This window comes from Pseudonaja textilis, chromosome 6 (genome assembly GCF_049901715.1).
Source record: "Pseudonaja textilis isolate UNSWEBS1 chromosome 6, rPseTex1.2, whole genome shotgun sequence".
In the NCBI taxonomy this organism is placed as follows: Eukaryota; Metazoa; Chordata; class Lepidosauria; order Squamata; family Elapidae; genus Pseudonaja; species Pseudonaja textilis.
Genome location: NC_141995.1, coordinates 6,483,182 through 6,763,785, shown reverse-complemented (window position 1 = coordinate 6,763,785; position 280,604 = coordinate 6,483,182). Strand labels below are relative to the sequence as shown.

At 49.1% G+C, this 280,604-nt stretch overlaps 13 protein-coding genes across 13 annotated transcripts in view; 8 read left to right on the top strand and 5 right to left on the bottom strand.

Moving 5' to 3' along the window:
* Nucleotides 1-17,584, bottom strand: part of ADAMTS3 (ADAM metallopeptidase with thrombospondin type 1 motif 3) — a 137,316-nt gene extending 119,732 nt beyond the window's left edge. The window contains 3 exon segments of the mRNA XM_026717208.2: nt 4,006-4,415; nt 10,773-10,800; nt 17,239-17,584. Coding sequence (XP_026572993.2) covers nt 4,006-4,415; nt 10,773-10,800; nt 17,239-17,322 — 522 coding nt within the window. The 5' untranslated portion in view covers nt 17,323-17,584.
* A 36,289-nt stretch (nt 17,585-53,873) lies between these two features.
* SUCLG1 (succinate-CoA ligase GDP/ADP-forming subunit alpha) lies at nt 53,874-71,315 on the top strand. Its single transcript, XM_026717135.2, has 9 exons — nt 53,874-54,223; nt 57,108-57,211; nt 58,034-58,150; nt 60,452-60,664; nt 62,060-62,117; nt 63,774-63,857; nt 65,644-65,795; nt 68,469-68,657; nt 70,220-71,315. Exons 1-9 carry the CDS (start codon nt 54,172-54,174, stop codon nt 70,244-70,246), a joined length of 996 nt encoding a protein of 331 aa, XP_026572920.1. The 5' UTR covers nt 53,874-54,171; the 3' UTR covers nt 70,247-71,315.
* A 14,337-nt stretch (nt 71,316-85,652) lies between these two features.
* Nucleotides 85,653-119,388, top strand: LOC113447166 (maestro heat-like repeat family member 5). Its single transcript, XM_087936734.1, has 22 exons — nt 85,653-85,736; nt 87,901-88,029; nt 90,452-90,601; nt 90,684-90,791; nt 93,855-93,962; nt 95,041-95,157; nt 95,780-95,899; nt 96,498-96,623; nt 98,345-98,467; nt 101,776-101,855; nt 104,199-104,334; nt 104,982-105,077; nt 105,360-105,464; nt 106,538-106,673; nt 106,864-106,979; nt 107,483-107,632; nt 109,862-110,019; nt 110,112-110,247; nt 114,624-114,814; nt 116,542-116,679; nt 118,193-118,310; nt 119,092-119,388. Exons 1-22 carry the CDS (start codon nt 85,653-85,655, stop codon nt 119,386-119,388), a joined length of 2,922 nt encoding a protein of 973 aa, XP_087792860.1.
* Nucleotides 119,389-126,680: 7,292 nt separating this feature from the next.
* LOC148125384 (uncharacterized) lies at nt 126,681-137,347 on the top strand. Its single transcript, XM_087936733.1, has 9 exons — nt 126,681-126,686; nt 127,140-127,262; nt 128,188-128,290; nt 130,095-130,169; nt 133,571-133,664; nt 134,416-134,468; nt 135,233-135,379; nt 135,526-135,678; nt 136,682-137,347. The coding sequence occupies exons 1-8, from the start codon at nt 126,681-126,683 to the stop codon at nt 135,636-135,638; spliced, it is 714 nt and encodes a 237-aa protein (XP_087792859.1). The 3' UTR covers nt 135,639-135,678; nt 136,682-137,347.
* Nucleotides 137,348-140,578: 3,231 nt separating this feature from the next.
* On the bottom strand, nt 140,579-143,568 carry LOC148125383 (uncharacterized). Its single transcript, XM_087936833.1, has 7 exons — nt 143,377-143,568; nt 143,099-143,283; nt 142,868-142,970; nt 142,624-142,770; nt 142,408-142,488; nt 141,136-141,348; nt 140,579-141,000 (listed from the first exon to the last, which is right to left on the bottom strand). Exons 1-7 carry the CDS (start codon nt 143,497-143,499, stop codon nt 140,881-140,883), a joined length of 972 nt encoding a protein of 323 aa, XP_087792959.1. The 5' UTR covers nt 143,500-143,568; the 3' UTR covers nt 140,579-140,880.
* Nucleotides 143,569-151,359: 7,791 nt separating this feature from the next.
* Nucleotides 151,360-166,237, top strand: M1AP (meiosis 1 associated protein). Its single transcript, XM_087935755.1, has 9 exons — nt 151,360-151,611; nt 154,675-154,860; nt 156,431-156,605; nt 159,806-159,982; nt 161,853-162,000; nt 165,026-165,167; nt 165,409-165,618; nt 165,711-165,854; nt 166,103-166,237. The coding sequence occupies exons 1-9, from the start codon at nt 151,360-151,362 to the stop codon at nt 166,235-166,237; spliced, it is 1,569 nt and encodes a 522-aa protein (XP_087791881.1).
* Nucleotides 164,206-177,268, bottom strand: DOK1 (docking protein 1). Its single transcript, XM_087935754.1, has 5 exons — nt 177,088-177,268; nt 170,500-170,796; nt 168,815-168,911; nt 168,348-168,520; nt 164,206-168,164 (listed from the first exon to the last, which is right to left on the bottom strand). Exons 1-5 carry the CDS (start codon nt 177,154-177,156, stop codon nt 167,127-167,129), a joined length of 1,674 nt encoding a protein of 557 aa, XP_087791880.1. The 5' UTR covers nt 177,157-177,268; the 3' UTR covers nt 164,206-167,126.
* Nucleotides 177,269-180,786: 3,518 nt separating this feature from the next.
* LOXL3 (lysyl oxidase like 3) lies at nt 180,787-197,381 on the top strand. Its single transcript, XM_026717150.2, has 14 exons — nt 180,787-181,294; nt 188,687-189,007; nt 189,287-189,450; nt 190,250-190,461; nt 193,039-193,258; nt 193,360-193,540; nt 193,765-193,919; nt 194,671-194,844; nt 195,215-195,374; nt 195,616-195,859; nt 195,968-196,083; nt 196,228-196,364; nt 196,686-196,797; nt 196,905-197,381. The coding sequence occupies exons 1-14, from the start codon at nt 180,787-180,789 to the stop codon at nt 196,973-196,975; spliced, it is 2,775 nt and encodes a 924-aa protein (XP_026572935.2). The 3' UTR covers nt 196,976-197,381.
* Nucleotides 197,382-198,057: 676 nt separating this feature from the next.
* Nucleotides 198,058-201,307, bottom strand: HTRA2 (HtrA serine peptidase 2). The gene is made up of 8 exons (XM_026717204.2): nt 200,916-201,307; nt 200,568-200,772; nt 200,273-200,467; nt 199,952-199,984; nt 199,681-199,789; nt 199,371-199,440; nt 198,988-199,083; nt 198,058-198,896 (listed from the first exon to the last, which is right to left on the bottom strand). The coding sequence occupies exons 1-8, from the start codon at nt 201,266-201,268 to the stop codon at nt 198,731-198,733; spliced, it is 1,227 nt and encodes a 408-aa protein (XP_026572989.2). The 5' UTR covers nt 201,269-201,307; the 3' UTR covers nt 198,058-198,730.
* A 62-nt stretch (nt 201,308-201,369) lies between these two features.
* On the top strand, nt 201,370-204,691 carry AUP1 (AUP1 lipid droplet regulating VLDL assembly factor). Its single transcript, XM_087935753.1, is given in 12 exon segments — nt 201,370-201,459; nt 201,462-201,508; nt 201,612-201,755; nt 201,872-202,016; nt 202,103-202,290; nt 202,385-202,615; nt 202,762-202,828; nt 202,915-203,023; nt 203,243-203,383; nt 203,951-204,096; nt 204,191-204,279; nt 204,401-204,691. Coding segments are annotated over 12 exon segments (1,371 nt in total). The 5' UTR covers nt 201,370-201,444; the 3' UTR covers nt 204,450-204,691.
* A 5,902-nt stretch (nt 204,692-210,593) lies between these two features.
* DQX1 (DEAQ-box RNA dependent ATPase 1) lies at nt 210,594-220,175 on the top strand. Its single transcript, XM_026717151.2, is given in 12 exon segments — nt 210,594-211,031; nt 212,310-212,503; nt 214,567-214,942; nt 215,243-215,479; nt 216,364-216,463; nt 216,552-216,710; nt 216,914-217,105; nt 217,197-217,322; nt 218,020-218,210; nt 218,526-218,538; nt 218,541-218,715; nt 219,183-220,175. Coding segments are annotated over 12 exon segments (2,172 nt in total). The 5' UTR covers nt 210,594-210,800; the 3' UTR covers nt 219,361-220,175.
* On the top strand, nt 219,381-235,769 carry LOC113447163 (interleukin-12 subunit beta-like). Its single transcript, XM_026717203.2, has 9 exons — nt 219,381-219,494; nt 221,679-221,812; nt 221,917-222,231; nt 230,326-230,522; nt 231,831-232,064; nt 233,244-233,355; nt 233,477-233,673; nt 234,591-234,742; nt 235,662-235,769. Exons 1-9 carry the CDS (start codon nt 219,381-219,383, stop codon nt 235,767-235,769), a joined length of 1,563 nt encoding a protein of 520 aa, XP_026572988.2.
* Nucleotides 235,770-247,488: 11,719 nt separating this feature from the next.
* Nucleotides 247,489-261,420, bottom strand: TLX2 (T cell leukemia homeobox 2). Its single transcript, XM_087936732.1, has 6 exons — nt 261,244-261,420; nt 260,035-260,331; nt 259,176-259,207; nt 251,273-251,601; nt 248,534-248,771; nt 247,489-247,705 (listed from the first exon to the last, which is right to left on the bottom strand). The coding sequence occupies exons 1-6, from the start codon at nt 261,418-261,420 to the stop codon at nt 247,489-247,491; spliced, it is 1,290 nt and encodes a 429-aa protein (XP_087792858.1).
* Between the last annotated feature and the right edge of the window lie 19,184 nt (nt 261,421-280,604).

The window sequence follows — 280,604 nt, the reverse complement described above, 5'->3', positions numbered from 1 at the left end:
ACAAACCACCAAGCCCAGAAAGCATCAAGGATCCCACAGATCCAGAATTCGCATTTTGACAGCTTTACATAAAAGATGGCGGTTTAAGATTATGCGTGAATTTTAGGGGCGTGAACACGATATGCATAAAAAACATGTACCCCCTCCCCCTCATGAAGGACTTATTAAATCACCCGTCTAAAGGCAAGGTCTTCACCAAACTAGATCTGAGAGAAGCTTACTGACAAAGGAGGGAGACGAATGGAAAACTGCCTTCAACGGCCCTCTGGGTAGTTTCCAATTCCAAGTTACGCCTTTCAGACTCCAGGGCCTCCCTGCAGAATTTATGCAACGCATCAATGAAGTGTTACATCCACACCTATACAAAGTGGTCCTCGTCTACCTGAATGACATTCTTATATTCAGCGAAACCATCAAAGAACATGTCAAGGTCATTTAGTATGGCACAGGATGAAATAAGGATCTCCTACCACGGACAGGAGGTTGGACTTTCAAGTTCCTTTCCAGCCCTATTATTCTATGTTCCAAACCACTTTTTACCCATGGTGGTCACTCAAACATCACTAAGAGATGAAAATCTCACTGTGACTTGCTTTCAAATATCAAAAAGTTTGGGAATAGAGCCAGGGAGGGTTTCAAAATTTTTAGCAAAGGGTTTTCTGCCCGGTTGCTGGGTGGGTGTAGGCATGGTGCGCATGGCCTAGTCAGCCTTCTGCACCATGGTGGGGGGGGATTTTTGCCCTCCAGGGCTCCAGAAGCTTTCCTTGAGCTTCTGGGAGGGCAAAAACGGCCTCCCCAGGCTCCAGAGACTCTCTGGAAGCCAGAAACAAGCCCATTTCCGGACTTCCTGAACTTCCAGGAGGCCCTTTTTCACCCTCCCTGAGCCTCTGTGTGTGCTCTGTGCTTACCTGAATCCCAAATGGGCCTCATGGGGACTCTTGGGAGAGGAGGGGTGGGGTGGGGAGGGCCAGCCAGGAGTGGAATTTTGCGGTTCTCCAAACTGCACAGAATCTTAGCTAGGGGCTCCCCCTACCCCTGGGGGCGAACCCCCAGCAACCCTGGATAGATCTGAGAAAGTCTACTACATGCTCCACTTTCATACACCTGATTTCTGACTTCCCATACCCTAAAAGTAGAGCGGTACCCAGCCATTCAAGGAGATGCTTTCCGGACTGAATGACACAAGTCTCCAGACTCAATTCTAGCAACTTTCAGGTTCCACCTCCACTTGTAAGTTTGGCACATCAACTGTGCATTAAGGGAAGAACCGAGTTGGAAGGGACCTTGGAGGTCTTCTAGTCCAGGGGTCATCAACCTTTTGGACCTCAGGGACCCCAAAACTCATAATTTGGAGATCCCAAAAAAAGTCTGCAGGAAAATTCCCCACCCCATTTTCCTACCAATCAATCATTCTTTACTTGGGTTCACAGGATACCATCTCCAGCTCCGTTTTCGGGGAAGAGAGAGAGAGAGACTTTTGGCTTCATGCAAGGAAAACAGCAGAAGCAGCAGAAGTCTTTCTTTCTCTTCCCCCAAACTCCGCCAGAAATGAGTCTTTGTGAGACTTGTCATGCCAGCACAGCCTCTTAAGAGCAGGATGCCTTGTATGGTCCCAAAAACTCATTTCTGGCAGAATTTGGGGGAGAGAAAGAAAGACTTTTGCTGCTTTTCTTGTGTGCAGCCAAAAGCAGAAGAAGAAAGAAGCGGAAAGAAGCAGCCTGGTGGCCAGGAGAGGTGCATGCGGTGAGTGGAGCAAGTTCCCCCCTCCGGCCTTTCCCCCCTCCCCTCACTACCTCATCTTGTTTGCAATGCAAATGATGCCAGTCTTGTGTTCCCGCGGGCCATGTGGGCAGCGCAGGCTTGTGTTCCCATGCAGCCTGGATTAATTGCTTTGGGGGGGGGTGACATTTCTCTCCAGACCACCAAAATTTTCTCGTGAACCACCAGTGGTCCCCAGCCCCACTGGTTGGTGACCATTGTTCTAGTCTAGTACTGTGTTCTCGGAAGCCGCTCTGTGACTGAGATGGGCTGTCACCACATCTGATATATAAAATAAAATAAATCAGTTCTCAGATCTGACCTACCAGACTAAGAAAGCAGAATCAACCCAAAAAATATCTCAAGATTGTATCTGCCCAACCTCAGCACAAATAGCAGATGACTTCGGCACAAATTACTGACTTCCAAGCTGGGTTTCTACATCTGAGAGAATCCAAGCCTCTATGTCTGTGCTTGAAATGTCTTGGAATGTCCTTACCTGAAAGCCTAGAAACAAACAAACAACACCCCTCCCCCCCACCCCAGCAAAAAAAGACCCCGAGTTAAAAGACTCTCAAGACGTTGTTAAAAGTTCAACCTGAGACTAGAAAAATGATCATTATCGGACCCCATGATGCAATTGTTCGATTCAGATCACAAGAAGCAATGGCTTTACAAACAATTCCATTTGGGTTGAAAAACAATACAGTTACAGTTGTAGAAAGTCAGCACACGCACACACATACTCCAGACAAATGAAATATTTTGGGAAATATTAAAAAGGCAGAATATTATATTTCCCTAAAGGGAGAAATAGAGAAACATGTTCTTGGAGACAGAAAGCAGCCCCGACCTTTCTTAACAGCCCTCAGCAGATGTCAGCACTTAAGAGATAAAGAGCTTATTGAAAGAAGCCAAGTATCTAGGTCGCTCTATTCATAGGCAAAGCAAATACTGCACGCAGAAATCCATTCAAGACAGGATATTTTGAAACTCCCTGCAGCAAAGTCTGAACAAAGGTAGGATTAGCCCTCAGCCACAATAGGAATTGCCCAGCAAGCCCCTTCATTGCATCACCCTCAGAAACTACAACCAAACTTAGCTCAGACAAACACCTAGGATTTGTACTTTGCCTATAGAGCCAGCTGTGACCCCTACATAACCTCCACAACACCCAATAGAATACATGTTCTTACACAGGAACAGGAAGCTCAAGTTCAAAGCACAAGAGAAGGTATAAAAACCCCTCACTCTCAACTCAAATATTTTGTCAGCTGCCCAGAACCACAAACCCATGTGGGTCTGCTTCATCGTTAAACCATCTTTCCAATCAGCCTCCATGTTTCTAGTGTCTTTCTCCCTGCTTGGAGCTGAATCAGGTGGATATTTCTTCCCACACGGTGTTTGCCTGAAATGATTGTAAATCACCCAAGTAAGATCAGTACTTTGTCATCAATGCAGGTAATCCTCGACTTACGGATCACAATTGAGCCCAAAATTTCCATTGCTAAGAGAAACGCCTGTTAAGTAAGTTTTGCCTCATTTTATGACCTTTCTTGCCACAGCTGCTGAGTGAATCACCACAGTTGTTAAGCGAGTAACACAGTTGTAAAGTGAATCTGGCTTCCCCACTGACTTAGCTTGTCAGAAGGTCGCAAAAGGGGATCACGTAAACTGGAACTCTGCAACCGTCATAAATATGAGTCAATTGCCACACGTCTGAATTTGATCACATGACCACAGGGATGCTGCGATGGTTGTAAGTGTGAAAAATGGTCATAAGTTACTTTTTTCAGTGCCGTTGTAACTTTGGAATGGTCAATTGTTGTAGGTTGAGGATTATTCATTCAATTTAAATATACATAGCAAGCCCAGGGCTACCTGTATGCATAACCAATAATGACAAGCATATTGATCTAGATCCAGCATATGAATGAACACATAAGAAATCAGACCGTTCAGATGACCAATCAACAAGAGAACCAATCAGCTGCTCAGAATTTAAATCTAGTTCCAAACAAACAACCAATCACACGACCAACTGGCCTCAGTGGCACACAAGACATTTATAAGCTAAGGAGAATAGGACAAGAAAATCCTACTGATGATGTTACCTAGTGTGGTAATGAAACGTTCAGACACTTAAATTGAAAGAGAGCAAACTGCTGCCAAAATCTAAAACCCGAGCTACGAGTATTTTCCATTATTTCGAGAATGACAGCATCTGCTTCAAAATATGTATCTTACCAGACCATCACAGTTGCTCATGGCGACGGAAGCTCCTGTGATATCCACCAGATCTCCAACGTAAGCACAGTTGGTCCACAGGGATTCCTTTTTCCATAGTCTCTCTATGACCCCCTCGCCTTGATCCTGGTGAACCCTTTCCGTTCCGTTGTAGATCGATGGAGAATCTTCATACCACTCCACCACCGCGCCGGGAGCTACGAGACGAGTGTTAGGCCTCAGTCGGAGGTGAAATTCTCTCCCAAAGGCAGATACGTTGAAGTAGAGTTCCTTGGGTTGACTTGGAGAAACATCCCTTACTAATCTTCTCAAGTGTCTTATAGAAACAAAGTTGGAAATGTAGCTTCCATCTGCGCTGCTACGGACTGGGATGGTTAAGGCATATGGTTTTAGGCTGTGCTTTGTTGTTTCTGTTTTAAAAAGAGAGAGAATTTATTTACACGTTGATTACTTACTTACTTACACCTTACTTATTTCTTTTCAAAATTTGATTTTGTTTATCTCTAGTGAGATTGCTCTGTCTCTGTTCTCTTCTACAGGATCAAATTTTTTTCCTTCCTTCCTTCCTGATTTCTATTCAAAATTTGATTTGGTTTATCTCTAGTGAGATTGCTCTGTTCTCTTCTACAGGAGCAAATGTTTCCTTCCTTCCTTTCTTCCATCCAAGGCCAGTAACCACAAAATCTTCTTGGAACACAATTTTGTGCAACTGACAGTCTTGGTTTGGCCCTGTTAAGATGGCTGGGCCTTGTTTCCTTCACCCTGAGTAGCATCACCAAAACTGATATGATATGGAATCCTATCACCATACATGGTGCCTTCTTTAGAAACTGTATTCTTTGGATGCTTCATTTTAGCTAAAATCGGGTTTTTTCCAGGTCTAGGACACAGGGTTCTCTCACCAAACTAGCTCTCAAAGACATTTAACCCTCTCCAAAGTCTTACATTGCTTTCCGAAATGGTCTACAGAAGACCACAAATGGCTTGTCTTTAACATCTCTCTTAAACACCCAAAAAAACAAGCCAGAACTTAGTTTCCCATAGGAAGATTTTTTTTCCCCATAGGAAGATTTTTTTTCCCCATAGGAGAAAGGAAGAGTTAGTTGCTAAGCGGTCAAAAGAAAGCATAAATTTAAAAAAACCTGAGCACACCGCACCAGTATAATTCCCTTCTATGGTCACTTCGTAAAACATAGTGGATGAAAGGCAGGACAGGGCAATAATTCAAAAGAGGTTGAAGAATGTGAATGGAGTTCATTTCCAAGGCTTTCTTCCAGGTATCTCAGATTAATCCCGTCTCGTCCAGGTCACCAGCAAAAAATGTTCAAACCACGTGTGCAGTCACATAACCACAGCTTAAGGAAATACAGCGTGCACACTTAGGCTTGGCTTAACGTAGTCCTACACAAAGCTCATTGGCTATGTTTAAAGCATAAGAGTCCGGAGATGGAGTGCCCAGGGATAAAAGCCACGATGCAGTGCTACCACCCCTTTCAGAACAGAATAATAGACTAAGAGAGTTGGGAGGGACCTTATAGGTCTTCTAGTCCAACCCCCTGCTAAAGGAAGAGACCCTATACCAGTGGTGGCTAACCTTTTGGGGCTCCTGTGCCAAAAATTGTGCACGCGCTTGTATGCGCGCACTCGCATGCCAGCACCCAGAAGGCAATGCGTGCCCCCCACAACCCCCTACGCATGCGTGCGTAATCCCTACCCACCACCCCCGCTGCCCCCTTACCTGCATTGCACCTCACAGCTTACTTTCGGATGGTTTGAGGCCTTTTTCAACCTCCCAAAGGCTTGAGGAAGACTTCTGCAGGCTTCGCAGGCTTCGCAGGCTGAAAACTAGCCCCATTTCGTCACTTCCGGTATTTTCAGAAAAACAGAAAGTGATGAAACAGGACTAGTTTTTGACCTGCAAAGCCTGCAGAAGTCTTCCTCAAACCTTTGGGAGGCCACAAAAGGCCTCAAACCGGCCATAAATCAGCTGTGAGGCAGCGCACATGCCCAGTGAGGTAAGTTTGCCTGTAGCTCGCATGCTGGCACGAATGGCTCTGTGTGCCACCTGTGACACGTGTGCCATAAATTTGCCATCACGGCCCTATATCATTTCAAACAAATAGTTGTCCAATCTCTTCTTAAAAACCTCCACTGTACTCACAATTTCCAGAGGCAAGTTCTTCTACAATGCTTCTACAATGCTGTTACAAATCTGGGACTGGAACAACTAGTAACCAACAATACTAGATTTAACAACTGCCTCCATCTCATCTTCTGCAATAGTTTGAATTTAATTTACAAAATACAAACTAAAGAACCCTTTTCCGACAGTGACCACAATATGATTGACTTTTGTCTCAACATACGCCCACACAAAAATCATTACAATGACATAATCCCCAATTATAACTTCAAAAAAGGCAACTATGATCTTAAAAACAACGATCTCTCATCCCTTGATTGGCAATCTCTATTCACTGGAGGCAATACTGTTGAAGACCATTACAACATATTTTTACTTTAAGTCAAAAGAGTCATCAAACTATATGTACCAATAACAACTCCCCCCAAAAAAAACCAGATTACCCATAACAATAAGGAAACTTCAATCCAAAAAGAGATGACTGGTGGAAAAACAAATCTGGTCATGTTGCCAACTTCAAAAGCCAATATAAAAATTTATGCCACCAGATATAAAAATTTATGCCACCAATTATCACATTAAACAAGGGGAAAACTTTCTACGCACCAATTCCACCCATGCTTTCTACAATGTTGTAAACAACAAACTAAAAGACTCAAGGTCCATCCCACCCCACATAGGACCTAATGGTAAAGACTGCAACGATGACACCATTAAAACTAACATCTTTAACAAATTCTTTGGCTCAGTATTTGTAAACAGCAATGGATCATGCCTAGTATTTCCTAGTCGAACCACAGAAAACCACAATGATCTAATACATATCGATTTTACAGAAGACAATGTTGAAAAAGCACTACGCAATCTAAAACCATCCCTATCTATTGGACTGGACAGAATATGTGCCTTCTTCTTTAAAAAGCTATCCACTGCCATAGCCGAACCTCTAAGCATAATCTTTGAAAACTCTTTCAGGACCAGCTCCTTGCCTAACCTATGGTCACAATCCACGGTCATCCCCATCTTCAAAAAGGGAGACCCCAGCCTAGTTGAAAATTACAGACCAATCTCCTTATGCTGCGGCGTAATTACGGCGGCAAAATATGTTTTCCGAAGTTTCTCCAAATTAAAGGTGCTTCCTTAAAACCAAGCAGGCACAGATTGTAAAAATTAGCCAGGGGAGAAAGAGCTGTCTCTCTTCAACAAGAGAGGGTGGGGTGGTGTTCCTTGGCAAGAGATTCCCCAGGGGCCATTCAAAATTCTCTTGTAAACTCAGAATTAATGGCAAGCCCTTTCATTTCACCTCTTGAAATGCAGTGAGCCAACATTGTCCGGTGTGACGTTTGAATGTAGAAGCTTAGGCTGGAAACTTATCTTTATTTGTTTTATTCATTTATTTATTTTGTCAAGCAAGTATTAGATAACAGGTATAAGTATAAACATGGTTATGAATACATGAAATGGATGCGAATAAAAAGAAACAATAGGACAGGGACAGTAGGCACGTTGGTGCGCTTATGCACGCCACCTACAGACCTCTTAGGAAAGGGGTGAGGTCAATAGTAGACAGTTTGGGGTTTGGGGAAGAAACCACAGAGTCAGGTAGAGGATTCCAGACATTGACTGCTCTGTTGCTGAAGTCGTATTTCCTGCAATCAAGTTTGGTGCGGTTAACCTTGAGTTTGTATCTGTTGTGTGCTCTTGTATTGTTATGGTTGAAGCTGAAGTATTTATTGACAGGTAGGATATTGCAATGTATGATTTTATATACCATACTTAGATCGGACCCAAGGCAGCGTAGTTGTAGGTTTTCTAGGTCTAGAATTTCAAGTCTGGTGGCTGCAACGAGTAGAGGAGTGGAGAACTCTTCTCGTAAAATATTTCTGGACTTTCTCAACTATGCTCTCAATTTGATCTCCTTCCCTTCCGCTGGTGGTCGATCCTGCCATGGTCCTCGAAGAGATCTAGTATGGCAGATCTTTTCTGACCCCGAAGATACAGGTAGTCTTTCACTTGCAACCACAACCGAGCCCAAAATTACTTAACTGCGGAGCAAGACAGTTGGGAAATGAATGTTATCCCATTTTATGACCTGTCTTGTTAAGCAAATCACTGCAGACGTTAAGTTCATAACATGGTTGTTAAGTGAATCTGGCTTCCCCATGGACTTTGCTTGTCAGAAGGTCTCAAAAGGGGATCACAAATCCCCCCGGGGATGCTGTAACCGTCATAAATATGAGCCAGCCGTCAAGTGTCCAAATTTTGATCATGTGACCCTGGGAATGTTAGTGGCAAGTGTGGAAAACAGTTGTAAATCAACTTCTTTTCATGCCATTGTAACGTCAAATGGTAACTAAATGAACTGTTGCAAGTCAAGGACTATCTGTATCCATGTTTTTTTTTTCTTTGCCTCTAGCTGCAACAGCTATTCTTTCCTCGTTATCAGTAAGGTGCCATCTGCTGATGAATGAGAATGATTCAGGGTTTAATTTATGCATTGGCAGACAGTGCTCAACCCTAGATAATTTTTGCCACCTGTTTGCTTTCCAAGGTTCTGGGGTTGTATCTCTCAGAGGCAGATTTCTTTCAAAATAGGGGATCAACCTGTTCTCCAAAGCACCTGAAGGCAGGACAAGAAGCAACAGATGGAAACTAATCCAGGAGAGAAGCAACCTAGAATTTAAGGAGAAATTTCCTGACAGAACAATTCATCAGTGGAACAACTTTCCTCCAGAAGTTGTGAATCCACCAACACTGGAGGTTTTTAAGAAGAGCCTGGACAGCCCCTTGTCCTGAATGGTATAGGGCCATGATGGTGAGCCTATGACACGCGTAACACAGGTGGCACACGGAGCCATTTGTGTGGGCACGCGAGTCACAGCCAAATTTACCCACACTGCACATGCGCGCACCTCCCAGCTGATTTTCAGCCCACTTGAGGCCATTTTCGCCCACCTGGAAGCTTGAGGGAAGCCTCTGCAGCCTCGGGAGGCCGAAAAACAGGCCTTCCAGAAATATCAGAAATGACAAAACGGGCCCATTTTCGGCCTTCCAAGGCTTCCGAGCCTCCCCTCGAACCTCTGGGAGGGCGAAAACAACCTCAAACGGGCCGAAAATCAGCTGGGAGGCACATGCATGCACAGTGCGGGTAAGGGGGCAGGGCAGGGGTGTTGCACACATTTGCAGGGGGCAGGGCGCATTATATGGTGGGTGCCGGCACACACACGTGCCTGCTATTGCACGCACACCTGCTTTTGGCACACCACAACAAAAAGGTTCACCCTCACTGGTATACGGTCTCCTGCTTGAGCAAGGGTTGGCCAAGAAGACCTCTAAAGTCCCTTCCAATTTCGTTACTCTGTTATCCCTACAAAAATTGGAACAGGGAAAGCCATGCTATTCCCAGGGACACTGTTCTGAAGAAAAAGTTGGACTTAGAAGAAGTATTGGCACCTGTGAACTTTGGTGTTAGAGAAGACGCTTGAGAACACTGTAGACAACCCCGCAAAAACCCCAATAAGCAGATGGATCTTGGACAAATACATACCCAGAGTTCTCACTCAAGCCACGAATGACTCAAATTATTCTACTTTGGACTTATGAGAAGACCCGGCTCTCTGGAGGAAGTTCTAATGTTGGGAAAGGTGAAAGGAAGGAGGAGAAGAGGATGATTTGTACTAAGATGGATACACTCAGTTACCACGGCGATGGGGGCACCGTTGGAAGAGGTGGAGGACCAGATCGGGGCAGATCATTATGTGTGGGGTTGCTAAGAGTTAACAACAACTTGATGGCATAACACCAATCAATCTCTCAGGTTCTACATTCTATTGGTTGACGATACTTTCCTTGGAATGGATTCTATCCCTTAGGTCTACAAAGAAAGTCACCCTGATTAAACGGGACATTATGATCCCTTTTCTGACTTTGGATTTATTCCCCTCCTTTCATGCCCCTCCATCCAGTCAGAGCTGAAGAAGCTTCTTGCATGAGAAGTGAAACGTCTTCAAAGAAAAACCAGAAAGTCCAGTTGCCTCTTGAAAAAAGCACCTTTGGGACATCCACTATCCAAACTTTTTTTTTTTTTGTCTTTCTTATCAACAACTATCAAATCATTATCAACAATTATCCATTCAGTCTGGAGGCTCATGCAACAGGGGATGGTCGGTCTGAATTCTAAAATCCCAGAGCGCTTATTATTCTTTGTAAAACAAAAAACAAAATAGCCACTCAGAGCCTGGGTGAAGGAGGTCAAACAAATATTGCATGCAAATAAAAGCATCGAAGAGCAAAAAGGGCAGCTCAGACAAATATTGTATGCAAATAAATAAACAACAGAGCAAATAACCAAATTGGAGTGGTGTGGTGTGGTGGCCTAGAGGTGGAGAGCTCTCACCTCACAATCAGGAGGCTGTGAGTTCAATCCTGGGTAGAGGCAGATATTTCTCTCTCTGGGCATGATGAAAATATATCTGCTGAACAAAACTCCACACTGGTGACAGGAAGGGCATCTGCTAGCTCCATTTAGTTGCCCAGACTCCACCCCACAGAGGGATTATGGGGTTGTTAAAAGATAATGACGATGATGAGAGCAAATAACCAAACTGACCAAAAAACCACTTACCTGTTTGAACAGTTTCTTGATGAGCAACCTAGAAGAAAAGAGAGAAATATTAATTGATGTCTGATCTGACCCAGAAGGAAGGATGCTCTAAAAATCCATTTTTGCTGTTTATGACAGGTATCCTAGTCAAAGCACCCTTAAATCCCAGGATAAATTTCTCTGGTCTGTTTCTGGCAATGTTCTGACCAAGGCTTCCTAAACCATAATTACGCACACACTTACTTTAAAAACAAAACTTATTTTATTGCAATGCTGTGAATTGTTTTCATTCCCAGCCGGAATTACTCTCAAACAGTCCCCTGAGATAAGCACCCACCTTTCTTTTCTGTGGAGTGCTGCCAATAACAGAGGCATCAAATGAACTAGGAGAAAAACCAACCGAAGTGCAAACAAACAACAACAACCGAGGTACAAAGAGCTTCAAGAATGACTCTGAACCGAATGAACTACTTTGCTTCCTGCAAAGGTTTCGTCATCTTGGCCTGACCTTTATCCATTATGGGAGGGGCAATCTCCTCCCAGCCTTACTCCCAAGTCGCCCCTTTTGTTTCAGCTGCTCTCTCCTTCTAGCAGCTCTGTGCACACATGCACTGGGAACAGGCTCCCCTTGTTCCTCGGCCTCGCTGCTGCCAGACTCTAGAGGCTCCAGAGTCAGCACCTCACTCCCAGATGGTCTTGGCCCCATCCCTGCATCGGATGCAGGACCCTCGTCTGAGTCCTCTCCAGACTTCCTGACTGGTCCCCGTTCTTCCCCACTGTCCGATTCCACTGCCGTCTGCACTGGCTGCCGGTGAACCACAACAGGCAAGGGTGAAGACAGAGACAAGAGGCAGGGGCATCAAAGAAAGATTTAAACAACTGCTTCTCAGTGCCTTCTGTGTAGAGGAGGTACAAAGAGTTGCTGAACCAATGGTTGTAAGTCAAGGACTAACCGGTATGCACAGTTTTGATCAAGCCAGCAATTACTAGTAGATTAGAAACAAATGGGAATAAAAGACCCCAGCAGATTTCAAAAGTGCTTTTGAGGAAGTATTCTGGCTAGGATTTTTTTTTTATAATTATTAAATTATAAACAATCTACTAAATAAGCTATAATTAATATACCATGTGTGTATTAGTTCCTTGAGTAACGAAGTTGTTGAGTTAGTCACACAATTGTTAAGTGAATCTGGCTTCCCCCAATGGACTTTGCTTGGTACAAGGTCGCAAAAGGGGATCTCATGACTCCAGGACACGGCAACCGTCATAAATATAAGTCAGTTGCCAAGTATCTGAATTGTAGTTACGTGACCATGAGGAAGCTGCAATGGTCGTAAGTGTGGAAAATGGTCATAAGTCACTTTTTTCAGTGCTGTTGTATCTTTGAATGGTCACTAAATGAACTGTTGTAAGTTGAGCACTAATTCTAATCTATTCTGTTGTATATTATTCTATATTTTCTATTCTACTCTATATTTTCTCTATTCTATTTTTCTATTCTATTCCTATATTTTCTATTCCATTCTATTCTGTTCTATTCTATTCTATTCTATATTTTCTATTCTATACCTATATTTTCTAATCTATTCCTATATTTTCTATTCTATTCTATATTTTCTATTCTATATATTTTCTCTATTCTATTTTTCTATTCTATTCCTATATTTTCTATTCTATATTTTCTATTCTATTCTACTCTGTTCTATTCTATATTCTCTATTCTATTCTGTTCTATTCTGTTCTGTTCTGTTCTATTCTATATTTTCTATTCTATTCCTATATTTTCTATTCTATTCCTATATTTTCTATTCTATTCTGTTCTATATTTTCTATTCTATTCTACTGTACTCTACTCTCTTTTCTATTCCATTCCTTTCCATCTTTATATTCCATATTTCTTAGTTGCCCAGAACTCTCTTACCATCCAGAACCCCTTTCTAAGGGGGATGAGCAGCAAAGAAATATAATAAATAAAAAAACAAACAAACAGAAGGATCCAGTCTGAAATTCTTGGGGGGAGAAATAGCTACCATCCCACCCCTATTCAAAAAAGGTGACCGCGTGGAAATGCAAAAGTTAGATCCCTCCTCTGTAAGGAAACCAGCAGCTGTGATTTCAAATACAAGCAGCTCTCTAACCATAAGGTTAGGATTTATGTGCCTCTTAATTTATGTGGGGACTAGCCGGGGAGGGAGACTTTAAAAGAGCCTCAGACAACTTGGCAGCCTCTGTTTATTCAGGAGGGCTAAACAGTTCACCCATTTTCCCTGCTTTTATGGTCATATAAAAAGAGAGGACGCGCCATAAAGATAAATTTCTATCCATCATCAATATAAAACTGCCTTTAAAAAAAAACGGCTCTTCTTTGCATGCAGCTTTATGGGGGTCTCTTTAAATTTGCACACTGAACCGACTTCAGTGGGGTTTATCATCCAATGCAGGCAGTCCTTGACTTATAACCGTGGGCTTAATGACGGATCGAAGTTGCACTGACACTGGAAAACGTAACTTATTACCATTTTTCAAACATACGACCATTCCCAGTTGCCAAGTGTGCGAATTTTGATCATGTGACCATGGGAATGCTACTGTGGTGGTTCACCGGCAGCCAGTGCAGACGGCAGTGGAATCAGACAGTGGGGAAGAAAAGGGACCAGTCAGAGAGTCTGGAGAGGACTTGGACGAGGGTCCTGCCTCTGATGCAGAGATAGGGCCAGGACCATCTGGGAGTGAGGGGCTGCCTTCAGAGTCTGGCAGCAGCGAGGCCGAGGAACAAGGGGAGCCCTGTTCCCAGTGCGCATGTGCGCAGAGCTGCTAGAAGGAGAGAGCAGCTGAAACAAAAGGGGCGACTTGGGAGTAAGGCTGGGAGGTGATTGCCCCTCCCATAAGGGATAAAGAACAGGGCCAAGATGATGAAACCTTTGCAGGAAGCAAGGTAGTTTGATCGGTTCTGAGTCATCCTGAAAGCTCTGTGTACTTCAGTTGGTTTTTCTTGTACTTTGGTTGGTTTCTTTTCTAGTTAATCTGATACTCCTGTTTTTGGTAGCACTTCACAGAACTGAAAGGTGTGTGCTTATCTTGGGGGACTGCTTGAGTTTAATTCTGGCTGGGAATGAAAACAATTCCCAGCGTTGCAATAAAATAGGTTTTGTTTTTAAAACAAGAGTGTGTGTAATTATGGTTTAGGAAACCTGGGTCAGGACAGCTGCAACGGTCATAAGTACAGGTGGTCCTCTACTTACAACAGTTTGTTTAGTGACCGTTCGAAGTTACAACGGCACCAAAAAAAGTGATATGACCATTTTTCACACTTGCAACCATTGCAACATCTCCATGATCGCGTGATCAAAATTCAGACCCTTGACAACTGAAACTGTATTTGACAATTGAAGTGTCCCCAGGGTCATGTTAGATCCCCTTTTGCAACCTTCAGACAAGCCAAGTCAATGGAGAATCCAGATTCACTTAACAACCATGTTACTAATTTAACAACAGCAGTCATTCACTTAACAACCAGATAACAGATAATCAGAGTTGGAAGGGACCTTGTAGGTCATCCAGTCCAACGCACACACCCTGCCCAAGCGGGAGACCCTACATCATTTCTGACAAATGGCAGTCCAGTCTCTTCTTGAAAGTCTCAAGTGATGAAGCTCCCACAACTTCTGAAGGCGACTTCTGTTCCATTGGTTGATTGTTCTCACTGTCAGAAAGTTTCTCCTTATTTCCAGGTTAAATCTCTCCTTGATCAGTTTCCACCCATTATTCCATGACAGGAAAGGTCATAAAATGAGGCAAAACTCACTGAACAATCCTCTCAGTTAGCAACAGAAATTTTGGGCTCTGAAGGGAGTTATGACCATTTTTCACGCTTACGACCATGGTAGCATCCCCGCAGTCACATGATCAAAATTCAGGCACTTGGCAACTGGCAGGAACTCGAAATGTCTAGTTTAATGAAAAGAAAAAGACTAGGGGTGACATGATAGCAGTGTTCCAGTATCTCAGGGGCTGCCCCAAAGAAGAGGGAGTCAAGCTATTCTCCAAAGCACCTGAGGGCAGGACAAGAAGCAACGGGTGGAAACTAACCAAGGAGAGAAGCAACCTAGAACTAAGGAGGAATTCACTAAATGAATAGTTTTAAGTCAAGGACTACCTGTAAGTTGTTGTTGTTGTTGTTGTTGTTGTTGTTGTTGTTATTATTATTATTATTATTATTATTATTATTATTATTATTATTTGGAATCTGTAGAATGCTACCCTGAGAATTGGTGTTCCTATCATTGATTCTACTCTTGCTTTTGTTTCAAGCCCTGTATCACCTAATATATGATCTGTCTGTCCAAGGTCACAAATGACAAAGTCTGAAAGTTTTTAGATCTTTGAGCTGCCTTTGCACAGTGTTGAAATAGAGGAGGAGAAAACAATCCTTTAATCCTAGGATTCCTAAGTATGACTTAACTTAAGTCTGTCTCATTTATGGTCTGGGGAAAAGACTAAAAGCAAATTTATACTGTTGAGCAAATCTCAGGGAAGAGAAAACTTCCCTGCTTGTGGTAGTGAATTAAACTAATATTTACATGAATAGATGAATAGACCAACATTGAGATTAATGGACCCAGTTTGGTGGTCCCGGTCAAGAATCTACAAGCACCAACCCTTAGTCAGAAGACAGAATGAAAACTCATTCATCTCATAGCTCATGGAAAGACTCAGCCATAATTGCAACTGGGAAAGTGTGAGCACTCTAAACGGAGCCAAATCCAAAAAATACTAGGGAATTCCTGGAAGCCTTGGCGCTCAGACCTCAGTAGACACACAGAGATAAACCTTATTTACCCAGCGTTCAAAAGAGATTTGTAAAAAGTTAAGAAGGAAACCAAAAGATCAGAACACATCCTCTCCAGCAACCCTACACTCAGATAAGCAGGGATTAGCACCAGACAAAAAAGCAAGCAGAAAAAAAAATATCCTAATCAGGGGAGTACCCCAGAGAAAACTACACCCCCACCAACACTGGCAGGGCAGGCTACTCTATGTAAACAGGCAGCAAACCCCACCCTCAGTCAGCCTGATAATTATTACCTAGCCAGGTAATAAAACCTCTGCATGCAAACAACTAAACACCCCACAAAGAAAACCTTCCAGAAAGTCAAGAAAAGAAGTCTAGTTACCATGACTCAACTTCCAGACAATTCTACCTGGATAACTGAAAAATCTTCATCCACATTAACCTTTGAGAAAATTCTGGATATTGGTAGTATTAGACATGACTACCTTTATTGACCAGGATCATCTTCTACCAGGAAAGTATACTTCAAGCTAAAAAGAATCTCATCCGGTTTTCTTTTCTCTAACTCCCTGCTAATATTCACCTCCCTTGATTTGGTATCCCTCCCAAGCAAGTCCTCCCAACCTCGGGCTGCTCCCGACCTGCTAAGTTTTAAGAAACATGCCCTACAAGTTACCTCTCACTCAAGCCAATCCATCCATCACACACACACACACACACACGCACACACACACACACACACACACGTGCAAGTGCAGGATTGAAAGAGAGAAAGAGAAAGAAAGAGAGAGGGGAGGAGAGGGAGGAAGGAAGGGTGTGAGAAAGAGAGAAGTTAAATGGAAAAGAGAGTCTAAGAAAGAGACAGAAAGTGTGTGAAAGAGAAAGAGTGACAGAGTGAGGAAGACAGAAAGAAAAAAAGAGACTGAGAGACTGAGAAAAAGAGAAAGAGAAAAGGAGAGTGTGAGAAGGAGAAAGACAGAAAGAAAAAAGAGAGTGAAAGAGAAAGAGAGAAAAGATAGAAAGAGAGAGAGAGGGAAAGAGAGAAAGACAGAGAAAAAGAGTGAGAAAGACCAAGAAAGAAAGAGAGAAGAAAGAGCAAGAGTGAAAAAGAGTAAGAGAGAGAGAGAGAGAGTGAAAGCGAGAAAAACAGCAAGAGTGAAAAAGAAAAAGGAGAGAGGGAGAGGGAAAAGGGAGAGAGAGAAAGTGAGAGAAAGAGAGAAAGAGCAAGAGTGAAAAAGAAAAAGAGGGAGAGGGAAAGTGGGAGAGAGAGAAAGTGAGAGAAAAAGAGAGAAAGAGTGAAAAAGAAAAAGAGGGAGAGAGGGGGAGAAAGGGAGAGAGAGAGAGAGAGAAAATGAGAAATTGAGAAAGCGAGAGAAAGAGCAACAATGAAAGAAGAAGAAGAAAGGAAAGGGGAAGAGAGAGAGAGAGAGAGAGAGGCTGGAAACAAAAGTTTTTCAACCGCTCTACAAATTAAAACCTTACGGCAGTCTTGAGCCGCTTTGCCAAAGCGGTTAATTTCCCGCAGGAGCGCAACCTCGCTCCCTCATTCAAAAGTGGCTGGGTTTGTGCAAAGGGGGGTATTTATTCTTCGCTATTAAACAGTGTTCCCGGCAGTGGGGAGAGGAGGGGGGGCTTTGCACCCCGAGATTCTGAAGATACACACACACACACACACACACACACACACACACTTACCCGTCCATCAGCCGGGCTCTCCGATCGCACCAGCGCGGCGGCCAGGAGGAGGAGGCACAAGCACGGCGGCGGCGGCGGCAGCATCCCGAAGCGTCCTTGTGCCCAGAGAGAAGCGCTCGAGGCGGTGAGTTTGCCGGAGGTTGGGGGGAGAAAGAGAGAGAGAGAGAGAGAGAGAGAATCTCCTGCACGTCGGAAAGGAACCCAAAACAAACAAACCCGCAAGGGTCGGACGGAGGAGGACCAAGAAGTGGCGAGAATTGGCTCAGTCCAGAATTGGCACCGGCGCTTTTGCACACTCGGCTGCCCGGCGCTCTCGTTGCCTTTCCCTGCCGGCTGGCTGGCTGGCTGGCTGGGCTGGTTGGCGAAGAGGAAAGAGGGGCTGAGCCGAGCGGAGGGGCGGAGAAAGGCAGATCGCGGGAGGCAGGGAGGGGAGGAAGGAGACGGGGAGGGGACGGGGGTGGGGGGGCTCTCCTCTTGCACCCGCAGGCCGGAGCTGCTGGGCGCGAAGGCGGCTCTCTCTTAGCCGGCTCCTCCGCCTCGCCCGCGGTCGCTCTCGGGGCTTAACCTGCCTGCCTGCCTGCCCGCCCCCTAAAAAACCTCCGAGGGAGCCCGCCCTCCCCCCACGCTCCACCTTCTCCAGACTGCGACAAGAGCCCCTTTCAAAGTCGGCTGGGGGGGCGATTAACTGGGAGCACGTGCTCCGTCGTCCCCTCCCCAAGCAGAGGATCGCATGGGATCGCGCGCCCGGGATCTTGGCTCTTTCCAGGATGCTTCCTGGTGAGGATCGGGTCCTCCCTGTTGGTTTGCACCTAGGAATCCCGGGGCTTCCTTGGACGCTTGGAGAAATCTGGCTTGGCTAGCCAGATGGGCTGGGGATCCATAGAATCCGACCGTTCCGATTTGATTGGATGGGATCTTGCCCGGGGGTTCCCTACTTCTTGGAGGATGCGTCCTTGAGGATCGAGTCCTTTTGCGGTTTGCACCTATGGGGAGGAGGGGGGCCCTTCCTTGGCTGCTTGAAGAAAGACATGGCTTTGCTTCCTTTGGATAGCCAGGTGCGCTGGTGATCGATAGGATCCAATCAATTGTTCCGTTTGATTAATCGATTGCAGGTAGTCCTTGACTTATGACGACAGTTCAGCACAAAATTTCTGGTGCTATGTGAGTCGGTTGTTAAGTGAATTTTGCCCCATTTTATACAACCTTTCTAGTTGGGCAATGAAACATCTTCGAAAAAATAACCAGGGTCAGAGAGCACCAAGGACCCCACAGTCCTCCTCCTCCTCCTCTTCCTCCTTCTCTTCCACACACTCTCCCTTCTGGCATTGATGATGTTACCTCGTTGGGTAATGAAACGTCTGCAAAAAAATTAGCAAGTTCAGAGATCACCCACAGTTGTCATTCTTCTTCTCCTCTTCCTCCTTCTCTTCCTCTTTCTCCTTCCTCTTCTTCCTCCTCCTCCACACACATCCCTCGCCCTTCTAGCACTGATAATATTACCTCATTGGTTAATGAAACGTCTGCAAGAAAACAGCCAAGTTCAGAGAGCACCGAGGACCGCACAGAAAGACATTCTGCATGGAAGAAATTAAACCTTCATTTTTCCAAATGTTTCTTCTTTTCAGAATCTCCACTGAGATTAGTAATTGTAATCGCTTTCCTAAGGTGCAAGTTTTAAATAATATATTTGCTTCTCACGCTCAAAAAAACTGTTCCAATAGATTAAAAAGCAAAATCTCCTACCAAAAATGTTCCAGTGCATTAGAAATCATTAGAAATTACTTTATTCCAACCAACCTTAACATTGTTTGAAAGTTTCCAAGAAATCCAAGGGGGTGTGAAGTTCAGCAGTTCAGTAACTGTATTATTTCCAAAAGCCAAAGCATAGAATTTAAGACTGAGATTTAATAGCAAAGTAAGAAAAACTGGAATTTTCAAAATTTGGTTATAGTCAGTACAATGTAAACTAATCAAAGAGCAGGTGATCGAAAAACAAGATGTCATTAGGAAATCGATTTCTCATGCAAAAAAATGGACATGATACGAGGAGAAGCCAGAGAGTTTTCTTTACAGATTTTTTGCCTTTTGTTGCTGACCTTACTCAAGATACCTTTTTAATTCCTTTCCTACAACCCTGAATTTATGCATTTTAAGATTAAAGTTGCAGGTCCTTGGTGCTCTCTGAATTTGGTTGTTTTCTTGCAGGCATTTCATTACCCAACCAGGTTACATCATCAGTGCCAGAAGGAAACGGAGGTTGCATTGATGACATTATCTAGTTGGGTAATAAAACGTCTACAAGAAAATAATCGTGTTCTGAACGCACGAAGGACCCCAACAGTTCAACTCTGAGCTACAAATGTTCCCCTTCTGCAGGATTAAAGTACAAATGTTTCCTTCCTTCCTTCTCAAAATTTGATTTTGTTTATTTCTGGTGATGTAGGTCTGTCTCCAAAAATGCAAGAACCTCTCATCAATGATTCAACATTAGAGAGCCACATGATAATATTGTTGAAATTATTTCACTTTATACTTTTGATCTACCCACTGCCAGAAAAGCAGTACATGTTACAAATGCCCCCCACCCCAGAAGCTGGGATTAAGGGAAAGACCCTAAGTATTTCCCTGGAAGACAACAGTTACAACATAACTACCTAGCCACCACCCTAAAATAAGAAATAAGTTCAAAATACTGAGATGTTGAGGACAGAGATGGGCAGAGAACTTATCAGACTATACAAAGAGTTGTACTCTCAGACCTGCAAGATTCTACGAAGTTAGCCTTACGATAAAGTAGAATTAGCTCATCTGCTCCTGTTTCCTGGCTGATCTACCTACATTAATCTCATAAGACTGTTAATATAAACCTCTCTTTTGAAGCCTGAAATGTTATGGTGCTTCCTTTCTAAAAAAAATTTTCTCTGATCCTTATAGCAACAGCACTTAGACTTATGTACTGCTTCACAATGCTTTAGAGCAGGCTTGTCCAACCTTTCACCTTCCCTGGGCCACATTAGAAGATGAAAATTTGGTTTGGGCCGCACATAAAATAAAATAACAGTAACAATACCTGATCATCCAAAAAAACCATAGAAAACATTTTTTCATAAGAGATCATAAAAAATAGTCAACCAGGGAGAAAGGAAGCGGGGGAGAAAGCTCGCCCGCCTCGCGCCTACCTCTCCTCCTGCAAATGGCCCAGCTGGATGCGGCAGGACTGGAAGGCGAGGACCGGGAGGCTCGGTGCAGCAGCGGCGGCGGTGGGGGCAGAAGCCACTACAACAGCTCTGGCGGCAGCAGCAGCGGCGGCAACAGCAGGAGGTGGCGGAGTGGGACTCTTGGGCTGCGGCTGCCTCGGCACGGAGCGCTCTGACGGCGCCCGCCTTTTCTGTTGCTGCTTGGCGGGGCCCTCACCCGCCTCGCGCCTGCCTCTCCTCCTTCTCCTCGCTGGCTCGTCCTCTTGCACGAAGGTTGGGGTGGGCACTGGGCGCATTACGAGGCCGACCTGGGCCGCATGCAGCCCACGGGCCGTGGGTTGGACAAGCCTGCTTTAGAGGCTTAAATGGTTTACAGACTCAGCATATCGCCCCCAACAGTCTGGGTCCTCATTTGACTGACCTCGGAAGGATGAAAGACTGAGTCAACTTTCAACTGGTCAGAATCGAACTGCTGGCAGTGCGCAGACTTAGCTTGCAGTATTGCATTCTCACCATTGTGTCACCACAGCCTAGGCAGCGATGTAGCAGAAAAGCAGGCAGAACTGGGCGGTGGAGTTAAGCGTTTCATCAGCTTAGAATCCTTACCTTGCCGCAAGTGGTTCAAATCCAATCCTTCCTGAATTCCATTGAGCCTTATCTAGCACCAATTTCGTATTGAACTTTAGCTGGCTGGATTCTTGTGTACAGGCTCGAATAAATCTTATGTGCCACAATCTAAATGGTCCTGATTCTTTGTGCCTGATTGCTGTGGGCTTTGCCCTTTCTTATCTGATCGTTCCCTTGGGAGCATTTCTTCCCCACCATCCATCTTTCTCCCAAGATCATTCACACATCATGTGCTGTCCAGACAGTTTAGAGTTAATGGGATTTGGGATAGTTAGTTAGGAATTGTGAGCTGTCCCCTTAAGGGAAGGCCTCATGGTAAATGTAGTTAAGGCATCCTGGGAAATGTAGTCCATGTCATGTGGCCACATCTGTAACCCTGATTGGTCACTGAATTGACCCTTGGTGGGTTGGGGGAGGCTCCCTCACTCTTGCCTGAACACACAGCCTCATGGTAGCAGCTATCTACCCCGTCTCTACAATATGGGATGAAAGAGATAACCATCTTTCTACACCACAATTCAGTTATGCAAAGGAGTGGACCTTAAGAAGAACCTCGTCATAAAGGTGAGTGGATAGGATGCCTGATGAACCAATAAAAAAAAGACTTTGTATGGATGCTTTGTGGAGTTGATCTGTCTGCTTTATGCCATCCAAACATTAATAAGCAGAACAGTAGAAAGGTAATAAAGTCTCAACCCCATGATGATTGAAGCAACTACAGAGTATGGTGGATTCAATCATCATGGGGTTGAGACTTTATTATCTTTCTAAATGCCTATGGAGCTTCTCAGCCCTCCAGGTCAAAGGTGCTTTTGTTTCTTTTTTCAGGAAGCAACTGGACTTTCTGTTTTTTCTTTGAAGACGTTTCGCTTCTCATCCCAGAAGCTTCTTCAACTCTGACTGGATGGTGGGGAATGGAAGGGTTTATACTCCTTGCAGACAGCTGGTCATTTGCATCCTTTTAGAGAGCCCTTGAGACTGCTTGGAGGTTTATCTGTGTGTTCAGAGTGTCACCGGAGTGTTGCAAATGGGTGTGGAGCCTTCTTGGAACTGCGGAAAGGACCGTGTTGTACACTGGAGATAGATGACGTCATCTCCCTCCCCTGCTGTAGACAATTTTGACATAGATGGCCTCTTGGGCCCCTCTTTCAAACCAGCGGTCCTTTCTGTCCAAAAAATGTGGACTTTGCTTTCTTAGGTCATTTACTTCTGGTTCGCAGCCCTTTGCCAGAACAACACGCAAATCCAAATTCAGCAAAACTTCTCATGGTTTTTGGCAAATAACCCAACCAAATCTTTCTCTTTATTTATTTTTTTATTTTATTTGGTTTGTCAATTGCTTGCAAGATAATAGGTATCAGTAAAAACATAGTTATGAATAATACATGGATACATATAAGAAAAAGAAACAATAGGACAGGGATGGTAGGCACCTTGGTCTGCTTATGTACGCCCCCTACAGACCTCTTAGGAAAGGGGTGAGGTCAATAGTGGACAGTCTAAGGTTAAAGTTTTTGGGGTTTGGGGAAGAAACCATAGTCAGGTAGAGTATTCCAGACATTTCTGAACAAAATGGGGGGGGGGGACTGTTTTTGAAATTCAGAATAATTTGTAATTGGGAAGTGGTTTTTTTAAAGTTTTGTTTTATTTTATTTTAAATAGAAACAATTCATCTTCCATTTAATGGTGTGTGTCACCTGGGCACGAATATCTTGTGCAACAACAATTAAAATTTACAACCATATTCATTACTTTGGCATTAATTCTCTATTCTTATCTTATTAATATACATAATGTCTCTATCACTTTAACACTTCTCTTCTTAACATGTTTAATTCTATTAACATATTTCCTATATTTAACTAATCTATTAGCTATTTCTAGCTTTCTTATTTTTTTCTCTAGCCATTGATAAAATAGTTCCCATATCTTATAGCAGTGGTGGCTAACCTTTTTCGGCTCCCGTGCTGATAATTGTGTGTGCTCTAGCTTGCGCGCACTCATGTGTCAGCACCCAGGAGGCAATGCGTGCTGGGCACCCCCTATGCCCCTGTGCCGTGAGGGGGTGCATGTGCATGCGCAGGGGCATAGGGGTGCCCAGCACGCACCCCCTATGCCCCTGCGCATGCACATGCAATTCCCCCTCACGTGCTGCATCACTGCATATGCACGCACAATTCCCTCGTGCCCCGTGCATCTCTGTGCATGCACACGTGATTCCTCATGCGTTGCGCATCTCTGTGCATGCATGCATGATTCCCCCCTCACACACCACATCTCTGCACAGGCGCGTGTGTCTCCCATGGACCCAGGGGTGGGATTCTACCAGTCCGCACCTATTCTCTAGAACCAGATGTTAACATTCTAAGCAGTCAGACAACCAGTTGTTAGAATAAATTACTGGACTAATCCTGTAAGGAAGGCAGGAAGGAAACATTCTGGTGTTGCTTACAGAAACTGCCTCTCCGTTAACCCTTATTACATTCTTGGCAGGATTAGACTTCCTGTCTCTGGAACGTCTCTGGAGTTATTTTTCCCCTCCTTTGCTGGTACTTTGCTCATGTGGAGTGACCATTCAAAGTTACAGTGGCACTGAAAAAAGTGACTTATGACCATTTTTCACACTTACGACTGTTGCAGCATCCCCACAGTCATGAGAGGCCAGGCGAGGAGATGTGTGCCTCGATGTGAGTGATATTGAGTTGGCCACACCCAGCCAATAACATGACCACCAAGCCATGTCCACCCAGTCACATGACCACCAAGCCACGCCCACCACCTAAGCCACACCCACAGAACTGGTTGTTAAAAATTTGAATCCCAGCCCTGCATGCTCCCTGCCCTGCCCCCTGCGCATGCGTGCCCAATACCCGACAAGCAGCTGTCCACCAGCGGCGCGCCCATGCATGCACAGTGGGGCTCTTGCGTGCCAGGGGAAATGGCTATGAGTGCCACTTCTGTCACGCGTGCCATAGGTTCTCCCTCACCATCTTATAATATTCAGTGTGGGGAGAAGTGATTTAGAAAAGCTCCTTGATGCCAAGGCTTCTGAATTCTGAATTTCTCTGCTGAAAAAGTTTGCAGGTCATCTCGACTTATGACCACAACGGAGCCCCAAATTTCCGTGGCTAAGCGGGACAGTTGTTCTGTGACTTTTGCCCCACTTCCACAACTTTACTTGCCGCCGTTGTTAAATGCAGCAGAAGTTCGCAACCCAGTTGTTAAGTGAATCTGGCTTTCCCGTTGCGTTTGCTTGTCCGGCGGTTGCAAAAAGGGATCATGTGACCCCCGGGGACATTGCAACCGCCATAAATGTGAACTGATGGCCAAGCGCCTGAATTTTGCTCACGTGACCACAGGGGGAAGAGGAATGCTGCAACGGTCGTAAATGTGAAAAATGGTCATCGCAATTCACTTTTTTCACTGCCGTTGTAACATGGAACAGTGACTGAACAAGTGGTTGTAAGTCAAGGAGTACATTGACTGGCTTGGCAAACATATGTTGTCTTGCTCAGCTGTGCCTCTCTCTTTCCTCGGTATGAAAACGTAGGTTAAAAATAACCAAAGCTCAAAAGCGATTACTTTGTAAGCATATCTGAATGAGCCACAGTGGAAATCTATGGAGATAATACTGCTCCCATCAGCTACTAATGGATCAAAGGGCATTTCAAGCCAAGGCAGCCAAAAGGCACAAGCAGTTTAAAAATAATTGCATTATCAGCTGACAAATCTCGCTTTTATCAGGAGAGAGGAAGATCTCTGGGGAAGAAGGCTATTTTGATCTGAATACATTAATATTGCGGCCACACATCCAGGAAACATTTAGGCAATATTCTTCATGGTTAGAGGAGAAGGGCTATAAAGCTATATTATAGGAAGCCATTGCAGCCGGAAGAGAGGGGAAAAAAAAGAGATAGCAAAGAGAGAAAAACAGAGAGAGTGAAATAAGGATAAAGGAGTGTCCTGTGCAGTGGTGGGTTTCAAAAAATTTTCCTACCTGGTCTATGTGTGGTTCTAATGAGGTTGAGACCGACAATCAGCTGTTTCTTTCCTCAGCTGAGGGGTGCCAAACGCACAATTCGCGCACGCACAAATGAGTGTAAGACCGACTTACAGCTGTTTCTTACCTCAGCTGAGGTGCGCCAAACGCACAATTCGTGCAGGCACAAATGAGTCTAAGACCGACCTACAGCTGTTTCTTACCTCAGCTGAAGCAGGAGACCCAACACCATTTCTGACAAATGGCAGTCCAATCTCTTCCTGAAAGTCTCAAGTGATGAAGCTCCCACAACTTCTGAAGGCAACTTCTGTTCCATGGGTTGATTGTTCTCCCTGTCAGAAAGTTTCTCCTTATTTCCAGGTTAAATCTCTCTTTGTTCAGTTTCCATCCACTATTCCTTGTCTGGCCTTCAGGTGCTTTGGAAAATAGCTTGACCCCCTTCCTCCTCCCTGTGGCAGCCCCTCAAATACTGGAAGACCGCTATCATGTCTCCCCTGGTCCTTCTCTCCACTAGACTAGCCAGGCCCAGTTCCTGTTCATGATATGTTTTAGTCTCCAATCCCCTAATCATCCTGGTTGCTCTTCTCTGCACTTTTTCTAGAGTCTCAACATCTTTTTTATAGTGTGGTGACCAAAACTGGATGCAGTACTCTAGGTGTGGTCTTGCTAAGGCTTTATAGAGTGGTATTAGTACCACCCTTGATCTTGGTTGTATCCCTCTGTTAATGCAACTTAGGATTGCATTGGCTTTTTTGGCTGCTGCTGCACATTGTTGGCTCATATTTAGCTGGTTGTCCACTAAGACGCCATGATCCCTCCTCTCACAGTTACTATGATTAAGCCTGCTTTCACCCAGTGCATATGTGTGCTTTTGGTTGTTCTTGCCTGGCTGACTTAGGTCTGGCTGACCATTTAAACTGAGAAGATACAAGTAGGGTCAGCTTATTATTTAGATAAGAAATCAGCAGGAAATCACAGGGTTTTCCAGAATACAAGTCAGACTGAATTTGGATATCTGTTGCACAAAATACAGTTTCTCAACTTTATACAAAGGAGAAGATGTCCATAGTTCATGATTGCTACATAGAAGTAGGTCTCAACTTTACAGCCGCAATGGAGCCCAAAAGTTAGGTTGCCAAATGAGACGTTTGTTCAGTGAGTTTTGCCCCCTTTTGTGACCTTTCTTGCCATAGTTGTTAAGCGAATCTCTGCAATTGTTAAGTTAGTAATGCGGTTGTTAAGTGAACCTGGCTTCCCTCATTGGCTTTGCTTGTCGGAAAAGGGGATCACATGACCTGCAGGTCATGGCAACCGTCAGAAATATGAATCAATTGCCAAGCATCTGAATTTTGATCACGTGACCATGGGGATGCTGCAATGGTCACAAGTGTGAAAAATGATCGTAAGTTACTTTTTTCAGTGATGTAACTTTGAACGGTTACTAAATGAACTGCTATTTCACAATCTATAATATTTTAGATTTACATTTGCACAGCTAATTAATGCCTCATTATAGCAGCGTGTCTCACATTTCTATACATTATTTAATCTTTGTTATGCTACTATTTTGTCTCATTTGATTTTACTGTGCTTTTGCAGTTTTTTAAAAAATGTTGCTGGTAATTGACTGAATAAACCGTGTGTGTGTGTGTACGTAAAAGAAGAAACAGACATCCTGCGATCTCCGGAACTTAAAATTACATTTAACGTACTTACTTATATATCATTAATCAATTTAGCCCTTGCACGCATAATAGGCCCTCTCAACGCGTGCAAGGGCTAAATTGATTAATGATATATAAAGGCAAAGATCTCTGTAATGGTAGATTAATACTCTGACGATGTCAGCAGAGGCTAACGAAAGCTTAGTCAGTACATTAAATGTAATTTTAAGTTCTGGAGATCACAGGGTGCCTGTTTCTTCTTTTAAAAGGATACCTGGAACTTGTGTTTATAATATACTGTACAAGATCACAGCACAAGACCAAGGATACCACGGCAATAAATCTCACAAGGTCATCACACAACCCATTACCCAAGCCGTTACAACACAGGAGGCTAATGGAAAAGAGATCAAAGCACAAACGACCCAGGAGATTACACAACGCGGGACCCAGGATACCACAACAAAAGAACTTGCAAGCCCATCACACGATGCGTGGCAATATAAATTAAATAAATAAATAAATAAAATTTATGGCCGGTTCAATGAACTGGCAAATCCCACATCCGGCTGGTCCCGCCCATGCCGCTCCTCCCAGGAGTCACCACATGGCCTGCTTTGGACCCCAGGTAAGTACAGGGCCCACGTGGAGCCCGGGGAGGCCATTTTAACCCTCCCGGAGGCTTGAGGAAAGCCTCGGGAGCCTGGGGAGGATGAAAATGTGGTGCCGGCCACGCCCACCCAGAGTGGTGCAGGCCACGCCCACCCAGAGTGGTGCAGGCCACGCCCACCTAGCAACCAGGCAGAGAACCGGTTGCTAAAAATTTTGAAGGAAGTATAAAAGGTTCTCAGAAACCTTGCTTAACAAACTCACTAATAAATAAATACTTTCCTTTTTGGCTTATTCAGTTTCCCAGATTCTGTTTATGGAACCTTTTGATGATAAATCTCAAGAATGAGACTCATGATGAATCATTCCGTCTCAGTTGGGAACTGCAACTGTTGTTAAGGATGCAGCTGACAAACATTTATCAGGAGCAAATCCTGGCCTGGAACAGACCTTAGTCTGAATCAGTAAGGCCCCACTTTACGTCTTTAAGTTCTGTTTCTTTCCATCTCACGATTTTGATCCTTGTTTCTTCTCTGCTTGAACCTCCCAACCAAAGGTGCTTTTTTCCAAAAGGCAACTGGACTTCCTTGGCTATTTTTTTTTCCTTTGAAAACGTTTCACTTCTCATCCAAGAAGCTTCGTCAGTTCTAACTCAAAGGGAAATACCAAGAAAATCCAGCTGCCTTTTGGAAAAGTGCCTTGGAGAACCGTGGCCTGGGTGATTGAGAATCTCCATGGACATTCTCTGCCTGGAGTTTAAGTGGAGATGTTTCTTCTTGTTTCTAGAATATTGCTGCTGAAAACTTGATGGATCTTTCGTTGGAATCTCTGGTGATCTCCTAGAAGATTAAAGATCACAACCAGCTTTGATCGCCACAATGTAAAAATGGTGTTGAGATTCTAGAAAGAGTGCAGAGAAGAGCAAGGAAGATGCTGGAAGTTAAAATATAAATGAAGAATGGTTGCAGGAATTGGGTATGTCAGGTTTAACAAAAAGAAGGACTAGGGGAGATATAATAACAATGTTCCAGTTTAGAAGGGCTGCCACAAAGAAGAGAGGGACAATCTATTCTCCAAAGCACCTGAAGGCAGGACAAGAAGCAATGGGTGGAAACTAATGAAGGAGAGAAGCAACCTAGAACTAAGGCAGTTGTCACCAACCAGTGGGCCGGGGACCACTAGTAGTCTGCAAAAAAAAATTGGTGGTCTGCAGAGAAATGTCTCCCGCAAAGCAATTAATCCAGGCTGCGCAGGAACACAAGGCTGCACCGCCCACATGGCCCCCAGGAACACAAAGCTTGTGTTGCTTGCATTGGGAACAACACGAGGTAGTGAGGGGAGGGGAGAAAGGGTGGAGGGGGAAACTTGCCCCACTTGCCCCATGCATCTGGCTTGGTCACCGGGCTGCTTCTTTCCGCTTCTATCTTCTTCTGCTTTTGGCTGCATGCAAGGAAAGCAGCCAAAGTCTTTCTTTCTCTCCCCAAAACTCTGCCAGAAATGAGTCTTTGGGACCCTGCAAGGCCTCCTGCTCCAAGAGGCTGCGCCATTCTGGTGAAGTTTGGGAAAGAGAAAGAAAGACTTCTGCTGCTTCTGCTGCTTTCCTTGCATGAAGCCAAAAGTCTCTTTCTCTCTCTCTCTCTCTCTCTCCCTCCCTCTCCCTCTCCCTGAGAATGGAGCTGGAAATGGTATCCTGCACCCCAAATAAAGAACGATCGATCGGTAGGAAAACGGAGGGAGGGATTTTTCTGCATACTTTTTTGAAGATTTTCCCAGGGTCTCTGGTCCAAGGGATTTAAAATTATGAGTTTGGTGGTCTCTGAGGTCCAAAAGGTTGGCGACCTCTGAACTACGGAGAAATTTCCTGACAGCTAGAACAATTCATCAGTGGAACAATTTTCCTCCAGAAGTTGTGGGTGCTCAATCACCGGAGGTTTTTAAGAAGAGATTGAACAACCAATTGTCTGAAATGGTAGATAGTCTCCTGCATGAGCAGGGGGTTGGACTAGAAGACCTCCGAGATCCCTTCCAACTCTGTTATACTGTTATCTAAGCCCAATGATGGAAACTTCTTCCAAGTTGCCTCCTCCACAGATTTGTCTCTGCTCAGGGGGTCACCTTGGCTTCACACCATCCCAAACCTTCTCATCCTCTGGTTGACCCTTCACCAGGCGAACATCAAAGGAATGCTCCAACAGCAAGCAAGTCACTCATTCCAACATCATGTGTGAATATCACCCTTGGCAAGAAGGAAAGCGGGACAATGAGTTCTTTCATTCTTCGATTAGGATTGGAAACAGGACGACCGAGAGAGTCTGATTCACAACCATTTTTGTCTACCGTTTGTTACCCAGGGAAAGACTGCTCAGAATTTGTCAAGTTTGATCCCTGGTCTGAATGCCCTTCGTTGCAGAAGACATGGCTGTTTAAAAATAATTCTCCCCTGGGAAAGTTATTCTTACTCAGTCTGTCTGCATCAGCACGGGGTTCGCTTGCCAAAGAGTTTGCAAAGGACGCTGTTATCCTCACAGATTCTCCTTGGGAGATCTCCCAAAATCAAGGACAGCTTGCGCTTTAGTAGAGATCAGTGTTCGTTTACATGTTCCCCTTAAGCTACCTTATCCTCATAACTGCGATGCCCTTTCTCTGGCTTATAAGAGCAACAGCGATAGCACTTAGACTTGTATAGCGCTTCACAGTGCTTTACAAGCCTCTCTGAGCTGTTCACAGAGTCAGCCTATTGCCCCCAACACAATCTAGGTCCTCAATTTGCCAACCCCAGAAGGACGGAAGGCTGAGTCGACCTTGAGCCCATCAGGATCGAACTCCTGGCAGTTGGCAGAATTAACTTGCAATACTGCATTCTAACCACTGCACAAAGAATAGAATAGAATAGAATAGAATAGAATAGAATAGAATAGAATAGAATTAAGAATAGAATAGAATAGAATAGAATAGAATGGAATGGAATGGAATGGAATGGAACGGAACGGAACGGAATGGAACAGAACAGAACAGAACAGAATAGAATAGGCATACAGAAGAATAGAATAGAATGGAATGGAACGGAACGGAACAGAACACAACAGTTAGAGTTAGAGTTAGAATTAGAATTAGAATTAGAATTAGAATTAGAATTAGAATTAGAATTAGAATTAGAATTAGAATTAGAATTAGAATTAGAATTAATATAGTATAATGTAGTACAGTACAGTATTAGTAAAGTGATATAGTAATGTGATATAACATAATATAATATGATGTAATAATGTAATATAATAATGTGATATGTAATATAATATAATATATTTCTGTGATGGCGAACCTACGGCACGCATACCAGAAGTGGCATTCAGAGCCATTTCTGCCAGCACGCGAACCATCACCCCAGATCAGGTCTATTGCGCATGTGCACGCACCTCCCGCCAGCCAGCTGATTGTCGGGTATCTGCTACACATGCTCAGGTGGTCATGGGGAGCGTGGGGAGAGGTCACGCACGCATGCGCAGGGGAATGGAGGGGTCACGCACGCATTGAATTATGGGTGTAGGCATGTGTGTACGCGCACTTTCGGCACGCAAGGATGAAAAGATTAGCCATCAGTGATATATATTATGTATTATAATAATAATATAATATAATATAGTAAAGTAAAGTAATATAGTAATGTAATATAATATAATATGATATGATATGATAATATGGTATGATAGGATAGGATAGGATAGGATAGGATATATGATATAACATACACTGGTACTTTGCCACTCAACTGCTTTGAAACTCATTGAATTTGGTACTTATGTTCTGACCCAAACCTTGTTCCAGGGAAACAAACGCGAAGCAGAGGGAACAGCGAAACCTTTTAATGATTCTTTACGAATTCTGTTCCTTCATGGTTAAAAGGCTGTTTCAAACTAATCGTCTCTGATAAGAACAAGCCTTGCCAAGGTTGTGCAAGGCTGCCAAGAACACTAGATAAAGTTGCCAAGAAATATTTCAAACACAAAGAGTCTCCAAATACCAACCAAGAAACCCCGAACGTCCACCAGGCTTGAGTGCAAAAACTTCTTTGCTTCCTGCAAAGAACTCCGGTTTCTCAGCTGGCATGACCACTCAGCCACGCCCACACAGTCACACCCACACACCCAGTCATTAGGGCAGAGAACCCCTTGCTAAAAAATATGAAGCTCACACCTGCCTGTAAGTGAATATTGGGGTTCCTGCTGTCCTTCAGACCTGACCTTCAAAAAGTCCATTGGACCATCTCAGATATGTTCAAACATCGAGAAGAAGAGACTTTCTAGAGAGTAACAATTTTTCTTTTTGGAAGCAAAACCACTAGCGCCTTCAGGGAGATTCCAAAATAATTGGATTAGCCTTTCATTTTGCAGAAACAAACAAACCAAGAATTTTTAAAAAGGACACAAATGAAAATTTTCTGCATGCAAAATATGTGCTGGATTACTATGGTACATATTTGTCACAGAAATGCCATTTTGTTTGTATTTTCATCCATGGACTTTTGCAAATGTTTAAACTAATGGTCTTTTTTCTTTTTCTTTTTTGCAAACATTTCTTTCCAATGGCTGGCACCAATGTTCTTTATCTTCATGAATACATGTTTCCATACAAATTGCATCGTAATGCATATTTTTACACTGTTCTGTGGCAAAAACTGCATTTGCAAAAGGCAATGAATTTGGAATTTGGCTGGCTGAGAGGAAGTAAGATAGCTTTCGACTTATAACGGTTCGTTTAATGTTTGTTCGAAGTTACAACATCCCTGAAAAAAGTGCATTTTTCACACTTTGCAGCACCGCAGGATCCTCGTAGTCATGTGACCAAGGTTCGGATCCTTGGGCAAACTGGTTCATACGTATGGCGATGGCAGTGTCTTGAGATCATATGATCATGTGAAGTTCACGTGAAGTGTTAATACCACTTTATAAAGCCTTAGTAAGACCACACCTAGAGTACTGCACCTAGTTTTGGTCACCATACTATAAATAAGATAAATTGTGGAGAAGAAGAACCACGAGGATTAGGGGAATGGAGGCTAAACTGGGCCTGGCTAGTCTAGTGAAGAGAAGGACCAGGGGAGACATGATAGCGCTCTTCCAATATTTGAGGGGCTGCCACAGAGAGGAGGAAGGGGGTCAAGCTATTTTCCAAGGCACCCAAAGGCCAGACAAGGAATAATGAAGAAGGAGACCTTTAACCTGGAAATAAGGAGAAACTTTCTGTCAGTGAGAACAATCAGCCCATGGAACAGAAGTTGCCTTCGGAAGTTGTGGGAGCTTCATCACTGGAGGCTTTCAAGAAGAGATTGGACTCCCATCTGTCAAAACTGATGTAGGGTCTCCTGCTTGGGCAAGGGTTGGACTAGATGACCTATAAGGTCCCTTCCAACTCTGTTATCCTAAATAATAATACAGGAGGAGGAGGAGGAGGAGGAGGAGGAGGAGGAGGAGGAGGAGGAGGAGTGGAAGGAGAAGGAAAAGTAAAAAAAGCAAAAGGAGAGTGATCGGGAGAAGAAAGGGAAAGAGAAAAGCAGAATGAAAAAAGGAGAAGGAGAAAGGGAGGGGAAGGAGAAAGGGAAGGAGAAAGCAAAAAGAGAAGGAGAAAACCAGAGGGAGAAGGACGGAGAAGGGGGTGGGGAAGAGGAAGGAGAAAATAAGGAGAAAAGGAGAAGGAGAAGAAGGAACAGAAGGGGGAGAAGGAGAAAGGGAAGAAGAAAAGATGGAGAGAAGGAAAGGGAGAAGGATAAAGAGAAGGAGAGGGAGGAGTTAACATTAGTGGCCAGAGTTTAAAAGGGCAGACAAGGCCAACTTCGTGTGGGTTCAGAAGGAAAGAGATTGAAATCTACAGTATTTCATTAAGTGAATACAGCTCGGATAATAATGCCCAGGCATTTAATGACATATTTCATGGTTTTTTTTTCCCCTTCTTCCGCATTAAACCTTATAATTTGTTGGAATCTGTTGGAGAGGCGCATTCTAGATTTTGGCAGATCAGGAGGGATCCTTGGATACCCTCAACCAACCCCCTCCCAACCAGGCTGAATCATTCTTAGAAGTCCAGGCATCAAGGACTCTTACAGAAACTGGTTAATCCTTCTGAGCAATGACAGGTAGTTCTCAACTTACAACCACAACCGAGCCCCAAATTTATGTTGCTAAGGGAAACATCCTCCCCCCATTTTATGACCTTTCTTGCCTCCGTTGTTAAGTAAGTAACACAGTTGTTAAGTGAATCTGGATTCCCCATGGACTTTGTCTGCCAGAAGATCGCAAAAGGGGATCACATGACCTCGGGACACTACAAAACCGTCATAAATATGAGTCAGGGGCCAAGCGCCTGAATTTTGACCCTGTGACCTTGGGGTTGCTGCAATGGTCATAAGTGTTAAAAGTGATCATAAGTCACTTTTTTCAGTGCTGCTGTAACTTCAAATGGTCACTAAATGAAGTGTTATAAGTCAAGGATTACCTGTATTATTATTCCATTGAATCCTAATTGGTCATAAGTCACTTTTTCCAGCACCATTTTAGCTTCAAACTATCACTAAACGAACAATACAGGTAGTCACTTTTTTCAGTGCCTTTTTCGTTTCAAACCATCACTAAACGAATAATACAGGTAGTCCTCGATTTACAACTTCCAACCATCACTAAACGAAGAATTGTAAGTCGAGGACTACCTGTAGTATTGTTCCGTTCAACCCCGACTGGATTTTTCTATTAGTTTTGCTTATTTGCAGAATGTTAATATGCACAAATGCTCTTCAAGTCACTCGGATATGTTCCCTGCCCATTATATATAAAGTTAAAAGAAAATTATCCCGAATGGGACGTTTGTGTCGTCAGGAAAAACAAAATCTGTTTTTCTATCTTCGAAAACCCATCGTCAAACTTCTCTACAAGAGAAACATTTTTTGTGTGTGTGTTTTTCATTAAAAGCAGCTCTAGGCCTCCAGTCCAAACGTTTAATGAGGCTGACCACAAAAGTACACCTCAGACATTTGCAGCCAGCGAAATCATCCTGAGGTAAAACAGGGAATCAATAAGAAATAATTCTGTTTGTTTGTTCTCTTCTTTATTTATTTTTTTTTGTTTATCAACAGAAGGTTGGTGGATTATTATTTGTTTCCCCTTGCAACATTAGCTCCAGGGATTTCATAGAAGGCATCGCGGAATTCTTTGCTGATTTTTCACGTTGTTTGAATTAGGAATACTGGCAAGAGGCTGGTATGAATTGCAAATGAAAATAAAATGATGACAGATGGCTGTTCTCCAGCTTGTGTGTCGAGACGCTTTGTATCCTCTGTGTATGTAATACACACCTAAACAAAAATAACCCCCCACAAAAGCAGGTGGAGCTTCCATTACAGAGTTGTGCAGTGATGGGAATCAGCCAGTTCGCACCGGTTCAAGAGAACCGGTTGCTAACTTTCTGTCATGCCCTTGTTAGAAATCTGATTCCGAGGGAGAGGTGGAACAGCTGACAGGGTGTGGGAGTGTGGCTCTGGTGGCTGTGGAAGAAACTGGAGAAGGGCACAGTCTGGCTGGGTATTCAGAGCAAGACCCAGGCTCATCCCCTCTTCATCCTAGGGCACGCAGGGAGGAACGGATAAGGGAGCAACGTGGGTTACAGGGGAGAAAAAGGCCCTGATTCCCTTAATTAGCTGCAGCTGGGAAAACAGGGTAAAGAGGGTGTTTGCACACAGCTACTTGTTGGAAACAAAGCATGAATTATTTTTGTTTGTCAAGTCTTATCTGAGTTCTGGCATCCTCCCAACTGTGTGTGTTTCATTATATTTTGAAGTCTGCAATTCCTTATCCTGCCCTGTCTCGTTAATTGCTGCAGCTGTGGTTTGTGTTGGTTTTTATTTGTAGTTTATATGTACTTTGGGTTTGGTATTAAAGGGTTTTTACCTATTTTTGTGACTTTGTTGCTTTTGTGCCATGCCCCGGGTCATCACACTTTCTGAGCAGTTTGGTGAACTGGTTGTTGGAAGAAATCATTAGGGCAGAGAACCAGTTGTTAAATTATTTGAATCCCACCACTGGTGTTGTGGCTGCCATCTTGACTTTTAGGCACTGCGCTGAGCCCTCTGTTTGGCATTGCACAAAGGGAGTCCTCAAGTAACAAACACAACTGAACTCCAAATTTCTCTTTAGGACAACTGTTAGGCAGGAGTTTTTGCCCCATTTTACGTCCTTTGCATGCCACCGATGCTAAGTGAATTGCCACAGCTATTTAATTAGTCACAGTTGTTAAGTGAATCTGGCTTCCCCACTGACTTTGCTCGTTGGAAGTTCGCTGAAAGGAATCACATGACCTCAGGACACTGCAACCGTCATAAATACGAGTCAGTTGCCAAGCATCCGAATTTTGATGACGTGACCAGGGGAATGTTTGTAAGTGTGAAAAACAACACTTTGCAATAGCACTTAGACTTATATACTGCTCCACAGTGCTTTTATAGCCCTCTCTAAGCGGTTTATAGAGTCAGTCTCTTTCCCCTAACAATCTGGGTCCTCGTTTTATCCACTTTGGAAGGATGGAAGGCTGAGTCAACCTTGAACCTTGAACTCCTGGCAGTTGGCAGAATTAGCCTGCAATGCTGCGTTCTAACCACTCCATCACTAGGAAGGAGAATGAGAAAGGGAATTACGAGAGGGAGGGAGGGAGGGAGGGAGGGAGGGAGGGAGGAAAGAAGGAAGGAAAGAAGGGAGGGAGGGAGGGAGGGAGGGAGGAAGGAAGGAAGGAAGGAAGGAAGGAAGGAAGGAAGGAAGGAAGGAAGGGTAATAGCACTTACACTTATATACTACTTCACAGTGTTATACAGCCCTCTCTAAGCAGTTTACAGAGTCAGCCTCTTGCCTCCAACAATCTGGGTCCTCATTTTACCCACCTCAGAAGGATGGAAGGCTGAGTCAACCTTGAGCCTGGTGGGATTTGAACTGCCAAATTGCAGGCAGCTGGCAGACAGCAGAAGCAGCCTGCAGTACTGCACTCTAACCACTGTGCCACCGTGTCTCATAAAATGTTCATAAGTCACTTTTTTCAGTGCCACTGTAACTTCGAACGATCACTAAATGTACTATTGTAAGTCAAGAACTATCTGTACATTTGAACAGCAGTCAATCTCTTAGACCATGGATTCATTCAATTTTTTTTTTAATCTACATGGCTGGCTGCTTAATGACAATTCAAAGTTACAGCACATCCCTGGTTATAACCTGGTTATAAGTAAAGAAACTTTACTGCTATCTTTGCTAATTTACTTGTACAAATAATTATAGATTCAATGAAAGCCAAACAACGCTGCATATTAAATACAACGCTGCATATTAAATGCATATTAAAGACCTCAAAGGTGGAAACCAGTGTAAATATATATTTTATAATCGCTATCAGTGCTGGTATTATTGTGGCAGGATGAATGCTTAATGATGTATATTCGTTTTCAGGATTTAGAACCGGCTGCTCAGCAGGGAACCGGCTTAGAAAACCCAGTATTTGGGTAGCTGTAGTGAAACCAGCAATTTCCATCCTCCTGACCTGTGGAAAAAGGAGCGGAAAAGAGAATTGCCAGTCACATAATCCCATTATACAAATATCTATTGTGACCACACTTGGAATACTATATATATATATTTCTGGTTGCCATGCCTTTGAAAGACAGGACTGTAATGCTGTAAAAAGGAGGAAAAAATAGGCAGAATATATAGGACTCTCCTTTGATCCCTTATCATTGCTACACAACATACACACACACACATACATACATACATAAATACATACACATGCATATTCCTGCAGTCACAGGAGGAAGGAGAAGGAGGAAGGAGGACGAGGAGGAGGAGGAGGAAGAGGAGAAAGATAAGAAGGAGGAGGAGGAGGAGGAGGAAGAGGAGGAAGAAAAGGAAGAGGAATAATCTAGAGCAGTGGCCCCCAACCTTTTTTGTACCACGGACCGGTACCGGCATCACAAAATGATCCACAGACCGGTACCAGCATCAGCACGCACGACCAAGGCAAGGCGAGCCGAGTGACCGGCCAGCCAGCCGTCCCCCGCTTCTCCCTGCCACCTTCAACTCCTCCTTTGTACCTTCTCGTGGTCGATGGGCTTTTCAGGCTCTTTCTTAATCTCCTCCTGAGTAATGCGAGACTCCACCACCATCGGGATGGCTCTTCGTTTCCAACCGACGACCGACAAGCTCACCCGGAAGCACTTTCTCAAGCGCCATCAAAACAAGATGGCGGCACCCAAGCAAAATAGGCGGCCCGGTACAAAATGATCCACGGACGGGTACCAGTCCGGGGCCCAGTGGTTGGGGACCACTGATCTAGAGTGTTCCTGATTGAACCAAATGGCTAGAAACAAGAAACAAGATGGGAGCGAAACATGGATGTACAATTTTCAATTTTGACTTCAATATCTGCCTTTCCTGCTAGATCTGACCTCTTTCACAAACTAGCATAACAATGACTTGGAGCAAAGTCATGGAGGGCAAGATACATCATTATGGATTGGTCCTGGAGTCTGCCATTGCCGGAGACTTAACGGATGCTCAGGAAAAGCTCAATTAACATCCCTAAGAGATGTTCCCCTCCCAGTTAATGGGAGCAGAAAGCCTAATCAAAAGAAGGCCGGTCGATTTTTAAGACAGCACAATAGGTAAATCATTATTACTCTAGCAAATTGCAGGAGGTCTTCCATGCACTCAGTACACTTCCATGGGTACGAGGGCACTGAATATATTGTGTCAGAGTGCATACAGTGTGATTAAGTGAGTCAACCCAAGAGCAAATAGAGAAAACAGAGGTTTGTATTTTAAATAGTGGTTTTATCTAGAAAGAATATACAGGCAAAACTCGAAAAATTAGAATATCGTGCAAAAGTTCATTTATGTCAGTAATGCAACTTAAAAGGTGAAACTAATATATGAGATAGACTCATTACATGCAAAGCAAGATAGTTCAAGCCGTGATGTGTCATAATTGAGATGATTATGGCTTACAGCTGATGAAAACCCCAAGTCCACAATCTCGGAAAAATTAGAATATTACATGCAATCAATAAAACAAGGATTGTACATAGAACAATATCTGACCTCTGAAAAATATAAGCATGCATATGTACTCAGTACTTGGTTTGGGCCCCTTTTGCAGCAATTACTGCCTCAATGCGGCGTGGCATGGAAGCTATCAGCCTGTGGCATTGCTGAGGTGTCATGGAAGACCAGGATGCTTCAATGCAGCCTTCAGCTCTTCTGCATTGTTCGGTCTCATGTCTCTCATCTTTCTCTTGGCAATGCCCCATAGATTCTCTATGGGATTCAGGTCAGGCAAGTTTCCTGGCCAATCAAGCACAGTAATCCCACGGTCATTGAACCAGGTTTTGGTGCTGTTGGCAGTGTGGGAGGTGCCAAGGCCTGTTGGAAAATGAAGTCAGCATCCCCATAAAGCTTGTCTGCAGAAGGAATCATGAAGTGCTCCAAAATCTCCTGGTAGACGGCTGTGTTGGCCCTGGACTTAATGAAGCACAGTGGACCAGCACCAGCAGATGACATGGTTCCCCAAATCAACACAGACTGTGGAAACTTCACACTGGATTTCAAGCATCTTGCAGTGTGTGCCTCTCCATTCTTCCTCCAGACTCTGGGTCCTTGGTTTCCAAATGAGATGCAAAAGTTGCTCTCATCAGAAAAGATAACTTTGGATCACTCAGCAACAGACCAGTTCTGGTTTTCTTTAGCCCAGGTAAGACGCTTCTGAGGTTGTTTGTTGTTCAGGAGCGGCTTGACAAGAGGAATATGACATTTAAAGCCCATGTCCAGGATCCATCTGTGTGTGGTGGCTCTTGATGCACTGACTCCAGCCTTGGTCCACTCCTTGTGAAAGTCCCCAACACCTTTGAATGGTCTTTTCCTGACAATCCTCTCCAGGCTGCGGTCATCCCAGCTGCTTGTGCACCTTTTTCTTCCACACTTTTCCCTTCCACATAACTTTCGATTAATGTGCTTTGATGCAGCACTTTGGGAACATCCAACTTCTTTTGCAATTACCTTTTGAGGCTTTCCCTCCTTATGGAGAGTGTCAATGATGGTTTTCTGCACAACTTTCAGGTCAGCTGTCTTTCCCATGATTGTGATTCCTACTGAACCAGACTGAGTCCATTTAAAGGCTCAGGAACCCTTTGCAGATGTTATGGCTTAATTAGCTGATTAGAGTGGGACACTTTGAGCCTAGAATATTGAACCTTTTCATAATATTCTAATTTTCTGAGATTGTGGATTTGGGGTTTTCATGAGCTGTAAGCCATAATCATCTCAATTATGACACATCACGGCTTGAACTATCTTGCTTTGCATGTAATGAGTCTATCTCCTATATTAGTTTCACCTTTTAAGTTGCATTACTGAAATAAATGAACTTTTGCACGATATTCTAATTTTTCGAGTTTCACCTGTATACACACACATTCTTTAGTCAGACTTCAGACAAACAGCAATCAGCAATTAGAGCACAGAAGCACGCACAGAGAGGGAGAGATACATCCCAACAGGGCCTCTTCTTATTACAGGCTCTTAAAGTGATATCAGCCCAAAAACCTTGCTGATACATTCCCACTATTACATCATCATAGCAGCTGGTCAGGTCTTAAATCATAACCCTGACATCCTGGATTTTGAAAAGATGGGATGGGAAGAGAATGGATGCTTTTGAATGTTGGGATAGGAGAGAAAACTCTTGAAGAAAACCATGGGTAGCAGTGGTGGTATGTTACCGGTTCATACCGGTTCAGCCCAACCAGTAATTAAAAAAAATCCTCCAAGGAGGAAAAAAAAAACCAACAATCAGCGGAGAGGATAAAGAAAAGAAAATCGCATATTGTCCCACCCAGCCTCCCTTGTAATTTTCCTTCTGTATCCTCTCAGCTGATTGGCGCCGCAAGCCTCAGCTGGTGTGGGGAAAGCTGCGCACGCGTTAGGTGCATGCATGTTAGTTAGGTGTGCGCATGCACACGTGATCACCGAACCAATAGTGGAACAGGTAGGATCCCACTGCTGGGATCCCACCAAACGAATGGATAGAAAAAACCATGGATTGGAAAACCAACCATCAACCAATCAACCCGGAGTTCTCACTCAAGGTATCGATGACCAGGCTTAAACCATGCTAGATATGTAAAGACCAAGTTCCCACCCGTCACTCAAAGTTGACACTGATTTGATGGCACGTTACAGATAGTCCCTGTCTTACAACGATTCATTTAGTGACTGTTCAAAGTTACAACGGCACTGAAAAACAAAGTGACTGATGACCGTTTTTCACACTTTAACAACCGTTGCAGCATCCCCATGGTTGCGTGGTCAACCTTTGGATACTGATTCATATTTATGACGGTTGCAATGCCCTGGGGTCGTGTGACCTCCTTTTGTGACCTTCCGACAAGCAAAGTCGATGGGGGAAAGCCAGATTCACTTAACAACCGGGTTGCTCACTTAACAGATGCAGCGTTCCACTTCACAACTGCGTCAAGAAAGGTCCTACAGTGGGACACGACTCACTTCGCAACTGTCTCGCTTAGCGATGAAAACGTCGGGCTCAACTGCGGTCGTAAGTCGAGGATTACCTGTGTCACTGCCCCTCCTTTAGAAACATAATCTAAAGAAGGGAAGGGGAAATTCTTAGAAAAGAAGAAATGAAACTTTAAATACAGTGAGTGGGGCAGACATTCTACAGGACTGGGAAGAGTGACGTCTCGGGGCATCGGCTCATCAACCACAAGTGCCATCTCCCCGTCTTCTCTTCAGCCCACCCCCACCCCCCCCACCCCATCCCTGTCTGTCTCTAATGTTTTGTTTGGCCATAACATCACAGCATAAAAACCTGTGTAGGATTTTCAGCTTCCCCTTCAAGCATTCCGAGTGGAACATTTTCCAGAGTTGGAAACTTCAACCAGACGGCTGGAGCTGTTCAAGGACCACGTGCTGTTAATCAACTGACTTCTCGCCTTGCGTTCCTTCACACAACTCTGGCGTAAAATTCGCATCGTTCCCCTAACGTGTTTTCCCATCCGGTGGCTGGCATCGGGGACGCCCACTCCATCCTTTTCATCGGCGAAAAATGGTGGTTTCCGGCCGCACTCCGTAGATGAATTGGGCCCGTTTCTGTCTCCTGCTTCGGTATATGAGGACCTTGGCTGATTTCAGAAGCTAAGCCTGATCTCAGCTGCTCGTGGGAAGTTCTCCAGGTTGTCGGCTCGACTGGAAAACGTCCCAGAAGATGGGAATTCTGCAATCTTTGCATCCTGCTCATCGAGTCTAGGGGCCAATGGTGGAAGAAGGAGTTTGTAGAATCAGAATAGCATGGGAGGGTTTCCATACTGGGAGTAGTTGGTTCCATCTCACGCTTGCCGCTCTTTTAGAACGTTATGAAATTGTGGGAATCTAGAAAGGCAACAAAATCCGGAAGGGATTATTGCTTGATCAAGGGAGGGTTTACTGATATAGGCTCCTTCTTTTGGGAAAGGGAGGGAGGGTCCAGAGTTTAAGAGGGAAGGAAGGAGGAAGGGAAGGAAGGAGGAAGTAAAAACAGAGAAGGAAGGGAGGAAAGAAGGAAGGGAAGAAGGAAGAAAGGGAGGGAGGAAAAAGGAAGGGAAAAAGGGAGGGAGGGAGGGAGGAAAGAAGGAAGGGGAAAAGGGAGAAAGGGAGGGAGGAAAGAAGGGAAAAGAGGGTCGGGTGGGCTTGGCCAACTGACCACCAGAACTACCCGTTTGCCTGAATTGGTCCGTACCAGTTGAATCCCAACCCGGAAGGAAGGGTCTAGTTTCAGAGGAAGAAAGGAAGTGAGGGAGGGTAGGAGGGAGAAGGGGAAGCAGAGAAGGAAAAAAGAAGAAAGGGAGGGAAGGAGGGAGATAAAAAGGAGGAGGAGGGAGGGAGAAAAGAAGGAATGAAAAGAGGGAGGAAGAAAAGAAAGGGAGGGAAAGAGGGAAAAAGGAAGAGGGGGAAGAAAGAATAAAAGAAAAAAGGAGGGAGGGAGGAAAGAAGAAAGAAAGAAAGAAAGAAAGAAAGAAAGAAAGAAAGAAAGAAAGAAAGAAAGAAAGAAAGAAAGAAAGATTAACAGGAAAAGAAGGAAAACGTAATTTCTTTTTTCCATGAAAACTGAATGAACAGACAAAAGAATTGCAAGAAAAAAAAATTCTGGCAGAAGACTATGCCATATTGATCTATCAGATGTTAAGAAGGAAGAAACACGCTTCACCCATCTTTTCAGCAGATGGATAACCTCCCCTATTAAACATGTGAGTCACAGTTTGTGCTGTAGAAAAACAAAATTCATGGAATAACTACTCAATCATTTATAGATTACAATAGTGAAAACAAATACCATCTAAACTCCGAAAGGAAAAGAGATATAGAAAGAATGAACGGTGCAGGGAAAGAAAAAGGGCAAAGTAAGAAAAAGAAGAGAAAGATTTAAAGAAGTGACTTCTGAACTCTGTTACTAAAAGAAGAAGAAAAACTTGGTAGCCCTTCGCCCCTTATAAGATAATAAATCTCTCTCTTCCCCATGCCTCCATCCCTTATCCATAGGTAAACCCAGAAATCATCAAGGCTTTAGTCCTGGTGTCAACAAGACAAGCAATGGAGGAAGCAAAATTCTCTTAATGACCGTGTGATTCACTTAACGACTGCTACAATTCGCTTAATAACCCTGGCAAAAAAAAAAAGGTTGTAAAATTGGGCACAATTCATTTAACAACCGCCTTGTCAGAGTGTTTATAGCGCGACTACTATTGTGAGATGACCCAGGAGCAAAACACAGGACATGGAGGCTTTGCCTTTTTACAGTGGTTATATACATACATGCATACACGTGTTAGGCAAATACCAGGCAAGCAATCAATCTTCAACTCTACACGGAGGACTACAATGGAGGTAGAACACGAGGAGAGAGAGACACCTTCACATGGCCTCCCTTATATAGACAGCTTCTTAAAGCGGCAGTACCCGGCTGACTCATCCTCAGTTCATCATCTTGATTTATAGCCTTACAGCAGCTGGTCAGCTATTAAATCTTTATTACCTTAACACACCCCTAGGGGTTGATCAGGTGGGGTCAAACGTGTCATCAGTCTCAAGTCCTTTTGTGCCCACAAGAGATCAAAAAGTCCAACCTACCTTGAATTCCCTTGACTCTTATGTACCATCAATTTGCTTTGACCATTAGTAGTTCAGATTCTTGCAAAGAGCGTTAGCATGCAATAAACCTGTATTCACTGGAACTAGATCCAAAGACTCTCCGAACAAATGGGGCTATATCATAGCTTCTGCTCTTTGCGATTGTGGTGACATGCAGACAACACATATATGTATCTGCCTTTGTGTACACTTAAGAACCTCATGGCAGTGCAACAGAATGCAATTAATGTTGCTAGTTTCTGGGCAAGATCCATTTAATTTGTCCATATTTGAATCCTGTACTTTCTATTTTAATGTTGTGTCATATAGAATGTGTTATTTTACTTGTAATGATGGTCCTTGGTGCCTCTGAGCTTGCTTGTTTTCTCGCAGGTGTTTCTGTCATGCCCCTGTCGGAATCTGACTTGGCAGGGGAAGCCGAACAGCTGACAGGGAATGGGAGTGTGGCTCCGTTAGCTGTGGAAGAAACTGGGGAAGGGCAAAGTCCGGCTGGGCAGAGCAGGGGAGAGGTAGAGCAAGGGAGAGGGAATTCAGAGGAAGATCCAGGCCCACCCCCTCCTCATCCTAGGGCACACAGGGAGGAACGGAGAAGGGACTAACGTGAGTTGTGTGGCTTATGGGGGAGGAAAGGGCCCTGATTCCCTTCATTAGCTGCAGCTGGGAACACAGTATATAAAAGAGGAAGCTGCATGCAGCAAGTTGTTGGGAGCAAACGTGAATTTATCTTGTATCGGCTGTGGCTTATCTATGTTCCTGCCGTCTTCCCAACTGGGTGAGTGTTGCTGTGCTTTCAAGTCTGAAATTCCTTCTCCTCCCTGTCAAGCTAATTACTTCAGCTTGGTTAGTTTGAATTTTAAGTTACAGTTTGTGGGTACCTTGTTTTGGACTGAATTTTCTACAGTTAAAGGCTGTTCCTGGGAGAGTTTTCCTCCAGCCGAAGGTATCCTGGACATTGGGGGCAAAGTTGGAGATAATAAAGGGACTCTTATTGCTTATGTGCCACACCCCGAGTCATCACACGTTTCATTACCCACATTAGGTATCAACATCAGTGTTAATAAGCAGATAAATACATCAATATTTTCCTTTATTGGCCATTGTCATGCTTCTGACATGAATAAACAAGCAAACCAGTACAGGAACGAATTCAAAGGAATGAAAAAGAGACTTTGGCATGTCAGGCAGATACAGAAACAATCTGGTCTTTAATCGCAGCAGAATCAAACTGATCATAAATATTAAGTGTTACAAAATATACAATTTGTTTTGATTCTGTGATTAATCAGCAAGTGAATAATAAGCCAGATCATATACCATTCGTGTTTTGAAACTGAAAAAAAATATATATCTATCCAGAATGTAGTGGGCCATCTTGAAACCATTCACTTCAAAGGAAATACGGTTTTGGCAACGATAACCACAAAATAATCTGGAGGAAATCCTGCCCCATCGTTTCCTTTTTATATGGTAGAGCTAGTCTGGACATCCAGCAGCTCTCTCAGAAACGTATCTGGAAATAGGCAGGCTCCATCATAGAACTGTAGGACTGGAAGGGACCTTGGAGGTCTTCTAGACCAACCCCTTGCTCGAGACAAGGGTCCTTATATCAGCCTGGACAAGTGGTTGTCCAATCTTTGCTTGAAAACCTCCAGTGATGGCACATCCGCAACTCTGAAAGAAAAGAAATTAATACTGTAATTCTCGTTGTCAAGAAAATCCTCTCCCTCTTGACAAGCTTTTGCAGATTACAGATTAGCAGAGTTGGAAGGGATCTTGTAGGTCATCTAGTCCAACCTCCCACCCAAGCAGACCCTACACCATTTCTGACAGATGGCAGCCCAGTCTCTTCTTGAAAGCTTCCAGGGATGAAGCTCCCACAACTTCTGAAGGCAACTTCCATCAGTTCCATCAGTTGATTGTTCTCACTGTCAGAAAATTTCTCCTTATTTGTAGGTTGAATCTCTCCTTGATCAGTTTACATCCATTATTACTTGTCTGGCCTTTGGGTGCTTTGGAAAATAGCTTGCCCCCCTCCTCTCTGTGGCAGCCCCTCAAATATTGGAAGACTGCTATCCTGTCTCCCCTGGTCCTTCTTTTTACTAGACTAGCCAGGCCCATTGTATGTTTTAGTCTCCAGTCCCCTAATCATCCTGGTTGCTCTTCTCTGCACGTTTTCTAGAGTCTCAACATCTTTTTTAAATGTGTGGTGATCAAAACTGGATACAGAACTCTAGGTGTGCTCTTGGTTTTTGTCTGGCCCTCAGGTGCTATGGAGAATAAATTGACCCCCTCTTCCCTATGACAGATCTTTAACTAATGGAATATGCTATCAAGTCTCCTTTTTATTAGGTTAGACACACCTAGTTCCCTTAACATTTCATCAATCAAAATAGAGCTGGAAGGGGCCTTGGAGGTCTTCTAGTCCAGCCCCTGCACAAGCAGGAAACCCTATACCATTTCAGACAAGTGTCTGTCCAGTCTCTTCTCTTGGGACTCTCTACCTTACCTGGAAGGTCTTGAGAAGAAATGTTTACTGGCAGGGTCATCATCAGAGCACTCAACTGCTCATTTATGAATTATGGATTCAATTTGGATCTCCAATCTCTTTTGGAAAGCCTGAATCCGTTCGGAATATGGATCTGAATCAATTTGATGTTTCAGTGAAGCATTAGACGGGGTTACATTGATTCTCTGAAATCTTTTGGGAGGGGAAAGGTTTAAAAGTTCCTCCTGACTGTCGAATTGATTTTGAGGTACCCAATTTAGCAATCTGATGTACTTCTCCATTGGATTTAGGTTCATCCATTCTTCCAGCTATGTATGATGGCAACCGTGTACATTTCTATCGGTCTCCCCTCCCTCTAGATGTAAAATTAGCCTGCATTTTACTGAAGATAAAAACCCTAAAAGTACATTCTAAGTATCTTACCAAAAATCTAAATTCTTACAACAGTTGACTTACAACAGTTCATTTAGTGATAGTTCAAAATTACAATGGCACTGAAAAAAATGACTTACAACCGTTTTTCACACTTACAACTGTTGCAGCATCTCCATGATCACAAGATCAAAATTTGGATGCTTGGCAACTGACTCATATTTATGACGGTTGCAGCATCCTGGCCTCCTGTGATCCCCTTTTGCAACCTTCTGGCAAGCAAGGTCAATAGGGAAGCCAGTTTCACTTAACAACCGTGTTACTGTCCGAGGTGATGCACTTAACAACAGTGGCAAGAAAGGTTGCAAAATGGGACATTCACTGTCTCGCTTAGCAGCACAAATATTGGGGCTCCATTCACTATTCCTTCACTATTCAATATTGAATATCCTTCAATATTCCTAGAACCACATCCAGAAATCAATAGACTTTCAATTCTGTTTAATTTTACTGCAGAAAAGGACAAGTTTACTTTACTTGAAGGCTTCAACTGTATGAAGTTGCAGAAAGAATCAAACAGCTAACGAAGTCAGATTCCACCAGCATATGGAGACAATTTGAGAAACAGAAATTATACATTTGACTTCCTGGAAGTAAAACATTTAACTGTTGCTTAAAACTTTTTTTTTCTTTTGTGTGCATATTTGGTCTGTCTGATTATGGGCCAAAAATTTGAGTTGGACAAGAGATGTAATTGAAACAAATCAAAATATGATATATTCCATGAGTCATGCAGTGGCCTAGATGTGGAGCCTCAAAATCAGTAGGCTCTGAGTTCAATCCTACATAGAAGCAGATATTTCTCTCTCTGGGCACACTGAGAAATATATCTGCTTACATCTTATATCTGCTGGAAAAAAAACTCAGCATTGGTGACAGGAAGGGCATCCGGCCAGTAACCACTCGGCTCCATTCAGTGGCCCAGACTGTGAATTGTGACAGTCATAAAGCAGGTCACTCGCATGACTGACCTCATTTCACAGGCAGTCCTCAAATTATGACTGCAATTGCAGCCAGAATTAGTGTCGCAAAGTAAGACAGCTGTCAAGTGAGCCACACACCCAATTTGACAACCTTTTTCCGTTGGCTGTTAAGCGAAACCATGCAACTGATCAGTGAATCGAGCCCTGTTAAAACCGAATTCAGCTACCCCACCACTATTGATTTTGCTTGTCGGAAACTGAGACTTTTGATCCCATGACCACGAAGAGGTTCACAAGCGCGAGGACCTCTTTTTTCATTCAAGTAGACACATGTGTAACTTGGAAAAGTTACTACATACAGAAAAACAGAGTTGGAAGGGACCTTGGAGGTCATCTACCCCAACCCCCTGCTCAGGCAGGAAACCTGTGATGGTGAACCTATGGCACGCATGCCGAAAGTGGCATGCAGAGCCATTTCTGCAGGCAGGTGAGCCATTGCCCGGAACAGATCTGCACATGCATGCGCGCGCCCCCATCAGCCAGCTAATTGCCGGATATCTGGTGAGCATGCATGGGGGAGGCGTATGCGTGGGAGATGTGGCGTGCATGCACAGGGGGCAGGGCACACATGGGGGGCTGCCCACGCAGAGGTGTGCAGCACGGTGATGGGTCGCTCGCACATGCGCAGAGGTGCATGGTGCGCACAGGGGGTCATGCACACATGCACAGGGAGGTTGCGCATGCATTGCATTATGGGTGCAGGCACACGTGCGCACACACACACACGCAGGGGTGGAATTCTACCGGTTCGCACCTATTTGCTAGAACTGGTTGTTAACATTCTAAGCAGTTCGGAGAACCGGTTGTTAGAATAAATTACTGGCCTAATCCTGTAAGGAAGGCAGGAAGGAAACATTCTGGTGTTGCTTACAGAAACTGCCTCTCCGTTAACCCTTATTACATTCTTGGCAGGACTGGACTTCCTGTCTCAGGAACTTCTCTGGAGTTCTTTTCCCCTCCTTTGCTGGTACTTTGCTTGTGTGGAGTGACCATTCAAAGTTACAGTGGCACTGAAAAAAGTGACTTATGACCATTTTTCACACATACGATTGTTGCAACATCCCCACAGTCATGAGAGGCCAGGCGAGGAGGTGCGTACCTCGATGTGAGTGATGTTGAGTTGGCCACACCCAGCCAATAACATGACCACCTAAGCCACGCCCACAGAACAGGTTGTTAAAAAAATTGAATCCCACCCTTGTACGCATGCACTTTCGGCACGTGATGACGAAAAGGTTAGCCATCACTGCCTTATTCCAGTTCAGACAAATGGTTGTCCAACCTCTTCCTAAATATTTCCAGTTTTGGAGCATTTACTGTTTCTGGAGGCAAGTTGTTCCACTGTTGAATTGTTTTAACTGTGAGGAAATTCCTCCTTAGTTCTAGGCTGTTTCTCTCCTTGATTAGTTTCTATCCGTTGTTTCTTGTCTTGCATTCAGGTGCTTTGGAGAATAGGTTGACCCCGCCTCTTCATTGTGGCAGCCCCTTAAATATTGGAACACTGCTATCATGTCACCCCAGCCCTTCTTTTCATTAAACTATGACTACTAGACCTACCCAATTCCTTCTGGAATTAGCCATTTGAATGAGATTTCTTTTTTATTTAAGTAATTAGCTAAAAATTTATATTCTTGCCTTATGGCCCTCACTTTTCTTGGAATCTGCTTAAGAACTATGATCTCTTTGCCCTTATATAATATTCTCTCGTCTCTGGCCATTCTAAGTATTAGGTCTCTCACGCATCTTCTTGAAAAGCAGATACGGATCTCCTTTGGGCAATTGTGACACCTTGCGTAACTGGTATTCACCCTATAGACTTCGTCGAATTCTTTGAGTAAGTCATCTTTCTCTTTTTCAACTAGTTCAGCCAACAAACCTGCCATTAATTGCTCTAGTTCTTCATTTTTGGATTCCTCCACGTTTTGGAACCTTAGGTATGCCGCTGCTCTGTCAATCTCAAGTTGGACAAGGAATCTTCCATTTTTCTTGCAGATATTTCATTACTCAAACTAGGTAACATCATCAGTGCTAGATAGGAGGTGGGGGTTGTGGAGGAGGAGGCAGAGGGCTGTGGGGGTCCTTGGCGCTTTCTGAACTTGATTGTTTTCTTGCAGAAGTTTCACTATTCAAACTAGATAACATCATCCGGGCTAGACTGAGGGCACTGATGATGTTACCTAGTTTGGTTAATGACACCAAACGTCAATCCTGAGCTTACAAATATTCACCTTTATTAGTTTCTAGAAGTCCCTGGAAGGTTCTACGGCAGTGAACCATTTTGTTGTGGGGTGCCGAAAGCGCGTGTGCGTCGGCACCCACAATGCAATGCACCTCGGGCCCCCTGCGCATGCGTATGCAACAACCCCGCCCTGCCCCCTTACCTGCACTGCACATGCACGCTCCTCCCAGCTGATTTTTGGCCCATTTGAGGCTGTTTTTACCCTCCCGGGGGCTCAAGGGAAACCTCTGCAACCTTAGGAGGCTGAAAAACGGGCCTTCCGGAAATATCAGAAGTGTCTGTTTTCAGCCTCCGGAGGGACTCTGGAGCCCGGGGGAGGCTGTTTTTGCCCCCCCCCCCCAAGGCTCCAGAGAAGCCTCTGGAGCCTTGAGAGGCTGAAAATGGGCCTATTTCGGCACTTCTGGTATTTCCGGAAGGCCCATTTTTGAGCCACCTGAGGCTGCAGAGGCTTTTCTCAAGCCTTCAGGAGGGCGAAAACGGCCTCACACAGGCCGAAAATTAACTGGGAGGCGCACACATGCGCAGTGCAGGTATGTTTGGCTGGGGCTCGCAATGCCCACACAAATGGCTCTGCATGTCACCCATGACACGCGTGCCATAGGTTCGCCATTACGGTTCTAAGGCATCTGGGAGCAGGTACATCTCTTTTGGGGTGAAAATATAAAAAGGGCATCTCTGTGAGGCAATGGAGGAGGTTGTTGAAGGTTTCCAGATGCTCCTGGTGTTATATTTGGGCTGTGTGGGCTGGAGGTACAGTGTGACTCAAAATAAGAGGAGGAATCTACAACCAAGGACATAGCAGAATCAGGCTTTCAAGATTGTCCTTTCTGAAGAAATAATGAAGAAGATACTAGAGTGTGCAGAAATGGACAGACTGGCGTTAAAAATGAAACTGAAAGAAGATAACAGAATATTGTCAAACATGGAATCTCATTTATCACAGGTTGGAAAAAAGGGGTGGAGATCAAGAATGTAATATGCATTGTTAAGGAAATTAAATACCCAGGCAACACAATGTTTATTAAGTACTAAGAAATGTGATTAATAAAAAAATAAAAAATAAAGACTATCCTTTCCAAAGGACACAGCACAGATGTCCCAAAAGTCCAAAAAGGGCTATTTTTAGCATCAAACCCCTCCTCCTCTCTAAATTAAAAGGAAGTCTGAGAAATTGAAGTTGTCTAAACTTATCGGAGTTTGATAAAGAGCACCTGTGTGGACTGGGGAGAGAGATAGTTGAGCTCTGCTTAATAAAATATGCTTAATTTCAATGAATGGTTGCAGCATTTGTTGTGTCTAACCTAATGAAGAGAAGGGATATGATGGCAGTCTTCCAATATTTGAGGGGCTGCCCCAAAGAAGAGGCAGTCAAGCTATTCTCCAAAGCACCAGAGGGCAGGACAAGAAGTAACAGATGGAAACTAATCAAGGAGAGAAGCAACCTAGAACTAAGGAGAAATTTTGTAACAGTGAGAACAATTAACCAGTGGAACAGCCTGCCTCCAGAAGTTGTGGGTGCCCCATCACTGGAGATTTTAAAGAAGAGATTGGACAGCTTTTTGTCTAAAATGGTATAGGGTTACCTGCTTGAGCAGTGGGGTCAGACTAGAAGACCTTCTTCAAGGTCTTTTCAACTCTGTTGTTCTGTTTCTCTTAAGTTAATGCATTAGAAATACTGTAGCACAAAGAAATTACTTGAAAAACAATAATTATCCATGTAATTTAGTCATAAACTTTCTCTGTCCCATCCTCCCTCTTTGGGTGTGTGTGTGTGTGTGTGTGTGTGTGTGTGTGTGTGTACACAAAGGTGTATAAATGACTATTGTTCGATCCTGGGAGTTACTGTGAATCTAGAAGTTCTTATCTCTAGATTGTTGTGCTTTTGTAAACCTGGTATAGAACTTTAATCATGATCCCAGCCAAAATGTCAAGTCCGATTGTGTGATGACCGTTGCTTGCGTAACTCTTTGTGGAGGATTTTTCTTTCTTTTGGTGTCCCTGATACCGCCAAGGGCAAATGGAACAGTTATTTTATCCAGTCTTCTCATAACAGCTCCAGACAAATCTTTTAAGCCATGCAGTAAGAGTGGCATCTGGTGGACTTTCCATGAAAGTATGGAAACAAGGTGGGGAGAAACATCTTCCAAAGGTCTTCTAACTTAAATTTGAGACTTTGAGTTGGCAAGAGTCCGTTGGAAATCAAAAGTTCAAAATATAGTTGGTTAACTTCAACATGGTTCACGTCGGGTATGTCTAGTCTAGCGAATAGAATAGAATTAAGAAAAAGAATAGAATAAAGAATAGAACAAAATAAAGAATAGAATAAAGAATAGAATAGAATTAACTAAAGAATAGAATAGAATAGAATTAAGAATAGAATAGAACAGAACAGAATATAGTAACTTTGTCAGTTTGAATGCACGCTGATCAGCATACTTTCAAATGAAGTTTCATTGCACTATAGATAGTCCTTGAATTATGACCATAGTGGACCCTGCGAATTACAAGTCCTAAGGCATGAAGGTCATAAAGTGAGTAGGCTATGTGACTGACCTGATTTGGGCGGAGGGGAGAGTGATTAAGTGAATGCAACAGTCATGAAGCAAAGCCATGGTTTGCTACGGGCTGGTTTTGCCGTAACGCACAGTCGGGTGAATGCTGCAAAGATCTATCAATGAAGCCCGATTGCTGAGTTCCTGAAGTATGGTGACTATGGGGCACAGGGGTGGGTGGGGGGGTCACACAATTGTCATAACTTTGAATCTGTGGTGGTCTGTTGTAACTTTGAACAACTGCTAAGTGGCCAGTTGCAAGTCGAGAGCAGAGGTGGGATTCAGTCAGTTTGGACCAATTCTGTAGAACCGGTAGCAGAAATTTGGAGTAGTTTGGAGAACCGACCAATGCCACCTCTGACTGGCCTTGCCAACCCCATCTATTCTCTGCCTCCCATTGAGTCCCAGCTGATCAGCTGGCTCTTCTTTGGTTGCCTTGCACGGGAGAATGGAGCTGGAAAGCAGGTTAGTAGGGTGGGGAGGGAAGGGGGATTTTGCAGTAACCTTCCCCCAGGAGTGAGGAGGGAATCAGAAGTGAGATTCAAAATTTCTTACTAATGGTTTTGTGAGCATGGCTTGGTGGGCGTGACTTGGTGGGCGTGGCAGGGGAGGATACTGCAAAATCCTCATTCCCTCCCCACCCCACTAACCTGCTTTCCAGCTCCGTTCTCCTGTGCAGGGCAACCAAAGGAGACCCAGCCGATCAGCTGGGACTCAATGGGAGGCAGAGGAGAAATGGGGTTGGCGGGGCCAGTCAGAGGTGGGATTGTCCAGTTCTCCAAACTACTACCAATTTCTGCTACCGGTTCTCCAGAACTGGTCAGAACCTGCTGAAATGCCACCTCTGGAGGGAATGGGATTTTGCAGTATCCTTCCCCTGCCACGCCCACCAAGTCACGCCCACAGAACTGGTAGTAAAAAAATTTGAATCCCACCACTGGTCGAGAGCTACCAGTCTTAGTTTGCTTAAACAGGATTTTCTGGATAAGGCACAGTTGTCTTCAGCCGATACCTTTCTTCTGCTCTGTTCTTAGGTTTTTTTCATAAGCGTACAGTTAGTTCTCCGTTTACAACCTTTTGTTTATTCAAAGTTACAACAGCACCGAAAAAAGGGGACTTATGACAGGGTTTTTCCCACACTTACGACCGTTGCAGCATTCCCCACAGCCACATGATTTACATTTGGATGCTTGGGAACTGACTCATATTTATGACAGTTGCAATGTCCTGGGATCACAGGATCCCCTTCTGACACCTTCTGACAAGCAAACTCAAAGGGGAAGCCAGATTCACTTAACAATGGTGTGACTCATTTAACAACTGCAGGGATTCACTTAACAAGTGTGGCAAGGAAAGTTGTAAAATGGGGCAAAACTCGCTTAATTTTTCCCTTAGCAACATAAATGTGGGGCTCAGTTGTGGTCGTAAGTTGGGGACGTCAACAATTGTGGTCGTAAGTATGAGGTGCGAATGGCACCCTCCACTGGCGTCTTAGCTCTATTGCAACGCGGCTTAGGTATTTCCGTGCCTGAACTACCTCCCCCACAATCCCTCGCGGCAAAGGCGGGGGGGGTCCTCTTTCCTAGGATTAGACACCTAAAAGCCTGATTGATTTGCCTCCCCAAGTTCCCACGCCCGGACAAGAAAAACTGCCTTCCTCGAGAACGCACAAGTATCCCTGTTGTTCTAAATGGCTCGGGGGCAACCGAGAGGCCGCTCCCCTCAGGCGCAAAGGGGACACTCCGCGCTCAGTGACGCATGCGCGCCGCTGTCAACAGGAGATTTTTTTAAAAAAAACACAAATCCTGAGGACCTTTACCGGAAGAGGCGGGGCTTAGTGCCACCCCGCCCCGCGCCCCTTGTCATTGGCGGCTCCCGCTGGAGGCACCGCAGGGACGGCGGCGATGTCTTGCTGCAGAAGCGGCGCCGGAGGTCTCGGCCGCCTCCTCCTGCTCCGTAAGTGTGTGTGACCGTGACCGGCCGAAGGGTGGGGGGCGAGGTCACGTGACCGCGGGAGGGGGCCGCCCGCCGACATGGCGCCCTCGGGGTGGGTGGGGTCGGTGGGTAGCTCTTGTTGTGAGGGGACCGCAAAGTCCATCATCCCCATCCACCCACGCGGCAGTTTCAGCCTGAGGCCGGCTGGGGATGAAGGGGGAGGTAGTCCAAAGGCGAGGGGGAAGGCTGGGCCACGCTGGCAAAAACGGGCCAGGAAAGGGACTACCTTCCCCCACCCCCATCATCCCCAGCCGGCCTCATCCTGGCCATGGGCCCAGCTAAGGTTGGGCTTCAGGTCCGGCCTGACCTGGCCTGGCCTTTTTCCTCCTGCCAACCTGAAACATCTTCCCCCTTCCCTTCCCCCTAGCTGGCCCGGCCTTTTTTTTTTTTTTTTTTGTGCCTGAACTACAACTCCCATCATCCCCAGCTGTCAGGGTTTCTCTTCTCCTTTTTTTAAAAAAAAAACCATCGTTCCCAGCGCCTGGGGGAGGGTCGTTTTTGGGGGATCAAGGTGTCCCATTCAGGAGCCTTCGCCTGGAGTGACCTAAAACCCCAGAAATAAAGAAAAAAATAGAATAAATAAAGTTGAAGTCAATGAAAACCTCTTGCAGGGAAACTCCCTGAGCCCCTGTTTCTGCTAGAATTAGTAGGCCTGTGAGTTACAAGACAGTTGTGGCCTTCTGGCCTTGTGGTTGTTGTTGTTACTACATGGTGGTTCTCCTGGGAAGGAACCGACTCCATCCATTCAGATTAGGTGGAATCTATCCAGAGCGCTAAAATTTGGTCCCAGTGGTTAAGGCACCTGGTTAAAAAGCAGGTGATGGGGACTTCTAGTCCTGCCTTGGCTGTGAAAGCTGACTGGGTGTCTTTGGGCCAATCACCAGGGCATCCTTAAAATAACTCTAGAGTAGGGCAGGGTTAAATAACATTGTTTATTGTGATCGATTTGGTGATGGTGGGCATCTTTAATTATTAAAAAAGTCTTTTCCTGGTTGCAAAAAGAGAGTGGTCTTAACCATGTTGCTGGAAACAGAATAAGAGAAGAACAGAATTTGGAAGGGACCTTGGAGGTCCTCTACTCCAACCCCCCTGCTCAAGCAGGAGATCTTTTTTATTTATTTATTTTATTTTGTCAAGAGATTATAAAATAAGTATAAGTATAAACATAGTTATGAATACATGAAATGGATACATATGAGAAAAAAAGAAACAATAAGACAGTGATGGTAGGCACGTTGGTGTGCTTATGCACACCCTTACAGACCTCTTAGGAAAGGGGTGAGGTCAACAGTAGACAGTCTAAGGTTAAAGTTTTTGGGGTTTGGGGAAGAAACCACAGAGTCAGGTAGAGGATTCCAGACATTGACCACTCTGTTGCTGAAGTCGTATTTCCTGCAATCAAGTTTGGTGCGATTAACCTTGAGTTTGTATCTATTGTGTGCCCTTGTGTTGTTATGATTGAAACTGAAGTATTCATTGACTGGTAGGACATTGCAATGTATGATTTTATATACTACACTTAGATCGGACTGAAGGTGTCGTAGTTCTAGGGTTGTTGTTTTTTTGCCATTCCAGACAAAAGGTTGTCCAATCTCTTCCTAAAAACCTCCAGTGTTGGAGCATTCACAACTTCTGGAGGCAAGTTGTCCCACTGATTATTGTCATCCTTGTAATTAATTGCTTCTGATACTAGGAATGGATTCTTACCCATTTTCATAGAGGGTGTCTTTGATGTTTTTAACTAAACCACATCACGTGTTCTGAAGTGATCTTTTGGCTTTCACATCATGGTTCCTTAGAAACTCTGCAAAATGGTTTCTTTTGGAAAGAAAGTGGGATTTTCGTTGGAATATTTCCAGGCCTGTTGTATCCCGTATATCTGCAGAGAACAAGAGTTGGATACTTTCATTGCTAGAATTGTGATGAGTTGATATCTGTCCTGCGGGCAGCTGGTGTGTGCACTATCATCGCAAAAGTGTGTTTTGTTTGCAGATGGGGCTGGTCGATTGATAAAAGTATCAACAGGTAGTAAGGCAATTCTGCGTTCATATAGCCAAACTCATCCTTCGGCCCTGGCTCCTTCAAAACATTTAATTACTATTTGTTTGTACTTATAAAATGCAAATAGAACTGTCAATCTGTGCAGGAGAATCTCAGAGTTACATTTGCCCATTTCACTCTTAGTCCTGCTGACCTGCATTCCTTCTCTTTCTTAAACAGCAAAATAAAAATGTAATAAGTTCAGTTCCTGGCTAAGTACTAAGTAGGGCAAAGGTATGAGTCTTAATTGCTCTGTAATTCATTAGACAAGAGGTAACTACTGCAACAAGTAATAAATTTTGGGTGACACCCAGTATAGCAGAGTTAGCATTGGCAGCTTTTTAACACCTGTGGACTTCAACTCCCAGAATTCCCCAGCCAGCATGGGGAGGTCCTCCAAAGCATTTCAAAATCATAGAGTTGGACCTCTTGCCCAGACTGGTGAAATTGTGGGCTGTCATTTAATGCCTTAAAGTCTCAGAGAATCAGTTTTTGATTTTGTACCTCTGCTTTTTCTTTTTTAAAAAAATGCATGATTTATCATGTGGGTAGAGCTTGGAGATTCTCTTCACTGCATTTTTTAATATGGGGTTTACAGTATTACTCTGATCAAGTTAGCGGTTCAGTCCGTTTCCAGCTTTTTCCTATGCGTTTGTTCCAATGTCTTGTTTGTTTGTTTTTTGAAATAGCAAGGTGTCTCTCCCATAATTTTGAAGGAAGCAGTACGATGCACCATAAGCTGCTGAAAATTTGCAGATGCTCTAAATGTTAATAATTTGTCGTTTTTCCTCTTTTTTACTTTTAGTGCAGAAGAATGGGGTACGGCACTGTTCCTATTCAGCCACCCGGAAAAACCTGTACATCACTAAAGATACAAAGGTTATTTGTCAAGGTTTCACTGGCAAACAGGTGCGTGCCTGAATGGCCAATCTCTTGTACCTTTGCTCATGTTGTTTATTATCCAGTAGGTTTTGCTCTCCAAGTACAAGTAGGCCTCTACTTGCAATCTTAGCAACTGTTTGAAGTTTACAATGGACTCCCCAAAAAAGGATCCCGAATCTGAAGTACTGATGGTCTCTTGGACTCTCTCTCTGTCACACACACACACACACACACACACACACACACACACACTCAAGGTCACACAACTGCACTTCAGGGGCTTAGCAACACAGTTGCATGTAAGATGAGACAAGACAAGATGAGACAAGCAAGATAACCTTTATTGTCATTTTTTTTTTAACTGGGAGCACACTGACCCACATTAAAAATGAAATTCTGTTGCCCGCTCCCAAAAGAAATAATGTAATTTCTTATAATATAAGCTTGCTTCCTATCATTCAAAGATATTGTTTATAAGCACTATGTGCTTAGAACTCAAAGCATTGTTAGCGACCCCACACGCACACTCCACAGTCTGTTTCCGTTGCTCCTCTGTTCCCTAGGCCCTCCGTCTGGTAAATTTACAAGATTCGTTCTTCTTGCCATGTACATGTCTACATCTGAACTAGACTGTTATTTCTCTGTGTCATATAATACACGTGGGTGTATGCATATTTATTTATTTAGTCCTGTTAATGCAGTTTATATTGGAGACTGTAACCCTTTGAGAGCTGCATGCAACAAAATTTCATTTTAATGTATGCCAATTAGCGTACATTCGAAGTGATAATGAAGTTATTCTAAGTCCATTGAACCAATTGTGCTTTTTGATTGTACCTCCCCACACAGGGCACTTTCCACAGTCAACAGGCCTTGGAGTACGGCACCAATTTAGTAGGAGGGATTTCCCCAGGCAAAGGGGGCAAAACCCACCTGGGACTTCCAGTTTTTAATTCCGTCGAGGAGGTAAGACCACTAAACCATATGCCAAGCGATGTTGGGTCATTTCATTTCCATTTCGTCACCGTGAAGTTTTCTACGTAGCTGCTTTTAAATAATAATTGTAAACTTTGTCAGGACAGAATTATCAGGTGCAAACTCTGTTCAGCTAAGATTGGTTGTGGTAGAATATTTGTAGCTCAGGGTTGAACTATGGAGCTCTTGGTGCTGTCTGAGCTTGGTGGTTTTCTTTCAGGTGTCTCATTACCAACCTAAATAACATCATCAGTGCTAGAAGGGATGATTATCTTGTTTGTCTGCTTGATCAGCCATCAGCAGGCATGTAGAGATAAACAATATCTACATACCATTCAAAAAAACCAGTAAGAAAAACTAAAAGACCTCCTCGGGAGCAGTCAACAGCCAGATAATACTAGACCAAAATCAAATAGTAGACCAGACCCCAGTCAAGGAACTACCAGCTCAGGTAAGCAAGCTAACAGTAAACATTCTGATCAAGGAACCACAAAGAAGTCTTCCACCAACACTGACAGAGCAAGCCACTAGTGGATAAAAAGACCCTACTATCACTGAGAATGTTACCTAGATTGGTAGTGAAACATCTGCAAGAAAACAAGATTAGTGGCCTGTACATTTGATGGCTGAAGTTAAAATGCTGTTTTTGCCTTTACAAGTCCTGATTTTTTTGAAACCAGATTCTTGGAAATAATAGCCTTTACCTTTTACCTAACTTTTAAATTTCTTGAGGTTTTTCTCTCTCTGGTCCCACACAAACCCTCAGTTTGGTGGGAAGGAAGGACAGTAACATCTTTTTGACATGACTTCTAACCTTTAGATTTTCCTGTCATTAGTAACCTTCAAGCGGATTTTATAAAAAAAAAAAAAATCCATTCTTCTTTGTCTTCGTTTCATTTACTGCGTGTTTCCATTACAGCTGATTCATTTGTTAATTTGTTCATAGATCCTTGTTTAAGATAATTGCATGTTTGATACGCTCTGTTAACAATAACCTGAATTTTACTTTTTTTTTTTTTTAAACTAGCAGGGGGGATTAAGCTGAAATGTAAGGTTGTAAAGGCATGTACCAAGAACATTTTCTAACAGAGTGAGGAGTTGTGTTGTTCAGTCAAAAGTTGTCAGCTCCCCGGGTGAAAATTGTGGAACCAGTCTCAAGAATAAAAAGTGGGCAGAGCATCTAATTGTATAATTACGCCCTCCTAACTTGGAAATTAGATATTTAGATTTTAGCAGGGCCGTGTGAAACATTCAGAAGAGCGCTTTGCAAAATGTATTAACGTGAATTAAGACCCTCTCGTCAAATTGTTCAAACATCCACATCGTTCGCAAAGCTTTTGTGCTGATGTGAACACTCCCCACCCCTGCAGACACAAGCGCAGCGGTTCAGGAGGTTAGGATGCTGGGCTGGCACTTAGCGGGTTTGTGTTTGAGACCCGGTTGCTGTCATGAGGCGGGGTGAGCCCCAGTCACATGCTCTACCTCCTGCTGACCTAGCAATTTGAAAGCAGCGACTGCAAGTAGATAGATGGTTACCACTTTGGTGGCCAGTTTAACGGGGACATGAAAAGAGCCCCCAAGTGGGCATCCCCTTGGCAATGGGTGATATCACTGTTCCATCCTTTCAATCTGGAAGCACTTTGGTGCTCTCCACATGACTGGACTAGCGGTAGTGTGCAAACACAGCCATTGCCTGCAAAGGTGTGTGCTGAGAGCCAGAGATGCCTTTTAAAGCAGCTATGTGAACCTTTCAAAAGGTGCAGCCACTTTAATGATACAGAAAAGAGGTACTTCGTTTGCACTCAAAGATGTTACAAATCATTTAATTCAATCGCCAGGAGACGAGTTCTAGTCCCACCTTAGGCATTGGCTGTGGGTGACTTTGGGCCAATCCCCAGGAGACTGAAATAGTTGTGACAATTCAGCACTTCCATTTTCTTTTTCACTTTAGAAGCTTTTCAGTGTCTTTCCTCTCCTCCACTTCAGGGTGTTAAGCCAGTTTTCTGAAGGCCTCATTGTCCCTCAGAGCATTTAATCTGTGCTGGAGAATTGCTTTCAACTTTTAAACAGTCCAATGAAATGTGGGCCATGTCCTTTATTGATCAGTTATTTGCTAATAGTTCCTTAAAGAGGTCAATAAAGGTTGAGCATTATTTCAGCTGCGCCTCAGGAAAGCCAGAGGTGCAGGAATGTGAACGCCTAACGCTAGATGTGTTCTTATACAGCATGCTGGATGCCTCTGTGGAAGAGGGGTTCTTTTTTTTTTTTTAAAGAAGTCTATTTGGATCTTAGGCTAAAGTAAAAACGGGTGCTACCGCCTCAGCCATATACGTGCCGCCGCCCTTCGCCGCCGCTGCCATCAATGAAGCCATTGACGCAGAAATCTCCATTGTTGTGTGCATTACAGAAGGTATTCCCCAGCAGGACATGGTGCGCGTCAAGCACAGGTTGCTTCGTCAGAACAAGACTCGACTGGTCGGCCCAAATTGCCCGGGAGTCATCAACGTAAGAGGCGGGGGGCTTGGGACAGTGAAGCCGGTGGGTGGTGGTTGTTCTTCTTCTTCTTCTTCTTCTTCTTCTTCTTCTTCTTCTTCTTCTTCTTCTCTCCTCCTCTCTCCTCCTCTCTCCTCCTCTCCTCTCCCTCCTCCTCCTCTTCTTCTTCTTCTTCTTCTTCTTCTTCTTCTCCTCCTCCTCCTCCTCCTCCTCCTCCTCCTCCTCCTTCTCCTCCTCCTCCTCCTCCTCCTCCTCCTCCTCCTCCTCCTCCTCCTCCTCCTCCTCCTCCTCCCAATGGGTTCTGTGCCATGAGATTGGTAGCCTAAGGCCAGCTTAAGGGGAGGTAGTAAAAGCGTTGGAATAGTAGGCCACTCTGAGCAGTGGGATCTTGAAGGTTGACTTCATATCTCCCTCTCTTCTCTCCTCCACCCCTTTCCTGCAGTCTTCTCCCCTCTGCTTCTCCCTCCCCACCTCTCCTCCTCCCTGCCCTCCCTCCACCCTCCTCTCCCTTCTCCCTTTCCTCTCCTTCCCTCTCCCCTCCCCCCTCTCCTCACCCTGTCCTCCCCTGCTCTTCTCTCCCCTTCCCACTTTCCTTCCCCTCTCCTTCTCCTTTCGTTCCTCCTCTCTCTCTCTCTCTCCCTATCTGTCTCCTTTCCCCTCCCTGCCTCCCTTTCCCCCTTCTCTCTCCTGTCTAATCCCCTCACCACCCCCCCACGCTCTCCCTATCTTCCTGCAATCATCAAATGCCTCCCCATGGCTCAGATAATTCAACCCCCACCATACCTTATCTTGTAAGGTTTGAGGCTACGAGGCTAGCAGGGTATCCCCGGGGAGCTGCCTTGAACCCTTGGAGAAAAGAAGGTATAATAGGAATCTTTGGGTAATCCCTATTCTAACGCAGTCTTTGCCGTTATCCTTGGCGACTGTGATTTGATTCTACTTCTGCTTACCCGCAGATAGCTTAGCATTAGGGTTAGGCGCGGATAAATTCAAAAGCCACCTTAGCTCAAGAGATCCTCATTCGTTTGTCCAGCCTAGATTACAGCACTGTTGAGGCAAAGAAGATAGAGGATGTTTATAAGCCCATCGTTTTCCCAAGCTGGGATTTAAGGAACTTCCTCATTGCATAGTGAGGACATTAATGAAAATAAACTTTTTTTAAAAAGGTCAGCTTGATTAGTGCCACTTACGGCAGGGCTGATGGTCTGTGACAAATGAGTTTGAAAGTCAGAGGTTCTGCAGCAAATGTGTAGGAAATTCTGTGTATTCTGAATCCTTACAAAGAGAGGCTTTGTATTTCTAGAAAGCACATGCCTAGGTGCTTTTCTAATAACTTTCGCAACAGGTTTAAAAAGACGCCTAAAGACTCCAGTCTGATCATGTTTTGGGGTTCTATTTTGTTTTTAGCCTGGAGAATGTAAAATTGGCATCATGCCTGGCCATATTCACAAGAAAGGAAGAATTGGTAAGTTCTAAAAAAAAAAATAATAACAAGGTACATTTTTTAAAAGTCTCCTTTGCTCTGTTACCCAAATTTGAATTAACGTCCATATCTTTAAAAGTGCATGCGGATAAGGTGAATGAATCCGTACACCACTCTATAAAACCTTAGTAAGCACCCCTAGAATATTGGATTCAGTTTTGGTCACCACACTATAAAAAGATGTTGAGACTCTAGAAAGAGTGCAGAAAAGAGCAACGAAGATAATTAGGGGACTGGAAGCTAAAACATAACGAACAGTTGCAGGAACTGGGCCTGGCTAGTCTAGGGAAGAGAAGGAAGGGGAGACAGGATAGCAGTCTTCCAATATTTGAGGGGCTACCACAGAGAGGAAGGGGTCAGGCTATTTTCCAAGGCACTTGAAGGTCAGACAAGGAATAGTGGATGGAAACTAATCAAGGAGAGATTCAACCTGGAAATAAGGAGGAATTTTCTGACAGAACGATCAACCAATGGAACAGAACCTGCCTTCAGAAGCTGTGGGAGCTGCCATCTGTTAGAAATGATGTAGGGTCTCCTGCTTGGGCGGGGGTTGGACCAGATGACCTACAAGGTCCCTTCCAACTCTGTTATTCTATTCCCCTTGCATTTCATTGCAATTCTTAAATCCATGATACAGCAGTTTTATGCCATGCGCACAGATAATGCTCAACTTAGGACTAGTCACTTAACTCTGAAATACTCAGGAAAAAAATCACAACCCATCCTCAAAGTGACGACTGCCACGCTATCCCCACGGTTGCAGGATCACAGTGTCGTGGTTTGCCGGCAGACGGCAGCGGAATCGGACAGTGAGGAAGAAAGGGGACCAGTCAGGGAGTCTGGAGAGGACTCGGATGATGGTCCTGCGTCCAATGCAGCGAGGGGGCCAGGACCATCTGGAAGTGGGGTGCTCCCTTCAGGGCCTTTGGAATCTGGCAGCAGCGAGGCAGAGGACCCAGGGGAGCCTGTTCCCAGTGCGCGTGTGCACAGAGCTGCTAGAAGGCGAGAGCAGCTGAAACAAAAAGAGCAACTTGGGAGTAAGGCTAGGAGGTGATTGCCCTTCCCATAAGGGATAAAAGTCAGACCTCAATGACGAAACCCTTGCAGGAAGCAAAGTCGTTCAATAGATTCCGAGTCCTCCTTGAAGCTCTGTGTACCCTGATCAGTTTTTCCTGGTACTTCGGTTGGTTTCTGTTATAATTAATTTGGAGACTTCTGTTTTGGGCAGCATTCCCCAGCACTGACAAGTGTGGGCTTATCTTGGGGTACTGTTTTAAGATTAGTTCTGGCTGGGAATGAAAGTAATTCCCGGCGTTGCATTAAAATAGGTTTTGCTTTTAAAACACGTTTGTTGTTTCATTACATTTGACGAAGCCTATGTCAGAACACACAGTACAGGCACTTGGCAATCTGTTCACACTTAACAACCCTTTGCCAAGTCTTCTGCCATCCTGGGATATCCGTTTGTAATCTTCTCTGCTGATATCCCCAGAAAGTCAACACACACGCGATGAAAACGCCCAAGAATGATCCTGAAATTGTTTGGCTCCTCCTTTGCATCGGAGAAACACTGAAAGCAATTATCAGCTCGATACTTCATTCTCCCCTTTTCATTTTATTTTATTTTTCCTTTTCCAGGTATTGTATCCCGATCTGGCACTTTGACTTACGAAGCCGTCCATCAAACAACTCAAGTCGGATTGGGACAGTCCTTCTGTGTTGGTGGGTTTGAAAGAGGCTCAGTTCATGTGTAAGACCACGCACATACGATTGTAGAAATTACATAGACACCCTTCCCCTCTTGCCTCCTCTCTTAAATGTGTATTTTGCAAAGAGAATTAAGGGGGAAAAAATTGAGCCATGTCGGGGGAAGAATTCTGGTGATTGGGGAGTGAACTGTGCATTGCCCCATAGATGTCGATGGAGGTTCTTGGGTTTTTCTTCCTCCTTGAAGACGCTTCACTTCTCATCCAAGAACCGAAGAAGCGACGTGTTTTCAAGGGGGAGGGAAAAAAATCAAGAAAAGTCCAGTTGCCTTTTGAAAAAAAAAAACAACGCATCTTTGGGGATCCCCGTAGATGCATTCACAAAATATTCTGAGTGTATTTCTTTAACCAGAAGGGTTAAAATGGAAGAATGGGTATCCTCCCGAGTTTGACTTCGTGACAAAATAATATCTGAAGCCAGTTCTGAAGGAGGGCAATGATAGAATATTCGATTTAGCATAAAAAAAAAAATTTTTTTTTTCTTCTTGATATTATCTTTATAAAACATTATCAAGGTAGATTTGGTATGATCTTATGATTTATTGCAAAATAAATTAAGCAAATTAAAGTTATCTCGTTAAAATATGAATTAACAAAATTACAAATGATTTTTTTTAGTGATATTAGGTTATACAATTATTGATTGATAATATGAGCTATTATGTAATATAATTATACTAGTGACTAGGAAATGGATGCACAAAAAAAAGTGGTAAACCAATTGATGCACTGTATGTAAATTTATGAAGGATATTTTTATGTTTTTTGTGTTATGTTTATGTTTATTTTGTTATGTATGCTTATGCTTGTTATTAAAAAAAATTTATTTACAAAAAAAAAAAGGACAACGTTAAAATTGCAGAGTTTCATTTAGTTTGCTCCTGATGCCTCTCCTCCTGAATAAAAGTTTCTGATTAGAAACTCTAAATATCTGAAGGTTTATAGAATTTAACAGAATTTGGAAGGGGCAATCCAACTCCCTGCTAAGGCAGGAAACCCTACACCACTCCAGACAAATTAGTTATCCAACATCTTTTTAAAAACTTCCAGTGTTAGAGCATTCACAACATCCAGGGCCAAGTTTTTCCACTGATGAATTTTTCTATTGTCAGGAAATTTCTCCTTAGTTCTAGGTTGCTTCTCTTCTCGATTAGTTTCTACCCATTGCTTCTTGTCCTGCTTTTTGGTCGCTGACGTGAAGTTCTGGACTTTGTTAGTTCTCCTGCGTGTAACCTGCTACCCTACAAAATTGCCCATGGGGGAATCGGATGACATAACTGCCTTCTATTTATAGGACAGCAAAGGCAGACCTTTGCCGTATGAGGCACACTCACACACTCGCTGCATTCCTCAGGGTGGTGGTAAGACAGAGAGTAGGCTCTCAAAGGTTCACACAAAGTGGACTTGAGTCAGTGAAATGAAAAAGTTTAACAAAGCATCCATTTATATTGTAATGAGTTTTAACGAATTCATTCAGAGGTTTCCGGCACCCCTTCGGTAACTTCAAACGGTCACTAAACGAACTGTGGTAAGTCGAGGACTATCCATGTTTATATTTTGCCCAAACCAGAATGATCAGGATTTTCTTGCAAAATAAGCAGTTGAAAAATCACAACAGTTATTCAACGCTAAATCCTTTTACAGTAGTTAGTTTTTAAAAGAAAGCAAACTCCTCAGTGGCTTCCGAATGGCTATTATCGCTCCTTCGTGGCTCTTTAATCCAATTTTATTTTTTTTAACAGGGATTGGAGGAGATCCCTTTAACGGGACAAATTTTATTGACTGCCTGGATGTCTTCCTGAAGGATCCCCACACTAGTGGGATCATATTGATAGGGGAGATCGGTGGGAATGCCGAAGAAGACGCCGCAGACTTCCTTAAACAAAATAACTCTGTAAGTGGGAATGTTCCCGGAATGTCTTTCCACTCGGGGAGATTTTTATATCCCTGTATAGAAGGGTGACTGGGAAAGGTGAAATTCAGCCTGAAAATGTGCTTTCTTACACACAATTTTCCAGAGAATAAGAAGACAATCTTTTCTTATTTTGTTCTTTGGTGAGGTTGACTCTCCCTTCCTTCCTTCCTTCCTTCCTTCCTTCCTTCCTTCCTTCCTTCCTTCCTTCCTTCCTTCCTTCCTTCCTTCTTTCCTTCCTTCCTTCCTTCCTTCCTTCTTCCCTCCCTCCCTCTTTCTTTTTTCTTTCCTTCCTTTCTCTTTCCCTCCCTCCCATTCTCTTTTTCTCATCTGAATTTATTTTCCCTGCCATCTCTGCTCTTTTGTTGTTTTAAATGTTTTTAACAGCTTGTTAAAATCCATTCATGCTGCAAATCAGGTTAGCATATCAGTCTAGTCATTATTAGCACACAGTGAGCCAGAAAAAGGCCCTTTTATTTCTGTCATTAACATTTGACAACTTGTTCGTTTGTTTGTTTATGTAAAAAAATTATATGGCCGTCCAACTCAGCCAATTCCAGGCGGCATACAAAGGTAAAACCCCAGTTAAAAACAAAAATTAAAACCAACAAACCCCAACTTCTCTGGTGACAAAAATCAGACAAGCTATTTGATGGGTTCTATATCCCTCTGGAGTTCCCAGGCTCATGGGCAGAACCATGACCTCAGAGCCTTGTTGTGATCCGTCAGCAGCCTATGGAGCTGCGGAACATAGGCCAGTCCGGGAGTCTGTGAAGGACTCGGACAAGGGTCTTGCGTCTGGTACAGAGATGGGGCCTGGGCCATCTGGGAGTGATGTGCTGACTCCGGAGCCTCCAGAATCTGACAGCAGCAAGGCAGAGGAATAGCGGGAGCCTGTTCCCAGTGTGCGCATGCACAGAGCTGCCAGAAGGCAAGAACAGTTAAGACAAAAGGGGCACCTTGGGAGTAAGGCTTGGAGGCGGTTGGCCCCTCCCATAAGACATAAAAGGAGGAGCAAAGGGACAGGAATCTTTGCAGGAAGCAATTTTGTTCGTACTGGTTGGTTGAAACCTGGAGCTCGGTGTTGAATTTGTGTTCCATTTTGGCCTCGTTTAACTAGTTGGACATTTAGTCGTTGGCAGCATTTCAAGGAAGATAAAGGTATGTGCTTATCTCAGACTTATCCTGAAGGACTTTGGCAGACTTTCATGGGACGATTTATCAACTCTTTGAGACCCATAATGGGCTGTGAATGACTAAAATTCACAGCCTTTGAAATAATGAAAAAAGGGTTTGGGGACTAACGTGTGTCTGTTAGTATCTCCATAAGCCTTGGTCAGAACAGGTCTTGTGAAACAGTGTCAGAGTTGGGGTCCATGTTATCTCACCAAGGATGGTGTTCCATAAGGGAGCCACCAGAGAGAAGGCCCTGCTTCTTGGTCCCACCAGGTGGACCTTCTGAAGAGAGGGCTCCCATACCATGGCTCCCTGCTTTGGTGGGTCAGGTAGATAAAACTTCAAATAACATGGCTCCAAGCCGTGTAGAGCTGAGACCAGCCTATTTAAGCGTCCCTTCAGCTCTTCTCTCCTGCAGCTTTGCATGGCTCAGCTGCTCCGTGTTTGCTATCCTCTGTTTAAAAAAGAATGATGAAATAATTAGCTAAAATAGCTTGAATTCTGCATGTGCCTGTGTATATTGCGGGAGCCGCCATTCTATCAAATGGCACCAACGGGCTCAGTTGGAACTCCGTGTTCTGACCCAAGTTTCAACAAACGTAATTAATCACAAACTTGTTTTTAAAAGCAAAATCTATTTCGTTGCGACACTGGGAATTGTTCCCAGCCAGAACTAAATCTTAAACATCCCCCAAGATAAGCACACTTCTTTCAGTTTTGTGGAATGCTGCCCAAAACAGAAGTATCCAATGAACTATAAGAGAAACCAACCAAAGTACAAGAAAAAACCCTCCGAAGTACACAGAGCTACAAGCAGGACTCGGAACTGATCAAAGTACTTTGCTTCCTGCAAAGGTTTCGTCATTGAGGTCTGACTTTTATCCCTTATGGGAGGGACAATCATCTCCCAGCCTTACTCCCGAGTTGCCCCTTTTGTTTCAGTTGCTCTCGCCTTCTAGCAGCTCTGCGCACATGCACACTGGGAACAGGCTCCCCTGGGTCCTCTGCCTCGCTGCTGTCAAGACTCCAAAGGCTCCAGAGTCAGCACCCCACTCCCAGATGGTCCTGGCCCCATCTCTGCATTGTACCCTCGCCCGAGTCCTCTCCAGACTCCCAGACTGGTCCCCGTTCTTCCCCCACTGTCCGACTCTGCTGCCGGCAAACTACAACACTCAGCACCGTTTAGGGGGCCACGCAATGCCCGTTTTGCCCTCAAATATCTCCAACAAAAGCTGTTCTCTGTCTTTGCAACTCAGCTTTTATGGAGTTTTCATGACCGGCTTATACTTAGCACCACACTTCTGCTCCAGTTTCCTGGGCTCCTAGAGCCGCTGCTCTGGCATCCTTTTCTGAGATCTTAAATGCATCCTTTATTCTCTGACCGTGCTTGTGAATTACTCTCCCCCGGGCCGATTGTAATTCTGCTTGGCTTTCTGAAATGTGGCTCTTTCTTTTTCTCTCTCTCTCTCTCTCTCCCAGGGTCCGAACTCCAAACCTGTGGTCTCGTTTATAGCCGGAGTCACCGCACCTCCGGGCAGGAGAATGGGCCATGCGGGAGCCATCATCGCTGGTGGAAAAGGTGGAGCCAAAGAGAAGATTGCGGCCCTGCAGAATGCTGGGGTGGTTGTCAGTATGTCTCCTGCCCAGCTTGGATCCACAATGTACAAGGTTAGTCGTGAAAACCTGAATAGACGAGGCTGCTTTGGGGCAGAATCCAAATCTTGGCCATTATGAAGTCTGCCCTACTTCTTTCTTAGGTGGGGGGAAAATGGACAGAATAGAAAAGAAATAGGGATAGGATAGAAATATAGAATAAGAAGAGAAGAGAAGAGAAGAGAAGAGAAGAGAAGAGAAGAGAATAATAAAAGAAATGAAATGAAATAGAAATAGAATACAATTAGAATAGAACAGAATAGAACAGAATTCTTTATTGGCCAAGTGTGGTTGGACACACAAGGAATTTGTCTTGGTGCAGATGCTCTCAGTGTACATAAAAGAAAAGAGACATTAGTCAAGAATCATCTGGTACAACACTTAATGATAGTCATAGGGTACAAATAAGCAATCAAATCATACTAGGAAATGGTCAATAAAAATCATAAGGATAGAAACGACAGAGTTATAGTCATACCGTCACAAGTGGGAGGAGATGGGTGAAAGGAAGGATGGGAGGATTAGTAATACTAATAGTAATGCAGACTTACTAAATAGTTGGACAGTGTTGAGTGAATTACGTGTGTCCCAGCCCTTATTCTATCCTGCAAGGGGCCTTTCCTGGTTTAGCTCACATGTTTCTTGCGAGGTTAAAATGAGGCGATGCCAGGCTGAGATGGATGGAGGCATGGAGAGATGGATGTATGATAAGTAGATAGATGATTGGTAGGTAGGTAGGTGTGGGGGTGGAGAGAGAGAAAATAAATAGGTAGATGATGGTTAGATAGGTAGGTACAGATGATAGATAGATAGATAGATAGATAGATATAGATAGATAGATAGATAGATAGATAGATAGATAGATAGATGATAGAGAGGTAGAGAGATAGAGATAGAGGTAGAAGGATGATGAGAGATAGATAGATAGATAGATAGATAGATAGATAGATAGATTAGATTAGATTAGATTAGATTAGATTAGATTAGATTAGATTAGATTAGATTAGAACAGAACAGAACAGAACAGACAGACATGTTACCCTTTTATGTCATTTTATTGTTAGCTGCCCTTAGCACAGAAAATAAAGGGGCATTTTACAGAATTACATTAACCAGGCTGTGCAGCTTATCGAGAGTTGCTGTAGCTCTCCGGATCAACTAAGGATTCACATTTGCCAGCCTCCGTCCCCTGCAGTTACACTCACCCGCCTTCTTGTGAGATCGGAGCATTTTAACAAGGTGCTGTTTGCATGCCAGGCCAGGCAGAGACAGTCTGGGACGAAGAAGAGAAATGGGAAAGGAAGACGATTGGGAAGAATTCGTTGCAGCTTTGGTGGTTGTTCTGAGGCACTTCCGGGTTGAAAGGATTAGCCAATAACATCACCGTTGCCCGGGGATGCCCACTTGAGGGCTCCTTTCATGCCCCCCCGCAGGAGCTGGAGCAAAGGACGGGAGCTCACCCCATCCAAGGACAACACTCGGAGTCTCGAACGCGAGCTTGCTGAGCTGAACTCAGCATCCTAACCACTGTGCAGCTTTGGTTAAAAACCTTTTTCTCTTTTTTTTAATCCTCCCAGGAGTTTGAGAAGAGGAAAATGCTATGAGAAGAGAATCTTAAAAACGGTCGGGATGTCTCTGCAAAGAATCACAAACACTCTTCACTTCCCTCCATGCCCTGTATTCTCCGCATTCTCCTGTTTATTTGTCGGAATACAGCAGCGGCTCCGTCTTACCAAGTCAAATTTTAACACCACCAGGGTTGATTTTGGTGGGTTCTTAATTTCACATATGATTGTACATCGATAGTCAATAAATCAATCTACTAACTACTGAATTTGATTCTTCGAAACATGGATGCTTGGTACCATTTTCCTTGCATTGCCAGCATTACATAAATGGGGGATTTTTTTAAAAATCCAGTACCTTAAACTGTTTAGAAGTTTTACCAACTGCTAAAATTTATATTTTAATGTTGCTTTTCTGTTTGCATTTGGGTTTTTTTATGCTTTGTGTTTGGCTGGCGGTGGTGCCCAATGCAGAAAACTATGCTTCCTTGTTCTTTGATTCACCTGTTAGTCCTCAAAACATTTTTTTTAATATACATTTTTTTCTCAACTATTTTTTTTTTCAAGTTGGCATTAAAAATCTCTGACTGAGTAAAGATTGCGGACTCAATTGTGCCAGAAGTGAAACTGCAGGTGCCTGAGGGTGCAATTCATATTTTGTACCGCTGCGTTATATTCAAAATCCAAATTTTTGCAAAACCACCTTTTTATTTAATCCAGATACAGCTATGCTTAGTCTTACAAAGTAAACTTTTAACACCACCACAGTTGATTTGGGTGGGTTCTTAGGCAGGTAGGTAAAATTCTTCCTTGTGAAATTTTCCTAAATGAATGAGTGGGAGAAGAAATATAAAAGGCTATTTTTATATATATAGATATATTCGTGGTTTAGGTATCTTGAAAAGTTTAAATAAAGGAAATCTGATCCTTTAGTTCCTTGCTCTGTTGAGCCAGGCGATACTTCTCTGGGATGTTACATGTCCTTAAATATTATGTAACAGTTTATTAATTCTGCATGTAAAATCCCAGTGTTGATTTCAGGATGCGGACAAATCTCCACGTATGTGTGTACTTATAACATCCTCCATAATAAACATTTTCCCATCAACTTCTCTGAACTCTTAACTTCCTGCTTGGTTTCTACGTTAGAATCTCTGCCAATAGCAGGGCCAAAAATGAAGCAACTTTACATCACATTCAGTGTTAAAATGGCTGACCTGGAATACCGCTACTTTTGCCAAATGCTCCAAAGTCCTCAAGTTACGAACGTCATGGAGCCTTCCCATTGCGATCATTAAGTCTTGACAGTCGTAAAGCCTCAAAAAGTTCTATAGTCTTTTTTCTGGTTAAATTTTAAGCAGGTACCACAGTCTTAAAGCAAACCCCTGATTTGTCATGGGTCAGTTTTTCCTGACAACTGGAAGTAAATGCCTTTTCTTTTTTTTGCAAAACCATCATAAAATATGACCCTGGGACCCTGCAGACAGTGGAAAATATGTGTAGTCATGTGACTGTCTGAATTTTGAATGTGGATCATAGCATTGGTGCTACAATGGTTAGAATGCAGTGTTGCAGTCTAATTCTGCTGACAGCCAGCAGTTCAATCCTTGACAGGGTTCAAGGTTGACTCAGCCTTCCATCTGTCCGAGGTCGGTAAATGAGGACCAATTCATTATGTACCCTTTGAAATTCAGCCTCCCAGCAGGGGGAAAGAGTTAGCTGCAAACACAGACTTTATTAGAAACCCAGAGATCGAGGTATCAACGGAAAAGAATATTTGTGGCTCAGGATCGAACCGTGAAGTCCTTGGTGCTAGTTGAGCTTGGTGGTTTTTCTGGGCAGACATTTTGTTGCCCAACTAGGTAACATCATCAGTGCTAGAAATGAGGGGAGTTTTCAGAAAGAAGGAGGAGGAGGACTGTGGGATCCTTGGTGCTCTTTGGACCTGGTTGTTTTCTGGCAGACATTTCATTACCCAACTAGGTAACATCATCAGTACTGATAAAGGAGAATATTTGTAGCTCAGGGTTGACATGAGGGGTCCTGGGTGCTCTCTGAGCTTGCTTGTTTTTTTTTGCAGACGTTTCAATAACCAAACTAGGTAATTTCATCAGACCAGCACCCCTCACTCAAAAATCCAAACCAGGACAAAGCCATTTAGCCATAATAGGAATTGCCCAGCACCCTTTCAGAACACAAGCCTCTTTCACTCAGCAGTCCAAACTTCAACCAAATCAGACAGCTCAAGACAACTGACAGAGCCAGCTATGACCCCTACATAACCCCTACAGCAGCCGATAGAAAACATGTTCTTGCACAGGAACAGGAAGCTCAAGTGCAAAGCTCAGAGAAGGTATAAAAAAACCCACCCTCAACTGCATGTGGTCAGCTTTCCAGAGTCACATGTCGTTCTGTTTCATCCTTGAACCATCTTTCCAATCAGCCTCCATGTTTCCAGTGTCTTTCTCCCAGCTTGAGACTGAGCCAGATGGATGTTTCTTCCCACATGACAATTTGCAAATGAGGTTGCTTGGAGCAAGAGGTCCCAGCTGGCACTTCATGGGGATGTAAGTACCAGGTTCCAATTCAGACCAGAAGAGCATCTTCCTTATTTCAGGAAATGTGGAAGACGCTCGTATGGTGAGCAGGATACCAACAGGGAAGGCATATCTATAAAGTTAACCTTGATACAGAACTACAGGTAGTTCTTGACTTATGACCACAATTGAGGCCTGAATTTCCATTGCTAAGCAAGACTGTTTGTTAAGTGAGCCACACTCACTTTTATGACCTTTTTGGCATGGGTCGTTAACTGAACCATTGCAGTTGTTATAAGTGAATTATTAGATTGTTAGACGAATCTGGCTTCCCCCAGTGACTTTGCAAATTGGAAGCTGGCTGGGAAAATCTGAATGGCAACCACATGATCCAACCCTCGTATCTCATAAAGGCATCATAAAGGCAAAACATGTAAAGAATGGTTGCAGGAATTGGCTATGTCTAGTTGAATGAAAAGAAGGACTAGGGGCTGACATGATAGCAGTCTTCCAATATCTAAGGGGTCGCCACAAAGAAGTGAGGGGTCAAGATATTCTCCAAAGCTCCAAAGGCAGGACAAGAAGCAATGGACGGAAATTAATCAAGGAGAGAAGCAACTTAGAACTAAGGAGAAATTCCCTTACAGTGAGAACAATTAATCAGTGGAACAACTTGCCTCCAGAAATTGTTGGTGCTACATCACTGGAAGTTTTTAAGACGACATTGGACAAGAGATTGTCTGAAATGCTATACAGGTTCCTATGTAAGCAAGGGGTTGGACCAGAAGACCTCCAAGGTACCTTCCAGCCCTAACCCTAAACTTAACCCTAATCCTAACCATACCTATAACACAAACCCTAATCCCTAACACTAACTTTACCCTAACCCTAAACTTAACCCTAATCCCTAACCCTAACTTTACTCTAACCCTAAACTTAACCCTAATCCTAACCATACCTATAACACAAACCCTAATCCCTAACACTAACTTTACCCTAACCCTAACCTTAACCCTAATCCCTAACACTAACTTTACCCTAACCCTAACCTTAACCCTAATCCCTAACACTAACTTTACCCTAACCCTAAACTTAACCCTAATCCCTAACCCTAACTTTACTCTAACCCTAAACTTAACCCTAATCCTAACCATACCTATAACACAAACCCTAATCCCTAACACTAACTTTACCCTAACCCTAACCTTAACCCTAATCCCTAACACTAACTTTACCCTAACCCTAAACTTAACCCTAATCCTAACCATACCTATAACACAAACCCTAATCCCTAACACTAACTTTACCCTAACCCTAACCTTAACCCTAATCCCTAACACTAACTTTACCCTAACCCTAAACTTAACCCTAATCCTAACCATACCTATAACACAAACCCTAATCCCTAACACTAACTTTACCCTAACCCTAAACTTAACCCTAATTCTATTTGAGGATGCTATACCTGCTTTGGCCACAGCATGTCACTGTTTTCTGCCTCTTACGGATACCACTAAAACCATCCTAGCCGCCTTACCTCAGTTTCAGGCTTTTGAAGCAGGATTTCTGTTTCTGATCCTCTTTTGCAGCGTTCGGTCTCATGTTGTCATATTAATATTAATAAGGTGTTAACCTACAGCATAATAACCTCTGAAAACCCATTCAGAAGGTTTAATTCTTTTTGTGGCTGCTATTCCTTCTTGGACCATGGGATGGCGCAATTTTCTGTCCCTCAGCCAGAATGTTGCAGCTACAGCCTCAATATTAATTGTATGATACAAAAAAACCTGTGCCATCCGGTGGTCAAAGCAGGTATTGCGGCTGCAAAAAGAAATAAACCTTTTTAATGGGATTTTTAAGGATATTATCCCGTATCTTTATTACGAACACCTTTTTAATAGTAATAGGGCAACAGGAGGCCCGTTTGCTGCAACACAGGAACAGAAAAAGAAATCCTCCTTCAAAAGACTTAAACCGAGTTAAAAAGGCGTATGATAGCTTCATATGATGACAGCAGTTCATTTAGTGACGGTTCCAAGTAACAACGGCACTGAAAAGTTTTTCACACTTAACGATTGTTGCAACATCCCCATGGTCATGTGATCCAGATTAGGATACTTGGCAAATGAATCGCATTTATGACCACTGCACTGTTCCAGAGTCACGTGTTCCTCTTTTGTGATCTTCTGACAAGCAAAGTCGATAAGGGAAGCCAAACTCACTTAACAACTGGGTCGCCCACCTTAACGAATGCAATGACTCACTTAACAGCTGTGGCAAGAAAAGTCATAAAAGATGGCGAGCTCGTTGAACAAAGGTTTCACTTGGCAACATAAATTGGGTTGTGGTCGTAACTTGAGGATTATCTGTAGATGATTTGGGAGATTAAAAAACATCCAGGCCACTTCTGTCAAAACCACGTCCCTGGTCCCTGGCAGATGCCTCCTTCCCTTTAACGGGAGCATCGATTTCAAAAAAGCAAGAAAAAAAAACTGTTTTCCGGGTCTTTGGGGAGTATGGGATGTATTGTGTGGTTGGTCTGTCTCCAGTTGTGTGATAGCATCTTCCTCTTCACCATATTGAAGGGTTGGGTAATGACGGGTGGGGTACAACCAGTGTAACAACCGGTTTGGTGAGTGTGCATTTCCTGCAAAACATGGAAATAAAGGACAATCTAGGACAGTGATTGCCAACCAGTGTGCCGGGGACCACTGGTGGTCCGTGAGAAAATGTTGGTGGTCTGCAGAGAAATGTCACCCCCAAAGCAATTAATCCAAGCTGCGCAGGAACACAAGGCTGCGCAGCCCACATGGCCCGTGGGAACACAAGGCCTGCGTCGCTTGCATTGCAGACAACATGAGGTAGTGAGAGGAGGGGGGGAAAGGGCGGTGGGGGGAACTTGCCCCAGTTGTCCCACGTACCTCGCCTGGCCACTGGGCTGCTTCTTTCCGCTTCTTTCTTCTTCTGCTTTTGGCTGCATGCAAGGAAAGCAGCAGAAGTCTTTCTTTCTCTCCCCCAAACTCTGCCAGAAATGAGCCCTTGGGACCCTGCAAGGCCTCCTGCTCCAAGAGGCTGCTCTGGCGTGACAAGTCTCACAAAGACTCATTTCTGGCAGAGTTTGGGGGAGAGAAAGAAAGACTTCAGCGGCTTCTGCTGCTTTCCTTGCATGAAGCCCAAAGTTTTTCTCTCTCTCCCCTGAGAACAGAGCTGGAGACGGTATCTTGTGATCCCAAATAAAGAATGATTGATCAGTAGGAAAACAGGGTGGGGGATTTTCCTGCAGACTTTGGGGGCGATTTTCCCAGGGTCTCTAGTCAATGGGATTTAAAATTATGAGTTTGGTGGTCCCTGCGGTCCAAAAGGTTGGCGACCCCTGCTCTAGGGCAGGAACATAAAACGCAGTGGCTCAGCAGCTAAGATGCCGAGTTTGTCTATCAGAAAGGTTGGCAGTTCGATGGTTTAAAACCCTAGCGCCGCAGAACAGAGTGAGCTCCCGTTCCTTGTCCCAGCTTCTGCCAATCTAGCAGTTTGAAAGCACATAAAAAATGCAAGTAGAAAAATAGGGACCAGGTGCCTTCGGCATTCAGTCCTGCTGGCCACATGACCACAGAGACGTCTTCAGACAGTGCTGGCTCTTCGGCTTTGTAACGGAGATGAGCACTGCCCCCACCCACAGCCAGAAACGACTTGCAGGTACGTGCGAGGGGAACCTTTACCTTTATTTTTAGAGCAGGGGCAGGTGGGCAGGGCCAAATGATCACCGGGATCTACTGGTTCACCCGAACCAATCCGAACCGGTAGAATCCCTCCCCCCTGGGTAATGAGCTGTTCTTCATGTAGGATCGATGCTTGATTCGGTCTTCTCTCTGACCACAGTTCCCTCGTACTTAGAGCAGGAAGAATGAGACTGTGGGAAATGAGCGGAAAGTAACAAGTGTCTGAGAGCTTTAAACGTACACAGGTGCTTACAGAAAGTGGCAGTCAGTAAGAAAGTAAAAAAGTAAGAAAGAATGAGGAAGTGAAACTGTGGGATGAATATGTCAGTAAAAAAGAAGGTATAAGATACGCAGCTTGAGATGAGATGGGGTCTTTTGTTTAATAGCAACCCTTGAAGGAACTGCTATATCTCTGGACCCTTTGCAATGGCTTATTAATGTAAGTACACTAGAATTAGAATTAGAATTCATTTTTGTTGGCCAAGTTTGATTGGACACACAAGGAATTTGTCTTGATGCAAATGCTCTCAGTGTACATAAAAGAAAATATGCATTCGTCAAGAGTCAAGAATCATCAGGTACAGCATTTAATAATAGTCATAGGGTACAATAAGCCATCAAATCATACTAGGAAAAAGTCAATATAACTCATTAGGATACAAGCGACAAGGTTAATCTCCATTCATTCCCCATCCCGCTAACCTCCTTTCCAGCTCTGTTCTCCTGTGCAGGACAACCAAAGAAGATCCATCCAATCAGCTGGGACTTGGGACACAGAGAATAGATGGGGGTGGGGCCAGTCAGAGGTGGGATTTGCCGGTTCTCCGAACTACTCAAAATTTCTGCTACTGGTTCTCCAGAACCGGTCAGAACTTGCTGAATACCACCTCTGATTTGAAACCAATCTGCAAAAGTCTGTCTGTCTGTCTCTCTCTCTCTCTCTCTCTCTCTCTGTGTGTGTGTGTGTGTGTGTGTGTGTGTGTTAGTGTGAAGAAGCTTCTTAGACGAGAAGCAAAAAGTCCTCAAGGAAACAACAAAGTCCAGCTGCCTTTTTGAAGAAGCACTTTTTCATGACCTGCAATGACAGAGAATCTCCGTAGGGCTCTATTTATTTATTTATTTATTTATTGCTTTTTTTTTTCAGAAACCGCTTCAGCTAAATGTTCTACCCACGAAGGAAAAAGTTCCTCATTTATGTAAGGAGTAAAGACCTGAATTTTCTTTGCCTTCCGCTTTTGCTTCTTTCACTTCTTTGACCGCTAACCGTGGTCAAGATTTTTTTTTTTCCTGGGGTGTGGAATGAATGAAAAGAATTACTCCTGAAAGCGTCAAGGAAAGAAATGTCCTTGGGTTTCTGAAGGGACAGAAAACGCCTCTGGCCAGCTTTGTGGGCAGGCTTGGTCAGCCACAGCTGCTGCCTTCTGGGCCACTTCCAGGCTTCCATCGCTGGCCCTGCCTGGAGTGAATGCAGCCTGCAATTGTGATGTCACCTATGACCTAGAGGACACTGGAGGGAGTTGGAGAACTGAGCGGCCCTCAGAGATCTGGGAGATGTCAGCTGGGTTAAGGCAGATGACAATATTTGCCGGAGAACATGACTCTCTGTAGAAGGTAGGAGAGGAGGCAGGAGTGGGTGGGGAGGGCCTTGGCACAGCTTCCTTCTGCTCGTGTGAAAAGGAGGGAGATACTGCGTGAGAAAGGTCTTTTAACGCAATCTGACCTCAAAGCCAGAACTGAGAGTGCTTTGAAGCAGTGGTGGGATTCAGAAAATTTTACTACCAGTTCTGTGGGCGTGGCTTGGTGGGCATGGCAGGGGGAGGATACTGCAACATCCCCCCTCCCTGCTCCACCCCACTAACCTGCTTTCCAGCTCCGTTCTCCTGGGCAGGGCAACCAAAGGAGACCCAGCTGATCAGCTGGGACTCAATGGGAGGCAGAGAAGAGATGGGGTTGGCGGGGACAATCAGAGGTGGGATTGGCCGGTTCTCCGAACTACTCAAAATTTCCGCTACTGGTTCTCCAGAACTGGTCAGAACCAGCTGAATACCACTCCTGCTTTGAAGCTGTTTTATTGTTCTTCTGGGATGACTCTTTTAAGGAAGACAAAATGTACCTGCACTTTTACCAAGTTGGTTATATGTTTTGTTTTATTTATTTTGTATTTATTTGTTTTGTCAATCGCTTACAAGTTAATAGGTATAAGCATGAGGAAATAGGTACGAATAAATGGGGACAATAGGACAGGGAGGGTAGGCACGATGGTGCACTTATGCACACCCCTTACAGACCTCTTAGGAATGGGGTGAGGTCAATAGTGGATAGTTTAAGATTAAAGGAATGGGGGTTAGAGGATGTAACAACAGGGTCAGGTAGTGCATTCCAGGCATTGACCACTCTGTGGCTGAAGGTGTATACATTCTGCAATCAAGTTTGGAGCGGTTTACATTGAGTTTGTATCTGTTGTGTGCTCTTGTATTGTTGCGGTTGAAGCTGGAGTAGCCATTGATGGGTAGGTCATTGTAGCAGATAATTTTGTGTACTACGCTCAAGTCCAACCATAGGCGGCGCAATTCAAGGTTGTCCAAGCCCAAAATCTCAAGCCTGGTGATATAGGGCATTCTGTGGCGAGCACAGGAGCGTAGTACTCTTCTCGCGTATCATCTTGTTCAACTTACTAGCAAGTAACTATAATTATTAAACAGTGTTTAATTGATTTGGGAAAAGAAAATCCTCACCCTTGGTTATAGTCAGGTTCTGTGAAACGAAGGCAGCACCGCTTCAATTTCTCACCAGTTATTCCCTTCCCTGCTGCTACCTCACCTGGTTCCCAGGAGATTCTAGCATACTTCCTCCTTTCTTCTCTTGCCTTCTGGTTTATGTAATGAGGAACTTCAGTTCGCTGACTGAGGACTTGCAATACACAGCCAGGAGAAGGAAGAAGGAAAATGGACCATGGGGAAAGAGTTAAACCACAGCCAGGAGTGGGATTTGGGCAGGGGTGGGATTCAAATTTTTAACAATCAGATATGTGGGCGTGGCTTGGGTGGTGGGCGTGGCTTAGGTGGTGGGCATGGCTTGGGTGGGATGTGAGGGGTCTGTACGTATTTTCACAGCCCTCTTTTTGACTCGTGCAGTATACAGGTCCTCGATGGGAGGCAGGTTGGTAGCAGTTGTTTTTTCTGCAGTCCTAATTATCCTCTGAAGTCTGTGTCTGTCCTGTTGGGTTGCAGAACCAAACAAGCAGTTACAGAGGTACAGATGACAGACTCAGTAATTCCTCTGTAGAACTGGATCACCAGCTTGAGCAAGATTAGACTAGAAAACCTTATTCCTTCCAACTTGATGATCCTGTGATACATTTCTACTTCATAATTACTGCCAGAGTATATTCATGAGCATGGTAACAAGGTCAGCCAATGAATAGGCATAGCAACTAAGTCAGCCAATGAGGACTATTTGGAAACTGAAACTAAAAGTAGCCTAGGCGTGGCTCTATATTTAGCTCAGCAGCTCCAAAGCTATGTTAAGTTCTGAGTATTGAAAGTGAAACTGCTTCTTTCCTCTGCTGTGTGTCTTGCTTGCCTGCTTAAGTTGAGTTGCTGCTCTGCTCTGACCTTGTAACATGTCTGCTTCTGTTTGAGTTTGCTCCGTGTTGGAGAAATCTACAACTAGTATTGTAAAATTTACTTTATGTGTTTATAAAGAAGTTAAATGAAGCCTCAGCCATCTGTGTTTACTTTTCTGGTGCTGAATTTACCCTGCAATACTCTGAACAATTACTTTAATTATTGCTTATAACCTAATATATCCAGACAGAATACGCAGGAAGACATAAATGAATAATTCATAGAAATAATCTAGACCCTTCAGTTTCCCCTAGGCACAAGCAATCAGACCTACACCTGAGGGTTCAAGCCGAATACTTCACTGCATTCTTTACTGTATAACACAGACTGTCTTCTCTTGGGAACAAACTAAGGTTCTGGGGAAATTGGGCAGGGGGCAGTCCTAAGGCTCTTGCAACTGCACAAGGACTCAAGGCTAATTGCCCACTTGATCCCTCATACTCGCTTGGGTGGCAATTTCCAAACCATGTTTAGGCTTTTCAGCAGATATTTGAGATGACCGTAATAACCATAATAATAACAACAACAACAACAACAACAATTATCATCATCACAAAACAACTGGAGCCCTGCTTGAACACAGAATGGGATAATTTGCCACAGCCAATTTGCTATGGGACAACTCATTGCGGGACAATTTAATAATTTGAGTTAATTAATTTTTAAAATATTCTAGTTTTTGTCATTCACACTTCATTTTGTCCCTCTTTAATGATTCTATCTATTCCACCATTTCTTCAATATTAGTGCCACTCTTGCCCCACGATGAGTTGTCTCGTGGTGAGTTGGCCGTGGCAAGTCGCCTGTGGCGGGTTGTCCACCTGAACACCACCGGCATTAGCAAATTCACCACCAGTCAATTGCAAAAACCCTAACCCTGGGCAGGACTCATTAGGCAGGTGCTCTTGCCAAATCCACTCTGAATATCCAGGTGTGCAATGAAGAGCAGCAGCAACAACAATAATAATAATAATAATATCCTGTTTCCCTGAAAATACAACCTACCCTGAAAGTAAGTCCTATCTTGATTTTTGCATGTGCATCCAAGATAAGTCCTACCCCCCAAAATAAGCCCTAATTAAGATCCTGCCCACTCAAGTGCACAGGTAAAAATTAAGGTAGGGTGGGGATGGGGGATGGGGCTGCCCTACTACTTTCCTTTGGACAGTTGTAGCCAGGCCTCGCACACCCTGACACCTGCCTGGCTGGCCCATTCCTTCTACAGACAGCAAGGCTGGCAAGGCTTTCCAGAAGGCCTCTGGAGCTGATAACAAAGCTCTGGATCGATCCAGAACTTTGTTATTGGCTGCAGAGGCCTTCAGGAAAGCCTTGCCAGCCACAGAGGTTCTTTTTTTTTTTTGAAAACAATTTTATTAGTTTTTAAAGACAAACAAAACAAACAAAACATAAAAACATCCAGCTTTCTTTCATAGATATACAAACAGTGTGTCGGTTGGTTTACCAGTTTTTGTGCATTCATTTCGTAGCCTCAATTACAGTTACATTACATAATAACTCATATTATCAATCAGAAATTATATACCCTAGTATCACTATTAAACAATCATTTGACTATGATTTTATTCGTTCATACTTTGAGAGATAACTATAATTTACTTAATTTATTTTATTATAAATCATATAATCATACCAAATCTATCCCGAAAACATTTTATAGATGTAATATCAAATAAAAAAGAAAAAAAATCTCTTTATATATTCATTATTATCTAAAATTCTAAATATTCTATTATTGTATTTTATCATCCAACCATCGATAGAAAAGGTCCCAAATTTTATAAAATTGTTTATCCACTTGTTCTCTAATTTCAAATGTCAATCGACTCATTTCAGCACATTCCAATATTTTCTTGCCAGCCACAGAGGTTCTTGAAGGCCTCTGACAGCAAAAGAAAGCCAGGGGCGATGCACGCAAGCGAGGTTAGTCAGTGGATGACTTCCCCCGAAAATAAGACCTGGTGGCTCTTTTGTTGGCAAAAGAAAAATAAGACAGGGTCTTATTTTCGGGGGGGAAACACAGTAATAATAATAATACTATATGCTGCAGGATTACCAGACAATCTATAATGGAAATATAAGGAAATTATGCCGAGTCACCTGGTATAAAATGTCCTTACTTGAAGGGGAAGACATTTTATTTCTACACTTTGTCCTAGGATCTGCTCAGTTTTCAAGCGAGTGGGCCATCAGAAGAACAGAGTCCGCACTCACCCTTTGAGGGAGGAGGTCTGCAATTCAAGCAAAGACTCCCCCTGGCAGAAAGAAAAGCCAGACATCCCGGAGGAAGAGCTGAATGAAAATGGTGATGAACTTTGCCTTAGACCTAAGACATTAAATCCACACTAAGAGCAGCTTGTAGACTCATGGACGGTTGCTGCAGATATGGTAGATAGTCAGATTCTTGCTGGAATCCCAACAATCACATCTTATCTCCTGGTATTTACAGTATCTAGCCTGGAGAACAGATCCACAAGTGCTATTCTTAGGTCTCAGGCAGGTTTGTTGGGAATGGTAAGTCTTTACTTCTCATGCTGAAAAATCGTGTCGGAAAGATTGGATAATGCTGAAGAAAAACCCAAGCAGGATTTAGTGAGAAGCTGCAACAAACTTCCCAAGAGAGGGGACAGCAAGAGTCATCCTCAGCTTCTGGCATTCCCCAACCAATAGGATAAGGGTCTTCAAACTTGACAGCTTTAAGACTTGTGGACTTCAACTCCCAGAATTCCTGAGCTAACATGACTGGAGGGGGAATTCTGGGAGATGAATCCCACAAGTCCTAAAGCTGTCAAGTTTGAAGACCCCTGGTCTATTATCTATATCTCTCTGTCTGTCTATCATCTCCCCATCCATCCATCCATCCATCCATCTCTATCTATCCAACCATCCACCCATCCATTATCTATCACAAGGGTCTTCAAACTTGGCAAGTTTAAGACTTGTGGACTTCAACTCCCAGAATTCCTCAGCTAACATGACTGGAGGGGGGATTCTGGGAGATGAAGCCCACAAGTCCTAAACCTGTCAAGTTTGAAGACCCCTGGTCTGTTATCTATATATCTCTGTCTGTCAATCATCTCCCCATCCATTCATCCATTTATCTCTATCTATCCAACCATCCATCCATCCATCCATTATCTATCACAAGGGCCTTCAAACTTGGCAAGTTTAAGACTTGTGGACTTCAACTCCCAGAATTCCTCAGCTAACATGACTGGAGGGGGAATTCTGGGAGATGAATCCCACAAGTCCTAAAGTTGTCAAGTTTGAAGACCCTGGTCTATTATCTATATATATCTGTCTGTCTATCATCTCCCCATCCATTCATCCATTTATCTCTATCTATCCAACCATCCATCCATCCATTATCTATCACAAGGGTCTTCAAACTTGGCAAGTTTAAGACTTGTGGACTTCAACTCCCAGAATTCCTCAGCTAACATGACTGGAGGGGAATTCTGGGAGATGAATCCCACAAGTCCTAAAGCTGTCAAGTTTGAAGACCCTATCTGTTATCTATATCTCTCTGTCTGTCTATCATCTCCTCATCCATCCATCCATCCATCCACCTCTATCTATCCAACCATCCATCCATTATCTATCACAAGGGTCTTCAAACTTGGCAAGTTTAAGACTTGTGGACTTCAACTCCCAGAATTCCTGAGCTAACATGACTGAAGGAGGAATTCTGGGAGTTGAAGTCCACAAGTCTTAAAGCCAGTGGTTGTATGCTACTGGTTCAGACTAGTTCGTCTGAACCGGTAGTAAACATAAAGCCTCCCACGATCAGCTGAGAGGAGGGCAAAAAAAGCTTCCTATCAGCTGAGAGGAGAAAGAAGAGAAAAGTGCGGGACTGGCCCTCCTCTCAGCTGATTGGTGCCGCAGGCCTCAGCTGGTGTGGGGGAAACTGTGCACCATGCATTAGGTGCCAAACCGGTAGTGGAACAGGTAGGATCCCACTGCTGCTTAAAGCTGTCAAGTTTGAAGACCCCTGCAATATAGCAATAACTGAGAATGTTCAGGGTTGAAGCCCACAGACCTAAAGAAGAGATTCACCAGGCTGGAGGAAGAACAGCATTAGAAAGTGAATTAGAGAAGAATACAACATTATTTAGTTTAGTTTACTTTATTGTCATTGCACCTCGTACAACGAAATCAAACACTATCTTCGGTGCACATGATGACCATGAGCATGAAAATAAACACAAACACACATCCTTCACCCTCCACACATTGAACCGGGAACCGCCGACACCACACCGACACTGCACTATACTGTACACGATATTATACACTATACACTATATTATGCCTGGCGTGGAGAAATATTTTCATTTGTTGGGAATTCATTGAACTTAAGATGTAAGAGCTGCTCTCCTTTCCAAAAGATATTAGATGAGCCACGCAGATTCAGACTATCAAAAACTGTTGCTGACCCCCGCCCCTTTTTTTATTTTTTCCTGTTTACCAGAATCGCAGGTCTGCTTTTGCAACTTGAGGAATCTCCGAGAAGAAAATGGCGCTTCCCAAGTGCAAGAATCCACCAACAATTTATGCACCTTGGCAGAGACTAAACTGGCTGGAGTCCTGCGGGCCATTTGCAAATATCGCCATAGCATCCATAAGGTAGACACTCTTCCGAGTGCTCAGAATACCTCAAATTAGGTATAAACTCTGCTGAACCTGCGACCTCCTTTTGGCCTACCTCCAAAGGCAGCCCTAGTAGGGTGTGTTATAGTCGGTGGTGCGATTCAACCGGTGTAACAACTGGTTCGGTGATCGTGAGCTTTGCATGCGTGCACACCCTTTTAAAAAGCCCATTTTCAGCCCTAATACTTGCCTTCTACTGCAGCCCCGGTGAGTAAAACAGCTGAGGCACGGCAAAACCGGTTCACCTGAACTGGTGCGAACTGGTAGAATCCCACCCCTGGTTATAGTGTTCTGAATATGAGCAAGGAAAACTGAAAGTCCGTGTTGTCAGGGCATCTCAGTTCAAAAAGGGAGGCACCAGCCAGAGCTGGCCACAAATTCCCAAGCCACGATCTCTGGTGAAATCTGGAGTCCAGTATCAGTAGAGGAGACCCTAACCCAGTGATGGTGAACCTTTTTGTTGTGGCGTGCTGAAACTGTGCATGCGCACGTGTGTGCTGGCACTCACAATGCAATGTGCCCCACCCCCCTGCATATGCGCACGCAACACCCTCCCGCCCCCTTGCCTACACTGCGCCTGCGCACGCATCCCAGCTGACTTTCGACCCGTTTGAAGCCTTTTTCTCCCTCACAGAGGCTCAAGGGTAGCATCTGCAGCCTTTGGAGGCCAAAAAACGGGGCCTGCTTCAGCACTTCTGGTTTTTCTTGGAAATATCGGAAGTGCCAAAATGGGCAAAAAAGGCCTCAAACGGGCCAAAAATCAGCTGGGAGGCACACTACGCATGCTCAGGGTAGGTAAGTTTGTCTGGGGCTCGCGTGCCTGCACAAATGGGTCTGCATGCCACCTGTGGCATGCGTTCCATAGGTTCGCCATCACGGCCCTACTGCATGGGCGTTCATGAGCGACCTGAGCGACAATACCATTATCAAGCCCCATCATTCTAGCGGACAACAAAAGGTGTTTCTGATAAACTTTTTAATGGTAAGAGAAGCTGAAAAGCATTTTTCATCCATGCCAGAAGCATCACAATTAAAATGAGGTATATTATATGACGTAACATTTAAAATAAAAAATAGACGATTATTTGGCATATTGGTCTGGAAAGAAATCATGTCTCTCAACCCAAAAGTGATTTTTTTTTTCCAAAAGGCATCTAGACTGGGTTGTTGTTGTTTTTTACTTTGAAAACATTTCCTCCAAGAAGCTTCTTCAGAACTGTTTACAAACATGTTGTTTTTTTACAAATGTTATTAAGTACATTATTTGAAAACATTGAACGCGGTGAAATCCTTTTTGACGTATTTTTTTGTCTTACATCTTATATAGAATATATACGTGATATACATTTATACATATTGAATCTTTAGACTTTTAATTTTCTTTAATTACATCATCCACCATCCTCAGTTTTAGTTTAATCACATGATCTCGGATATCCCCTCTACAAATCCTATTTCTCTTTTTTGCTTTGAGTCCTCCCTTTCTGTTCCCATCAATAATAAAATTTATTCCAAACTATATAATATTCTGACTCATCCTTATGTTTCATTTCTAGACTCATTCTGTCCATTTCAGTGCATGTGTTTACAAACGTTTTCAAAGGGGAAAAAAAACGCCAAGTTGTTGTCAGGATTCCAGCAATCGCTCTAATTAAATTATGATTCTCGAGCCAAACTTCAAAAAACTTCAAAGGATTCATTAGAGGCGACATACTGGCCCTGCCCTATATACAGCCAACTCTCGCATACCTCATTTATAGTCCCCTGTGACCCTGTTTTCCCCCTTCTCCCTGAGTGTCTCATAAACCAGATTCTCCAATTGAGCACGTTCACAGGCTGGGTGTCACCATTCACGCTCTCCAATTAAATATATTAACGAGCAAACGCTCTGGTATTTTAGTTACAATCTTTTAAAGATAAGAGTTGGAATGTACTTTCGCTTTCAACTGCTCTTCCAGATCTCCTTCCTCCCCTTTTTTAAAAAATAATGTTTTTTATTGTTTTTCACCAGTACAAATCATAATTATATTTTCAACACTTTGCATTGACATATAATATTGTCTTATATTTCTATCATCTATTCATATATATCACCAATAATTGTAATCTTTACTTATATTTGTTAATAAAATAATAATAATAGCTTTATCTATTTTATGTATCTACGTTTCTATGTATCACTGTCTTAGGTATTCTCCTATGTAATCTTCCTTTTTCAATCCTTATCTCTATTTTCTAACCATCCGTACCATCTATGCCAAATGGCGTAATAATCAGAGTTTCCTTTTTCCTTCATTTCTAGTGTGAGCATATCCATTTCTGCTCAATCTGCTATTTTTTGAAAGACTAATTCTTCTGTTGAACCTTGGGCCCTTTCCACATTTGCACGTAGGCTATTCTGGCCACTGTTAAAATATGTAATACTATGTATTTTATCTTTTTTGGATATTGATTTTTGATGATCCCCAATAGATAGAGTTCTGGCTTGAGTTCAATTTGATGTCTGGTAATTTCTTGTATCCAATCTTTGATTTTGGTCCAATAAGTCCTGGCCTTGGGGCGTAGCCACCACGTGTGGTAAAAGGTACCATCAACTTGTTGACACTTCCAACATTTTGAGCTGGTATTTGGGTATATCTTAGCTAATCTTGCCGGGGCTAAGTGCCACCGGTAAAACATTTTGCATAAATTTTCTTCATATGTTGAGGTTGTTGTTAATTTGGAATTTATATTCCATAGTTTTTCCCATTCTTCTAAATTTATATTGTAGCCAAAATTCCATGCCCATGATATTACAGTATTCTTAACTGTGTCCTCGTCCATTTTTAAGTCTAACAGATACCTATATGTTTTGGATATGAATTTTTGTTCTGGTCGAAGTAGAATTTTGTCCAGTTGATTTTGCCCTATATCAAATTCAAATTCTTCTAAGTCTGTTTTGTATCCCTCTCCTCTTTTTTATGGCAACTACTAAAACAGGCATAGGAATGTTTTATGAGTTGACAGTTGTCTTTTGGAAAAAAAATCACCTTTGGGACAACCATGACCTGGATGATGGAGACTCTCCTAAGAAGTTGTGTTCCTCATGTTTTCATAATTTCAGACTTCAAACTACTATTATTGGTTTTTCTTTTGTATTTCTGCAGATCTCTCCAAAACACCGGTTGCGTATCAACCAAATCCTGCAGGCTGTGATCAGATCTGCCACTCACATAGACCACAAATTAGCCAAAGTGATCATCAAGCTGTCTGCTGAAGATATGCTAAGAACCACAGTAAGGACCAATGCAACCAAAGAAAACCCTTTCCCTCCCCAATTTATGTTTATGTTACCCTAAAAGAGGACCTGACCTGGGGTGCTCACATTGCAGCCCTGGTCAAAAGGGCCCAGCAGAGATTATGCTACCTGAGACTTCTCAGGAAACAACAACTGAATGGAAAACTGCTGGTGACCCTCTACCGCTGCACCATAGAGAGTATCTTAACTTACTGCACCTGTGGATGGTTTGCCAATTGCACAGGGGTAGATAGGACAACACTCCAGAGGGTTTAATGTCATTGCCCTGAGGATCATGGGTTGCCCTCTCCCCTCTTTGGAAGAGCTTTATAGCTCCTGATGCGTTAAGAAAGTTCAAAACATTCTCAAAGATCCATCTCATCCTGGGCACCCTTTTTAGAATAGAATAGAATACTTTATTGGCCAAGTGTGATTGGACACACAAGGAATTTGTCTTGGTGTAAATACTCTCAGTATACATAAAGAAAAGGTACATTCGTTAAGAATCAAGAATCATAATGTACAACACTTAATGATAGTCATAGGGTACAATCAACAATCAAATCATACTAGGAAACAGTCAAGTGGGAGGGGGTGGGTGATAAGGAGTGGTGAGAAGATTAACAGTAATAGTAGTGTACTCTTTGTAAATAGTTGAACAGTGTTGAGGGAATTATTTGTTTAGCAGAGTGATGGCTTTGGGGGGAAAAACTATTCTTGTGTCTAGTTGTTCTGGTGTGCAGTGCTCTATAGCGTCGTTTTGAGGGAAGGAGTTGAAACAGTTTATGTCCGGGATGTGAGGGGTCTGTAAATAGGTTCAGAGCCCTCTTTTTGACTCGTGCAGTAATTGTTTTTCCTACAGTCCTAATTATCCTCTGAAGTCTGTGTCTGTCCTGTTGGGTTGCAGAACCAAACCAGACAGTTCTAGAGGTGCAGATGATAGACTCAATCATTCCTCTGTAGAACTGGATCAGCAGCTCCTTGGGTAGTTTGAGCTTTCTGAGTTGGCATCTGGCAGACGATACAGAATAATAAAACAAGGGCAAATAGGCTGAAAAACAGCTTCTATCCCAGGGCAGTAGCTCTATTGAATTCTATTGTATAGTGCAGTGTTGGTGCAGTGTCAGGGTTTTCAATTCAATGTGTGGAGTGTGAAGGATGTGTGTTTGTGTTTATTTTTATGGTCATGATGTGCACTGAAGATGGTGTTTGATTTCATTGTATGAGGTGCAATGGCAATAAAGTAAAGTAAAGTAAAGTAAACAATTCCCTTTGGGTAAAATGTCCGGCCTTTGGGCTGCTCACAGTCATAGGAACATCTAACCCAGTGGTGGGATTCAAATTTTTTTACTACTGGTTCTGTGGACCTGGCTAGGTGGGCATGGCCAGTCGGTCATGTGACTGGGTAGGTGTGGCCATGTGGGTTTTGTCCTGCAGAACCCCCCCCCCCCGCCCCATTTTTTTTTCCTACTGGGCCTGAGGGAAGCCTCCCTGAGTACTGAAAAAAGAAGCATTTTGAAAGTGAGTACAACAGCGAGGGGGGAATCTGCTGTGCCGTGTGATTTAGGTTAGCTAGAAAGCAAGAAATCTGATGATTTCCTGCTTTCTAGCTAATCTAAATTGGGCGGCACAGCTGATTATCAGAAATACGAGTTCAGCTCGAAGGAAAGAGCAGCTGCAGTAGCATGGGCAACTCAGGAGTAAAACTGCAAGGTAATGGCCCCTCCCTTAAGAGATAAAAGCCAGCTGAGAAACCAGAGTTCTTTGCGGGAAGCAAATAAGTTTTTGCACTCAAGCTTTGTGGACATTCAGATTATCTTGGTTGATGTTTGGAGACTCTTTGTGTTTGGAACATTTCTTGGCAACTTAATCTAGTATTCTTGGCAGCCTTCCACAATCTTGGCAAGGCTTGTTCTTTGTCAGAAACAGTTAGTCTTAATAGACTTTTAACCATGAATTAACAGAATTTGCAGAGAAGCATTAAAAGGTTTTGCTTTTATCTCTATTCGGTGTTTGTTTACTTGGAACAAGGTTTGGTCAGAACACACAGAGAGAGAAAGAGAGAGAAAGAGAGAAACAGAGACAGAGAGAGAAAAAAACAGACAGAGAGAGAGAGGCACAGAGACAGAGATAGAGAGACAGAGATGGAGAGAGAGAAACAGAGAGAGAGAGAAAAAAACAGAGAGAGAGAGAGAGGCACAGAGAAAGAGAGAGAGAGAGAGGGAGAGAGGGAGAAACAGAGACACACATAGAGAGAGAGAGAAACAGAGAGAGAGAGAAACAGAGAGAGAAACTGAGAGAGAGACAGAGAGAGAGACTGAGAGAGAGGCACAGAGACAGAGAGAGAGAGAGACAGAGAGAGACAGAGAGAAACGGGGGGGGAAGAAGGCCCTCATTTCTGGCCCCCTTTTCTGCTGCAGGATCTTCAGGACTTGTATCAGGACGCAGCGGGTGACATCCTGGTGGCTCTCTGGAACCATTTCCCAGCTGAGGTCCTCACCAAGCTCCTGGAGGGTTTCCAAGGAAGGCTGGTTCCGTATCGCAGCATCCTGTGCGTGTTGGGGAAACTGGCAAACAAAGGTATCATGTCTCTTTGCTCCCGGAGGCTTTTCAACTTTGTTTCTGAATCATTTGAAACCATGCTTGCTCCAGAGGCGTCCCGGTCTCAGGTCCTCCTCAGTGATTCCTTCTCTCTTGCGCGCAGCTTTCACAGAGAGCGACGCCTTGAAGATTGACGTATGGGAACGAAAGCTGGTGGAGGTAAGGTGAGAGCTCTTCTACCTTGATGCCTGGTCTGTTTAGAAGGTCTAGGCCCTTTCAGCTGCAGGGCTGAACCTTTAAAAGCCAGTCTTCAGGTACATCTGCACAGACAGGAGGAGAGGAAGCAGGAAAAAGAATACCTAGAAACAGGAGGCAGTAAACATTCGGCTGAAGAGTTTTTCCAGCAACGTAACAGAAGCGACATTGGAAAGTTATAGCTGGTGATATATAGCAGATATAACAGTGATAGCAGAATAACAGAGTTGGAAGGGACCTCAGGGGTCTTCTAGTCTAAACCGAGCTTCAAGCAGAGGATCAGTATTGTGCTTTTCCCTAAATCCTCAGGCTGACTACAAATATAGTAAGAAAAAAGAGGGAAAACCCAGCAAATGGATCCTTAGAGTAGTGGCCTGGTTCCCACAGGGTCAGCTGTCGCTCGGTGCTTTCCTCCCTTCCTCTGGAGTAAAAAGTCCTGGTCTGTCCTTGTTCCAATGGGCAGTGCAGAAAGTATCTCCCTTGCAGCTGTTTCTGAGTTTGCCCACTCAGGTCGTATCTGTAGAGTAGCCTTTTCCTTTTTTTCTGCGCTCACACAGGGGCTGCCATGGGACTGCTATGCCCTGAGCTTGTCCCTTGCCCAATGCCCAGGAAGGCCACTCAGGGTTTGCCATCTTTGGCTGATTCTGAACTCCAGGATGCTACCTTGCCAAAATGGGCCCAGAGCAGGGGTGGGATTCAAAATCCCAGCAACGGGTTCACTGCCCAGTTGCTGGATGGGCATGGCCATGGTCGGCGTGGCCTACCGGAACTTCCGGGCGGGCCGTTTTTTTGCCTTCCCCAGGGTCTGGAGGCTTCCCTTGGGCTTCTGGGAGGGCGAAAACTGCCTCCCCCGACTTCCAGATGCCTAAAACAGGCCTGTTTCCACACTTCCGGAACTTCCGGTTTGGCCGTTTTTCACCTTCCTCAGAGTCAGGAGGCTTCCCTCAGGCCTCTGGGAGGGCAAACCAACTTTCCCTGGGCTCCAGTGGCCCTCCAGAAGCCAGAAACAGGCCCACTTCCGGATTTCTGGAACTTACAGTTTGGCCCGTTTTTGGTCCTCCCAGGGCCTTTGTGCGGACCCTGCACTTACCTGCATCCAAAAACAGACCACATGGAGACTCCTGGGAGGAGCGCAGTGGGCAGGGCCAGCTGGTCAGTTCAATTACCGGTTTGGTGAACCAAATATAAATTTAACATCCGGTTCGCCTGAACCACTCCGAACCGGTAGAATCCCACCCCTGGCCCAGAGAATATCTCTACCTGGAATGACTCCACCAGGATGTATCCCAAGACCCTCTATCTGTTTTATCTGTCACCAGGAGAACCTCTGTCACGTTAGGGTCCAAAGTATTTTAAGGGTATTTCTTAATCAATCCCTCCAGTAATACCTTTCCTGCTCTTGAAGGAAGTTGTGCCCGTAAGAATTAAAAATTATACCACGTTTCTTTCCCTAAGGCTTGCTATCTATTAACTAATCAAATTTATAAACAGCTGCCCATCTCACCAAAAGCATATCTGGGAGGCTTACAGCAAGATGATATGATAACAGTCCATACAAACATTCAGATTAAAAATAAAGATGATAAAAATAGGTATATAAACCCAAGGCAAAGGAAGCACAAAGATGGCCACCTCTAAGCCAGTTTCCTGTTGCCTGGGTGGGCTGAGAACCGAGCCAGGTCTCCAGGGGCTTCTGTAGCATCAAAAGGGATGGGGCCGATCTAATTTCAGGGGGAAGGATATTCCCTAAGTGGGGGTGGGTGGGGTGTGCCGTGGCTGAGAAACCATGTGCCACATCGTGGTACTCTCTTTTCGTTGGGTCTTTGCCCACGAAAAGCTGCCTCCTTTCTCCTTCTGTTAAAGCTCCTCCGCTTGCGCAAGTATCCATCCCATGACTGGTTGTGGTCAGATGGTTGCTTCCTGCTTTAGCTTCTTGTGGTCAACTAACATCCTATTAGGTACTTACAAAACCTATAAAAGGCACGAGGAAGGAAGGAATGAAAATAGCTCTTGGGGGGGGAACTATACTTTCAGGGATCATTTCTATAGCATCCAACTAGAGAAATGCACTCAAACCATGGAAGCTTTCAAGAAGAGATTGGACTGCCACCTGTCAGGAATGGTGTAGAGCCGTGATGGCGAAGCCATGGCACGCATGCCACAGGTGGCACGCAGAGCCATTTGTGCCGGCACGCAAGCTGCAGGCAAACTTACTTCACTGCGCATGTGCGTGCCTCACAGCTGATTTTCGGACGGTTTGAGGCCCCAAGGCTTCAGGAAAGCTTCTGCAGGCTTCTGCAAGCTTTGTAAAGCCGAATTCTAGCCCTGTTTTGTCACTTCAGGTATTTTCGGAAAAACAGGAAGTGATTAAACGGGGCTAGATTTCTGCCTACAAAGCTTGTAGAAGCCTGCAGAAGCCTTCCTCAAGCCTTTGGAAGGTCGAAAAAGGCCTCAAACTGGCTGAAAATCAGCTATGAGGCACAGTGCAGGTGAGGGGGCAGCGGGGGTGGAGATTGTGCGCACATGTGTAGGGAACCTAGGGGAAGCGCATTGCCTTCTGGGCGCTGGTGCATGAGTGCGAGCATGCACACAGTTTTTGGCACAGGAGCCCAAAAAGGTTAGCCACCACTGGTGTAGAGTCTCCTGCTTGGGTGGTGGTGGTGGGGGGTTGGACTAGATGACCTACAAAATCCCTTCCAACTCTGTTAATCTAAAAAGGGACAGAGGAGATTAGATTGTAACACAGTGGGCTTTGGCGATTGTGCATCAAAAGCAAAGCAAAACCCATGATTTCATTGCATCATTCTGTCCCACGCTGTAATCTTAGCAAGTAAAGCGAGTGTAGGGCCTCTGAGGAGGAAAAGTGCAGTGACAAGGAGTGACGGCTGTGTCCTCCGGTGTCCCTGGCACGTTGCTATCTCTCTGGAAATGCTGGTCTCTCTCTCTCTCTCTCTCTCTCTCTCCCTCTCTCTCCGGCTGCTGAGCTGAGCGTCCCTCTCTCTGCTCCTTCCATGTGCCGCTTGACAGTTTGCGGAGCGACTTCTAATTGACGTCACCGACAAAGCTTGCTTTGATGAGCTCAATCAAGAGCTGAGGAAAGTGGACCAGAAATGCAGCACCCAAAACCCAGAAAGGGTGAGCAGGGAGGCGTCTTTGCTTTCCATCCCCCAAAACCATAGAACGGAGGTCCGGGGGCGCCTCCCCTGTGCAAGAGGAAGGCCACACGGGCTTCCAGCTACCGAGCCAGCCTCTCGCAGCCCCCCCCCCCAAAGGTGGACCGCGCAACTTCTTGGTGCAGGGAAGAAGGTTTGCCCACCTCTGAGGCTGGTGATTCTGTGGTGGACTGCTCCTGTTCAGAAGTTCTTTCTCATGACCCACCAAAATCGGCTACTTTGTCATTTAAGCCCGTGGTTCCTTGCCTAGATTGCTCCCCTCGGTACTTGAATTCAAGCTGCAGGACAGGGTTGGGTCTCAAAAAATCTAGCAATGGGTCCTCGGCCCGGTTGCTGGGTTGGTGTAGCCATGGTGAGGCATGGCCTAGTCGGCCTCCTGCACCACAGCAGGGGGAGTTTTTTTGCCCTCCTTGGACTCCGGAGGCTTTCCTCGAGCCTCTGGGAGGGCGAAAATGGCCTCACCAGGATCTGGAGGCCTTCTCACAAACGGGCCCATTTCCAGCCTTCCCGAACTTCCGAGAGGCCCGTTTTTGGCCCTCCCTGTCCCCCCGCGCACGCCCTGCCCTTACCTGCATCCAAAATGGGCCACGTGGGGACTCCTGGGAGGGGAGGGGTGAGATGGGCAGGGCCAGCCAGGAGTGGGGTTTCTGGGTCCTCCAAACTGCGCAGAATCTTAGCTAGGGGCTCTCCCGAACCCCCAGCAGCCCAGCCCTGCGGCAGGACCCTGGTGGCTCAGGTTCCCCTTATGATCCACCAAGGCAACCAAGGCATCCTTTTCTGGTGCTCTTTACGGTTTCTTGTCATCCCGTAGGCCTGATGGCCATGACCTGAAGTTGAGCACAGAGGACCTGAGCAGAGTTAAACACTGGACTGGCCTCTGTCTCCCATCAAAACATCCCATGCCATCCTATGCCCTTCACGCCGCTGGCGCATATGCCCGAACACCTACACGCATGCACACATACACGTGCAGAGTGAGGGTTGTCCCAGTTTTCCCTGTTGTTTTGGAAAGCTACAGCCAATTCGTCTTCTTGGCGCAGATCTTCTTGTATCAGTACTGCGGAGCCATCCTGCGTGCCTCAGATGACCCTCAGCTAATCCAGGTCCAGCTCTTTACCCTCTTGGCCATGTGCCAGCGAGGAGCCCTGGAGGCAAAGGTAAGAGGGCAACTACTAGGTGCGCAGGTGAACAGCCACCCTCAGTCTCCTTCTCCCTCCAAGCTGGAGAGAAGGACATCAGTTCAGGGGGTTATCATTGCAGAAGACCCTCTGAAGGAGGAAGCCGGGGCTAGGGGGGGCAGGGGGGGCTGCAGGAGGGCTTTCTCAGAGGCTAGAAACTCCCCAGCAAAATAAAAAGATAAGGAGTGGCGGTGGGAGTAATGCATACCTTAGATAATTGCTAGGCAGCTGAAGCTTCTGGCACGCAAGATTATTACTGGAGAGCATGATTGATGACTCTTGGCTATGGATGTGTCCCATTGGAGAGTATACATCTGGGAGGTTGGGGTGAAGATCAGGCTCAGGGGTGAGATGAATGGTGTGTCTCAGTGTCGGCTGCACCCAAGCAACACGGACATGTTCATTTCTAATAAATGTTTTTTTTTTTAATTCTGAGAGATGTGGCTAGGGACTCGTGATTCAAATGGGGGTGGATTATCGGAGCCCTGACACCCTGCTTGGGAGAGCAAAACCCCTCGTAGAGAAGCAGAGCTCCTGCTTAGCTCTTCCTAACTGCCGCTTCCCCCGCCCCAACCCTACTCCTCCTCCTCTTCCTCCATAGGGCATTGCTGCTGCTTGCGGCCTGGCTGCCTCTCGCCACATGGATGAAGTTTTTAAGGCACTGGACAGTTTTGGCAAAACTCTTTCCACCGCAGAGGTCCCCGTGTCTAAAACCACCCAGGTACTGTTAGAGAGCAACAAGTCAATGCTCAGAACATCATTAATCCTCTTTTTATTTTGACAGCGCCCCTTGGGGGATATAAAGGTGGGTCTGGAAGCATCTGTCTTCGTAAGGTGAGCTTGTTCCTTGGGCTCGGCGGCTTCTGCCCTCGCCACATTGGCTGCGGCCTGTCTTCAGCTCCCTTGCGCCAGACCGGTTCTTGTGCCCTCCTCATTCTGGGCACACAGCCACCAGACTGCTGCCCTTGACAAGAAGGGTGGGAACCAGTGGTGGTATGCTACCGGTTTGGACCGGTTCACTCGAACCGGTAGTAAAAAAAAACGCCTCTGAGGATCAGCTGAGAGGAAGAAACAAAAAATTGCTGAGAGAAGAAAGAAAAGCACAGGATTGGCCCTCCCACTCCCTCCTGCACTTTTCCTTCTTTATCCTCTCAGCTGATTGGCGCTGCAGGCCCCCGCTGGTGTGGGGAATGCTGCATGCGCACGCATTAGGTGTGCGCGATCCTCAAACCGGTAGCGGGACAGGTAGGATCCCACTGCTGGTGGGAAACGCCTTGCTTGGGGGAGCTGATGCGACGGCTGGGCCTTCTTCTCCACAGCTCTGCCAACGGAACACGCTCCTGCTCTGCTACGGCCGAGTGGCTCTGGGGATCAAGGAGGAAGTCCTGCCACGAGTGGAGCTCATCGTCGCCAAGATGATCGAATACTTCCTTCTCGACCCCTCGGTACATTTCAAGCTTTGAACCATGGAACTGCATCGGTCAGCAACCTTTTCTCCTTGCCCGAAAGGCAGTGGGGAAAAGGGAGCTCGCCAGGGAAAGAAGGAGCCCAGATTGGCTGGGGGAAGCGAGAGGTTCTGGAGCTGAGTGTGGCTGTGATGGTGCAGCTCACGGCCTTTTGGTGGCCAGGACAGTAGTTTCTGGTTCTGTCTTCTTATTCTGGGCAAAGTTTCCTGTTTATAATGTCTGGCATTTCAATCTGCTTCGTCAGGAGCTTCCAGCTCTGGCATACCCATGGGAGGAAACATCCACTTAGTATCCCCATTTCCTGGGGGCCAGAACAGTGAAATAAAGTGGGGGAAACAGGCCTAAAAGAGCAGCGCAGGCACCTACCACCTCCTTCTTTTACGAGGGCTATCCACAAAATAGATTACATTTTTCGATAGAAAAAAAACAAAGTGTAGGGGAAAAAAATTATTATATACACTTGAAAGTGACACTTAAATACTACTTTTCAACATATTCACCGAACCAATTGAGGCACTTATCATAGCGGTGAACAAACTTTGTAATTCCCTTGTCATAAAATTCAGCCTCCTGGTGCAAGATCGGGGCTGTAGGGCGGATGAGGAAAAATCTCCCACTTGAAAGCATTCGGGACTTCTCGAGTGGGATTTGCTATGTGGGGTCGGGCATTGACATGCAAAAACAAAATTTTTGGTAGCTTAACTTTCCTCTACGCTTGTTCTGAATTGCTTTTCTTACGAGGATGGAAATTTCAATCGGTTTATGGTTTTTTGCCAACAAAAACTTTATCACGGATCGCACCTCACAACTCGTGGGATTTTCAATTGCAGCACACGTTTCAAACGTTTGCTGTGAAATAACGGGCAATGATACGAACCTCCCACTAGCACGACTAGATGCAGACTGAGCGGCGCGCGCACAGACCAAAGATGGCCACGCTAGCTCTGCCCCTTCTTGCTACAGACGAAAACGTAATCTATTTTGTGGATAGCCCTCATATTAATCCTTCTCCTCCTCTTCCTCCTCCTCCTCCACCTTCCTCTTGCCAACCTGATGGCACAGCCATACAGAGCTGTGGGGGAGGCAACTCCTCCAACACAGTCTCCTCCTCAGGGCTCCTGTACAATAAAAGGAAAGGACCAGCACTTTTTGTGCTAGGTGGCTTAGCCTTCCAGGATTCCCCAGCCAGCAGGATCATTTCTGAGAAGACGCATTTTTGAAGGGTGCCCAGTTGGAAGACACGGTGGCTCAGTGCCTTAAGACGCTGAGCTTGTCGATCAGAAAGGTCGGCAGTTCGGCGGTTCGAATCTCTAGCCCCGCGTAACGGAGTGAGCTCCCATTCCTTGTCCCAGCTTCTGCCAACCTAGCAGTTCGAAAGCATGTAAAAAAAAGGCAAGTAGAAAAATAGGGGGCCCCGTTGGTAGGAAGGAAACAGCATTCCATGAGCCTCCGGCGTTTAGTCGTGCTGGCCACATGACCATGGAGACGTCTTCGGACAGCACTGGCTCTTCTTCAGCTTTGAAACAGAGATGAATGCCCTAGAGCCAGAAATGACTAGCATGTAGGTGTGAGGGGAACCTTCACCTTTACCTAAGTTGGAAGATCCTGGACTTGGCTGAGTTTCTGTATGTGCCTGCTGTAGCTCCCTGATCAGGATTTTTCACAATGACGTCTGAGCCATTTTCTACTCTTGGTTTTAGGACTTGACTCTGAAGAAGAACTTTCTGATAGCTGTGCTCATGCTCCTTGAAGCCATCACAGCCACGGGCAAAGCCGGAGCAATACGGCTGCACCCAAAAGCACAGCTGGTGGAGTGCCTAATAGTAAGTAGGCTGTCTTGACTTCCTGCTGACAAATCCAAGGGCTGGCCCTGCAAGGCTGCTTTATGTGGTGGTGCAGTGGTTAGGATGCAAGTATTGCAGGCTGACTCTGCCCACAGCCTGGAGTTTGATCCCGAGGGGACTCAGGGTTGACTTAGCTTGGAGTGGGTTGGCATTAGCCACACTTCTGGAGGCACACAGTAGAGACTAGACAATTGACAACCCACTGGGTCATCATTTCACAGCTATTTCTGAACCAAATTCTCGATGCTTTCAAAAATGACAGAGCTTCTAATGGGCTGGGAAAAAATTCTTAAAAATTCAGGGAGGTATTCAGAGATGCATCTATCTGCAAAGTCAATCAGAATAAAGCTGGAAGGGGTCTTGGAAGTCTTCTAGTCCAAGCAGGAGACCCTACACCATTTCAAACAAGTGGCTGTCCAGTCTCTTCTTCAAAACCTCCAGTGTTGGAGCATCCACAGCATCTAAAGGCAAGCCGTTCCACTGGTTAATTGACCTCACTGTTAAGGAAGTTTCTCCTTCATTAAGAAAAATAAAAAGAAACAATAGGACAGGGAGGGTAGGCATGTTGGTGCGCTTATGCACGCCCCCTACAGACCTCTTAAGAAAGGGGTGAGGTCAATAGTAGACAGTCTAAGGTTAAAGTTTTTGGGGTTTGGGGAAGAAACCACAGAGTCAGGTAGGGTATTCCAGGCATGGACCACTCTGTTGCTGAAGTCGTATTTCCTGCAATCAAGTTTGGTGCAATTAACCTTGAGCTTCTATCTATTATTTCCTCTTGTATTGTTATGGTTGAAGCTGAAGTATTCATTGACAGGTATGACATTGCAATGTATGATTTTATATACTACACTTAGATCAGACTGAAGGCGGCGTAGTTCTAGGTTTTCTAGGTCTGGAATTTCAAGTCTGGTGGCATAAGGTATTCTGCAACAAGTAGAGGAGTGGAGAACTCTTCTTGTGAAATATTTCTGGACTTTCTCAACTGTATTAATATCAGATACATAATGCGGGTTCCACACCAATGAGCTGTATTCAAGTATTGGTCTAGCAAAGGTTTTGTATGCTCTAGTTAGTAGTGTGATATTGCCAGAGAAATTATCTGGTAATATCACAGTATCATTCCAGGTTGCTTCTCTCCTTTGATTCATTTCCATCCATTGTTTCTTGTCCTGCCCTCTGGTGTTTTGGAAAATAATGCCTCCATCCTCTTTGTGGCAGCCTCTCAAATGCTGGAATTTTGACAGCTAACACCCTAGAAGATAGGCTCAAGATCCAGATGGATCTTGACAGACTTGAACACTGAGCCCTGTCGAACAAAATGAAATTCAGTGTAGAGAAAAGTAAAGTCCTACACTTAGGCAAGAAAAACCAAAAAGACACATAGAGACAGGGTGAAACCGGGCTCAATTGGTAACTGTGAGAGGGATCTTGGACTCTTAGTGGACAACCAATTAAATATGAGCCAGCAGTGTGCAGTGGCAGCCAAAAAAGCCAATGTAAAGCTAAATTGCATTAACAGAAGGATACAATCAAGATCCAGTGAGATACTAATACCATTCTATAAAGCCTTAGTAAGTCCACATCTAGAGTACTGCATCCAGTTTGGGTCACCACACTATAAAAAAGATGTTGAGACTCTAGAAAAAGTGCAGAGAAGAGCAACCAGGATGATTAGGGGACTGGAGACTAAAACATATCATGAACAGTTACAGGAACTGGGCCTGGCTAGTCTAGTGAAGAGAAGGACCAGGGCAGACAGGATGGCAGTCTTCTAATATTTGAGGGGCTGCCACAGAGAGGAGGAAGGGATCAAGCTATTTTCCAAAGCCCCTGAAGGCCAGACAAGGAACCATGGATGAAAATTGAACAAGGAGAGATTCAACCTGGAAATAAGGAGAAACTTTCTGATAGGGAGAACAATCAACCAATGGAACAGCTTGCCCTTGGAAGTTGTGGGAGCTTCATCATTTGAGACTTTCAAGAAGAGATTGGAGTTCCATTTGTCAGAAACGGTGTAGGGTCTCCTGCTTGGTCTGGGGGTTGGCTTGGATGACTTACAAGGTCCCTTCCAACTCTGTTAATCTAATCTAATCTTTCAATTTCTTTTGTCATTACCCTGCATTATTATATGATTTCTTGTTCGGGTTTGATCCAATTCTTTATTTTTATATTTTATGGATACCTCATTTAGACAGTAACTTTTAAGATTTAATAATATTGTTCTATGGGGTTCCACAATACAACACGGTTGCAAAGATGAAGCTCTGGAGGACACCTTTCTTTCTGGCACGAAGTAACTGCATGAGCAACCTCTGCCAGCAAGAAGGTCTTTCTGCTTAAAAGTTGTGTGTGTCCCTTATGAGCTTCTGGCCATCAGGAGACGGGGTGGGTGGGGGCTCAAGCAGCCAATGATCAGGGACCAGAGGAGTCTCAGCATCACAGGTGGGGAAAGCCTTGACTTTTTCAGCCCAAGGTTTTTAGCCTAGGGGCGTGGGGAAATGGGGGCGTGCAATTGGAGGCAACCTAGAACCACAGATTCCAGACCGGGACCCTCCTGTCGGGCTTCCCCTTGGCAAGGATCAATGCATACTGATGACAGGTATGTGCAGTGATGCGATTCAACCCGTGTAACAACTGGTTCGGTGATCGTGAGCTTTGCCTGCGTGCCCACCCTTTTAAAAAGCCTATTTTCAGCCCTAATACTTGCCTTCTGCTGCAGCCCCGGTGAGTAACCACTCTGCCGCGTGAATCAGCTGTGCTCCAAAACAAGGAACTAAAGCGCAGGAAAGAACAGGGGGCGGGTGGGCAGTGCCAAATGATCACCGAAGTGACCGGTTCACCTGAACCGGTGTGAACCGGTAGAATCCCATCCCTGGGTATGTGGCCGGATGGGAGACGGCAGAGAAGGGCCCCTGAGGAAAGCCTTGGCCCCAAGTGCCGACCAGTGGTGGTATTCAATTTTTTTTTACTACCGGTTCTGTGGGCATGGCTTGGTGGGCGTGGCAGGGGAAGGATACTGTAAAATCTCCAGTCAGAGGTGGGATTGGCCGGTTCTCCGAACCACTCAAAATTTCTGCTACCGGTTCTGCAGAACTGGTCAGAACCTGCTGAATACCACCTCTGGTGTCGACCATCCAGAAAAGAAAATGGTTGTTCTTCAGAGCAGCTCACTTTCCAATGAGGCCACATCCCCTGCTTGTCTCCAGGCCCTTGGAGGTCACCCAGGTGAGTGGGCCTCTCCGGCTGACCCTCACTTCTCGTTCTCTCTCTCCCACACTGGCTGGCAGGTGCTGATAGAAAGGGAACCCGTCCATGTTCTGGGCAGCACAGTGCGTCAAGATGCCATGTATATCGCTAAAGAACTCAGGTAGTGGGGCAGGATACTCACTTCCTGTGGGGTCGGGTGGTGGGGAGTGATTCTGGCCATTCTGTACATTCAAGAGCACCCTGCGTCATAACACGATGGCTTCTTTTGAGGAGACTAAATATGGTTTAGCACCTCACTTTGGAGGTCAAAACTGGGGGGTGGGGGGTGGCAGGAACAACAATTTTTATGTCCTTTATCCTGAATTGCCTCCAGCAAGACGGTAGAAAAAAAGGAAAAATTAATTTGCAGTTCATGGCAACAAGGGACAAGCTGTCTCAAAGGTGCTTTTTCAAGACCACCCTAACTGGGATGTCTGAGTATCTCCATAGGCAGCGGACAAGCTGACAATAAGCCAGAGAAAAACAGTGAAGTGATAAATGGATCCCTTTATTTCACATTCACGAATTAAATGGAGCAAATGCAATGCAAGTGGCAACTCTAGAAAAACCTCCCATAAACAGTAAATCATCCAAAAACTGAGGAAGAGGAGGAGCAGGAGCAGGAGGCTCTTCTGTTCACTGGGCCTGCTAAATGAACCTCGGTGTAGTTTGAAGTGTGTGGACCCCATTTTCTGTTGAGATCTAATTTTGGGGGGTGGGAAGGTGGGGAAGGGTCCAAAATACTTCCGATTATTTCCCAATAATAGAGCTGGGAAAATGGGGGCAGCAAGAAGACGGAAGTGACTGAAATGAGGCAGAGGAAAATTCGTGTGGAGTCCAGGCGAGGGGCAGCTTCATCTTTCTCATCGTCCTGCCTTAGACTTTCGGGAGGGGGGAGCAGAATGGGGTTCATCCGGTTCAAACCGGTTTGGGTGAACCAGATGTTAAATTTACATCCGGTTGGCCAAACTGGTAGTTGATCCGACAGGCTGGCCCCGTCCACCCAGGAGTTTTCACGGGGCCCGTTTTGGATGCAGATAAGTGCAGGGTCTGCGCAGAGGCTCTGGGAATGCAAAAAATGGGCTGTCAGGCCCCATATTCAACTACCCCCCACCAGTAATAAAAGAATAAAAGATGTTAATCGTGGGTCCCTCCCACCAGCAGCGAAGTGGATGCAGAACGGGGATTCCCTATGACGTGCCTCGCACTGCTACCTGGGAGTGGGAGGCTGAATGGGAATTCCCACATGATGTGGCTGGGGCACGCCACTGTATAATGTTTTAGTGCGGGGAGGGGGGATTAGTGCAGGGAGGGGGGATTTATACACTGGGTGTTACAGGGTGTTCAGGGAAGTAGTGGGGATCAGTGATAGGGAGGATGCAGAGCGTTTGAGGTTATGGCATGGGAGTAACTAATTAGCCATATTAGGAAATGTTGAATACATGAGTAATTAGAATAGGGCCATCTACAGGAGGTAGATGCGATTAGATGGGTGGGGTTATGCTATAAGGCAGTGGTCCCCAACCTTTTTTGTACCAGGGACCAGTATCACGCAGAAACACTTTTTCAAGGACCGGGTAGGGGCGTGAAGGTTCCAATAACAGTAAATAAATAAGCGATGAGCCCGTAACTTACCCTTTCCAAAAAACCTCTCCAGTGAACTCTGTTTCTGGCTCATTTTGCGAGGGCTAGCTTGCATTGCTGATGTAGGATAAATACGTGCCAAAGAGTCAAGCGCGGAAGTTAGGTGAGGGCGGAAGTAGTTGTCTTTCAAAATAAGACACCCGGAAGCAAAAACATATTTTTATATATATTTTAATCATGATTATTCATTCTTTGTGGCCCGGTACAAAATGATCCACAGACCGGGACCGGTCCGGGGCCTGGTGGTTGGGGACCCCTGCTATAAGGTGCACTGGAAGGCAAACGCGCCCAGCGCTAACCTAGATTGGAATTCAAGCCATTATTGCTGGATGGGATGTGCGTTACTTGTACAAATAAAAGACTGCATACCTCAGAGTTTGTCGGTTTGTATCTTGGGAACATGACCATCTGAAAGACCGGCTAACATGGGCCTTCTGGAAGTCTGGAAATAGGGCTGTGTCAGGATCCTGGAGGGCCAAAAATGCCCGTCCTGGAAGTTCCAGTAGGCCACGCCCATCATGGCCCTGCCCACCCAGCAACTGGGCAGCAAACCAATTGCTGGAATTTGGGAGTAACCCTTGCTGGGAGGCTCAATGCATTCTCAGAACATGCTGAAGGTAAAAGGGTGGAATCCCCTCTGTGAAGAATTCCATGTTTCCAGAGCCAAGAATGTGGCTCTTATACACCCTCGGGATTCAAACATGTTGTCTTTCTGTTCATTTTGAAGTTGAAAGCGAGGCTGTAATCCATTGGGCAAAGTCAGGTGTGTTTCATCATTTCTTGTGGCAGCTAAATCTCAGGTGTGTTTCTTTTCCACCAGCCACCTGAAGCCTCTCCTTGAGCCACAGAAGAAATCCAGCCTCCTTCATGCTTCTTTCAAAAGTGTCTTTTGCCTGGCCCCAATGGAGGTCCTGGAAGGACAGTCTTGCAAGAACGAGAGGACGACGGACATAAAGGTGAATCCTTGGAGTATCTTATCCAAGCCCTACTAATTTCCCAGGCTGAGTTTTTTTTAATTTCTGAATGATAGTTCCTGCAGGGGTTATGACTCTGCTTTGGTAATCTGGCCTAACAAGATGCAAATCTATGTATAAATTTATTTTACATAGAACTATTTCAAAAAAAAAAATTCCTACACAAAGGAGCAGGAAAAAAGGGTGGGGAAACCATGGTTAGGTTATGGAGATGCCCTTTGGCTAAGTACTGTACGGGAGGGCAATGACTTCTGGGTTATGGGAGGTGAGTGTCCTTTCCCCATGGACTTGCTAGGTGCTGTTTGGCCCTAGTCTGAACATCTCAGTGCCCGGGTTATTCCCTGCTATTATGGGAAGCAGCCTCACTCACGAAAAAGAGAGAAAGTCCTGGTCTCTGCCGAATAAATATATGAACCTGACAGGGAGAGGAGGGTGAAAGCAAAGGGTTTGTTCGCGTGTAGGGAAAAGGGGGTTGCAGCGGCCAGCGATTCTGTCCCGAGGAGCTCTCCAGGGTGGAGGAAGCTTCCTTGGGTTGTACACACACACACCCCGCACATGGTTCGTCTTGTTTGCCCGCCCGGGACAGCTCCCGTGGTGGCCTTAGTCTCACTGGCCTGCTTGTGCCTCAGGCCAGCTACCAGCAGACGGTCGACTGCTTCGAGGAGATGCTGCAGGCTCTGCTCTTGGAGAACCCACAGCCCAGCGAACTCAAGCACATGATGGAGGTAGGCAGAGAGGAAAGGTGGCGCCTGAAGGGTGACTCTCTGGAGGGGGTCAAAGCCCCTTCCTGACATAGGCAGGGGTGGGTGGGCTGCTGGGGGTTCGGGAGATCATCAAGCTAAGATTCTGCACAGTGCACAAAACCCCCCAAATTCCACTCCTGGATGGCCGCGTGGAGACTCCTGGGAGAGGAGTGGTGCCTCTGCGCCAGGGCCTGTTCTTCCTTGAGCTGGCCCTGCCTGCTTCACGCGACGACCACGTTTTCCTACCTGCCTTTCCTTCGATAGCTCATAGAACCATGGATGGTATCCAAGTTAGATCATGTGCGCGAACGAGCCGTGGAGACAGCAATGAAGCTCTTGAAGTTTGTCGCTGACCGCTTCCACCTCGATGTGAGTATCCGTAAATTGAGCTGCTCACCTTCCTAATTGGAGCTTCGTCTCCTTAAGAGGTTCAGGGTTTTCCTCAGTACGGTACGGGACACAGACACATGGACAAAAGTCTACTAACTACTAAATACGACTTCAGCAACAGAGTGGTCAAGGTCTGGAATACTCTACCTGACTCTGTGGTTTCTTCCCCAAACCCCAAAAACTTTAACCTTAGACTGTCTACTATTGACTTCACCCCTTTCCTCTTGGGTATGCATAAGCGCACCAGTGTGCCTACAATCCCTGTCCTATTGCTTCTTTTTATTTTTCTTATATGTATCCATTTCATGTATTAATAACTATGTTTATACCTGTTATCTTATAATCGCTTGACAAAATAAAATAAATTTAATTTTTTTAAAAAAATGCAGTGGCTATTTGGGTATTGGTTCTGATAAGCAGGAGACACTAATTGAAAGGCCAGAGGATCGCCATCTTCGGAGAGAAGGCAGATCAGCTCCCATTCCAGTCTGGACCCCTTCCCTTCCCTCTCTCCCTCCCTCCCATCATCCACTCTGCAGACTGATCACCAGATGCATCCTGTCTGGGCTCAGAAACTAAGCTGGATCAGGCCTGGTCAATATTTGGATGGGCAACCTTACTGTATTCAGAACCAGGATTTCATTTAGTTTTCCTAGAAACTAAATGAAAAAGAAATAATAAACCCATTTCAGCTTGATGAGGTTCCTGTTTCAAGCAAACCGCCTCAATTTGATTCATTTGTGGTTAAGATTCTTATCTGACACATTGCAAAACGGGTTTAAAAGCAAGGTTATAAATCAAAACAAAAAGGCACATATTGTGGGGAGTTTGGGTGGCTGAAGCCATTAGACGACATTAAGCATGGCCAACCCAACAGCCCAGAAGTCTTGACTTTCAGTACGGCCCACGGTGGGTGTGCGGGATGCACTTTCGGAAGGTTCTGGGTCTCTCTGATGTAGAGCAAGAATCAGCTTTGCGCAGGCGTCGGCTAAGAAGCACCCAGAACCCGCTTCAGTTTCAATTATTCCCTCTTCTCCCTGTTGCTTCCTTAGCTCTCTCGGGAATTTAACAAGTTGGCCCACCTGACAGCCCTCTTGATTGGTCTGTGCAATGACCGGGTGGAGGGCATTAGTTCTTTCGCTGTGCAAGGAGTCAGCTGCCTCTATGAGATCTTACTGCACCGTAAAGGTAAGGCCTATAATATTAGCTATCTCTTTCTCTGCTGCCGCTGGGAGGGAATCTGCATGGGGCAGATTCCATAATGGGTTTTTTGGGGCCCTGGGAGGAAAGAGCTGAGCTCAAGGAGCACCAAGAACCCAACCGGCCAGTCCTGAACGCCATACGCGATCGTAACGACACCTGCTCCCTTCTGCTCTAGGTCTGAGGACAAGCAAGCAGAAGAAGCGGAAGTGGCCGATGAAGAGGAGCGTGAAATTCCAGGAAGAAGACAGCCTTGCTGGTCAAGCACCAGGCGGCAGTTGGCAAATAGCAACGGTACGGTGGCTGCCTTCAAGGGGTGCGAAGTGCTAACTAGTTCCTCCACTTATGACCGCAGTTGGGACCAGAACTTCCATCCCTTGCAGTCATAACTTAAGTCAGGCCTGGTTTTATGACACTTTGTGCAGCGGTCATTAAGTGAGTCACCATGTTCATTGAGCAAAAGCAGCTTCCCTGGTGGGCATTCAACGGGCGAAACAACGGGCGTTCCTTTGACTGAAATAAGCAGAAATGGCCCTAAATTGCAATCATGTGACTGCCGGACACTACAACCAGTTGGAAACACCACTCCATCTCGTCAGGGCTGGATTGACCTATCCCAAGTCTCGTTTAGCCTGCAGGCTCTTTTCCCAGGTCTTCTCCAGCCTGGCCTTCTGAACCCCTCGCAGAAGAAACTCTTGGGGAAGGGCTCAGGGCTGCATGGGAGGCTCTCTGGCCCTGTCCGTTTGGGGGAAAGGAAGTGATGGACGCCTGCCCAAATCTCGTGTTTCTCTTCGTAGCATTGCGGTGACCAGCTCTTCTCCGTTCAGTTGACCAACCTCCTGCTCTCTGTTCTGGACTATTTGAGAGGGTCCAGTCCAGAAGTCCTGATGGCAGCAGAAGAGGTCCTCAGTGCAGTTCTGCAGAACCATGCCATGAAGGTGGAAAGGGTGAGAAGGTTTTCAGCCGCAGCGTCCATCCCCTCCCTCAGATTCTTCCTGCTTTTTAAAGGCAGCATTTGTTTCTGGGTTGCTTGCTCTGAGCTTAGAGTCCCCTCCGACTGTGACTGACTCCAAGCAGGACTAATCTCACACTGTTACCCACCACAGTGAACGGGTGAACAAAAAGAAATCCTTGTCTTTCTGGTCTCTTCTACTCTGAGCAGCCCTGGGTTCCACTCAGTTGTAACGGATTCAGGTCACAGGAAATGCATTCCCGGGTCCTAAGCTACGGCAGGATCTTGCCGTTTATTTACTTGCTAACTGATGCCCCGCCTTTCCTCCCCTCCTCACCTGGAGATGGCCCGTTTTTGCCTGCCCTGTAAAGAGGGAGCGTCGAGGGCAGAAAGACACTAGACCAGGGGTGGGCAAACTACGGCCCAGGGGCCACATCCGGCCCATTGGTCTTTTTAATCCGGCCCGCCAAAGATTGGTACAGAATTAAGGTTTGATGTGAATGATTGAATGATTGCATTCATTTGAGTTTGACTTGTAATGACAGGCATTTTGACACAGGTGGCGGCCAGTCTGTCAAATTTTAAAAGTCAATGAGGCCCCCGAGCCAAAAAGTTTGCCCACCCCTGCACTAGACCGACCCAAATCACTCTGTGAGTTGCCATGGCTGAGGCCTCCTTATGCCGCTCCCTCACATCTACCCTGCCCTAGCTCTCCAGGGCCACTGACTGGTGGCACGTTCCAAGGAGGTGGGCAGGCAGAGCAGCCATGGCAGCAAACATCCTTTGGGTAAGGAGCAGTGGTGGTATGCTACCGGATTGGACCGGTTTCTCCAAACCGGTAGTAAAAAAAAAACCTCCAATGATTATCTGAGAGGAGAAGGAAGAGAAAAGTGCAGGACAAGGCCTCCCACCCACCTCTTCTTTATCCTCTTAGCTGATTGGCACTGCAGGCCTCAGCTGGTGTAGGGAAAGCTGCAGGCGCACATTAAGTGCATGTGCGTTAGGTGCACAGACATGTGCATGTGATCACCAAACCAGTAGTGCAACAGGTAGGATCCTACTGCTGGTAGGTAGGCACCCTGTTAACACACAGCGTAATCCCCTTGGTCATGGTCACCAACGGGTGGGCCAGAGACCACTGGTGGTCTGCGAGAATATTTTGGTGGTCCACAGGGAAATGTCCCCCCTCAAAAGCACTTCCCCCAAAGCAATTAATCCAGGCTGCGCTGCCCCATGACCCGCCCACCCGCTGGCACCCACCCCTCGGCTGAGCACAAACCTTACCTTACGCTTGCTTGCACTTGTTTTCATCTTCTTTGCAAATGTGGTAAAGCGCCTGGTGCCCTCTGAAGTAGCGCAGGACACCAAAGGCTGCAGGACTGACTAATAGTGAACGTAGAGTCCTGTTCTGACCTAGGCTTCACAAAATCACAAAGCAGACTCCTTGTCCCAACAAAACCCCTTTTTATTAGGCTAATGTGAATTCCTAACATTCACATCCAGCAAAGTCCCCGCACACAGTCTTTCAAGGGTGAATTTACAACCACAGACCTTATCAGGCTTAGAGAGCTGCCAGGCCCTGGGATATCACTTCCAAGCGCAACAAGGAAATACTTGGCAAAAGAGTCTCTGAGAGTCACAAATTGATCTGCACACTAATTAAATGAACGAATTGTCTCCTGCGCTCCCCTTTCGCTCCTCTTTATTCCTTATAGGAGGGGCCAGTCACCATCCACCTGTGCCTTTACTCCCGAGTCGACCCTTGTTCCTTAGCTATTCCCTTCTCCTGGCAGCTCTGCGCATGTGCACATTGGGAACAGGCTCCAGCTGTTCTTCTGCCCCACTGATATCTGACTCTGAAGGCAGCTGATAACTGTCGGAAGGCCCTGGCCCCATCTCTGCCTCTGATGCAGAGTATTCATCAGAGCCTTCCCAGACTCCATGACTGGCCCATGTTCCTCCCAACCTTCTCACTGTCCGATTCTGCCGCCAGCTGTGCTGGCCACTGGCGGGCCACAACAAGTTCCAGCAAGCCCATGTCCTGTGCATCATAGAGAATGTCCATGCTTAACTAATCCAGCCATGAAAAGAAGGCAGAAATGGGGTTAGGCAGCCTCCCCCAAGCCCAGGGAGGCCGAATGTCGTGATCCTTGCAGCCAACACGGGGATCTACAAGCTCTTTCTCGGAGGACAGCTTAACTCAATGTTTCTTCTATGGCTGCAGGTCAACGATGTGGTTGCAGGCATCTACATGTGCTTGCAACCTGCCCATGTTTCCTGCTGGACCCAGAAGGTAGTGCTGAAGGCTCTAACTATGATGATCCCATGTCGCCTGGAGGAAGTCATCCAGAGCTGCTTATCCTATTCCATACCCCTCAACAGGTAGGGCCTCCTACACTTCCTTGCAGGCTCCTTCTCCCCTTTGAGACCCTTCCCCATTTGCATCTTTCACTCTCATGTTGCTGATTTCCCAGGCAGGCCAATCAGCTCTGGACAGCCATGGCTTCCAGCCCCAAGGTGGCTGTGCAAATCCTGCACCTCTTACTAAAGAATCTGCAGATGAAGGACCTTTCTGGGGACAGAGAAGAAAGCACAACCATGTCGCTGGCGGTAGGTGACATCCCACCCAGAGCCACGGGTGCTAGTCCTTCTTCTGAGCTTCTCTCTCTTTCCTTCCTTCTCTCTCCTCTCCATCTCTCTCCCCCTCCCTCTCTTTCCCTCTCTCTCCTCTCTCTCCTTCTTTCTCTCCCCCTCTCGCCCTCTCTCCTGTCTCTCTCCCTCCTTCTCTCTCCCCCTCTCTCCTCTCTCCTCTCTCCCTCCTTCTCTCTCCCTCTCTCCCCGTCCCTCTCTTTCTCTCCTCCCTCTCCTCCTTCTTTCTCTCTCCCTCTCTCCCCCTCCCTTCTCTCTCTCCCCTCTCTCCCTCCTTCTCTCTCTCTCTCCCTCCTTCTCCCTCCCTGTCTCCCCCTCCCTGTCTCCCTCCCCCCCCCTCCTCCTCCCTTCCCCTCCCTCTCTCCCCCTCTCCTCCTTCTCTCTCTCTCTCCCTCCCTCCCCTCCCCTCTCTCTCCTCTCTCTCTCCTTCTCTCTCTTTCTCTCTCTCCCCCTCTCTCCCTCCCTCCCCTCCTCTCCCCTCCTCCTCCCTTCCCCTCCCTCTCTCCCTTCTCTCTCATTGCTTTTCTCATGGGGGAAAGGCAACCATTATTTGACCGTTACCCTTTGTTCTGAACCCTGCCTAGACTACACCTTAGTTGGGCTGGTAACTAAATTTCATTCTTAAAACGCAATCAATGCCCTCCTTGGCCAGTGAATCAGCCCATTTTACATTGCAGATGGTGCCCCTTGCATCTCACTTAGATGGGCATGTGCGGAGGAGGCTCCAGGATTTGGGCCAATCTGCATTAAAGGAAATAACTAATAATATATTATTGTTGCATACTGTCATAGCATTTATGCCAAAGGAGAATTTATTATATCAATTTTTGGTTATACCTAAGATTGCTTTTTCAAAGCTAAATAAATTATGCCTCTCAGGAGTGCTATTATTTTCCACTTTTCTCAAAATGATTTTTTTAGAAGCGTTTTGGAATTGATGCAAATGTAAGTCCTCAAAAATAGTCAAACCCAAACGTTTTGGAACATAATTTGGCATTAACATTAAAGGATTTCCCCATAAAGCTTTTATGTATGTTAAAATACAATAGTTTGATAACACTTTTTTTTAAAATTATTTATTGTAGCCCGGGTAGCAAAGAAAGCAAACAATATAGTAAAAACAACCACTGATAACAGTAAACGATGCGTAATTGTAAGCAGGAGGACTCCCGGCCTAGGAGAGGAACTAGTGCCAAGGCTTCCTGGCCAGGTCTACCACCTGCTCTGCCAAGAGGCCAGAAAAAGTCCCAGATGACTCACCAGCTCTGATGGATATCCCAGTTGGAGTTACAGATGGCAGAACACAGAAAGCCCACTGCCAATGCTTCCCTATCCAAGGTCAAAATCTTCCTGGCACTGGAAACCACTCGCAGTGCAAATAAATCAGCACATTCCTGCTGAAAACACCTTTGAATCCTAATTTTGTGTAAGGTGACTTCAATGTTGTAGGGCAGAGGTCTCCAAACTTGGCCACTTTAAGACTTGTGAGGGAGAGAGAGGGAGAGAGAGAGGGAGAGGGAGAGAAGGAGGGAGAGAGGAGAGAGAGAGGGAGAGAGGGGGGGAGGGAGGGAGAGAGAGGGGAGGGAGGGAGAGAGAGGGGAGGGAGGGAGAGAGAGAGAGAGAGAAGCTGGACCACAAGTCTTAAAGCGGCCAAGTTTGGAGACCACTGTCCTAAGGGCTCCGGGCTGGCCTTGAGGCCAAAAACCCAACTGGTGCTTGGTGGGCTTGTGGAAGCAAAGGCCACAGTGACTCTCCCTTTGCTGGAGGATTCTGGGAATTGAAGCCCACAAGTCTTAAAGTTGCCAAGTTTGGGGGGCCCTGGTGTAGGGTCTCCTGCTTGGGTTGGATTAGATGACCTACAAGGTCCCTTCCAACTCTTAATCTGTAAGTAAGTAAGATCATGGTTAACTAGACCAGAGAAAGAAAGCAACATCAGTAGATCAGGGCTCTTTCCAGTGGTGCGATTCAACCAGTGTAACAACTGGTTCAGTGAGCCTGTGCTTTGCGCATGCGCACAGAGCATTTAGGAAAGACCATTTTTAGCTATAATGCTTACCTTCTGTTGTAGCCCCGATGAATAAAACAGCTGATCAGCGGCAAACTGCTCTGCCATGCAAATTAGCTGTGCTCAAAAACAAGGAAGCACAGGAAAAGGGCAGGGGTGGGTGAACAGGGCCAAATGATCACTCGAACTACCGGTTCACCCAAACCGGTCCAAACCGGTAGAATACCACCCCTGGCTATTTCTGCTGGGACAGCTACAGGTTCCTGTCACTTCAACTGTGCTTGCCCCCATCCCCAGCTCTCACTTTATCATTGAATGAATCCCCTGTCAGAGACATTTCCTCAAGTTTCCTCAAGATGCAAGACCAGTGGTGGTATTCTACCAGTTTGGGCCGGTTCTGCCGAGTGGGTAGCACCGATGAGCAGCGGAGACCGAATCGGTTCTCTCGACCCAGGGTTCCAATACTCACCTTTATTCCCTACTTTTGAAGCGCAGCTGTGCTGTCCAGACAGTATATAGTTAATTGAGAATTGAGATAGTTAAGTAGGAATTGGGAGCTGTCCCCTTAAGGGAATGCCTCATGGTAAATGTAGTTAATGCATCCTGGGAAATGTAGTTCATGTCAGGTGGTCACATCTGTAATCCTGATTGGTCACTGAATTGACTCTTGGTTGGGTTGGGGGAGTTTCCTTTCTCCTGATTGGACCCCAGCAGCGTGCTGGTATCTTACCTTTGCTCCATCGTTATGGCATGAAGATCGCTATAATTTTACACTATGAAGTCAGCTATGCAAAGATTTGGAAATTAGATGAACTGTCTCGACATAACTGTGAGTTACATCTTGAGGATGCCCCATGATCCAATAAAGAAACTTTGTATGGAAGCCTTTGTAGAGTTTGCCTGCCTGTCTTTATATTCAGCCAGCAATCTAAAGACAGAACAAGCAGCTGCTTTGTGCGGCACAGCAGAGTGCCGCGCAGCAGCTGCTGAAGTGACCGGGAGTGGTGAGTTGGAATGCCTCTGCACCTGCGCAAAGTGCGTGTTTGGTGCATGCCCAAGCCACGCCCACCAAACCGGTGGTAAAAAAAAAAAATGAATCCCACCACTGTGCAAGATCCTCTGTATCCTCTTGGTACAGGTAGACCTTGACTTAAAATCATTCATTTAGTGACAGTTCAAAGTTACAATGGCCCTGTTTTTAAACCAACCAGGGTCACTGAGAGCGAATGGGCGGCCAGGTAAACCTTGTAAGTTGGAGAAGCAGAAATAAATTAGACAAGGGAAATTTCTTCTTTCTATAGAATTAAAAAAAAATAGATAGAAAGACTAAAGGTTTATAGAGGTTAGGCATTTTTTTAAAAAATGCATGTTTAAATAAGAGGATTATTTAAATTTGGTAAATGTGATAAAAATACTAATATGTGGTACATTGGATTAATATGAATGATACTCAGAACTAACACTGTTCACATCTAATATGGATGGAGAGAGAGGGAGAGAAAGAGAGAGATTAGATGGATGGATAGATAGATAGATAGATAGATAGATAGATAGATAGATAGATATAGATGCATAGATAGATAGATAGATAGATAGATAGATAGATAGATAGATAGATAGATAGATAGACAGACAAATAGATAGATAGATAGATAGATAGATAGATAGATAGATAGATAGATAGATAGATAGATAGATAGATAGATAGATAGATAGATAGATAGAGATAGAGATAGAGATAGAGATAGAGATATATAATAAATCTTTTAAATAAATAATTAACAACTGTGGTGAGGAAGAACATAAAATGGGGGGAGGGCAAAATTTACTTAACAATTGTCTTGCTTAGCAACAGAAACTTTGGCATCAATTCTGGTCATAAGTCAAGTACCAGCTCAAATGGCCTTCCCCCTGTCCCTCAAACAAACTGAATATTATATAATGTGGGAAATATCTTATCAATGGCTGGAGAACAAAAACGGAAATTAGAAACCAAAGGCGACTAGCAAAAAAAAAATAGTAAACATGTGAATAAGAATTAAATACGCTAAGAAGGGGATTGTTATAATAAGTAGAGATATTATGCATAGCAGCATAAAGTAAGAACAGAGTACTGATATTATAGTAATGAATATGTATTAATTGTAACTGTTATGGCACAAGATATCTGTACCCAGAAAACACGCTGTTTAAACAGAAGTTGGATTGTTTGCATAGAATAAAATTTAAAAAATTATTAAGAAAGAAAGGTGGGGCAAGGATAAAAAAGGAGTCGCTGCCCAGGTGGGGCTTCCTTCTCTGAGGGCGGCATCTCCCCGTTTCTCCCTGCCAGGCCATGAACGTCATCTATGAGACCTTCCACATCCCGGGCTATAGGGCAGCCCTGGGCGAGATGCACCTTCAACTCTTCATCCCTCTGCTGAAGCAGGTCCTGTATGTGATGCAGCTGGAGTTGCCGGAGGCCTTGAAAACCAGGCAGGACCTCATTCTGAGGGAAAACCCCACAGCGCTCACCTTCCAGAGGTACCAAAGGGAGGAGGCTCGCACCTCTCCGCACCAGGTGGCCCCTAATTCATCCCCCGCCCCCCCACCTCCTGGACAGAGGAAGACCCACAAGGGCAGGTGGGGTTTTGACCTTCAGGACAGCATGCCAGCTTCTCCCTGCCCCACGCACCCACTCCGAAACTTCCCTGGCTGGGCCTAGTCCAGGATTCCCAAAGGGGCCTGTATTGAGAAAACGGAACATTTTCAAGAGGGGGAAAAAGAACCCAGAAAGCCCAGTTGCTTTTGAAAAACACCTTTCTTTAGTTTAGTTTAGTTTAGTTTAGTTTATTGTCAATTGCACCTCGTACAACGAAATTAAACACCATCTTCAGCGTACATTATGACTATGAAAACAAACCCAAACACATTCTATACCCGTGATGGCGATCCTATGGCATGCCTGCTACAGGTGGCACACAGAGCCATTTGTGCTGGCACGCGAGCCGCAGGCAAACTGCGCATGCGTGTGCCTCACAGCTGATTTTCAGCCTCCCAGAGGCTTGAGGAAAGCCTTTGCAGGCTGAAAAATAGGTCGGTTTCGTCACTTCCTGTAAATACCGGAAGTGGTGAAATGGGCCCATTTTTCATCCTGCAAAGCCTGCAGAAGCTTTCCTCAAGCCTTTGGGAGGCCGAAAAAGGCCTCAAACAGGCCAAAAATCAGCTGGGTCCATCGCAACTGTTATGTATTGAATGTATATAGTTGTGTAAGCCTGCTAAAGTGAAACTAACCTTTAGATGACCCTAACTGTTAAATCTGCTAAAAGTGAAACTAACCTTTAGATCAGGGGTTGCCAACCTTTTGGACCTCAGGGACCGCCAAACTCATAATCTTAAATCCTGCGGACCAGAGACCCTGAGGAAAAATTTTAAAAAGTGTGCAGGAAAATTCCCCACCCTGTTTTTCTACCGATCAATCATTCTTTATTTGGGATTGCAGGATACTGTCTCCATTCTCAGGGGGAGGGAGAGAGAGAGAGAGACTTTTGGCTTCATGCAAGGAAAGCAGCAGAAGCAGCAGAAGTCTTTCTTTCTCTCCCCCAAACTCTGCCAGAAATGAGTCTTTGTGAGGGACTGTGGAAAGTCTGGGCCCTTATATGCAAGGAAAGCCCCCTCCCCAGTCTTTCTGGGCCATCCTGAGATCAACCCCAACTGTGGGCTTTCTGTGGTGGGTCTGCCTGCACTGTCAAACAGGGGAGTGGGACAAAGGGCTGAGACTAGAGCCATGATGGCAAACCTAAAGCACGCGTGCCGGAAGTAGCACACAGAGCCCTCTCTCTGGGCACACCAGCTGTTGTCTGTTGCTCTTCTGGGTTCTCTTTGTGCACAGGGGAGCACCAGAAACCAGACCAGGTTTCTGGCACTGTTGCACATGAACACCAGGGAGCTGCTCTTCCAATTTCCGGTGCATGCGTGCTCCCTTTTTGGCACTCAGTGCTGAAAAGGTTTGCCAACACTGGGCTAGAGCAAAGGAATGGGGTGCTCTGCTTTTGGCCTGCTCCTGGTGAGGCTGTCCCCATAGGCCAGCTTCCCAGCAGCCCCCACCTGAATGGCCACGCAGGAACCCTCTCCCGGGCCGAGTTGTAGGCCATGGCTGGAACAGCAACTCCCTCTGAAAGAAGGAGCCCTTCGGCCTGGAAAAGGACCAGGCCCTGCACATGTGAGAGAGAGGGGAGAGAAGCGCAGTGACGCCTGTTTTCCGTCTGCAGCACTTCAGTGGAGATTGTGAAGAGCCTCTTCTCTGTGGCCGGGGACTGGGCAGTCTATGCCTGCATCGAGTTCCAGCAAGGCTGGGTGGTGCTCAGCAACCCTCAGCACTTTTTGCAGGGCACACGTCTGCTGGCACGGTAAGAGGCAGAGGTGGGATTCTACCGGTTTGCACCTATTCACTAGAACCGGTTGTTAACATTCTAAGCAGTTCAGAGAACCGGTTGTTCGAAGAAATTCCTGGCCTAATCCTGTAAGGAAGGCAGGAAGGAAACATTCTGGTGTTGCTTACAGAAACTGCCTCTCCGTTAACCCTTATTACATTCTTGGCAGGACTAGACTTCCTGTCTCAGGAACTTCTCTGGAATTTTTTCCCCCCTCCTTTGCTGGTACTTCGCTTGTGTGGAGTGACCATTCAAAGTTACAGTGGCACTGAAAAAAGTGACTTATGGCCCTTTTTCACACTTACGACTGTTGCAGCATTCCCCACAGTCATGAGAGCCCAGGCGAGGAGATGCGTGCCTCGATGTGAGTGATATTGAGTTGGCCACGCCCAGCCAATAACATGACCACCAAGCCACGCCCACCACCTAAGTCACTCCCACAAAACCGGTCGTTAAAAATTTGAATCCCATCCCCGGTAAGAGGCCTGGCCATTAAGTGCCCTCCCACCCCCCCAGGGCGGCTGAGTCCTGCACTGCCCCCCACCTCCTGCTACTTCCTTTCCTCCATCCAGGGGTCCTACCTGTCTCCCAGACACACTGCCTCTGGGCTCAGATCAGGGGCGGGCTTCAACATTTTAGCAACTGGTTCTCTGCCTGGTTGCTGGGTGGGTGTAGCCATGGTGGGTGTGGCCTAGTCGGCCTCATGAACCATAATGGCATTTTTGCCCTCCCCAGGCTCTGGAGGCTTTCCTTGAGCCTCCAGGAAGGCGAAAATGGACTCCCCGGACTCCTGAGGCTTTCTGGAAGCCAGAAATGGGCCCATTTCTGGCCTTCCTGAACTTCTGGGAAGCCCGTTTTTCACCCTCCCACAGCCTCTACGCACACCCTGCACTTCCCTGCATCCAAAACAGGCCATATAGGGGACTCCTGGGAGGGGTGGGCGGCCAGCCAAGCGTGGGATTTGGGAGTTCTCCAAACTTCTCCAATCTTAGCTAGAAGCTCTCCCGAACCCCTGCGAACTCCCAGCAGCCCAGCCCTGGCTCAGAACCCTCCTCCAGGAACTGGGGGGGTGGGGCGCATTCCTTTCTCTATGCAGCAGCCCCCCCCCCCTGGGCTGGAGTGGGGCAAAGGATCCGTTTTAATCAGCCCAACATGAAAGAGCGAGTCAAGTTGGATGGCACCCTTTTCCCGTCCTTCCAAGCAACGGGGAAGCTGGTGGTGGTGGGGCTATATGGGGCTGCTCTTGGGCCCCTCCTGGTTCTCCTGACACCACAGGACAATCGTCACCACTCTCTCCCTCTGCCCCTAAGGGAGCATCATCAGGCAAAGCACTCGGGTGCCAGGTGAGGCTCTCAAGGGCGCTCTGCTCCCCGAAAGGGGCATGGGAAACTGAAGGGGGGAGGGGGAGCCCTGCAGTTCTCTTGGCTGCCCCCAAGTGGCCTCTGCCTCTCACAACACTGTCTTCCTCCTCTGTCCCAACATCGCGCAGGGCCATGACTGAATGCAACAGTGCCCAGATCCCGGGAATCTTTGCAGAGGCTGCTCTCATTCTCAGCAGTGAGGAGGATGAGCTGAAGAAGGTGACGGCCTTGGCGCTCGTGATCGAGGTGAGGACTCGCCTCAAGAGGGAGGAGGGGGGGGGTCTCTTGCCCCCAAGCCACCAAGCAAGGCGGAGCTTTGTGGATGACGCTGCCTCCAGCTGAGCTTGTTCACACACAGAGACATATGCGGGGACACACACACACACACACACAGATGCATGCTGACCAGTATCTGGAGCCTGTTCATGTCCTTTAGCCTTTCTAAATGTCTTCTAGTAGAATCACCTAGATATATAAAGGCGAAATACCACTCACACATCATCACAAAATCTCCAGAACCGTAAAGTCCACAAACTTGACATTTAGCATATATGTTCCTCTTGGCTTCTAGGTGCTCGCTAAGAAAGGATTTTTGGAAATGGCCACCAGAGCGTTAGTATTTCCTATATTATTATTAATGCGCTCTGATGCTAAGGAGTTCTACTCCCCCTCCCCCACCTGAAAAGAAATCTCTTCCAAATGCAAAACACAAGCAGAGGACAGGAGTTTCCGTTTCAGTTTTAGTTTCACAGGAGCAACTAGCTTTAGTACAGAACAGTTGAGCTAAGCCATGCCCAGGCTCCTTGCTGTCTCCTTGCTCACACAGCAAATACTGCTTCAGTTTCCAAACAGCCCTGAATTCTCTCACATACTGACAGGACGCTAGACAGATGAATACCAATGGATGCTGGTAGGCAGAGGCAGAATTAATTTCCCGTTATTTTCCTCCCCGACCACATAGTTTCATAGTGAAGCACGGGTATCGAGCTAGTCCGCTAATAAAGAAAAAGTTCTTCTTCCTCGCCAGTTTCTCAAGAGTCCCTCCGCCATCAAGATGATGAACCGATTCAGCCTCCGGGAGCATCTGGAGGAGGGTCTGGCAGCACCCAATCCCGCCGTGCAAGACCTCTGCCTGAAAGGGCTGAACAGCTTCGTTTTCCAGCAAGGGAAGGTAAGAGCTCTCCGGAGAAATTGCCCCTCTGGGATTCCTGCCCTGCCCAGGTCAAACACCACAGGTCAGAGTTCAAGATGGATTGACACCGAAGGCGAGAGCATTGAAGGTGATCCAGGCCAGGTGCGACACCCTTTTAGAGTCAGGTATTAACTTTGCACACATTTAGCTCCAAAATGGTCACGTTTTACTTTTCCTGCTAGGCAGAATCTGCTCCCTAGAGCAGTGATGGCGAACCTTTTTGTTGTGGTGTGCCAAAAGCATGGGCCAGCACCCACAATGCAATGCACCCTGCACCCCTATGCATGACACCCCGCTTCTTTACCTGCACTGCGCATGCGTGAATCTCCCAGCTGAATTTCACCCCGTTTGAGGCCGTTTTGACCCTCCTGGAGGCTTGAGGGAAGTCTCTGTAGCCTCAGGAGGCCAAAAACTGGGCCTTCCGGAAATACCAGAAGTGCCTATTTTCAGCCTCCGGAGTGCTTCTGGAGCCCAAGGGAGGCCATTTTCACCCTCCCAGGGGCTCAAGGGAAGCCTCTGCAGCCTCGAGAGGCTGAAAATGGGCCTGTTTCCAGAAGGCCCATTTTTCAGCCTCCTGAGGCTGCAGAGGCTTCCCTCAAGCCTCTAAGAGGCTAAAAATAGCCTCAAACAGGCCGAAAATCAGCTGGGAGACGCACGCATGCGCAGTGCAGGTAAGTTTAGCTGGGGCTTGCATGCCTGCACAAATAGCTCTGCGTGCTGCCTGTGGCACGCGTGTCGTAGGTTCGCCATCACGGTCTTACAGCATTGTGGTTTCTTCTCATTCCTTTCTTACTGTCCAGGTGACCCTCTCACTTGTGTATAAGGGGGCAAAACATAAAATGGCATCAGAAGCTTCCTGATCATTACTTCCCAAGAAACTCCTTTTAAAGGCACATCTTTCATTGACATTTATGGCTTAATTTCCTGAATTCCCATGTGCTTAAGCAGGGCAGCTCCACAGTGCAAGGTTAGCCGACTTATAAACTTGGAACATACAATAAACCACTTAGAGGTGGAAAGTGACAAAATCCAAAAAAGTACAAACATATAGGCTACCCCGCAAGCCAATGCTACCCTTTGACCAAAGTTCATGAAGTCATTTCTAAAGGGCCAAACAAGCAGGCTGAATTCTGGTCATCTGTACTGGAGGTTTGCCTGGACTACAGTCAAGACCGGTGGCAAAAACCGACTTCAGGTAGGTGTGACGGGCCACGTGGACCTTCAGCCATCTTCCTGAAGGCACAGGTGGTTCCTGGAACTTGGGAGGGCCCACCTCAGCTGGACTGCAATGATGTAGTCTTCCAGAAAGAACAGTTCTAACTCAGCTTTCCTGGTCAATAGGGAACGCAGTTCACGATCCAAAGAAAATACGTGGATTCAAAAAGTAATTTCCTGTTACGAGGGCCAAGCAATGAGCATCTAAACCAGGGATCTGCAACCTTAAACACTCAAAAGAGCCATTTGGACCCGTTTCTCACAGAAAAGAAAACACCAAGAGCCAATAATTTAACAACCGGTGTAACTGGGTGGGTGTGGCTAACTCGACATCACTCACTCCCACCCAGTCACCTCCTGCTCTGGAATATGGAGTGAGTCTCCATCCCCCACCATCCCCCTTACCTTCTCAGGCCAGGTGAGAAGTGACGGGGAGGGGAGGGGACATCCAGTGGTGGGATCAGCAGGGAGCCACAGCAGAGGGCCGAAAGAGCCGTTTGCGGCTCCAGAGCCACAGGTTGCAGACTCTTGATCTAAACCTTGAGTTGTACAAGGAGGATGACCAAACGTTTCATGGGAAGTCAGACCAAAATCTATTTTGGGGGGGGTCTATTTCTCAATTGAAATCATACAAGAGGCAACATCTGTAGCTCTTGACCAATTTTGCCCCATAAAATTTTAGTTTTCCAGTTGGTTCCCCATTCCCCCACAAGACCAGGAATCGCCCAGACAAACTTGTTGTAGCCAAAGCAATAAAATCACTTTGTAAATATGAGAAAAGAAGGTGGATGCACCCCTTTCTTAGTCCTTGACCAAGAAGAAGCACTAGAAGCACTAGAAGCTTGGCACATAAGGCATTCCAGAAGCTTCTACCTAGATTCCAAGAGCGAATCAGTCTCTCTGAATGGCATCTACAATAGCTTGGGTGCCACGATGTCCAATGTGACGAGAAGAGCACGTGGAGCTGTTGCTCATCCGTCAGAAACCATCTGGAAGGAACCTCTCCGAGAGGCACTGTTGAGCCATGGGCTGATAGTGGGTGCAACCAGTGGTGGGATTCAAATAATTTAACCACCGGTTCTCCGCCCTAATGATTTCTTCCAACAACCGGTTCACCAAACTGCTCAGAAAGTTAACAACCGGTTCCCCCGAAGTGGTGTGAACTGGCTGAGTCCCACCACTGGGCGCAACATCGGAGAGAAATTTGAACAGGAAACACAGATGTAAACATTGAAAAAGAGAAAAGTCGGCCCACTTAGCAACCCAATCAGCACAGTAGTTACCTTTGGTGAAAGTAGGGTTCACCGCGTTGATAAGAGGAACAATGAATGACAGCTGATGGGAGAAGTCGCACTTCTAAAAGTGAAAGGACCAGGACTGCGTGGGTGCCTGAGAAGGCCAAAAACCCTCTGTAGCCACAAGGGAACAATAGCATGGCAAACACCAAAAGCATACTTAGAGCCAGTGAAAAGACTAACAGTTTTATCTCCAGCGATATAACAAGATTGAGTTAAGGCAATAAGTTTATTTGTTTGTTTATAAATAAATAATGCCACCTGAGCGCAGCAAGAGCTACATCTGCAGAAAGGCTCAACAACTCTTTCAGGAACCGGCTGCTCATCACTTTCAACAAGTTACAAACATTTTGTGGGCCCTGCGTTGGTGCCAGAAGGTTCTGTTCTGACCTAGGCTTCCCCCAAAAGCACTAAGCATATTTTTGTCCTAGCAAAACCCCTTTTATTAAATGAAGGTGAATTTCTTGCATGCACATTCCGCCAAAGGCCTGGCAAACAGTCTTTCAAGGGTGTAATTAGGAGCACAGACCTTATCTAGCCTGCAGAGCTGCCAAGTACATTTTTCCAAATGCAGTGCTGACAAGGAAGGACTCGGCACATAGTCTCTGCGATGCACAGACAGATCTTCACACTGCTGCAACGAACAAATTGTTTCCTGCAAAAGCCCCCTCTCCTTTTGTTCCTCTTTTAATCCTTATGGGCCATTCACTGTCCACATGTGGCCTTACTCCCACATCGACCCTTAGTTCGTAATTGTTTTTTTCTTTTGGCAGCTCTGCGCATGCATCATTTAACAGTGGTGTCACTAACAGCTGCAGTGATTCACTTAACAACTGCAGAACAAAAGGTCATAAAATGGGGCCAAATTCACTTAGCAAATGTTTCACTTAGCAACAAAAATTTGGGGCTCAAGTGTGGTTGTAAGCTGAGGATTTCTTGTATAGCTATAGAGATAGAGAGAGATATACACATATATACATATACAGTATATACATACGTATATAGGACAACTGCAGCAAAATTATTGTATGCACCAAAGACTTGACATTACATACAATGGAAGAATATTTGGTGAAGATGGATGGAACTCACTAAGATGGCCAAGTTGATTTGGTTCTGTAATTTAATTAGAGAAAAGACAATTTCTATGTTTATTGCTAATTGGAAATCCTCTTTGGCTTTTCCGTGATACAGAAAAAAATGAACATGACTTCTTGTTTTTAGGATTAGAAAAAAAACAGATAATACAAAAAAGGGTGTTTATTTCTGTAACCGTAAAGTAAGAGGGAATGTTGTATTTATAATTACACTTGCTCAAAAGGAAGTTGAACGCAACTTTTCTTTTAGCGCTTTGACTTTTTTCTTCCTTCTCCTTTTCTTTTTTGTATTAGTTTGTTAATTCCCCCCCCCAACCCATTTTTAATTCTTAATTAAAAACTATATTAAAAAAAACCTGAGGGGTAAAAAAAAGCTGAGACCATTTATTCTTTATTCAGAAAGAAGGATATTTTTGTCCAATCCACCCCACCCTGGAGTCTCAGCAGTCCAGAGAGGGACTTCAATACAAGGCCCAGCCAAGGAGGTTCGGGGTTTGCTCTCCTATTAGCGGCTCTAAGAAGCCTCCCTCCTCCCTTCTGGGCTTCATTTCCCAACTGTTGCTCTACTTCCTGGTACGCTTCCACCACGTTCACCTCTGACAGCAGTAGAAAGTGGTGTGGGGGCAGGAGGGGGAAGCAACGGTCCCTAATGAGAAGGAGTGGGGGGGATTGATTCACATCCCAGCTTTTCTATACGAGGGGCCTACAGAGCAGTTCCTCTGTGGTAGTTTGGGCGGAGGGGATCTCCAGCTGAGGGTCTCCTGGAAACCCAAGGGTGGGCTAGGGTCTGTATCTCCCCTCTTTTGTCTAACTGCTGCCACTCCCCCTGCCAAGGCTGTTCTCTCCCCATGAGTTCGTTCCAGGGGTGAGCTTCAAAAATGTTAGCATAGAGCTCTCTGCCTGGTTGCTGGGTGGGCGTGGCCATGGTGGGCATGGCCTAGCTGGCCTCCTGCACCATTGTAGTAGGATGGGGCATTTTTGCCCTCCCCGGACTCCGGAGGCTTTCCGTGAGCCTACGGGAGGGTGAAAACAGCCTCCCGGGGCTCCAAAGGCTCTCTGGAAGCCAGAAACAGGCCCATTTCCGGCCTTTCTGAACTTCCGGGAGGCTCATTTTTTTGCCCTCCCCAAGCCTCTGCGTGGGCCCTGCAGTTACCTGTATCCAAAACAGGCCACGTGGGGACTCCTGGGAGGGGAGGGGTGGGTGGAGCCATCCAGGAGTGCGATTTGGGGGGGTCTCCAAATTGTGTGGAATCTTAGCTAGGGGCTCTCCCAAACCCCTGCGAACCCCCAGCAGCCCACCCCTGGTTCGCTCCCTGGAAAGTTCACTCCCACCTCTTCCTCTCAACGTCTTTACAGTCCTGCTCACCCCCTGGTCACCCACAAAAACGGCAGTCACAAACTCTGAAGACAGACCCCCTCACGCCTGATAAGGAGGCAACAAGAGTCTTGGGCCGCTTTTTTAGGCAGGCTTTTGCACTGTCATCTAAACACAAACGGACAGATTTGAAAACCAGAGGATTTGCGGAGCTTCATCTACGCTCTTTCTTTCCGAAGAAGAACGCAAGACGAAGCAGGGAAGGTCCCATCCTGGTCCCCATAGGCAGGGATTACAGTTCCCCATTTGAGACCCGGTGCAAACTTCCCTCTCCAACCTGTGTTTACCTCCCTTTTGTCTGCTCAGGTTAAGTCCCTACGAGACCAGCTTCCAACCATGATCAACTCTATTTTCAGTGGATGTGAAGACGTTCTGGAGGGGCTGAACGACATAATGACCACGCTCTATGAAATGGATGGCCAGGGGATTGGGCTCATCTCTGTTGACCTTGCTCTGAATGTCCGCTCATTTTTTGAGGACGTAAGTTTTGGAGAAATGGGGTTGGGGCTTCCATAAAAACATAGGAACACCTGCTGAATCACCTCAGGGGTATCAAGCCCTGGAAGGCTTGTAAATTCAGAGAGGGGATAAAAAAACCACTTGATTTCTGATATGGTCACCTTCACAGTCGGGAGGATATTTGAAACCAGTAAAGGCGATTTTCTAAATCTCTATTTTGAATGAAAGAACGTTTCCCAGGGTGCGGGGTGTTCGAAAGAACTTGAACAATCCCCAGTTCATCCATTGAAATCTCTCTACTCTTTTGCTGTCCGGTGAAATTCTCTGGGGTTCCCCAAAGCATCCAAGCTGGACTGCCATCACAGAAAAGCCGCCCCTTCATACAAGCTTCTTGCTTTGTGTGTCTTCATCAGGAAAGAGCGGAAGTCCGGGCAACTGCCATCTCCTTGTTCGGGCAGCTGGTGATGAGGTCCAAGGAAACCGAGAAGGCCCTCCTCAAGAAAGAAGTGGTCTACAGCCTCCTCCCTCTGTTGCTTCATTTGAAAGACCGGGAGACCACGGTGGCTATGGCAAGTTCAGATGCCTGCAGAGGGGGGCTCTCCTTTCACACCGCTGGAAAGGGGGGGAAAAGTTCAGGGGTAGAAAATCTGTTGCTCTAGTGCAGGGTCAGCAACCTGCAGTTCTGGAGCCACATGTGGTTCTGTCATCCCTCTGCTGTGGCTCCATCACTCAAAATATGCCTCACAACCACCGGTGTGTGATGCCCACTGGCATGTGATTTATTGAGCTTTTCAACCCTCGGTAACCATGGATAAATCCAAGAAATTAAAAGCTTCAGACGAGAACAACCACACATGCTAGTTTTATGGCCGCTCCGGAAATAATCAGGCACGGGAAAGGTTTTGTGGCTCCCGGTGTTTTCTTTTCTGTGGGACACAGTCCGAATGGCTCTTTGAGCGTTAAAGGTTGCTGACTCTTGCTCTAGCAGAAGGCACAGAGCTCCCCAGCTTGGCCTGGGAAGGGTCCCCTCTAAAACACTATCATCTACGCGAACAGAAAGGACACTAACAGACCAGTCTTGCCTATATGCAGGGGTGGGATTCTACCGGTTCACACCTATTCGCTAGAACCGGTTGTTAACATTCTAAGCAGTTTGGAGAACCGGTTGTTAGAAGAAATTACTGGCCTAATCCTGTAAGGAAGGCAGGAAGAAAACATTCTGGTGTTGCTTACAGAAACTGCCTCTCTGTTAACCCTTATTACATTCTTGGCAGGACTAGACTTCCTGTCTCAGGAACTTCTCTGGAGTTTTTTTTTTCTCTCCTTTGCTGGTACTTGGCTTGTGTGGAGTGACCATTCAGAGTTACAATGGCTCTGAAAAAAGTGACCATTTTTCACACTTACAACTGTTGTAGCATCCCGACAGTCATGGGAGGCTAGGTGAGGAGATCCGTGCCTCGATGTGAGTGATATTGAGTTGGCCACACCCAGCCAATAACATGACCACCAAGACATGTCCACCCTGTCACATGACCATGAAGCCACACCCACCACTTAAGCCATACCCACAGAACTGGTTGTTAAAAATTTCGAATCCCACCCTTTCCTATACGGCCTTGAATCTAGGAACAAGTCAAACCTCCAGTGGGGGCGACCTTCTGAGGGGGTGAAGATTGAACTCGGTTCAATAGCACCAACATGAATGTAGAACTCGAGGATTCGAAGGGAGCACAGCAAAACTCAACAAACATGGTTTGCAAGGGGTGTTTAAAGTCACAAGCCAATAATCCCGACAGAACCCCTGGCTTCAGTTACACAATACCTGAGGACAGAAGCAACCTTGGAAGAGCAGACCGTGGGCAAACAGGAGTTGTCCCCGTCCTTCGGCCTAATGAACATGTCCCACCGCTAGGAAGAGTGAGGACTCCAACAGGCATTCGAGGTTTAGATAAGGGTGGGCACTTTTGTCGTTTGAGGGGTGTGATGTCGGTGAGCTTGGCGGTTAGATCGGTGCTGCACAGTGGTGCGATTCAACCGGTGCTAACAACCGGTTCGGTGAGTGCGCGCCAAAGGTGTGGTTCATGCGCGGGCTCTACATTTTTAAAAGCCCATTTTCAACTCAATTACTTACCTTCTTCCGCAGCCCCTGGGACTAAAACAGCTGAGGTGTGGCAAATAGTTCTGTCATGCGAATCAGCTGTGCTAAAAAAAACCCCAGGAAATAAAGCACCGGGAAAAACAGGGACAGGTGGGCAGGGCAAATGCTTACTGGAACTACCAGTTTGCTTGAGCCAGTCCAAACCAGTCCGAACCGATAGAATCCTACCCCTGGTGCTGCAGCATGTTCCCTCTTAGGCTGAGATGGCTCTGGGGGTCTGGAGAGATGTCCCCTTCTGCAGAGGGCAACTCACCCACCTGCCACCCCTTTCTTCCTGGTTGCAGAGCTGCAAGTTGACTCTCTTGCACTGTGGAGTCTTCCTTGGCTGGGCCCATCTGAAGCTGATGTTCCGCAGTCTAGCTTGGGATGATCTCCGGAGCTGCTTGGTGAATGCGTGGAAATACTTGGTCAGTGAAGGGTTACTTGGCAGCTGTTTGGGTGGTTTGTTGTTGTTTTTTCCTTAAATGGAGGCCATTTACAAAGTTAGTATAGGCCAGGGGTCTTCAAACTTGGCAAGTTTAAGACTTGTGGACTTCAACTCCCAGAATTCCTGAGCTAACATGACTGGAGGAGGAATTCTGGGAGTCGCGGCTCACAAGTCTTAAAGCTGCCAAATTTGAGACCCCTGATCTATCATCTATACCTGTCTGTCTGTCTATTTATCATCTCCACATCCATCCATCCATCACCTATCACAAGGGTCTTCAAACTTGGCAAGTTTAAGACTTGTGGACTTCAACTCCCAGAATTCCTGAGCTAACATGACTGGAGGAGGAATTCTGGGAGTTGAGGTCCACAAATCTTAAAGCTGCCAAGTTTGAAGACCCCTGGTATAGGCAGTCCTTGTGTAATAACCAGCTGCTTAATGACCATTTGAAGTTGGAACCATCAACTGGCGTAAAATGTCACACAGGTCCCCTTGGTCAGGAGACCATGTTTGCAGTGCTCGGCCACTGGCTTGCATTTACAAACGGCTCAAACATCCCCTAGCCCCACAATCACAATATGTGACTTTTTTTTTGCTCTTTTTCCATTGTCCTCACTAAACGCACCATTGTAAGATGAGAACTACTTTGAATTAATATCTTTACCATTTGAGCCACATCACCCAGAGGAATTCACCAGAGAAAGCAATTAGGCTTGGAAGATTTAGTGGTAAAAGGAAACTAGGCCGTTAAAGAACGGCTGGACACCATCAAAGCTGACCCCAGCCAGAGCCTTCAGAGCAACTCAAGAAAGGGTAGAGAGACCTGCCCCAGAGTAGGACCAGGACTGAACTGGCTACATCATCCTCTCTACCCTGAATTCCTATGCTTTTTATTTCCTCTGCAGATGAGGAACAACCATGACAATATCCACATTTTCATATCTCAGTCCTTGGGATTCCTCCATCACCCCCAGACCGAAATCAGGAACGGTGCCGCACGGTTCATGGGTAAATCTCAGGAAACACTTTTTCCACCCTTGAATCACAGCCCCTTCCCCAATTCTTTCCCCCTTGAGCTTCTGCGGGGGGTGGGGTGGGCAGAAGATGAACTGAGGGGCTGCCAGACAGGCAGCACTCTTGAGGTCCCGAGGCCAGGATGAGATGGGGAGAGGTCGGGCCCAGGGAGAACTGAATCAGGACCACTTTCCCAAGGGGGGCAAAGCAGCTTTGAAACAGCTGCTGGAGGGAAAGCCAAGAGGTGGCTGGGGAGGGCAGGGGCCACAGAGGCACACCTTAGTGCAGTGGTCGCCAACTGGTGGTCCACGAGAAAATGTTGGTGGTGCACAAAGAAATGTCTTCCCCAAAGCAATTAATCCAGGCTGCGCGGGAACACGAGGCTGTGCCGGCCACATGGCCCACCCACTCGCTGGCCTTCACCCTTCAGCTGAGTGCAAACCTTACCTTGAGTAGAGCCGCATGAGCTGGAGCTGGAAGGCAAGACCAATGGCGGGGGGAGGAAGAATCCGCCCCGGGGTGGCTTGCTGATGTTAGTGGGAAAGTCGGTTCTATATTCCAGAGTGGCAGGAGTCACAGGACTGGCCCTTTGGTCATCCTGGAGCAGCTCCTCCAGTCCATGGCAGGCCGGTGCACACGGGTGGTGGAGGAGCAGCTGCTCTGGGATGACCAAAGGGCCAGTCCTGTGTCTACTGAAGCTCTGGAATATGGAACTGGCCTTCCCACCAATGTCAGCAAGCCACCATCTGTCAAAATTCATATTAGTGGTCCGCGGGATTTAAAATGATGAGTTTGGCGGTCCCTGAGGTCCAGAAGGTTGGCGACCCCTGCCTTAGTGGACACGTGGCAACAAACAAAGCCCATGTTGGAAGCGGGTCCATGGGCAGCCATGTTGGAATCAGCCTTTCCATAGAGTGTCCTGCTCTGACACAGGAAGCCTGTGGGAAGGCTCAGCGCAACCTTCCACAGCCCACCCACACGCTCCCAGAATGACCGGGCTGAAAAAAGAGATTTCAGCCGCTCTGATCTGCAGCTCAGTGCAGAAAGTCCCCAAACTCCTTTCAGAAGGGTCAGGATTTGTTCCCAACTTGTTCAATAAGCAAAATGAAGCGAAGCAGGGAGTCACAAGGCTTTGTAGATTCACAAGGTTTGGGGCAGTACCAGGCACCCCTTGCCATTGTGCTTTCCTTCTCTTTTAGCAACCCAGCAAGCCAGCAAAGCAGTTCTGTCCGTTTCAGTCTGTATTGCTTGGCCTGAATTATTATTCCCAAGGGGCCTGGTTAGCTTTCGAAACGCCCTCTCCTCTCCGCTGAATGGCCCAGTCACTGGTCAGTGACATCCAGCGGGAGAAACAGGGCAGCTGGGAGAATCCTTGGCCAATCTGTCCCTCTCGAAAGCTTTCCCCTCTTGCTCCTGAGGAGCCAGAGAGCGCCGCCTTGGAACCAAGCAAAGGGGAAATATCTCTGCCTGGCACACGCCGATGTCAAGACAGCTCTGCTGGGACAGCCCTGGGGCACAAGGAGGGCGGGAAAGGAGAGAGGAAATTGGGGTTGGCAGGACACAAGTTTGCTGCATTAAAGCGCAAGTGAGGAGCAAGCTTCGGCTTTTACCTTCTCTTCCCGTAACCCTGCCAAGGTGCACGTAGAATGCATGTTTACAGCCCAACCTTCACCCCTTGCCTGAGTCAGCACCCTATTTTTTTTAATAAAACCCTGGTGCCTGGCATATTTTTGCAAGCCTCGGGGAAGAGGTTATTGAGCCATTCACAAAACAAAGTTCTGAAATTCTTTTTGTTTAGGCTACACGCTCAACTATTACAGCTCAGAACTATCTAAAAACCTGGAACAGGAAGACCTCTCCCACTTGAGCAAAGGTAGGAGAGGAACGGAGGGGCGGTCGCCTGCCTGAGCTAACCTGGAGGCTCCCCCCTTTGCCCAGAGGACCAAGTTTCATGCCCCTCCCACCCACCCACCCCGCACCCTCCCTCTGCAGAAGACCCCTGGGAGGTGGACGCCTGGGGCTGCCTTCTAAATCAGTGGTGGAATTCAAAATATGTTACTACCGGTTCTGTGGGCGTGGGCATTATGTGCGCGCGCAGTGTTCTTAAACGGTGCAATTTTAAGCACGAAAACTTACCTTACTGTCAGCGCTGGCGAGTAAAACAGCTGGCAATCTGCTCTGCCGTGCCTATCAGATGAGCTACGAACAAAGGAAATATAGGATAGGAAAAAGCGGGGATGGGTGAGCAGGGCCAACTGCCGACCGGCGTTACCAGATCGCTAGAACCGGTGCGAACCGGCAGCATATCACCACTGCTCTAAATGCTATCGTCAGGGCTCCGGTAGTTACCCCCATTTAAATCATGAATCATAAATTTAAATCATAAATCATAGCTGAATTTTCAAAACTTAAAAGATTTATTAGGAGTAAATATGCCGGCGCTGCCTGGGTGTAGTCGACTCTGAGACACATCATTCATTGTCACCCTTGGCCCTGGTCTCCCCCCACCCCCTGGGTGTATCATAATTCATATTCTCCAATGGGACACATCCATAACCAAGAGCCATCAATCATACTCTCCAGTTAGAATTTTGCATTGCAGAAACTTCAGTCACCTAGAAACTATCTTTGAAAACATTTATGGAATGCGAGCTGCCCACTGCTCCCCCTTCCCTTTCAGTTGGCAACTCTAAAAAGACCATAGAAATATTTTATGAGTTGAGAGCCACCAGTCTCCCCCATGGTTACGGTCTCCTGCTTCTATGCACTTCAGTCCCTGGCTTACAGCAATAATAGGCTCAGGGATAATGATATAATAATTGACAAAAATATTGAAAATAATTAAGTATATAAAAGATTATAGAAGCCTAGGGTTAGAAGGGATCTTCAGGCAGGACTCTTCAGATCATCCCAGACGAAGGGTGCCCAACCTTTGCTGGGAAACCTCCAATAATGAAGGTGCCCCCAGCCCCCACCAACAGTAGCTCACTCACAGTCAGAAAATTTCTCTACATTTCAAGTTTGGATCTACCTTTCTAAAAAGCCCCGCCTGTGTTGGTTCTTTTGTTAACCGGATTCATCTTCCCTGGAATATTTTTTGGGGTAGTAAGCTATCATAAATATAACATGGTGCAAAAAATATGTTCTTAACTTCCTGAATATTAAGAGGTCCATAAAGCCCCACCCTTGGTGGTATTAGATCTCTGTTTAGATCACCCACATGACACGGTTTGCCAGAGAGGGACGTTCAACTCTGAGCCTTAGAGTTCCTGACATCTTTGCAGATTTGAGCTATATGCCGATATTTTGCTTTGGTTATGTGTCCCTTCTTTTTGTCTCTTCTGTTTACCAGTTCTTAGGCAACTATACTGGTTTCATCCGGCATCTCTTGTTTTTCTTTCTCAATAGTATTATGCTAGACCGGGCTTTTATAAACCCATTATTCAGCTTCCCAAGCTTCTCGAGTTGGTTTCCCCGTTAAGGTTTCCATTCAGGGAAGCTCTAGGTTTGTTGAAATCAGTTCTCTTAAAGTCAAAAAGGCTCATTTGAATTTTGTAGAGTTACTTTGTGGTAAGATGGGGATCCAATAAATTTGATAAATAATAAACGAGTAGTTTAATTCCAATAGAACTTGGTCAGTCTTCCCACAAAGTTCCCACAATTTCAACCTCCTCTATCTTTTCATCCAAATTAGTGTAGCATAGCTGACCTTCCAGTTCTCTATCTTTTTGGGTGGCGCAGGAACCTGCTTGATCTCTGATTTGAGGCAGAGTTTGTCTCCCAGTTGATGTCAAGGTAGTTAAAAGTCCCCCGTTACTATTGCAGTGTGTTTCCTGCACACCTCAGCAAAGACTTCATCCAGGGGTGGGATACGACAGGGTTAACTACCGGTTCAGGATTTAAAAGCTTCCCTGCACGCTGTGAGCCGCGCGCCTGTAAATCGTCATCAGCATGCTGTGTGCAGAGTCGCAGCCTTTGAAACAGCCCTCTTTTCCTGCTTTTTTAAACTGCAGCTGTGCCTCGTTCGGCAGCTGAAGTTGAAAAATCAGGAAATAAAGATCCGATAAGAGTCCGGATGGGCCAGTGGGCAAAAACATCAATAGACATAGAACCGGTTCTATGTCTGCTGCTCTTCAGAACTACCAGTTCTACAGAGATGGACAGAACCGGTAGAAACCCATCCCTGACTTCTTCCATTTCCTCTGCTTGGTTGGATGGTCCGTAGGATACACCTACGGCAATGTTGTTCCTTTTTCCTTTTCTATTCACCCAAATCCACTCAAGGGTTTTCTTTTTTTTCCTTTTGCGTTTCTGTATAGGTGTAGTTGTTTCTTTATACTGTATAATGCAAACCCACCTCCTCTTTTATTAGATTTTGTACAATATAAATCCTTCCAGCAGAACATTCCAGTCATGGGTTTCATTCCAAGGGTGGGCTTCAAAAATTTTAGCAATGGGTTCGCTGTCAGGTTGCTGGGTGGGCATGGCCATGGTGGGCGTGGCCTAGTTGGCCTTCTGCACCATGGCGGGGAGGTGCATTTTTTCCTCCCCGGACTCTGGAGTCTCTCCTCCAGCCTCCAGGGCAGCGAAAACGGCCTCCACAGGCTCTGGAGGCGCTCTGAAATCCAGAAACGGGCCCATTTCCGGCCTTACTGAACTTCCAGGCGGCCTGTTTTTGGCCCTCCTTGAGCCTCCATGCATGCCCTGCACTTACCTGCATCCATGTGGAGACTCCTGGGAGGGGCTGGGCGGGACCAGCCAGGAGTGGGATTTGGAGGGTTCTCCGAATTGTGCAGAATCTTAGCTAGAGGATCACCCAAACCCCTGCGAAGCCCCATCAGCCCACCTCTGGTTTCATCCCACCAAGTTTTGGTGATGGCAATAATCTTGTATCTGCCCTCCTCTACTTGGGATTTCTAGTTTGTCCTGTTTGTTCCTCGTGCGTGTAGGCATCTGAGTCCTTTTTTGACTGGCCCTGCGTTTGCTTCCTACGTCTTCTGTTTTGTACCTGAGTTCCCCTGCTTTCATACCACTTGGTCGATGGCCTTCAGGTTTACATTGGAGACCAGGTCCCAAAATTTGGGTTTCTTCTCTTGCAGTTTTAGTTTAAAGCCCTTCAGATAGGCCGAGCCCGTTGTTCTCCAAAAACATTCTTCCCAGTTCTGGTGAGGTTAGGCAAACGCCAGAAAACACTTGGTGCTGTGATTTTGAAAATAACCTTCTGGGTTCACTGAAATTCCTCTTTGTAATCTGCACGCTCACTTTTGTTTCTAGTTTTTCAGAAGATGGAATCAAGTTCAGATACCAGCATGGTCCATTTTGCAAAAAACTACCGGGTAGTTTTACAGAAATTGTCTGTGAAAAGGAGGTGAGGAACAAGAAGGTGTCAACTTCAAATCTTAAGTCAAAGCAAGGAAACAGAAGCCACATTCTCCTGGCAAACTTGGTCTCAAAACCAGGATGGTGGTGGTGCATCTGCAGGAGTGGTCTTCAAAAATTTTTAGCAAAGAGTTCTCTGCCTGGTTGCTGGGTGGGTGTGGCCATGGTGGGCGTGGCCTAGTCAGCCTCCTGCACCACGGCGGGGAGGGGGGCGTTTTCACCCTCCCCAGGCTCCGGAGGCTTTTCTTGAGCCTCCAGAGAGCAAAAATGGCCTTCCTGGGCTCCGTAGGCTCTCTGGAAGTCAGAAACAGGCCCATTTCTGGCCTTCCTGAACTCCTGGGCAGCCAGTTTTTCACCGTCCCTGAGCCTCTGTGCGTGCCCTGCACTTACCTGCACCCAAAACGGGCTGGAGGGGGACTCCTAGGAGGGGTGGGGTGGGCAAGGCCAGCCAGGGATGGGGTGGGGTGGTCAAGGCCAGGGATTTGGAGGTTCTCCAAACTGCACAGAATCCTATCTAGGGGCTCTCCTGAACCCCTGCAAACCCCCAGCAGTCCAACCCTGGGAATCTGTCTCTGCAGCACAGCCGGGGGAGCGGGGGCATGTAGCTCCCTCAAGGCCCCTAACCAATGTCAGCTCCAGTGGATCAGGAAGGGTAAGGAGCCAGCTATGGGGAGAGGGTGGTAGCCCTGAAGCGAAGCCAGAAGGAATAGTAAAGAATTAAGAACCTTCTGTCCCGACAGGCTGGCCGGAGCTGGAGAGAAGGACCCGCACACAAGTGACAGCAACAGTCCAGGTGAGGCACCAGTGGGTCAGGGTGTGGGTTCCTCCCTTGGATGATCACTGGCATGCTCACACAAGACACACACACAACACACTCACAGAGACTACTTTTCCAGGAAGTAGCACTCTGAATACTCCTTGAGAGTTTGTTTAACTAGTCCTGTCAGCCTCAAGATCTCTTCGGGTACCCTAACTGCTATCTATCTCATTTATCTCTCCCATATCCTACCTACTTTATCTTCTCTTCTGCTAGGCTTAATTCTTTCGGCTGTCATTAGCAACGGGGGGGGGAGGGGTAATTGTGGGGGGAATAGTCCCCATTAAAAACAAGCTGACTGATAAAATAGCATTTGGGGTATTATTATTATTATTTGCGTGCAATAAAATGAAGAGCAGATCCACCAAAGTCCATAAGACCAGAATTTGTTATTACAGGCTTACTCACTCTTGGTCCTTACTCACTCTTTATTGAGTGACTGTTAGAAGCTAGGATAGCGCTCAAGAGGAGCCTTGCATCAAAGATGCAGCTGTTGCGGAAAGGGGCAGCCGTAATTTAATAGCACAGGGGCACAAAGGACAGAGCACTGCTACTCCAGCTGGGTCCCAGTCTGCACCAGAACAGGGACAGGGCTGCCTTCGTTCTCTCCAGCTGCTTTCCAAAAGACAAGCGACTCGCAAGACCGGCTGAAGGGGAGTGTTTGATCCATGCAGCAAAGCAGTAAAAGCGGTCGGGGGGCGCACAAAGCTAACCCTGCCTGTCTCCCCCTCCCATCACAGAGAGATCCCTCCTGGAGTGTGACAGCAGAGCTCCCAGCCCACTGCTACCGCCCCACGACTCCTCCTACCCAGGCCGATCCACGCCGGAGAGAGGGATTCTGAGCCTGACCCCACCCAAGCAAGCCAGACGGACCCTTGCCCAGCGAGGTCAGTCTGCCGATCCCCAGCCCCGGCTCCTTCGAACCTGGGCAGCGGCCACTTATGGTCTTGGTGCGCTCGAGACCCAGGCAGGTGCTCAAAAGATCCGTCCATCACTAAGGACAAACATCTCCACTCCCTTTGCCCCACCGCAGGCAAGCAGCACAATGAAGCCAGCGAGAGAGAGAGGACGCGCTCCAACGAGGCCCCCGGGGTCTTCACTTCCACGTCTGCCGGTACTGGTGGGAGGCAGAGCCCGCGGCATTGAGGCGTCTTCCTCCGAGCCAGCTGGACGAGCATCCGTAAAGGTACCAGTACTTACCAGGAGAGCGCCGTAGGCCTTGACACAAGGGGCTTACAGCCAGAGTCTCCCAGGGCAACCACAACCCTTCTGCTCCCCTCCTCGCCGGAGCCGAACCCATTTTTCTAAGCTTCTGAGCAGAGGTGGGTATTCAGCAGGTTCTGACCAGTTCTGGAGAACCGGTAGTAGAAATTTTGAGTAGTTCGGAGAACCGGCCAATCCCACCTCTGACTAGCCCCGCCAACCCCATCTCTTCTCCGACTCCCATTGAGTCCCAGCTGATCGGCTGGGTCTCCTTTGGTTGCCCTGCACAGGAGAACAGAGCTGGGAAGCAGGTTAGTACGGTGGGGAGGGGATGGAGATTTTTCAGTATCCTTCCGCTGCCATGCCCACCAAGCCACACTCACAGAACTGGTAGTAATAATAATTTGAATCCCACCACGGCTTCTGAGACAAGCTTAAAAATGAAGGCCTTAAAACGGGACCGCTCATCACAGGCGTGATTGTTATCGACACGGAGGTCTGAAGATGCTAAGCTCCAACTTAGGGAAGGAAGGAACCAGTGGTGGTATTCAACTGGTTTGGCCCAGTTCTGGCGAGCCGGTAGCAGCAGTGAGCAGCGGAGACCGAACAGTTCTCTCCGCCGCTTTGCTGTTGGGTCCACCCGCCTACCTGGGCTCCCATACTCAACTTTTATCTGCTGAACTTGAAGCGCAGCTGCTTTGTGTGGCACAGAATAGCGCCACGCAGCGGCAGCTTCTGAAGCAACCGCGATCGTGCAAGCTTGCGGGAGGCGAGTTGGAACGCCTCTGCAGCTGCCCGCAAAGTGCCCGTTTGGTGCGTACGTGCACGCAACGTGTATACACGTGTGCAAAGTGTGCCCACCTAGCCACGCCCACCGAACCAGGGGCAAAAATATTTGAATCCCAGCACCGGGAGGAACAGGTAAGGGGGTTGGACTCCGGATTGCAGTAGTCATAATATTCTGAAACCCCTTTCCTTGTGCTCAGCTGACAGGTGAGGCCATAGGACCCTCAGCTCCAAAGTGGAAGTGGGGGGAGCCTGGCCAGAGAGGAGCGCTGCCTTGGGAAGCCTCTGCCTGCCTCCACGCTCCACCATCGGTGGCTGATCTCAGCAAACGGCTGCAGCGCCAGCCCTGCGGGTGGCCGAGAAGGCTGAGGCTGCCCTCCGAGGACATTGCTGGCCTGGTGCTTGAAGGAGTCTGTTGCCCAAGTGAACCCTCCGACGCATTCCGGCCATGGGGTGAGAAGCCTGAAGACACGCCCCCTCCCTCCAAAGAAGCCCCCGCTAGAAACGGCAGGGCTGCTCAATTCTTTTCCGGGACAGTTTCCAAGTCAGTGAAGCTGCTGAAGACGTTCGAAATCCAAGTGTTCCTGGTCTAAAATAAACCTCTCTCCAGACTCCCCGCTGCAGTGGGATATTATCAAAAGTTTTTTTAAAGAGAGGGACGCCTGGACTTGGGCAGCGGAACATCTGCAGCAGCAGCGAGAGGCAATGGGCCAGAGGTGGGTATTCAGTTGGTTCTAACAGCTTCGGGAGAACCAGTAGCGGAAATGTTGAGTAGCGGGGAAAACCGGCCAATCCCACCTCGGACTGGCCCCGCCAACCCCATCTCTTCTCTGCCTCCCGTTGAGTCCCAGCTGATTGGCTGGGTCTTCTTTTGGTTGCCCTGCACGGGAGAACGGTGCTGGAAAGCAGGTTAGTGGGGTGAGGAGGGAAGGGGGATTTTGCAGTATCCTCCCCCTGCCACACGCACCAAGCCACACCCACCAAGCCACGCCCACAGAACCGGTAGTAAAAAAATTTGAATAGCACCACTGCAATGAGCTCATTTCAACCAGGTCAGAAAGCAACAGAATTGGACGGGGGGGGGTTACCTCCCAAATTAGGTCAATGTCACTTAAGGAGCTCCCCTGCTTTTCATCTGCATTTAGGAATCTGAGCTATATGGCTCAGGATCCTTCCCGTGGATTTAGAGGAACGCACATGGGTAACGTCCCACCAGAGCCGCCGTGTGACAGCCAGACCCGCTCCTGGGGTTGACACTAGTGTTCTCATTCGCTCCAGCTCCTTGACAGGGACATGAAAGAGGGAGACACACACACACACCCCATGGGCATCTCCCGGGCAGCGGCGATGCCATCGGCTAATCCTTTCAACCGAGAAGCGCCTTAAATGGTGCCTCATATACAAACGGGGTGGGGCTGGTGTTCTCAGGGGCTAATTGTCCCCCCGTGTCAAAACAGAACCGGACAACTTACCACAGCCAACTCGCCATGGGACAACACGCTGCAGGACAATTTAGCAATTCCATTTAATTATTTATTTATTTATTTTGTCATTCACATTTCATTCTGTCCCTCCTTTTGGGTCCTTTCTCCGATGATTCTATTCTACTAGTTCTTTGATATTAGTGTAACACTTATCCTGCAGCAAGTTGTCCTGCAGTGAGTTGGCCAAGGTGTGCTGGCCATGGTGTGTTGGCCATGGTGAGCTGGCTATGGTGTGTTGGCCATGGTGAGCTGGCTATGGTGTGTTGGCCATGGTGAGCTGGCTATGGTGAGCTGGCCAGGGTGAGCTGGCCATGGTGAGCTGGCCATGGTGAGCTGGCTATGGAGTGTTGGCCATGGTGAGCTGGCCATGGTGAGCTGGCCAGGGTGAGCTGGCCATGGTGAGCTGGCTATGGTGTGTTGGCCATGGTGAGTTGGCTATGGTGTGTTGGCCATGGTGAGTTGGCTATGGTGTGTTGGCCATGGTGAGCTGGCTATGGTGAGCTGGCCAGGGTGAGCTGGCCATGGTGAGCTGGCCATGGTGAGCTGGCTATGGAGTGTTGGCCATGGTGAGCTGGCCATGGTGAGCTGGCTATGGTGTGTTGGCCATGGTGAGCTGGCTATGGTGTGTTGGCCATGGTGAGTTGGCTATGGTGTGTTGGCCATGGTGAGCTGGCTATGGTGAGCTGGCCAGGGGTGAGCTGGCCATGGTGAGCTGGCCATGGTGAGCTGGCTATGGTGTTGGCCATGGTGAGCTGGCCATGGTGAGCTGGCCAGGGTGAGCTGGCCATGGTGAGCTGGCTATGGTGTGTTGGCCATGGTGAGTTGGCTATGGTGTGTTGGCCATGGTGAGCTGGCTATGGTGTGTTGGCCATGGTGAGTTGGCCATGGTGAGCTGGCCATGGTGAGCTGGCTATGGTGTGTTGGCCATGGTGAGTTGGCTATGGTGTGTTGGCCATGGTGAGCTGGCTATGGTGTGTTGGCCATGGTGAGTTGGCCATGGTGAGCTGGCCATGGTGAGCTAGCCATGGTGAGTTGGCCATGGTGAGCTGGCTATGGTGTGTTGGCCATGGTGAGCTGGCTATGGTGTGTTGGCCATGGTGAGCTGGCTATGGTGTGTTGGCCATGGTGAGCTGGCTATGGTGTGTTGGCCATGGTGTGTTGGCCATGGTGAGCTGGCTATGGTGAGTTGGCCATGGTGAGCTGGCCATGGTGAGCTGGCCATGGTGAGCTGGCCATGGTGAGTTGGCCATGGTGAGTTGTCATAGACCCATGCCAGGATCCCAGCCTGCCTGGATGCATCCACATGGATTTCCACACTGGGCAGAGGGGCTCTTGAGGGTCCAACTAAAGAGGGAGCCTTTCTCCTTTTTCGCCCAACCCCGAACAGGCCGAAAAGACCCTGGTGTCAGGAAGCTCATTCGGTTCTAGAAAATACTCGACGTCAGATAGGAAACATGAGCTGTTCATTGAGTGCGGAGCAGCATCTGCACTCAGAACCTGAAGGTAGCCAGGCACTCTTGTTCACCTCCATCTTCTTTTGCAAAGAGAGACACACACACCCAACCCACCCACCCCTGAGTTCGGTTACAGGTCAGAAAAGCAGGGAAAGGGCTGTGAAAGATTAGCTGAGCCCAGGCGAGTTTGGGATCGGATCCTGGTCCTGCTGGGGAGCCATTTCTCCACTTGATGTTCCAAGCTGCACCGATACTTGTTCATCTCCCTCATTCAGATCCCACGGAGGCTCTCTGGCTCTACACGGCTGGATGGGACCTTCACACAGTAACAAAGTTGAAGCACCCAGCCCTCCTCCTCTTCCTTCTCCTCCTTTTCTTCCTTCTCCTCCTCCATCGTCCTCCTCTTCCTCCTCCTCCTCCTCCTCCTCCTTCTTCCTCTTCCTCCTCATTCTCCTCCTCCTCCCTTCTCTTCCTCCTTCTCCTCCTTGTTCCCCCTCTTCCTCCTTCCTCCTCTTCCTCCTTCTCCTCCTTCTCTCTTCCTCCCCTCCTCCTTCCTCCTTCTCCTCCTCCTCTTCCTCCTCCACTTCCTCCTCCTCGCTCCCCCTCTTCCTCCTCTTCCTTCTCCTGCTCCTCTTCCTCCTCCTCCTTTTCTTCCTTCTCTCCTCCTCCTTCCTCCTCCTCTTCCTCCTCCTCCTTCCTCCTTCTCTTCCTCTTCCTTCCTCCCTCCTCCTCCTTCTTCCTCTTCCTCCTCCTCCTCCTTCTTCCTCCTCCTTCTTCCTCTTCCTCCTCATTCTCCTCCTCCTCCTTCTCTTCCTCCTTCCTCCTCTTCCTCCTTCTCCTCCTTCCTCCTTTTCCTCCTCTTCTTCCTTCTCCTCTTCCTCCTCCACTTCCTCCTCCTCCTTCCCCCTCTTCCTCCTCCTCCTTCTCTTCTTCCTCCTCCTCTTCCTTATCTTCCTCCTCTTCCTCCTCCTCCTCCTCCCCCCTCTTCCTCCTTCCCCTTCTTCCTCCTTCCTCCTCTTCCTCCTCCTCCTCCTTCCTCTTCTCCCTCCTCATTCTCCTCTTCCTCCTCCACTTCCTCCCCCTCCGCCTCCTCGCCCTTTCCTACTGGCATCCCAGTCAGGGGCAACACAGCACCGGTTTCTCAGACACAGGCCCTGCCGGCCCTTAGGACGCTTTATTGCACACATCCTTGGCAAGCAGCATCCCCCGTGCACCACCCATCTCAGGCCCAAATGAGAGTCCCATCCCTGGGGGAGATACAGGAGCACCCCTGACACCGCAAAGGGCAGGTCAGAACAATATGCAGGAGGGGGGGGAGGGGGAGAAGAAGGGATTGCCAAATGGGCATATAAGGTGGGAGCAGGGCGAGAGTCCGGAACAGCCCCCAAAGCCGCCAGTCGTGCAACTGATGCCAGCGCTCTCAAGAACTGTCTCCTGCTGGCTTGGCTCCCAGTCAGGGGCTCAGTGCAGCTCTGCCAGGTAGAGGTTTCCCCCTGCGCCAGCGACGGCCACGGGCTGCCCTTTGGAAGCCGAAGCCACGGCATGCACCGGCTTGTTGGACAGCAGGACTTCCCCGATCACCTGTGAGAAGCAAAGGGAACACCACGAAAGCCTGCGGCGGGAAATTCTGGCTGCGATCGGCAGCCACCCCTGAGCCGGCTGCTGCTCCCGAGACTCTACCTCTCCCCCCCCCACACACACAAAAAGAGCCCTTACCTGGCCTGTTCCAGTATGGATAATCCCAGCCCCGCTGGTACCGCTGCCCCCGGCCACCACTACGTCCTCTGTGCAGAACTGGCCAGAGTAGAGGAATTCTCCCTGGGTGGGGTTGCCAGGAAAAGGCACGTTTTGCCACAGGCGGGACATGCGCAGGTCCCAAAGTTGTAGAGCGTTGTGAGGCACCCAGGAGGCAGTCAGGATGTGTGCTCCCTATTTGGGGAGGGGAGGAGGCAGGTGGGTGACTTCACTGTCCTCTCCCTCATTGACACGAGATTTTCAACTGCTTGGAGTTTCCAGGTCACCGCTGGAGGGTTAAACCCAAATAGCCTACAAGTTGAAGCTTTGAAGTCATTTGCAGCTGATGCAGTCATTTGCAAATGACTTCAAAGCTGGAAGCCCAAGAAACACAGTGGGTGGGGAGGCTCCAGAGGTGGTATTCAGCAGGTTCTGATCCAGTGGTAGGATTCAAATTTTTTTTTTACTACCAGTTCTGTGGACTTGGCTTGGTGGACGTGGCAGGGGAAGGATAGTAAAATCTCCAGCCAGAGGTGGGATTTGCTGGTTCTCCGAACTACTTAAAATTTCCACTACCAGTTCTCCAGAACTGGTCAGAACCTACTGACTACCACCTCTGTTCTGACCAATTCTGGAAAACCGGTAGCGGAACTTTTGAGTAGTTCAGAGAACTGGCCAATCCCACCTCTGACTGGCCCTGCCCCCATCTCTTCTCTGCCTCCCATTGAGTCCCAGCTGATCGGCTGGGTCTCCTCTGGTTGCCCTGCACAGGAGAACGGAGCTGGAAAGCAGGTTAGTGGGGAGGGGAGGGAAGGGGGATTTTGCAGTATCCTTCTCTTGCCACGCCCACCAAGTCACACCCACCAAGCCATGCCACGCGCACCAAGCCACGCCCACCAAGCCATGCCCACAAAACTGGTAGTAAAAAGTTTTGAATCCCACCACTGGTTGGGGCTCCCATCTGCTACCCTGTCGGGTCTCTCCATCACCTGCGGAGATGAGTTTGCACTTGGTGCCCGTCTCCCTTTGGGAAGTTCAGAGGATGCGCTGCTGTCTCTCTGCCTATATCTGCTCAGCTCAGCGGATCTGGCTTCGGAGGCTGCCCGCTCTGCAACCAGGCCAGCTCCAGGCTTTCCTTGAGGGAAGCATACCCGAGAGGGGCTCCCGGCCACTCCCTTTGGCCTGCAGCAATGGCATCCTTTCCTGTGGCGGAGGTGGGAATCCACGCCCCCTCCTCCCTCAGACGGGACTCACCTTGATGTCGATCCCCGGACCGCAGATGTGGGGCCCGTTGATCACGCTCTGCGCCCCTTTGGGCACGCGCTTGTCCCAAACCTAGCAGAGAAGGACAGGCGGCAGCCAATCCGCTGACCCGGGCGTCGGGGGTGGGGGGAGGGGAAAGCAGGGGGCGGGGGGCAGGTAGGGGAAGCCGCCCTTGGGGGGGGAGGTGGGCGGGGGAGCAGCCCTTGCCTTGACTGAGTTGTCCCAGCCGCCGGTCAGGAAGAGGTGCAACTCGCTGGGGTGGAAGCGCAGCGCGAAGATCCGCCGGGAGTGGCCGCTGAAGGGCGTAAACTCGTCCCCGGCCATGAAGTCGGGCGCGCGCACCACGTGGACGAGCTGGCGGAGGAGGAGAGGAGGAGGAAGAGCCGCGGGAGGCTAAGGCAGGTGCCAGGGGAGGGGGGGGCGTGGAGGGGCGGGGCCGCGGAGGGCTCACCTGGTGGGTGTGGCTGTCGTAGAGGCGGATGTGCCGGTCTTTGCCGGCCGTGGCGAAGGCGCTGCCGTCGCGGCAGAAGTCCAGCGCGTGGATCTCATTCTCCCTCTGCGAAGGCCGGGAGTAGGGAAGGGTGGGAGTGGGGGTGGAGAGAGAGTCAGTAGCTCCGCCGGAAGGTCCCGCGAGGCTGTCCAGCCGGGCCCCTCCCCGTGCGCCCGCCCGCCCGCTCCGGACCCACCGGTCAGAGAGGCCGCGGCGCTCCCCGCGCGGAGGTCGTACAGGACGACGACCCCGTCGGCTCCGGCGGCCAGCAGCAGCCCGGGCTTGGCGCGGTGGAACCCGAGCGCGGTGACGGCGTGCCGCGGACGCCGGACCTGCCGCAGGCAGGGTCCCGGCGCTCCCGTCCCGGCGTCCACGAGCTGCGGGGAAGGGAGCGGAAGGGAGCGGCGTGAGCTCGGGAGGAGGCGGCGGTGGCCCTCGTTTCAGAGCGCCCGCCGCCCGGCCCCGCTAACCTGCACGGCCCCGTCGCCGAAGCCGGCGGCCAGCTGCGCGCCGCTCGCGCCGAAGCAGAGGCTGTAGACGCCGTGCGCCTCCCTGCCCAGCGGCACCCTGCGCGCCACCGCTGCCGCCGCCATGCTCTCGGCCCGGGCGTCCAGCGTCGCCCCGGCAACGGCCGCTCCGTTGGCGCCGCGGGACCAGCCGCACGCGGACCGTTGCCTGCAGCCCGCAAGAGAGCTCCGGCCTTCTTCCCGGAGAGACCGGCCCTGCCGCCCACCTGGGCCGGGATGCTCCGGGGGCCTCCATCGTACGAGACCTGCTGGGAGAAGGTGCCGGGTGGGAGCGGGCTCGCCCAGCAGAGGCCGCTTGGGGCGGGGGGAGCCTCCGCCTGCCTGGCTTCAAGGGGTCCCTGCGGAGTCTGGCTGGTTAGAAGGCGAGTTGTAAACCAGAGGTCTCCAAACTTGGCAACTTCAACTCCCGGAATTCTCCAGCCTTAAAGTTGCCAAGTTTGGGGACCCCTGTTGTAAACGCAGTTTTACTAGGCTTATAGTAAATCCCCCAAATTTTAGGACCAGGCAGTTATGTAAGGAAACGTGATAAATATACGTATGTGTGTGAGAGAGAGAAAGAGAGAGATCCTCCATTCCCATCAAAGACTTCCCACCGCCTCCTCTTATGTAGGAGGCAGCCGCTTACTTGCAGCAGCACCCAAAGCAAAGCCTTGCCGGCCAGGGTGCCAGAGCATCCCTAATAAAAATATTTCACTTTTCAAATCTAGATGTTACTTTTATCATTTTTAACAACCATGTGTGTATTTTTGTCCACCATGTATAGTAACAAGCCTATGCATGTCCACCACACATGGTAATATGATCCGAGTGTCTGTTGGCACTTCCAGTGAGTTTAATGCCAAAATCTGTGGAATGCAAAGCAGTACAATAACTCCAGAGCCTATTGTGGTAGATAAAGGTGCCTCTAGATGTATGTGTGTGTGTGTGTGTGTGTGTGTGTGTGTGTGTGTGTGTGTATAAGCTGCATTCGGCTTCCCAATATACATGTAAGTTACTTTTGGTATTTGCAGGATGGATGGTGAACTGCTCAAAGTCTAAGAAAATATTCAAAGTCTAAGAAGTCATTCCCTTGGCACCAGGAAGAAAATTCAGTCAGGGATATCTGGCCCAGTAAACCAACTTGTTTTTATTCACTGATCCTATCTCAGAAAAAGTACGGCTGGCATGCTGACCTAATAAAAAGCGCTAAACAATGTCCCACAGATGCTTTCATCCAAAATATTCTGACATCAAGCTGTACTTTTCACGGTATCTGCTTTTTCCTTTGGCTTGCTATTGATGTAGGGGGAGCTGAAAGCTCACAAACCCTGTTCTGCTGTTGCTTGTGGCCATGAAAGCTTTGCTGTGGTAACTGATGCCTGGCAAATAAAACCATGTGTCTTCAACGTGCTTTGATTGCTTTAGGTGAGAAAAGTTTTGGAAATAACAAGCAAGCATGCATGTGAGGCTCTGCAAAGCACCCACTGCCTGGACCGCTATAGAGGGAGTTGGCAAGAGAGGACAGGCAATAGCGAGGAAAAAAACGGAGAGGAAAAAAAGGTTGTGGTTGTAAAACTCAGTGCAGATGTGCTGGAAGGAACATGCCAAATGCAGCACTCGTCCAGCTAGCATTTTGCAAAATGCAGCAGTTTTAGGGGAAGCTGATTTAAGGCAACAAAACCCTCTTTTTCCTTTTCTTTCCTTGCTTTGATTAACAACAGTGGCTGTCTTCAAACCACAAAGAGAAAAAAAATAGGTTAATACACAGAGCAGAGCGAACAAACAACATCAAAAGTCTTCATGATCCAGAAGAAGGCGTAGACAAGCGTAGAGGAGAGATTAAACATGATCTACCAGAAAAGGACATGAATTTAATTTTCAGCCAAGAAAATCAGGTGGATATTAACAACCAGGAAACTATCAATATAATCCCTCCCAAATCAGAAGGCCCCCAAGAAGCCCCCGGAGAAAAACTGAGCTCCAGTGGAGGCAGCAGCAGCTTCGGGGCTTCCGAGGTAGCTGGGTTGAGGTGAGAAAGGTGCCCAGAAGCCAAACAAGGCATATCTTCTCAATTCAAATCGTGTGATTGGTAATCATCTGTCTTTAAGTCCTGAATTGCCAAATCTAATCCTTTCGAAAGCCACACCATATCTATTCTGGACCATGATTTATGCTAATTTGAGTAGGGTGTATATTGGTTTTCGTCCCAGTATGGTAATCAATCTCCCAACTGCTGGAAGTGTGTTAGGAATCTGTCCACCAATTAGTTGGGCTGGCAATATATAAACCAACGATGTATGTTTGTAGCTTTAAGACAAAGTCACTGTATTGATTTGTACTATGTTCCGGTTGGTTGATTGTATTGTGAATACAATAAGAGGGAACTAGAGATCATGGCTTGTTTTGTCTGACATTCTGTATCTCTGACATTCTGTTGCTCTCAGTTTGACTCTGAGACTCTGTTGTATTATGCTGTGCTTATACTTTGATATTTTTGTTTACTGCAAATGACAAAGGCAACCGGTAAGAAGACTTTGTAGTTGGATATTCTTTGGACTGTTAAACGTATATGACCTGGACCGTTTATTGGACTGTGCTATTTCTTAAAGTAAACTTTAACTCAATTTAGTGTATCTGTGTGTGGCTGAATAATTATTCATAACTATTCTCATAAATGTTTCCATGTGCATATCCTTGTTACTCAAGGGTTATTCTGTACATATCATAACAAAGTGCATGAAAGAACGGGGTACTTACTATCACACATGGTGGACCTGTAAGAAAGCACAGGTCTTTTATCGTAGAATTTGGTCATGGTTAGAGGAAATGATGAGGAAATGAATCCAGAGATGTTTTTATTAGGAATAATGAAGAAAAATGTAAACAAAGTTGACACCTATTTAATTATGCGTGTAATTACTGCAGCAAGAATAACATTTGTCCAAAACTGGAAAGCAAGAGAGATTCCAAGTGAGGATGCTTTGATTGGGAAAATATTACACTGCGCTGAAATGGTTGGGTTAAGAATTGAAAGAGGGAGATGAACTAGAATACTACAAACTATGGAGCAAATTTTATAAATTGAAGGACTTGAAAGGGTGTTCACAGAACTTAAATAAGTAGAGAATGTGATAAAAAGGTACAAAAGATAAATGGAAAATATGCATAAAAATGTATATATGTACATAAATGTATAAACTTTTTATTTTTTTATAATGCTTTAGTTTTCCATTTATACATAATACCAATAGTTATTAAACAGCGCTGTGAAATTATATATACATTTATGTGTCCTATCAAAACTTACAATACACAATACTTCCATACCCTCTTATCTATTATACACATTATTTACATTCTATTCTTATATCTATTATCAATCCAAATAAACCATGTTTCCCATATTGCATTGTATTCTGTCTGCTTTCCCTTTTAATTCCATAGTCAATAATCCATTTCCACACACTCTAAAAAAAAAAATTATTATTAAGCCTTCAGATGGTATGGAGTTTTTCTTCCAGTATTGAGCATATGAAATTCTTGCTGCTGTTAGTATATGTAATATAAAATATGTTGTCTTTCTGTTATAGTTTTTTTTTATTATTCCTAAAAGGAATAATTCCGGGACAAAATCAATTTTGTTTTTAGTTAACTCTTCTAACCATGTTTGAATCACTTTCCAGTATTTTTTCGCTTCGGAGCATGTCCACCAAGAATGAAAGGAGTACCTTGTTGTTGTCCAAACTTCCAACAATTTGGTTTTAAATTTGGGTAGATCTTAGCCAGTCTTGAGGGTTCCACGTGCCAAAGATAAAACATTTTATGTTGGTTTTTCTTGTATGCCGCCGATTTTGTATTTTATAATTCATATTCCAGATCTTTTCCCATTCTTCCAGATCAATAGTATATCCAATGTTCCATGCAGTCATCGTTCCTTTCACAATTTCTTCCGCCCTTTCAAATTCTAATAAATGTTTATATAACTTAGATAATAATTTCTCATCTGGGCCAATCAAGATTTTATCTAGTTTTGGTTATTCATTTTTTATTTCTAATTGTAAAGAGATTGGACAGAAATGTATGTCAAAGAAGAGACACCACGTTCACTGTTTTTAATGTTTATATTTAATAAAATTATTATTTTTTAAATCATCTGGCTTTAAGTGAGTTTGTCGTTAAGCAAATCTGGCTTCCCCTATTGACTTTGTTTGTTGGGACCCAGCCAGGAAGGTGTTCTGACCCAACCGGGTTCCAAGAGAGCAAACAGAGACAAAGGCAGCAGCCCCAACCTTTTAAGGTTAATCACGAATTTTATTCCTTTACAGATAAAAGGCTGCTTTCCACTAATTAGAAAAGGCCTTGCCAAGTTGTTTGTCAAAGGCTGCCAAAAACCCAGAGATAAGAACTAATTTACAAGATTCTCCAAACACGAACTAAGATATCCACAAATTGAGCTTCAGAGCTTCTTTGCCTTCTGCAAAAGATGCTTTTCCAAACCTGGCTTTTATCCTCTTGAGAGAGAGGCCATTTCCTTGCAGCCTTACTCCAGAGTTGCCTGTGCTGCTATAATTGTTCTTTCTTCCGAGTAATCCTTCGTGCTCGTGCACTTGGCACAAGCTCCTTGGGAGCCTCCTCTTCACACTTTTCCAGTTTCTTCTGGGTCCAGAGTCACCTGTGCATGGGGAGTGCTCTTCTCCAGAGCTGGCCCCACAGCCTGCCCCCCCCCCCAAATCTCTGAACACCCACAGGGCAACTTTGCAACTCTCCTCCTCTCCCCCAGGCCTTCCTAGGAAGTGGGAAGTTGGTCAGTGTGGATGAGCCCCACTTCAGCAGAAGAGCCTCAGGAAGGGGAGGGGAAGTTTAGTCTGCAACACCCATCACCCCCACCCCATACAGTTATCACCCAAAATGAGACGTCTCAGAAAACAACAACTACATGAAAAACTGCTGGTGACCTTCTACCGCTGCACCATAGAGAGTATCTTAACTTACTGCACCTCTGTATGGTTTGCCAATTGCAGAGGCAGATAGGAAAGCGCTCCAGAGGGTTTAATGTCATTGCCCAGAGGATCATGGGTTGCCCTCTCCCCTCTTTGGAAGAGCTTTACAGCTCCTGATGCCTTAAGAAAGTTCAAAATATTCTCAAAGATCCATCTCATCCTGGGAACCTTTTTTTTTTTTTTGAACTATTACCATCTGGCAGACGGTACAGGATAATAAAAACAAGGACAAATAGGCTGAAAAACAGCTTCTATCCCAGGGCAGGAGCTCTATTGAATTCTACTGTATAGTGCAACATTAATGCAACATCAGGGGTTTTCAATTCAATGTACAGAATGTGAAGGATGTGTGTTTGTTTTCATAGTCATAATGTACACTGAAGATGTTTAATTTCGTTGTGGGGCCCGAAACCCCCCCCCCCAGGAGTTCTTGGTACATTTTCCCTTCCGGGACTGAATGGGAACTTCTCCTGACATGCTTTGGTCGCGTACATTGTGGCCCTTGTTGCAGGCCAGAACTGGCCAGGCTTTTGCCACTGTCATCACTAGGGTAACTTTCTGACAGTGAGAAGAATCAACCAAAGGAACAGAAGTCGCCCTCGGAAGTTGTGGGAGTTTCATCGCTGGAGGCTTTTCAAGAAGAGATTGGACCGCTGCCATCTGTCAGAAACGGTGTAGGGACTCCTGCTTGGGCAGGGGGTTGGACTAGATGACCTACAAGGTCCCTTCCAACTCTGATTATCTGGTAGCTGGTAGCTGGTGATGCAGGAAGGCACCACCACCTTCCTGGGTGAACTGCTGCCCAGCATCCACGCGGGGCTTTGCGTTTGCCCCCCACCCACTTGAAAATCGGGGCTCCCTGGGATGTAGGGCTCACCCTCCCCTCCTTCAATCCAACCTTCTGCTGTTTATTATCTTCCTTACGGGGATCTCTGCCCTTTCCCTCCCTCCGCAGGAACCCCTCTTGTAAGCTAAAGGGAAACCTTCGGGGGTCCCGTCCGAGCCTGTCATCTCCGGGCGCGGGGGACCCGCTTTCTGGCAGCCGCTCGCAGCTGTATCATTGCCCCCCCCCCACGGGAGAAGGCTCGGCGGGGGGGGGGCGCAAAGGAGCTACTGGGGGGGGGGGAAGTGGGGGGGCGCCGGAGGGGCTTCCTCGCCCGCTAACATTGCGGCCGTCCTTGAGGCGGGCCTGGCCTTCCTCGCGCCGCCCGGGGGAAGTTCGTCCCTCCTCCGACCAGCCCCGGAGCAGGAGAAGGAGAGGGGTGGGTCGCCGCCCTCCCGCCCGGCTCCGCTTGGCCAGCCGCTCTCCTCGGGGGGTGGAAAGAAGGCCTGCCCGCCCCCACCCACGAGTCCCGGCTCGGCTCCCACAAAGGGCGGCGGAGCGGAGGGCCCGGCCTCCTCTCGCTGGGCCTTTCTCGCCAGGGGTCCCCAACCTTGGCAACTTTTAAGACTTGTGGACTTCAACTCCCAGAATCCCTCAGCCAGCCAGCCTCTTCTGTGGCCACGCTATGCTGGCTGAGGAATTCTGGGAGTTGAAGTCCACAAGTCTTAAAAGGTGCCAAGTTTGGGGATCCCTGATTTAGGCCGAGAAAGCGGGGCCCGTGGCAACAGCTCTGACAACTCCCAAAGATGCCCGTTTCTCGACCGCCCTTCATCCCAGCGAAAGAAGGCTGAGGCCCGGGCCTTCCTCCCAGGCTTTTCCCTTTGGATTGACTGAGCTGAGGGGACAAGGGGGCGCCTGGGCCCTGGCGGGAAAGACTTGGCCTGAAAGAGCGTCTCTTCCTCCCCTGCCACACAGACCACCTCCTCTATGTAAGGGCTTCTCATTTGGAAGGCAAATCCATGAGCGGCCTCCAAATGCCCCCCTAGCTCTGACTGAGGGGATGAGAAGGGCCTGATGTGGTGGGGGTGGGGGTGTCCTTGGTGCTCCCTGCCTTTGGTGGCTTTTTTGGCAGACATTTCGCTGCCAAACTAGATCACATCATCAGGGCTACAAGGGAGCGGGGGTTTGTTCCTATTTTTATACGTTAGAGCGGGAGTCTCCAAACTTGGCAACTTTAAGACTTCTGGACTTCAACTCCCAGAATTGCCCAGCCAGCATGACTAGCTGAGGAATCCTGGGAGTTCAACTCCACAAATCTTAAAGTTGCTAAGTTTGGAGGCCCCTGTGTTAGAGTCATATGTGCTAAGCTCTGGAAAGTATCAAGGCTCCCACAGCTCAGCCCTGAGCTACAGATACTCTTCAGTAGGCTCTGATGTGGCACAAGATCTTCTCTCAAAGGCTCCCTAGACAATCCTCCTCGTTGGGCTGTCCTGGTCTTGAAAAAAAATACAATCAGGTTGTCCTCTTGGTGGTTTGGAATTAATTACCCAGGTGTTTTCAGTTCACAATCACTCTTAGATTTGGGGTTGGTTTAATATAATTCAAAATGTTATACATCATTGGCTTAATATACTGTATATAATGGCTTAATATAATTCAAGGGTAATTCAAATTGTTATCAAACCATGGCTTAATGTTATGTTTAAACCTAGTTGGTGCATATATAAGAATTGTTTTAGAATTGTAGGTTTGTATGGAAAGACCCCTAGATAAGTGGAGACGGTAGCAGCCAAAATTCCCAACAAGAATTCCCCTTAACTATTCAAGCCAAGAATCCTGGAAGTGGATAGGCTGAACAGAACAAACCTGAAAGTAGGAATTGCTGTACATAATGCCTACCTTCAGACCTCACGGTTTCCTCACGACAGGCGGGGTGCTGCTCTGCATCAGATATGGAGCTGCTGGTCTTTGACACCCTCATGCTTTTCTTCCACCCACTCCAACATTTCTCTCTCTGACATCCTCTATATATCTATCTTCACGAGTGACAATGTACTGTGAGAAGAGTCAGCTCTTGACTTCTACTTTCCAGACAGCCGCAATCTCAAATGCGTTCAGAAAACCATGAGTCCCGGAAGGCAAAGACCCAGTATGGTTGAGAAAGGTCCTGCCGCCACCGCTGCTCGTTCCAGGCAATCTCCGCGGATCCTGGTGGTAGACATCCATCCTCCCCATTGGGACAACACCTGCCGCAAACTCTGTGAAGCCTTGGAAAATGTCTTCTGCTTAGCCTGCAGCTTGACAGGCTCATCCCGCATCCCTTCATTCAGCCTCTATGTGGTCCAAAACCAGCAGGAATGCCTGCTGCCCTTCGTGGTGAGTGCTCCCTTACACACATAAGCCCATCTACAGCAGAGTAAAATAACCGATGGTCCCTCTTCTATTTTTCCCTTTGTGCTAGCTATTCTGCTCTTATATAACCTTTGGGAATCTGGCTTCTCTTGCTTGGGAGCTTTTACAGGTGACATTTATAGAGTTTAGTGTTTCTATACCCATGGTGGTTGGCAGCCAAAAGGCTTAAGATACTCAGGTCTTGCAATTGGTGGCTACCTATTGTTGTGGTAAAGCTCATACATACCCTAAGCCCATCTTGCCCTGTTTGGGTGTGATGCCATTCTTTGCCCGCTCCAATCTTCATTTGTGGTTAAGATTGGGCTTCCAGTTCTGGTTTATTAAATATGCCCACTAAGTTATATTCTGTCCAGCTAAAGATCAGGAATCGTTTAATGTGAGGAGACAGAGAAGGGAGAAGACAGTCTGGTAACAGAGATGCAAGTCTCCATCACACTTTAACAAAGCCACACAATATATTTGATGAAGGAAGCTGCAAGTCACAAAAACTGACACCTTTTAACAAAATGTGTTAGGCAGAAATGCTGCTACCAGATTCTATCTAACTTTTGATCACCGTAGACTGTCACGGTTCTCCTCCGGCTAAAGGTTATTTTTAATTACGTCCTTTTTCATTCTTTGTTAATACATTCTGTAACTTTCACTTTTGAACTCCTTGGTGTTTTCTGACCTTGTTTCTTAACAAGACATTTCATTATCCAAGTAACCCTAAACAGAGTGTGCAATTTGCTGTAAATGTACAGTATCTTGCACTGCCAGGGTTGATGGCCGTGTGGTTTCCTCCTTGGTAGCTCCCTGATGAGGGTGTTTCTTTTCTCCTTGATTGTTTGTGTAGTGTTTGTTAAGTTCGGGAGATCGGTCCCTGGTAGATCGGGTCGCATAGAGAGGCGAGACTCAAAGTGCACATTCAGCTCTTTATTGAATATACAGTTTGGTCCAGGACCTGCGAGCCGCTTGGCTTTATTCAGCCGGCCGGCGGCTCGGCGGCCTATGGCAGCGCTTTGAATTTCCCGCAATCGGCTCGGCCAATCGCAGTGGATTCTTAGCGCACCAATCACAATAGTTTAGTTAGCCAATCAGATTGTGGTCCGCATGGACCAATCAGAACTCAGGATTTTGAGAATGTTAATATAGAACAGTGTTAATCCCTTTTTATTTGAGAGTTGGCTGTTGGCGAGGAAATTTATCTTGCCTTTTTGTTTCTTTCTTACCTTTTGTATTGTCTCTTTTGACATAAGCTGTTCCAAGTAAAACTGACTTTTGCAATTGACTGGTCGTGATTTAGTCTGTCCCAATGGTATTCAAATGCTGCTCCAGGATGTATTGGAGTTATTATTATTATTATTATTATTATTTAAACTTAGGTATTCCCGGATTCCCAACAGCTCTGGATGACTCACAACAGTAAGACAGATAAGTTACAATAAAGCCAAGGAAAGGTGATAAGAGGGCAAATCAGCCAGACTGGATAGAACAAAGCAAATGGTCTCTCACTCCCCCTTATTCACCAAAGGTGCGGAGAAGAGCCAAGTCACCAGGGCTGCTCTAAACAATGGCAGAGTAAGAGTCATCTAGATATCAGCAGGAACTTCGTACCCGGCGCTGGGATTCAGCTTTGCTAAAATCAGGGTTATGGTATCCGTAGCATTCCCCCTGTTTACTCGCGTCCTCCTTTGGACAAAGAAGGAAACGAGTTCATTGTTCATTAGATGTGTAAATCCTTAAGTGCCGCCTTTGTTATTTTGTCTTTAATGAGATGAAAAGTCCAATGTTCCACTAGTGGAATGTTGCAGTGGTTTTATCACCCTATTGTGTTGCATTTTCTCTGGTGCATTATGACATCTAGCTTGTCAGGGTTCCTGCGATTGCCCTAATTAAATCATGAGCCTCGAGCCAACCTTCAAAAGATTCAAAAAGATTTATTAGGAGCCAGATGTCGGCATTATCTCAGTTGAAGCCAACTCTGACCCAACTGTGACCCAGTTTCCCCCCTCCCCCCTGGGTATGTCATACATCAGACTCTCCAATGAAGCACGGGATTGGGTATCATCAATCACACTGTCCAATAAAGGATTTTCAGGGGCAGAAGATCTGGTAGCCTAGCTACAATCTTTGTAAGATAAGCATGGAATGTACTTCTGGTTCCCCCACCGCCCTTTTATGGCAACTTGGAAACAGGCATGCTTTACAAGTTGACATAGCCCCTTGTCGTAAAAATAACTCAATAAAAGAGGAACACAGATAAACTACAGGCAATAAATCCTACTTTGAGATCAGAGGTTTATTTCATGAGCAATTTGGAACCTGAACAGCCATCATAACATAACAGCATTTCAGTAAGATAATGCTTACAAACAACCCATTGCAGTGAGGTCCACTGACATGGCTGAAGCCAGCAAGGAGTAGCCAGGGCAGTGGCCCCGAACACATCCCGAGACATTCTTTTTATACTTTTCTGCATGCATTTCACAACTTACTTCTCTGTTCTTTCTTACTGACGGACAGTCTCCACATGTACCCATGTACATCTCAAACCTCTATGCATCGGCTACTTTCCGTTCCCTATTTCTCATGGTTTTCAAAACTACGTACTTTGCAAAATCACATTCCACAAAACAGCTCAGCAGGATTACAAATAGCTCTGGTCCTTTTTGAAATCATCCTGTTTAAAACTTTGGTTCGCGTCTCTTTTATTCTGGGGTCTGCTATCATCCAAAGGCCTTATTGAATCTGATAGATCAATAGCCTATTTTTTCTTCCCACACTCTTTTAACTTTTTCTGATTATAAAATATAGTTTTCAGACAAGCATATTTAGCCCCGAATACATGGGTAACTTCTTGCTGCTACATTTTATGCTCATCACTCGGTAGTTTCACGTAAACTGTATCAGGAGGTCACATTTGAACAACATTTCTCAGATCCAGCCAAGGGGGTGTCCGTGCGAGTAGTGGTGGAGAATGCCCTCTTTGCCGGGATACCTGGAAACAGGAAAGTAAACTGTATTTCTTTCCCATTTCCCCCACAGGCTCTTAAAGGAGGCTTCCCTCGGCTCCAGAGCTGCTTTGCAGAGCTTGGTGCCTTGCCGAAAGAAGGGGTGGTCCAGCCCAAAGAAGAGGCTGTGGTTCAAGCGGTGCTGGATGGACTGCAGCAGTTCAAACAGTACACCGGTCAAGGCATGGCCGGAGCCTGTCTGAACAGCTCTTCTGTGGAGGTAAGAAAGTGGGCACGACCGAAAGGGCAAGAGGTCCAGCACATCTGAAGCAGGAACAAGGCAGAATAGCCCAAGTGTCCTCAACAGAATTCTGCCACCGCCAGGATCCCCCTATGGGGGTGTCATGAGCAAACCCCGTTATTGTTCTTTGATAACAGGGACCTGTTGGGTAAATCAGGTATTTGGGCCATAGCAACCAATATATCTTTTGGATAAAAGTTTGCTGGGAGTTTTTGGAGTTGGTTGCGCAGTTCTACCCAATGGATGCTCAGAAATGTTTCTGCATATTTCTACCAATGAATTTTTCTAGGAGAAAATAAACGATGGGTCATGGCCACCTCCACCTTTTGGAGGAGATTTATCGTTACATTTACAAGGCTTTAAAGCTGCTCTAATCAGAACCAACCCGAGCAGCATACAATACCTTATCTTTAAGTTACAATAATAATGTGCAGAAAGATATAGTATGTTATACCCTTCTTTACTATTATCAGCCTCTCAAGGAAAAAAACACGGTCATGCAAACTCCTAACAGCCGGCTCTTGCCCAATAAGCGGTTTCACGGGAAGCGGGCAGTGATAGAGAAGACATGTAGCGCTGCTTGAGCGAGGGGACATGGAGGGCCCGCCCCTCTTGATCCGATGGGGCAGACGGACGTGAGTGGAAGAAGCCTTCCGGCAGATGTCCATGGTGGGCGTGACAGGGGAAGGATATACTGCAAAATCCCCCTTCCCTCCCCACCCCACTAACCTGCTTTCCAGCTCCATTCTCCTGTGCAGGGAAACAAAAGAAGATCCAGCCAATCAGCTGGGACTCGGGAGGCGGAGAATAGAGGGGGGCGGGGCCAGTCAAAGGTGGCATTGGCCGGTTCTCCGAACTACTTAAGATTTCCGCTACCGGTTCTCCAGAACTGGTCAGAACCTGCTGAATACCACCTCTGGGTGGTGGGCCCAGCAAGAAGCGGCTATCACTACTTAGGTGGCTGTATTTGGATGAAAAGAGTTTCTGGGTGCTCTTCAAGATCAGCCCCACCCACACAAAGTGCATTGCGACCATTCACTGCACCAAAGGCTGAGTGATTAAGCGAGGCCTCCTGTTCCAGGAGTGCTTAGAACTGAAAATTTCCTCCACGGTGATCAACAGCCTGATCAATAACCTGAATCATGGTTATTTCAAGGCCACCCAAACCCAAACAACCCTGGATCAAGGAGATTTTGTGAGATTTCTAACTCAACAGGGGTTTTAGCTAATCTCCCTTGGGCGACCTGTCTCTTTCTCTAATGCAGGGGTCCCCAAACTTGGCCACTTTAAGACTCGTGGACTTCAACTCCCAGAATTCCTCAGCCAGCTTTGCTTGAAGTCCACGAGTCTTAAAAGTGGCCAAGTTTGGAGACCTCTGCCCTAATGCATCTGATGGGCATTGTAGCTGCCCACCTGGGCATGACAAAGACTGGTGAGCAGCCATCACGCCTGGCTCTGCTTTGAGCAGTTAGCACGAGGAGCCTGAGTGTGCTGTGGATTAGTACAGAGAACCCTCTTCTAAGCTGCTACACTTTGACTTTTCTTCCAGATTACAATCCTGACTAGCCAGCCCAGCAGGAAAATAGCCAACCAACTGGATGCTGGATTGCAGGGCATTGACCTGGTTAGCCTCCACCAACTACAGGTGGTTGAGGTTTCTCAGCGGGCAGATCAGGAACTCCCTGGGGCACAGTGGGACGGAGAAGTATCCAGCGGCAGTGGGGGTGAGTACAGCAGCCTGACGTTTATGCCGAGAAATCGGAAAACCTGACACCAGCTACACCTAACTCTGATGAGTGCAGTCAGTCTAACAAAACTCCTCCAGGAATGGAAGGTGAGCCCTGGAGCCCATGACAATGTCAGCTGTTCTTCATCCGTGCTTGAAATCTCAAAACAAAAAGCAGGCTGGCATTAAATTGTCTCTTCCCGTTGCCAGAGCAAGTGAGAAAAGCTCCTTACAGTTCCAAGCCGGCTCTTTGTTCATTTGTCCACCGTTTCTTTCGTTTTTGTAACAACCTGTTGATGCAGAACCTGAAGCGTGCCTGCCACAACCGTTAGTGAATTTTAGCCGATCTAATAGAGGTACCTGCTCAAACTGTTAATTCTGGAATTGATTCAGAAGGTTTTCTTTTTCATTTTTCAAAAGAGCGAATGTAAAAATGGACCGAAATGCAGATTGTTGCCATCAACTGGATAGCAGTGGATTGTTGCCACCTACTGAAATCTTTTGTTTCAGCTTCGTGCTGTGTCAATGCCATTTCTCCAAGATCTCATTCGTCCCTGCTGGCTCGGATCCCATGAATCTGCATGAATAATCAGAATCTTTGGCACCAGTGGGTGTGCTGTGGCTCTCTTCAAGCGCTCTTGTGGTGGTGGAGAGACTTCAGCACACTCAAAATCATCCCTCGAAATTAGACTTTCGATGAAAAGCTGCTGTGTGGAAAGGGAGCAAATGTAGGTTGCCCATATCTCAGCAATCAATCCGTGGAACAACTTGCCTCCAGAAACTGTGAATTCTCCAACACTGGAAGTTTTCAAGAAGAGATTGGACAGCCACTTGTCTGAAATGTGTAGGGCTGTGATGGCGAACCTGTGGCACCCGTGCTGGCACACGAACTGCAGGCAGACTTACCTCACTGAGCATGTGCGTGCCTCACAGTTGATTTTTGGCCGGTTTGAGGCCTTTTTGGGCCTCCCAAAGACTTGAGGAAGGCTTCTGCAGGCTTCTGCAGGCTGGAAACTAGCCCCGTTTAGTCACTTCCTGTTTTTTCCAAAAATACCAGAAGTGACGAAACGGGGCTAGTTTTCGGCCTACAAAGCCTGCAGAAGCCTTCCTCAAGCCTTTGGGAGGCCCAAAAAGGCCTCAAACCGGCCCAAAATCAGCTGTGAGACGCAGTGCAGGTAAGGGGGGTGGTGGGTGGGGGTGGATTACGCGTGCATGCGTAGGGGGTGTGGGGGGGCCCGCATTGCCTTCTGGGTGTTGGCATGCGAGTGCAAGCGTGCAAGCGCACGCACAATTTTTGGCGCAGGAGCCCCAAAAGGTTAGCCGCCACTGGTATAGGGCTTCCCGCCTGAGCTGCGGGTTGGACTAGAAGACCTCCAAGAACCTTTCCAACGCTGTTATTTTGTTTTACCTGTGAATCCAAAGGACCCTTTGCATCTCATTAGATTTGAATCTATCTTCATGGCTCACCAACTCTAATATCCTCGATAAAGGGGCCGCCTTTCCCTGAGCTGCTGCCCATCACGCAGCCACCCTGGCTGATATTTGCCCTCTTTTTTTTCTCCTGCAGCTGCTGAGAAGGGCTGTAAATGCAAGCAGGCCGCCAGGTATCCACGTTTTGATCACGTGGCCACAAGGGCACTGCGACGGCTGTAGGATCAGCTGTAATTACCATTTGTTCAGTGCTGCCCTAATTGTTCTAAGACTTGATCCAGATCCTTGGTTCTGTTAATGGACCCCAAAATAGTGTTTGCCTATCTCAGGCATTTCTGTGGTGCATATTCTCTGTATCCAAATGTTCTCTGCTTTTGGAAAGCGTAAGGGAATGATAGGATAGGATAGGGAATTGGGAAGAATAGCTTAATGCTTTGCACAGGAACTTCAGATTCTGCCTAATGTAAGGAACTGCCTCACCCCTTAGGAAAGCATGGCTCTTGAAACCATTAGTTATTCAAAGGAACTTTTACTGGGAGAGAGTGACTGTGGAGAAGTCAGGTAGAATCTGAAGTCCCCACGCAAAGTGTTAAGCTATTCTTTCCAATTCAAACCCCACCCCTGTTCACTAGTCCACCGGTAGCCAATACAATTCTGCATAGGTGTTTTGAGAACTCTGAGGCATTAGCTTGATAGCAGTTCATCCCCAGGACATGACAACCTTGGTATCAGGCTGGAACCTGATGGGATAAAATCCATCTGTCTTCAAGATGGCCTCCCTTCCTAAATCCCACGTGGTTACAGCAAAAGTGTGCAGAGAATGCAACCACAATAGCCTCCTCCCCATTCCTCCATAGGAATGGCAGCGTCCCAGCAGGGGACCTGACAATAGGATAGGATAGGATACAAGAGGATATGATACAAGACACAATATGACAGAGTACAATACATTACAATAGCATACAATAGAGTAAAATAACAGAAGAGTATAGAGAATATAAACTAATTGAAAATAGAAGAAAATAGAAAATAAATAGAAATAGAAAAATAGAATAATTTATTGGCTAAGTGTGATTGAACACACAAGGAATTTCTCTGGTATCTAAGCTCTCAGCATACATACAAACAATAAATAAATAATAAAATCAGTATACATACAAACATACAAGCAACATGTACTATAAGCAAGTGTACGTACAAAAAACAAGGTAATATAATCATAAGATACCAATAGGAGAAGGTAATACAGAAGGTGAGAAGGACAATAGCAGTACAGCCCTACTATATGGGTAAACACCCTTAGGCATAAGACAGTGCTGCTGTGGGAATTAAGAGTTCAGCAGAGTGATGGCACAAGAGAAAAAAATTGCCTTTTTGTCTAGTTGTTTTGGCAGGCAATGCCCTACAGCACCACCCTGAGGGGAGGAGTTGAAACAGTTTAGGTCCAGGATGTGAGAGGTCTATAGATACTTTCTCAGTCCTCTTTCAGACCCGCGCAATATACATGCCCTCAATGGAAGCGGGATGGTTGCAATTGGTTTTTTTCCTGCAGTCCTAACTATCCGTTGAAATCTCTTGTCTGTCCTGTTTGGCTGCTGTGCCAAACCAGACAGTCACTGAGGTACAAATGACAGACTCAATAATTCCACTGCAGAACTATATCAGCAACTCCTTGGGCAACCTGAGCTTTTTGAGTTGGCGCAGGAAGAGCACTCCTCGTTGTGCCCTTTTTAATGATGTCCCGCTTAATCTCCTCTTCTCTTGCAGAGAGCACAACAATCTTGAACACAGAGGTTGATTTACACACTGTGGAGAACAACGTGGTAGCCTTAGAGGACTTTTTCAAAGCCTGGTTGCATGACCACGCTCCAGATCAAGAGCATCTTCATCTCCTCCTGCCTGCCGGGACCACCGGCCGCTCTGGGGCACCCAGCAACAATGCAGGTAATCTTGCTCTCAGGTGCCAGGCAGGCATCCGTGACCCCTTGGTGCCATTTTCTTGAGAAGCGAATTACAATAAACAAAAGCAGTAAACCATAAAAGAGACCAGCAAGAAATTGTGTGTACTGTCCAGGATTATACACATACTGTGTTTTCTTGCTGGCCAGAGATTTGAGTGTTACGTGTCCGTGTTCCTGGCTCTCTGGATATTCTTATACACTTCTGAGTCAGTGCAATGTATGCCACAGAGAAGCTAGGAAAAGGATATGGAAGGGCATCAGAGGGTTCTATGCTCCCGAGAGGCTGTCCCCGGAAGGAGAGGGTCAGGGATAAATAGGGCCATGTCCCAGAGAATGCTTTACATGTGGATATTCAACTGTGGGACCCTACCTGTCCAACTGCTGGTTTGGTGATTGCGTGCGCACACACCTAATGCTTAGTTTAGTTGTCACTGCACATCGTACGACGAAATTAAATACCATCTTCAGTAGAATTCAATAAAGTTAAATACCATCCACAGTAGAATTCAACAGAGCTCCTGCCCTGGGATAGAAACTGTTTTTCAGCCTATCTGTCCTTGTTTTTATTGTCCTGTACCGTCTGCCAGATGGTAATAGTTCAAAAAAAAGGGGTGCCCAGGATGAGATGGATCTTTGAGGGTGTTTTGAATCTTCTTAAGGCAGCAGGAGCTATAAAGCTCTTCCAAAGAGGGGAGAGGGCAACCCGTGATCCTCTGGGCAATGACGTTAAACCCTCTGGAGTGCTGTCCTGTCTGCCCCTGTGCAATTGGCAAACCATACACAGGTGCAGTATGTTAAGATACTCTCTATGGTGCAGTGGTAGAAGGTCACCAGCAGTTTTTCATTCAGTTGTTGTTTCCTGAGAAGTCTCAGGTAGTATAATCTCTGCTGGGCCGTTTTGACCTAACACGCACCTGCGCAGCTTTCCACATATCAGCTGAGGCCTGCAGCATCAATCAACTGAGAGGATAAAGAAAAGTGCAGGGACCGGTGGGAGGGCCAATCCTGTGTGTCTTTCTCCTATCAGCTGATCGTCGGAGGCTTTTTTGGGTAGCAATTTTGCTACCAGTTCAGTCGAACTGGGCTGAACCAGTAGCATACCACCACTGTGGATATTCCTTTACTTTCCCTTACATGAACAGAGGATTCAAGCTCTTCATCGAAGTTTTCCTAGATCTCAAATTCATGTTATACCTGCCCTTGGGTGGGTGGGTGGGACCGGGGAAGGGGTATTCTTTTTTCTTTCATTTTACTTTTCTAGCCAAATAAGGTTTATTACATTAAAAAAAAAAAGTGGGGAGAACACAATGAGCACAAGAGCAGGAAAGACGCAAAGAATACAAGTCTCCTTTTATCCAGCGGCAGGTGTTCTTTTTCAATTCATTTTTCTTTCTTTGGATTATGTGTTGTAATTTATAAGTCATTCATCAACTCTCCGGAGTGGAGTCATTCTGCAAGGCTGAAAACCGGAGAGCAAAAACAGATCAAAGGGAGGACTTCTTCCCGTCTCTGGAATTTGCTCGCGCCACCAATTTCAGTAGTTTGAAATGGGGCTCGGGCCATTCTAGGGGAGAACATCAGGAAAGTCCTTTTGGATTCAACTGTCTGTGGGACAGGGGGCTGGACCGGCTGCGTCAGTTTCACTGGGCTGCTACCTGACTGCTCCCACCGCAGCTTCTGCTGCCAATGGGGACCCTCTCCCACAGCAGAACAGGTGCTTTGAGCCCCGCTCCCACCACACACACACACACACACACCCAGGATCATCTGGGCAAAGAAACAACACCCACATCACACACCTGCTTCAGTGATAAGCCACTTGGGCCCTTCGTTCTGCTCTCCTGCCTCTACAGCATGGCTGAAGTGTGATGTCCAGGAAAGATTTCTCAGCCCCGCCCAGCTTCCTGCCGCTTGTGAGGGTGGAACAGCAGGAGCGGACAACGCTGCCGGTCCATTCTGGATGGCACCTGGCCTGGCCCCGCGCAGACTGAGAGTCCTCAGGTACCCGATTGGGTGACGGTCGGTCCCCGTGACTGTCCCACACTTGCTTCCTAAGAAGGACGACTCTTCTTCCCTGGCTCTGCCCGGAGACAGATTTGACTCCTCTGCTCTTAATATGGGGGGTTTCTCCTTCACTTCAGGCCTGCAGGCAGCCTGCTGTGTTTTGATAATACTACTGCTGCTGATAGCACGCTTAAGGGATGTGAATAGACCTCCCCACTCCCCTCTATTGGCACAAATCTGGTGCAGGCACATTCCTGTGCAGTTCTGGGGCACTGCCCCTCCACGGTCATTGTGGCTTTGGCCATGGCAGACTGGCTCCCTGGGTTGTGCATGCGGGGAGGGAGGGATTGGTCGTCAGAATATTGATTTCATGCAGGACCGGCCATGGTCTTTCGGGAAATCCCTTGTTTTGTATCCCAAAACTCATAATCTAAGAAACATTCCCGGGTATATTAAGACAGATGCACGGCAGACCTCTAGTGAGCCTAGACTTGTGTCCAGGTGGTCTGGCAATACCCCCACCCCACCCCACCTGTCGCCAGGAGAAGCTGCTCCAGTAGCACAGGAGCATCAGAGCAATCACAGCAGAGTGGCTGGGAAACTACCGGCAGTTTTTTCTGGCAATGTCACTGTTCTCATAAATTAGAAATTCAGCATTGTTCGGCAAAGGGATTTCCTAGAAGCAGAAGTGGCTTTGGAGTAAGGAAGGGAAGCCTCATTCCTAGGTTTCCAAGTGTGGAATAACAGCTTCCCTTCTCTGGAAAGCGGGCTGCAAAGAACGGCCGATCCGGCACCCTTTTCTTTTAACCCTGGGCTGGGAGACAGGCAGGCCTGCCAGTCACGTGGGTCTAGTTTATTCAAGAACCTGCCTCCTGGGCTCTCACCAAGGGCTCTTCCCCCCGCACAGCTGTGCCTTCCTCAAGTCGTGAGTCAGCAGAAACCAGTGTAATTCCCAGCGCCCAGAAAGCCGAGTTCCAGTCTGCCTAACAAAGCAGTTCACAATTTAAGAGCAGCACGCGGCAAATTGCTCAGCCCAGGTAGACCGGCTCCCATTTGCCTAACGAGACAATGCACGCCACTCCAGGACCATTCTAAGCTCAGCAGCCCATGGAGACGGGCCAGTGGCGGGATTCAAAAAATTTTTACTACCGGTTCTGTGGGTGTGATGGGCGTGGCTTGGTGGGCGTGGCAGGGGAAGGATACTGCAAAATCCCCGTTCCCTCCCCATCCCACTAACCTGCTTTCCAGCTCCGTTCTCCTCTGCAGGGAAACAAAAGGAGACCCAACCAATCAGCTGGGACTTGGGAGGCAGAGAAGAGATGGGGTTGGAAGGGCTAGTCAGAGGTGGCATTGGCCGGTTCTCTGAACTACTCAAAATTTCTGCGACAGGTTGTCCAGAACTGGTCAGAACCTGAATACCACCTCTGCTCCCCACCCCACTAACCTGCTTTCCAGCTCAATTCTCCTCTGCAGGGCAACCAAAGGAGACCCAGCCGATCAGCTGGGACTCAACGGGAGGCAGAGAAGAGATGGGGTTGGTGGGGTCAGTCAGAGGTGGGATTGGCCGGTTCTCCGAACTACTCAAAATTTCCCCTACCAGTTCTCCGGAACCGGTCAGAACCGGCTAAATCCCACCTCTGGGGACGACACATGGGGCATTCCCTTCCCTTCTCCCCTCCCTCCCACTGCTGAAGGAAGGTGAGGCACCTAAGAGGCCCCAGCCATCTCTTGGGATGACCAGCCAGATGGGAGCAGGCCGACATGGGGAGCTCTCCATGCGTCCTCCCTTCCCCCTCACTGAATGGCCAGCCAGCACCTGGGCAGGGACGGGTTTAGTTACTGGCCTTCCTGGGACTCTTGTCCCCAAAGGGAAAGGGGGCAGTTCCACCCCACTGTCCAACAGGCTGGGTGGGAGTTCCTAGAATGCCCTGCGCAGAAGGCAAAAGGGCGCCGCCTCCCTCCCACGGGGAGCATGGATGCGCAGTCCCTCCTGGCAGAAGCAGTGGTGCCCTCACAGGACCGGCAGCCCTGCTTTTGACGGGGGAGCTAATTGGTTCTTTGCAAGCGCACAGAACACGTATGCGGCAACGGGTCCAGTGGTGGTGAAGGGGCCATTTGAAAAGGGGCCTTTGGAAGAAACACCACACCACACCACACACCCCAATTGGCTGGATTGGAAACAATTAAGCAGACATGCAAGAATCAGGAACTCCCGAGGTTTATTTGCAGAAAAGCTCTTTTGAAAAACTTGGAGCGGCCCCAACTCTTTTATTTTGCTGAAGTCGGTGTTCCATTCCAGTACTGCTTCCTCTTCCCCAAACGGGGCGTTCCCCTCTCCGTCCGGCCTGCAGAGTCGGTCAGGGATCTCTGTTTCAGGGAAGGAAACGGTAGGGGAGGCTGCCCCAGTGGGTGCCTGGCCAAGACAAGGTCGGTTTTGCCCAGCAAGCCCTCCCCTTCCAAGCATTTGTGCAAGCGGTGTCCCGATTGCAGCATTGGGGGGGCTCTGCAGCATTGGAGTCACCTGGAAGCCACCTGTCCTGTTTCACCCACCCGCCCACCCACCCTGGGCGCTTTCCTTTGGATCATTCAAGGAACAGTTCTAGAGGAGGGAAAACCCATTCTCTCCACAGGCTGCTCCCTTCTGGAAGCTGCCTTCATCCTAGAGAAGAAAAGGCGGTTAAAAAAACAAACATGGTGACAAACCTCTTCCTCCAACCCACCCTCAACCTAGCTGGCCATGTTTGTAAGGCAAGGGCCAGTCCTCCTCTCGGCCACCCCAACCTTCAGGGGAGAATGCAGGGGGGGGGAGGTGTCTGCACAGCTCCTGCCCCTCCCCTCCAGAGCCTGCCTCTGTTTTGTCTCACTGGGGGGCTGTGTCCACCCATCTGTAGGACATCTGTCCCCACTGACCGGCCTTGTAAAGATCTCCTTTAGCGCTTTCCTTGCCTCGCCCCCAGCCAGAAGCTTGACATGGGGTGGGGGGCGCTGCCTGCTCCCCAGTGACAAAACTTTCCTCTTGCAGGGCACTGGAAGCCGATGGAGTCTGTGCATCGGTGCTTTTTGGTCTCCCTCTGGTCGTAAGGCCCACAAACTGTTGGCAGCTGAGCTGGGATGAACTGGAGACCAACCAGCAGAATTTCCAAGCCTTCTGCCACTGCCTACGAGTGAGTCCTAAGGGGAAAGGGGGGGTGTCTGCGGCAGGGGTGGGTGGAAAAGCCACCTTGCTGACACCCCAAAGCCACCCAGCCTCTGGGGCAGAGGAGAGGGGGTAACCTCCTCCAGTTTTCCAGCAGGCAGGCCAGCCGTACTGCCAGCTCTGTGTTGGTTGCACCTCTCACGCCCACCGGGCAGGAGCATCCCCCTACTTTGTGGCACGCGGCACAACGCACACCGGTTGTCTTCCAGAAGCGGAAATGGCTGCTGCTTGCCAAATATGAGGCCTGGGGTGGGCCAGATCTCAGCGGGGGCCTCTCAGGTGGCTCCTTCCAGGTCCTGCTACCCTCGGACTCCGGCACCCTGCTGCTGCGCCCGTTGGTGGGCCGAGAGCTGCTGCTGCCTTGCAGCTTCCCTCCCCTCCCTGCTGACCTGCCTGAAGCAGCGCTCGCTAAAATGGAGGTATGTGTCAAGGGCCCCCGGTTGCGAGGGAAAGGGGCACCCACCCCGCCCCCGCCTTCCCCCGGGCACAGACCTCGCCTCTTCCACTCCAGGGCATCCTTGGCAGCCTGGAGTTTGAGGCAAGCTACGATCCCCTGCGGGCGACCAGTTATTTGTACCAGGCCCTGAAGAGGTACCTGGGCCGCCTGCCCGCCACCCGGGTTCAGCGCTGGGCACCAAGGCAGTGGCCCCGCCAGGTACCAAGGGGCACGCGACACGGGGAAGGGCGGGGGGCAAACATGGGCCCAGCAGCAAGGAACCAGCAGCAAGGAACTCCAACATGGCTGCTTAAGAGGGCAAAGGTGCCAGCCACCCCCCCGCTCCCCCCCCAGAAAGGGCTCTGCCCAAACCCCTGGGGCGCCCCAATAGCAGGAAGGGCAGGACCTCCTCCCACCTCCTGTCCCTCCTCCTGCCCCAGCAGTGACAATGGTCCTTTCCCCCACAGCAGGGGGGGCGCGTGCATCCCAGCAGGGCCAGGGCCACAGTGGCCCCGCTGCAGGTGGCCCTCTCGCCTGCTGGCTCCGGCAGCCTCCCCCTTTCTCCAAGCCGAGGAAAGGCCACCCCGGAGTCCGAGATGTAGCAGCCTTCGGAGCGCCTTGACTTCTTCACAGCCGCAGAGCCAGGGCCCTCTTCTGCCGAAAGGGCCGGAGCCCCTGGGCCCAAGGCAGCTTCTTTGGCAGCAGCCCAGAAGACTCCACAAGAGGGGGCGGGGGGGGGTGTTGGATGTTCCCCGCAAGCCTCGGGCAGGAGCGGGGGTGGGGGGCCCAACCTGCCTGTTCCTCCCCACTCCTCTGGGCTCCGTGGGGAAGTCTGCAGAGGGGGAGGGGGCTCCTTGTGCCACTTCCTGGTTCCCGCTGTTCATCCCTCTTCCGGTCTGGCTCAGCCACATCCTCTGCGTCAATAAACCACCTTGTGACAGCCTGAGCAAGCGAGAGTCTTCTTCCCACAAACGCCCCAGCATGGCTTCCGCTGCCCCAGGAGCCCTTCTCAGCCTCCTGCAGAGGCAAGGCGGCCTCAGGCACGGTCCCAGAGCAGCCTCAGCCCACCACGCAGGCTGCCTCTGACATGGCGGGGAGGGGAAACGGGCCAGCAGAGGCTCCCCCCAATATTCTTCGGCAACCAACAGAAGCGTCCTCTTCCTAAACGGGAGGCTTTCTGGGCTCACTGCCAAAGGCTACAGTCCCAAAGAAGCCATGTGCCCCGAGGGCCAGGAGGCGGCTGTGTGTTCCCCAGGGGTCCGTCCTTCCTTTGGAGGCCCTTCCCACACAGTGGCTTCCTGGCTTGGCCCGTGTGGCCCTCAGGCTAGGCCGGGGCCCTCTTGGAAGAGGCAGCCTTCACCGCCCAACAAGGTTGCCGTGGCTTGGGGACTTCCAAGAACGTGTTAAGCGTGGCCGGCCGCCCTCCCTAGCAGGCAGCCTGAAGAAACCGCAGCCCCCGCTGGAAAGGCTGCTCCGGCTCAGGGTCCCTTCTCAGATCTCCCCAAGGTCTTCGTACACTGCGGCCAGCCGGCTCTCGTCCACCGACTGCTCGGGTCCCAAAGGGCCGGGGGCCGAGGGCGGCTTGAACACGCGGCTGTAGATTGGGTCGCCGCCGTTGTTGCTGTTGTTGGTGTTCCGCAGCCCCTCCGGGGCGGGGGCCGCTTTGGGCTTGCTGGCCTCCGGCGGAGTGGATTTCTTGTGCGTCCGGGGAGGCTTGGGGGTGGGGCTAGGCCTGGGGGGTTTCAGCCCGGCTTTTTGGTGGAAGGCAGGGACGGCATAATCCCCGGTTCCAGGAAGGCACGGCAACTCGTAGCCCGCTTGGCTCTCCAAGCCCTGAGTCCGCCAGGCCTCGCAGGGGAGGCGCGCCTCGTCGTAGATGGCAGCCAAAGGCGGGGTGGGCCACGGGGCCCTTCCCTCAGGCTCATCGTAGATGTGCTGCTTGTCGCTCGGGAGCCCGTGGCCCTTGCCGGTCTGTGGCCTGAGCTGCTCCTCCGCCAGGCCGGAGCCCCAGCCTGGCCCTCCCTCCAAACGCTGGCTGTCCACGGGGTCAGCGTAGACGAAGTCTGGCCAGAGCTGCAAGCCCTTCACCGCGTCCAGAGGCTCGGAGTAGACGTTGTTGGTGTCCTCCAAAGATCCAGGTGCCCCGGAGAAAGAGGGCCACGCCGAGGAGCTCGGCCACGGGTTCTGCCCTTTGGGCGCAGCGGCTTCCTTCCCCTCCCCGGCAACGCTGGGCCAGGCCGCCAGGGCGCTCCTGGGCGCCCGCCTCTCCGAAGCAGCAGCAGCAGGAACAGCAGCGCCCTCGCCCTCCAGGCTGAGGGAGTTGGCCACGGCGTTATGGAGGGAGAAGGCGCTGGAAGGAGCCTCCATCTCAAGGGAGCTGCTGCTTTGCCGATGCTCTTCCACTTGGGCCTTCTGGGCCTGGATTGCAGCCTCCACCACGTTGAAGATCTCGTTGCCCTGCTTGGTCTCAAAGGTGAAGTTGCCGGGACCGGATTCACAGCGCCGGCCAGCTTCGAAGGAGAACATCACCTGCAGGAGGGAAGGGCGGGGCCCTGTGGTCAGCCAGGGCCTTCCCAGGGCAAGTGAGGCAGCCCCCAGATGAGTTTGTCCCCCTCTGGCTCAGCGAGTCCAATTTTACCCTGCTTCCCAGGCCTCCCAGGGGGAGAGGGGAGAGGGCAAAACCCCAGCTCTTTTACTTCCCGACAAGCTCACCTTGTCCCTGCCGTATCTGCGGAGGAGGCGATAGGGCCACGTGTAGAGGGCCACGCTGGAGGGGGCCTCTTTGAGGATGAGCTCATTCCAAGAGGCCTTCAGCACGTACCTCCCTTGCAGCTTGCAGCGCTCGGCAGCTTCGGTCTTCTGCACGGTGACCCAGAACTCATTCACTGCAGGGGAGAAGTCAGAGTAGACAGCTGTCCTCGCAGGGAGGCAACCGGGCACCGTCACCCCGTCCCTTACAAAAAGGGGTGGGGGGTGAGAGAACACATACCAGGCCCCCCAAGAGCCCCCTGTACTTCCCGCCCGCCTCAGTAGCTTCCTAGGCAGGGTCCATTTTGAAAACCAGGAGCAATCCCACCTCTCAGCCCACGTGTGTTGCTGCTGCTGAATAAAAGTTTCCGAGAGGGACCAGCTGAGACATCCCAGTTACATGCCGGCCACACTCAGCCACCAAGTCCTACCTTCTTCTCTGGAGCAGTAAATGGAGTTTGTGGCCATTTCCAGGTCCCGTTGTCCAATGCTCTCCGTAGCGGACGGGGTCTTTTTCCCAGGGTTAGTCTGTGAGGAGAGGCATGAAAAGTCTCAGTGGCAGCCCTTCGCCTGGCACTTCAGCCAAAAGAACCAATTCCTCCTCGGCGGCCCAGAGTCCTTGACAGGACTGGCAACTGCTTTGGTGTCCAAGAGTTCTTCAAGTCCTGATCTTTGGGGCCCACAAGCTGATGGGTCTACCCTACATGAATCCAATGAGGCTCCCCAGATGGTGCCAGTCTTGCCACCGGAAGCTCTGCCGAACCATCCCTGGGCCCAGCACTCCGGAACGAGAGCCGATGGCTCTGGGCCTCCAGACCTTCGAAGTAGGGAGCAGATCTGGTATCAGCCGCCCAGTTTCCTCACGGATTTCTCTCAGGACTTCTGATTCAGCTTTGTTCCTTTGCAGGAAATTGCTCTAGGTTGGCTCAACCCTTTTTAAAATAGGTCCCCAGAATTAGACCGTGCTAAATTTGGGTCTGATCAAACCCGGAACATTTTGCTTGGTGACCCAAATTCTGGAGGACTCCTTACAACGGGGCAAGTAGGGCACAGCTCGGTCACTCGGCCGCACTCCCCACTTCCTCTGCACGTACCAGCCCACCCGCCGATGCCTCAGGAGTTTCTTTTCTCTCCCTCCCCTCCGCTGTTTTTGCTACGGTGGCCTTGCCCTTTCTCCCACTTTCCCAGGTCATCCTACGTGGGTGGGTCTGGGCCCAGAATGCTTATCGGCACCTCTAAAACTGTCTGGTTTGGTTCTGCAACCCAACAGGACAGACACAGAGGATAATTGGGGCTAAAAGAAAAACAATTGCTGCCAACCTGCCTTCCACTGAGGATCCTGCACGAGTCAAAAAGAAGGCTGTGAAAATATTTACAGACCCCTCATATCCCGGACATAAACTGTTTCAACTCCTACCCTCAAACGACGCTATAGAGCCCTGCACACCAGAACATCTAGACACAAGGACAGTTTTTCCCGAACGCCATCACTCTGCTAAACAAATAATTTCCTCAACACTGTTCAACTATTTACAAAGTCTGCATTACTATTAATCCTCCCATCCTTCCTTTCACCCATCTCCTCCCACTTGTGACTGTATGACTATACCTTTGTTGCTTGTATCCTAACGATTTTTACTGACTGTTTCCTAGTATGATTTGATTGCTTGTTGTACCTTATGACTATTATTAAGTGTTGTATGTTATGATTCTTGGCTCTTGATGAATGTATCTTGTCTTTTATGTACACTGAGAGCTTTTGCACCAAAGACAAATTCCTTGTGTGTCCAATCACACTTGGCCAATAAAGAATTCTATTCTATTCTATTCTATTCTATTCTATTCTATTCTATTCTATTCTATTCTATTCTATTCTATTCTATTCTATTCCATTCTATTCCATTCCATTCCATTCCATTCCATCTATTCCATTCCATCCTGTCTATTCTTTTCTATTCTATTCTATTCTATTCTATTCTATTCTATTCTATTCTATTCTATTCTTAGTCCTAGTCCTAGTCCTAGTCCTAGTCCTAGTCCTAGTCCTATTCTTAGCTCTACCTTTGCTTTAGCTACCGCCCCCTTGGGCCACCCCCGGCCCGCCAGTCCCGCTCACCAGAAAGGCTGCCTCACAGAGCTTCGCCACCCAGTCAGCTGCCTCCTGTGGCTCAGTGGCGAAGACGTAGGTGCGGCTGTTGGTCTCCAGGCAGAAGGCGGCCAAGCCCTCCTTGGGGCTGCAGTCCAAGGCAGGAGCCACACTCACGCAATCTGCCAGCCGCACAATCTTCTTGTCCAGCTTCTTGGTACTGATCCGGTCCACTGGGGTGGCCCCCTCCTTACAGTCAAAGAACTCCAAACGGGCAACTCCATGAAGACTTGCTGGGTACAGGACAAACCACTGGGACTTCCACCGCTGCAAAGAGAGACAGGCTGTGACAGCAGATCAAGAACTTGGGGGGGCGGGGGGGCAGAAAAAAGGGGGGAAAGGAGTCCTGGATGAAACAGATTTCCTGGACTCCTTTCAGTCCGGAATCAGGCCTGACGATGGGACAGACACAGCCTCGGTGGCCCTCACATCCCGGACATAAACTGTTTCAACTCCTACCCTCAAAATGATGCTACACCAGAACAACTAGACACAAGGACAATTTTTTCCCAAACGCCACTACTCTGCTAAACAAATAATTCCTTCAACACTGTCCAACTATTTACAAAGTCTGCATTACTAATCTTTTCATCACTCATCACCCATCTCCTCCCACTTGTGCCTGTATGACTATAACTTTGTCGCTTATATCCTTACGATTTATATTGACTGTTTCCTAGTGTGATTTGATTGCTGATTGTATCCTATGACTATCATTAAGTGATGTACCTGATGATTCGTATCTTTTCTTTTATGTACACTGAGAGCATTTGCACCAAGACAAATTCCTTGTGTGTCCAATCACACTTGGCCAATAAAGAATTATTTCTATCTTATCTATCATCTATACCTACCTACCTATCTTGGCCGATCTCTGGCAGGAGTGCAAAGGGGGCACTGCAACCATTCTCACTCTCCTGGACCTCTCAGCCGCCTTCAGCGACCACAACATCCTTTGGGGTGACTTGGGGCTGGCACTAATTCAGCTCCTTTCTCCAAGATCGATCCCGATCGATAAGGAGTTAGAGATCCAGCCCTCAACCATTCACAGGGCTCTTTCCTCTCCTGTTTAACATCTACACAAAGCCTCTGGATGAGATCATCCATCAACCAGGAGTTGAGATAAATCATGAATACTCGGCAGCTTCCTGCTCCTTAAGCAGGAGCTCTAAGACAACCCCCCCCAAATGGCACAACAGTCTCGAATGAGGAAATGCAGCCCCATCTAAAATAAAAGACGGAAGATCCCCAGAATCGGGAGTCCAGATTTCTGCTACCACTCAGTAGTGTCAGGATTGAGTATGTTCTAACTCATTCAGGCATTGGGGCAGAATCTCAAAAGCCATCATGGGGTCAACACGTGTCATTTCCTCCCCCAGTGGTGTCATGTAGATACATTGAAAGGGGGAGTTTGAAGCCCCTGCGGCACCCCCCCACGTTCAAGGGGCGGTGGACTCGACCTCTTCCCCTCCCCCAGTACCAAATGGATGGGACCACTCCCAACCCCATCGGCTTTTCCAGAAGGATACTACGACTCATGGCCTTGAAGGCTGCGTAGAGCAGGGGTCTGCAACCGTGGCCACTTTAAGACTTGTGGACTTCAACTCCCAGAATTCCGGGAGTTGAAGTCCAACAAGTCTTAAAGTGGCCAAGGTTGGAGAGCCCCGGCCTAGAGATCAAGAAGCACAAGAACGGCAATATCACCCCCCATTCCTGTTCTGCCAAAGATCATCAACATCAGAGAGTCTGTGATCTGAGGAACCTTTTGCCTGCCTGCAATTGCATTTACTGCTCAGCAGCCTGTTTCCTCCTTGGGGGGTCCTCAAACTGGCTTCCCCCGCTAATCCCGAACCCTTGGGAATTTCATAAATCGCCAATGTCGGGGCAGGACCATGAAGAATTTTCTTCCGCTTTTCACAGCTAGAAATTTAATGTTCACACCTGCCCCGTTTCCAGCTCTCTACTTCTGAGGAGGAGAAAAGCTTGCAGCCAAGGCAGGGGCTTGACATGGACAGCAGAGGAACCATCCCTGAGACATCATGAGGTCCTCCCAACCTTCCCTTATCCCTTCCTTCCCTTCCTTCTAGAGAAGGTGCTCTTCAAATCAAGCGAGGACTATTTTGTAAGTTGCTTGGCTTACTTATGTCTTTATGTTTGTGGTCGCTGTGATCAGTTTCCAATCAGTTCAGCAGCTCCTCTATTTTGTAAACAGTCCGGGATGTCATTGAGGGTCACGTCCGAAGCTATCTAGCATGAGTGGGTGCAGGATTGCCATTTAGAGCGGTAGTATTTATTAGAGATTAAATACGGCCACGTTTGGGACATAATCTGGGACCTCGGAGATTAACCATTTCAGATGTTGTGCTACAACTCAATATTGCCCAGCTCCAGAGCCTTTCGGTCGGGTATAAAACTACTTCTTTTCTCTTTGTTTTAAACTGCCTTTCTATTCCCAGAACACTGGAGATGGCTAAGTTAGTCCAAGGGTTTGGTGCATACTTAAAGGTAATCTGGGGAGCACCTGCCACACTGGAAGGTTCCTGCTTACTTGTCATCTTAACACTCCGCAGCTTTCTTTCCTGATCTTCCTTAAGGTTGTTGAATTCAGAAGTTCCATATCAACCCAACCACCTTCTCCATTTTACCAGGTTTCCTTCGTGCAGATACGGTTGCTCCGGATCCATATTCTGGCGCTCAGCCTTTTGACATTGACCTAAATAAATGCCTCCAAGGAAAGAATTTCACCCAACAGGAAGTCGTGGTGGCCACTTCCAGAGCTAATTAGTTTCTCTGTAGTAACTACCTAAAAGTAGTTTCATTTTATTAAACTTGCAAGGGCCACCCAACCAATGGTGGGGATTCAAATTTTTTTTACTACCAGTTCTGTAGGCACGGCTAGGTGGGCGTGGCATGGCGTAGCTTGGTGGGCATGGCAGGGGTAGGTTACTGCAAAATTTCCCTTCCCTTCCCACCCCGTTAGCCTGCTTTCCAGCTCCGTTCTCCTGTGCAGGGCAACCAAAGAAGACCCAGCCAATCAGCCGAGACTCGGGAGGCGGAGAATAGAGGGGGCGGGGCCAGTCAGAGGTGGTATTGGCTAGTTCTCCGAACTACTCAAAATTTCCACTACCGGTTCTCCAGAACTAGTCAGAACCTGCTGGATACCACCTCTGCACCAAACTCTGCGCCAGCTTTGAACAGGTAGACTAAAAACTGACTACAGATAAAATACCAATAAGAAAACATCATTTTCAACCTAAACTTGCGGAGGACACCCTGGCTCACTCAACCCAATGGACAGAGGCCATGCCCTTTTAACACCAGTAAAGTGGGGGCTAAGCGCATTTGATTCTGTTCCAAAGAGGAAAGGGCTGCTCCTACCAGATGGAACTGCTTGATTGACAGGACCAGAAGAGATGACTGCCAGATCTTATCTGTTTGGGCAAAAACCACCTTTGTAGAGGTGGACCTCTTGCAGGGCTTTCACAGATGATAGCCAGCATCTTGAATTACACCCAGAAGCCTTCTGGTGACAAAGGGGCTACATGGGGTGCGATGTGGCATGAAGTACAGAGTAAGGATAATGACCCGGACAGAAATATGCATAGAAATGTTACCTATGCAAAAGGAGCCAAAAGCATTTTTAAGTCCAGAGTAAGGAGATAACATTTGGAAGCAGCCTCTGATTCACAGGAGGAGGAACAGCACAATTAGATTTGCAAGATCCTGATATTAGAGCCAATCTCAATAACAGTAGTCGTTGCAGCCTTCCTCCTGGAGGAATTGATTCCCTGATCTGATCTACCTTTATATGGGCAGCCATATAAATTGGCTAAAAAAATAAATAAAAGAGGAACGAGCACTGTTCAGAACTAACTACAGACCCCTCACATCCTGGACATAAAATGTTTCAACTCCTACCCTCAAAACTACGCTATACAGCAGGGGTCGCGAACCTTTTGGACCTCAGGGATCACCAACCTTTTGGGCCTCAGGGACCACCAAACTCATAATTTTAAATTCCGCGGACCAGAGACCCTGGGAAAATCCCACAAAAAGTCTGCAGGAAAATCCCCCACCCCGTTTTCCTACCAATCGATCATTCTTTATTTGGGATCGCAGGATACCGTCTCCAGCTCCGTTCTCAGGGGGAGAGAGAGAGACTTTTGACTTCTTGCAAGGAAAGCAGCAGAAGCAGCAGAAGTCTTTCTTTCTCTTCCCCAAACTCTGCCAGAAATGAGTCTGAGACTTGTCGCGCCAACGCAGCCTCTTGGAGCAGGAGGCCTTGCAGGGTCCCAAAGACTCATTTCTGGTTTCCTTGTGTGCAGCCAAAAGCAGAAGAAGAAGAGGAAAGAAGCAGCCCTGGTGGCCAGTGCCAGGCACGTGGGGTGAGTGGGGCAAGTTCCCCCCTTCCACCCTTTCCCCACCCCTCACTACCTCGTGTTGTTCACAATGCAAGGGATGCAAGCCTTGTGTTCCCAAGGGCCATGTGGGCAGCTCAGCCTTGTGTTCCCACACAGCCTGGATTAATTGCTTTGGGGGGTGCTTTGGGGATGAAATTTCTCTGCGGACCACCAAAATTTTCTCATGGAGAAAAAACATCTGCACACCAGAACAACTAGACACAAGAACAGTTTTTTTTCCCAAATGCCATCACTCTGCTAAACAAATAATTCCCTCAACACTGTCCAACTATTTACAAAGTCTGCACTACTATTACTATTAATCCTCTCATCCTTCCTTTCGTCCATCCCCTCCCATTTGTGACTGTATGACTGTAACTTTATTGCTTATATCCTTATGATCTATACTGACCGTTTCCTAGTATGATTTGATGGCTTATTGTACCCTACGACTGTTATTAAGTGTTGTACCTTATGATTCTTGACTCTTGACAAATTTTCTTTTTATGTAAACTGAGAGCATTTGCATGAAGACAAATTCCTTGTGTGTCCAATCACACTTGGCCAATAAAAGAATTCTATTCTATCCAAAGATGAAAAGTTAACTAGCTCAGTAATCCATCTTCACCTCTGGGGCATCAGAAAGGGAGGCAGTGACTGAGCACCAACCTGGTAAGGAAGGCCAAAGGGTGACAATAGAGATACAAGAGCCGTAAATGGGCAAAGCAGCCACCAGCAGCCCTGCTTCCTACTGCGCGCCTTTGCAAGCCCCCCCGCCCCCCCCCCCGCCCCTCCACCCACGCCAGAGCTGGCTGCTGCCGCTTCCTCCTTTCAGAATTAACCTCTGGACCGGAAAGGCAGAAAGCTGCTTTCTTCCTTCCGTTCTGCAGCCTGAACTGGGTTTCCCACATGCAAGACAGAACACACACTCCTGTCCAGGGGTGAGATTAATGGCCTGCATTCAGGAAGATCTTTGGACCCTCAGCGTTGCCAGCATTAAAAAGAGGGGGAGGGGGTAGTTTTTCTCTTATACTCTGCACTGTTTTAATAAAGGGCAATACTTGTAGCATGGATCCCCTGGGTACACCAGCAGTTTTCAAACGTTGACAAGTTGAACCCACAAGACAGCTGAAGAAAAATTCAAGGAGCCCTGGATCAAGAGGCAAAGCTCTAGCGATAGATAAGTGGCTGCCTTTGAGAAAACGTGTTTTGGGGTTTTTTGCACCACCCCTCGGCCTGCTAGGAACACACACACACACACCCCACACAGAAGTTTGCAGAAGTTCTGCAAAAGTTTGAAGAGCCCGATGTGCGCATGAACTCTACAGCAGGGGTCCCCAAACTTGTGGCAACTTTAAGACTTCTGGACTTCAACTCCCAGAATTCTCCAGCCGCCATAGCTGGTTCTGCAGAAGTTTGAAGAGCCCGATGTGCGCGCAAAGCTCTACAGCAGGGGTCCCCAAACTTGTGGCCACTTTAAGACTTGTGGACTTCAACTCCCAGAATTCCTCAGATAGCATGGGTGTTGTGCGTGCTGAGGAATTCTGGGAGCTGAAGTCCACAAGTCTTAAAGTGGCCAAGTTTGGGGACCTCTGCTCTACAGGTAGCATCCCAATACACGAAATAGGTTCAGCCCAAGAGTCAGGGGTGGAGGTTTTTTTCTGCCTCCCCCCTCCGTCCACAAAAGGCCGAAAAACCACTACAGGCGGGTTGGGGTTCGCCACCCAGCTGAAGGGCCTTGGGAGCAACGCCTTCTCCGAGTGCAGCAGTTCTGCCCAAAGGGCACCCGGGGGACGGGACTGGACCCCGGCGGGGCGAAAGCCTGGCTCCGTCTGCTTCCCGCCGCTGTCCCAAGAAACCAGGAAGTGCGAGCCCGCCCGGCTTCCTCCCCAACAAGCGGAAGGGTCCTGGGCTGGACGCGTCTCTGAGCCGAGGGCAGCGCCCGTCCAAGAAGGAGAAGCGCTTCTCCACCACCACCACCACCCGTACCCAGCCCCGCACGGCGGGAACGAAGGCGGCTGCCGGGCAAAGGACCGGCCCTTCCTCACCCCGCCACCCCTCCACCCCGCCTGGCTGCACGGGAAGGGCAGAGGGCGAGGCCACGAGAAAGACGCGCGGGAGCCCGGCACCCACCCACCACCCGCCTTGACGCGGCTACCTTGGCCCCCAGGAGCAACCCCGGCGGTTGCTGGAGCAGCAGCGGCCCCGACTTCACCGGGGGGTCCATTCGGAAGGTGGGCAAAGACGGCGACGGAGGGGGAAAGCGGAGCCACTCCAGATCCGTCGGAAGGAGGGCGGGCTCCTCGAAGGCGCGTCACGCGCTCCGCCTCCCTCCCTTGGCTGCGGGCCGCCCGCCCGAGTGGGCTGTGCGCGAGCCCGCGGGGGTGCGGGGGAGGGAGGAAGAAGAGGCGAAAGATAAGGCGCGGCTCCGAGCACGTGCAGAGCGCCAAGTCCCGCTGGAAGGAAGCGGCTTGGCCTCCCGCGGGGTGGTTCCCGCACGCGCTCCTTCGGGAAGCAGCCCTGGCCGGCCGCCCTGGCCGGCCGTTCTGAACAATGGCAGCCCCCGCCCCCTCTCCCGAGGCCACAAGCTCCTTTGGGCAAGGGTCCTTCAAACTGGGCGGCTTTAAGACTTGTGGACTTCAACTCCCAGAATTCCCCAGCCAGCATAGCTGCCTTCCTTCAAAAAAAAAAACCAAAACAACAACAACAACCCTGCATTAAGAGGAAGGGGAGGAAGGAAGCCTTTTGGTCTCACTGTTCTTCCATCTTTTTATGGATTCGCTAGCCGAGAGACATCCAAAGAGAGGATCTATGTTCTCCTGAGGCTGCTGGCAGAAGTCCAGCAATATGCGAAGTTCTGCCGGCTCCAGGAGGCCTGTCTCGACCCAAGGCCTGGGGAACAGGCCATGCTTAACGAAAGCTTGGAAGTGGGCAGGGTGAGGGACCCAGGTTTCCAAAGGGCAGGTGCAGCAACGGAGAAGGCCGGGTGTTCTGACCAAGGCTTCCTGAGACAGTAACAATGACACGCTCTTCCCAAAAACCTTGTTTTTATTTCAACGGCTGGGAATTATATGCATTCACAGCCCGTAATGAGTCCCAGTTTATGAATAGTCCCACAGAAGTCTGCTACAGTCTTTCGGAATAAGGCTGATAAGCACCCACCTTTATCTCCCTGGAAATGCTGCCAACAACTAAATTGCCAATTAGCTGTACAAGGCCAAATGGAGCACAAGGTCAACACAGAGCTTCAGATTTTAAACCAACCAGAACGAACAAAGTTGCTTCCTGCAAAGGCTCATGTCCCTTTGCTCCTCCTTTGTGTCTTATGGGAGGGGCCAATCTGGCCTTGGCCCCATCACTGTGTCAGGCGCAGATTCCGAATCCTCCCCAGACCCCATGACTGGCCCATGTTTCTCCCCACTGTCCAACTCTGCTGCCAGCTCCTCAGGCTGCCGGCGGACCGTAACACTGGGATCCCACTGAGTGATAATGCTTAGCCACCTTTGTTGAGGTGCATAGGATTGGCACAGGAGTTGGGGGTCTCTCAGCTCTGTCCAGAAGCCATGAAGTGTTTTGTGTTGAGCAGCTCAAACTGCGCCTTGAAGCCAGGTGACAACTAATGCAGCTCCCATGGAAGGCCCATCACTGCTCATGCCCCAGATTCTGCACCAGCTGCAGCTTCCGAGAGGTTTTCGAGGGCAGCTCCACATACCACACATTGCAGCACTTACGAGGTAACCAAAAGGCATGAATGGAGGCTCCATGGATGCACCTGTGCCAAGACCTTCTGGCTCCTTGAGTGGAAGCAGGGAGTCCAGCCAGATTGCACAACAGCCCCAGACAAGGCTGTCCAACCTGGAGGGCCAAGAATGGGGAGGGACCAGAGGTGGCATTCAGCAGGTTCTGACCAGTTCTGGAAAACCAGTAGTGGAAATTTTGAGTAGTTCGGAGAACCGGCCAATCCCACCTCTGACTGGCCCTGCCAACCCCATCTCTTCTCTGCCTCCCATTGACTCCCAACTGATTGGCTGGGTCTCCTTTGGTTGCCCTGCACAGGAGAATGGAGCTGGAAAGCAGGTTAGTGGGGTCGGGAGGGAAGGGGGATTTTGCAGTATATCCTTCCTCTGCCATGCCCACCAAGCCACGCCCACAGAACTGGTAGTAAAAAAATTTGAATCCCACCACTGGGAGTAACCCCAGAGGCTGCACCTCCCCATCCAGGCCTCACGGCTTCCTGTCAAGGGGCAGGACTTGGGCAACATCTCTTGCTCAGTCAAGGTTGACGTGAACGACTGACTATCATCAGTGTCCTGTGATGTTAGATGACCTGTAGCTGATGGTCTCCCCAGGGATTTCATGCTAAGTAGGAGGTACGGCAGCATCGGTCCCAAGGCATCCCAAAAATCCATCTCTCCCCTTCTCCCCCACCCCCAATACCAAGTGGAACCAGCCACAGAGAAAAGAGAACCATCACAAGGCTGTCCCCCAATGCTACATCTGCCCAGAAGGTCGATTGCTAAAAAGCCACAACCAGGAGGGAAGCACCAGCACGGTCCTGGCTCTGCCAAAAGTAGTCAATAGTAACAGTTATAATAATAATAATACTTTATTGTCATTGTACGAATATACACAGTTTTTATTTATTTTGTGAAGCGATTATTAGATAACAGGTATAAGTATAAACATAGTTATGAATACATGAAATGGATACGAATAAGAAATAAAAGAAACAATAGGACAGGGACGGTAGGCACATTGGTCTGCTTATGCACGCCCCCTACCGGCCTTTTAGGAAAGGGGTGAGGTCAATTGTAGACAGTCTTAGATTAAAGTTTTTGGGGTTTGGGGAAGAAACCACAGAGTCAGGTAGAGGATTCCAGACATTGACCACACACTGTTGCTGAAGTTGTATTTCCTGCAATCAAGTTTGGTGCAGTTAACCTTGAGTTTGTATCTATCTCTTGTATTGTTATGGTTGAAGCTGAAGTATTCATTGACAGGTAGGACGTTGCAATATATAATTTTATGTATTATACTTAGATCGAACCAAAGGTGGCGTAGTTCTAGATTGTCTAGGTCTAAAATTTCAAGTCTGGTGGCATAAGGTATTCTGCAATGAGTAGAGGAGTGGAGAACTTTTCTTGGGAAATATTTCTGGATTTTCTCAATTGTATTAATATCAGATATGTAATGCGGTTTCCAGGCTGATGAGCTGTATTCGAGTATTGGTCTAGCAAATGTTTTGTATGCTCTAGTTAGTAGTGTGATATTACCAGATAAAAAGCTACATAGGATGAGGTTAATAACTCTTAATGCCTTTTTGGCTATGTAGTTACAATGGGCTCTAGCACTTAGATCATTAGAGATGAGTACTCCAAGGTCCTTTACAGAGCTTGGATCATCAACAAGGTCTTGACTATTCAGCTTGTATTTTATTTTCTGATTTATTTTTATTTTTTTGCTAATATGTAAGACAGAGCATTTATTTGTTGATAACAATGTTTTATAATTAAAATTATAATTTTATAATTAATATTTAATTATATTTTATAATATAATTACAGTATACACATACAACAAATTCACATAACACCCAGAGACCAGACCCAACACACACACACGCACACACATGACAAACCCCAAACACAACACACCCGCCAAGGTTCCCCACCCCCTAAAAACACACAAGCATCCACACAACAGACCAAGTAATACTGTCCAACAGCTCACTAATGGTGGTCCCTAAATTCACTGTTAAGTGCAATTATACCAATTAAGTGCAATTATACCAAGCATACCAATGTCCTCCCCAAAGATAATATTTCCCCTTTTTTGATGCCAACCGTTGGGAAGTTCGATGGCCGCAGGTTCTATGGACCTGCCGAAGAAGCGCCGGCGCTGGGTGGCTCTTCGGGGCCCTGGGAAGGAGGACAAGCCGGGCGCTCACTTTGTTCACCTCTGCCCAAAACTTTTCCGTGGGGTCCCCGGAGGGAACCCCACGGGGTTGGTTTTCCGGTTGGGTGCAAAAAAAAGGACTCTGCGAAGCCCCCAAGCGCAGAGCCCAGAGATGCCCTGCGGCCCGTGGAGGGGGGAGGCAGAAGACCCGCCCGCCGCTGCTTGTCGTGAAACGGCGGCTCCCCAGCCCTCCTGGCGCCCTCGACCTCGTTCGGGGCCGGCTGCGGTCGGAAAGTCCCGCCGCTCCCAAAAAAACGCGTCCCGCTCCGTCCCGCCCTGGACTGGACCCGCCGCTCACTGGACGCCCCCGGCCAGGCCCCCCGTCCGGACGGGGCGGGGTGATGAAGAGGCCAGCCGGGCGGCCCTTGTCTCGGCCTGCCAGCGGCGGACGGAGCGGTTGGACGGAGCAGGTCAGCCGAGGGAGATTCCTTGGGGCGCGCGGCGGGAGGGCAGGGCAAGGCAGGGGAGTCGGGTCTCTAGTCCCGGGGACGAAGCGGCGTGAGGCGCGCGGGCTCTTCTGGCTTCTCGGCTGCCGGGCGGGCGCGGCGAAGAGAGGCCGGGCAGCTCCGCCTCGGCTGTAGCTCGGCGGGAAGCTCCGTCGCGAAGGCGGCCGGAGAGCGGGCGTGGGGTGGGGGGGTGGGGGGGTCGCGAGCAAGGGCGGCCTCGGGAGGCTTTCGGGCGCTGCTGGGCGGGAGGCAGAGCCGAAGCCGACGGTCCTTCCCGCCGAGCTTCGGGCGTTGGGTTGAGGGCGGGGGAAGGGGGCTGCACGCTGGGGTCCGCTCCGAAACGCCCCCTCCTCCGCCGGAATAAAGGACCTCCTCAGCGATAGACTGCTCCGGAACGGAGAGGTTCCAATTCAGCAACTTCTTCCTTGCAGGCGCCCGGTCAGCCGGTTCGGGGAGGCGAACCTCGGGGCGGGGAGGGGGCCTTCGGCCAAGGCCAGCTGGCTGAGCGAAAGAAAGGGGCGATGGGGAGAAGGGCCGCAAGGAGCACCCTCCAAAACCCCACCGCACGGAGCGGGCGACTCCCCCCCCCCCGCCCCATCTTATTTCGGGAGGGAGCTTCCCTGAGCCTGCGGTGCCAAAGCGCCCGAGGCTGTGGAAAGGGCTCCAGCTGCCCCCTCCTCCCTCCCACCCTTGAGGACACTCTGGAAGGGCTGTGAGCTCGCCGGGGCTTTAGTCCTCCTCCTCCTCCTCCTCCTCCAAAGGCAGAGGTCTCCAAATTTGGCAACTTTAAGACAAGAGAATTCTGGGAGTTGAAGTCCACAAATCTTAAAAGTGGCCAAGTTTGGGAACCCTGCTTTAGGGCCACAACATGGCTGCCTTGCTGGCTGGGGAATTCTGGGAGTTGAAGTCCACAAGTCTTAAAGTGGCCAAGTTTGGGGAACCCTACTTTAGGGCCACAACATGGCTGTCATGCTGGCTGGGGAATTCTGGGAGTTGAAGTCCACAAGTCTTAAAGTGGCCAAGTTTGGGGACCCCTACTTTAGGGCCACAACATGGCTGCCGTGCTGTGGCTGGGGAATTCTGGGAGTTGAAGTCCACAAATCTTAAAAATTGCCAAGTTTGGAGACCTCTGTCCTAAGGGCTCCAGGCTCTCTCTTTACGGAGCCCATCCCCTCCTCCATTTGGTCCCATCCGGCTTGGCAGCCCTTTTCAGTTGGTCTCTGGTCTCCCTGGAAGCCATGCAAGGAGGGGGGGATGAGGAACCGGGTGCCAGGCTGTAGTGCTGGGCTTAATTCTCCCTTGTCCAGAGGCTGGTTGTGCGTTAGGAAACGGGGCCCTCTTTAAAGTGCCACCCAGCTGCTGTCTGAAGGCATCCACTGAGGGGGAACTTGGCATCTTTTCTGTAAGGGCAACATGTCTCCTTACCTCACTAGACCCATCATCACCCTCTCGATAGCCTGTTAATGTGCCCAACTGTGTCCTTTTGCATGGGCAAAGGACTCCAGGCAGAGGGAACAACCCTTCCCACAATCTGGACTCTTATTCTTCTCTATCTCTCTCTATATAAAAGCAAAATACCACTCAGGTGTCATCAAAAAAATCTCCAGAACCGTAAAGCCTACAAACTTGAAATTTGTCACAAACGTTCCTCTTGGCTTCTAGGTGCTCGCTAAGAAAGGACCAGAAAAAATGACCATCAGAGCATTAGTATTTTGCATATTATGAACACTCTTTGATGCTAAGCAGTTCTACTCCCGCTCTCCACTGGAAAAGGAATCTGTTCCAAAGGCAAAACACAAGCAGAGGAGTTTCAGTTTCGGTTTTAATTTCACAGCACCAAGCAGCTTTAGTACAGAACAGTTGAGGTAAGCCACGCCCAGGCTCCTTGCTGTCTCCTTGCTCACACAGCACTGTTTCAGTTTCCAAACAGCCCTCAATTCTCTCACACACTGACAGGATACTAGCCAAATGAATACTGATGGATGCTGGTAGGCAGAGGCAGAATTTTTTCCCCCTTATATTCCTCCCCAAAAACTAGGTCCAGCCGCATAGTTTCATAGCGAAGCACATTTATGGAGCTAGTTTGTAATGTGGTGACTAAAACTGGACGCGCTTATTCCAGGTGTGGACAGACTCTGCTCTGTCCTTGTAACCCGTTGGCCCTTTTAGCAATTGTGACCTATTTCTGAGTCAGGCTCAGCTTGAGGGCACCCTTTGCCAAATTAAAGCCTCCCCGGTCCAACACTTGTGAATTTCATTTTTCCCCCGTCCATAACTTCACATTTCTCCCCACTTAAAAAATTCATTTCAGCTCAACCTTTGTGGATATTTTTGGAATCTTCTACTAGCATAGAGATTAAGCGACCAAGTCTGTGGGTTCCTGCCCGTATTGGAAGGTGGGGCTGGCATTTGCTCGCCTGCTGCCGCTTGGCCAGTTTTCCAAGGTTCCTCAAGGGCCTTACAGAGAGGTTTTGTGATCACCTCTGCTTCGTTCATAGGCTAGGATGTAATTCGCTGGGACTCGGGTTGGTTTTAAATTCACCCAAGTTCTCTGTTATCCTGACCTGGACCAGTCTGGAGGACCAGCCTGGACTCCCAACTAGCTACCTCGGCGTTAAGGGCGGCTGCCTGCTCCCCTGCCCCTTCAGCCCCACCTGTGCCCAGCGGGATTCCTTTTATTCCTAACCCACGATGGGTCGGACACGACTTTGCAACTAACAACAACAAAACCCTAACTCTTAACCCTTTTTCTAGCTGTTCTCACTTTGAGTTTTTCCCCCACAAGCCTCCACTCACTCCCTAGGCCAGGAGACCCATTCCCCACCCCCAGTTTCCCATACAGGTGTCCTTAGACCTACCTTCCTCCTTTTGGGGCGTTTCTCCATCTGCCCCCTTTGTTGGTTCTCCTGGAAACTCTTGGGGCACCGCACTCCCCCTCCTGCCAACCCACGCGCCTCTCCTGGGTTTGCAGCCCCCAAGTCCCCGTCCAAGGACAGTGCTGGTTTCCAGGAGTTAATTGCTCAATCCACAACAGATGCTCCGCATCTAAGAGGCCCCTCCTGAGCATCCGGTTGATCTGGCGTGGGATGCTTCTGCTTGGCCTTTGCCAGAGTTCATGGATCCAAAGCTCCCTATGTTTGCCACTGATGCACAACTTCTCCTATCCCGTTTGAACATTTTTAAAAGTTTGGCGTGCGCTCTCTATCAGAATTTTTAATTCCTCTCAAAGCTTTGGAACGAATCTAGCCTTCTGTTTTCAGTTTTGGATTTCCTTTTAACCATGACATTCCTTCTGGGGACTGAGAGGGGGGGCCTTGCTGGCCAAATTCCGGTGTGTTTCAGTTGTGTTGGGAGTGTGGAGATTCAGAGTGGGAAGAGCCTCAGTCCAGCCTCCTGCCTAGGGCAGCACATCCACCGAAGCCCATCGCTGGCGGTGACCCATTCCAAAAAGAGCGGACAGTTGGTGATGGAGCTCAGGCTGCCTCAGGGCTCTGGATAACGGCCAAAGGAGGGTAATTTGGCTTCCGTGCGTTGCAACTTCAAGCCTGCCAGGGATGGCGGCATGCTGGCAGAAACTCAGCTAGACACAAATTGGACTCCCAGGTTCACCGAAGACCATCAATATCACCCCACCGAAAGATTTTCCAGGTATTCAAATTATGCCCCATTTTGCAAATGTTTGCAATGCATTTGTCACCCGCTGCTGACTCTCCCATAAGACGGCTCTTCCCTGCTCAGCTTGTAAATCAGACGCAGGGTTTCTGTGTTATGGTTTTACTGTTTTATGATTGTTTAATTTATTGGCTTTATTGTTGCTGTGAGCTGCCCCAAGCGATGCTTGACGGGAGCCACATAAATCTTTTAAATAAAAATAAATAAATCGGGCAGCAGTGACCACAGCCATGGAAGCGGCCTCCTCTAAATCACAGCCCTGCCATTTCCTCTCGCTGCCGTAGAGTCCAATCTGCCTCTTCCAGCCACCCGGCAGCTCAGGGCTCCATTTCCCCTGACACCCACACCCACAGCAGGACTCAGGGCAGTGCAAGTGGTACCCTCTGAAAGCTGGGCATGAACGAGGCTCCGGCAACTCAGAACTCTACTTAGTACGCCTGTCACTCTTCAGACATGCTCTCTGGGCATTTCACAAATGACCTAATGAACCCAATGGAGAGATCTCCCCCTTCTCCCCATTCCTAGATGTTACTCCAGCGGCTTTCTTAATAAGGGGGAGGGGGCGATGGGTAAACCATGGGCAAAGAGAATCCAAATCCCCGGGGGAGGCGCCAGGGCAGGCAGGAGCTCACCTCTGTAAGGAATGCACTCCTAGCCAGGCTGGCTGTAGCCAGACAGCAGCAGACGGGAGCAATTCCATGGGGTGGCATTCTACCGGTTCGGACCGGTTCTATAGAACCGGTTGTTACGATTCTGCACAATTCAGAGAACTGGCAAATTGTGCCCCTGGCTGGCCCTGCCCCTCTCCACCCACCCTTCCCCTCCCCTCTCTGCCTTATCTCATGCCCAACATCGCTGACTGCATTCTTCCCTGTCCGATCACTCCTTAAGGTATTTTTCCCCCACCCAACGATCAGCTGTTCCTAGGATCAGCTGTGCCGGGATTCCCTTTGCTCACTGCTTCGCCCAGGAGGCTTCCCTAAAACAGGAGGCGCCAAAAAAAGAAGCCACTCCCACCCAGTCACCTGACCATGCCCACCTAGCCACACCCACAAAACCGGTTGTTACAAACTTTGAATCCCACCCCTGAGCGAACGGAGCAATACAGTAGAACCTCTGCTCCCGAATGCTTCTGAACACGACCAAATCGGGTTCTGACCCCCCAAAAAATCCACACAATTTTTGACTCTGGTCACGAAGACATACTCGGGTGGCGATCAAACCTGACCCCTGGCCCAGAAATTCCCAAAGACGAAATGAAGAAATCGCCAAAGTTATGGAATGAATGATGGTCGTGACCACAGGTTCTATCATAAAGGCGAAACTGCAACACCGACCAGCGATGGCTCCTGTGCCTTATGCCCTGAGCCCCCCAGCCTCCCCCCAGCCCTTCCCTCAGTGGAGCTGTGTCCAGAGCATCCTGGGCGAGGGAGAAGAAGGTGGCAAGTCGGAGAGGGCTCTGAAACCGGGCACCAACCAAGGCTGGGCAGGGCAGTCACCACATAAAGGGCAAACTGTGCCCTGCTTCAAAGCCTCTTTTCAGGGTAACCTAGTCAGACGATTTGCTTCTGGGCAGTGGCATTGCCAGCCGAGTGGTCAGCTGTTTCCCTTCGCCTGGTCACTGGCCAGCTTCCCTGAGCAGCCCCTCAGCCCACCCACCCCTTGTTCATGTGCCCCATCCGCAGAGGAACAGGGCTACAGGTAGGGAGGGGGCTGCAGTGGAACCCCTACCCAGTAAAAACAAGGCGCTTGGGCTATCCCGGAGCCAATATGGCATCAAGATTGACCACTCCACATCTAAAAGCAGTGTCCAATGTGGGCAAGGGGGATTTGCACCACAGGAGGAAGGCGATGGAGGGCCAGAGGAGGCAGCCATCTCAGGAGCCTCCAGGGACCATCAGTGACGGGGAGGATTTGCTGCCCTGCTGTCCAGGGGAGACTCTGGCTTCTGCAATCTCAGAGCCAGAAACAAGATGGCCGCAGCCCCTGGCAAGGCAACAAGAGTTAACGGATGCCCCCAAAGGATCATAATGACTGGCCAGCCTTCCTTCCCAGCAGAGAAGGTCAAGCAAGAGTGGGAGCTTCCCTGGTTCCCCATCTGAGACCTTGTGCCAGAGGCAGGATTGAAACGAGACTCCCCAAGGACAGGCCTGACGGGGGGGAGACTTCAAAGGTGGGGATATGCCAAAAAGACCTACTCCCTCAGGCACCGAACTCTGGCGCAGGATGACCTGAGAATATACCGCTGAGGTGGGGCTGCTCCCAGAAGGGAGGGAGGCTCGGTTCTCCACATTCCAGAAGGAAGAGAGCCGTCCTGGCCAGAGAGAACTCTGGTCACCATCAAAGCGGGAGGGGGTGGAGGAGTTCCGTGGCTGCCCCACAGCCGGTCTTGGCATTAGAGAATGACCAAGCAGTTGTCTCAGACGGGATGGGGAGAGAGCCAGCTTGAAGTTTTCCAATGAGCAGTACTGGGAAAATGACCAAATTGTTTCCAGAAAGACTTGGTCAATCCGACTGAAAGCTGCCTTGAGAACTTCCCACCCGCCCCCGTTCCCCTTGGAGCAGGCCAGGAACCTGCATGCCACCTTTTCCTCTCCTGGCCCGGCTGCGGAAGAACCAACCCATGAGCTGCTGAGGGACTGGGATTCAGCTGGACCAGCCGATGCTGCCCTGGCCTTTTTAGCATCCCTAAATCAAAACACAACCTTGTCTCTCCAGAAAAGAAATGCCAGGACGCTTCAGCAGCAGCTGGGTAATCCTTTCTCACCTGGCACGTCCACTGCTCAGTTGGAGTGGGGGGAGGTCAAAAGAAGAGGAGGGAGGGGCAATGCCCAGGTCAGGAGGAGGAGGACAAAGGGAGCTGCCCTGGCTTGATCACTGGGACTGCTCGGTTGGTCCACTATGACAGACAGGGCCTTGTTCTCATCTCACCAGTGCCCCGGCTTCTTGGGGAAGGGGCTGCCTTCCCTAATGGACGTTGCTTGAAATCCACAAGGGTGAAACCAACCAAAACCTCCCCAGTAATTTCTGTGGTCAGGGATGAGGAATGTCCCTCGTGCAAGCTGGGGCTGCCTTTCTGTCCTGCAGAGCTGAGCTGAGCTGAGCTGAACTGGAGGGAAGCAGGCGGAGGTCAAAGAAGAGGAGGCAAGGGCGATGCCCAAGTCAGGAGGACGAGGGGTGGGGGGTGTCTGCCTGTGAGTTTTGCCATTCTGAAACACTGGCATCCTCAAGACTGGGTGCCTTCCGAGGGCAGGGGCCTCTCAGCTCCAGCCACCTGCCCCAAGAGTTCTGAGCAGCACTGGGATCCTACCTATCCCACTACCGGTTCGATGATCGTGATCATGCACACCTAATGTGTGCCCGCAGCTTTCCACACCAGCTGAGACCTGCAGTGCCAATCAGCTGAGAGGCTAAAGAAAAAAGTACGGGGTGGGGGGCAATCCTGCACTTTTCTCTTCTTTTTCCTGTCAGCTGATCGTTGGAGACTTTTTTACTATCTGCCGAACCCGTAGCAATTTTTGCTACCTGTTCGACCAAACCAGTCCAAACCAGTAGCATACCACCACTGGCTCCGACTGGTTCTTGCTGCTGCTGCTGCTGCTGCATGGAAGGCGAGGCCAAGAGACCTGGGCAGGTATCCATGCTCTCAGCCAGCAGTGGCCATTAATCTCCTACACCACACAGGCCCTGACCCAAGGAAGATGCATGTTGTTCAGCGGCCGCTCCTGGGCTTCCTGTGTGGCCCCTGGCTGTTGGTGAGTCTGGCCCTGCCGCCCAGCCGAGCCCCCACCAGGCAGAGCCCACCATCGCCCAACCTTCACTTCCGACTGGCCGGCTATCCCCGTAAGCACAACGAAGGGCGTGTCGAGGTTTTCTACGACCAGGAATGGGGCACCATCTGTGACGACGACTTCACGCTGGCCAACGCCCACATCCTCTGCCGGCATTTGGGGTTTGTGGCTGCCACAGGCTGGACTCACAGTGCAAAATATGGCAAAGGAGTTGGTGAGCATCCCTGGGACAGGGGTGGTGGGCCCTCCCAAGGGCAGATCTGCCCAATTCTGGCCACTGGGGCTGGAGAAGGTGGGTCGTCGTAGGATACGAATGCACCACTTCTCCCCAAATCCAGGGATCGGCCCTGAAGCAGGCTGAAAGCCCTACCTGACTTTAAGCATGTGCAAAGCATCTCCACTGAGCAATGCCATTCCCAAAGGTCTGGCACACAGCTCCCGGATGGCCTCCTGGTTTGTCCCAGTCCTGAGTTCTCTGGTGGTCACTCCACAGGGCGCATCTGGCTGGACAATGTGAGCTGCCGTGGCCATGAGAAGAGCATCACAGAGTGTCAGTCGCGGGGCTGGGGCAACAGTGACTGCTCCCACGAGGAGGACGCGGGTGTTGTCTGCAAGGATGAGCGCATCGCTGGCTTCACTGACTCCAATATGATTGAGGTGAGCTGGGGAGAGACGCTGCGGGTCAGAGCAAGGGGCGTAAGAACAATGTAAGGAGAATCGGACCAATCCAGGGCAGCACTCAGTCAACTCAAGGATGCTGCCTCTGTCATTGTGCCCCAAACAGTTTCAGGGATATGGCTGTCCAGGGAGATCCTGGAAGGCCTTTCAGAGGCCTGTAGGAAGAAGCCACAGCAAGGAAGCTAACAAGTCAGTCCTGTGTGTGTGTGTATGTGTGGCCAGTTGGGCATTTGACACAGGCGTGTGTGTATGTGTGAGAGTGTCGACATGGTCACGGTGGGTGTTTGACACAGGCTCAGGATGCATTCTTCTCTTTCTTTCCACAGTTCTTTTCTATAATGATAGGATAGGAAAGGATAGGATAGAATTCTTTATTGGCCAAGTGTGATTGGACACACAAGGAACTTGTCTTGGTGCAAATACTCTCAGTGTATATGAAAGAAAAGATATACATTCGTCGAGTCAAGAATCATAAGGAACAACACTTAATAATAGTCATGGGGCCATGGACCTTTTGCCAAAGAGTTCCTTCTCCACTCCCCTAAATATAGCAGCTCTTTAACAATTAGGGGAGGGCGGAAGAGAGAAAGCGGAGCCCAGGGCCATGAGGCTAAGCGCACCGAAGAAAGGCCTGTGCAGTAGGGTAGACTCCCCTCCCGAGGGGACCTGGCAGAGGAGACAGGGAGAAAATTTTATCCAAGCACTCTGGCTGGACAGACTGGACAAGCCCTCAGGAGTGGATGCGCTAACCTGAGCGACCTCTTCTCGCCCTCTCTAGGCAGAGCAGAACCAGGTGGAAGAGGTGCGCCTGCGCCCAGTGGTGTCTCAGGCCAAGCGCCCTCTGCCCGTCACCGAGGGCATTGTGGAAGTCCGCCACAAGAGCAGCTGGGCCCAGATCTGCGACGAGAACTGGGGAAGCCAGGAAAGCCGCGTGGTTTGCGGGATGCTGGGCTTCCCAGCCGAGAGGAAGGCGAACCGCAACTTCTACAAGTGAGCCCACAGGCTTCCTTTGTGAGGCTGGGTTCAAGTGGGGCTGTGGGGAGCTTTGAAGGGGCCACATCCCCCTTCCCTGTTCTCAGCAGGGGAGGCTGTCCTGAGGGTGACCTTCCCGTGCTGGTTACCTTGCACCGCTCACCTGCCGCATAGCCACCTGCCTTACAGGAGGACAATGGGAAGGGGGTCTGCTGAGGAGCCAAGAGAGGCAGCCATTGCCATGGGGCTGCTGACAAAAGCAAAGGAGACCATTCAGTCAGTACCACCTGCCCACAGCTTAAAAAAATGGATCACTTCCTGGAACCCCCAGGGCAGCGTTTCAGTGGGGCTGCCCTGCTAAAGGTCTCTTTTCCCTTTGAGCTTTGCCTGGGAATTGCCCAGAGGGCAAGGCAGCTCTGGAGACAGGAAGGGGCTACCTGGATAAGGGCAGGGACCCATCCCTGAAGGGGCTCCGTTGCCTTCCCTTCTCTGGGCAGTTCAAACAAGAACGCCAACCTGCAGGCTGCCCTGGACCCCCTTTCTCCTGACTGGGGTGGCAGATCCAGTTCTGAAAGGGGTGACATCATTCTACAGCATCCCTTGGGGTCCCCCCACCCCAAACAGGCTTCTGGATTTGTGGGTGTAAGGTCCATGGTTGCCTGTCTGGCTCTGCTCACTCCTGGCTGCATGGGCTGCCTCTCTGAGGGATGGGCTCCTGGGTAGCAAAAGGCCTCTTGCTCCCCCAAAGGAAAGGTCCAGGGAACGCCAGACAGCTCTGCTCCCTTTGGGAAAGAAGCACCCAGGTCGCCCCCTAAGCTCAAGAGGCCTGAACTGGGAGTAGTCCTCCTGACAAGTGGACAAAGCAGGGTTAGTGCTGGAGGATGGGGAGCGGGGTCTGTGATGCTGTCCAGTCTGACCCACTGCTCAGTCAAAACCTCCCGTATGGTGGCGGGCTCTTCAGCCTTTGCTTCAACATCCTGTCCCCTCTCTGTGTTCCCTGGGAACAAACACCAAGAGGGCCCGGGACAAGGTGGCCCCTGGGGTGGGGGGAACGTCGCCATTTGGTCTGACCTTCTTAAGGTCAACTGGCTTCGGGGGGGGAGGGCAAAGCCTAGGCTACTGTCTGGTGATGGTGAACTTGCCTGGTGCCCTTGACGTGACATCTTGAGGCATTGCTTGGGGGACAACACCAGCCAACCCAGAGGGGCCCTGGGGCCTTTTTTGCTGCCTCTAGAGCCTCTCTAGGCTGAAACGCAACCTGGGCACTTTTTGAAAAGGAAGCTGCATGAAGGTGCTTCTGGACTGGGACAGCTTTGTAGAAAGGGAGCCGTGCTCATGCACAGGAGCCCAAAACCTGGAGCTGTCCGGAAGCATCTTTTCCGACCAGGCAGTTTTATTCAAAGGTAGAAGCTTTTCGGGAGCTGCAACAGAAGCCCTTCCTCGAGGCTTCTGCAGTCATTTGAAGAGGTGCCCCCGCTTTGTCCCTAGGCCAGAACTTGTGCCGAGGCATTTCTCTCCGTGCAGAAGCACAGCCGGGAGGCCCCGAGGCGGCCATCTGGCAGCCGCCTTAAACAGAGCGCCAGTGTGCTCTGTCTCGCCCAGAGAAGTTTGACCGCTGACTCACTGGCGAGGACGAGGGCCTCCATCCTCCTTGGCGGGGAAGGGGACTCTTTCGCTGCCTGTCCTAGAGGGCTGCAAGGAGATCCATCGTCTGCCCTTCCCTCTCCCTGTGCAAAGCAAGGCAACTGGCCAAAACATTAGCGGCTTTCCAGGAACTCCCGGATGTCCGAAGAGCTGAGAAACTGGAGACCCAGGTCACATTCCAGAAAACAGCCTATTTTGCCACATTGGACAGGCCGCTCTGGGGCTGCTGGTGGCTGCCACTCAAGTGGCTTGAATCGTGCATCAGTTCACAAAATCCTGCCACCCACCCGGATCTGCCTACTGGAGCAGCACTTTGGCAGCCAGGCCAAGTTGTTGGCTTTCTGCATGACAATCCTGCAGCATGCTGGGAACTGGCAGCTAGATTTTTGGCCAGAGCCATGCAGGTTGCACAAGGTGCCCCACTACCCTGATGGCAACTGCGGGCAATGACCTGTTGGAAAGGAGTCAAGATAAGTAACTGTTTGCCCTTCTTGGAGCTCTCAAAGCTTGTGAGCAGCCCCTCTGGAAGCAGCACCATGGCCTCACACACCAGGGCCACCAGGTGTGGCATTTCCTGGGCGTGGAGGGCAGGGGCGCCTGGGTTTCAGTCACACCACGCTGGCCAGCTCCAGTCCAGCAGGGTGATTCTGCATGTGGCCAAGCGCTGATGGGATGGGCGCTTGTGAGAGAACGGCAGTGTTTCCGTTTTCCTGGGGTTGCCAAGCCCAACGCCAAGGAAACGAGCAGGTGGTCTGTAGGGCAATGACGGGCAACTAGGCCTGAGCAGATGAGCACTTTGTGGGTGCCAGCAGGACTTTTCCCCATCTGTAGAAAGAGCCTGCCTGCTGAGGCTCTCCATCCCCCGTGGATAATTGTGGGTGGGGGAGGCAGAAACCAAGGGGTCTGTTTGAAATTGCATGGATCACGCCACCCTTTGGTCTTCTCCTGCAGGCTGTACTTGCAGCGCCAGCAGCACCAGTTCCGCCTGCGCTCGGTCGCTTGTGCTGGGGATGAGGTGCACCTTTCCGCCTGCTCCTTCGAGTTCTACAAGGGCAACGTCACGGGGGCTTGCCGAGGCGGCATGCCAGCCGTGGTGAGTTGTGTGCCAGGCCCCCTCTTTGCTGGAGGAAACGCTCAGAAAAAGAGGCGGGGGCAGCAGCCACAGCGACAGGTGAGCGGAAGACAGGGCTCTCAGCACCCAGGATGCCCCCGGGGAAGGCGGGCTGGGCAGAGAAGCCCCTGACGCCGGCCCTTCCCTTTGCTCCCCCACAGCAGCGGGTCCGGCTGAAAGGGGGGGCCAAGATTGGCGAAGGCCGGGTGGAGGTGCTCAAGAACGGCGAGTGGGGCACCGTCTGTGACAACCGCTGGAACCTGCTGTCAGCCAGCGTGGTCTGCCGTGAGCTGGGCTTTGGCAGTGCCAAGGAAGCCCTGACAGGAGCACGCATGGGCCAAGGTGAGTGGGGGCACCAGCCACACCATCCTGTGCCACCACCAGCAATTCTGGGATTATTTGAGGCAGGCTTCTCCAGTGGGCTGGTGGGAGGGTCACACTTGCCGCTCCAGTGCACTGGGGCGATAACAGCAGCCTTCCCAGCACCTCTGCTAGGAGCTGGGATGTAGCAGTCGAGGGTGGGGTGAGGGGTCAAGGCCACTGTTGACTTTCTCCTCTCCGGACAGGGATGGGCCAGATCCACCTGAGCGAGGTCCAGTGCCTGGGCTCAGAAAAGTCTCTCTGGAGCTGCCCGCACAAGAACATCACCCAGCAGGACTGCAAGCACTCGGAGGATGCGGGCGTCCGCTGCAATGTGCCTTACATGGCCCACGAGACCACGGTTGGCTGGGCAGGGAAGCGGTGGGGGGGAGGAGGGTGCAAGCAGCGCCTTTCTCTTCTGGATAGTCAGCCGGGCAAGGCCTTGGGGGCAGCCCCAGAGGAGCTCCACAGGGTGGGGCGAGGCATCCATGGCTCCCAAGGGCCTCCCAGCAGTCTTCTTGTAGGTGCCTCGCCCGAGCAGCCCACCCGACCCACTCAGGGGGGAGCCAAAGGACCACTGGCCCTCAGCCTCAGCACCCTGCAGCCGTCTGCATGTGGCTGCGCACAGCCAGATCGAGGGCCTTTTCTTGGAAGGGGCCACCCTGGCTGCTTCTCTTCTGAAGTGTGGCTGCCACTTGCCTGACCTCTCACCATCGCGCCGCAGGAACTCCTCCCGCTCCCAGCTCTGCAGTGCCCCCTCCCCCCCATTTTACATCTGGACCAGGGTCCCACTCTGGTGCCCCTGTGCCATCCAAAGCTTTTCCCATGCCTCTTCCTTTCAGGGAAGAGGCACAATACGCATGGGTGGCCCCCTCCTTCCTTCCCTACCCCAAAGGAAGCCTCTGGCAGACTTGTGGGGAGGAAATTGCAAAGAGGGCAGGATGGGGTGGGAGGCCTGGGGCAATCTTGGGAAAGCCAGAAAGAGGGGAGGGCAAATCCAGCCGCAGGGATGCCTCGCTTCTACCACTGGCAGCTGGAGAGGCAGCAACAGACTCCCCGGAGAAGCAGCCGGCCTCCCTCCGTAGCTCAGGCTTCTCCCACTCTCTCCACAGATCCGCCTGAGTGGGGGCCGGAGCCGTTTTGAGGGGCGAGTCGAAGTAGCCTTGGCAGCCAAGGGCAACCGTGCCCGCCGGTGGGGGCTGATCTGCGGAGAAGGCTGGGGGACCCTGGAAGCGATGGTGGCCTGCCGCCAGCTGGGCCTGGGCTTCGCCAACCACGGCTTGCAAGTAGGTCCCTGCTGGCAAGGTCAAGCAGACTGGTGCCCCCTGGGGGAGGGATTCACCGATGGGCCTGAGCCAGGGTCCCACACACTGGGGCAGCAACAGCTGGCCTGAAGGGCAGGGCGAGACGGGGCACCTAACAGTTCCCATGTGAAATTAACCAAAGGCCACTGGAGACCGCAAAGGAGAGCTGGCTGCCCAGGGGCACCGGGGGTTTTAATGTCGGGGGGTGTTCAGGGCTGCTCAACCCCAGCTCTTCGAGGCTGGGGGAAGGGGAGAGGGGTGCTCCCATTGGAGGGGCAGTCAAGCCATGCTCCCCCTCTTGGCTGGGCTAACTTGAGCATCCTTCTCGCCTTCCTCCTATACCGCCGACAAGGAAACCTGGTACTGGGACGCCAGCAACGTGACCGAAATGGTGCTGAGCGGGGTGAGGTGTGCCGGGCATGAGATGACACTGAGCCACTGCCAGCACGACAGCAGAGTTTCCTGCCGGAAGACGGGGACCCGCTTCGCTGCCGGCGTCATCTGCTCCGAGAGTAAGAGGGTTTGGGGTGCCATCTTCCCCATTTTTCTCACCTGGCCACAGCCCGGCACCACAGACCAAACTCCTGTTGGGTCAGGCAGAGGGCTCCGCATGCAGCGTTCAGGGAAAGTTGGCCCCCTTCCTTCAATGAAAGGGCAGGGGTTTGGGGGCGCTTCAGCCGAATCACCCTGCCTGATTTGCTAGTTGGACCCCTCAGCTCCCCAGGCAGCACCCATCTCCTTCCATCCTCACAGCTGCCTCAGATCTGCTGCTCCATGCAGCACTGGTGCAAGAGACGGCATACATCGAAGACCGCCCACTGCACATGCTCTACTGCGCAGCGGAAGAGAACTGCCTGTCCAGCACTGCCCGCAACGCCAACTGGCCTTACGGACACCGCCGGCTGCTGCGCTTCTCTTCCCAGATCCACAACAACGGCCGGGCTGACTTTCGGCCCAAGGCAGGACGCCACTCCTGGGTCTGGCACGAGTGCCACGGGTGAGGGTGAGCAGCAGCCACCTGGCAAACAACTCTACCCCCACCCACCCCGCTCCGTTACCTCTACCCAGCACAGGGGCTCTCATGCTCTGGGCCCTCCCATTTCAGGCACTACCACAGCATGGACGTCTTCACGCACTACGACCTCCTGACACTCAACGGGACCAGGGTGGCCGAAGGGCACAAAGCCAGCTTCTGCCTGGAGGACACAGAATGTGAAGAAGGTAGGCGGCCCAGAGTGGGCAAAGCGACCCAGCAGGGCCAGGTATCCAGCCACACCCACCCTCAGAGCTGCAGGCTAGGTTTAGGGCTTGTTCCTTGCCGGCAAGGCCCAATCCAGCTTTCCTTTCTCTCCCTCCTTTGGGCAGAGGTAGGCAAACGCTACGAATGTGCCAACTTTGGGGAACAAGGCATCACGGTGGGCTGCTGGGACCTGTACAGGCACGATATTGACTGCCAATGGATTGACATAACAGATGTCAAACCCGGGAACTACATCCTGCAGGTGAGGTGGTGGGAACAGGCAGGAGTGGCCTTTTCAATCAGCCATGCCTGGAATCTGGGCCTGGGGTGCAGGAGGGCATAAATGCGGAGGCTGCCAGGCCTCAGCTACAAAGCCGGTCACGGGGCGGAGTCTCCCAAGGTCAGCACAGCACAATGCAAAGTTGGGCCTTCTGTCCTGCAGCCCAGAGAGATGTGGGGAACCGAGATGGGAAGCCCGATAAAGCTAGCCCTGCTGTGCAGCTGCAGTGACACCCCCCTCCCTTCCCGTGGGCCTCGCAGCCCAGATAACGGTGCCCCTCTCATCTCACCTTCTGCTCCCCAGGTGGTGATCAACCCCAGGAATGAAGTGGCAGAGAGTGATTTCACCAACAACGCCATGAAATGCAGCTGCAAGTATGACGGACACCGGATCTGGATGCATCGCTGCCACATAGGTACAGCAGGACCCCGGACCCTGGTGGTGGGGCTGACCTGGCAGCAGGCTCTTTGGGGACCTCTTGTGCCAAAGCAATTCACCCCTTTTTCAAATGCCTTGCCACAGGTGACGCCCTGAGCGAGGCCAACGGGACCTCTGAACAGTACCCAGGACAGAGCAACAACCAGGTTGTATAGGTGGCAGCTGCCTCCTCCTCCTGGGCACAAGGCGGGCAGGTGCCACCAGTGGCACAGCAGTGGGCAAGAGGACTCGATACCTCCGTCTCCCCTCCGACAATTCAGCAGTTGTCTTGCCATGAGGCGGGAGTGACTCCTCCTGGGCAGCTGCAAGGTGCTACCCGTCCCAACGGCTCAGCCCGACCAGACTTCTGCTCCACAGCTCTCCCTCCCCGGCATTCTTCCCAGATGACAGTTCCTTCTCCGACCACAAGAGGTGCTGCGGGCATCCCAAGACAGCTGCTCCTGCATCTAAGCTGGGAAGGGGCGGTTGCTGCTCAGCCACACCGCCTTTCTCTGGGGCTTCAGCACTGCCTGTGTTGGGGCCGGCCTGGGCCCTCCTATATAAAGTTAATTGTCTGTGTCCCCAGGTTTGTCCTGACTCAGTGTCTGGGAGAGGGAGGAGGCCAATTGCTGCCTTGGCGTTTCCTCCATCCTGCCCCCAGGCCTGTGCAGCAGAATGGGGCAGAGCCCTGTGGAACAGGCGCTTCCCAGCTGCCGTGGGGGCTCTCTGCAGGGTGATTATGGGGGAGAACAGCAGCGCTGTCTCGCAAACTGTCTCACACCCCCAGGCACCCCACTTCCGCTGAATTACTGAAAGATCCACAGCAGAGGCCTCCAAACTTGGCAACTTTTTAAGACTTGTGGACTTCAACTCCCAGAATTCCTTAGCTGGTTGAGGAATTCTGAGAGTTGGAGTTCACAAGTCTTAAAAGTTGCCAGATTTGGGGACCCCGATCCCCAGGAACCTAAGGTGAGAGTTAGCACCGCAGGAAGCCTGCCACTCCTTCCCTCTTCCTGGCTTAGCCAAGGCAGAAATGCTCCAGTGCAGGATTTGGAAGGCAAGCCTTAACCAGGAGGAGAGGCACGGGACTTCCCCGCTCCCAAGGCCCAAGATCCATCCACTCTAGCTTCCCACAGCTCAGAGGACTCCTCACGCCAGAAGGGCACAGCAGCTCCTTCCCCCTAACAGCACCCAGCCGAAGGGAGACGCAGTCCGAGGCCTTATCAGGAACAGTGTCAGACGGAAGACAGAAAAGCCACCATCTTGAAAAATATAATTTGACTTTTCAGCCACGCACTCCCAATCCTTACAATCAGGCTTCCCCAAAGTTCACAGCTGCCACAACTGCTGGACTCCAGTTCCCAACATCCGCAGCCTGGAGGCGGTCTCTGCGGATGGGAGAGGCTGGCGCTAAGTACGACGTCTGTTTCATCCCAGAGTTGCTGCTGCCGCTGCTGCTCTCCGTTGAGAATCCCCAGCTTCTCTTTCTTTCAGAGCGCACAGAAAACGGGTCGGGGGGTTCCCTCGCAAGCAGGGCGAAAATCACCTCCTCAAGGATGTGTCTCACAGGGTTCCAGATTACAGGGCTTAAGAGCACCTCATGGGGAGTGCCCCCCCCTCCAAGGGACAGGCTGGCAGTCCAGGGAAAGATCCCGCTTGCCAGGAACGGCGTAAGTGCCTTCAAGGTCCCTTTTCAGTCTAAAGGCCATTCTAAAAGCAGGTTCTCCACTAAAGGCTCCTGGAGACAGCGGCCCCTGCCCCTTCTCCAGAGGAACAAAAGGCTCTGTGCCACACACACCAGCCGGGTCCCAGCCATTTTCCTGCCAAGGCCACGGGATCAGCGGCCCAGCCTGCTCTTGACTCAACGGAAAGAGCCTTTGGGATCTGAGGAAAGGAGGTGGGGGAGTGGGCTGTGTCCTCCTTTGAGCCCCCTACTCTGTGACTTCTGGGGTGATGGTCAGCAGGAGCACCTCATAGCCGCGGTGGACCTGCAGGGTCAGGCGGCTCTGGGTCCTCACAGCTTCATAGATATCTTCTGCCCGTCGGGTTGCCTTCCCACTGATCTCGGTGACCACGTCCCCTGCTTTTAAGCCCGCCCTGTGAGGAGGGAAGAGAAGAGGAGGTGGTAACCTGCCTGGTAGGAGGAGACCCCTCCCCCCCCAAGACCCCTCCCCAGCCTGGCACTCACTGATGAGCGGGGGAGCCCACGATGACCTTGTGGATAAGGACCCCATAGGAGACATCAGGGAAGGATGGGCTCCTCATCTTCAGCTCTGACAGGATGCTGGGAAGGGAACGGAGGGAGAGGTGGCAGGCACGGTCCTCCCTTGGGCCAACCTTCCTGGCAGCACCAGGCCCTCTTCCCCAAGAGCCAGGCCTGGCCTCCCCAGTGAAGGAGCAGGACCATCCCGCATCCCCACCGACCCGGAATGAAGAGCCCAGACAGGCCTGCGCTGCAGCTATTCCAGCCAAAGACGAGGAGAGGAGCCGGCTCTGCCAGCTGGAAGCGAGTTGGGGCAAAAGGCCCTCCACAAAACCCAAAATTGGCCGAAGTCATGCCAGACGTCCTACCTGGGAGTCAAGGTCAGCATCATCACCCCGATGTAGCGACGCCTGCCCTCAGAGTGGCCAAACCAGGACTCTGCAACGGGAAAGGCAACTCTCTGTACGGGCCCCCTCCTCACCCAACCCCAAGCCAACCCCAAGCACTGCTTCTAGGCCAGGAGATCCAGGAACGGGGCGGGGGTCCCTCTGCGGCAGCACTCAGGATGCCTGCAAGAAGGGAGGGAAGCTAGGCCCGAGTGCTGCAACCACACACACACACACACACACCACCTTGAGAGGCACCCGGGAGCCCGCCTGCCTTGCAGCTCCCCCTCACCCTTGTGTTTCTGCTCCTGCTCCAGGAAGACCCGCAGGCGGTCGGAGGGAATGGCAAAAGAGATCCCCGGCGTGACCTTCATGGTGTTCACACCAATCACTTCCCCGTCCTGAGAGATGAGAAGGGTCTGACAGAAGGGAGCTGGCAGGAGAGGAGCCGACTCACGCAACAACCCCGGTCATCCCACCCAGGCCCAGTAAAGGAACCATAGTTCTTCCAGGAGTGCCAAAATGGAGAGGGGGGTGGGGTTGTCAGCAGGTCTTGAACTTACCAAGTTGACCAGGGGGCCCCCGGAGTTCCCAAACTGCAAAAGATAAAAGACCCCCGTCAGCCAAAGCAGCAGCTGCAGCACCTTCTCAACGTTTTAGGCCAGAGGTCTCCAAACTTGGCAACTTTTAAGACTTGTGGACTTCAACTCCCAGAATTCTCCAGCCAGCTGGCTGGAGAATTCTGGGAGTTGAAGTCCACAAGTCTTAAAAGTTGCCAAGTTTGGGGAGCCCTGCTGTAGGCCTCCCATCTCACCTTCAGGCATCCGAGCAGCCCACCAAACACACACACACACACAACTTATCCCCTTCCCCAGGAAGCTTACGTCGATGGCAGCGTCCGTCTGGATGTACTCCATGTCGGAGGCGGCCAAGCCCAGCTCCCGGCCTCCACGCTGGGCCGAGCTGACGATGCCCGAAGTGATGGTGTTCTGCAGGGCGAAGGGGCTGCCCATGGCCACCACGAATTCCCCCTGCCGCACCTCGGAGGAGCGGCCCAGGCGCAGCGTCGGCAGCGGGTGCTACGCGGGGAGGAGGAGGAGCGGCTTCAGCGCCTGGATATCCCCGTCCACCTTCCCTCCCTCCCGCCCCGTCCCCCCGAGGGAGGCAGGGTGGGGCCACCTTGGGGCTGATCTTGAGGGTGGCGATGTCGGCCACCTGGTCCACCTGCCGCACCACCGCGTCGTACAGCTCCCCGCTGGCCAGCCGCACCCGCACCCGCCGCCGGTTGGCCACCACGTGCGCGTTGGTCACCACCAGCCCGTCCGCCGACACCACGAAGCCCGACCCGTTGGAGATGGGCACCTCCCGGCCCGAGAAGGGGTGCCTGCGGGGAGTGGACGGTGAAGGCGGGGGGGACAAAAGGGTGATGAGTCCACGTTGCCCCCCACCCCCCCGTCCGACCCGTGTCCTCCCACCCCCCGCGCTTGACCGCCCCTCCTCCAGGCGCCCCCCTTCCCCCAAGCCCACCTGCCCAGGATCTCGATGTAGACCAGCGCCGGCGCCGTCTGCTCCACCACGTCCGCGATGAAGTTGTAGGTGCTGCGCGGGGAGCCCGGCGGGGATGCCGGCACGGCGGCGCTCAGGACCGGCAGCAGCGGGCGCTCCTGGCCGCCCGCTCCGCTCAGCAGCAGCCCCAGCGCCACCCCCGCCGCCGCCCCGCCCGCCGCCGCCGCCGCCGCCCACCGCAGGGACGGGAAAGCTGAGCGCCGCTGTCCGCGAGAGCCGCCTTCGGGGGCCGCCGCGGCCGCCGCGAGAGCCGCCCCGCGGCGCCCGGGGATCCCTCGCAGGGCCGTCGCTATCGCCGTCAGCCTCGCCGCCATCGCTCGCCGCGGGGCAGGCCGGGAGTTGTAGTTACGGGCCCCCCGCCCCCTTCTAGCGGCACCGGAAGAGGCGGGGCCGTGCGGCGGCGCTTCTTCCGCCTGCCCTCCAGGCGCCTAAGATGGCCGCCGCGCCTGCGGCTCGCCCGTGAAGGCCGGCCAGGCGCCCCCGGGGAGGCATGGAGCCGCCTCCCGTCCCGCCGCCGCCGCCGCCAGCCCCGAGCGCCTCTTCGACTCCCACCGGTGAGGCCTGAGCGAGGCTCCGCGGGGAGGAGGGAGGGAGGGTGGGGAAGGTCTGCCGGCCGCCGGGGCTCTCCTGCCATTCTCCGCGCGCCTCTTTCCGCAGGCTGCCGAGCGACGGGCCGCTGCCGGTGCTGCTGGCGCTGCTGCTCTATGCGCCGGTGGGGCTGTGCCTGCTGCTGGTGCGGCTCTTCGTGGGGCTGCACGTCTTCCTGGTCAGCTGTGCGCTCCCGGACGGCGCCCCGCGCAGGTGAGCGGGGACCCGGGGGTCTTGTCGGGCGGGGGAGAGAGCGCGGGTGGCCGCGGGGTGGTGGTGGGGGGGGGGACCCGCGCCGCTCCTGGGCTCTCGACTGCTCCGTCCCGCAGGTTCCTGGTGCGCGCCATGTGCTCCGTGCTGGGCCTCTTCGTGTGGCAGAGCCGGCCGCGCCGCGTCCGCGCCCGCGTCCTGGTGGCCAACCACGTCACGCCCTTCGACCACAACGTCCTGGGCCTGCTGGCCTCCTGCAGCGCGGTGAGCGGGGTCCCGGGCTGGGCTGGGGAAGAGGGGGGGGCTGTCCCCGCAGCCTTGACCGCCCCGCGCCCGTCTCCTCCCCGCAGCCCGTGCTGAACGGCGCCGCCGGCTTCCTCTGCTGGTCCCGCGGCTTCCTGGAGGTGGCCGGCGCCGAGAGCCGCGCGGAGCTGCTGGAGTCGCTGAAGGGCTACTGCTTGCAGGGCGGCAATCCGCCGCTGCTGCTCTTCCCCGAGGAGGAGACCACCAACGGCCGGGTGGGCCTGCTGCGTTTCAGGTTGGCCCGGAGGGGGCTGGGGGGGAGCCGGGGGCTGCACCGCTTGGCGCTCCCTAACCGACCCTCGGCCCTTTTTTAAATTATTATTTTGCAGCTCCTGGCCCTTCTCCATCGTGGACGCGGTGCAGCCATTGGCTCTGCAGGTCTGGAGGCCCTTCGTGGCTGTGGTGAGTCTGGGGCCCGGAAGAGGCCTGGGGCCACCTGGCTGTGGCTCTTGTGACAGCCCCGGTTGTTTTTCCCTTCCCTCCCAGAGCGTGGCTGGTGCTTCCTGGTTCACTGAGCTGCTCTGGACTTTCTTCGTTCCTTTCACCGTTTATCAAGTAAGGTACTAAAGCTCTCTAATTTTTGTGGGGTGTGGGGGCTACCGGATACACTTTTGGATCCAGGCTCGGGAGTCCATTAGCCTGAAGGACAGCAAGGAATTGGCGGTCTGGGGCTGAGATCCTGAGGGCTTCTCGCTTTCTCCTCAAGGTGGCTTCCCTCTGTGTACAGAGAAGCCGAGGAGACCCAGGAAGAGTTTGCCCTGCGAGTTCAAGAGGTAGGAAAGAGGCAGCCGGGGAGGGGATTAGGGGGGAACTGCTCCGAAGATCAGGACGTCTCAGCTTGTCTCTCTGCTCTTTGTAGCTTCTAGCTCTGGAGTTAGGCGTGGTGTCTACGTGCCTCACAGCCGCTGACAAAGCAGAGCACCTGAAGCGTCTCCGCCACCACCCTCCAGCTTCCCGTCCTCCCCCACGTGAGTCTCTGCATCTTACCCTTTGGAGCGTGTGTGTTGGACAGCGGTTGGAAGTTCTCGCCAAATCTTTAATCCCACTTGGTTGGGAGGCAGCTGGGCAGGATCCGCCAAGGAGGGGGTACCAGGTTCAGCATGACTGGGAGAAAAAGGCTATGCTGCAGAGGCAGGGGGAGGGGGGGGGCCTGCAGGAAACAGCCTCACTCCTTCCTCTCTTTGCAGCTTCAAGCCAACCCTCCGGGAGTCGGCCCCAAATCTCGCGCAGCATGCCCTCCACGGAGAACGTACACTTGATAGGCCTGGCCCAGCGTGTCCGAGAAGTTCTACCCCAGGTGCCCATGTCAGCTATCCGCAAAGACCTAGGTGAGGAGGGAGAAGCAGCCACAGCAGGAGGACCCAGATGGGGGGCTGTGCCCTTTAACCAAGACAGTCCCTGCGGCCTAAGGGGGAGGGAAAGGTTGCAGCTTGGGAACCTGGGAATGGCAGGCAGCCTTTTGCAGCACAGAGGGGACCTTTGGCAGATTTCCTGGCACTTGGTCAAGCCCCGAGCAGGGTTTCCTGGGATGAGCGGGCATCCATCGTGGGGCAATGCTTATAGGAAGAACAAACGGCAAGCACATTTCCCAGGTGCCTTTGGGAGTTAAAGCTTTCCCAGTGATCAACAGCATCGGGGTTTTTTTTTCCTGCCCTTTTTTCATGTTGAGTGTTTCAGAAACGTGGACGATCAATTCCTCTGTGCGTCGTTGTCGTTTGAGTTCTTTAAGCATGCATGCCTCGTCCTTAAAAGGCGTAAAGCACATGTAAAGCATCAGTGCAGCCGAGGCCTATGGGAAGGGAGCCTCAGCCACGAGGGATTGTGTGGTTGTGGGAAAGGACCTTGAGTTGGTGCTTGCCTTCACTAAAGAGCTCCTCGTTTCTCTCTCCTCTCAGCTCAGACTAACTGCGTGGACACCACAATTGCCAATCTTTTGGAGGGGCGGGTTCCCTTCGTACCAGAGGCAGAGACCGAAGGCTTTGTGGCTGCAGCTCCCTCCTTCTACGGTGCTCAGGATCCTACCACCTCCCGAATAGCCCCGGTACTTGCATTCAGGTCCAGAAGGCTGTGCGAGTGTCTTGTCCGGAAGAAGCGTGTTTGGGCAGGTTCCTAAAAAGGGTCTCTGTTTTCCTTAGGCATCGGGGAAGCTCTTTGCCAGATCTGCGGAAGCCAGACAACTCTCTCTCCAGGAACGGAAGCAAGCGCTCTGGGACTACGCCAGAAGGTGGTGGGCCCCCTCCCTCTTTTTCTGTGGGCAGAGGGTTGCACCCGGAAGGGGAAGCGCCCTGGGGAGAGCGGCGTCAGAAAGCGGGCCCTCGTACTGAAGTTGTTCTCTCTCTTCGCAGGAGATACACAGAGAAATATGGAATAGCCCACGCGGAGGGCAGCTGCTGACCAGCTCCTTAGCCTGAACTTGTGGCTCGGTAGACAATGATCTTTGCAGGGAATCACTGCTGTCCTGGGGCGACCAAGGCGGTGGCTCTTGAGAAGTATTGTGTGTGCCATCCATGGGCTGCCTCTGCAGGTGGGGAGGCTGCAGCCAAGCACAGGCGGCCCAGCGTTCCCGCTGTTCCCAGAGTCTCTGCCCAGCTTGGGGGAGGGGTCTTTATGAAAATAAACACGACTCTTAATGCTCATCCACTTGGGTCAGGTGCTGCTTGTTTTGGTATGAGAGAGAGAGAAACCCCTGGAAAAGTCACGTTCTCTTTGGAAGTTTCCGGCTGCTGCAGGTAACTCCCAGCTTGACCACCTGGACTTCTCGTACTGTTCTGTCAGAGGGAAGATTCCAGTGCAAGTGGTTGATTTTTACATCAGTGGTAGGGAGGGCGGTGGGGAACTGATGGTATGAAGGCCCTTCCGTGTTCCCTGCTCTTCCTGGGCTGCTTCACCGAAGGGCCTCCTGAGAAGCGTCTGAGCATCTTCCAAGTGTCCAGACCAACTCTTTTGAATTTTTAGGAGCCAGGAAATTGGCTCGGATGTTCTGAGAGATGCTTCTGGAAGATACTTTATTGTTGCCAACCCCAAAAAAGGGGTTTTTTGTACTGATTGTTGAATTTTGTTACCCGTCTTCCGATGGTTATACTTTCCACGAAATGAGCACTTACTACACTGTTTAATGGTTTTATCTAGGCTGCATCGTTTACTGGAGTTTGCCATGGTTGGCCAGTTTGTGGCTCAGCGTTGTGTGAACCCACGCACAAAGCTGGAGTAGTTGTGGTTGCTCTGCAGACGGGTTGCCTGGCCATATCTATGCTCAGAGGGGTCGCTACCTTGGCTTGCCAGCAGCCCCGTGGGCTGGAGCTACTGGCTGTGGTAGTTAAGTCTGATTTCTCAGCAGTTGGTAACCAGTTCCTAACTTATCGGCTGTGTTTGCATGGCAACCTTATCTAGAGATCCCTTGACTCAGATTTCGAGGGTTGTGGGGCACCTTGGAACCCCTCTTAGTGGCCCCAACTGGGGTCACGTTACAAACTAGGTTGACTGGTTAGCAGCTCAACATCTAGTGCAGACCCAAGCAGCGTTCTGGGTACAAAGCCATTTCTGGAAGGATCCTTTTTAGCTTCCCCCTTAAGCTGTGCTCAGGTGAGGATGGTGATAAATGCAAAACTAAGAGGAGACTGGAGAAATTTTTGCATTTTAAAAGCTAAGGGAGCTTGTGATCCATTGTCCAGGGAATTCTGAGGACCGTTTGGCAATCCCCTCTGCGTGTTTTCACAGAAATGGGAGATTCCCTTCCCATCAGAAACAGGGGAGAGAAAGAGGGAGGACTTTCCCACTCACCGTGGGGCATTCTGAGGCTTTTGAGATGGAAGTAGTAAATTGCTGCTTCTGGTTGATGTCCTTGAGTTGTGTGTCTGTCCGTCCCCACCCGGTTCTGCTTGCCTTTTGTGTCATTTCTGCCATTAACTTTCTGATGAACGATGAATAAATGCCAAGCAATGGTTTTTGCTAGCTGAACTGAGTAGCGTGTATGCTTCTTCTGAGCTAGATTCGAGGACTGAGTAGGATGCAAACTAATCTGGAAACAAAAATTCAGCACTCTCCAATAACTTGGATTCCAGCCTGGATCTCTCTTACACCCCGCTTGGGTTTCACGACTGTGAAACAATCACTAACACCCCACCTTCCCCAGGTCACCTCACTTAAATGTTTCCCCCTTCCTCATTGTGTCCCAAAGATACAGCCAGCCAGCTTTTCTAGCAATGAAAAATATAATTGCAAATTGCAAATAAAGTAGTGCCACTTTATAGCTGTGACTAAAGAAAAATATTTCTTCTCGCCATCTCTCCTTAGGAAAAAAGAACACCTCTCAAAAGTAAAATAAATTCATTAGAATTAGAATTCTTTTATTAGCCAAGCGTGATTGGACACACAAGGAATTTGTCTTGGTGCAAATACTCTCAGTATACATAAAAGAAAAGATAACATTCGTCAAGAGCCAAGATTTATTAAAAATTTTATTAAGCAAAATAAAAGCGTTTTTAAAAGATTAAAATGCAAATGTTTTGCAACTAAAAAGGAAGCACAGATCTATCCAGGTGATGGGAGAACAGCAGTAGGAACACTCTTTCAATGGCTCTTCCCTGAATGCTCTGGAGTGGGTCTTTTATGCTTCACAGAAAAACAGAGGGGTTCGGGTTGTACAGGCTGCATTCCGCTTTCGTATCTCTGCTCCCAGGTTGGCCCAATCCATATACATAAAAGCGAAACAACCACTCACGCATCATCACAAAATCTCCAGAACTGTAAAGTCCACAAACTTGACATTTGGCATGTATGTTTCTCTTGGCTTCGAGATGCTCGCTAAGAAAGGATTTTTTGAAATGACCACCAGAGCATTAGTATTTCCTATATATTGTTATTAACACGCTCTGATGCTAAGGAATTCTACTCCCCCTCCCCACCTGAAAAGAAATCTGTTCCAAATGCAAAACACAAGCAGGGGAGAACAATTTCAGGTTCAGAGCACCAAGCAGCTTTAGTCCAGAACAGTTAAGCTAAGCCACACCCAGTCTCCTTGCTGTCTCCTTGCTCACACAGTAAATACTGTTTCAGTTTCCAAACCGCCCTCAACTCACACACTGACAGGATGCTAGCCAGATAAATACCTATGGATGCTGGTAGGCAGAGGCAGAATTCTGCCTCCCCCCACCCTTATTTTCCTAAGCCCGACCACATAGGTATCCCGCTAAGTATTTAAAATAAAGGAAATTTGTCTCCCCAATTCCCTCTTGGATATTTTCTCTTCTTACGTCTGACATTTTAAAGACCTTCCAAGTTGCCCCTGAGGGTCAGAATCCCTGATGTTCAGGATGTTGCCATTTTCCCAGTGAGTAACCTCTGAGCCAGTAGCCCAGGAAACGGAGCACGTGCCTGAGGTATGGACAGCCCCTCCAGAGCAGTGGACATCAAGAGTCCTTCGCCCCAGGAACAAAACGCTTCGCCCCAGCCGCTTTTTGCAGGAAAGGAAATTTCGCCCTGGCTGGAGGCCTTGTCTGGGCGAAGATGGCGCAGGCGTTACCCAGCTGTCCTTCCCAAAACTGAATCAGTCACAGCATTTTAGCTGCGGTCTGGCCAACACAACAGGAAAAGGGGGCCGGTCTTGATCTCAGCATCTGGTGAGCTACACGGCAAACATCTGGCCTTTGGGCTCCCGTGTTGCAGTTGAAACAGGCTGTTTTCACCCACCCATCTCCTGCTACCGCTTGCCCGGTGCTTCCCACCAGCCCCTGCCTTGAATGGCTTGTACTCAGATGTTTACCTTTGTCCCTTTTAACCGTCTTCTTGGTGGCTTCGGCCCACTGCTGAGTCGTGATACTTCCCCTTTCCTCTCCCATCTGAGCAGTGGTGGGATTCAAAAAAAAATAATTACTACCGGTTCTGTGGGTGTGGCTTGATGGGGTGGGGTGGCTTGGTGGGCGTGGCAGGGGAAGGATATACCGCAAAATCCCCCTTCTCTCCCCACTCCACTAACCTGCTTTCCAGCTCCCTTCTCCTGTGGAGGGCAACCAAAGGAGACCCAGCCGATCCTCTGGGACTCAATGGGAGGCAGGGATGGGGTTGGCGGGGCCAGTCAGAAGTGGGATTTGCTGGTTCTCCAAAATACTCAAAATTTCCACTTCCGGTTCTCCATAAATGGCCTGAATCTGCTGAATGCCACCTCTGAAAGGAACGCTCCCTTTCTCATGGCCTGGATGAAAGCCACTGAAATCTCCCATGCAGACAAAATGGGAGGATTTGAGGTGCCGGAATGCAAGGGGTGTGTGTGTCTGTGTGTCTGTGTGTGTGTGTACTTGCAGGGGGACAGGCTCCTTGGCTGGTTGCCCTGTTGGCTCCGCCTTCCAATGAGGCTACCAGGACATCCACAGGTGCCTCAGTTATCCCAATGGGTTCAGTGCCCCTCCAGGGCTAATGGTCAACAGTTCCCCACTACTGACCCTGCTGAATACCCCCTCTGCATCTGAGTCACCCATGGAGTCGGTAGGTGGGCGTGGCTTGGTGGGCGTGGCAAGACCTCAGAACGGCTTGAGCAACTCAGGGTCCCACATTTCCCCATGGCAACCTCCCCCCCCTCCCCCACTTGCTCTGGAACCATGGCTGGATGTCCACCGGGTGCAACTGTTCAACTGGCTCTACCTGGAGAGAGTATTGCCCAGCCGAATTGTGTCCTTCACTGAGGGAAAGGACACCGGGTGTCACCAGACCTCGGGGTTCTTTCTGTTTTCAAGTGGCCAAGGGCCCCTCATCACTCCAGGCGGGAAGTTTAAGTGACAAGCATCGAACGGATGGAACTTGCTTAGGCAGAGCCAGGGCTGGGCTGCTGGGGGTTCGCAGGGGTTCAGGAGAGCCCCTACCTAAGATTCTGTGTAGTTCAGAGGACCCCCCAAATCCCACTCCTGGCTGGCCCCACCCACCCCTCCCCTTCCCTCCCAGAAGTCCCCACGCGGCCGGTTTTGGATGCAGGGCATGTGGAGAGGCTTGGGGAGGGATTAAAACGGGCCTCCCGGAAGTTCAGGAAGGCGGAAATGGACCTGTTTCCGGCTTCCAGAGAGCCTCCGGAGCCCAGGGAGGCCGTTTTCACTCTCTTGGAGGCTCGAGGAAAGCCTCCAGGGCCGGGAGAGGGCAAAAATGCCCCTCCCTCAACTGCTATGGTGCAGGAGGCTAACTAGGCCAGGGGTCTCCAACCTTGGCAACTTTAAGACTTGTGGACTTCAACTCCCAGAATTCCTGAGCTAACATGACTGGAGGAAGAATTCTGGGAGTGGAAGTCAAGTCCACAAGTCTTAAAGCTGTCGAGCGTGACGATCCCTGCCTTACAATGACCACAGAAAAGGCTCTCATCTTCCCTCCTGTGAGACCAGCCGGCCAACTGAAAGTGGGCCCAGAGAGTGTTCTGGGTCCAGAAGGTCAGAACTGACTCCAGCATGGGAAGGGCAGGGAAGGGCTCTTCCCACAAAGCCCAGCCTGGTTCTCCTGAGGCACTTGCATCCGGGTCCCTCTTAAGAAGGGGATGAGCTTCAGATGCTGTCTCTAGGAAGCGAAGGCTGTGATCCAAAGGATCTTTTTTGGGGGGGAGGGGGAGGTTACCCATCAGCAGCTGCAAACCACAAAAGTAAGTTTAGAGCAGAGGTCCCCAAACTTGGCAACTTTAAGACTTGTGGACTTTAATTCTGGCTGGAGAATTATGGGAGTTGAAATCCATAAGTCTTTTTTGTTTGAATTTTTTTATTTTATTTTAACAACATAAACACAAACATAAACCCAAAACCATCTTTCCTTGTACAGTGTGTCAGTTGGTACATATCTCTTGTGCACAATATTAACAGTCTTTCCCTCCTAACCTTAAATTAACATTCATATTATATAGGTCAACTATCAATGTCATATTGTTATCAAACCAATATTAGACTTTAGTTATAAATTCATAGCATTCTTTTTGAGCAAGTCTCTGTTTTTACAATGCCTAGTTCATGACGCCATTCATTCCATCATCATCCAATATAACATATTATTACAATGTATCGTTTTCACTCTTATATCAATATTATAGGGTATTTGGTTTGAAATCCCTAAGTCTTCAAGTGGCCCAGTTTGTGAACCTCTGGTTTAGAGCAACTACATTGGTCTCCCTTTGACGCGTGTCCTCAGCGCTTGGAGAGTGAATGTGTGGGCCGACCACAAAGCGCGTCCATCCTCCTCCGCCACACCTGCCTCGGACGGAGCTTTGCAAAAGGTGAGCGCCGGGTTGGCCAAGCTAAAAAGCTTTCTTCCGGCTTGCTTTTGGCTAATCCGCCGCCTGTTTCCTCACCCGGCAGGTGTGCGGCCGGCGGCGATGAACCACGCAGAGCGGACAGCCCCGCCTTCGCTGCCCGCCCCCCACCCCACCCCACCCCCAAGCCCGTTTGCAGCGTTGGCCGCCCGGCCGGCCTCGCGCATCCGACAGGCTTCGGCCACCGCCACCCGGCCAGGTGTGCGTGACGCGAAGGGGCGTGGCGTGACGCCCTAGGCCCCGCCCACCTCCGCAGCCTTCCCGAGGCGCGAGGTGACGCTGCGCGAGAGACCCCCCCCCCTGCCCGCCCGCCCGAGCCCGCGGCAGGTGGAGGCGGGCCAGCCCGGGCCGGGAGCGCAGGAAGCCGCCGCTGCCGGGTTGGGGAAGGGGCCGGGCCGGCCTCCAGCAGCAGCAGCAGCAGCAGCCCGCCGCCCCCTCGCGCAGGATCCCGGGAGCCAGGCCTCGGCCGCGCTACCATGGCGGCGGCGCTGCTGCTGCAGGACGAGGCGGAGGAAGCGGCGGGCGGCGGCGACCTGGAGGTGAACCCTTTCGACGGGCTGCCCTTCTCCTCCCGCTACTACGAGCTGCTGAGCCGCCGCCGCCGCCTCCCCATCTGGGCCGCCCGCTTCGCCTTCCTGGAGCAACTGGAGAGCAGCGCCGGCCTCGTCCTGGTCTCGGGCGAGCCGGGCACCGGCAAGAGCACCCAGGTCAGCGTGGCCGGCGGGGGGCGCGGGGGTATCCAGTGGGTGGCAATTCCCCGTCGGGCAGGCCGGGACGGTGAGGCGCGGCTGGGCGAGGCGCTTCGATGGGACCTTTGCCCGGGCGGGGCCTTCCTTCCCTACCCTGGCTGGGCGAAGACGAGGCGGGCGGAGACCGGAGTGAAAACGGGAGTCGGTAGTCTCCGAGCCGCCTTGCCGGCCAAGTCTTGGCCCAGCCCGTGCCGGGTGACGTGGCTCCGGAGTCTGGGCGGCCCGTCGCCACGGACTTCCCAGGTTCCTGGTGTGGAGCCCCGCCGTGGGGTGGCCTTTGAGGTGGAATCACCCAGACCGGCCCGGCCGCAGCCTGGGAGAAGAGCCTTGGAGGGGTCTGAAGGCGAGGCAGGAGGCCGGGCAGAGTTTTGTAGCTGGTCTGTGCAGCTTCTCAGCTGCCTTTCTTTAAGAGTTTGTGAGGGTGTGTGGAACTGAGCTAAGGATGGACTTTGCGCATTTGTGCAGGCCAACCTTTTGGACCTCAGGGACCACCAAACTCATCATTTTAAATACCCAGGTCCAGAGACCCTGGGGAAATCCCCCAAAAAGTCTGCAGGAGAGTTCCCCACCCCCGTTTTCCTACCAATCGATGATCCCTTCTTTATTTGGGATCGCAGGATACTGTCTCCAGCTCTGTTCTCAGGGGGAGAGAGAGAGACTTTTGACTTCATGCAAAGAAAGCAGCAGAAGCCGCAGAAGTCTTTCTTTCTCTCCCCCAAAGTCCGCCAGAAAGGAGTCTTTGTGAGACTTGTTGTGCCAGAGCAGCCTCTTGGAGCAGGAGGCCTTGCAGGGTCCCAAAGACTCAGTTCTGGCAGAGTTTGGGGGAGAGAAAGGAAGACTTTTGCTGCTTTCCTTGCATGCAGCCAAAGGCAGAAGAAAGAAGCAGCCCAGTGGTCAAGCGAGGCACGTGGGATGAGTGGGGCAAGTTTCCCCCCCCACAGCCCTTTCCCTCCTCCCCTCGTGTTGTTCGCAATGCAACCGATGCAAGCCTTGTGTTCCTGTGCAGCCTGGATTAATTGCTTTGGGGGTGGGACATTTCTCTGTGGACCATCAAAATTTTCTCGCGGACCACCAGTGGTCCCCAGCCCACTGGTTGGCAATCCCTGCATTAGTGGATCCCCTGAGTAGAAACGGCTCAAAATGCAGGACCTATTGGTTAGGGTTAGGCTTGTAGCTGATCAGCTGGGGGGGTGGGAGGCTGGCTTGTGCCCTGACCCCCCTCCTCTCTCTTCCCAGGTGCCCCAGTGGTGCGCAGAGCAAGCCCTCTCGGTGCAGTTCGCCCACGGCCGAGTGGTCTGCACCCAGCCTCATAGTTTGGCAGCCCTCAGCCTGGCCTTGCGCGTGGCAGACGAGATGGACCTCAATGTGGGCCACGAGGTGGGCTATTGCGTGCCCCACGAGGACTGCTGCGTCTCGGAGACCCTGCTCAGGTCAGTGGGACCCCTTTGCCTGGGAGCCGTGTCCATGCCGGGGCCTCGTTCGTCTTGACTGACACTGCATGTGCTGGCCCTGGACATCCAGGCAGGATGAGGAGCTCCCCAGGACTCTTTTATCAACTGCCCACTGTGGAAAGCCTTTGGGCGGTCACTCTCTCCGTCCAGCGCAGGGGTCACCAACCTGGAAAAGCTGGCTGAGGAATTCTGGGAGTTGAAGTCTACAAGTCTTAAAGGGGCCAAGGTTGGAGACCCCTGCTTTAGACTTCCTGTTGCTGTGCCTGGCTGAGGAATTCTGGGAGTTGAAGTCTACAAGTCTTAAAGGGGCCAAGGTTGGAGACCCCTGCTTTAGACTTCCTATTGCTGTGCCTGGCTGAGGAATTCTGGGAGTTGAAGTCTACAAGTCTTAAAGGGGCCAAGGTTGGAGACCCCTGTTTTAGACTTCCTATTGCTGTGCCTGGCTGAGGAATTCTGGGAGTTGAAGTCTACAAGTCTTAAAGGGGCAAGGTTGGAGACCCCTGCTTTAGACTTCCTGTTGCTAGGCTGAGGAATTCTGGCTGAGGAATTCTGGGAGTTGAAGTCTACAAGTCTTAAAAGTTGCCAAGGTTGGAGACCCCCGGTCCAGTGGATTCAAGACTTTGGTGGGGCGTTTTCGTTTTTCTGACGCCATTGATTTACGAGGGGTGGAGTCAGATAAACCCAGCCTTGGATTAAAGGAAAAGTGTTACTATTGTTGTTAACATTATTACCATCAGAAAGAAAGAAAAAATGCAGAAAGGAGAATACTGACGCATGACTGGGTACTGGAAGTAGTTTAGAAATCAAGAGACCCCGAAGGCAGACCCCTCGACAATGAGCCACCTGGGGGACTTGGAAGCAGCCTCTTCCGCTCGGCCCTCAGAAGAACGAGGTCAGGGCAGGCACACCTGAAAACACCACTAAGGAAGCCATTGGGGCTTGTCCAGGAAGTTGCCAGCTAGCAAAAAAAACCCAGACCAGAGGTCGCATTCAGCAGGTTCTGACTGGTTCTGGAGAACCAGTAGCAGAAATTTTGAGTAGTTCAGAGAACTAGCAAAACCCACCTCTGACTGGCCCCGCCCCCCCTCTATTCTCTGCCTCCCAAGTCCCAGCTGATTGGCTGGGTCTTCTTTGGTTGCCCTACACAGAACGGAGCTGGAAAGCAGGTTAGTGGGGTGGGGATGGAAGGGGAATTTTGCAGTATCCTTCCCCTGCCACCAAGCCACGCCCACCAGTAGTAAAAAAAAATTGAATTCCACCACTGCCCCAGACCAAGGGTCTTCAAACTTGACAGCTTTAAGACTTGTGGACTTCCAGAATTCTTGAGCCAACATGACTGGAGGAGGAATTCTGGGAGTTGAAGTCCACAATTCTTAAAACTGTCAAGTTTGAAGACCCCTGATCTATCATCTATCTGTCCGTCTTCTATTATCTCCCCATCCACCCATATCTACCATCCATCCATCCATATCTATTTATCATCCATCCATATCTACCATCCACCCATCCATCCATCATCTATCACAAAGGTCTTCAAACTTGACAGCTTTAAGACTGGTGGACTTCCACTCCCAGAATTCCTGAGCTAACATGACTGGAGGAGGAATTCTGGGAGTGGAAGTCCACCCGTTTTAAAGCTGTCAAGTTTGAAGACCCCAACCCCAGACCAACAAGCTCCCTAAGGGATCATCCTAAGTAGAAGTGCAAAAACTTTGGTCTATCAAAAGAGACCTCTCCTTTGTGCAGGCACCTCGGTTACTCCGAAGGGGCTACGGGAACCTGGCATGGCTGAGAGGGCCCCCATCCTCCCCAGCTCCCTCTTTTTGTGTGGTGTTCAGGCGGATGGGCTCCTCTGGCCCCTGGCTGGTGGGGAAGCGGATGTGTGTCCCTCTTCTATTGGAACCTTTGTGGGGCAGATGGTGCAGACGCTGGCTTTGGGGCTTAGCCGAAAGATCCAAACAAGACGGCTCTAGAGGTTGCCTCCCAGCAGAAGAGCCCCTGTCCCGGCCGGCTGCTCCACATGCCCGACTCCTGTGTTGCAGGTTCTGCTTGGACGAAGTCCTGTTGCAAGAGATGACCTCAGACCCCCTTCTGCGGCAGTACGGGGTGGTGGTGCTGGACGAAGCTCAGGAGCGCACGGTGGCCACGGAGCTGCTCCTGGGGCTGCTCAAGGACGTGCAGCACCAGCGCCCAGATCTCCGCTTGGTGGTGGTGACCGAGCCTCTCCTGGAAGAGCAGCTGTGCCAGTTCTACCAGGATGCCCCCGTGGTGAGGGTCCCGGGCCTTGGCCCCGCGCCACGCTTGACCTACAGAGACCCCCTCCCAGGGGGCCACGTGCCTGCTGCCTGCCAAGCCGTGCTGGAGCTTCATCGACAAAAGGAGCCTGGCGACGTGATGGTCTTCATGGCCAGTGAGCAGGTGAGTCTTTGGCCAGACGCCGGCATGGGTGCAGAAGCTGCCCGTCCAAGCAGTGTGGCAGCGAAGCTTAGGACCCTTGGGTGGCATTTAGTGGAGGCGGGGTCTCTTGGCCACTTTGCAAGAGGGGACAGAGTGAGGCCACTCTGTGAGGAAGCTAAAGAGGCAGGTGGGCTACGCACCACGTAGATCAAGAGGCACTGTGTCCAGTTGGAGGGCCAGCCTCCTTCCTGGGGTGCGGGTGGGGTCACGGGGTTCTGGTTGTGGAAGAAATAAAGGGCATTTTTGCGTCTCTTCCCCCAGGAGATCAAGGAGGTGTGCGAGGCCCTCCGAGCAGAGGCTGCGGTCCTAGAGGCTGGCCTGGGACCCCTGCTGGTGCTGCCTCTGCATGCGGCTGTGGGCAGGGACAGCCAGAAGTTGTATGAGGACAGCCTGGGGGAGCGGGCACGCCGAGTCATTGTCACGCACTGGCTGGCAGACGCAGCCTTCTCGGTGGGCAGCGTAAGGCACGTCATCGATACGGGGACGGAGCTACGCAACGTGAGTCTCGGGGGGCAGGAGAGAAAGACGGAGGGTCTTATGTGAGGGGTTGCTCACCTGCCCTCTGGCCAGAGGCCAAGACCTCACAGTGAGCCTCACAGTGCTCTGAGCCCGGCCAAGGCTGCCTGGGAACTGTTGACCATTAGCCCTGGAGGGGCCACTGAGAACGACCTCTGGACGACTTGGCAGCCTCTTTGGAAGGCGGAGCCAGCAGGGCCACCAGCCAAGGAGCCTGTCCCCCGGCAAGTACACCCAGAGACACACACCTCGCATTCCGGCACCTCAAATCCTCCCATTTGGTCTGCATGGGAGATTATAGGGGCTTTCATCCATCAAAGGGCAGCGTTCCTTTCAGAGGTGGGATTCAGCCGGTTCTGACAGGTTCCGGAGAACCAGAAGCAGACATTTTGAGTAATTGGGAGAACTGGCCAATCCCACCTCTGACTGGCCCCGCCAACCCCATCTCTTCTCTGCCTCCCATTGAGTCCCAGCTGATCGGCTGGGTCTTCTTTGGTTGTCCTGCATAGGAGAACAGAGCTGAAAAGCAGGTTAGGTGGGGTGGGGCGGGAATGGGGATTTTGCAGTATCCTTCCCACCACACCCACAGAACCCATCGTAAAAAAAATTTGAATCCCATCACTTCCTTTCCCTTTGGGTGGGGTAAGAAACGAAGGCCAGCAAGCCCTAGGTGCGCCTCCAGATTCCGTGGTTCCTCCAGCAGCCCTTTCCCAGAAGCCCACAAGGGGTAGCTGCCCTTGGCCCTCTCCTCCCACTTAGACTCCGCAACTGTGGGTGAGAAAGAAGATGCTTCCCCCCCTCCCCCCCAAATCTTCTGCCTTGGCCACCTCTTGCCCAGCAGCCTCTGGCTGCTCTCTTCTGGACAGGTGTACAACCCCCGGATCCGGGCTGCGTCACAGGAGTTGCGCCCCATCAGCCGGAGGCAGGCAGAGGCCCGACGGCTCAGGGCTGCTGGCGCTCCTCCAGGTAAGCGGCTGGGCCTGGGGTTTGGCTACTCCGGCAGAGGCCTGAGAGGCCTTCCCAGGCGTTCTTAAGGTGATGCTCTGCCCCACAGGGACCTGTTTGCGCCTCTATTCAGAGGCCTGCTACGAGCAGAGGCTGCCGGCCGTCTCCCCCACTCACCTCATGGAGGCCGACCTTCGCCGCCCCATCCTGCTGCTCAAGAGGCTGGACATTGCGGACGTGGGCCAGTGTGACTTTCTCGACAGGCCAGGTATGGACGGGATGGGGGACGGGATGGCGGCTGTCCCTGACAGGCCAGCAACAGCCCTTCATTGGACCTCCAAATGAAGGCGAATCTTAAGTATCCTGGGACAACATTGTAGGGCTGTTCTGTGTGTGTTATTTATATGAGGCCTGTTGTGTGTGGTGTTGTAGTTGTTGATTTGATGGCACCTCTCCACCCCTACCTGCCAGCCCCCGAGTCTTTGATGCAGGCCCTGGAGGACCTGGACTATCTGGCTGCCCTGGATGATGACGGGAACCTCTCTGAGGTGGGCATCATTATGTCGGAGTTCCCTTTGGATCCTCAGCTGGCCAAGGCCCTCCTGGCCTCCTGCGAGTTTGACTGCGTGGAGGAGATGCTGACTCTGGCCGCCATGCTGACTGGTACGGGCATGGGCTGCCTCTGAGGCGACGCCTCCGCTGTCCAGCCTTTCTCCCTGGGTCTCCTGAGCTCGGCTGCTCTTCCTCCCTACAGCCTGGCCTTGTTTCCAGACTCCGGTGACACGCTGGGAGGACGCGGTGGTGGCGCGGCAGCAGGCTCTGCTCCACCCAGCCGGGGATCACTTCACGCTCATCAATGTCTTCAATGCGTTCCACCAGCGTGAGTGACAGGCAGAGGCTCTGGAGGGAGGGTGGTTGGTAGAGGACCAGCAGCAAGCATCCCCACACTGCTTTCCTCCCTTTATTTTTATTTTTTAAAGTTATTTTAATTTTTTTTAAAAAAATCCTCATTTTGTAACACCGTTTTCATTCTTTGCAACTTTTCGGTATCGGTATACATGTGCTTTATATATATTTTAATTACACACACACACACACACACACACACACACACACACAGAGTCCTTTTTATATACTTTTCACTGTAATATCTCTGTATCTACTATTTAACCAATCATACTATGTGTTCCAAATCAAATAATATTCGGTTTCTCCTCTATCTTTTATTTCCATTGTCAGCCTATCCGTCTTGGCACACTCTAATACTTTATCACACTTTCCTCAGATGGTATAATACCATTTTTCCAGTTTTGCGCATGAGACAATTCTAACCGCCGTTATTAAATGTAGCATTAGATATTGTGTTTTTTTGTCATATTTTCCTGTTATTATGCCTAATAAGAACGTATCTGGTTGTAACTTAATTTATTGTTCAGTTATATTTTCAATCCACCTTCTTACCCTCATCCAATATTTTTTTGCTACTGGGTACATCCACCACATATGATCGTAAGTTCCTTAATGCTGTTTACGTTTCCAACGTTCTGGTGATCTAATTGGAGATCCCTTTCCTTTAGAGAGCGACCCAGAAAGCTGGTGTCGAAAACACGCGGTCAGTGAGGCCGCCCTGCAGCTGGCCGGAGCGGTTCGGACAGAGCTCTTGGATGTGATGCAGCGGATCGAGCTGCCGGTCTCCCCACCAGCCTTTGGCAGCGACAGCAACGTCCTGCAGTTGAAGCGAGCCCTCCTCACTGGCTTCTTCCTCAAGGTAGAGCCCCCCCGCTGCCCCAGCACAGCCCTACTCTTGCCTGGGTCAGACTGCAACATCTTGGGGCCAGCAGGCACATGTGGGATCCGGAAGCAGGAGTTGGTCCCTGCGGAGGGGGGGATCGGGCACGGGGACTTGCGCAGGCACACCAGCAAGCCGAGAGCCAAGGCGTGGCCAAGGCTATGATCCAAGAGAGGACAGCCGACTCCAACGGAGACCTCAGGCCATGGCCTCTTGGGTGCAGAGAGCTCTGCCATCGGGAATGGGCTCCCTCTTAGTGCGGGTGAGAGAACTGCCCCTCTTCCCCTTGTGCAGGTCGCCCGGGACATCGTGGCTCAGGCAACTACCTGTTGCTGACCCACAAGCACTTGGCCCAGCTGCCCCCCAGCTGCTGCTATCGCCTGCGCCGCCCAGCCCCACGGCCTCCCTCTTGGGTGCTCTACCACGAGTTCACTGTCTCCCAGGACAACTGCCTGAGGATCGTCTCTGAGATCCCGCCAGAATTGTAAGCTTCCCCTTGGGCGGGGGGGGAGGGGGGCAGGCAGTGTTGAGATGCTGCCGGCGTAACAACCGGTTTGCTAATCGTGCGCTTTGCGCGCGTACACAGCTTTCGAAATTACTTCCCTTCAATGTTACTTCGGGGAAGTAACACAGCTGAGGCGCGGCAATCCGCTCTGCCACGCACATCAGCTGAGCAGATATAGGTGAGTGCAGCGCAGGAGTGGGCAGGCGGGCTCACGTGATTGTTGGAGCAAACCGGTTTGGAGCCAGCTGAGCATCAGAGCTAGGGGTTCACCCAAACCGGGAGAATCCCACCCCTGGGGGCAATGTGTTTGTGTGTGTGTGTGTGTGTGTGTGTGCACGTTCTCTGTGCTCTTCCCCCTCCCAAAGGAGTGGAGACTGACCAGTCTTAGGGGAACTCCGTGCTATGCACCAATGCTCAGCCCGGTCCACATTTTCCTTTGTCTCTAGTGTGGCTGAACTGGCTCCCCAATACTTCCTGAGCAATTTGCCCCCCAGCGAGAGCCGGGACTTGCTGATGGAGCTGCGGGGGAAGCTGGCGGAGGACACCCCCCTCCCGGGTCAAGGGGAGAACCCCCAGACCTCCAAAGCGGCTGAGGATGCGGGAGACCCCTGTGTGCTGCAGTGACCCTGGCGGAAGAAAGGAAGATGGCCGAGTTCGTGGCCGCTGCAGGCGCCCGGAGGCTTTGGGAACTGCTGGGGGCTGCCCAGGTCTCCCCCAGGGCATGGCTGAGGGCATCTGCCTGCCTGCCAGGCTCCTGGGTAGAAGAGAGGGCAGAGCGGGACAGGGGAGCCCCAAACGGGCTCTTTTCAGGACCGCATTTTAGCTGGGGAGGGAAGTAGGGGCTGCTTCCATGTGGGCAGGAGACAGCCGGCTGTGGATCTGCTGCCTGGCCACGCCAGCAGTCTCTTCTGGAGCCTCATGGCCTTTTGGGGGGCGGGCACTCAAGAGAGAAAGGCATAAGACAGGTGGGCTGTCTTTGTTCACCTTGGCGATCTGCTCTTCAGTTGGGTGCCTTGGCAAGCAGTGGGGTACCCCACTAGTCTGCTTTGGGGGGGCGGGTGCTGTAGATCCTGGAGACCCCCTAGATCCCTACCCACCCCAAATTCTCCAAAGGGATCCTTTCCCTTTTGAGCAGTTTGTAGAAGCGGGGGGGCGGGGGGCTTATACTTCCTCCTCCCTTGGTTTTAGCTTCAGCGGGGGTCCCTGCTGACTATCCAGAATGTTTTTATGAACGGCAGGTGGGGGGAGCCTGGGGTACGGCTCTTGTCTTTTCTGTATGTGCCTCAAAGGTGTTCCATGTACCCCCCCGCCCGACTCAGGGCCAGTGGGTATATGGAGAGTGTAGGGCAAAGGCCAGCAGGCTCTGTGGGGCCTGGCCTCCGCTGCCCTGCTGCTCTGGACAATCCTGCTTGTAGGAATTAAATTCTTTTAAACATCCATTGTGAGTCTGGTGTGGATTTGGGACTGGAGGGAGGGAGGCCGGTGGGCCATCAGAAAGTGCCAGATAGAAAGACAAGTAGGAATGCATGCCCAAGAAAGGCATCCTTATCCACTCATAGTTATGATGAGGTTCTTCTTAATGTCCGATCCTTTGCATATCTCTCTTTATGGGTAAAAAGATGGTTATCGCTTTCATCCCGTATCGTAGAGGCAGAGGGTAGAGCTGCTACCACGAGGCTGTGTGTTCAGGCAAGAGTGAAGAAACCTCCCCCAACCCACCAAGGGTCAATTCCGTGACCAATCAGGATTACAGATGTGGCCACATGACATGGACTACATTTCCCAGGATACCTTAACTACATTTACCATGAGGCCTTCCCTTAAGGGGACAGCTCTCAATTCCTAAATATCCAAGATCCCATTAACTATAAACTGTCTGGACAGCACATGCCCCCCGCCCTACTCAGGAACGCTGGGTATATGGAGTGTGTAGGGCAAAGGCCAGCAGGCTCTGTGGGGCCTGGCCTCCATTCCCCTGCTGCTCTGGATAATCCTGCTTGTAGGAATTAAATTCTTTTACACATCCATTGTGCGTCTGGTGTGGATTTGGGACTGGAGGGGGGTGGGGGGCTGGTGGGCCAGCAAAGGGACAGATAGAAAGAAAATATGGGTGGGGAGTAGGGATGCATGCCCAAGAAAGGCTCCTGGCTGGGAATTGGGCTATGGGCCGGGGACGGCCGGGGGGTCCTGCGTGGGAATAACATCCATGGGTCTGCTTGAAGAGGGCTGTAGAGTTTCCTGTGTGGTTCACTGGAGTTGGGGTGAGGGGGAGGGCTGGGTGCGAATTGAATGCCCAGGGCATGTAAGGACACCATTCTGCCACCCAGTGTGTCTGCAGCCATCTTGCGCTTGGCATTCCCCTGCTGGATCGGGTGAAGGGGAGGGTCAGGGAATGGCGGCAGCTGCCCTCAGCCCCTCCTCCCTCCCTTTGACCCCCCCTCCCCCATACCGTCCTGGCTGGGCAGGCCTGGGGCAGACAGCGCTTGTGACAGAGGCAGACCTGCTGGGAGGCCAAAACAGAGCTTGCTGGGGTCTGAACCTGGGCAGTCAGTGCCCTTCTGATGGGCTTCAAACATTTTAGCAAAGGGTTCTCTGCCCCGTTGCTGGGTGGGCGTGGCCATGGTGGGCGTGGCCTAGTCATCCTCCTGCACCAGGGGGAGTGGATTTTCAGCCTCCCCAGGCTCCAGAGGCTTTCCTCAAGCCTTCAGGAGGGTGAAAATGGCCTCCCCCGGACTCTGGAGGCCCGTTTCCGGCCTTCCCAAACTTCCAGGAGGCCTGTTTTTCTGCCCTCCCTGAACCTCTGTGCGCACCCTGCACTTACCTGTATCCAAAACAGGCCACATGGGGACTCCTGGGGGGGTGGGGGGCAGGATTTGGGGGGGTTCTCTGAACTGCACAGAATCTTAGCTAGGGGCTCTCCCAAACCCCTGCAAACCCCCCAGCAGCCCAGCCCTGCTTCCGGGCCTTTGTTGACGAGGCTGCCCGGTGGGGCAAAGACCCGCAAAAGCGGCCCCCCTCCCCCCAGCCAGTCAGCGTTGCTCCTGGGCCAGCACAAGCGAATGGGGCCACCTGATCGGTGAAAGCTGCCCTGTCCTGATCCAGGCCTTGGGCAGAACCCAGGCTGCCAAAGCGACTCTCACAGCACCCTCGAGAAGCCGGAGAGCCTCCGTCTCCTCGCAGGCCCCAGGTGGTGCCAGCTGCCCTCAGGCAGTGCCAAGGGGAGAAGAGGCCCTCGGGCATGGGTGGCGGGGGGGAGGGGCAGGATCTCGGCCTTCCTCCACTCGGGGTGTGCCTGGTGCTGCTGAGCTCAGCACTTCCTGGGCCAAATGACGCCCTCGGTCGTGGGTCACTGGAGGAGCCCCTGGCTGAGGAAACCCCAAGGCAGCCTCCACGGAGCCCTTATCTCCAGAGCTCTTATCTCCAAGGCCTGCTTTCCATGAGGCCGGGCTTCCTTGAGGGGGCGGATGAGAAACCACAGATAGGAGTCTGTTCAACGTAAGCAGTTCGAGGAAGGCAGAGGGGGGCGGGTGTAAACAAAACAAAAAAAGATCCCGCAAAAGATCACACGGGAAACTCCTTGCTCTTCACCAAACCCACCGAACCCCTCGTTTGGCTGAGGAGACGCTCCCTGCCCGGACCCACAGCCATTGGCCCCTGGGACCCTCTCCCTTGTTCCCTCTTGGCATCCAGAGGAGGGCAGCTGCAGAGGGTGCCCATGGGCCAATGGGTACTTAAGACTTGTAGACTTCAACTCCCAGAATTCCTCAGCCAGCACGACAGCCATGTTGTGGCCTCAAGCAGGGGTCTCCAAACTTGGTCACCTTAAGACTTGTGGACTTCAACTCCCAGAATTCCCCAGACAGCTATGCTGGCTGAGGAATTCTGGGAGTTGAAGTCCACAAGTCTTCAAGTGGCCAAGTTTGGGGACCGTTGGCAACAGGGTGAGCTGCCTCTTTTGGGTTAGGGGTCTGTTTGCAGCATAAAGAGTCAGAGGGTCAGCTGAATGCGATCCCCGCTCCCCCCACAAAAGAAAGTTTCCTCTTGTGTTCTCTCTTCCGGGGCTGCCATAAGTCCTGTCTGCCTGACGACTGGCAGAAACGCGCCTCCTTTGTGTGCCCACATCCTGGGCCCTGCGGCTGCCTTCTGCTGGGCCAGCTGGACGTGTGGACCAAGAAACCCTTGGGGCCTCCTCCCCTTCCCTAGCTTTGCTCCCGGGGGAGGCTTCGCGGTAGTTCTCCCATGGCTTCCGATGCCTTTGTGTGGCGCCTCGAGGGCCCCTGGCACCTTCCCTGGACCCCTGAGCAGAGCAAGGGAAGCAGCAGCCAGGGGATGGGCCTGGGGGCTGCAAAAAGGAAGTCAAGGCTACCCCAGGGAGGGAGGGAAGGAGGCTGGAATTTTTAAGGTGACACTAGGCCCTCAAAGCTTTGTAACTCCACTCCGGTGGGTGTGCTGGAAAGGTAGGGACTTCCCCATCCCCACCACCATGGGTTTCTCTCCTGTCAGAAGAAGCCAAGAGCAGGGGGAGTCCCAAGCAGGAGAGTTTGGCCCTGCAGACCACAGCGGTCCCACTGCCTGACCTTAGGAGTGGCTGGGGAAGGAGTCCGAAGCGAGAGGGCCTGCAGACACCCAAAGACTGCCGAAGTGGAGCTACCAAGTAGCCAGTCAGCTGTCCCCCCAGACAGGACTGGGGAGCCACAGGTTGACTCTTGTCACCTTGCCTCACCTCCTTGCTCCTTGGTCTTGCTTCCTGCTTCATCTTCTGGCAGCTAAATCCCACAGGTGACCTCTGCGTGCAGGTGAAGTCATCCCTCCTTTTGGCTACTGGGTGATCCTCTTTAAGAGGCATGGAGGCTTACTTGCCCTCGCCGAGCGTATCTCCTTTTTTCCCCCCAAGTTTTGTTTCAAGTCACATTTCTTCCTACGGAGGAGCTTCTGTTCTTTGATGGCTTCTCTGACACAAACGACAGCTGACAGGTTCCCGAGGCTCTTCCAAACACATTCTTCCTACTTTTACTTTTTTCTTGGTAGAAATCTTCCAGTTCAGAATCCAAAACTCAGCTTAGCAAGTGGTGGCATTGTATCTTGTTGGAGTTTCTTGTCTCCCAATTTTTGGCTGAATAGAGACAAGCAGTCCAACACTACAAAGACTTCCATGCAAAGTTCATTTTATTGGATTATATCAGGCATCCTTAAAGTATAACTCACAGTTATGTTGAGATTCATCTAATGTCCAATCTTTGCCTCAATAGTTGCCTCGATAGTGCGAAAAGATGGTTATCTTCATCCCATAAGTGTTATATCAAGGAAGACTCCAGCATATGCTGGGGTCCAGGTGATAATGCCCCAAAATCTCCCTCAGCCCACCAGAAACCAATTCAGTGACCAATCAGGATTACAGAGGTGACCACATGACATGAACGACATCTCCCAAGAGGCGTGAACTACATTTCCCATGAAGCATTCCCTTAAGGGGACAGCTCTCATTCCCAAACTAACTATATACTGTCTAAGCAGCAGCACAAGGAGGCAGAACATCCTTCGATGGAGAACGCATCTCAGGTGTCTCCAGCTCTCTCACTTACCTGCCTAGCATTCCTAGTCGCTTCGAGGCTTTGTTGAGTCTTCCAGTCTCTTTGTCAGCTGGACTTCTCTTGGAAAGGCCATCCAGCCAACCATTGTCTCCTCTGCCCCTCTGGGACCAGTTTCTCCTGAGGCTCATAGCTGCTCTTCCTCCAGACCTCCTGAAGGCCCAGGGACCCTGAGCTCTTCTCCATGGCCTCCTCTGACCGGCTTTTGTCTTCTGGGTGCTGCTGTCTCCCTGTAAGCACCCCGTCTCCAAACTTCTCCACCTCCCATGATAGATGGGAGGGGGGGAAGGTCAGGCCTGCCTCCCTCTCCTTACTTTCCCTGCCCAGAGAAGGGGGACAATTGTCCGACCCTTGCAGCCTCCTTCTTCAGGGAAGGAAACAAACAGGCTCTGAAGGAAATTCCCTCTCCAGGCTGGGCTAACGTAGCCACCACAAAGGGCCTCTTGCCCCTGACCCTCCTGCCAGATTCCTGGGTGTTTGCTCAATGAATCCTTTGGAGAGCCTCGTCTTTCGATAAATCTGGTCTTCCTTCTTTTTCCTTTGTTTAGAACAGGGGGTCTTCAAACTTGACAGCTTTAAGAATTCCTCCTCCAGTCACATTAGCTCAGGAATTCTGGGAGGTGAAGTCCACCAGGCTTAAACTTGCCAAGGTTGATTTGGAATAGGGGTCTCCAACCTTGGCAACTTTAAGCCTGGTGGACTTCAAGTCCCAGAATTCCGCAGAATTCTGCAGAATTCTGGGAGTTGAAGTCCGCCAGGCTTAAAGATGCCAAGGTTGGAAACCCCTGATTTAGAACGTATAAGGCCACCCAGCTCTACAGCCACTTGAGGCAACATACAATAAAATCCAGTGGTGGGATTCATTTTTTTTTACTACCGGTTCTGTGGGCATGGTTTGGTGGGCACGGCAGGGGAAGGATACTTTTAAATCTCCAGTCAGAGGTGGCATTTGCCGGTTCTCCAAACTACTCAAAATTTCCGCTACCTGTTCTCCAGAACCGGTCAGAACCTGCTGAATCCCACCTCTGATACAATCAGTCATTCAACCACAAGCAAACCTCACTTCTTTCAGGTACCTACTCCAAAACTGTCTCCCATGCAGGCCCCCAAGCCAGCTTTCCAGGTTCTATGGCCCCCAGCCATCTTGAGAAGAGGGGAAGTCATGTTTGCCACTCGACCCACATCTCCACGGAGCCTCTGCAAGGCGGTTTCCTCTCACGGTTGGGCCGCGTCCTCTCTTTTTCTCATGGCTCTCTGGTGCTTTTGCAGAAGTTAGGGAACAGCCTAGCCAGAACACCCAGAGGCTGCTTTCCAATGCTTGCAACAGCCTGCGCACCCGAGTTGAATATCTCTGCTATTGCCCTGTCTTCCAGCTCGTTCTGCTCTGCACCCTTAAGGTGGTTTTGGTTATCTTGGCTTGTTTGCTGATTCTGAAGGGGGGGGGATGTCTGGAATCCCCAGGCTCAAGTCATAGACAGCAGCACCTAATTCTAGGGTGCTTTACAAATGAACAACTTCCTGTTGGAATTTCTCCTTACCTATCACGGCTGGTGTCTCATCGCTTTCAGGGGTGGTACTGAGGACAGCCTGTCTTAGTCTTACTCTGGAAACTCTGACTTGTTCTAGTGAGAATTTTTTTTTTCTATTACACCCCTGCAAACCAGAGTGAGTAAGATTCCTTCCCCCAAAAAATAGCCTTCCTCTTTTTCGCCAGGTTCCAGCCTGCGGCATCTCCAGGGGTCGGGCCGGACCAGTCTTGGCAACTCCATTGTGGGATGGCTGGTGGCCAAATCCTATGACTTCCCTTCTGTGGCTGGGCTGTAGGTGCAGGGACAGCACCCACCCGCCCACTCGGGCTGCTAAAGATGTAACTTGAGGCCACCCTTGTTTCCAGCGAATGTCTTCATCAATCTTTGGGCTTAGCATCCTGCATAATGTGTGTCGCAGTCCAAGGAAAAACAGATACCAACCAATTTCCCTGGGATTCTGCTTTATCCGAGGCAGACCTGAGTCATCCATGTTTGTAGCCGGCTCAGGCGAGCCAAGGTTACCGAACAAAGATTTAAGGTTCAGAAAGGCAGCATAACTCTAGCTGGTCCAGCGTTTAGGTGGCCCCTTGTAAGCCTTCCTCCTACGTGTATCTTTCCATCTCTGGCAGACTTTCATGGCACCCTGGCATGACTCTCTGGCCTGCAGCCTGACACAGCTTCTCCCAGCCTTTGCGCAAGGAATGGGGGCAAGGCAGCCATTCTGCCCCATGGATTTTTTGCCACCTCTCCCTTGACAGCAGAGGGGACCTGGGCAGGGAGGGGGTGGCTCAGAAGTAAAACAGGAGGCACCTGGTTGCAGTTGTAACTGGGGACTCCCCCCTCCTCCCCCCCCCCCCAATTTATCCTTTCCAACTCTCACCTCTTCCTTGCAACAACCTGACCTTGTAGTTATCTGTTGGTCCAGGGTCTGGAGGGAGACTACAGAGGGTCCACCGGCTGCTGCCCTGAGAAAGGAACATAGACATAATTCCTTCCCCATTTCATGGGCATTTGAAATCGAACAACTGTGAAGTCACCTGAAAGCTCACTGCAAGGAATGAAAATGCCTATTTTTAGTGTCTTGGTGCAGAAGTTCCCAACCTCTTGGACCTCAGGGACTACCAAACTCATAATTTTAAATCCCGCAGACCAGAGACTCTGGGAAAATCCCCCCAAATGTCTGCAGGAAAATCCCCCACCTTGTTTTCCTACCAATCGATCGTTCTTTATTTGGGATGGCAGGATACCGTCTCCCGCTCCGTTCTCAGGGGGAGAGAGAGAGAGAGAGAGAGAGAGACTTTTGACTTCATGCAACGAAAGCAGCAGAAGCCGCAAAAGTCTTTCTTTCTCTCCCCCAAACTCCACCAGAAACGAGTCTTTGTGAGACTTGTCACACTGGCGCAACCTCTTGGAGCAGGAGGCCTTGCAGGGTCCCAAAGACTCATTTGGAGTTTGGGGGAGAGAAAGAAAGACTTTTGCTGCTTTCCTTGCGTGCAGCCAAAAGCAGAAGAAGGAAGAAGCGGAAAGGAGCAGCCCGGTGGCCAGGCCAGGCTTGTGGGGTGAGCGGGACAAGTTCCCCCTCTCCACCCTTTCCCCCCTCCTCTCACTACCTCGTGTTGTTCGCAATGCAAGCGACACAAGCCTTGTGTTCCCGCAGGCCATGTGGGCAGCACAGCCTTGTGTTCCCGCGCAGCCTGGATTAATTGCTTTGGGGGGGGGGACATTTCTCTGTGGACCACCAAAATTTTCTCATGCACCACCAGTGTTCCCCAGCCCACTGTTTGGTGACCACTGTCTTAGTGGGCCTGCTCATTCTGCTGGCTGGAGGCCAGGGTTTGGGGCAGCTGAGGATCTGATCCATGGCTCTGAGCCGCTGAGCTTTCCCCTGTAGAACTGGGGCTGAAGCTCCTAAGTAAGACCAGACATGGGCACCACTGTTGGGAGGGATCTGCTGTGGTTGGACCAGTTGGGTTCTGTAGCATCTTATTAACTTCCCCTGTGAGCCAAGTGGAAGAATTCAGCTGGGAGAGCTTCTCATGCTCCAATGGAGAGCCTCCTGCCCACCCTGCGGGCAGATTCTCTCCACTTTCTCAATGGGGCCTCCCCCTTTGGTTGTGGACCCCAGAATCACAGTAGAGCCACAGGAAATGTTGCAAAAAGTCAGGGAGTCTTGCCGAACCATGCACTGAACATAAGCCAAACTGGTTATGCAGTTGCAGAAAAAGCCAAACCCAGCTACATCAAGGGAAGCCGACTGCCAAGCTTATCAGAGATCATAGTTCCTTTTCTATTCCGCACTGGTCAGATCACGGCTAGAATATTTTGTCCAGATTCTGGGCATTGCATTTAGGAAAGACACAGACATGGAGGACCCAAAGAAGATCAGAGCCGGGAAAGAGCAGCCCACAAGGAACTCCTGGAGGCTGCGTGTTTACCCAGGCTTGGAGAAGAGCCGCAAATATCAGAAGAGGGACAGGTAGAAGGCAGGGCAGAGTCATTCCAGAAGGCACAAGAAGAAAGAATGGAGCTAAATTGCAAAAAATGTTGGTCGGGTATCAGCAAAATTCTCCTAAGGGTCAGGTTCTTCAAGACCGGAAGATGTTGCCCTGGGAGTCTGTGGACGACGCTTCTTGGTTGGAGGTACGCCAAACATGGGGTGGAGGGAAGGGGGGCATCTGTCACTGGGGGATGCTGTACAGCGGGGGTCCCCAAACGTGGCAACTTTAAGACTTGTGGACTTCAACTCCCAGAATTCTCATGGCCAGCATAGCTATGCTATGTTGCCAAGTATGGGGACCTCTGGTTTAGAGCAATTACATTGGCCTCCTTTTCTCGTGTGTCCTCCGCGCTTGGAGAGTGAATTTGAGGGCCCACACAAAGCGTGCCATGGAAGAACTACTGCAAAAGCCTCCCCCGGGAGCAAAGCTAGGGAAGGGGAGGAGGCCCTGCGGCTTTCTTGGCCTACATGTCCAGCTGGCCCAGCAGAAGGCAGCTGCAGGGCCCAGGATGTGGGCACATAAGGGAGGCACATTCCTGGCAGTCATCGGGCAGACAGGACTTATGGCAGTCCCGGAAGAGTGAGCACAGAAGAAACTTTCCTTTTGTGGGGACAGGTCGCATTCAGCTGACCCTCTGATCTTATGCTGCAGCCAGACCCCTAACTCAAAAGAGGCAGCTCACACCGTCTTACCCAGCCCCACCCAAACTTGGCAACTTTAAGACTTGTGGACTTCAACTCCCAGAATTCTCCAGCCTGCTATGCTATGCTACACTGCGCTACGCTATGCTAGCTGGAGAATTCTGGGAGTTGAAGTCCACAAGTTTAAAAGTTGCCAAGCTGCTACACAAAGATTTCTCCGCAGGGCAGGAGGCCCAGCTGGATGACCCAGCCTCCTTTCCAGCCCTTCTGTTCTGAGGTCCTGGAGAAGCTCGTCAAATAACCCAGAAGAACCTGTAAAGAATCCATAAGAGAACCCCGGAAGGGGCCCATGTGGGGTGCTCATCTTTGGCTGCGCCTTCTGCCAAGTGCAGGCGATCCAGACCTTCCTTGTAAGCCGGCCGTCCTGGGCTCAGGACTTCCCAGGCTGTTGGAAAAGGAAGGACCATCATTTTACTACAGCCCAAACCCAAGCATCCCTCTGGCACCCCGCCAAGCCTAATTGTCAGTGGGGCCAGGAAGAGGCTGCCTTGGCCATAGCAGCTCCCTCTCTGCAAGGGAGAGTCCTGGGGCGGGGATGCACTGACAGCTTCTCCCTCCCCTTCCCGCCCCCTCCTCCTGTGTCAGAAGTTTCCTCCCCTCCCCCCCCATCAGAAATGGTATATTAGGTCAGTCCTCTCCTGCCTTCCACTCAGAGGACCAGAGGACCCACAGAGAGGTGAGTGCTCTGGGGGAGAAAGGGGGAGCCAACTCCATGTTCGAAAGGGAAGTAGCAGGGGCCCCGGGGAGGCCCACAGACCCCTCTGCTGGGGGCCTTGGAGGTTTCAGGCTTTATTTTCCCCCTCACTTCAAGTCAGTGTGGACTCTGGACTCTCCCGGAAATTTTTCTTGCCAAGAGGGAGGAAGGACCCCAGGGGCCCCAGCTGGCTTGGAGTCTCTGCCCCTAGCACAGGAGTCAGCAACTCGTGGCTCCGGAGCTGCATGCGGCTCTTTCATCCCTCTGCTACGGCTTCCTGTCGTTCAAAATACATGTCACAACCGCCAATGTGTGTGACATCCCCCGGCATGCGATTTATTGAGCTTTTCGACTCCCGGTAGGCCAACCAGGGGTAAATCCAAGAAAAGTTTCAGAAGAAAACAGAAGGTTAAATTCAACTACATATGCCAGTTTTGTAGCCGCTCAGGAAATAGTCAGGCATGGGAAAGGTTTTGTGGCTCCCGGTGTTTTTTGTGGGAAACAGGTTCCAATGGCTCTTTGAGTGTTTAAGGTTGCCGACCCCTGCCCAGTACCAGGCTTGGGGTGGTGATGCTCAAGGGAGAAGCTGGGTTTGGGCCTTTGGAGCTTCCCAACCTTAACCTCACAGCAGAACCTTTCTCCTTCCTCCTCCCCAGCCGGGCCAGTCTCCTACAGCCTCCCTTTGCCTCTCCTCGCACAGATGCCACTGGGAAAGTGGGCAGCTTTGGTGGCCATGGCCGTGGTGATGGAGACCATGGCGGCTTTTCCCTCCTCACGTAAGTGTCCGGTTTGCCAGTTTTTTTTCCCCAGAGGGGCCCAGGGAGGGCCAGGGGTCAGATATCTCGGGTCCTTTGCAAGTGGCTGTGCTCAAAACACCTTCCCTAGAATTCCCCCAAATTTCAGCGGTCCCTTCCGCCCCCCCCCACCCCCCAAAAAAACCTGAATGGAAAAGCTAGCATTAGTTACCCCAGAAGCGGTGGGAAATTTCTGGCAGAGGGGAAAAGTCACCTGTGTATAGGCAAAGAGGGACAGAAGAGCAGAGCCACCTGCCCTCAAAAGTTTCTTCCTTCATTTCCGTGAAGGAAAATTTGCCATCCTTGCCAGAACTTAATGAGGGTTGCAGTTCTGGTAGCCAAGATGAGCAACTGGGAAATTGGAGCCATGGGTACAGGAAGGCTGGGGTGTGTGTGTGTTAGGTATGCCTAGGAGAGACGCAGAAATTGGGAAGTGGGCAAATGGCAGAGCCAGCCCTCGCCATTTCTTCCGCACAACGGCCACCAGAAGACAGCAGGCAAGGAAGGCTCCGCTTCTCCCATCCGGGGAAAGAGGTGGGATTCTACTGGTTCAGACTGGTTCATACGAACCGGGTGTTAAATTTGCATCTGGTTCACTGAATCGGTATTTGAACCAATCAGCTAGTCCCCCCCACCCCTCCCGCCTCCCCTCCCAGGAGTTTTCAAGCAGCCCATTTTTTATGCAGGTAAATGCAGGGTCCACACGGAGGCTGTGGGAAGGGGGGGGAAACGGGCCTTCTGGAAGTATTGGAAGTCCAGAAATGGGCCTGTTTCCAGCTTCTGAAGGGCCTCCGGAGCCTGGGGAGGCTGTTTTTGCCCTCCCAGAGGCCCGAGGGAAGCCTCCGGACTCTGGGGAAGGTGAAAAAAAAAAACTCCCAGAAAATCTGGTAGGCCATGCCCACCCCTCAACTGGGCAGCGAACCGGTTGCTTGGATTTTTGAATCCCACCCCTGCCCAGGAAAGAAGCACAGAGTTGCGGGGGGGAGGGGGGAGCTTTTCTGGAAGGACAGGAGAGCAGCCAAGCCCCGCTTTGCATGGAGCGAAGGCAGCGCACTGTGCTGAGATGTGCCCTGAGGCTTCTGGGGGCGGCAGCATCCTATCTTCTGCTGCTCTGAAATTTGGGGCTGGGGTAGAGCTCCCCCCCTCCCCGCCGCCCAAGAAAAAAGAAATCTCTGGCCACCACTATAGCTGCCCTGAATGCTCAGCTCTGAAACCGCTTCGGGGCTAAAAAGCAGGCCAGCCTGGCAGGGGCCCTTCCAGCCCCAGCTGAGTCTCCGGTTTTGCCCTCAGTGCTGATTAAGAACGAAGATGACAGCATAATACGGAGCTGCTCCGGTTCCCCTGGAGAACAAGTGGAGTGGCAGTGGAATGGCAACAGGCTGGAGGTCTTGGACCAAAATCTCGTCATTAACAAACTGGACATCCCTTATACCGGAAACTATTCCTGCTGGGCCGGATCCCGGCTGCTCCAAAGCTTCTACCTGGTCATGCGGATGAAACATACCTACTTTTTCAAGATGGAAGGTGAGTGGGAAGGAGAGGGCCAGAATTCCTTGCGGTGGTGGGGGGGCTCATCCCCAGAGCCCCAGCTAGACTCCAGCCTCAAGTCTCCACCCCATTTTCCCACCAGCCTTCTAGAATGGCCTTCAAAGGGAAGGAAGCAGGCCTGGGCCGCTCTTCTGTCCCTCCGTCCTGGCCCCCTTCCTGCTAACCCATCCTAAACACCCCAGAAAGCCTGAGGACTGCCTCCGTCTTCGCTTGTAGGAAACACGAGGGCGGGGGGGCTATTCACACACACACACCCGGGAGGACCAGGAGCTGCCGCCTGGGAAGATTGGGATGGGAGGCAGTGGTGGGATTCAAATTTGTTTCTGTGGGCGTGGCATGGTGGGTGTGGCCTTGCTTGGTAGGCGTAGCAAGGGAAGTCACTGCAAAATCCCATTCCTTCCCCACCCCACCCCTTAACCTGCTTTACAGCTCCGTTCTCCTGTGCAGGGCAACCAAAGAAAACCCAGCCGATCAGCTGGGACTCGGGAAGCAGAGAATAGACGGGGTTGGCGGGACCAGTCAGAGGCGGGATTGTCCGGTTCTACGAACTACTCAAAATTTCCGCTACTGGTCGGAACCTACTGAATCCCACCTCTGATGAGAGGTCACTTCCAGCTGAGCACAGACGGTGGCAGGACGAGCAGCAGCAGAGATTCTTTCTCAGCTGGTCCCTGGGGCGGGTGCCTCTCTTGCTCCAGATTCAGATTCTCGGGGTGCCCCTGTAGGTGGGAGGTCAGGAATGGGATTCCACCGGTTTGGATCAGTTCAGGCAAACCGGATGTTAAATTTTCAACTGGTTGGCTGAACCAGTATTTGAACCGACTGGCAGGCCCTGCCCACCCCACCTCTCCCCTCCTAGGAGTCTCCACGCAGCCCGTTTTCAATGCAGGTAAATGCTCTGGGAAGGGGAAAACATAGTTCCCGCTTCTGGAAGTTGCTCCAGCGTCTGGAGGAGGCCCTAGGGAAGCCTCTGGACCCTGGGGAAGGTCCAAAATGGCCCTCCGGAAGTTCCGGTAGGCCATGCCCCACCCAGCATCTGGGCAGCCAACCGGTTACTGGGATTTTTGAATCCCACCCCTGTGGGAGATGCCCCGTGGGCTGCTGCAGGAAGAGGGGCCTGGACTCGCCCTGAATTCTTTCCCCTGGCTCTTGCAGGAATAAAGGAAGAACCGGCCATTACCTGCTGGGCTCCATCCTACAATGGCAACTTGAACTGTTCCTGGAACTCTCAGAACGCGGCGGTTTTTCTGGCCAGCCTGAAACACCAGTGAGTAGCCCTGACCCTCCTTCCTCTTTGCATTGTGCATTGAGCGTCGCCGCAGCAAGGAAAAGGGGACCTCCGAGCATGCGGAGAGCCTCCACCCGCTCCCACTGCCTTCTCTTTGCAGGGACACAGAGGCTGAGCTGTGCTCCACGGAGGTGGCTCTCCCTGAGAACACCCAGGTGCAGATCCAGTTAAAGAATTGTTCCTTCTGTTCTTACGCTGAAGAAATGCCCGTCACGCCCCTCGTCCTGGTGCTGAAGGGGCTTTCTCAAGATGGCGGCTACAGCGAAGTGAAGAAGACATTCTTCTTGTGGGATGTCGGTATGGATGGCACCCAGGGGGGGCCTTCAAATATTTCAGCAAGGGGTTCTCTGCCCAGTTGCAGGGTGGGTGTGGCCATGGTGGGTGTTGGTGTGGCCATGGTGGGTGTGGCCTAGTTGGCCTACTGCACCATGGCAGGGGGGCGTTTTTGCCCTCCCCAGGCTCCGGAGATTTTCCTTGAGCCTCCGGGAGGGTGAAAACGGCCTCCCGGGGCTCCGGAGGCTTTCCGGAAGCCAGAAACAGGCCCATTTCCAGCCTTCCCACACTCCCGGAAGGCCCATTTTTCACCCTCCCTGAGCCTCTCCGCGCACCCTACACACCTGCATCCAAAATGGGGGCCCGTGGGAATTTCTGGGAGGGGCAGGGTGGGGTGGACGGGGCCAGCCAGGAGTGGCATTTGGGGGTTCTCCAAACTGTGAAGCATCTTAGCTAGGGGCTCTCCCGAACTCCTGCAAACCCCCAGCAGCCCATCCCTGATGGCACCAGCCTCCCCGCCTTCTCACGCAGGACCCCATCCCGGAGATTGGAAGGCCCCACCCAGTGGTCTGAGTCCTCCATCCATTGCGTCTGTGCCCCCCACCCCACTTCTCTCCTGCTCCTCCCAGGCTCCCCCCTCAGCTCACGAGTGACCTGTGACCCCGGGGACGTTGCAGGGAGCTGGCAAACCTCTCTGGCCTCCCCTTCGCTCAATGTCCACTTGGGCAGAGCATCTCCTGCCATAACTGACTAGAAAATTTGGGGAGGGGTAGAAGAGCTGAGCCCCCTGACCTCAAAAGTTTCTTTCCTTGAAAGAAAGAAGAGGGGGGCAATGGGCTCCTTCCAGGCTGGCTTTTTCGCCCTTTCTCTTGGGCCTCTGGAGGGAGGGGGCCAGGGGGCCAGGTGGAAAAAGTCTGATGGGATCCTTGCTCTCCTTGCAGTGAAGCCTGATGCTCCTGCCTACCTGAATATCACAGGGCGGAAGGTCTCCTGGGCTCCCCCTGCCTCCTGGGACCTGCCCACCACCTACTTCCCCTTGCAGTACAGCCTTCGGCTGGAGTCAGCTTCCGGCAGACACGAGAACTTTCTCCTCGTAAGTAAACCTTCTGGGCTTATCATTCATCCAGTGGTGGTATTCAAATTTTTTTTTTTTACTACCGGTTCTGTGGGTGTGGCTTGGTGGGCCTGATGTGGGTTGGTGGGTGTGGTGTGGCTTGGTGGGCATGCCTTGGTGGGCGGGGCAGGGGAAGGATATTGCAAAATCCCATTCCCTCCCCACTCCTGGGGGAAGGTTACTGTGAAATTCCCCTACCCTCCTCACCCCCGTAACCTGCTTTCCAGCTCCATTCTCCCATGCAGGGCAACCAAAGGAGACCCAGCCGATCAGCTGGGACTCAATGGGAGGCAGAGAAGAGATGGGGTTGGCGGGGCCAGTCAGAGGTGGGATTTGTTGGTTCCCCAAACTACTCCAAATTTCCGCTTCCGGTTCTGTAGAACCGGTCCAAACCGGCTGAGTAACACCTCTGCATTCATCCCATTGGGGGACCGTCTGGATATCTTCAAGTGCCCCCAAAAGCCTATCAGAATCACATAATGTTCAACAGACTCGAACTCTGCGTGAACCACGAGTCTCGGGGTGAAGTAGCATAAAGTGCATACAGTGAACAATTGGCTATGCTCATCCCCGGCAGCCAGCAGGTGAGGTCCCGGATGATAGCACCCAGGCAGAGACCTGGGACAACTATCCAGGGTCACCCCTCGCCTTCCCCACCCCCACGCCGGTATACTGTCACTGCACGGGGATGCTCTCTTGAGCCGCTGCAGTTCCTTCTACGGACATGTCCTTTACCCAGCTGCCAAAGGAAGCCGCATCTTCCTTGTATTATGCCCAGCAGTAGGTACAGATGCCCCCTCCAGGTCAAAGGGAATGAAGGGAACCGACCTTGCTGGGTAGTCCCCTTGGCCCTGGTGCCCCCTTCTCCCAATTCAGCAGGGCCCTCTTTCCGTTGCAGGATGAGAAGGAGCTGATCATAGATCAGAAGTGGGACAAGGCGCAGATCCGCTGCAAGGATCCTTTGATCCAGTCATCTTGGAGCTCTTGGCGGGAATGGAAGAAATGAGGACATAAGCTACAAACTCTCCCCCTCCCTCTGCAGCTCTGCCCCCTCCCCTCCCCGCCACTCGCATATGCAAAATAGGAGCCACCCAAGAGCAGGGGTTTCCAACCTTGGCCCCTTTAAGCCTGGCGGACTTCAACTCCCAGAATTCCCCTGGCTGGGGAATTCTAGGAATTGAAGTCCGCCAGGCTTAAAGGGGCCAAGGTTGGATACTCCTGCCCAAGAGCGATCATGGAGAGCACCTTTAACCCTCCCAGGGCAAAAGCCACCAAAAGGGTCACCACCCCACCTGAATATTTGTCTGGAGACGGCCCAAGGAGGGGTGAGCTTTGTGAAAAGGGTAAGAAATCCGCCCCACCAGGCACAGCATCAGAGCTCAGCTGCCTGCCTCAGAGTCTGCCTCCCCCACCAATCAGACCTGGAGGGTTTCCCTCCTCTCCACTGGAAGGGCCGCCCCAATCTCTGCCTTTCTTGGAAAGCAAGCAGCCAAGGGTCAAATAAAGGTTGGTTCTTAATTATCCTCAGCCTTGTGCTCCTTCTAATTACACGGAAGCCAGGTGGCGATGGCGCCACCTAGCTGCGTAATGAAACCTCTGCAAGTCCATCCCACAGTCCAACCCTTAATACAGTGGCCTCCAACCTTTTTTGTGCCACGGCCCGGTACCGGCATCACAAAATGATCCGCGGCCCAGTACCGGCATCAGCACGCATGACAAGGCAAGGCGAGCCAAGCAACCGGCCAGCCAGCCATCCCCCACTTCTCCCCGCCACCTTCAACTCCTCTTTTGTACCTTTGTTGATCGGCTTCGGGACGGTCGCTCGGCTCGCCTTGCCTTGGGTGCTGAAAGAATCCTCGCGCCTTAGTTTCATTCGAAGCCTCCCCCCCTTCGATGAAACTAAGGCGCGAGGATTCTTTCAGCACCCAAACGCCGCTTTCCAACAGGAAAAGCTCACACAGAAGCACTTTCTTGTCAAACAAGATGGCGGTGCCCAGAAAACCGGCGGCCCGGTAGGAAATGTTCCACAGACTGGTACCGGTCCACAGCCTGGTGGTTGGGGACCCCTGCCTTAATAGATCCATTTCTGTTGGAATGGCACCCACTGCAGGGTTAGCCTCCCTGGGCTGCCCCCCAATTTCTCCACACATACACCCCCCATTGGCCATCCCTTCCCCCTGCAGGCCTGCCACTCTCGCCCAATCGAGGACTTCTGTTGTTTTCTGCCAGGGCATCCCTTACCAAGTGGGGAGCCCAGAGCAACAAAGCTGCTCTGCCCAGATGGGGCAGAGTCCACTGGTGGGATTGAAAAAAAATGTACTACCGGTTCTGTGGGCATGGCTTGGTGGGCGTGGCTTGGTGGGCATGGCAGGGGAAGGATACTGCAAAAACCCCATTTCCCCCCCCACCCCACTCACCTGCTTTCCAGCTCTGTTCTCCTGGGCAGGGCAACTAAAGAAGACCCAGCCAATCAGCTGGGACTCAGTGGGAGGCAGAGAAGAGATGGGGTTGGCGGGGCCAGTCAGAGATGGGATTGGCTGGTTCTCCAAACTACTCCAAATTTCCACTACCGGTTCTCCAGAACTGGTCAGAACCAGCTGAATGCCACCTCTGGCTCCCACCCTCCAAGCAGTCAGTCTCAATCCTTGGTCGGTGAGGGAATGCCCACCTCTGCCAGGCCTGGCAGTCCCACTTCCACACGGAGAGGGGCCGGTGAGAGGGGGAGGCAGAGGCCAAGAAAAGTTGACCCAAACGGTTCCCCTTCTCCCCCCACCCCCTTTTCAAGTGCAAAGGGGTGAGTGGAGTAGGCCTTCTCTCCCCTCACATTCTCTGTCTGAGACCAGGGACCCCCCTTCACTCCTACTGAGAGTTGGGGATTTTATGGGGGTGCTGATAAGTCCCACCTCTTCCCCTCTCCTCCCAGCGGTCTCCTAAAAGAAAGGAGCTCACACAGAAGCCCCATCTTAGCCACCAGCCAGACTTCCTGCCCCATCAAGGCCTGGGCAAGCACACTCCCTCTTCCCCGAAGCTCCCCTGTAGGGAGGCCTTCCCAGCTGGGGGCACGTGGGATCCTGTGCTGTCCAGGCAGTTTGGAGTTAATTGGGAATTGGGATAGTTAGTTAGGAATTGGGAGCTGTCCCCTTAAGGGAATGCATCATGGTAAATGTAGTTAAGGTATCCTGGGAAATGTAGTCCATGTCACGTAGTCACATCTGTAATCCTGATTGACCCTTGGTGGGTTGGGGGACGTTCCTGCTTTCTTGCTTGGACCCCAACATTGAGCTGGCATCTCTCCCCTTTTCTCCACTATTATGGGATGATCACTATCCTTTTATTTACACCATAAAGTCAACTATGCAGAGAATTGGACATTGAGATGAATCTCAACGTAACTGTGAGTTATATTTGAGGATGCCTGATGAACCAATAAAGAGACTTTGTATGGATGCCTCTGTGGAGTTGTCTGTCTGCCTTAAATTCAGCTAGTAATTAAAGGACAGAACAGATCCAGAGCCCATCCCCTCCCCACGCAAGAAGAGGGTTCCTCCTGCCTCCACTTCCTAGTTCCTGACCAGATTTGGCCTCCAAGCCAGCCAAAGAGGAAGCTCTGAATCCTGGCTTTATCCAGCTTCTCTTGCCTCAGATCGTCAGCTTTGAATCTTCAGTGTGCCTGGCATTTGCCGCGGGCAGTGCTACCCCTTTTGATTCGCCCAGAAGGTGATTTCTTTGAAGCTAGAAACGTTTCCTTGGAGGCCGCCTAACTGGCATTTGGCTCCCAGGTGATCAGAACTGAAAAATGCTGATAGGATATTTCAAGCCAACCGGGAAGTTGTCCTTCAAGATCCAACTCAGGAGCTGCTGAGAAAACCAGAGAACCGCAGGGCAAGTGGTGCCCCAAACAATCTTTGAGGGTGCTGGCGGGGAGGACTCATCAGTGACACAGGGCCAAATTGCACCCAGACTCATGAAGAACTCCAACTTCAGTCTCAGCTCCCTGGGCTTCAAAAATTTTAGCAAAGGGTTCTCTGCCCGGTTGCTGGGTGGGAATGGCCATGGTGGGTGTGGCCTAGTCGGCCTCCTGCACCATGGTGGGTTTTGCCCTCCCTGGGCTCCATTCCTCAAGCCTCCTGGAGGGTGAAAACAGCCTCCCCAGGCTCCGGAGGCTCTGTTGAAGCTGGAAACGGGCCCATTTCTGGCCTTTCTGAACTTCCGGGAGGCCATTTTTCACCTTCCCTGAGCCTCTGCACATGCCCTGCACTTATCTGCATCCAAAACAGGCTGCGTAGGGACTCCTGGGAGGGGAGGGGCTGGGGGCCAAGGGGCAGCCAGGAGTGGGATTTGGGGATTCTCCGAACTGCACAGAATCTTAGCTAGGGGCTCTCCCGAACCCTTGCAAACCCCCAGCAACCCATCCTTTTCCCACATAGATTTTTAACAGTTGCAAAAAAAACCTCCAAACGGAATGTGCTGTCCAGACAGTATATAGGTAATAGGAATTGAGTTAGTTAAGTTAGAATTGGGAGCTGTCCCTTTAAAGGAATGCCTCATGGTAAATGTAGTTAATGCATCCTAGGAAATGTAGTTCATGTCATGTGGTCATATCTGTAATCCTGATTGGTCACTGAATTGACCCTTGGTTGGGTTGAGGGAGGTTCCTTCACTCTTGCCTGGACCCCAGCAGTATGCTGGTGCCTCACCCCCCCTCTTGTTCCTTCATTATGGGATGAAAGATCACTATTCTTTTACACTATGAAGTCAGCTGTGCAAAGAATTGGACATTAGATGGATCTCGACATAACCATGAGTTACCTTGAGGATGCCTAATATAATCCAATAAAGACACTTTGTACGGAAGACTTTGTAATCTTTATACATTCAGCCAGTAGTTATAAAAGACAGAACACGGAACCTTGCAGGAGGCTCCCTAGAAAAAAAACAAAGAACAGAATCTTTGGCGTCTCACCAATAAATATATTTATGAGAAACGAGCGTTTCTGGGCTTCAGGCCATTTTGCCAAGCGTTCATCCTCATTCTGGTCGGTAGACATCCAGGTGATTTGGCAAGGGCTGGCAGGGGATGAGGCTGGAGGACCTCGAAGCAGCGATGCACAGTCCCTGGTTCCTGCCCCATGAGCAGTTCTCATTCACAAAGCAACTGACCCACACTCCTATTGACTTACAACCTGAAAGATATATTTCAAACAGCAGTAAAGAGCAAAGATTCGCAGTGAGTTGCCTCGATTTTGGAATTAAGAAGAAGAAAACGTGCTAACTGAAAATTTTTTAATGTAACACCAGAAAGCTAAACAAAATTGTGTTTCAATAAAGTTTTAAATGGATAAAGGGGACAGATATTTTAGCAAACAGAATTTATTTTCTGATAAAAATGCTTTTAAAAATAGCAAAATTAATTAAATCAGATATCCATGGAAATTTTGAATTTGCAAATGAATTGGGGAAATCATTGGCATATAAAATGCAGAAAGAAAAGAAAGTGATATTAAAGTTACAAGAAGGAAATACTGTAATCAGAGATTATGCAAATCTGCAAAAAGTATTTCATACTTTTTATATTATAAAAAGTACTGTATTATACTACTTGATATAAAGGGCCGGAAATTTTGGAAAAAGTTGCAGCGTAATTGAATGAAGATTACAGCGAATCAAATATTTGAATGGACATATAATAAAGGAACTCTGTGAAGTTATTAATAAAACTAAAATAGGAAATGCACCTGATCCAAATGGGTTGCCAGCCTCTTAGTAAAAGTGTTTTGAGGATGAGCTTTTAGTTTTTACAACAAACAATATTATTCTACAGAATGGAAAAATTCCTAATGCTGGAAAGAGGCATTAATATCTAAAGAGGCACAAGACTGACTTTAGTAAAAAAAATTTTTTACCAATGTCTTTATTGAATAATGATTATAACCAATTTATAGTCATTATTCAGTCAAGATTATTCACAGTTTTGACTGAAAGATTGAAGACAATTTTACAGGACCTTAATTATGAAGATCAATGCAGTTTTTATCTAAGAGACAATTATTAGAAATGCTTTGGATGTTCTGGAGAGCTGAAAGTACATAATAAAAAACAAGCTGCACAGATACTCTTAGATGCAGAGACGGTCTTTTATAATTTGAATTGGATTTTCTTGTTTACATTTCTGGAAGATATGAACCTTGGAGATAATGTTATTAAATTGGTAAGATCATACTACTCAGAAAGCACAATTGTTAATGGAGAACTAACAAAACCCTGAGAGAGTCAAAAACAAACAAAACACGGATGCTTGCTTTCTAAAATTTTGCTCATTTTAGTTCTTGAGGTAATAGAGCTATAAAACAGAGAATCTTGAGACCTAAAATTTAAAATGAAATTTATCAAACAAGGGCGTTTGTGGATGATTTGGTGTTAATTTTCGAAGTTACACTAGAAGGAGGTAGAAACATTAGTGGGAAAATGTGGTATTGTAAACAATTACAATACAATAAAACATTGTAAGGGTTTTTAAGATTAATAATCAGAACATGAAGATGTTAACAAAAACATGAAATTAAAAGATCAAGTAAAACTTTTAAGAAAAAATACTTGGATATTACTAGGAGAATTATGAATTGCGTGTTATTTCAAAATTATGATGCAACTAGGTATTAAGAAGGACATGTTAAGAGAGGAGAAATTAAAATTGTAACTGTTGGACAAAATCGCAGTAAAAATGTGATTTTGTTGCAATAAAAATGAATGTTTTGCTTAGAATTATAATTTTATTTGAGACAAGACTGTTGGTGAAGTTGATAGATTTCACTGAAATGGATAAATTATTTGAATAGAAGAAAAGAGACTGTCTACATTTGTTGGTGATTGGGAAGTTTTTATAAACTTTTTGCATAAAAAGAAGAGAGACAAGACGTAATTTTAAAGAAAGAGAAGTTAAAATATAATTGTACTTATAACTGCTATGAAAAATATTGGAAGCCATTACTTCATATCTTTGTATTTTTCTTTATTCTGTTTCTTTTTTTACTTTGCATTTTTATTGCACTTTCGGCTTTTTATGTTCTTTTTCACTTTTTCTGTTTTGATTTAATTTGTTGTAACTCTTATTACTGTTCTTAAAACTTTTATTAATGTATACGTAATAATAGAGAACAGTAATTGTCCTTTTTCTGCTGAGTTAGGCAGAGGTATTGACATAGAGGGTTCTTCCCCTGGATTGTCTTAGGGTGGGTTCGGGTTGTAAGTCAACAACGGGTTGTAGTCTTCCTCCCAGTACTTATGGAGGATGTCGTTCTCCCATACTGGGAATGATGGTCAAGTGTCACGCTGCTGTGTAGGCTGGGCGCTGTTACCTTGTGGTGCCTGGGATCCAGAGTGGTATTGAGGTTGTGATAGGAATGCTGCTGCCTGTGGATTGAGTGTGGCAGTTGTCGTTGATGGCAGGTTGACTCGTCGAGAAGTCGTTGTAAGCACTGGTGGGCTAAGTTGCTCGGCCAGCAGGGCGTGAGATGTTGGAGCAGTGTTGTTGATTCTGGGAAGAGCATCTCGGACCTTAGTACGTACAACATCAGTTGGGGAAGGTTTGCTGTTGGGAGGAAGTGAATCTCGTATTTTAGGTCGTACGTCAGTTGCGTAACTGATGTGTAGAGTCTGTGGTTGAGATTCATCCCTGTGCTTCCCTGGTTGAGGGAGACTGCTAGGCAACTGAGGTGGTTCCATCTGCTCATTTTGTAGCGAGTGCTGCTCATCCACGTAGCCCTTGACCCGTGTATCTGGGCTCTCTTCTCCCAACTGTTCGAGGTTGAATTGGAGGGAGGTGTTGTCGGCCATCTTTTGCCATGCTGTGGCCGGTGCCATCTTTGTTGCGGCATCTCTTTGCCATTCGGCCAACTCCAATTGGGCTTGAACTCTAGCCAAATCTGCCTGTTGGTTCGCCTGGGCTTTGGCCATTTCTGCTTGATGAACCGCTACTGCTGCCTTCTGCCATGCTATCTCCTCTGTGACGCGAGACACTGGAAACTGCCTGCAGTCTAGCCAATTTGGGATGGAAGGAGGAGGCTTTCTTAGAAGGGTGGGAAGAAGCTGCTTGTGATTGAAGACCTATGTTGGAGGTGGACTTCTCCCTCGGTATTTGCTCCTCCTGCAGCGCATCAAGGAAGATGGCCTGGAGGGAGTGTTTCTCATCCTGGATGCAGTCTTCACGTTCTTTTGTTCGACTCCTCGAAGCGTTGAATGTGTTCTTGGAGCTCTGTGTCTTCCAGGTTCGACTGTATATACTTGAGCTTACTTTCACTGTCTTTCCACCGTGCTCCTCAAACTCCTTCTGCATTAGGAAGAGGCTCTTGAGGGGCAACTTGGTTTTGGGGGTGTCACGGATCTTGACCAGCTCCGTCCATGCGTTTGCATGATGGAGAAATTGCCTTTCACAATCCTCTCTGAAGCGTATCACTGAGGGTGAGATAAGCTTCCTATGTTGTCTGAGGTCGTAGGTCTTCCTAGGTATTGCGGCTTCTCCAGAGGGTTGGACATCTAAAGGTGGTTGTTGGGAACCAGGTTCCATGTTTATGACAAGGGTGGGTGGAGGATTCGGGTCTTCTGGTACATCAGAGACATCTGTCATGGCTGAGGAAGCTGCCATGCTTCAAATTGGCAAAGGGATAATTTTGGAAAATTTAGTGGTTTTCTGTGTAATTCCTTTTTTTGGTACTAGGGGGTGCTATGCACAGGTAGAGGAAAGTAGGATTTCTGCTGAATTTAGTACTTGAGCAAATAGGTGGCGCTGCAGAGTCTGGGCGATGCTAGTACAGCACACAGTATGACTGTTTCTAGGGTGCGTTGTGAGCTTGCAACACAAGGGGGCACTAGAGGTTGTGTTGCAAAGTCTAGAGACTTGAGGGCTAAATGCAGAAATTCGCCTGCTAGTGTGGCTTGCTCCACAAGAGGGCACTAGAGTGTCTGGCAGATGCTGTTGCTATGCACATGCTGGGCTGCAATGAATCCTGGAACCTTGAATTCATTGATTAAATTGTCCACAAGAGTTGAAAAAAGGGATTGTCATTGGATAGGTTGCAATTAATCTTGGAACATTTAAATTAAATTGATTAAATTGTCCACAAGAGTTGCAAAAAGGGGTTATCATAGGAGAAACACTCTGGTCAATCTTGAGAGACTTTGAAAAAAAATCATATAAGAATTATTATTTTTTGACCACTAGATGGTGGTAGTCTAGCAGTTGAATGGCAATTGAAAACACAACTAAAATGCTCCATCATGGTTCTTTTTAGATTGCTATTAATTTTGTTAAAGGAAAAAATTCTTATTGACTTCAGTGAGATAGCAAAAGGCAAGATACTGACTCTGTTTAAATTTAAAAATTGCTAGATTAAGTGTCTCTCTTCAGGGGGAAGGAATGTGCCCATTGCTCTGGAGACGGCTCTGGCTGGAGGAATTTTTATAATCCTGGCCTCTTTATGGCTTTGCCCGCCTTCCAGATGAGCAGAGGAAGATCAGCCTTTGTTTTACTGACAAGCATACAGGCATGATTTCTCAGAGTCTCCTCACTGCATTTGTAGAAGGTTTAAAGACAGAGGTTTGATTTTCCTTCAAGAGCTGGGAAATATCTGACTCTCCTTGTTATGCAAATGGAGTCTTTGAGATAGCAGAAAGACAAATTGAGCAGAGACAAGGGGGGTGGGTGAGAGAGAGAGAGAGGGACAGAGGGAGAAAGAGAGGGAGAGAGAGGATGCATATTCACTCTTGGCTTCAATATTACTTTGCTTTATCAGAAATCCAAATTAACAGCCTTCATACTGATGGGCTTCAGGAGATCATCTTTTACTTTTCTGTCTTCTACACAGTAGTGGATTTTTAAGCTGTGCAGATGCAGATAGATAAACTCAACAAGACGTCCATAACAAAGTTCATTTATTGATTCATCAAGTATCCTTATAACTCACATTTGTGATGAAGTTCTTCTTTAATGACCAATCCTTTGCATATCTGCCTTGTAGTAAAAGATGGTTATCTCCTAACCCATCTTGTAGCGACAGAAAGCAGTTGCCATGAGTTAGAGAGTTCAGGCAAAAGTGAGGAAAACTCCCCCAACCCATCAAGGGTCCAATTAGTGACCAATCGGGATTACAGATGTGGTCACATGATATGAACTACATTTCCCAGGATACCTTTAACTACATTTATCATGATGCATTCCCTTAAGGGGACAGCTCATAATTCCTAAGTAACTATCTAATTCCCATAGACTGGCTGGGACAGTCCTTTCCAGCAGGCACAAACATTTACACCAGACCCTGCAAGGCACGCCAGAACCACAAGGAACAGGGGGAGCTAATCCTTCTCAACTCCTGATGAAAAGGGGGACTTGTATTGACCCCAACCCCCCCCCGCTGTTTTCCACTCTGCCCTTTGCGGTGGAGAAAAACCTAACAAACTGCCCCCAACAGATTCAAGCAGGGGTGGGATTCTACTGGTTCAGACCGGTTCTTTAGAACCGGTTGTTAAAATTCTGCACTGTTCAGAGAACTGGTGAATCATGGCCCTGGCTGGCCCCACCTCTCTGCACCTGCCCCTCCCCTCCCAGTCAATCCTTATCATGCATGGGCAACGTTGCATGCAGGCCCGACATCGCCGGCTGCATTCTTCCCCGCCCAGTCACTCTTTAAAGGTTTTTCCCCTCCCGATGATCAGCTGCTCCTATGATCAGCTGTTCTGGGATTCCCTTCACTTACTTACTGCTTCGCCCAGGAGGCTTCCCTGAGGGTTGGGATTTTTTTTGCCTTTCTGGGCCCCAGGGAAGCTTCCTGGGAGCAGAAAGCCCCCCCCCCCAGAGGCTTCCCTGAGGCCCAGAAGGTCCAAAAAAACAGGAAGGGGGTGCTGCCCCCAAAAAAGCCACGCCCATCCAGTCACATGCCCACCTAGCCACGCCCACAGAACTGTTATAAAATTTGAATCCCACCCTGGGTTCAAGGCCAGGCCACCCCTCTGGGCTTAATCCTATCAGAGCCAAACTGAGCTAGAGAGAGAGAGAGAGAGAGAGAGAGAGAGAGAGAGAGCAGCCCACAGAAGCCCCAACCTTCCCTCTTCCATCAGCTGATGACCTCAACATTTTTTCACAGGGGGCTTCCCAGCTCGGCTGCCCTCCCAAGCCCCCCCCCCCCACTTTGCCCAACCACAGACCTCACTCAGGTCCCTGGCCAGGACCTGTCCAGTTTCCCCAGACTAGTCAGCCAGTCTAGGATTTCCCACTTTGTAGTCCTTCCGGATTCTGTAAAAATCTTGGCTTTTCTCTTGTTTGGGGTCTGTGGTTGTGGTAGAGGGGGGAACCCAGTGATCCAGTACACAGGCTGACTCCACAACAGTCTCCTGGTTGAAAATGGTGCCTGAGCATCCTAGAAGGGCAGGCCTGTCTCTGCACAGTATGGTGGGACTGCCCGGAAGGGCACCACCAGCTCCCTGCGCTCCTGTTCTTCTGCCACAAGTCAACCAGAGGAGAGTGGCATGAATGAACGAGGCGGTGCTCCAAGATCTCATCCTCCTGGCCAATCAGCTGGAAGCAGCAACGGAGGAGCAATTCTCAACCCTAACCTCTTTTTCTTCTTCTTCTTTTGGGTGAAACAACCAACAAAATATCTTTACACCACGGGAAAAACTAACCTTGAATGACAACATCTTGAAAAGGAAGGCCAAATGATCCTGCCCATCCTGAGAGACCAGCAAACCATACTGGTGTGGCTTAATAAATAAAGCAGCAGTGATGGTGTGCTGTCCAGCCAGTGTATGGGAATTGGATAGTTAGGTAGCAATTGGGAGCGGTCCCCCTTAAGGGAATGCATCATGGTAAATGTAGTTAAGGCATCCTGGGAATGTAGTCCATATCACGTGACCACATCTGTAATCCTGATTGGTCACTAAATTGACCCTCGAGGGAGTGGGGGAGGTTTTCCTCATTCTTGCCTGAATTCACAAATTCATGGCAGCTTCTTTCTATTGCTACGAGATAGATTAGGAGATAACCATCTTTTACCTACAAGGCAGATATACAAAGGATTGGTCATTAAAGAAGAACTTCATCACAAACGTGAGTTATGAGGATACCTGATGAACCAATCAATGTTTGCATTCATTGCATGCACTTTATGGGCAGACTTAAAGTTGCCAAGGTTGGAGACCCCTGGTCTACAGCACAAGCCCCTCATCCTCTGCAATATTCGCTGCCATGGAGCCCCACGGCCCCCTAGGCTGAATCTAGCCGAATCTAGCCGAGCAGCAGGAAAGCAAGTGCGAGCAAAGGGGTTGGCGGCCGACTGCAGGAGGGATAGGGTTTCAACCAACTCCACGGCGGTGGTGGGCCGGAGCTCGCCTTTGCCTCCCGCGCAGTCCTTTGGCAAGCTAGCGCCAATCCAAAGAGGAATACCAGGCGACCGTCCCTTCGCCACCTGCTTTGCGTTGGGTTCCCACTTCCTGGACTATCCGTTCCGTGGGGAGGGACATGCAGCCTCCAAGCCCCACGTTTCCTACGGGTGAGGTCTGCAAGCACCCAAGGCCAGGCCAGCCGTCCCGTAACCTGGCCACCTGCAGTCCGGGCGGAGGGCTCAAGAGACACCCTGATGAATCCATTCGGCTCCGAGGGATGTTGCAGGACACCTCTGCTGCTGCCAGCCCGTGAAGGAGCAACCACCCCCACCCACCTCTGTGCATGGTTCTGCTCACACCAGGGTGGCGGCTCCTGAGACTGAAGTCACCTCGTGGTTCTCGGCCCAGGGCTGCAGGTTCTGCAGGGCGAAGAGCGAGGCGTTGTGCAAACAGAGAGGGTCCTGCTGCAGCGGCTGCCCCAGGCTCTTCGGGAAGGCATCGGGCTGGAGGTGCAGCATTAACCGGCTGGCCTGCTGGCGCTCCGCCTCGCGGTCCTCCGTCGTCTGTCGCCTGTTGGAGAGACCGGGACTGCGGTCAGTGCCTGAAAGCACCGATGAGCCGACGCAGGGATTGGCTCTTTTGGAACCGGTAAGGGGAAGGGAACACTGAGCATGAACAGAAGGGAGAATATGAAATATTATAGTAGTATGATAATAACAAAATATACATGATATGTATTATAGTGGAGCTGTGTGTGTAATGTATGTAAAATGAATGTATATCTATACCGAATTTGTTGCAAAGAATGAAAATTGAGGGAAAATGTTTAATAATAATATTTAAAGAAGAGAAGGAGGAGGAGGAGGAGGAGGAGGAGGAAGAAGAGGAGGAGGAGGAGGAGGAGGAGGAGGAGGAGGAGGAGGAGGAGGAGGAGGAGGAGGAGGAGGAGGAGGAAAAGAAGAAGAAGAGGAGGAGGAGGAGGAAAGGAAGAAGAGGAAGGGAAGGAGGAGGAGAAGGGGAGGAGGGGAGGAGGAGAAGAAGAGGAGGAGGAGGAGGAAGGAGAGAAAGAGGGAGGAGGAGGAGGAGGAGGAGAGGAAGAAGAAGAAATAGAAGAAGAAGAAGAAGAAGAAGAAGAAGAAGAAGAAGAAGAAGAAGAAGAAGAAGAAGAAGAAGAAGAAGAAGAAGAAGAGGAGGAGGAGGAGGAGGAGGAGGAGGAGGAGGAGGAGGAGGAGGAGGAGGAGGAGGAGGAGGAGGAGGGGAGGAGGAGGAGGAGGAGGAGGGAGCATTGGCGCTTCCTTTCCAAACTCCTGGCAGGGTCGCCGGAAGAGAATCGCTCTAAGCAGCCCAGCCCACCCACCCCCGGTTCCTTCCGCGCACCCCCTTCCCTCGCCCCGGTACCTCCACTTTGTGCGACGGTTCTGGAACCACGTCTTGACCTGGCCGTCGGTCATCTTAAGCGCTTTGGCCAGGGCGGTTCGCTCTGCGGACGCCAAATATTTCTGCCGATGGAACCGCTTCTCCAATTCGCAGATCTGCGCTCGGGAGAAGGACGTGCGCGGCTTCTTGCGCTTGGGCGGCGTGCGATTCTGATACGGGTGGCCGACCCGCCTGGTCACGGAGAAGGGCGGCAACGCGGCTACGGGCAGACCAAGAAAGCGGAGATCCTGAGATTCGGGAGCGCCGAAGCAGACCGTCGGTTGCTACCGAGACCTCAAGCTTCCCGGATCCTCCACAGGACGCCCCCCAACCATGTTCCTTCCCCCCACACACTCCCACGAGAACGAGAGACGGGTGGGTTGTCTCCCTACCGAAGGGGCCGGTCAGAGCGATCTCGGCGGCTGGCCTTGCGCTCGATCCAGCGGTTCAGCTGCGCGACTTGCCGCTTCGCTCCCTAGATTGGTGGCGCTTGAGGCTCTTTAGGCAGGGGTGTCCATGAACCCTACTTTTCTGTCGCAGCCAGGAGACCAGCGCCCCCACCACCACCACCACCATGCAAGTCCGCTAAGCAAAAACTAGTTGGAGGTCCAGCTCCTCCTTTCTCGGGCTTCGGATTCACCATGCCCGTTTGCAAATGGAAAATAAAGAATAAAATGAAATGAAACGGATCACTTGAGACTTTAAGAGGAGAGGCTGGACTGCCATTTGTCAGAAATGGTGTAGGGTCTCCTGCTTGGGCGGGGAGGGGTGGGGTGGGGCTGGACTAGATGACCTACAAGGTCCCTTCCAACTCTGACTCTCTGTCCTGTTCTTCCCAAGTCTCAAAAGCAGCTTCCTTCGGGGGTCGCTCCCTGATGACCAGGTCCCCTCTTCCCACCCCCGCCTCAAACTGGTTTCTTTCTAGGGCAACTTCAGAGTGGGGTGGGATTCCTGGTTCTCTGTATCAGAGGCCTCCAAACTTGCCAACTTTAAGACTCGTGGACTTCAACTCTCCAGCCAGCATAGCTACCCGGTTCTTTGGGCGGGGGCGGCTAATTCTCTCCTGTGCATCAGGGCTGTGGCCTTGATCGCTGCTACTGAAAGCAGCCTCTCCGTTCTTGCCCCTTCATGTGTGAATCTTTGCAAGTTGCATGAAGGAAACCGAGGCTAATCCATTTCTCTCTCTCTCTGTGTGTGTGTGTGTGTGTGTGTGTGTGTGTGTGTGTAGGTACACATGCAGGTCTTGGCAAGTTCAGGTCTTTTCCCATGTAAGATTGAGAGCATGTTGGCAATGTTTCGATGAGATCCCACTCGCCATCTTCAGGCTGGTGCTTTGGCTTCCTGCTTGTGGGAACAAAGCGTGATCGGAGCTGCCGTCTCCCCATATATACTGGTGGGGAGGTTGGCTGTGTTGTCATTTCTTGATTGGTTGATGGAGTTGATGTTTGCAGATGGCTGGCTTTTTCATAAGAACATGTGTGGCAGTACATGTGTATACTGGATGTGTGTCTATCAGCCTCCTGTGTTGTAAGAACCTGGGTCATGGGCTGTGTGATCACCTTCTGAGTTCTATTGTTTTGACATCCTGAGTCTTGTGCTGTAATCTCCTGGGTTGTAATGACCTGGGTCAAGGGGTGTGTGATGACCTTCTGAGTTTTATTGTTCTGACATCCTGGGTCTTGTGTTGTTATCTCCTGGGCCATTGGCTGTGTTGCAACATCCTGAGGTTTTGTTGGTGTAACCTCCTGAGTTCCGTGATGTGATATCCTGAGCAGGTGGCTGTGATGTGACGTTCTGGGTTTTGGTTTGGCTCCGAGTTTGAGGCCTTCATGGCGTGTGTCCGTTTGCTTGGTTTGGGGGTCAGGGGGTGTGGCAGCTGGTGATGCAGCCGTGGTCTTATTTCTGGACGGTGGTTGCCTTTCGTCTATGGGGTGGGTTTGGGTTTGAGTCTGGTGAGGGAGAATGGTGGTGGTGTCATGTGTTGTTTTTCGTGGCCGGGACTTGTTTGTTGATAAGGGCTAGTTTCCAGATGTCTGGTAGGCGGGAGGTATTGTCCAGTTTATTCATGTTATGGGGGTGTTTCTCTATTTCGATGGCTTCCCTGATTATTCTCTTGTTGAAGTGTTCGGTATTGGAGATTAATTTGGTTCCCTCAAAATTAATTTCATGTCCTGTGGCGTTAAGGTGCTGGAAAAGGGAGGAAGAATTTTCTTCTTTTCTGACTGCATTCTTGTGTTCTAGGATGTGTGCATTTATTCTCCTGTTGGTTTGTCCAATGTGTGTGGCTGGTCTGTCCAATGTATGTGGTACTTACATACATACATACACACACACACACATACACACACACATACATACGATAGGACAATAAAGGTTATTATGACTTCCCAGGGGGAATTAATCTACTGGCTGAAGAATTCTGGGAGTTGAAGTCCACAAGTCTCAAAGTCGCCAAGTTTGGGGACCCCTGCGCTGTATGAAAAGGCTTGGTCTAGTGGCCATCTCCCCTCCAGGGCCCCTCCGCGGCCAACGAAGGCGAGCCTTTGCGCTCAGGAAATCCTCCGGGCCGGGGTTCGAAGCGAGGGGGGGTCGTTCCTGCGTCTTCCTCCCCAAAGCTGCTAGGACCCGCGCCCCATATTTCGCCGAGCGTTTCTGTAAGGTCGAAGCCACCTCCGAGCCGCCCCGCGGCTTTGGCCGAAGTTGGAGGGGGCTCCAGCTCACCTGCCATCCGCTCCTTGGTCAGTCGCCTGCTGGGCTCCATCCAAGGGAAGGCGAGGCTGGCTCCCGCGGGCCGAGGATGGAGGCGCACCGAGGGCATCGGGCGGTGCGCGGGGACTCGGATCACGCCGCTGTTGCCGGGCGAGGCCTCCGGGAGAGCGTACGCTCCGAGGGAGCAGGCCGGGCCGTAGTCCGCCTCGTAGCCGCCGCTTTGGGGGACCATCTCGGCTGCCCCGCCGTGGCCCTCGAGGGGCCCCGTTTCGCCCGCGCAGCTCTGCGGCGGAGGGCAACCCAGAATCTGATCGATGCCGAAGCGAATGGGCTCGGGGGCCTGGGACGGGGCGGACCCCGCCGTCTCCCGCTCCAGCCCCCCCAGGGCTTCCATGCTGGGGCTGCCTCGGCAGCTGGCGCGGCTCTGCTAGGCAGCCCTCCTCCGGCAACCCTGTGCCGCGCTCCGGCGCGCCGCTTCCCGGGCGCCACGCCAGGACCAAGGCCACCCGACGTATTGGGAAGGCAACATCGCGCGGCGGTCGGTCGGGGCGGAGGGGGCCCTGCAGGAGTGGGGAGCCGTCGGAGCAAGCCGCCACCCGGACCAACCCGGAGGCACGGGCTGCTCCCGGAGATCGCCGGGGGCACCCTGAGCTGCAAGGCGGTTTTTCTCCGAGAAGCCATCGCCGCCTGCCAAAATTCGCTGGCTTCGGCCCTCTGATTGGTGGCCGCTGGCAGTGATTGACAGGCCACGGCCAGGGGTGGGTGGGGCCGGGTCGCGTGTCACATCCAAGGGGAAACCGCCCGGACCTCGGGTTTCTCCACCCCTGTGCGCGCTCCCGATTAGGAAAGGCGAAGATGAGTCTCTCGTTTTCTCAGCCGCTCCCAAGGCCACAGTTTGCTCGCTGCAGACCCAAAAGCTCCATCCCGACAGCAAGACGCTCCCCTTTCTTTTATCAGGGTAGCCCCCCTTGGCTTCGGACGGGGGCTGGGAAAACTACAGGCGCTACTCTCCAGCCTGGCCGGTTCTTTGTGCCTGCGAAGCCATTCTCTGCTTCCAGCGCCCGGGATTAGCAGCTCTCTTGTCACAGAGGTGTGTCTAATGGTCGCTTTTCTTTTTCAAGAAAGAGAGGCCAGCAGGCCAAATTTACAGATAATCAAAGTTGGAAAGGACCTTGTAGGTCATCTAGTCCAACCCTCCGCCTAAGCAGGAAGACCCTACACCAGGTGTGCTGTCCAGACAGTTTAGAGTTAATGGGATTTGGGATAGTTAGTTAGGATTTGTGAGTTGTCCCCTTAAGGGAAGGCCTCATGGGAAATGTAGTTAAGGTACCCTGGGAAATGTAGTCCATGTCCTGTGGTCACATATCTGTAATCCTGACTGATCACTAAATTGACCCTTGTTGGGTTGGGGGAGGCTCCCTCACTCTTGCCTGAACCCATTACCATGCAGCTGCTTCAGTCCTCATGGGGTTGAGACCTTATCTTCCTACACCACAATTCAGATATGCAAAGGATTGGACCTTAAGGAGAACTTCGTCATATATGTGAGTTGACAGGATGCCTGATGAACCAATCAAAAAGACTTCGTATGGATGCTTTGCGGAGTTGATCTACCTGCCTTTGTACAGTATTTGTACAGGACAGGCAGAATAGTAGGAAGATGTTAGCCTTGATTCCTGGAAGAAATAGAGTGAAGCAAAAGTAATTTGAATTTTGTGATAAAGATATATCGAACCCAGGAGTGAATGTGAAACGCCAAGCTCTCTGTGCCTCATTCTCCTTTGAAGCAACAAGCTTTAAAAGCCAGTGTGGATTAGCAGGGAGGGGCAAGGATTCCCCCCACACACACACACTTCTCCTTTTATGCGAGAGACTTTCAAAGATCCTATTCTCTGGCTTAATCTGCATCTTCCCATTGTTGGCCCCAGTTTGAGTGGGACTTGAAAACGTTTCCTCTGTTCAAGTTTTTAAACCTGCCGTAACTTTTGCTGGATCTTTCTTGTGCCCTTTGACAAAGAAATGGCATTTCAGGGGTCTTTCAAACTTGACAGCTTTTAAGACTGGTGGACTTCAGCTCCCAGAATTCCTCCTCCAGACACGTTAGCTCGGGAATTCTGGGAGTTGAAGTCCACAAGTCTTAAAAGCTGTCAAGTTTGAAGACCCTTTTCCCCACTACACCATTTCTGACCAGCTGTTTCAACCAGCCGCAGCCCGGAACGCCTCCCACCACCCACCACTTCACCCGGCCATGAAAAGGTTCCCCAGCTCCGGGAAGAAGGAGCGAAGGCACGGACTTTCCTCACCCGCTCATCTGCGCCCAAGTCCCGCAGTCGCGAGTCCTGGCGGTGGCTGCCTTGGCTCCCTGTTGCTCCGGGGGCGCACGCTTAAAAGGCCCGGTGCAGAGCCTGGTTCTAAAGCCCTGGTGAAGGCCGGGCGTTAGAGGAAGCTTCCCTCCTTTTCTCTCAACCCGGGACGAGCCAGATTATTTATTTACAGATTAAGAGTTGGAAGGGGCCTTGTAGGTCATCTAGCCCAACCCCCCTCGCCCCCAAGTAGGAGACCCTACACGATTCGCCCTCTCTGTTGTCGATGAAATAGTGACGGCGCAGGAGGAAGCACATCGGCCCCCACCTCCGCCCTTCATGAGACCGGTTCCCCTTCCAGGCTGAGGCGTCCTTCCTCTTCCATTGAGCGGAAATGTCCAGGAGGAGCCCTCGCGGTCCTCTCGACCGCTTCGTGGGCGGAGAGAGAAACACAATCCGCGGCTAGAATCCGCGAAACCTCGGCGGAGCGTGAGCGTGGAACAAGGGCGGGATACCCGGCCACCTGTCTATCCAGCAAGCTCTTTGCATTGGCCGGATCCCGCCTTCGTTTTCAGCAGCCCGGAAGTGTCTTTTCCTTGCAAAAATAAAAATAAAATAAAATAATTCATTTAAAAAATAAAAACAATCCCAAAGGACCAGCGAGTGGCTGCCGGGCGGGTCCGAATCGGCTGTGAACTTCCTGACCTGTTCAACATCCGAAACTGTCTTTTTATTTTCTTCTTCCCCTCAGAATAATAATAATAATAAAAAATAGGATCCGAAGAGCAGCGATGAAACGGCGCAAGGTGTGACACGAAAGACCCCGAAACAAAGAGCATCCCGAAGTCTTCTCGATCGGATGAGCTGCCCGTCTTAGAAAACCCCTGTCTTCAAACCCCTACAGAAAGGAGCTCTCGAATCGTTGGGCGTCCCGGAGCGGCCCCAAGGAAAGCGGGATCAGAACGGAAGAAGCTTCTTGGGTGAGAAGCGAAACGTCTTCGGGTAGGGGGGGGGGGGGAAGCAAAGTCCAGTTCTCTTTTGGATTTGGGACAGCCGTAACCTGGATGACTGAGAACCGGCACAGGCACTTCGAAGCAAGCGGCCACAGCCAGTAGGTTCCGACTTTCTCATGTATGTCAAATGTTGAAACAGTTTACAATAGGGCGTAAAAAGACTTAACTTAGTATTACTTCCAGTAATCATGAAAAACGATAACAAAAAAAAAGAAAGCTGTTGTTTTACTCATCTTGACTGGAAGCCCTCTGAGCCCTCATTAAAGGATTTCCGTGCTCTTTGGAAATAGTGAAATTATCAAAATCATTTTGCAAGACTAATATTTTACAAAGAGTAAACCGCCCTGTTTGGGATTAGGGGCCCTATGTTCTCGGGGGGCAGTTTAGGTCCTTGGCTGGGATTTGAATGACTAGGTTCGCACCAGTCTTAGACGGTGAATCTAACTGTAGATTACCCGCAAATAATTCGAATATAATTGCAACAGTAACAGCTGCACACACACACACACACATCCTTTCTAGAGCGAACCCGGGGCAATTTGGGGTGCGGATGGGCGCCCAGGAAAACTTTCCCTCTGGGAATTAATAATAACCTTTATTGACATTGTACATATATATGCAACGAAATGGATTTAGCCTCATAGAGCTCTCAAAGATTCGCACACGAAGGGACAAGAACAGAGAGAAAAAGAGGGTTGTGCTGGCTGGAGAATTCTGGGAATTGAAGTCCACATGTTTTAAAGTTGCCAAGTTTGGAGACCTCTGAGTTAGGACTTTAACCCGGCACAACCAGGGCTCAGGGTTTGTTCTCCTCCAGCCAGTCTCACCCCACCCCACCCCACACAGTCTTCTTCCTCACCAGCTGAGCAAGATCCAGGTCAGGCCAGAGCACCAAAGGAAAAGACAACACGCAGTCCCAGCTGGAGAAGCTGAGATTAGGAAGTCAACTGACTGGTTCCCAGTCCATCCCCAGCTCCTGTTGAAAGTCTCCTTCCTTCTCCACGGGCAGGGTCTGTTTCCAGGAGCAGCCTCTCTGCCTCCCTTATGACTCAGAGCATGCTGAGCCTCAGGTCAGCAAATGGCTTTGCAAGGGACCAGCTGACTAGCCAAAGGCCTGGCTCTCTGCCGTTGAGGACCTGGCGGAGGCTAGAGAGGGCAGTGCCCCCCCCCCGCCCCGGTAGCCTCTTCTCTCTCTGCCACCTGATGCTCCTGCACCAGTTTGGCTGGTGCTGCTGCCTCTACAGAAGGCTGCTGTGGGGCCAAATGCCAGCAGGACACTGCCTGTCAGAACGCTGATTCAAAGCTGTGGTATCCCACAGAAGCCAAGTTGTGTCCTTATCCAGGGCAATTTGCAATTGCCCTTTTAGAATAGAATAGGGTAGAGTAGAGTAGAGTAGAGTAGAGTAGAGTAGAGTAGAGTAGAGTAGATCTTGGAATGGAATGGAATAAAGAATAGAATAGAATAAGAATGGAATGGAATAAAGAATAGAATAGAATAGAATGGAATGGAATGGAATGGAATGGAATGGAATGGAATGGAATGGAATGGAATAAAGAATAGAATGGAATGGAATGGAATGGAATGGAATGGAATGGAATGGAATGGAATAAAGAATAGAATAGAATGGAATGGAACGGAACGGAACGGAACAGAATAGAATAGAATAGAATAGAATAGAATAGAATAGAATAGAATAGAATAGAATAGAATAGAATAGAATAGAATGGAAAAGAATGGAATAAAGAATAGAATAGAATGGAATGCAATGGAATAGAGAATAGAATAGAACAGAACAGAATGGAATGGAATGGAATGGAATTGTTTATTAGCCAAATGTGATTGGACACACAAGGAATTTTTCTTTGGTGCATAAGCTCTCAATGTACACAAAGAAAAAATAAAATATATTAATCAAGAATCATAAGATACAATACTTAGTGATAATCATAGGTTACTAATAAGCAATCAAATCATACTAGGGAACAAATAAAACAATATAAATTGTAAAGATACAAGCAACATGGTTATAGTCATAAGTGGGAAGAGATAGGTACTAGGAAGGAAGAGAGGAATTAATAGTAATTCAGACTTAGTAAATAGTTGGACAGTGTTGAGGGAATTATTTGTTTAGCAGAGTGATGGTTTCGGGAGGGAAACTGTCCTTGTGTCTAGTTGTGTTCTGGTTGTGAAGTGCTCTATAGCGTCGTTTTGAGGGAAGGAGTTGAAACAGTTTATGTCCGGGATGTGAGGGGTCTGTAGATATTTTCACAGCCCTCTTTTTAACTCGTGCAGTATTCAGGTCCTCAATGGAAGACAAGTTGGTAGTTATTGTTTTTTCTGCAGTTTCTGGGTGCAAGTGAACTGGGGTGACAAGGGCAACTGACCTAAATGGCCGATCCATATCCACAGTCGGGCTCTTGAAAGACAGAGTGTGAAAGTCGCGGAAATATTTCAGCACATTACAAAAACTTTTGAATTTTGAAACATCCCCCCCCCTTAAAGATTAATTTTATTTAAGCTTCTTTCCTTCATTTTTTTTACCCGACTGTTAGATATGATAGGAGGAGCTGCTGGTCTTCTATATCCGGCGTTTGTAGGGTGTGTAACTTTTCCTCATCTGCTATCAACAGCAAGCCAGGCCAAGTCACTTTCCAGCTTGAATTCGTGTGTATGTCAATTCAATGCAGAGTGTGAGCATTTCGAAGCACATTTATTTTAGTCTAAGATTCAGCTTGCTTGGAGGGGTTTTTCAAAGTTACTTCCGGAAGTGGCTCTTTTCCTCCACACCCTGAAATCAATCGTGGAGCATTGCTTTTTCTTGTAAGGTTTTTTTTTTTTTTTTTGAATCTTTATGTCCTTATTATTTTATATTTGGTGCCAATAGTCATCACTGAAATCGATAGGTTGTATTTGTTGCCTTACTTTAGGAAAGACAATTTAAATCCAAACTGAAATCTCGTTTCAGAAACAGCGCGGCCATCTTCTTGCTACAGGTTCTTATTCGCGCCTCGGTTTTCCTCGTGGATTGGAAGGCGGAGGGGTCTCGGGGTATTTTTGTGGGGGGACAACCGCCTCGTGGGGCGGGTGCCCCGCAATTTTTCTTCCACTTTGCTTCGTTCAAAAGGAGAGCGGCGACGCTAACCAACAGGGCGTTCTCGGCCTCCCCACCACCTCCCTCCTTACCGGACATCAAACCGCAGTGCAAAAGAGGGGCTTTAAAAGGGCTCCCCCAAAATCCCTCGGACGAAGTGGGGATCGGCGGCCGCCAGCGAGGTGTGGGGCAGGAGGGGGTCGGGCGGGGGTGGTGATGGTACAAAACACTTCCCTAAGCACCTGCTCACAGGATGACGGAGTCCTTTGTGCTGTCCTCTGGGAGTACAAAAACCGCAGTCCCAGGCAAATGGAGAAGCTACCGTGGGTTTGAAATTTGGGCGGCGGGGTGGGGGGGGGGGGGGTGGATAGTAAATCTTCCAGGCTGCTATTTCCCGAACAACCGCCCAGAGAAGCTGCCCCAGCGGAGGCCTCTGCTCCAAAAAACGCAGCGCTCTCCTTCTGTTTGAGGATATGGAAGAGCCGCCTCTGGGAAAGGCTTCTCTTGTGCTCGGGAGGCGGGAATTTATTTATATTATTGATTTGTTTGCTTAAGTTTGTCAAGCATGTAAGAGAAAACAAGTCTAAGTATGAACATAACATATAAACATATAAGTATAAACAGGTTTAAGTATATACATCATAAACGAGTACGAATAAATGGGAACAGTAGGAGAGGGAGGATAGGCATGCTGGCGCGCTTATGGACGCCCCCTTACAGACTTCTTAGGAATGGGGTGAGGTCCATGGGAGATCTTCTCCTTCTTCTTCCTTGTTCCTTCCTTCCTTCCTTCCTCCTCCTCCTCCTCCTCCTCCTCCTCTTCCTTCTTCCCTATTACCATCGTCATTCCAAACAGAAGGAAAAGTCAAGGTGTGGAACCAGAAAATGCCAGCACTTTTCGGTCTGGAACTTTCGCTCCACCCCAGGAGAGAAGGCTGAGAAGGTTCCTTCCGGGGGATTCGGGTCCCAGGCTTGGAAGCACTCGGGACAGTTCAAGAGGTCGCCTAGTTCCTCAGCACGTGGAACCAAGCGGCAGGGAGCGACGGCTTTCTTCGCCGGGGTCGGCCGCCGAGGGGAGAGCTCGCCTACGGCTGGGGCGCGGGGTTCCAAAAGTACCCATTAAAAAAAATGTGCGGAGCCTGTTCTGCATTTTCTCGATTGCAGAAAATATGACAACAGAGTGGTCAATGCCTGGAACTCACGACCTGTTGTTACAGAACGCACCAGCCCCTGTGCTGGCTTTTCCTGGTTCCACATCTTGACTTTTTCTTCTGTTTGGAATGACAATGATAATAGGGAAGGAAGAGGAGGAAGAGGAAGAGGAGGAGGAGGAGCAGAGGGAGAGGGAGGGGGAGGAGGAAGAGGATGAAGAAGAGGACGAAGGAGGAGGAGGAGGAGGAGGAGGAGGAGGAGGAGGAGGAGGAGGAAGAGAAGAAGAAGAAGAAGAAGAAGAAGAAGAAGAAGAAGAAGAAGAAGAAGAAGAAGAGAGGGAGGAGGAGGAGGAGGAGGAGGAGGAGGAGGAGGAGGAGGAGGAGGAGGAGGAGGAGGAGGAGGAGGAGGAGGAGGAGGAGGAGGAAGAGGAGGAAGAAGAAGAAGGAGGAGGAGGAGGAGGAGGAAAAAGAGGAAGAAGAAGATCCCCAATGGACCTCACTCCATTCCTCAGAGGCCTGTAAGGGGGCGTGCATAAGCGCACCAGCGTGCCTATCCTCCCTCTCCTACTGTTCCCATTTATTCTACTCATGTATTAGGTATCTACTTATACCAGTATCTACTTATAGGTTTATGTGTTATGTCCATACTTATACATTTTTTCTCATATATGCTTGACAAACTAAACCAAATAAATAGAATAAAATAAGTAACGGCCCTTTCCGGTCAAGAGAACGGCCTGTGGAGGAAGAGAGGGTCCAGGCACACCGGCTTCTGCCCCACAACAGGAAACCATTCACTTGAGGCCCAGAAAAGGCCGTTTAAGATTAGCCACTCTTCCCTCCCGTCGCCCCGCAACTTCCGTTTAAATGTTAAAAGGCCACACGGAGACGTGACGGCTCGACCGCGTCCACACAATACCGGCCGGCCCAACCAAAAGTCGCTTCGGCGTCCTTCCAGACAAAGCAAAGAAGCCGGCTCTGGTTCGCACAACCTTACTGGACCTACACCTGGATTTCCTCAACAAGACAAATCCTAGGATGGCAAGCTAGCCTCGCGGATGGTGAAAACGCAGCCCCGGCAGCAGGAAAGGAGGGAAAACCCCGTGGACTGCACGGAAATGAAAATGGTTCTCGGGCGCAGCTGGGAAAGAAAGCCGGCTTGGGGGTGGGGGCGCAACTTTCATGGATTCCGCGCCTGGGCAGCAACAAACGCACCTCAAACAGGAAGCCCAAGCGCCGGGAACAGACACGGCCCCGGGGTGTCTGTCTCCCCCAACTCCCCTTTTCCTGCGTACAAAGTAGGACGAGAGCGGCTGCACCGAAACCAGTAAACGCGCCCGAGGCGGGATTCGGCAACCTGGACTTGCAGACCAGGGCGAGCGGCGACCAAGGCGCCAGGCGCCCTGCCAGAAGCTCCAGAGAGGAAGAATCGGGAGGCGGGGACGACTGTTCCTTTGGGCCCAGGAGAGTTCGAAGGACGCAGGGCCTCACCGAGAAGCCAGCCAGACCGGCCTGTCGCGCATTCGGAAGAAAGAGGAACCGGGAGACGGACTTTCAGAGAACCTGCAGCCAGCCACCTCCCAAATGGGGGGAGCGGGCTGTCCTGCAGACCACATCAGCTCCTCTGCCTGGGGTAGAATAGAGTAGAGTACAGTAGAATAGAATAGAGTAGAATAGAATAGAATAGAATAGAATAGAATAGAATAGAGTAGAACAGAGTAGAATACAGTAGACTAGAGTAGAGTAGAGTAGAGTAGAGTAGAGTAGAGTAGAGTAGAGTAGAGTAGAATAGAATAGAATAGAATAGAATAGAATAGAATAGAATAGAATAGAATAGAATAGAATAGATATTGGAAGGAATAGAATAGAATAGAATTCTTTATCGGCCAAGTATGGTTGGACACACAAGGAATTTGTCTTGGTGCAAATGCTCTCAGTGTACATAAAAGAAAAGATACATTCGTCAAGAATCATCAGGTACAACGCTTAATGATAATCACAGGGTACAATAGGCAATCAAACCATTTTAGGAAACAGCCAATACAAATCATTAGGATACAAGCAACAAGGTTACAGTCATACAGTCACAAGGGGGAGGGGATGGATGATAAGGAGTGACGAGAAGATTAACAGTAATAGTAGTGTACACTTTGTAAATAGTTGAACAGTGTTGCGGGAGTTAGTTGTTTAGCAGAGTGATGGCGTTTGGGGAAAAAACGTCCTTGTGTCTAATTGTTCTGGTGTGCAGTGTCCTATAGCGTCATTCTGAGGGTAGGAGTTGAAACAGTTGATGTCCAGGATGTGAGAGGTCTGTAAATAGCGATGTCTTTATTGGCCGAACGAGGGAGGAGGCTTAGACAGAAGAAGGACGAGCCTTGGTCCGGCTCTTCTATCCCACCAAACCTGCCAGGGCCTTAGGCTCACCTCTCGGTCCCCTGTCTGGGCGGTGGCAGGTCCCTGCCTGCCCGGGGAAGAGAAACGCCGGAGCGGCTCACTTGCTCTGGGCCCATTCCGGCCATGTCCAAGGGGACTCCCAATTTCGGGGCTCTCTTGCAGCAGAGAGAGTGCCGAGAGAACACCCGGCTTCCCTTCCCCGGGCATCTCCTCGCCCTTCCTTCCTCCCTCCCCACGGATAAGCGTGTTGCTGGGCGCCTTGGCTCTCTCTCTCTCTCTCTCTGCTTCGCTGCTTTGCTTGCTGCTGCTGGGTTAATTCGAGGCTAATTGAATTGGGGCGGCCGCAGATTGCATTAGCCCGGCCCTGTGCGGGGTCCTGGCCCTCCCGAGGGAGCGGCTGGCGCCTCCTGCCTCAATCAGACACTTCGTAACGGCAGGAAGCCCCCCGCGCCCCCCCCCCCGCGGGTACCCTGGCAGCTGGAGCCGCCGCAGGGCGGGACCTCCAAGGGCCAGTGGGCCTTCTTCGGGGCAGCTGGTCGCCGCAAGCCTGGCCCCTGGCGCGGCGCCTCCCTCCCCCCAATTGCCGCCTCTGGCCTCTTCCGGATTCTGCTTCTGGCGAGCAAGTCCAGACCTGGCCAGTGAACAGGGCTAAGTCTTTGGGCGGGCCCGGTGAGGGCAAGGAAGAGCCATCAACTGGAGAAAGGCAGATCAAGTGGAGGGACTGCGTGGAGGCTGCTCCGCGGTATGAAGTGGAACTTAAAGGGGGACTTTAGTCATGAAAATCCTTGGTTGGGAAGTGGGGCGGGAGTCTTCTTTTTGGCTTGCACTGGTTACCAGTATGTTTATTCCAAATGTCAGTTTATCTATCTGTCTATCTATCTATCTATCTATCTATCTATCTATCTATCTATCTATCTATCTATCTATCTATCTATCTATCTATCTATCTATCTCTATCTATCTATCTATCTATCTATCTATCTATCTATCTATCTATCTATCTATCTATCTATCTATCTATCTATCTATCTATCTATCTATCTATCTATTCATCTATCTATCTATCTATCTATCTATCTTCATCTATCTATCTATCTATCTATCTTCTATCTATCTATCTATCTATCTATCTATCTATCTATCTATCTATCTATCTATCTATCTATCTATCTATCTTCTATCAATCTATCATTCTATCTATCTATCTATCTATCTATCTATCTATCTATCTATCTATCTATCTATCTCTATCCCTATCTCTCTCTTCTATCTCTCTATCTCTATCTCTACATCTCTCTCTCTCTCTCTCTCTCTCTCTTTAAAAGCGAAATACCACTCACAAATCATCACAAAATCTCCAGAACCATAAAGCCTACAAACTTGAAATTGGGCACGCATGTTCCTCTTGGCTTCTAGGTGCTTGCTAACAAAGGGGTTTTTGAAATGACCATCAAAGCATTAGTATTTTGTATATTATTATTAACGCGCTCTGATGCTAGGGAATTTTACTGCCCCTCCCCACCTGAAAAGAAATATGTTCCAAATGCAAAAAACAAGCAAAGGAGAGGAGTTTCCACTTCCGTTTTAGTTTCACAGCACCCAGCAGCTTTAGTACAGAACAGTTGAGCTAAGCCATGCCCAGGCTCCTTGCTGTCTCCCTTGCTCACGCAGCAAATACTGTTTCAGTTTCCAAACAGCCCCGAATTCTCTCACACACTGACAGGACACTAGCCAGAAGAATACTGATGGATGCTGGTAGTCAGAGGCAGAATTTATTTCTCCTTATTTTCCTCCTCAAAAACTAAGCCCGACCCACATAGTTTCATAGCAAAGCAAGAGTATCCAGCTAGTAACTTATAAAGCTTTACTCTAGGGCTTGTTAATTGAGGGCTTGCCAATCTCCTCAGTGTATAGCAGAAGTCACTGTAGTTTAGTCATCTCGCAGCTTAGCTTCTTCGCGGCTTGTTTTGAGAAGCTGCTCAGTTAAGCAACCTGAAGTAATTTCTGCCTGAGAAGGTGGCAGCTGGCTCCTGCACCGGCTTCTGTGCTGAAGAAGACAAAGGGACAGAGCTACTTCGTATTAAAGGCAGAGGTTTTCTGGAGAAGCATTTAGACTGAACAATGGGGACAGGGAGTTAACTGATTCAAAACATTTCTGTCCCCAGCAACCTAAAACTAACAGGCCTGTTGGTGTTTCCAATACTGATGTTTGTGTGGTTAATAATATTCAGATTGCTGTTAAGAAAAAAAATCAAGATTTTGATAGTGTGTGCTATATCATGTGTACTAACGCTCACAGCTTAGGCAACAAACATTGTTAACTGATAGCTGTTATATACAGGCATAACTTGTGTCTTGTTACAATTATAGAGACGTGGTTGAGGGGATTCCAATGATTGGGATACAAGTGTACCAGGATACATCTCAAACAGAAAAGTGACAGGAGTCAGTGTGTGTAGATGTTGGTAAAATCTGGAAAGTCACTACGCTTTAGATGTTAGGCACATTAGTAAAGAAAGAAAAACCCACTCTGGTTCACAGCCGATGTACAGATAGCAGATATAAGAATAGCGGAAATGTAACTGATAGACAGGTGCGCAAGAACCTTGTGCACCCAGCTAAATATGAGCCAGCCGTGTGTAGCAGCCGCCAAAAAAGCTAATGCAATCCTAAGTTGTATTAACAGAGGGATACAATCAAGATCAAGGGAGGTACTAATACCACTCTATAAAGCCTTAGTAAGACCACATCTAGAGTACTGCATCCAGTTTTGTTCACCACATTATAATACAGATGTTGAGACTCTAAAAAAAGTACAGAGAAGAACAACCAGGATGATTAGGGGACTGGAGACTAAAACATATGAAGAACGGTTACAGGAACTGGGCCTGGCTAGTCTAGTAAAGAGAAGGACCAGGGGAGACAGGATAGTAATGTTCCAATATTTGAGGGGCTGCCGCAGAGAGGATGGGGTCAAGTTATTTCCCAAGGCACCTGAGGAACCACCCCAAAACACTCCCCCCCCCCCCCCCCCCCCCCCCACCCCCCCCCCCCCCCAAACCACCAACCCCCACCCCCCCCCCCCCCCCACCCTGTATATGACCAAAATAAAATCCCAGAATTCCCTGTCCCTAAAGAGAAGAGAGGGGGGGGGAGAGGAAGCCAGCCATGCTGGATGGAGAATTCTGGGAATGACGTCTACCAGTCTTAAAGTTGCCAAGTTTGGGGACCCCTGGCTTAAAGCTTAATAAAGTAACAAGTCCAGATAATATTCATCCTGCAGCTCTGAGGGAACTTTAAAATGTGCTCGCTGGAGCATTAATTTATGATCTGTTTTAACCAGTCTCTTTTAACAGGTATGTTCTGACCCAAACCTGGTTCCACGAGAGTAAATACAAGACAACCTCTTACTGCACAACCTTTTACTGTTTCATGTACGAATCCTGTTTCTGCACAGGTAAAAGGCTGCTCCCAACTAATTAGCTCCGACAAGAAAGAGCCTTGCCAAGTTTTTGCAAGGCTGCCAAGAACAACAGCTAAGGTTCCTAAACAATAAATCAAAGAGTCTTCAAACACCAACTCAGATATTCTAACGTCCACCAGGCTCGAGTGTAAAACTTCTTTGCCTTCTGCAAAGAACTGCAGTTGCTCAGCTGGCTTTTATCTCTTAAGGGAGGAGCCATTACCTTGCAGCCTTACTCCTGAGTCGCCTGTGCTGCTGCAGCTGCTCTTTCCTTTGAGCAGCCCTGCGTGCATGCGCACTGGGCACAGGCTCCTCAGGGGCCTCTTCATCACTGCTGCCAGCCTCCACAATCTCTGAAGGCAGCACTCCACTCCCTGATGGTCCTGGCCCCATCCCTGCATCGCACAGAAGCCCCTCACCTGAGTCCTCCCTCTCTGAGACCTCAGCCGTCCTCACCTGCTGCCCAAGAACCACAACAAGGTGAAGCCCTTCCCCCACCCAGGACTTGTGAATTTATTGTACCCACCCACAACAAGGAAGGAAGAAGCTGGAAAGAATAGGCCAGTGAGCTTAATATCTGTTGTAGTGAAATTAGTGGAATCACTCCCAGGGGGAAAAAAAAGATTAATGAACATTTAAAAGTGCACAACTTGATGGACCTGAAGAAGATTCAGGGCTTTCTTGATGAAAGATCATGTCAAACTAACTTGATTAATCTTTTTTTTTTAACTATTTCATAAGGATTCCAGACAAGGGGGTGTTGACGACTCAGCCTATTCTGATTTTAGCAAACCTACAGTCCCAATATAATGAACTCATTAATAAAAAACTTGTACAGGATGTTGGTCTTAAACCATGGAGAAGTTTAATGGGTAGGAAGTTGGGATAGATTCCAGAGTGGGACTGTTAATGGCCACAGTCTGAACAGAGACTAATCACAAGTGATTCATGTTGAGGTAATTCCCCGTTAGGAGAATGAGCGCATACAGGGAGACGTATTTGAGAGAAGTGTTTGAATAATACACACACAGTACATAGATACACTGTACAGTAAATGTAGGTTTTTACTTCCAGAAAGGTTTAAGCAAAGTCCAAAATAAGCAGTCCAAAGGTCATTCACAGATAAATCACAGTTTTTCAATCCAGGGATAATCCAAATATCAGATTCCAGTGTCAAAAACAGTTCAGTAACAGACTTACATTAAATCCAGTAATATCAGTCAATTAGAAGAAATGGAGCAACGGCAATACTTTCCAACAGAAGGAAACAGAGATACACTCACACTCTCTTCTGAGACTCAGACTAAACAACCCAGGTTTCTGGCTCCATCTTATGGCTGTTTGAGTAACCACACCCAATTGCATGCTCTTGCATTCCCTTAAAGATATAGTACTAAAATGTGTATCCTGGTTTATATATTTCTAACCCAAATACATGTTAGGTGACTTATATTCCTAACAATACACCACAAGACTCAGCCCTAGGTCCTGTTTTCTTGGTAAGTGATATAACAGATTAATTGCTAGGCAAGGTTTGTCTTTTTGCTGATGTCACAAAGATGTGTAATAGAGTTGACATTCCTAGTGTTGGAGATAACTCAAAGTTTAGTTTAGTTTAGTTTATTGTCATTGCACCTCGTACAACGAAATCAAACACCATCCTCAGTGCACATCATGACCATGAAAATAAACACAGACACACATCCTTCACACTCCACACATTAAATTGAAAAACCCCGCACCAACATTGCACCAACACAGCAGAATTCAACAGAGCTGCTGCCCTGGGATAGAAGCTGTTTTTTCAGCCTATTTGTCCTTGTTTTTATTATCCTGTACCATGTGCCACATATTCATAACAGTTCAAAAAAAGGGGTGCCCAGGATGAGATGGAAATGAAAGAAACTTGGACAAAGAGAATTTATTAGAAAAAATAATAATGGCAGATTGCAAAGTGCCAGTGTCCTTAGCAAGCAGGTTTCAAAACAAAAGCCACACCTTTGAATACAGTTCATCTCGACATCCAAGTTCCCTCCTTCATGAGACTCCCTCCTAACTCCCAACTCATTGGATATGCTCTTAGGTGTCGCAGCTAATCCTAGGATGTCCCCAGGGAGAATGATCTCCTTCCGTTATTTTCTCATCCGTACTCTATAACTCTTAGTTTGGCTGCCTACATGGCATCTTTCCTTAGCGTTAAGGAACATAGCATCCCCTCATCAGGGCTTCCCTCTAACCTCTGAAGATACAATTTTAAAGGCTCAACATAAACCACCATTTTTGAAAGAGATTATAACATCCTGATATAAAAATATAACAAAGGCATAATAATAGCGTATATCAAAATATCAAAAGCAGATAGATACAGGGAGGTATGTTTTTCTAATCATTTAAGCATCTTATACCCCAGCGGTGGCTAACCTTTATGGGATTCTGCGCCAAAAATTGTGTGCCAGCACCTAGAAGGCAATGCGCCCCCACACACACCCCTGTGCATGCGCATGCAATCCCCTCCCCGCCGGAAGTGATGAAACAGGCCTATTATTCGGCCTGCAAAGCCCGCAGAGGCTTTTTTCAAGCCTTTGGGAGGCCGGAAAAGGCCTCAAACCAGCCAAAAATCGGCTGTGAGGTGCGCATATATGCGCAGTGAGGTAAGTTTGCCTGCGGCTCGCGTGCGGCACAAATGGCTCTGCGTGCCACCTGTGTCACTTGTGCCATAGGTTCGTCATCATGGTTATATACCATTTTATTTTTGAATTCCTTATTTCTTACACTAGGCGTACCTGTAACACGCAAAATGGTTTGGCATTGGTGGAAAACTAGTCAAAAACGGGGAAACTACGTTTCAATGTTTCTAAATGTAAGAAATGTTGAATGTAAGAAAAGAACAGCAAAATGTTGGGATGAAAGAATCTCCTGGCAGGACTCAGTCCTGAGGGTTCCGTGTTAGAAGAAAAGAAAAGGATATAAGTGTGTTCAGAGAAGATGACCACAACCACTGCAACATGAGTGCAGCCAAGCAGCTGTGAAGGCAAACAAAATTCTGGGATGTCCCAAAGGTGCTTTTTTTTCTGGAGGCAATTGGACTTTCTTGGGTTTTTTTTCTTTGAAGACGTTTCACTTCTCATCCAAGAAGCTTCTTTAGCTCTGACTGGACAGTGGGGAATGGAAGGATTTATACTCCTTGCAGACCGCTGGTCATTTTGCATCCTTTTAAAGGGTCCTTGAGGCCACTTGGAGGTTTATCTGTGTCCTCAGGATCACCTGAGTAGTGCAAATGGCTGTGGAGCCTTCTTGGCTACAGGGTGTTTTCTGCCCTATGACCTTTCCCTGTTGTAGACAAGCGCAGGGTGTTGTGAGTGAGTCTGTGCTGTCTGCATCTCAAACTGTAGTGCACATGGTTCTTGTAGTTTGCATTTTTGTTTTCTGTAAATCTGTTCATACTCCTGCATCATTCGAAGGGTGTTCATCAGTGGTGGGATTCAATTTTTTTTACTACAGGTTCTGTGGGCGTGGCTTGGTGGGCATGGTGTGGCTTGGTGGGTGTGGCAGGGGAAGGGTACTGCAAAATCCCCCTTACCTCCCCAGTCCCCACCCCACTAACCTACTTTCCAGCTCCATTCTCCTGTGCAGGGTAACACAAGAAGACCCAGCCAATCAGATGGGACTCGGGAGGCAGAGAAGAGATGGGGTTGGCGGGGCCAGTCAGAGGTGGGATTCTGAACTATGAACTATTCAAAATTTCCACTACCCGTTCTCCATTACTAGTCAGAACCTGCCAAACACCACCTCTGGTGTTCATCCCAAAGTGCACAGCTAAAAGTCAGGGGTCTCCAAACTTGACAACTTTAAGACTTGTGCACTTCAACTCCCAGAATTCTCCAGCCAGCAGAACTCTGGGAGTTGAAGTCCACAAGTCTTAAAGTTGCCATTTTTGGAGATCTTTGCTAAAAGTCAACAGAGATTCTCAGTCATTCAGGTCAGGGTTGTCCCAAGGAGCTTTTTTAAAGAGGCAACTGGACTTTTTTTTTTCTTTTGAAGACGTTTGGCTTCTCATCCAAGAAACCTCTTATTTAGCTAGACGCTTTGGGCTGAACACCCTTTAAATGATGCGGTAGTAGGACCGATTCATGAAAGGCCCTGGAGAAAGTCAAGAGCCAAGACTGGTCATTGCTCAGGCCCTAGAGACCGGGCGGTACAGACCAAAGAACCTTTAGAGGTTGTTTTTGCTGACATAATTGGTCCTAAGAAACCAAGTTTAGGAGGTGCCTGTTATATTTTGAGTATTATGGACCATTACTCACGATATAGTTTCTGCTATCTTATGAAAAACAAAACAGAAACATTCCAACATTTCTTTCACTGGCTAAGGTTTGCTGAGAGAAAAATGAAAAGTAAAGTAATTACTGTAGTAACTGATAATGGGACTGAACTTGTTAACAAAAGATTCCAAACTATGTTGAAATTGGCTGGTGTTGAGCATAAACATTCTGCACCTTACAGACCACAACATAACTCGTTTATAGAACGGAGAGGGCAAACATTACAAGCCATGGCTCGCACTATGTTATCTGATTCAGTGTTTCACGTGAAACACTGTGGGGTGAAGCCATAGTGTGGTAACCATGTTTTAAACAATGTAGTAAATACAACAACTGGAGAATTGCCATTCACTCGTTGGCATAGCAGAAAGCCAAATTTAAGTTATCTACACACATTTGGAGCTCCAGCATGGGTGCATATTCCCTCACAAGTAGGACTGAAAGGGCAACATAGAGCTAAGAAGTTATTTTTTGTGGGTTATGAGGCCAACCATAGATCATTTAGATTTTGGGATCAAGGCACAGCTCATGTTTATTGTAGTGCTAGTGCAAAATTTCTAGAGCACGTTGGGTGGGATAAACTGGAACAGGAATCCGGCAATGATATTATTATTGACACCCAAATACTCCCTAAAGATAAAAACAGTAAACCACAAATAACCATTAAAGAGGAAGAACAGGAGGAAGTAGAAGAACAGGCACAGGTGAAGGTAGAAGAACAGGAGCAGGTGGCACAGGAAAGTCCACCAGTAAGCCCTATATTACCAAGACGTTCAACCCGAGTAACACAACCACCTGATAGATACCAGGCTAGTGTTGTATGCCAAGTGAATACAGTTCCAAGTAATTATAGTAAACTAAAACTGTATCCTGCAAAGGATCAGGCTGCTTGGCAGAAAGCAATGGATAAGGAAATGGAATCATTGAAAAGACTGGAGCTATACGAAAATGTTAAGTTACCACCAGGTAAACATGCCATAGGATGTAAATGGATATATAAAATGGATATATAAAATGGATATATAGACAGGTGTGGATGGGACTGTTACCCATAAAGCCAGGTTAGTAGCACAAGGGTTCAATCAGACAGCAAATGACTATGATGAGGTGTTTGCACCTAGTCTGAAGGCTACTATATTAAGGGCAGCATCAGTGTGGGCAGCTAAAGAGAAATACATTGTAAATCATTTGGATGTAGAGACAGCATATCTGCATGCACTGTTGCAACACACTATATATTTAAAGAAACCTTTAGGTCTCAAAAATGATAATACTGATAAAACAACTGATTGCTGGAAATTGAAAAAGAGTCTTTATGGTTTGAAGCAATCAGGATATGAGTGGAACCAATGTATAGTTAAAGAATTAACTAAGATAGGCTTTGTAGCTGGCATGGCTGATCCATGTTTGTTTAGAAAGGAAACCAATGGTATAATTTCATTATTGCTATTATTTACTGATGACATAGCATTAATCACCAAAACTGAACAAGAAGCTACTGAGATAATTTCACTATTGGAAAAGAAATTTAAGATAAAACAGTTAGGAGAAATCAAATAATATCTTGGTTTAAAGATAGACAGAACTAGGGGAGGATGCATGATTTCACAGGCAGATAAAATTAACCAATTACTAAAAAGTTTTAAAATGGAACTTTGTAAGCCGGCTAAAACACCAATGAGCCAGGAGTTTAGCCATAGTGATGTTCAAAGTCCTATTTTTGATAAGAACATTTATCAGTCTTTGATTGGTAGTTTATCTTATCTCAGTAATTGGTCAAGGCCAGATATTGCATACTGTGTTAATCAATTAGCGAGATTTAACGCTGAGCCAACTAAAAGGCACTGGTAAGCTGCTAAATGTGTGTTAAGATATCTGAAACAAACAATGCATTATGCATTGTATTTGGAACCTAAAGATGAACTGAATTTGGCTGCATATGCTGATGCAAGTTTTGCTACAGACATAAATACGTGAAACTCTACATCGGGTACTGCTGTATTATTGGGAAAAGCATTGATTGGATGGAGATCTATTAGACAGAAACATCTAAGTTTGTCAACAATGGAGGCTGAATTCTCATGTTTGTCTTTATTATGTACAGATTTAGTTTTGTATAAGCAATTATTAATTGATATGGGAATTGATGTAAAAGATCCTATTGTTTACAAAGACAACCAATCAGCAATACAGATGGCTTTAAATATTGCTGTTAAAACAAGAACGAAACACACAGATTTAAGATATTTAAATGTGAGACAATGTGTGCAAAGTAAGATGATTAAGCTAGAATACTGTATGTCAGAAAACAATATAGCAGATCATTTTACAAAGGCCCAAGGCTCTATAAAGCATAAGGCTAGCTGTGAAGATTATGGACTTAGAATGTAAGGTTGTATATATTATCTAACCCAAAAGGGGAGAATGTTAGGAATATAAGTCACCTAACAGCTATTTGGGTTAGAAATATATAAACCAGGACAAACATTTTAAAACTATCTTTAAGAAAATGCAAAACTGTAATTAGGTGTGGTTTCTCAAACGGCCATAAGATGGAGCCAGAAACCTGGTTTGTCTTAGCCTTAGTCTCAGAAGAGAGTGAACTCTGTTTCCTTCTGTTGGAAAGTATTGCCGTTCCTCCATTTTTCCTAATTGACTGATATTCCTGGATTTAATGTAAGTCTGATACTGAACTGTTTTTGACACTGGAATTTGATATGTGGATTATCCCTGGATTGCAAAACTGACTGATTTCATTGTGAATGACTTTTGGACTGCTTATTTTGAACTTTGCTTAAACTTTCTGGAAGTAAAAACCTACATTTACTGTACAGTGTAACTGTATACTGTGTGTGTATTATTCAAACACCACTCTCAAATACGTCTCCCTGTATGCGCTCATTCTCCTAACGGGAAATTACCTCAACAAGTTTCCCTCCAGCATCATCCATAATACCAGAGCCCCTCCCTTAAATCCTTCTGATTTAGGATCATGGTTGTGGCCAGAGGGGATCTGTGGCCACCGAAGAGTCCACTAGCTTGCACCTCCTTCCCCTGCATCCTGCCTTCCAGGTGTAACAGGTTGCAGAGGAGCAGCTCAGTGAATTGCCAAACTCTGCTGCATTTCTTTATTCCAGGGGTGCACGTAGAGGAAAAAGAAAGGAGTTGAGATCTCGGCTGGATTTGGAAGCTGGTGGGTGGGAAGATTCCCCTCCCAGAGATCCAGCCAGAATCCTGCCTCAAGGGAAGAGCAGCAGGAACGAGGAGTTCCACGTGGGCGAATTTCTGCCCCTTTGCCCCACGGGATTGGCGGGCACAGGGTAGCAACTGCCTGCTTCCTCCTGTCTGCTACCCTGGGGCAGCCAGCTGGGCTTCGGGTAGGAAGCTGCCTCCATTCAGGCTTAACCACCATCTCCTTTTCAGAGAAAGCACTCTGCTCCTTCTTGCCTTTCCCTGGTTTCCCCCTTTCTTTCCTGGGCGTCCCAAGACTGAGAGACTCGGCCTGGTATGTGTATGTGGGGGGTGGGGGGTTTGCAGTAAGCCCAGCTGCCCCTCAGCTTCTGCTTAGAGACGGCCTCCTCCATCTGCAGCTGTTTAATGAGTTTTTCAGGGATGGTCCCGGGCACAAGAATGACAGCTCATCTGGAACAGCTCACTCTAACGCAGGGGTCCCCAAACTTGGCAACTTTAAAGGCTTGTGGACTTCCCCAGCTATGCTGGCTGGAGAATTCTAGGAGTTGGAAGTCCACAAGTCTTAAAGTTGCCAAGTTTGGGGACCTCTCTGGTCTTGCGTGTTGCATGCTTTTCCCAAGAAAACTCCAATATCTCATAGCTATGCTATGCTATGCAGTGCAATGTTCTGCTAAGCTCTGCTCTGCTCTGCTGGCTGGAGAATTCTGGGAGTTGAAGTCCACAAGTCTTAAAAGTTGCCAAGTTTGGGGACCTCTCTGGTCTTGCCTGTTGCATGCTTTTCCCAAGAAAACTCCAATATCTCATAGCTATGCTATTCTATGCAATGCAATGTTCTGCTAAGCTCTGGTCTGCTCTGCTGGCTAGAGAATTCTGGGAGTTGGAAGTCCACAAGTCTTAAAGTTGCCAAGTTTGGGGACCTCTCTGGTCTTGCAACACTTGCATGCTTTTCCCAAGAAAACTCCAATATCTCATAGCTATGCTATGCAATGCAATGCAATGTTCTGCTATGCTCTGCTCTGCTCTGCTAGCTGGAGAATTCTGGGAGTTGAAGTCCACAAGTCTTAAAAGTTGCCAAGTTTGGGGACCCCTGATCTAAAAGGACCGCCAGGGACTGCAGTAGCAGCCTCACCTGTCAGCCCGTTCGGGGGGGGGGGGGCAGCCTCAGCGGAAGATATTGGGCATTCACTGCGTCAAACCAGGAAGCCTCCAGTCCCCCCGCTCCACGGCCCAGCGTTTTCTTCTCCCATTCTTTCCCCGCGTGTTAGGGCCCAGCTCCAACCGCAACGCCAGCCGCAAGCCTTGGCCTGCTCCGGCCCTTCCTTCGGGATCCTGCCCGCCGCCTGGAGCCGAGCTAATGGCCCTGATTCGATCAGGCCGGCTAATGAGAAACAGGCCCCCGTTCTTGGCTGGAGCGGGTCCGGAGAAAGGCCGCCTGGCCTCCCAGGACTGCTCGGGGGAAGGAGCCGCTCCGCCAGCAGGGAAGGGAAGGGAAGGCGTGGGCTTCGGGAAAGAGGAGCCGCTGCCGCCGCCGCTGCTGGATCGGGAGCGGCAGAAGACGTGCCTGTCTGCCTAGGGGAAGGGAACGGGTGGAAAGGCCCCTGCGCTCGCTCCGCCGTCCCCTTCTTTTCCCCCGGGATTCGGGACGCGCGGCCGGGGCAAACAGGTCCAGTCCGTCCGGTAAAGAGGCGGAATAGCCACGCTGCCGGGCCGCAGCACCCAAGGGACGAGCGCTGCTGTTTCGGACCAGGTGTCGGCCTGGGATCTTCAGAGGAGCGCCGAGCGGGCGGGCGTAGCGATAGGCACAGGCTAGTTGAGAAGACGGGGCAAGTCCCAGCGCGCCGAGCCGGGACCGGGAGGGGACGAGCCTGGCGAAAAGGGCCAGAGGACTCCCTTCCCGCCATGGGGCCTGGGGAGCCAGCCACTCTGCCCCTTCGCCATCGGACGAAAGCAGCCAGAAGAAGCCGGCTGGGCAAAGACTCACTGACAAATCTTGGTACCCACCCCCCTTCTTCTTTGCACGTATTGTACAAACGAAGCCATCTTCTCAACTTCGTGGTGCCCCCTTTGGGTAGCCTGGTGCCCTAAGCACATGCTTAGTCTGCTTAATGGTTCCTCCCGGCCATTCTTTCGGCTGGAGCCCACCGGTCCAGCGGAGGAGAGGACCCTGAGGCTCAGCAGGTGCTGCCAGCCAGCTGGGGGGGAGCCCCTCCCCGTGCCCAGCTGGCCAGCCAGCCAAGCCTTTGCTTACTTGCTTGTGCCCCCTTCTGGAGCCATGCTTTCAAAAGAGCTTGCAGGGGAAGAAGGTCCTTTGCAGCGGGGGCAGAGAGGGCCTTGAGGCTTCTTTGCAGGGACTTAGAGGAGAAGGCGAACCGTTGCTTCTTGATTCAAATTTATCCTGCTGCCTTTTTTGCTGCTTTTACAACCCCCCCTCCTGCATCCGTACGTGCCTGTTTGTGCAACCCACCATCCAAAGAGAACCCCAGCACATGCAGCAATCTCTGTCTAGCTTCGCTAAACTGTAGAATCATAGAATAAACAGAGTTGGAAGGGACCTTGGGGGTCATCCAGTCCAACCCCTTGCTCGAGCAGGAGAGTCTATTCCAAATATTAGCCTCTACCTTGGATCGAGCTCACAGCCTCCTGATTGTGAGGCGAGAGCTCCACCTCTAGGCCACTGGAGCTGTCCTCTGTTGCTTCCTGCAGGTGCTTCCCATGAAAACGCCAGAAAAGAATGCCCACCGGCCGCTCACGGCTCCAGACAGTGATGCATAGGGGTCAGCAGCAGTGTTGTGCTGTCCAGCCAGTTATAGTTAATGGGAATTGGTATAGTTAGTTAGAAATTGGGAGCTGTCCCCTTAAGGGAATGCATCATGGTAAATGTAGTTAAGGTATCCTGGGAAATGTAGTTCATGTCATGTGGCCATATCTGTAACACTGATTGGGCACTGAATTGACCCTTGGTGGGTTGGGGGAGGTTTCTTCACTCTTGCCTGAAACCAGCCTCGTGCTAGCATCTCTACCGCCTGCCTCTACGATATGGGATGAAAGGGATAAGAGATAACCATCCTTTTACCCAGAAAGACAGATATGCAAAGAATTGGACATTGAGAAGAATCTCATCATAACTGTGAGTTATCTTGAGGATGCCTGATGAACCAATAAAAAGATTTTGTACGGATGCTTTATGGAGTTATCTGTCTGCCTTTATACATTCAGTCAGCAATTATAGAGGGCAGAATAAGTGTACTGACCTCCCGCGATGGCGTCCCATGAATGTTAAAAAGAAGGGGGCGCAGACTGACTTCAGGGGCACGCTCTAAGTGGGGAGCCCCTGGGTGTCTCACTAACACTACAACCTGCTGAAATCATTCACAGAGGAAGGAGAAGAACCAGCACTGCCATAAACCCCCAACCTGCATTGACATTCCAATAAAACCCCATCGCCCCATAGGATCGGAAGCTGCTGATCATGGAAAGGGCCAAAGAGAGGTGTGGCTCCCCCATCCAGGTCTCAAAACACAGGTCACTCAGGAGCGCCACCAATCCTCTCTCCGTTCAGATGAAGTGTGCAGGTAATCCAGTCCCTCTAGGCCAGTGGTGGCTTATCATTTTGGGCTCCTGTGCCAAAAATTGTGTACTCGCAGGCCAGTACCCAGAAGGCAATGCATGCAGGGGGGCCCCCCATGTCCCCTGCGCATGCACACACCATCCTCCCCACCCCCTCACCTGCACTGGGCATGTGTGTGCCTCCCAGCTGATTTTAGGCTCATTTGAGGCCTTTTTCGGCCTCCCAGAGGCTTGAGGGAAGCCTCTGCAGCCTTTGCAGGCTGAAAAATAGGCCGGTTTTGTCACTTTTGGTATTTCCGGAAATACAGGAAGTGATGAAACGGGCCTGTTTTTCAGCATCCAAAGGCTGCAGAGACTTCCCTCGAGCCTCTGGGAGGCCAAAAAAAGGCCACAAATGGGCTGAAAATCAACTGGGAAGCAAGTGTATAGGTTCACCATCATAGCTCTAGGCCAAAGGTCTCCAAATTTGGCAACTTTAAGACTTGTGCACTTCAACTCCCAGAATCCTTTGCTGGGATTTCAGCTCCCAGCATAGCTGGTTGGAGAATTCTTGAGGATTGAAGTCCACAAGTCTTAAAAGTTGCCACATTCGGGGACCCCTGCTCTAGGCTGCTGAGCAACTGATCTGCCATCAGAAGGGGAGGTTGGTGATCAGGTGATAATTACTTGAGATATAATGAGAACCAGGAGGCAGCCTCTTCCGCCTGGAGAGCATCAGAGCCTCCTTCAAGGCAACCCAGCTGCCCGTCAGCAAAAGCAGCACCCAGAGTCTCAGAGGTCCACGTGGTGACTCTTCTACCTGCTGCTCATGGGCAGGACTCCAGCCCATAGGAGGCAGATCATGGTCCCTCTATTCCAGAGGTCTCCAAACTTGGCAGCTTTAAGACTTGCGGACTTCAAGTCCCAGCATAGCTGGCTGGAGAATTCTGGGAATTGAAGTCCGCAAGTCTTAAAGTTGCCAAGTCTGGGGACCCCTGCTCTGTTCCCTTGGAGCTCACGTCCCAGTCACCACTATAGAGTCTGGGGTCCTTGTTGCTCTCTTGAGCTTGGTTGTTTTCTTGCAGAGGTTTCATTACCAAACCAGATAATGCTGAAGTAGCACCGAAGATGTTACGTAGGTGGGAGAAAACTGTCAAGGCTAGAGAGCAACAAGGACCCCCACAGTTAAGCCTGAACTATTTTCTATTCATCACTCCTGTGGACTCTGCCTGCATGGAATTAGTTCCGCTGTGAACCCAGGTGGCTCTATTGGCAAAGGGCTGTGCAGTGACCAGGTGGGATATGAGCTAGGGATGAGCGCTGAATGACAGAAGGTTATGTGCTGTCCAGACAGTATATAGTTAATTGAGAATTGGGATAGTTAAGTGGGAATTGGGAGCTATCCCCTTAAGGGAATGCCTCATGGTAAATGTAGTTAATGCATCCTGGGAAATGTAGTTCCTGTCAGGTGGTCACATCTGTATTCCTGATTGGTCACTGAATTGACCCTTGGTCGGGTTGGGGGAGTTTCCTTTATTCTTGCTTGGACCCCAGCAACGCGGTGGTTATGGGATGAAGATCACTATACTTTTACACTATGAAGTCAACTAGGCAAAGATTTGGACATTAAGATGAATCTCAACATAACTGTGAGTTATACCTTGAGGATGCCTTGTGATTCCAATAAAGAAACGCCGTATGGAAGCCTTTGTAGAGTTTGCCTGCTTGTCTTTATATTCAGCCAGCAATTTAAAGACAGAACAGGTTAAGACCACTTCCCCTTGCTTGTCACCACAGTGTTGGCCAAAATGGAGATCCAGAAACGATGCCTGCACTGATACTGGATAAAAATGGAAAAGGTAATGTATTGAAGTTCATTTTTTTTAATCTTTCTCCACCATCAGTGCCAGTATCCTTTCTGGAGGCTCTCTTTAAATCAAGGCACCAAACTAGGAACTGACTCTAGAAAAAGGCTGCTTGGGGGCGAAAGAGGTCCACATCCAATTTACCTTCACCAGGTGCTGAACTGAAATGCTTACTGGAAAGACTCCAACTGCCCACAGGAAGCACTAGTGGTGGGATTCAAAAAAATTTACTACCGTTTCTATGGGTGTGGCTTGGGGGCGTGGCGTGGCTTGGTGGGCGTGGCAGGGGAAGGATACTGCAAAATCTCCATTCTCTCCCCACCCCATTAACCTGCTTTCCAGCTCCGTTCTCCTGTGCAAGACAAACAAAGAAGACCCAGCCAATCAGCTGGGACTCGGGAGGCAGAGAAGAGGTGGGGTTGGCCGGTTCTCCGAACTACTCAAAATTTCCACTACTAGTTCTCCAGAACCTGCTGAACGCCACCTCTGATTTAGGCACCGTCTGAATCAGTCCCTCCTATCATCCCCCCCACCCCGAGGGCACAGATGGTTCTTAAATGCAGCTGGATCAAGACACAATTGGACCATAGCAAGCAGGTAATAAAAAGTCCATTTCCAGATCACTTAACAAAATAACAGAGCTGGAAACAGAGGGGGCATTCAGCAGATTCTGACCAGTTCTGGAGAACCGGTAGCGGAAATTTTGAGTAGTTCAGAGAACCGGCAAATCCCGCCTCTGACTGGCCCCGCCCCCATCTATTCTCCGCCTCCTGAGTCCCAGCTAATTGGCTGGGTCTTCTTTTGTTGTCCTGCACAGGAGAACGGAGCTGGAAAGCAGGCTAGTGGGGTGGGGAAGGAAAGGGGATTTTGCAGTATATCCTTCCCCTGCCATGCCCATTAAGCCACACCCACACAACCAGTAGTAAAAAAAATTTGAATCCCACCACTGGCTGGAAGGGACCTTGGAGGTCTTCTAGTCCAACCCCTTGCTCCAGCAGAAGACTCTCCGGACAAGTGACTGCCTGGTCTCATCTTAACACAAGGTCTAAGGTAGGACATCTGTAGATGAGCCTGTGACTGCCACGGAGGCCACGAATTCCTGAGCCTGGCCAGAGGCAGCCCTCAAAGGAGGAGATTGTCACCAATGGCCCAATTCCCAGCTCGGTTCCTCTGTCTCCTTACCAATGAGATTCAGGACTTCAGAGTAATTCTTGGTGTTCTTTAAAACTGTGGGTAAAAGTCGAGATCATGTCACAGACACTGGTTGACTTTCCCCGCTTCTTTTAGAACTTGGTAGTTCCACAGGAGCAAAAACTTCTGATTTGTCCCACCGTTAGCCTCTCATCCACCCCATTACGGATTTGCCTTCTTTCACTGAGCTCTTCCTCAGTGACATCCACAAGTATAGGAATTCCAGGCATGGTTTTGTTTGAAAACTGTTAGCAATGAAGGATTAATTGGCAGAAGCTAAATGTTTCCCCTGCTTCATTTTGGTTTCCTAGTCCATAGAGTCCGATTCTGTTTCTGTTTGGCTGGAAGGCAGGGTCTCTTCCATTGGGGACTTGTATGCTGCACGAGTCAAAAAGGGGGCTGTGAAAATATCTACAGACCCCTCACATCCTGGACGCAAACTGTTTCAATTCCTTCCCTCAAAACGACGCTATAGAGCGCTGCACACCAGAACATCTAGACACAAGGACAGTTTTTCCTCCAAAACTCTGCTAAACAAATAATTCCCTCAACGCTGCCCAACTATTTACTAAGTCTGCACTACTATTCTTCTTCTCATCCTTGATGAGTGTATCTTTTCTTTTTATGTATACTGACAGCAAATGCACCAAAGACAAATTCCTCGTGTGTCCAATCACACTTGACCAATAAAGAATTCTATTCTATTCTATTCTATTCTATTCTATTCCATTCCATTCCATTCCATTATATTCTATTCTATTCTATTCTATTCTATTCTATTCTATTCTATTCTATTCTATTCTATTCCACTCCATCTATTCTATTCTATTCTATTCCATTCATTCCATTCCATTCCATTCCATATATTCTATTCTATTCTATTCTATTCTATTCTATTCTATTCTATTCTATTCTATTCTATTCTATTCCATTCCATTCCATTCCATCCCATCCACTATCCTATTCTATTCTATTCTATTCTATTCTATTCTATTCTATTCTATACTATTCTATTCTATTCATTCCATTCCAATCCATTCCATTCCATTCCATATTTTCTATTCTATTCTATTCTATTCTATTCTATTCTATTCCATTCCATTCCTCCATCCACTCCACTCCATCTATTATTCTATTCTATTCTATTCTAGCTAACAGGCTCCCCTCCCTCCCTCCCACAAGAAGAGTTCTAAGGGAGGAACCCTTGCAATAGCTCTCCTTGGCCACCTGATGGTGCCACATCCACACATTCAAACAAGGAGCGGTTTTTGACTTCCTCCTCTTCCTCCCACTCGCCTGCCCTCTGGCAGAATGGGAGCAGCCATGCCCGCCCCTCCTCACCCCGTTTCCCTTGCAACCTTCTGGCTCCGACCACTTGCTGTGCCAGGGTGAGGGGCCTGCGGGGGAGCCTTGCCTCCTCTCAGGTTGGACAGAATGGATGGGCAGGCACAGGCTTGAGACCAACGCCTAACAGGCCCGTTTAGATGCCCCTGACCGGGAAAGGGCACCAAGGAAGAGGAAGATGTAACGCAGGGGTCCCCAAGCTTGGCAATTTTAAGATTTGTGGACTTCAACTCCCAGAATTCTGGGAGTTGAAGTCCCCCAATGTTAAAGTTGCCAAGGTTGGAGATCCCCGGTCTAACGTAAATGCCACTTCAGCTGCTAACAGTCACTGAATCCAGCTTTGCCTCCTGCCCACTCTGGTGACATCCAGCTGCGCGAGAGAGGCTCGGGTGGCCTTTGGGACCCGGCAAGTTGCCAAAATGCCTCTCTGTCTAAAAGGCTCCCTGGGGCTGACTGGGGGCCTGGCGG

Excerpts from the sequence above, each read along its gene's own strand:
- M1AP (XM_087935755.1), top strand. The coding sequence starts at position 151,360 with ATGAGTCCCGGAAGGCAAAGACCCAGTATGGTTGAGAAAGGTCCTGCC. Across the intron at positions 156,606-159,805 it reads AGTATCCAGCGGCAGTGGGG|AGAGCACAACAATCTTGAAC; the intron begins GTGAGTACAGCA and ends CTTCTCTTGCAG. Across the intron at positions 159,983-161,852 it reads GGCACCCAGCAACAATGCAG|CATGGCTGAAGTGTGATGTC; the intron begins GTAATCTTGCTC and ends CTGCCTCTACAG.
- DOK1 (XM_087935754.1), bottom strand. The coding sequence starts at position 177,156 with ATGGACCCCCCGGTGAAGTCGGGGCCGCTGCTGCTCCAGCAACCGCCG. Across the intron at positions 168,521-168,814 it reads TTACTGCTCCAGAGAAGAAG|TGAATGAGTTCTGGGTCACC; the intron begins GTAGGACTTGGT and ends TCTCCCCTGCAG. Across the intron at positions 168,165-168,347 it reads GCAGATACGGCAGGGACAAG|GTGATGTTCTCCTTCGAAGC; the intron begins GTGAGCTTGTCG and ends TCCCTCCTGCAG.
- LOXL3 (XM_026717150.2), top strand. The coding sequence starts at position 180,787 with ATGGCCGCAGGTTCTATGGACCTGCCGAAGAAGCGCCGGCGCTGGGTG. Across the intron at positions 195,375-195,615 it reads CGGCGTCATCTGCTCCGAGA|CTGCCTCAGATCTGCTGCTC; the intron begins GTAAGAGGGTTT and ends CCATCCTCACAG. Across the intron at positions 195,860-195,967 it reads GTCTGGCACGAGTGCCACGG|GCACTACCACAGCATGGACG; the intron begins GTGAGGGTGAGC and ends CTCCCATTTCAG.
- LOC113447163 (XM_026717203.2), top strand. The coding sequence starts at position 219,381 with ATGGCCGAGTTCGTGGCCGCTGCAGGCGCCCGGAGGCTTTGGGAACTG. Across the intron at positions 221,813-221,916 it reads CGAATGGGGCCACCTGATCG|GCCCCAGGTGGTGCCAGCTG; the intron begins GTGAAAGCTGCC and ends GTCTCCTCGCAG. Across the intron at positions 233,356-233,476 it reads CTGGCCAGCCTGAAACACCA|GGACACAGAGGCTGAGCTGT; the intron begins GTGAGTAGCCCT and ends TTCTCTTTGCAG.
- HTRA2 (XM_026717204.2), bottom strand. The coding sequence starts at position 201,268 with ATGGCGGCGAGGCTGACGGCGATAGCGACGGCCCTGCGAGGGATCCCC. Across the intron at positions 200,468-200,567 it reads CCCTCAAGATCAGCCCCAAG|CACCCGCTGCCGACGCTGCG; the intron begins GTGGCCCCACCC and ends CTCCCCGCGTAG. Across the intron at positions 199,790-199,951 it reads GGGGCCCCCTGGTCAACTTG|GACGGGGAAGTGATTGGTGT; the intron begins GTAAGTTCAAGA and ends CTCATCTCTCAG.
- LOC113447166 (XM_087936734.1), top strand. The coding sequence starts at position 85,653 with ATGAGCGACCTGAGCGACAATACCATTATCAAGCCCCATCATTCTAGC. Across the intron at positions 104,335-104,981 it reads AGAGGACGACGGACATAAAG|GCCAGCTACCAGCAGACGGT; the intron begins GTGAATCCTTGG and ends CTTGTGCCTCAG. Across the intron at positions 110,248-114,623 it reads GCACAACCATGTCGCTGGCG|GCCATGAACGTCATCTATGA; the intron begins GTAGGTGACATC and ends TCTCCCTGCCAG.
- SUCLG1 (XM_026717135.2), top strand. The coding sequence starts at position 54,172 with ATGTCTTGCTGCAGAAGCGGCGCCGGAGGTCTCGGCCGCCTCCTCCTG. Across the intron at positions 54,224-57,107 it reads CGGCCGCCTCCTCCTGCTCC|TGCAGAAGAATGGGGTACGG; the intron begins GTAAGTGTGTGT and ends TTTTACTTTTAG. Across the intron at positions 63,858-65,643 it reads GGGACAGTCCTTCTGTGTTG|GGATTGGAGGAGATCCCTTT; the intron begins GTGGGTTTGAAA and ends TTTTTTTAACAG.
- LOC148125383 (XM_087936833.1), bottom strand. The coding sequence starts at position 143,499 with ATGGCGGCGGCAGCGGTGGCGCGCAGGGTGCCGCTGGGCAGGGAGGCG. Across the intron at positions 142,971-143,098 it reads GCGGCCTCTCTGACCGGTGG|GGAGAATGAGATCCACGCGC; the intron begins GTCCGGAGCGGG and ends GCCTTCGCAGAG. Across the intron at positions 142,771-142,867 it reads ACGACAGCCACACCCACCAG|CTCGTCCACGTGGTGCGCGC; the intron begins GTGAGCCCTCCG and ends CTCCTCCGCCAG.
- TLX2 (XM_087936732.1), bottom strand. The coding sequence starts at position 261,420 with ATGCCCGGGGAAGGGAAGCCGGGTGTTCTCTCGGCACTCTCTCTGCTG. Across the intron at positions 259,208-260,034 it reads GCTTGGGCTTCCTGTTTGAG|CCTCCTCCTCCTCCTCCTCC; the intron begins GTGCGTTTGTTG and ends CCTCCTCCTCCT. Across the intron at positions 251,602-259,175 it reads CCTCCTCCTCCTCCTCCTCC|GGCCCCCGAGCCCATTCGCT; the intron begins TCCTCCTCCTCC and ends CGCCCCGTCCCA.
- LOC148125384 (XM_087936733.1), top strand. Across the intron at positions 128,291-130,094 it reads CGGTGCCGCACGGTTCATGG|GCTACACGCTCAACTATTAC; the intron begins GTAAATCTCAGG and ends CTTTTTGTTTAG. Across the intron at positions 134,469-135,232 it reads AAGTGACAGCAACAGTCCAG|AGAGATCCCTCCTGGAGTGT; the intron begins GTGAGGCACCAG and ends CTCCCATCACAG.